Source organism: Pantherophis guttatus, chromosome 8 (genome assembly GCF_059756535.1).
Source record: "Pantherophis guttatus breed Tessera chromosome 8, ASM5975653v1, whole genome shotgun sequence".
Classification (NCBI taxonomy): Eukaryota; Metazoa; Chordata; class Lepidosauria; order Squamata; family Colubridae; genus Pantherophis; species Pantherophis guttatus.
In genome coordinates, this window is record NC_142070.1 from 29,739,084 (window position 1) to 29,980,106 (window position 241,023).

At 37.0% G+C, this 241,023-nt stretch overlaps 3 protein-coding genes across 6 annotated transcripts; 1 reads left to right on the forward strand and 2 right to left on the reverse strand.

Annotated features, from left to right (window-relative positions):
• The first annotated feature begins 585 nt into the window (after positions 1-585).
• SLC10A7 (solute carrier family 10 member 7) lies at positions 586-143,625 on the forward strand. 2 transcript variants are annotated; one of them, XM_060686867.2, is made up of 13 exons: positions 586-1,446; positions 5,172-5,254; positions 6,372-6,508; positions 9,168-9,243; positions 43,831-43,869; positions 97,797-97,832; positions 105,271-105,354; positions 116,911-117,076; positions 118,833-118,884; positions 124,053-124,126; positions 138,565-138,710; positions 140,190-140,260; positions 140,805-143,625. In XM_060686867.2, exons 1-12 carry the CDS (start codon positions 1,347-1,349, stop codon positions 140,235-140,237), a joined length of 1,041 nt encoding a protein of 346 aa, XP_060542850.1. In that variant the 5' UTR covers positions 586-1,346; the 3' UTR covers positions 140,238-140,260; positions 140,805-143,625. The 2 variants fall into 2 exon arrangements, with proteins under 2 accessions (XP_060542850.1, XP_034257292.1); XM_034401401.2 differs by lacking the exon at positions 140,190-140,260.
• A 15,592-nt stretch (positions 143,626-159,217) lies between these two features.
• REELD1 (reeler domain containing 1) lies at positions 159,218-177,884 on the reverse strand. Its single transcript, XM_034401340.3, has 6 exons — positions 177,656-177,884; positions 172,631-172,853; positions 171,213-171,385; positions 170,178-170,472; positions 166,274-166,337; positions 159,218-160,086 (listed from the first exon to the last, which is right to left on the reverse strand). The coding sequence occupies exons 1-6, from the start codon at positions 177,858-177,860 to the stop codon at positions 159,472-159,474; spliced, it is 1,575 nt and encodes a 524-aa protein (XP_034257231.2). The 5' UTR covers positions 177,861-177,884; the 3' UTR covers positions 159,218-159,471.
• Positions 177,885-185,422: 7,538 nt separating this feature from the next.
• On the reverse strand, positions 185,423-191,531 carry LSM6 (LSM6 homolog, U6 small nuclear RNA and mRNA degradation associated). Of its 3 annotated transcripts, none has more exons than XM_034442782.3 (4): positions 191,392-191,531; positions 188,898-189,011; positions 187,688-187,801; positions 185,423-185,646 (listed from the first exon to the last, which is right to left on the reverse strand). In XM_034442782.3, the coding sequence occupies exons 2-4, from the start codon at positions 188,989-188,991 to the stop codon at positions 185,612-185,614; spliced, it is 243 nt and encodes an 80-aa protein (XP_034298673.1). In that variant the 5' UTR covers positions 188,992-189,011; positions 191,392-191,531; the 3' UTR covers positions 185,423-185,611. The 3 variants fall into 3 exon arrangements, with proteins under 3 accessions (XP_034298673.1, XP_034298671.1, XP_034298672.1); XM_034442780.3 differs by having other exon boundaries at positions 190,978-191,409; XM_034442781.3 differs by lacking the exon at positions 191,392-191,531 and adding an exon at positions 190,775-191,328.
• Positions 191,532-241,023: the final 49,492 nt, after the last annotated feature.

Sequence of the window (241,023 nt, forward strand, 5' to 3'; positions counted from 1 at the left end):
AAGAGGCTGGCGCAGACTTCAGAGGCAGAACCAGGGATGGAGATTTTCCCCCAAACCTACCTGTTCCTGTAGCAATTTCTCTCTCTTTCTCTCTCCCGCCCTGCATGAAATTCTTAGAAGGAAACGCTAAATCTCGCTGGGTAAACGATCGCATCAGGAAGGAAGGAAGGAAGGAAGGGAGGAAGGAAGGAAGGAAGGAAGGAAGGAAGGAAGGAAGGAAGGAGGGAGGGGGGAGGGAGAGAAAGCAAGCAAGCAAGCAAGCAAGCAAGCAAACAATTTCTTATCACTAGTTTATTTTCCGCGGCTAACTAATACTAAAACAAATCTAAACAAGTCGTATACCCATCTTCTGACTCTAATTCCACCCACGATTCACAATCCTATACAGGAAGGTAATTTCCGGCCGCTTTTTAGTCATCGATCGCTTAGGTGCGCACGCTCACACGACTCCCAACCCCCCCCCATCTCAGCCCTTCCTCCTCGCCCTCCCGAAGTGCGAGTCCCGCGACACGTGTCTCACGCCAGGAATTGCAAGCACAGCCCCGCCCTCCGGCCCGTTCTCACGCTAAACGCCGTTGCGTCACAGAGCGGACGTAAAGCTTCGAAGAGGCGCGCAAGCCCTTTCATCAACCCCGGACGTTTCCCCCGTTTCCTTTTCTCCCGCCGCTGAGCTCGGCTAAAAAGAAGGGCTTCCCTTCCCGGCTTTCCCGTTTCTCCGCTTGCCAGCCGCCGAGGAAAGGCGGCGGTGCAGGATTCCTGCCCTCTCAGGCGCTTCCTTCCAACTTGGGGGTGGGGGGAACGTATACTGGGTGGTTGGGCTGCTCCAACCTTTACCCTGCTTGGGAGCCACTCTTCTTTAGGACCCAGTTCTGGCGGGTGCGCTCCTTCGGATTAGCCTTTGGCCGCTGCTTTTGGGTCGTCCCGCCTTTCCCACGAGGCTCTCCCAGGGGTGCAGAAAGTCCTAGCGGCGTCGTCGTCGTCGTCGTCCTCCGGGCTACCTGCCTGGCTGGGCTTGCTTGCCCTCCTGCCGCCCTTCTTGCCCTCCAGACAGAGCCCAGGCTTAAAGCGCGCGCGAGTCTATTAGCGGTCGCGTGGTAGCGATGGCGGCTTTCAGGGAGCCTGTTCCTGTCACTGGATACTCACCAGCGGCGGCGGCGGCGGGAGCGGCGTTTAACTGGTTTGGCCGCGGCCGGCGGCACGTTGCGGAGCGGCTGTGCGGGAGGGCCCGAGGGAAGTCCTGACCGACTCTCCTCCCCGCCCTCCTTCCTCGCTCCCCCCCCTCCCCCCTCAGCCGCCCAAGGCTCTCGGGCAGCCCCGCCGCCGCCGCCGCCGCTGCTGCTGCTGCCATGGGCATCCTGGACAGGCTGAGGAAGGACTGGTTCATGCTGGGGATCGTCCTGGCCATCACCGTCGCCAAGCTGGAGCCGGCCTTTGGGGTGAAGGGGGGTAAGTCTCCCGGGGAAGCTCCCTGCCCCCCCCTCCTTCTTTCACACTCGGGGCTCCCTGGTTTGCAAGCAAAGGAGAGAAACGGGCAGGGCTGCTCAGGGTCCCATTTGAACCCCCTTTCCCGCCAGCTGCCCCCCCCCAAATTGGGACCGAGTCGGGCTTGGGAAGGGGGTGTGGGTGGGTGTCTCTGCCTAAGCAATGCAAGAGTTTTTCCCTACGGGGCAGCGCCATTGGGGAGTCCAGCTGCCTTCCTCTTCCGAGGGGGTTTTGCCACCGTCCCTTGGAAATAGTAGGGTTTCTGCCTTCTTCAGAGGAAGGTCGGAGGTTTCCCGGACGCAAAACTCCCGGACGGAGTTGCAGTGACACGTTGCACGGCCGGCCAGCGAGCGAGCGAGCCAGCAAACGAAGCAAAAGCGAGCGCGGGGTGATGCCACTTCCGCGTGGAAGGATCCGGCTGCAGTTTTGCAGCAAGATACAACTCGTGTGTGTTTTCAACTGCTGTGGAAGTAGGGATATAAAGTAGTTCACGCACCCCTTTTCAGGGCACGCGGTAGCGCCCCGCTAGTAGTTCCCAGGCAGCCTTTAAGGGCAAGGAGTAGCGCCCCACTTAGAGGGCTTGAGGATATGCAACAAGTGTAGAAACTTCGAAGTCGTTCAAGCGATGGAAATTTACAGTTGGTAAATGGCTGTCAAATTTGATAAGCTGTTCCTGAAGTAGAAAACGGTTGTGCTTTTAATCAACAGGCATGACGTTTTAACCACTTTCTTTATTTTTACCTGTTAGTTCTTCCAATGGATCTACAGCTTTGACATCATTTTGTATTGATCCTGGGCTGACTGGACACTTTAAACAATGTGTTAACTCTGATGTGTTAATGCAACTTCTTATTTTGGGATAACCTATTGTATCCTGTTCACCTGCGGAACATTGTTTTTCTTTAATTGGAGATAATTGCCACTTTTCTTCTGGAGAGAACTGTATGAAGTCCAGTTCATGAATGACATATGTCTGTTGTCCTGCTGTTTGGGCAAACTTTTAGATGAACTTATTTTTCTTCTAATTATAGGAGAGAACAAACTTTTCTTTTGTAGAAAACCAAACTGTATAGTCAGTTCATGATGGCTTCACTATGTGTAGGACTAAGTTAAATCTTGTGTTTATATACATTATATTGTGTGTGTATGTATACAGGACACCCACCCACCCACACTATTCTATTTTTATTATCACAGTTTATATACCACCCCTATCTTTTCACTTTGGATAAGCCAGAAGAATCTCAAACAGCAATGTATAAAAAATCCAAATAATACAATAATCACAACAAAGGGGAAGGGTAACTTTATTAACATTATTATTATTTTTTAGTAAAGAGCCAATTTGATATAGTGATTAAGGCATCAGACTGGAAATCAGGAGACCAAGAGTTCTAGTCACTCGTTAGGCACTAAGCCAACTGGATGACTTTAGGCCAGTCATTTTCTCTCAGCCCTAGCAGGGAGGCAATGGCAAATCACTTCTGCAAAAAAAGCTTGCGACTTCTAAGATCCATGGTGGAAGGAATCAAACTACTGGTATCTCCAGGGAAAGTTATCACAACAGAAAAGGGTCAGGAACAAAGTGTTCCATGAGAGTACAGTTGATAAAGCTTGGCTTCCAGTCCATAACACCTCACTTTGCATGCAGTGGAACCTTTCATGATCTAACAGGAAAGTTAACCTCATTTTAGATAACACAGCCCTTATGTTATATACGATGTTGGACACTATCTAGTATGCAGTACTGAAATCAGATTGTGAGACATATGTTTGTGTATGTGATGTGCACTTAGTGCATTTCCTGTTTTGTGACAGAAGAGGAAATGGCTCACTGAATATACTGTAGAGTTTACTATCTACAGTCTTTACAATTATTTGTAAACTTTTGATTGGTAGACAGCTCATTCTGATGGTGAGGAATAGTCTTAAAAGTGTGTGTTTCCCAAACTCTACCTTTATAATATTAAGATATGAATTGCCATCTATCAGCTTCTTTAGCATGAGTTTCTATATTGTATACCATTTTTCCTAAAACCTCATGAGAAAGTAATCCTTTTTTAAAAGTGATTTAGTGATCACTTCTACTTATATTGGTGTAGTTGAGGAACTTGAAATATTATACATAAAAGTTATATAGGCTCAAAGTAAATCTCCCAAAGTTGCTTTAAGTAATTATTTCTCATAGATTCTATAAATTCCATTGCATTTCTTGTGAGACAAAGTAGAGTGAATGTAGAATTTTCTATTTTCCATAATGGACAAATTCACTTTCTTTAATGTTCGTACAAGTGGGGATTTTGTGGGAAGTCAGTATAAACACAGTGATTTATTTTAAAACCTGGTATTTTAAAATAAATATTCTTTAGAAAAGTTTATGCCATCCTGTTTCATTTAGTTACAAATGTTTTTTAAATGCAGCCTGCATCCTTGCTTCAGCAGGTGGCCTACCTTAATAATACCTCTTAAGCAGGCTTTTGATTACCCCCTTTCTTCCTTTCCAGAAATATCTTTCAAAATATGGCCCTCTGATGTCTTTGTAATTAGAGATTCCTGAGCAACTGTGATAGTGGGGCTGCAGTCCTGCAGATGTTTGACTTAGTACAGTAGTACTGACTTTTATAAGATTATATAATTGACCTTTATTTTGCTTCTCTTAAAATACAAGCAGTAATCCTATACAACAAACCTGAAACTAAAAAAAAAAAAGTTAAAAAAGTATTCACGTTATTGTAGTATCAAGGTGCCAAAACTATGCCCCTCATGTTTCATTTTAATAGTGTGTTTCCTGGTCTTGTACTTAGAACTGCCTGAGGGAATAGTTCAGCCTGCATTACTTTGAGAAGTAATAAGGGTCTTTTTGGCTGCCAAGAAAACATTGGTGTTTTTCTTTCCCAATTATCAGAACTTAAAAATAGTGCCAGTAATGTTGATATATAAGTATTATGAGTACCTATTACCCTGTTTTTGCATCATCAAAGATAATCAGTATTGTATGGCATTTTTCAGATTTCTATGTGAGGTGAAATTTAAAAGCAATCAGAAGGCACGCATGTCTTTCCCCCACATTTTGTTCCTTTCTAAATATCGCCTCTAGTGAATAATGATGTGACAATTACCTAACTTTTCTTCTTAAGCTGCAGAATATAAAGGAATTTGGGTCTTTTACTACCATCTGCTATTACTGTACCAGCTTTGTAGAAACATCATTCTCTTCATTATATGTAAAATGGACATTATTTTCTCTTTGAATCTGGTCTTTCAGGATTACTTACAATGGTTAAAATTAGTAGAAACTTGCTTTAAAGTCCATGTCCAGATCTTGAGTCCCTATTCTTTCTACTGCAAATATAGTTTAGGATGGCATGAAATGAAAATTAAATACCGTAATTAACAAGAAACAATCTAGATAACTAAACCTTGTGGCTGGCATTACTGAGTTATATGCATCTATTTCTCTTAATCACGAGGTTATTGTTAGTTTTGACAAGGTAGCCAATTGCAACAAGTTCTAGATGAGGGGGAGAGGGGGTGGGGGGGAGAGAGAATTAATTAATTCTGCTTTAAACTTCTCTATAGAATGCACAGTTGGAGAATATCTTAATAACCATCTATAAATGTTAAAGGGAAGACTTACAGAAGTTCATTGCTTTTGTTTACTCTTACTTCAAATATGTTTTCTCTTCCAGGACCACTGAAACCAGAAATCACCATCACATATGTAGCTGTCTCTGCTATATTCTTCAATAGTGGGCTATCCCTGAAAACAGAGGTACTGCAAACTGAATATTCATCTTTTATGTATTCATTTGTTATTTACATAATAACAAAATTGGTAGTAAGGTCACATTTTAAAATGATGACATTATCACTGAACAGTTATTGTTGGTTGTGTGTCAGTCTTCCTCATTTTTAACTTCAACTTCAGAATTCCTTAACTGGTATGTCTTTTTTTAAAACCCCATTTTTAAAATTTATATCAGCATAATCTATGACATAGATGTCTTGAGATGGCCGTATTATAAAAGAACACAAAAGTAATTTATAAACTGTGGTTTGCTTCTTGTTAACCCACAAAGTTCCATTCATAAAATTAAAATTAAAATTATTTGTGGTATGCGTTTATTTAATGAGGATAGGAGTTCTGTACCATGTCAGCGTTCCAGAAAACCCCAACTCTGAGTAAAGACGTGGAAGCAAGCATTTTCCAAAGTTCTCTTTACTAGAATAGGTAAACTGGCACATCTGGGAAAACCCGAATCTGAAAAGTCTGGGTTTTTCCTCAGTAAATCAAAACTCCCAAAACCATCCCCTCCCTCCTCAATGTCCGTCCCAACTCGACTCAGCACTCTAACCACTCCTTCTCCAGATATCACATCGCCCTGACCTTGACCGACAGGAAGATGCTATTATGTCTACCAACAACCCCTCTACTAAATCCCCCCTCCTACTTTCCCACACATGAAAAGGTGGCAGCATGGAAGTTTCCGGCCTAATATGGCTTCCAAAGCTGAAATACCATATGAAAAAATACTATTTTAAAGGCTTTTCAGTATAGCCATTCACTCCAAACATATAGCCATGTTTTTTTTTCTTTTGTGTGCGTGTGTGCTAAAATTGAATGAAATCCTTTCAATCAAGTGTATGAATAAGTTAAAAAAATGAAATAGATAAAAATATTCAATCTGTACTTAATTATTTTAGACAATGCCATGTCATATTTTTGTGTGAGTCACTATAAGTGAATTCAAACTGTTATTTACTGAGTTTAAGAACAATATGTCCACCTGAAAGTATGTGCATCTAATATATTTAATGATACTAACTTGAGCAATTGACAACTTGAGCTGTTAAAACTGCAACCTTTTTCTTCTTCTTTTGTTTCGCAGGAGCTGACAAGTGCTTTGATGCATGTAAAATTGCATCTTTTTGTACAGATCTTCACACTTGTATTCTTCCCAACAGTTATATGGCTATTTCTTCAACTTCTATCTATTACATCTATAAATGAATGGCTTTTAAAAGGGTATGTTTTAAGCAGTGAAGTATTTATCGCTGCTCTTCCAGTAATGCACTTTCAGTAATGCTAGCATTTTTAAAAAAAATAGTGAACTTATTTTTTTGTGCTGCTTAATGGTTTGACACTTACTGTTAGGTTACTCTTTCAGAATTTTATTCCACATATAAAGGCAACAAATTTTATATGTAGGGACTTACAATTCATGTCTCTTTTTAACATGCCTGTGCTATATTTGCTGACCGCTTACAAACAGTATTGGATTAAGAATACAGTAAAACCAGTGGTGAAATCTAAATTTTTTTACTATCTGTACACCCATTAGTTCTGTGGGTGTGGCTTGGTGGGCATCGTGTGGCTTGGTGGGTGTAGCTTGGGTGGGCCTGGCAAGGGAAGGATACTGCAAAATCTCCATTCCCACCCGACTCCAAGGGAAGGATACTACAAAATCTCCATTCCCACCCCACTCCAGGGGAAGGAGCCTGGTGGTGCAGTGGACTAAACTACTGTTAAAGTAGTATTAAAGTAGTATTTAAAATAGTATTTAGCTGCCCTCTGCCTGTAATTACTGCGAGTTCAAATCTCACCAGGTTCAAGGTTGACTCAGCCTTCCATCCTTCCGAGGTAGATAAAATGAGGACCCGGTTTGTGGGGGCAATAAGTTGACTTTGTATAAAATAGAACACTGCTTGGGGGGGCCAAAAGCCCTACTAAGCAGGTATATACAAAAGTATGAAGGCTATTGCTTAAAAGCATTGTAAGCCGCCCTGAGTTTCTGGAGAAGGGCGGCATATAAATCAAACTAATAAATAAATAAATAAATAATAATAAAGGATACTGCAAAATCCCCATTCCCACCCCACTCTGGGGCCAGCCAGAGGTGGTATTATTTTCTGGTTCTCTGAACTATTCAAAATTTCTGCTACCGGTTCTCCAGAACCTGTCAGAACTTGCTGGATTTCACCCCTGAGTAAGACATGGTAGAATAGAAGGATAAATGTTGAGTGTTCATGAAATAGCATACTGAATTTCAAAGCACAATTTTATAGCTCCTTGCATTATTTTTCATTATTTCAATAGTGACTTGAGAAGTCTGTTACAGTCACTATTACTCATAATTTTGAATTTTATTTATGCAAATGTGTTCATTGACTAGTAGTCATAGAAAATTGAAAAGTAAGTGCATAAGTGTCAACTTCAACAAAAATGTCAAGAACTATCAAAGCGGGTACTATAATTGTTTAATGAAATATTAATGTAGAATTCTTTATTATATATAGTATTTCTCTGAAAATGGAAAGAAGAAAGTCATGTTTATCTACGAATGTATTGTTATTGTCTAGAATACTATTGTCTAGAATCATGTCTAGAAAGGAATTACAATACATTCCTCAATGTAGTAGATTTGCAGGCCATTGAACAGTTAAGGACGATAAAATTTGAATGATGAAAGTGTTCAGGAATTGTAGCTTGAGCCTCAGTAATCCTCCAGTCATTTTAATATAATTTCTCTGTCCACATGAAAAGCAATATTTTGTAACAGGGAGGTTTTCTTCTCCTCTTAGTTTTTTCAACTATGGATGGTTTGAAATTAGTAAGAAACTTCAATTTTGGCACAAATCAGACTTCCTCATTCACTTTAACTGGGAATTCAGTATATAAATGATTTTGGATGTACATACCTTCTTTTTTCTGTGTAGGCAGCATCTTTTTTTTAAATTAAAAAATCAAGGGACCCCACTCCTCCTTATGCTCATGAGATGCATGTAATGCACATTAAAAAGAGGAGGGGCTTTGACTACATGTTTATACCTGCAATGTTGACTTTTTGGACCCAGTTATCTAGATATCGCTAATAGAGACAGCCTTGGGTACTCAACCAATGGAATATTTCTAGATTAAGGGTATCAATCTTAAGGGCTGTGGGCTGGATCCAGCCCATGGGATGCTTAGATCTGACCCGTGGGCCCGGCCTGGAAACAGTGAAAGACCAGTCCATGGTACCTTTGCCAGCGAAAACGGAGGTTGGGAGGACCGCGCACGGCCCACCTGGGTTCCGCTTTCTGCCCCGACGGCCTCCTGCATCCCTCTGCCAGCTAAAACAGAGCCGGGGAGGCTGTGTGCAGCATGCCTGGGCTCCATTTTTGGCTGCAACAGCCTCCAGCTCAGGGAGGCCATCGTGGCTGAAAACGGAGCCTATGTCGGCTGTGCATGGCCTCCCTGAGATCTGTTTTCACTGGCAGAGAGCTGCAGGAGGCCGTCAAAAATGGAGCCCTGGCAGGCTGTGCATAGCCCCCCGGCCTCTGTTTTAGCTGGCAGAGGGCTGCAGGAGGCTATCGCGACTCAAAACGGAGCCTCAACGAGGGATATCGAGTTGGTCACACCCACCCTGGCCACGCCCCCAGCTCCCCAAGGTCAAACACAACCCTGATGCAGCCCTTATTAAGTTGAGTTTGTCACCCCTGTTCTAGATGATCTCCAGTGTGTACAATTGCTAATACATAATAAAGTTGTTCAGAGACATTTGATCAGCTATTTGTAAGCAGAAGATTCAGAAATCATTTTGTATTTAAGTTAGCCATTTAGCAAATAATAGAGCTATGCCCCCTTCTTTTGTATTGAAGATTAATTAGAAAAATAAAATTTGAATTCATTTATCCTTCTCTAGTTTGCAGACAGTAGGCTGTATGCCTCCACCTGTATCATCAGCAGTGATTTTAACTAAAGCTGTTGGGGGGAATGAGGTAAGATTTTTACATTTTGTTTTCTCATTACTTGTTTTTTTTTTAAATACTGTACTTTTGTGTAAAAATATTTTTACTAAGCAGAATTGTTTGGCAATGTATGAAACAATGCTACCTAAGCTTGACAGTAATCTTAACCATAGTAAACATTTAGAGATGGTGCATTTTAAAAAACATACACTTTTACTTTTATTTACATGTAAAAACATTCACAATATGCATAGTATTTTAGGGTGTTACCACCAGATAAAACAATATATTGTATTGTAGAATTCAGACCACCTCTTCTTTAAAAAATCATAAATTTCCCAAACTTCGAACAAAGGGCTCATTTAAACATATAAAAATAATTTTAAGAAAAATTTACCTGACTTAAAATTACATTTTAATTAAATTTTAAATTAAATTAATTTGAGTAGATCTTCAGCCCTTTGTGGTTATTACCTGTGCTGTTGCACTTAGGTATGGAAACAATATGGTATCCCATCTTTTAAAAATTAAAGTGAATGAAACGTGAATGAAGCACAGAATGAAACATTCTGGTGAGAAAAAATTTCCTTGAGGATGGACTCTAGCAGGAGTCCCAAAAGCTTGGGAGACAAAACCTCTGGTCCTGGTGACCGACCCAGATTGGATACTGAATGAAACATTTTTTTTCATAAAGAAAAATATCAAAAGTAGCATTTGCTTATTTAACAATCATATTTCCAAGGCATTTGTGTTGGACATATGTTGGCTAAAATTAAGGGGAAGGATGCTCCTTTCTTATTTTGCAATGAGATGATGATCTTCCTAATTGCACATAGTGTAGTTATCAAGTTTCAGTTGCTGAATCAATTCTTGAGTAGTTACAAAAAGAAAAACAATGAAACCCTATCTGGAAACAATCTGATCGTTATTCATAATTAGCCATTTTGTTTGTTGTACATTTTATAATTTCTCTTATAATGCCTTTTGCTACCATTCCCTTGTACTTGGTATTTTAGTTCATGTATCAGATGAAGAGGATTAAATCCACAAAAACATACATATTTACATTTCTTTGGAAAAGTAAAAAAGAAAACTCTTTAATAAGATAGTGTTTTTAATTTGCCAATTTAATGTTTTATAAAGTAATCTGGTAGCTTTACTTTTTCCAGAGTTGTTTTCAAGCTAAATGTTACCGGTAACATTTTTTAGATTACTGGTAAGATGACTGTTTTAAAAAGGTCTGACTTGTTTGGCAGCCATTCTGATGATTCATTATATCCAGCAAAAGCTCCACAATGTTTGAAATAATGTTTCTTAGTTAAAATGAATTTAATTTATAACTGTTTCACAAAAGCTTTCCATAGTTAATGTTGATACTACCTTTGCCAACTTAGGTCCACTGTAATAGTAATATCAATATGGCTTTTGTGTTACAATGATCCTTTCATAATTTCACAGAAAAAGTTCATATAGAAATTCCCAATTACAGTCCATTCCCAGTTACAGTTAGAAATATTCTTGGTCTGAAATTGTGGAAACCTCTAGCTATTAAGTGGGCTAGAGGAACTAGTTACCTTACTTCACAGCTAGCTAACTCCTATCTTTTTATGTGAGGTGATTTGCTTTATAGACAGTTATTGGGGAAGGATAAATACAGTAAATTTAAAATGGAAATAATGCTCAGGTTTAGTAAACTATCCCTTGGGCAGAACAGAGTGAGCACAGATGAGCTGTGCACAGACCAAAATTGTATACTCTATGCTTTGTTTTGTCCAGAATGCGGGATGAGGGATAGAATCTGAAAGTACAGGTAGTCTTTGACTTGTGACCACAATTGAACCCAAAATTTCTGTTTCTAAGCAAGACAGTGAAAAGTGAATTTTGCCCCATTTTATGATCTTTCTTGCCAGTTGTTAAGTGAATTACTGCAGTTGTTAACTTAGTAACCTGATTGTTAAATGAATCTATTTATTTATTTATTTATTGGTTCGATTTATATGCCGCCCTTCTCTGGAGACTCAGGGCGGCTTACAATGCGTTAAGCAATAGCCTTCATACTTTTGTATATATCTGCTTTTGGCCCCCCCAAGCGGTGTTCTTTTTTATACAAAGTCAGCTTATTGCCCCCAACAATCCAGGTCCTCATTTTACCTATCTCGGAAGGATGGAAGGCTGAGTCAACCTTGAGCCTGGTGAGATTTGAATTCGCAGTAATTGCAGGCAGCTGGCAGCTAAGTGCTACTTAACAGCACTTTAGTCTGCTGCACCACCAAGGCTCCTTCTCTAGCTTCTCTATTGACTTTGCTTATAAGAAGGTGGCCAAAGATGATCACAAAACCTTGAGAGACTGCAACCATCATAAATATGAGTCAGTTGCCAAGCATCTGAATTTTGATCACATGACCATGGGGATGCTGCAATGGTTGTAAGTGTAAATAACGGTCGTAAGTCACTTTTTTTCAGTATAGTTGTAACTTCAGATGGTCATTAAATGAACTGTTGTAAATCAAGGATTACAACCTGTATAAGGTTTCAGATGGGAAAAATGAATTTTGGATCTGCCATTCAGGCTTCTTTTAGAAGACACTGACGATCCCAGCTGAGTTGCCTGATCGTCAGAGGCTTCTAAAAGCATTTTTTTTCTGCAACCTCTTCGGCCAAAGAGGCTGTAGAAAAAAAAATGCTTTTAAAAGCCTCTGGCAATCCCAGCTGAGCTGTGCAATCATCAGAGGCTTTTTTTTTTTTTTACTTTTAAAAGCATTTTTTGGCCGAAGAGATTGTAGAAAAAATGCTTTTAAAAGTAAAAAATAAAAGCCTCTGATGAGGTAGGCGGAATAAGTGAGCGGCGACCGGGCTGGGGACCGGTTCGGGGGTGTGGCCAGCCAATGTTATTACCGATTCTCTGAACTTCTACAAATTTTTACTACCGGTTCTTGCGAACCGGGAGCAACCCATCACTGATCCAGGTAGGGGAGGGTTTTAGGATTTCCATTCAGAAACTCCAACTATAGTATGTCTTTGCCATCATTAGATGGTAGTGAAGAGTCTTTTGCTCCCACTGTGTCTCTTTACTGCCATCTAGTATCTCACTGGACCTCTGTTTCAAAATCCTGCCCAGAATTTTAATATCTGTTCTGGTTTCTGGATTAATAGTACCTGCAGCAGATAGGCTACTATGAATCCCACAGTTTTTTAAAAAATTCTTAGTTAAAATGAATTTAATGTATAACAGTCTCACAAAAGCTTTTCATGGTTAATGACGATACTACCTTTGCCAACTTAGGTCCACTGTAATAATAATATCAACATGGTACAATGATTACAATGATCCTTTCCTAAATTTACAGAATAGTACATATAGAAAAATCCCAATTACAGACCATTTCCAGTTACAGTTAAAAATATTCTTGGTCTAAAATTGTGGAAAAGTTTGTCTAGAATAGAGCAACAGAACTTAGGGAGAACAATATGTTTGCTTCGTACATCCAGCAATGTAGATTTTACATTCTTTGCACACCTCTATCAGACATATTTGGTTTTATGTTTTTGCTTCTCTTAATCTTACATTTTTGCAAAATCTTAAATCCCAAAGATGCTTTTCCAAAAGGCAACTACACTTTCTTGGTTTTTTCCCCCTTTGAAAACATTTCGCTTCTCATCCAAGAAGCTTCTTCAGTTCAGTCTTTCAGAACTCTATGAGTCTAATTGACTGAAAATAGTTGCTTCTGTCCTTGGCTTTAAAGTCCTTCTTAATCAACGACAGGATCCTGGATGAGGGTTACTGTCATCAATGGCCAATTACCTCTGCTTCCTTTCTAACAGTGACAGCATGATTTGCTAATTATTTTCAAGTTTGACATGGCTTCACCACATTCTTTGAAAGGATTTCCCTGTAGATTTGGTTACACCTTTAAATTTATATTAATTTCCTCTTAGTTTTGTTATTCAGAGTTCAAATGATGTTGCTTTGTATAAAGATATTAGGCTTTTACACAAAGCCACCAAATCTAAACCATTTTAGAAGCGAAATCTTGGCAGGTCCCTTGGGATAAACTAAATTAGTGCATGTGAACTTTAAGTCATAGACCAAGGTCACAGCAGCTGGAGTATATTTGAAAAAGGTTTTATCTCTGCTTGGAAAACAAATGAAACCTCTCATCATTTAAATTTAAAATTATAGCTTTAACAGACTTATCACGACTGATAAAATATAAAGTTCATAGGAGACATGGCGTTCTCTAAAATTGTGTAAGAATAGATCAGGGATATGCTGATCTCTTTCCTTCTTTGCATTCTTGATAAAAACAAGAGTTCACAAAGATCAGGGTCTTTGTAATAGTCTGCTCTTGAATAAAATCAGAATTCATAAAATAGAAAGGTTTTGTTTATTAACCTGCTTTGATTTCTTTGTGATAATATTTTCTCTATTTTCTTAGAGGAACAGTTTATTTTGAAACATCAGTTAAAATGTAGTATAAGTGTTTTTTATTTATGCTCCATGCTTTTTCAGTTTATTTTCTGTATCACAACAGACCTGTGAGATGAAACTGTGATTGGCCTGAGTGCAACTTGTGTGCACAGAGCTATAAAATATTGGAACTCAGGTCTACAGTAATATTCCAACTCTTGTAGAAACCTTCATCACTTGATGTATTCAGAATCCTCTAGTCAGGATGTTATAGTAGAGTACCTTTTGAGATCACCAGGGAGGTTGCATGACATGCATCAGGGCAAGTCTTAGTTAAACTTAAATGGTTAAATCTGCACATATTTCTTACTTGTAAGTCTGTTTGTTGCCAAATACATAGTTCTAGGGATAATTCCATAGAGCTTATAATGAACAATCTTGACATAAAACAATACTGTCCTTTGCAGTGGTAGAAATACAGTAGTATTAATTAACTTGGGACTGGAGCCTCCCAGGTCATACCTGCAAAGAGGAAAAAGGAAGGAAACTCATTTCATTTTTGACTATTTCTTTACCATTAGTCTGGCTGCACTATTCTATTTGTGCAGTAAGACTAATGGTAAATGTTCAAGAACCATGCTGAGATGCTTAGTCCTTAAGTCCTTATGCTTAGTCCTTAAAGGTATTCTGAGTAGCAACTAGGAACCTATTGAAACAACCTAAAAGAGAAAAGCAGAGATTGGAAGAATAATCTTCAGGTTCTTTGTCATCTTGCAGGACTGTTCCCTGATGGTTGAACAAACCCTGGTTAATTTTTTTAGTGTTACATATAAAAGTACATACATAACTATTAGTTCCTTTTTAGGGAAAATGGCATTATCTAGACCAGAGATGTCAAACTTGCATTGTCACGGCGGCATCACATGTATCAGAACTCCCCCCCTTTGCTAAACCGGGTGTGGGCGTGACCAGTGAATGACGCATCCGGCCTGCAGGCTGTGAGTTTGACTGCCCTGATCTAGACTGTGGAAAGGAAGTAAGAAATAATAAAGAAATTAAAGGCATGGACTAAGAAAGGGAAATAACATATAGCTAAATCTAGTCAATATAACACAGTTTATGCTGCAGCTTTCTATCCTTCTTAGTTGTCTGTGTTTCTACTTGGTGTGTGTACTGTTTCAGTGTTTTTTGTGCTTTGAACATCTCATCCTTATCCTTATCCCTTTCCCTCCTTCTCTCCTTCGTCTTCTCCATCTTGGCTTTTCCCATCCCCTCAACCCATTGAGCCTTCTTTCCTTTATTTGTTTAGGGAGAAAAATAATATTTACTACATTCAAGTGAGCATCTGAATGTAGCTGCTGTTTTGTCCAATAAGTGTATGGCTAGATTTATACGTTATGCTAAGCCATAATATAGTATGTTTGGTATTGGCTTAATATGTTATGTCAACCTAGCCATTTTGATAGGTAAAGCCATGATATTTGACTTTGCATAATATGTGAATCCAGCAAATTATGTGAAATTATGTGAATTATTAATGAACTGTGCTAAATAAATTCTTTAAATTTTATTAATGTTATTTTTGTATTAATTTTACTTTTAAAGTAAGTAGATGTCCACCATACAGTTTCTGAAATTAAGCTCAATGTATATTATTTCCTTATCACTTTTTGAACCTCTTTTTTTTAAAAAAACAAACAAACAAACATTTAATGTTTCTTATAATCTAATCATCTCACTATCTTGGAAATTCTAGCTGTTAACTGGGAAAGGAAAAAAAATGATGCAGTATGTCAAACAGTATTAACTGTAGGATGAATTTGCAGAGGAACTTGTTTAAATTTCTTCAAAAAAATGGAAAAATGTTACTTTGAGCTTTTAATTAGCAGATGCCAGCTGCTCCAAGTAGAGAACACCTGTGCTACCTGAGGTATTAGGGACTTCAGAGCCCAGTCTTTTTGCACACCAATGGAAATGAGAAATAACTGATTTCTGTGGAGATGCTAATAGCCCTGGCTGCATTAGCATTATTCTCCTGATATATGGTCAGTCTTGAAAACTCAGTACACTAAGGTAAAACTTCAGAATTCTTGAGGAAAGCATTGACAAGGAATTTTAGTTGTGATGATCGTAGTAATAGTTTCTTTCAACTCAGAGCAGATTTATCAGTATTTTGTTGGTAAAAGTTAACTTCTCTATTAAGTTGAGCAATCCATTGCCCATAAGACAGCTGTGTCTTACAAATTAAGGAAACCCTTTTGCTCTTGTAGAAGAGAATACCTGTAATTTAGGATTGGTCTATGAAGCCTTGAGTTCTCTGAGCGTTGCTGTTTGCTTGCAATTGTTTCATTACCCAACTAGATAACATCATCAGTGCACAAGGTAACATTGTCAGAGCACTGATGTTACCTAATACCTAATGAAATGTCAACAAGCAAACAACCTCATTGAGAAAGCACCAAGGTCTCCAAAGTCCTTTCCTCTTCTGAGGGGCAAACTTGGAGAAAGGAAACATCTAATGTTGACTGGTCTCTGCTGAAAACTTTCAATACCACTTTGAGTGTTTGCAGACTACAAAGCAGCTGTAATTCTACTTGCATTGTCAACTATATTATCTTTAAATATTTAAAAGCAAAAACAAGCAAATTAGTCTTAAATTCCTGAGAATAGAGAAACAGTAAACTACTTCATATTTTTTTGTTAGTACTGGCGTTTGTATCATTGAAGCATTTATTTTTTTCCATTTATAGATACAAGGGCAACAAACATAACATATCAAAACATATTTATTGTTTGAATTTTTTGTTTAGATCACATATAATGGGGTAAATCTAAGGATTTTTCAGCTAGAAATTTTAACGAAAAATTAGATTGTAGATGTAATTGGATTATAATTACTCCAGTTTCTTTTAACAGATTGTTATACAAATCTTTATGCTTATTAGAGCTTAAATAAAAATAATTCTTTTCTTGAGCTGCCTAGGTAGAAAAAAGGTGTCACTGATTAGTTTTAGGATTTCCATGTTATCCAAACATCAGCAGTCTTTAGTCTTTTTATTTTAGGGATAAAAAACCTACTTATGTTGTACTTCTGTATAGATATAATGTGTGTCGTGTGTTTGGGTGATACATTAAGTCCTAAATTAAACAATATTGGATATTTTATCTATGTGATGCATCTAAGCCTAAATAAATATAATACATATATATCTGAATATCTTTTCCAGGGTTTTTATTACTACTCTAGTCTTCATATTTCTTGACTGCTGGTTTCTTTACTGTTGATAGTTGATCCTAAAAGTTAGAAGCTATATATCACTCCAGCACCTTTATCAATTGTAAGGCTGATTGCTGGACCTCTTATTACTTTAGTCTTCTTTATACTTTATCTTAGTCTGATTTTTGTAGTGCTCCTTGGCTTTCGTTATGAGAGTTTACAGTAGTGGCCAAAATTGTGGAAACCTTTTGGGAAAACTATATTTTTGAGGTTTGATGGCTAACACCACTTTTTTTGGCGTTTCAAGATAATCATATTCCACTGCTGGAATGGCCTGGGAATAGCCAGACCTTAACCCAATTGAAAATCTATGGAGCTGACTAAAGAAACTTGTTAGTCAGAAGCGATAAATCCCAGTTAATAGAAGCAATCATTCCATCTTGGTTTTACATTATAACAGCTGCAGAACTAAAAGACTTGGTTCACTCTGTGGGAAGGTGTTGTAAGGCTGTAATTCATGCTAAAGGTTACCCAACTATTAACTGACATGGTGATAATTTTGTATATCTTGTTTTTTCTATGGTGATAATTTTTGTATATCTCATTTTTTCTGTGTTTCACTTTTCTTCTTTATATTGTAACTGCTATTCTAATAGCTAATCCTTCATAAAAATTATTGCATTACATTCTTGATTAAATTATCTTTCCATTGATACATAATTTTATGGTACTACTCCCCCCCAAAAGTGGTGTTATTAGCTAGTTTTAGAAAATACATTTTTCCGAAAATGTGTCCACAATTTTGGCCACTACTGTACAATTCATTTCAGCTGTCAAGTAGTACAGGTTACTAATGCTTCTCTCTCCAATTTTGAAATTACATTTATTTTCTTCCAGTCCAGGTTCCATCAGTATATATTCTTCATATAAATTGAATAAATACAGGGAGAGAATTTGCCAATCTGATGCCTATCTATTTCACCATGTTCTGTACAAACCTCCTGACCTGTGTGGGTTTTACATGACCACCAGGTGATATTCTGGAGTAGGCAGAAACTGCAATCATAGAAATATTTACCAGTTGCTTAGAGTTTGGCTTATATAGTGCCCTGCATATAAGAGGAAATATGTGGAGAGAAAGGTAACTTCGTCAAGCATTCAAATTGACCCTCAGAGAAGCAGTGCACAGGACAATGATTTTTTAATGGTTTGTAATTGGTATCATAGAAATGTGTTAAATCAATATATCTGAAAGCAATAAGCAAAACGTTAAGTTAAAAAAAAGGATTACTACTTTAAAAACTTCCTGTCTTTTCTCTAAGTAGAAAATCTTATCAAATTCTGCACCATATTAAATTACATATCCAAGTGATCCAAGCTATAGAGTACTGCACACCAGAACAACTAGACACAAGAACAGTTTTTTCCCAAACGCCATCACTCTGCTAAACAAATAATTCCCTCAACACTGTCAAACTATTTACTAAATCTGCATTACTATTAATCTTCTCATCGTTCCCACCACCCATGTCCTTCCACTTATGACTGTACGACTGTAACTTTTTTGCTTGTATCCATACAATTTATATTGATATTGTTTCCAACCCTATGACTACCATTAAATGTTGTACCTTATGATTCTTGATGAACGATTCTTTTCTTTTATGTACACTGAGAGCATATACACCAAGACAAATTCCTTGTGTGTCCAATCACACTTGGCCAATAAAAAATTCTATTCTATTTCAATAAAAGTCCATTGAAAAAGGAGTTATTTAAATCCAGATTAAGGAAGTAATCAGTCATTCTAAAGTTACTTTTTGAGAAAGACCTTATTAAATATGGAGCCAATACTTAAAAGGCTCTGGCTCTCATGCCAACTTTGATTATGATTGTGATTAACATAGTCTTTATGACTTTAATGGATATGGGGAGATTTTTAAGCAGCAAGGTCCTAGATATTTTTTAATCAATATAAAAAACAGTATTAGGCCAATAACTGCAAGAAAAACAACTCCTTATTCCTATGTGAAAATTGTAATGATAAGTGAAGCAAAGTAGACCTGAAGTGGAATTATAGTAGCTATTCCAGTATCCTCCACTTACCAAATTTGGAATTCTATATTTGCAGCAGCAAGAAGAAAAGGGACACATTAACCAAAGAAAAATAAATCAATATAGTATCACAAAAGGAAGAATATTATATAAAATTACATTTAAAAAACTGTCATTCCTTTTCTCCACAATTTTCTTCTATACTGCTGAGCATATTCTATATTTTTAATAGGTACGTTGTAGGAGGCTATTCCTTTCCCTTACATTGCTAAAGCAAAACTGCTATAGAGCATAAGCAGACCATATGATCCCAGCCTGTAAAAATGTGAAGTCAGTTGTGATAATGCCAACTCAGTTGCAGGGTCTGCTAATACGGCACTGTTTTTTCCTTTGCCAAGAGCCTCCTTGCCTGGTGTCATTTCTTGTGCTCTTGTGGGATAAGATTAGTCTGCAACAACAAAGTAGCCAGATGTCTGGTTCTAAGAGTGTCCCGGGGGTCAGGGTATGGTAGGCAACTGCAGTCATTTGGGGCTGAGATCAAAGGTACCTGAGAATTACTGATGGGCACATAGTGTGTGTCATGCCCATTACTGGCAGTCTGTGAAAAATTGTATCCCTAATTAACCCTTTTGTTAAGATTGAAAATCTAGTGTATTTGTGAATAAAAATAGGTTAATGATAGCAAGCAGGTATCCTTTCTACTGTGTATTACTTCATGATAGTCAAACTGCATAATGTCAGTTAGAATACTCTGTAATTTTATAATTTTTTTTAAAAAAAAAATACACAGAATGAATTTTGTTGGAAAAAAAACCCAAAGCTATTCCTGCTAGTATAGTTTATCTGCTGTTTCCTCCAAGCACTATTTCTGATGAAAATATTAAATAGATGATCAGCCTTCTGGAGGAAAAAAAAAGTCTAAATCTCATTATATTGTTTTCTTAAAATAAGATGTAAATAAGAGGGTGATGAACAAAACAAGTGCAGTCATAGTATTTAAGGAAACATATGTATTGTCCAAGTCTGAAACCTCTCCTTTTGGCTCCATTATATTCAGTCTTTGTTATCAAGGGTCTCATTAGTAGGCCAGTTGTTTGCATTTTAACGACTGCAACTTCCCTTTCTTTATATAAAGTAATGTTAATGTTCTTTGATCTGAATGTAAGTGCATGGGGGTTGGGCATGAGTGGTTGTATTCATGATGAAATTGCATTTGCAATTTATTGCCTCTGATACATGTTGAGCAATTTTAAGGGACAATTTTGAGTAAGCAGACATTTTTAAACCCCAGGAGGACAGTCCTCTGGAGTAATTTAAAGGACATAATTGATTTATCTGTTTCCAACTTGACAGCCTTACCATTTCCTTTCTTGCTCTCTCACTCTCACTTAGCAGCACTAAAGGAAAAGAGAATGGACTGATCATTACTGAAAGCATGCCTGATGTTAAACTTCTGTTTTTACAATCGATGTCTGAAACCTTTGCTTATAAATTGACTGTTGATAATTTTGTAATTTCATCATTGCTTGGTTTTATTTGTATATAATTAACAATAGGAGAAGTTAAATTTGTTTGTGATAATCTCAGTCACTAAGATAACCACAAGACTTCTTTCAGTTAATTTAGTCTTTGAGCCATTTTTCAAGATTGACTTTGGCTTAAAGAAATCTTATTCTTCACTGAGGTCAAAATTGTTTTTTTGTACCCTTTTCCTAGACTATAAGTATTTTTCTGCTGTTTAATTTCTCAGGTTTGTAGGGACTAATTTTTGCTTTTGTCTTTCTGGCATGCATCATTTAAAATATTCAGCTCTCTGGCTATGTGTGGAACTAAGAGTTACAAGTAAATGTATATTTCATCATATATATATGAACAAACTATTCTAAAAATACGAGTTCCAGGTATATTAGTAAAGAAAGAAGCAGACATCCTGTGAGCTCCGAAACTTAAAATTTTAAAAGAATTAAAATTTTATTTAACTAAGCTTTCTCAGCCATCTGCTGACATTGTCAGAGTATTAAACTACCATTACAGTAGTTTAACGATGTCAGCAGATGGCTGACGAAAGCTTAGTTAAATAAAATTTTAATTCTTTTAAAATTTTAAAATTTTAAGTTCCGGAGCTCGCAGGATAATATTTGGAGAATCACTTTTAATCAACATTTTCTATAGCAAAAGTTGGCTTTTGGATGGCACAATGGGAAAAAGATGAGCCATTCATTTATTAGTTAAAGTCATACTTCACCTGTCTTTCAGGAGCTCAATGGGACCTAGGTAAAGTTCTCCTTTCAATTTTCCCTACCAAAACAATCTGTTAAGATACTTGGCCTCTCAAGGGAGTGATTGGCTAAGACTCAGTGAGCGTCTGTGGCTGAGGGTAGACTAGAACCTGGGTTTTCCCAATGCCAGTCCAAAATACTTAGCTTTACGTCACATTAGTAGCTTGTTATTTGGCAACAAAGCAAAACTTAGGTATGAAAACAAAGTTTTATTTCTTTATCAAATATTCTATTCTAACTTTGTCTTCTAAAAAAAAAAAATACATTAAACCTAACTTCTAAAACTATCATGCACATATTTGGCTGGTTCAGATGTAATAGGCAACTACAGTTTTCTACTGCCTCAATGAGTGTGCATAGACTTAGAATAACTTTATTGTAACTTTGAATATACACTAATTGGCATACATTAAAATGAAATTTCGTTGCATACAACTCTCAGAGGGCCTCCACCTCCAATATATACTACATAAACATGGCTAAATAAATACAAAATTATGCATATACCTACATATATTATATGACAAGGAGAAACAACACAGTCTAGTTCGGATGTATACATGTACATGGCGAGAAAAATGAATCTTGGGAGTTTACGAGACGGCATAGGGAACAAAGAAAGGTGTTACAGATTCTGGTAGTCCTGCTAGAAGTACTTCAAAACCTACTCCCAGAGCAAGAGAACTAGACCATGAAGTGGGTGTGTGGGGTTTCTAACAATGTTTCTAGCTCTAAGCATATAGAGCTTATAAGCAGTATGCTGAATAACAGGAAGCAAGCTTCCTATAATCTCCTTGGCTGTCCTTACCACTCTCTGTATGGACTTTCTATGTGAGGCACTGCTGCCACCAAACCAAACAGTAATGCAGTTTGTTAAAACACTCTGAATTGTGCCTCTGTAAAAAGTGGCCAGGACAGAAGGAGAAAGATCCAATGAAAGATCCAATCTCAGTTTTTTAACCCTCCATATTTTTCTCTTTCAGAATAGTTCTTTCCTTCAAAGGAATTTGAAGCTTTCAGTTCTGCTCTCATAAATCATTGTCCATATTATGGCCAAAGCTGAGGAACTATGGTTGAGTAAAATAAATTAGAGAAAGTGATTTTAGATCCTTGGTTCACACATATTTGTGGTCATGTGAGACTAAACAAATAGAATATAGCTACTTATATCTTCCTAAGATGTCTGAATTGGCTTTAAATCTGTTCATACTCGGTAATGTAGCATAGGGGGAGCTTAGTGTTGATGATACTTGTTATTTTTATCATTAGTAAAGAATATAGCTTTATTACTCTATTACCATAGTAATAAACCTCAGCAGCAACAACAATTTAGCATAAAAAATAGTGCACATTTCAAATACCTCAACATTTTGGGACAAGAGGCATCTTGTCAGCCACATATTGATTCAAAAAACATTATATATCATTATTTTCAAAATATACTTTTGACAGCTAATTATTCTAATAGATTCTTAATTTAGAGTACTTTTAAAGTGTAAAATCAAATTTATGTGGCAGGTGATATTTTTTTACAATCCTGCATTCCAGAAGTATTTTCGGAATTCTGCTGAATTTTGGACATTTCTTGTTGTCATTTTGTGAGCTGGCTCCAGAATGTTTCTTGACAGTTGTGAATATTCGCATGCTAGAAACATTTACAATGTAAATTAAAACTTCTATGAGGATCTTCCATTTTTGGTAGCTGTTTTTTTTTTTTTATTTTGCAAATAAAGTATATTTAAAGTTAAGTATGCCCTTTTATTCTTGTATTATAGAATACCGTGTTTCCCTGAAAATAAGACCCTGTCTTATATTTTTTTTGAACCCCAAAATAAGCGCTTGGCCTTATTTTCGGGAAGGTCTTATTATTTTGAGGCACGTGGAGCAAGACAGGGCTCTTCTTTCCATCTTATCTGATTTCCAGCTCTGTCACCCTAACCCTAACCAGAAGAAATGGCAGGGACCGGCTGCACATTTGTTTAAATATTTTTGGGGAGGGCTTATTTTCAGGAGGGCTTATTTTAGCGCATGCGCTCAAAAGCCCAATTGGTCTTATTATCAGGGGATGTCTTGTTTTAGGGGAAACGGTATATAGAATATCTGTTGATTGCATGGTCTTATAAAGATCCTCGTATATTGTAGTCAATGTAGTCAACAGATCTTCTATATATTCTATAATACAAGAATAAAAGAGCATACTTAACTTTAAATATACTTTATTTGAACTATTGTTCAATATACTAAAGACTAAATGGGAAGGCAATTCCATCACAGTTTTTAAAATACATGACTGAAAATTATTTGTAAGCCAAGTAGAATCTTGCTTCATCAAAAATTAGCATTTTGTTGATCTCGAATAAGTTCAAAGAGCTCTGCTGTTTCTTCCAACTGTGTATAGGTTTCTGAAGGGGTCTCAGATGGCTATATAGACTTCTGTAAAGCACGGGTATAGCCTGGAGGGATTCTTCAGATGCCCAACACCACCCATTTCTCTTCTTAAAAGCTGTCTAAAACAATTTAGATTCTGAATTAGTATTTTTATTCTGACTTCAATATTTCTGCTATTTCCCTGTAATGGAATGTGAACATACTGTAAATGTATCATTTACATACACACACACACACACACACACACACACACACACACACACAAATATGATGTGCAAATTGTAACCTGCATTGTTTATCTACTTAACCCAGGAAAGTTGGTTTAGACCTAAACAACTGTAGATTTGTATGAAACAAAATTAACCACTTATTGGGGACTATTCTTTACCTCTAGAGACTAAACAATCTCCTAAAGTGACTATTCCTTCCTTAGAAGTTTTTATGTTCCCAGGAAGAATAAAAAGGGAACAGAAATAATGGAGATCAGTTCTTCTCAACTGATTTGAGAATAGTTATGCCACTGTAGATTTCTTTTTAATCCTCTAGATCAGGTTTTCTCAAACTGTGAGGTGTATCTCCCCAATCCACCTTTCTCAAAGTTGTATTGTTTTCATTATTTATTTGTGTTCCTTTTGGTATTCATTTGGATTTTTGGAGGAGGTGTATATATTAACATTACATTAAAGTGAGGTGTGACGGCAAAAGGTTTAGAACTCCCTATTCTAGAGGGAAACAAAAGGACAGCAGATGAAAGGGGAAGTGAAAGTTTTATAGCCACTTTTATGGTGGCTTGGAGGGTTGGGGGAAAAAACCCATCTGCACAAAGATATAACCATCCTTTGCCAGGTTGTGCAGCACACAAAAATGAAGCTACGGAATTGAGAAAGAGTGTTGGCTGGGTCACTCATGTTGTACAAATAGAGTCAATGAACCAAAATCCAAAGTTCCACATGTTGCCTTGTATTATCTCATATAAGGGAAATAAACTTTATCAGTAAATATCTTTGATAGATCTGATCAGAGGGGCCAATAATCTGAGTAGGGTCATCTATTCTGGATAAACATTACCTATGCTGGAAGCATTCTTGATCATTCATTTTCTATGGACAAGTAACAACAGCACTTTCTGAATTTCATATTGTGATTGTGAAAAGACACAGGTTTGATGTCAAGTTATTCATGCTGTGGATATTTGTAGACCTGAGTGCTATTCTAAGTAAAGGCAATTGTTAGGTTTTTCTCCAGTGTTAAAAAAGAGCACCTATTTTATATCTAATACAGTGAAATTGATTTGTGAGTAACCCTCCCTAGAATTGTATTGCCTGTTTGCAGTTTCTTTCTTTTTTAAAAAAAATCATTACTGTGTTTATTCATTCCTTTTGCAAAAAGGGATGTGTTTTTCTCTTGAGTTGGCCCATTTTGAATTTTCTTTAGTAAGCAGCATAACCCCTGGATTCCTTTACCTGATTACATAAATTAAAGTAAGTTAGATAATATTATCACGTTCTTTAAAAAATACCTTCAAATTGATAATCTATATCTAAATGTTTATAAACCAAAAGTGACTACACACAAATAAAATGGATACAAATAAATAAAGGACCGAGAATTTATTAAATAAACATGGAAATGAACAAGGAAGTTGTTCAGTGCTAGAGAGACAGAACGAAGTATGTTAGAGGCAAACTTCTGGAGGGAGCAGTTCAGAGGTGGGATTTACTTACCTTCCCTACCAGTTCTCAAATGTGAGCGCGCATGCGCACGGCAGTAGTCGCGCATTACGGCCATGCAGGTGGGCGGAGCCTCCCACAGTCACCGCTACCAGTTTGCACGATCCGGGGAGAACCAGCTGAATCCCACCCCTGGAGCAGTTACTCCGACTAGCTAGCTAGCTGAAAGGGCTATACTACATGCCGTAGTGAAGTTAGCATATTTGTCCCAAACTATATTACTCTTTTTTGCATAAATTGTGTTCCTTCTGTATTTCCCATCATATAGTTGATATCTTGTACTACCTATAAAAGAAAACACGTTCAACTTAAACCTGTTATTTAAAAACATAATATACCTGGAGCTCAGCAGGCTTTTAATTCTGGCTTCTAAAATTCCTTTAAAATAACAAACACTCATAGAATGTAACACACACTGTTTTTAATTGTAACTTAATTATTAGTAATAACTGTTGGGGCTGCGGAAACTGAGGAAAGCTGATTTATACTTTCTGATGTACTTTATCATGTTGAAGAATTGCTGTTATACAAAACTTGATTATATACAAAACAAGCGGCTTCACTTTTTAAAAAAAAACAAGGTAGTGCTACCTATGGTACAGTGACTCGTTCTTTGGTATGTCACTCTTTTTAAGACTGTCTCTCTGTTATTGAGAGGTGAGCAGCTGAAAGATAACATTTTGAAAGGAATACTTTGAGTTGGGAATTTGATGTTGAGGACTCATTTCTGCCTCATCATCTAGACTTTCAAAAGTTAAAATGGCAGTGAGTCAGTCCTTCTGGAAACTATGCAGAAATTCAAATCATAAATAAGGAAGTGCATCAGGTACATTAAACAGATGTGGAAAAATGGCTTTCTATCCTTTGTAGCAAGGTAATTGGGCACCACAGCTTGGCAGGAGCTGGTGCTATTGAGTTGGCTATAACTGCCACAGGTTGATAGGCAGGTGATAAGGCAGCTTCCACTTGGGTCTGCACAGGAGGCCTACCTAATATGCTGTCTGCCCTAAGGGCCTATGGGAACACAGTTGGATTATTATGTTAATGCATGAGCCTGCTGCCCTCTTCCTATCCCAGCTGGGTTCCCCGTTGTTAGGAACTGCTTTGCACTGACAGTGGAGTAATATGCTGCATGATTGAAAGGGCAAAGGGGCTTGGAAGAAAAAAGAATAGGCCTGCACAGATATGTAAATGAAGAAAGAAAGTCAGTAGGTGGGTTTCTCTATACGTATAGCTAGAGAATTTATTATAAAATGAGTAATATGGGGCTGCTAGTTACATTGTTGTTTAAAACCTTAATTAAAAATAATATATTCATCTTGTCATCTTGTATATTAGCCAAATACAAGTAGAAATATTTCCAAAAAAGATTTATTTGGCCTTTAAATCAGTTAATACTGTAAGAGCCACCAGTATATATATATAAGCGCCCCGCCCCCCAATTGTTTGGTTGTTCAAGATTTTGATAATTTGCTTTTTTGTATCCCATTACTCATTTACTGCAAAAAGGTAATGTTAGATCTTGTTTCTACTTCCAATATAAAAGTTATTTTTATGAAAAAAAAAATTAGTCTGATCTGTGCAGTAAAGCTATAGCCTTATTAGTTCTATTCTTTCAATGTTTTACATTATTAAGGTTAATAATAAAAGTTTAGCATCTATGCATTTTCTGCTTCATTTGTATACTTGATTTTCTTTGACAGAAATCAATTATTGCATGGCTCCATTCTGGCACTCAGTTTTTTTCAGTGTTCATTTGCTATTGCTTGTGGACAGCTTTGTTGGCTCAAACAATTCTGGAACTTCAAAGCTGGTAGGTTTATCCTAGTTGTTGACTGTTGTAATTGAAGAAATGAATAGTTGCCCCATCCTTATTTTTAGTGTGCCATAATAGAGACTTCAGTTTGACAGACATTCTACCTTTGTAATTTATGCAGAGCTAAAAGCATATTGGAAAATGCCTCAAAAATGGACATAAGTATGACTGCACAAGGTTTAGGACTGTTTCTTGAGGTTGTTGTAGTAATCAATATGCTCAGAGCATTGGATAAATGCAAGCTCATAATGAAAGGGCAGCCCCATGCTGATAACTGTAGCTCTGGTAGATTAGCAGTTTTGAGTATGCAGATATTACCCGTAAGTTCTCATGCCAGAAGTTGCTGATTCTCTTCTATTTTAGTATACAGTTGTAACAAAAATGTTCTCTGTAAAGAGATATGTATGTGAGAAAGCATGTGACATCTTTCTCTTAAAACAACACCCAACGTGGGCATACAATAAGGTTTGAATCATGGAAATTGGACAGTATATAGATATTATTATGGTTCATCACACAGTGAGCCAGATGTTCAGGCTGGACTTGGCATCTTTATCTTCTTATTGAAACCTTCTCAAGGACCTGAGATGGGTAGATGTGGATGTTAGATGGTGATAAAAGTATTGTTGGAGGATGCAAGCTGTTCAGAGTAAAGCTGCTTTTTCCAATTGATCAACTGTCATTTTGTCAATGCCAATGGTGTTCAAATGGTGCTCTAGTTGTTTTGGGATTGCATCCAAGACACCTATTGCTATTGATATTACCTTTGCTTTCCTTTGCCATAGTCGGTCTATTTCTATTAGCGGTTCTTTGTATTTTGTTATCTTTTCTAATTCTTTCTCTTCTATTCTGCTATCTCTATGTACAGCCATGCCCACCATCCAGACTTTTTTGTCTTTCTTATTGGTAGTTCTTATGTCTGGGCTGTTATGTGGCAGGTGCTTGTCTGTTTAAATTCTAAGGTCTCAGAGCACGTTACCTTCTTCATTTTTTATTACTTGTTATTATTATTACGGTTGGTGGCATAGTCAGCCAGATGTTTGGACTGCATTTGGCATTTTTAATCCATCTATAGTGTCTTTCCCAAAGACTTAGGATAGGCAGATGCTGTCGTTTGATGGTGTTAAAGGTATCATCTCAGGATGCAAGCTGTTCCAAGTAAAGCTGCCTTTTGGAACTGACTTATAGTGATTTTGTCAATGCCAAATGGTGTTAAAGTGGTGCTCAGAATGTTTTTGATTGCCTCCAAGATGCATACTAGTATTGGTACTATTGTTGATGGGAGAGTCACTTTTCATGTGGCACCTCTAATGAGACCTGTCCAGTGTAGTAGAACTTCTGGCGTAGTGCTTATCCTCTTCTGAACATGCAACCCCACAACCACATGAAGGTAGCACTTCATTTGGTGTTATTATTATTACAATTTAAACATGTATTTATTTATTATTTATAAAATTTATTGGCCACTCATCTTACTTAGGCCAGTGATGGCTAACCTTTTTGACATCATGTGCCAAAAGTGGGGTTTGTGCAGGGGGGGGTCACGTGTGTGTGCTCCCACATCCATAATTCAATGTGCCTTGCCCCTCCCGCGCATGTGCACACGACCCCCCTGTGCTCCCCCCACTTTTGGCATGCAATTGCATGGTGGGTCCGGTAAGCCTGTTTTTCACCCCACCCCAGGCTCCAGAGGCTTTCTAGGAACCTGGGGAGGGTGAAAACAGCCTTCCCCAACCCCCTGGAGGCCCTCTGGAGGCCAGAAGCAGCCCGTTTCCTAACTTCCGGTGGGACCGGAAGGCCCAAAAATCACCTGGCCAGGGCGTACATGCGCACTGGAGCTGAACTTGAGCAATGTTTACGTGCCCACAGATATGGCTCCGCGTGCCACCTGTGGCATGCGTGCCATAGGTTCGCCATCACGGCCTTAGGCTAACTCTGGGCAGCTTACAATCACAAACATTTACATGCATACACACAAACATAAATACCAGCAAATGCTGTGATCCAACTACAGAGGATGGGGGGGCAGTGTGGGGGGAAGTTTGTTGTTAATTGATCAACCACTTCAAAGTATGTCTTCCACATGATGACTCTGGGTGGCTCACAACAATCAAAGAAGGAAATTACAATAAAACTGATAAGAGATGATAAGAACAATAGACTAGAATGAATGAAGCAAGGAGTGTTACTTTCCCTTGCCAAAGATCTGGGTTAAGAGCCAGGTCCTCATGGCTCTTTTAAACAACCACAAAATAGGGCTGTCTGGATTTCAGACAGAATCTTATTCTAAAGTAAGGTACTGCTAAAGAGAAGGCATACTTCTGGGGTCTTGATAATGATGTTATTTAGTCAAAGAAATCTGGAGCGTGCCAACACTGCAAGAATGAATTGTCTGGGCAGATACAAAGAAAGATAGATTCTCACTCAAGTAGCTGGGCCCTGTGCCATGTAGGGCTTTGTAGATAATGACCAGACCTTGAATCACACCTGAAAGCAAACTGTGCAGCTCATGAAGCAGAGCTATTACATAGACATACCAAAGCATGCCTATCAGTGCTCATAACTCTGCATTCCATACCAGGAAGTCTTCGAAGATAACCCCAGGTAAAGTATGTTGCGGTAGTTGAACTATGAGGTAACTGGGGCATGAGTGACAGTCTGAAAGGCCTCCTGATCCAGGAAAGGATACAACTGGTGCATCAGATGAAGTTGTGCAAAGGCCTCCTGACCACAACTCTCACCTGCTCCACAAGTAGGAGCTGCAAGTCCAGAAAGATGGACAAAGACAAAAGAAGCCAGCATTTTTACACTTGAATGGTATGATCTGTTGACACAATTTCAAGGTTCTTTTTTTAAACTGAGCACATTCTTTCACTTTAAACAAGAGACTCCTTAAATCTTCCTTACTTTCATTCCTCAAAGTGTATCTCTGAAGTTGTTGATGTTTCTCTAAGAAATTTTAATTCTAATTTGTTTCTTCTAGTCCAGAGTTTCTCATGACACATTCTGTATATAATTTAAACAAATAAGATGACATTGTACAATATTTCAACACTTCTTTCCTAATTTTGAATTATTTAGTTTTCCCTATGATCTGTTATAACTTTTGCTACCCGTTTGTCCTACATGTTTTGAATAGGCGGATAAGATAGTTTGATAGTCTTATATTTACTTTTTTATTTACTGTGTTTTATATGCTATTTCACTATGAAATTCTGAGCAATTACAGTAATAAAATAAATAGGATTAAAAACAAAAGCAAAAGAATAAACCCCCAACTATTACATCCTGCCAGTGTGCCCTCATTTCAATGATAGTATGATTTCCCATCTTGTTCTCCAATGCCACATTTTACAACTTTACAAAAGGTGATAAAGGAGGAGTTGATCCAAACATCCTTCAAGACAGGTTTTTGCAGAAGATGAAGGCCTTTACTAAGAAGGCTGTATGATGGAGTCTCTATTGATAACATTCCTTTTGTGGAGAGCAAGCTTTCTTTCCTGAATTCAGTCGTTAATCTGATTCAATTTGGAGTAGGATGCCAAGGCCCTAAATATATAAGAATGTCAAGGTGAATACTAGCACGTTAAGCAGCACCTGGAAATTAATTAACTGCTATGTTGCTCCCATAGAAGTAATCCTATATGAATAAACATGAATGTGCCCATAATTACCTAAACCACTGTTACTAAACTAACTGCAGCTTTTGAATGTTCCTAAATAGTTGCAATGATCTAAATACAAGATGACATGGATTTGAGTGATTATGAGCAAACCCAAAATATCTGATGCAATTGTACAAAGGTTCTCTTCGCCATAACATCTCCTTATCCTTCACCAGGGGCTGTTAATTCAAGAGAACCTACATATTTTGAGCTCTGACTAAAGGAGAATAGACTTATCCAGAGTTAAAGATAACATACACCTAAAATAGGTTGGTTTTAAATCCTTAGTCACTCCATCTTGATGAGATTAGATCTGAGCCTCCCCCCCTCCTTTGTCTGGTCAAGATTTTGATGCACAACTGGGTATTGCCTACATATTGATTCTGCCTAATTTTGTGTTATCAGATGATCTTTCCCAGTGACTTTATGTAGATGTTAAACATTAAATGTTGAGATCTGTCCATAGTTCATTGTAGATTACGGTATATTGATAAAACCTTTAGTACAATCAATAAAGCAAAAATAGATGTCTTTATGGAACTTCCTTAGCTTTTCCATTATGTATTTTGAGTTAAGTCTTTTTATCTCAGCTGCCCCTGTACTTCTGAATCCACATTTGACAGCTGTATTTCCACGTTTTGTTAAAGTCTACATTTCAAAGTTATTTCCTTTAAATAAAATGACACATATTAACAAAATGAGGGATAAGATTACAGCCTAACTTTAGTTATACTTTGGCGGATAGTTTCTTTTGGAATCCAGCTTCTGAATTAGAAATGCATTATAATTGTTATTCTATTAATTGTAATAGATACTCATCCATACCATTTCTTTAGTATGGTCCAGTGGTGAAATCCAATTTTTTTTTTACTACCGGTTCTGTGGGCGTAGTTTGGTGGGCGTGGTGTGGCTTGGTGGGTGTGGCAGGGGAAGGATACTGTAAAATCTCCATTCCCACCCTACTCCAGGGGAAGGATACGGCAAAATCGCCATTCCCTCCCCACTCCTGGGGGAAGGATATTGCAAAATCTCCATTCCCAACCCACTCTGGGGCCAGCCAGAGGTGGTATTTGCCGATTCTTCGAACTACTCAAAATTTCTGCTATCGGTTCTCCAGAACCTGTCAGAACCTGCTGGATTTGACCCCTGCTATGGTCCCATGAATTGCTGGGACTAAGATTAAGCCAACTCGAAGGGGAAGGGGTATACTTGAAAAAGTACCAGGTAATTGTAGAGGGCATGGTTTATAGAACTAAACATGGAACAGGCAACTTTAGAGCTGGTGCGTACTTTTGGAATTCTGAAACCATGTCATAAGTACGCTTATAAGCTTATAACCTCCAGGCTACCATGGAAGTAGGTCTTGCCTTTACACTACAAGGTTGCCACCATGTGGAAGTGATCAATCATAAGACATCTATTTTATAGAGAGTTGCTCCTCATTACCCCCTCTATTTCCTTCCCCCAATACACTTCACTCACCCATTTTACTTGGTTTTTTTCCTCTGATCAAACAGGCAAATATTTATCCAATCCAAGTATTTAGTTGTAAATACTTACTATTCTGCTTTCTTCTCAGATAACATATGCATTTGATTTTCTTATAATGAGTAAGTAATGCTCTTTTGTCCTACACCAGTGCTTCTATACTTAAAATAGCAGAATACGTCGACGGCAGAAACATGTTTATGGTCATAAAACATTCCAGGTACATTTAAAAGAGCACCATTTAAGTGATCTTTTTGTTTCGCTTAGAAAATGATATTGTTTGGGATTGAGGGTGAGACGGACATTGATATATCCAGGTCTCTAATCATGTTATAGATTATTTGCCATGAGGTGGACCTAGGGCAAGGACCTTGACATGGTTCATCACAGCTTAAAATCTAAGACATTTTTAGCTTTAAATGAAACATCTTGTTTGGAAGGCTGCTTATTGTTTTGTATCCATTAGAGAATACCTTCTAAGGTAATTTAAAAGACAGAGAGGAAAAGTCACTTGGAGATATAAAGTGCTTGACTAGAGGAGAGTCACATGTTGGCAGTTACTTAGGCATTGCTGTTCAGGGGCCTCTTCTATTAAATCATAAAGTGACAAACCATTTGTTCTGGTATGACAGCTATTGCCTAGCCTCCTAAGCTAATAAGCCTTTGGTAGTGAGCAAAACTGAGCCATAAATTAAAATTTCAGATAGTTTCATAGCTAGTGGTTTGGGGCTGTCTTTTATTCATTATTGAGTAACCTTTTACTGCCTGCAACTGTGCATGTTAAAAGTTAGATTTTGAAAATAACCCAGCAATTGATTTAGTCTATGATCAGGCTTCTCTCTCTCTCTGTCTCTCCCTATCCCTCTCTCTCCCTCCCTCCCTCTCCTTCTCCCTCTCCCTCCTTCCCCCCTCTCCCTCTCCCTCTCCCTCTCCCTCTCCCTCTCTCTCTCTCTCTCTCTCTCTCTCACACACACACACACACACACACTCACTCACTCCTTTTCTCTTCACACACAAATCCATTCAGGTCTGCATTCCTTCTCTTCCTAAGAAAGTAAGAGAGCATACTAATGCCTATTTACATATGTGGGAGTAACTACCATTGAATTCAGTGGCATTTGATTTTGAGGAGACATGCAGTGTAAATCATTATTTTATGTGACTTAATGCAGGCAGCAGATAGATTACACTAGAATCCTCTATCAGTCAGAAGAAGGATTGTGGTGTCATCAGTTTTTCAAATAAAATTACATATGCAATTATGCTGTATAGCAGCTATCGCTTCGTGTTGCTTTCTCAAGAACACCTGCAGATCTATTGAAAAGGGTTAGTCCTATAGTTATATGATGAATAACGCTTGTAATTACACTTGGTTAATAATATAGTTGTGCAAAGAGACTTAATGTATATATTCTTTGTTTTTTATTTATACTTGAAAACTAGTTATAATCCTATTTATTTTAACAAATAGGAACTCCAAGGCTTAAACATAATATTCAGGGTATTCATAATACTCAAAACAATTTATTTTTATTTCTGAGAATATATTTTACAAAATAATTTTGGTATTTCAATTCCTTAAAGAATATAAAAAATAATCATTTTTCATTGGGGCACTGTATATGTAGAATGCCTTCTCTATAATGATTTAACTGATATTTATTGTTAGTTGTAAGCACAAAGTGAATATGTTTGCAAAACCACTATAGTGAACATAATCTTTACATTGTTTATTTGATAATGATTTTACTTTCTTATGTAATATGTTTCATTGATTTTGACCCCATGTTTTTAATTTTACTTTGTAATATTTTATAGTTTTTAATTTTACTTTGTAACATTTTATAATTGTTCTATTTTAATTATTTGTTCTATAAAGATTTTATAAAATTAATGCTCTGATTTTCTGCAAAGAAAACTTTGTTTTATTTTAAAGTAAAAGTAGTGAATAACTCTCTTAGTAACTTTCAGCTATGAACAAAGCCCTTTGTACAAGCATGCATACATATAGCATAATTCAAAATTAAAAAGATTATGAAAAATTAAAGAATAATATGTGAGGTAGAAGTAACATGCTGAAGAACAAGACATGTAGAGAAACAAAATTGAATAACATTATCCAATGCAAAAGTTTTAAGAATAGGAATAGCCGGGGCAACTCCCTTTTTACAAATGATTCTTCTGTGATTGCTTACATTAAAAAAAAGATTAAATTATATGTATAATTTAGTATAGCATTATGTATCATGTGTCTCATCATTACATGTCATGACACTATTTACAAAATGCCTCTTTGCTCCACATAGAGTACATAGGAAATAAAAATGATGCCCAATGATCTGTTTGGGACTTGGCCTCCCCTATTCAAAAGAAGAACTAGGAATAAATGTTTTGAAAGTGGCTGCATGCAATTTGTGAGCCATTTTACAAGTAGGCAAGCTCTCATGGCAACCGAGTTAATAACAAATAATAACAAATATGCCTACTAAGTAGAAAGATTAATAGCAATAGCATTTAGACTTATATACCGCTTTACAGTGCTTTACAGCCCTCTCTAAGCAGTTTACAGAGTCAGCATATTGCCCCCAAAAATCTTGGTCTTCGTTTTACTGACCTTGAAAGGATGGAAGGCTGAGTCAACCTTGAGCCAGTAAGATTCAAACTTCCAAATTGCAGGTAGCCGGCAGTCAGCAGAAGTAGCCACATCATTGTCTTAGAATGTTAAGTCCTTCCCAGATGTAATGTTCTATGTAGGGGAATTGAAACTGGCATTTAATTTTGCCATTATCCCTGACCAAATTTTATTGAGTGATATTTTGTTGACTTGATGAAGGAGAGGTTGAAGTTGGAGGTTAATGGAAAATCGTCTAGTAAGAGATTTTTGAGATATAACACTTGAGTGGAAGATCTGCATTTGCTTCTTCACTTGTTGATTGTAAGTTGTCCTCTTATTCTTAGATCCTCTATGATGATATTATCTGGATCTATTATCGGAGAAAATTTATGAACTCTTTGTTCCTTTTATGTAATGTACCCTCTATCTGCAATTTTCTTACAGGAGAAAGAGAACCTGTAAGTAGCTGGGGGGGATGTAAAATGTAATTATTTAAAAAATGAATAGATTTTATACCTTACCTAATACCTAGATATACACATACATGTATAAATCACACAAAGGGCACATCTGCCACTGCCAGGCTAAGTTTGGAACAAAGGAAAATCATATAAAGATCTGGATTAGTGACAGTCTCCATTTGCAATGTATAACAACAGGATGCATCTCTGCATAAGAAACAGTGGTTGGTTTCTACAGGTTCACCCCAGTTCAGGCGAACTGGTAGTGGCGGTGGCTCCGCCCACCCACCCGGACGTCATCACAGACACTCTGCGCATGCGCAGAAGCACCCTGCACGCACACAGTTCCGAACCAGTAGCAAAGATAAGTGGAACCCATTACTGATAAGAAACTGTGTGCAACAGTTTGCATAAAGGATGTTAACTTGAATTTGGGGAACGGTTTGGAAAATAGCATTTGCAGAGGGGGAATATCAAAAATAATTAACAACTAGTTCATTTTCACTTTATTGTTTGCTATTGGATAAAAGTCAGTTGGATGACCCATGTGAATAATACATTCATGTTGCAATACTATTAAATGAGTAAAGATTCATTCCTTGTTTGATGCTATTGTCAGAAACTAAAGATTGATTTCCTTGTATTTTTTATTAAATTTATGCTAGGTGGTACAAAAATGCTGAAATAATCGTCCCTTGTTGTATATTTATCTTATATAAGACAATACTATTGTCTGCTTTCTGTAGAAATAGCTATTAAAGTGAATTCTTTTCTGAAATCTTCACTAACAGGTTACTGGTCTTCCTGAAGCAATAAAATACTAGAGGAATTGGCTGCAGTTGTTTTTAGAAAAACATGGGCATTAACGATGGATTACAATAATAGAAACAATGTGCTTGAGACATATTTAGTCAGTGGGAAAATGCATTGTTTGACTTTGTTTTTATTGGGCATATAGTAAATATGTATAGTTTATAGAGTACAAAAAATATTAATAATGTGGAAAATATGAGTGGTATTATAATTCAGCAAACAATAATAAGCGGCATGGAAATATTCCCTCTCCTAAAACAAAGCACTAAGGTTAAATCATACAAGAAACAGCATAACTCAATTGTAAAGATCTTCACTGGTGCCACCATATTTATAGACAAGTTGCCAATGAGCATCTGTATAGAAATTTTTCTTCAACTTGAGTGCTATCACTAGGAAAATCACTTTCATGGCCATGCCAGCCCATTTTTGCTGAATAGATACAGAATAAGGTTTCTCTACATGCACTTAAAAGGGAAATCAGTTTTCAGATAATGTATTCACAGGCTTAAGATTTTAAAAATTAAAATTGGCACTTTAAATTGTACCTGGAAGTAGTCTGGAACCGATACAGCTAATATAGACTGACAAATTAAGATGGAATGATCTAGTTTTAAATAATAGTCATGATTTCTTGAATCAGCTACAGCTTTGAAATGTAATAGCCTAAACAGGAGATTACCAGTTTAACTGAATAAGATCATTGTAGTCCATTACATTATATTTGAAAGTCTTACTTTTCATTTATTCTTTTCATAATAACTTATGCATATACTTTTTGCGTCATGATAAAGTAGCACAACAACTAAAGACAGAGCATACAAAAAACGAATTCTGATAAAATTGTGCTTGCTCAAATCAGTGTAAGATTCTCTTGGGTTTTTACTTGATTAGCGGGCTATAGACCTGGGTGCTTACAGAAAATGCCCACTATAATTGTTATATGTTTGTAAATGAAACAGGATCTCAATAGCATTATGAATCCTTTAGAATGTTTTAAGTGAAAATCAGTACTTTAAATACAACACCAATTGCCAACAATGTTGTGCTTAAACACTAGCTTAATAACTGTAGATAACCAGGAGTTGAAAGCAGTCAGGTAAGTGAGTTGGCAGAAAAAGGATGTAATACTCATTCCTTCTTTTGCTGCTTACCAAATGAGTATTAGCTGTGTATCTCTCACTCTGCATAGAAATGTAGTTCTGTCTGTCCTCTACAAACCCCCAAGTGGGTAGTAAATATGGTAGATTTAATTATAAGATTCTGCTAAAGATGCATTGTACACAGATTCTATTCTTGCTTTTGTCTATAAGCAGGTTACATGTAAGGATGACCCAGAATATAGATAATATTTGTAAATGTAAATAACTCTGAATTTATAATAGCTGCAGAAATCATATTTGTTGGGTAAATATCCCATAGATTAAACACATACATAGATATTAAGATAATCTTATTGATTAGTATCTACTTTGAGCTTTTCTTTTTTAAAGCTCAGGTTCAATGGCTAATTTTTAATTCAGGAACTTAAAAGCAAAATTGTTAATGACTCAATACTTTGTCAGTTAAAAATACAACAATAAATTGCTTCAATTTAATTTAAATTCTGGCAGTTATAATCCAATACACTTCAGATATATTAGACAGGAACTTTGGAAATTCCCAGCCAGTATGTATATCCAAGAGGATTTGGTTGGAGAAGACTACAATGAATTATGAACTGAAATCTCCTTTTTCCCTACAGTGGACACTGTCACTGGCCAGTGCAGTTAGTCCTTGACTTATGACCACAATTGAGCCCCAAAATTTTGTTGATAAACAAGGCAATTCTTAAGTGAGTTTTGCCTCATTTTATGACTTTTTTGCCAGAGTTGTTAAGCAAATCACTGCAGTCGTTAAGTGAATCATGCAGTCACTAAGTGAATCTGGCTTCCCCATTGACTGTTGGAAGCCAGCTGGGGAAAGTTACAAATGGTGATCATGTGACCTTGAGGTAGAGCAACTCTCATAAATAGATGCCAATTGCCAAGCACCCGAGTTTTGATCACGTGATCACGGGGATGCTGCAGGAGTCATCAGTGTGAAAAACAGTCATAAGGCACTTTTTTCAGTGCCATATTAATTTCAAATGGTCACTAAACAAATGGTTGTAATTTGAGGAGTAATTGTCTATGGAGATTCTCAGTCATCCAAGTCATGGTTGTCCCAAAGGTGATTTTGTTTCTCTTCTCATCCAAGAAGCTTTGTCAGTTCAAGAACTGAAGAAGCTTCTTGGATGAGAAATGAAACATTTTCAAGGAAAGAACCCAAGAAAGTCTAGTAATTAGTTGCCTTTTGAGGACTACTTGCATTCAAGCAGCCTCTGATAAAGGAGAAAAAAAATTAAACTTTTTCTGTTGTCTGGCTGTATTAAGACTTAATATACTTCTTTTTAATTTTATTTTGAAAAATAAAAAAATAAATTTAACTATGAAAACTATTATTTTTGCCTTAGAATATGCTTTAATAAATTATATAATTGCTAAATGTGTGAAAGGTAGAAATAATGAGAATAAATCAATAATAAGGTAAACATACATTAGGCCTAAGTGTCATTCAGCTCTGTTTATCGCAAGAATAATGAACTGTATATTTTGATACTCTATATCCCGAGCTAGATATTACTGAGTTTTCTAGGCTCATTATAAAAAAGAAGCTGGACTTTACACTTTTATTACAAATAATGAAGTTTTAAAACCCGCAAGACTTTTGGGGGGAAGAAAATGTTTTTTATTTCCAAGGGACCATTTTATAGATATGTAGTTACCAGTAGAACAGTTTGCACATTTTTATTTTGCTATCCTGAAATACTATTTTTTTATATCCATTTTAACAGTTATTTAAGGGTCCCCATGTACTTAAAACAGCATCTGAATATAGATACTTTTTTTCTCTCTCTTAAATAAAACTACATCACAACTTGAGTGTTCCATCAATGCAGAGGAATAAGAGGGGAGTTATAGCTGGAACAATATGTAAAAATACCGCTCATAAAAAAATGCCTTTATTAACTGTCATCATCCCCAGAATATATGTTCAAATAAATGTTGTGTAATAACTAAATTTGAGATTAATAGGTCCCTTAAGAAATGGTGAAGTCATTCAGGATAGTCAGTGAAAAATAGGCTGCAAGAATGTAAAATGCACATATTGTCCTGCTTCCATGCTCTCTCTGGTGTCCTTCCCATTTGTCAATGTCGGCAAGCTCTGTTCTCATTAAAACATTCGTGCACAAAAGCAACTTAATTTTCTTAAGAGGAAAGGACACCTGATTCAATTTAGCATCTGCAACCAATAACTTGAATATATATTCTTTTTCAGCCTGGAGTCAAACAAATAGTGATGAGTGGCAACTGAAATAAAATACACTGCTTTTTAACCAATCACCATTATTTTTGCAGCCTCTAAGGTATGCGCTTTGCAGACTGAAGGAAAAACCCGCTTCTTAGAAACTGCAGTTAACATTTAACTGAGATAATAATCCATTTTATTCCAAAACAAGATTTTTCACAATGTATAGGCAAAGCCAAATAAGGCAACCATAGTTTTTACACATCTTTGCATTATAATATATAGTAGACTTTACCCGTGGCTAACGCTAAATGTGTCTTGTATTCATATGCTTCCAAGGTAGTGGTCATCCAGTATAGTCTCAAGCTGTAAATTGTAAATATATGTGTGCCTCAATTATTTGTACTGTTTTGTTAACTTAATACATACATTGCACTTATCCCATGCCTAAACCAGAGAGAATAGCAATAAATAATAGTGACTGAAATTTTATGTCAGAATATTCAGATGCAATCAAAAACTAGTTCATGATGATTCAAGTAGGCATATTATAGGATTGCAGTCTATATTACTTATAGTCATTTCTTTTTGGTCAGTATAAATTCCTTTGAGTTTTGTGCTGCTAATTATCTGCCCTTTTATGCCTGCTGTTAAATTTTATCTCTAGAATTAATTTTTATAAGTGTGGCATTTTCATATTATTGCTAGAATTAGTATGTATATAGTGCATGGGTTTAACCTAAGAAAGGATTAATTTCAGGAACATTGTTAAGCACGTGCTAGGGAAAAAGGTAAAGGTGATGGCGAATCTTTTCAGCACTGAGTGCCCAAACTGGAACGCTTGTGCATGTGTGTGCATGTGTGCACGCTGGAGCACCGGAAACCCAAAGACCAATGGCCAGTATGCGCATGCCTGTTTTTGGCCTGTTTTTGGCCTGAAAAAGGCCTGGAAATGGCCTGGAAAATGGTCTGGAAATAGCCTGAAAAAGGGCCTGTTTTTTGGCTGTTTTTCAGGTGCTCCGGCACCTGTGAAGATCAGCTGGCTGGTGCGCATGTGTGCGCCAGAAACCAGAAGAGCAGCTGGCAACAGTGCATGTGCCCACAGAGAGGGCTCTGCGTGGCGCACATGCCATAGGTTCGCCATCATGGTCCTATCCAGTACATTCAGTCAAATGAAAACATTAATTCCTGGCTTGTATTGACCACTGAAAAATTAACGGTGTTGGTTTCTAAATATTCCAGAGAAGAATGATAATTTATGTAATACTTTTCTTCCCAAAGTGATGGGTAAATAGTATGCCAATTTGCATTATTAAGTGATTTGCTACAGGTCTGTTAGTTCTAATCCCAGGACTTGGTTTTGTTTTTATGCAGTCAAAAGCAGAGAAGTGGGATGAGACTGAAATTTCTTCTGCCTTTTGTAATTGCTGAAGTACACAGTGTGAGGATTCAGAAATGGATTTTTCTTTAGTCATTTTAACTGCTTCCAATTTCCTTTTTTTCATTGTCACTTGCCAAAGGTATCGCAGATTTTATTCTGTGAATTTCAGTTGACCATGTTTCCCAGGAGAAATGATGTAGTATAAAACCAAAATTCTGCTAAGGACAAAGAAAAGGACACCAAGAAATATCAGAGTTTTTCTAATCCATTTTATTTGAAGTCTTAAATGTTTTAAGGTTTGGGCCTTATAAAGCTTAAGAGCTGGCCAAAAGAGGTTGACACTCCTGTTACAAGCCTACTTTGTGACTTACACAAGTTTAGCTTGTGTAATTAACTTGTGTAGTTTAACAGGAGAGGCTCTCTTTAAGATTCTCCAGCTGTGACTCATGCTACTGATCTGTATGCAGGAGAAGCCCTCCTTATTGAAGCTCCCAAGCTATGGAATGCTCTCCCTAAGGAGACGTATGTGGCTACTATTCATTGAATGGTCTGAAAGAAAATAGCAAAAAATGTCAGGCCTGGAAGCCATCTTTTGCATTGGGCCTTCAGGCCTGCCACATTTAGTACTATGGGAAACTGGGAGGGGGGTTGTATGGAGCAGGGGTGATATATAGTCATGATAACATTCCTTTCTCAGAGAGTCAAGGACATCTTGCCCTGCATCTGGAGGGGTGTGACTGGAAGGCATCTCCAGTTGGGACGGTGCTTTGATTGGACCATGTGATGGACATGTGGATGCTGGCAGGGACTTGGACTTTCCTTTGGGTGGGGAAAACCTGGAAGCACATCAGGTTTTCCCAGATGTGTCAGTATGACATCTCTAATAAAATGGAACTTTGAGGAACTTCAAGCCTCTGAGTCTTCTTTCATTGGGGGTGTTACTTGGAACCCTGGCAAAAAATACAGTAATAGACTACAAACTACATTTTTGTGAAACATATATAGTAGAGCCAGAAATAGCTGTTGTTCACTGGTTTCTATTTTTAAGCTGCCTAAACCAAAAAATAAAACGCCCCTTCATAAAAATGTCATTACATATAATATATAACTAAGAAAACATAATCTATTAAATGTTCAGAAGAAAATTTTGAGTGCCTAAAATATAACACAGTATCAAATACCTCTAGTTATGTAACGCACCCAAGAAGTTTTGCTCTCAAGGGCCTCCTCGCTTGGTCTATATTTTAAGAAATTCAGTCCTAACATTCAGTCATCAATTTATATTTAACCCATATCCTTCCCATCATAATGTCAGGTAGGACCATCTGAGCAGAGCTAGAACTCATGAATCCATTCTACAAGTAGGGTGCTAGAGCAGAAAGATCCTAGTTGCTATTTGTCGCCCTTCAAGGCGACAAATAGGAGAATAGGAGAAGGCAGGAGAATATCGGAAGAGATGTGGTGAGATGATTAGAAGGACTGTAAGACCAGGTGATTCTTCAGATACCTAAACTTAACTCAAACCACATTGCTTCATATGTCATAGATTATTTCCTCAAGGTTTATCAAGATGTGGAATTGCAAATTGAAATCCTAATGTTTCATTCTGACTTGTTAAACCATATCATGTTTATTAATTGTTGCAAAGATAATTATTTGGACTGGTTCCTCCTCCTCGTGTTCAAAGGCAGATGCTGAGAAAGTAGAGGTGTGAAAATATTTTGCTGTAGTTTTATAACTGTCAACTGTGATGTTTTATTTAGCTGTTTCTATTCAGAAGCTCTCCCCACAACATGGAATGCCATATGCCATTGTCCTTTTTAGCAAGCAAGCAAACAAGGCAGCAAAGCAAAACAAAATATTACAAGACTGTGCTTGCTTGTGTGTGGGCCACTGAGAAACTGTGGTCCAGGGCTATCTTTTATTGATAAGGCCAGCCAAGGATGACTCTAATGAAATTATCAAAGCTTTGAATAAATTATGAACCTGAACAAGAAAGCTAAGCTCTCTGGAGCCAAGCATCTCATTAGCCATTCATTTTCATTGCACTCTCATAATAGAGCAGTAGGTTCTACTCAGCTTAGCCTATGTTTTGGACTGGGTTCAAACTTTCAAGCTCTTTCAAAAACCTTTCCTCTATGGCTGGAAGATGTCCTTGGTGATTACTTTGATTCTGCTTCTCTTTTCCATGTAAATGGCACGTTTTCTTTTCTCTGCCCCTACAAACCCCCTTCCCCCCACCTCCCCTTACTTGTGTTTCTACATCATCGGACTGGATGCCATGGAAGAATTCCTTCCTTTATGGTAAAATAAGAAGCTTTACAAGATTTAAGCATTTTCTGTTTCTCAGAATTTAGTAGTTTGTCAGAATGCTTTTCCCTAACATTATTTCTTGGATATTTAGGTAAGCTAAACATTTCTTCAAACTCAGTTGGGTCATTTATTTTTCTTTTCTTTTTTTCTGGATTCGTTGTATTCTTTCTGGCCTTTGGAATTAAAGCACATAGATAAATTGTAATTTTACTGCAGTATATATTCAGTTAAATGCTTGTAGCAAAAGATGCAAATTCAATATTCTACTTGAAATACACTAAAATATACTTAAATATATATTCTGTTCAGATAAGCATCATATTATTAATTACTTGTTACGTTATTTTCCTATTGACTTCCTTTTAAAAAAAAAGTCTACCTGTGTTTTTCCTATAAGGAAAATAATTTTATACAGTATAAACATGGTAATAGGTGTGTTTTTAATAACTTTCTTTATTTTTAAGTTGCCCAATGAGTTATAAAAGTGAAATGTGAATTGTAAACATAACAAAATAAGTAACTATTATCTGAAATGTGACTTTTCATAGGCTATTTTGCAGTGATTTTAAATGGCAGTAGTTTACTAGAAAATATGAATTAAGCTCAGTATTATACATGAAATAGCAAGAGTATTATTGATGTTTCTTTCATTCTTTTAGGCAGCTGCTATATTTAACTCAGCCTTTGGAAGTTTTTTGGTAAGTAATATTACCTTCCAATATTGTTTCAAAGCCTTACTGTACATTTTTAACTGTTACTGAATATTGAGTTAAGTTTTTTTTATCATATATCATGCTTCTCTTTTAAATACATAAGCTTACATATCTTTCCAATATCTACTGCTTTCCAGAAAATTAGTGCGTGAATAATATTTGATCAATATAATTTAATGATGCTTAAGTACACGTTAATAGTCTTCTTAATGAGGAGACAATCCATTACTATTCAGACATTTGGGAGGCTAGTGTCAATATATTGATTTTCTAATGAGGTTTATCACACAGTCATTATTTTCTATTAAGATGCCATGGTTTTTTAAAGGAACATGGCTCAGACGATGAGAGAAGCAATGCTAATTCACGGGTTGATAAGTCACATGATTAGCATATTTTGCTGCCAGAGAACAAGCTTATTCTATGTCCCAAGGGAAACTGATGGAAGGAGTAAAAATAACTGGGCCATTCGAAATATAATTTCTGAGCGTACATTTTAGCATCTCCAAGCACAATATACTGTAACACATATAGAAAAGGAATTTCAGTAATATTTTCTCTTATTTTGTGCATTGTACAAATCAAATATCTAGGCATATTTTTGCATGAAGTTACAGTATATTTTTATAACATAAATTGTTTATCTCCGCTATAGTCCAAATCATTTTTATTAAGGGTATTAGTATATATTTAATATAAAGATGCATGAAAATACTTTTTATAGATCATGAATGCTTACCAATATATTAAAAGGAATGATACACAAGATGGATAATTAGAAGTACACGTGCATTAAGATGTGTTCTTGATGTTAAAATTTTAACTCAAAATATCTGGCATTTTAAAATTGTTCTTATTTTCTTTAGGATATAAATTAGCTTACATACACAGAATTGCTAGTTTTCTGTTCATCAAAGGATGGTTTTGCAGGTATATCATGTGTAGAAAAGAACTATTTCCATTACTGTGAGAATCTAAATCAATACTTTAGGAGTAATGGAGTATCAATGGCTGAATGTGAAGGGTCAAGATATCTTACAAGACCCATTCCTGAGCTTCTTGCTGTATATAGCAAGAACACCAAAACCAACTGTTTTGGTGTTCCTCCAGCTTCCATTCATTTAGGGAGATTCAGGGAGGACTTAGGTATATGTGATTTCTATTACAACTATGAACTTGTCCTAAGTGCACGTATGCAGATGTAGTTTGGATTTCCTTTTTCTCTTTAAAAAGTTGATGTTTGATCTGGATATTGCGGACGTTAGGCTAAATCCTTTGTCTTCCTGGTCTAAGTAGCTATCAGTAGCCACTGAAGCTTGAAATGGTCTTATTAAAAGGTTCCTTCCAGACATCTAATGGATCTCAAAGAACAGTTGGAAATTTTCCCAAAAGTTATGGGTAGTAGTTCCACTGAGCACCTGAATAGAATACAGAAGTGGGAAGCAATTTAAGCCTTTGGAATAATTGTTCCTGAGTAGCCTCCTTTGATTGATGCTTAGTGGCACTTAGTTTTTCCAAGAGAAGAAGTTATAAAAGTAATACCAGGAACATGGTGGAGGAGCCATGGAAACTAAACATGGGTATTGGTTCATTATTTAAGTCTATACCATGGTAGTAAGAGTACTGAAGTAGTGAAGTAAGAGTAGTGAAATAGTGACATTTCTGTGCTTTTATAGTGTCACTTCCATTTGATGATTTTGTTTAAGATTCTTCTTCTCTATTAGGGAATGATGGATAGGAAATGTCAATCCCTAATGCAAAATTTTGCTGATGGAGACTCTTCTATTTACTCTCTGTTGGTAGAGTCATAAATGCCTGGGATCACATCTGGCAATATTATCTTTGAACTTGGGAAATGGATATTCCTTACTATGACCTCTGCCATCTTCAAGCTTAATCCATGCCTCTGTCACTTGTGAGAATGACTTGATGGATCTGATAAACATTTATTTGAGGGAGGGAAGCATGATGTCCTATGTTGAAAATCACAATGGTGATCCCCTTCTCAGCAAACTATCTCTGAAGCTGTATGTTTTAAATATGAATTATCCAGTGTCCAAACTCTGGGAAGTTTATTGAGAATGTAGCAAGGAGTCAGTTATAGAAAGCTGGAGAGGAAGTGTTTTATCTGGACTCCTTTCATTCTGCATTCAGGCTTAGATATAGAATGAAAATGGCATTGGTCATTCTAATACATGAGCTTTGTCATATCTTAAGTGGAATAAGTGTACTTATTCTGACATTAGATCTTGCAGTAATGTATTTCTGTTAATCAGGGTATCCTTGTGAGCTACCTGAAAAGATTGGAATTGGGGCATCATGGTACAGTAGTTCTATACTTTTTCCTTACTGGGTGGTTTCAATAGGGAGGAGAAGCCAATCTGTTAAGAACTTTGGTATGGAATACCCAAGATTTAATCCTTCCCCCTACTTTTTCACATACATGAAACTACTGGTGTAAATATGATCAATATGCTGACTATAGACAGCTATATAATTCCACCCTAGACTTAGAAATCTTGACCAAGAAGATGTAGCCTGTTAAAGTCAGACTGAACTGCTACAACAGGGGTCCCCAACCTCTGGGCTGTGGCCCACTAATGAGCCATGAGGTATTTGTAACCAGGCCATGGAAACTGGTGAGCGCATGTGCATCCCCACTTGTGCGAGCAGCAGGCAAGCATTTGCAGATGCGTTCCATTTGTGTGAGTGGTGGGTGCATGTGCACGCTACTCACACAAGTGGAACTGTGTGTGTGCTAGCCAACTGCTCGTGTGGAACCATACCTTCCCCCCGCTCCGCCAGTCCACCAAACCAGAAAGGTTGGAGAACAACACGACAAGACAAAGTTACTGTTCTTCAAACAACAGAGATTCATGCTCTCATTTATTTATTTATTAAGGCTTATATGCTATTCGAGTTGAAAATAGTATAACAATCCCAACTATTACCAGACATCATTTATTCAGGAACACTCTTACTTCACATCATCCCCAAAATCCTTCCAGAAGAGCTGATTTTTATTTATTTTCTGAATATTAGCGAGGATGGGGCCATCCTTGGGTGATATTTAGTGTGGTTGGGCGGTTTGTCCACATGGTCCATGGTAGTGACACTCCCTAGAGTTAAGTCATAGAGTTAAGTAGCCTAGAATACTGCTATGCATTTTTCATGTACTGACTTTAAAGGTCACTGAGAAATGGTATTTAATTTAAAAGGCAATAGCCTTCATCTTAGCAAATGAAAGCCATCACAATTGCATCATAGCAGGGGAGAGCCCTGCTGTTCTTACCCTTGGGTTTCTGAATGGAATTCAGGGAAACTTTAAAGCCCCAAATGGTTTTAGTTCTAGATGCAGTTCATCTTCTCCTTGTTGAATTAAGCATGCAGAGGACAGTCTCTGTCTTTTGGTGGTCCCCAAAACTGGGAAGTTTAAAAAAAGATAACAGACCCTTGCAGTTTTTCTCTTGTATCCCTGATACTTTGGAACAGTCTACCTTCTTGAGGCCAAACTATAGTTTATGGAAGCTAATAAAAACTGAGCTCCTGAGGGTACTTGGCAAATATTAATTAGTAATATCTGCCTTTATAAATTGTATGGATTTGTAGCGTGAATGTGATGTATTATTCTAATTTTAATGTTATTATTTTGAATTACTTGAAACTAGGATATCATATAAAATGGATACTATACATTCATCAATTGCATATATAAATTGCACACTACTATAAATTAATAACAGTAATCTGGAAAACTGATACAAGAAGTTATTTTTGTTGGCCATGAAGATTAAGTCCTTAATCTAAGTAAATATAAATCTTTACCTACCCATATTTTATTAACCTTTCAAGCATTCTGATTTATTGTTACTGAATTGTAGTCTAAACCTATAATTTGCCTGCTCATCTGAGAAAAATATTATTTTCCCTCTTCCAGTAGAAAAAAATAGTATATGATTATACATGTGAATGAATTAAATCTTATGTATAACTGCCAGATTGATTGTTATAGAAAAACTCAGTCTGATAACTGAGTTCTGTGCATTTACTACAGCGCTATAATAATGTGTTGGTTAAATGGAACATTAATGATCAAATACCTACCTAGCATCCAAGTCAGCAGCCATGAAAATACCCACAATCTTGACAACATGATCAAAATCTGGCATATTTCTAACCTGTTAAAAATCAACCAGCGAGGATAGTTTTTGAATTGCTAGCTAGTATCTTTTCCATATATTGTTTCTGTACTCTTCACGCAACAAAGCCAAATAATTGAGATTCTGTTTCATCCATAGATTACATAATTGATTTCTTTTCTTTTTACCATTCTCTCTCTTAAACCATTGATTAATTTCTACCCTTTCTTTGAATCTATAAGGGTAGTTATAGATCAGTAGTTCAGGCATCCACTGTTTGCTCTTGACTTTTCTTTTTGGAGCCTAGTATGTACAAGCTTATCCCAAAGCTCCAAGATTAGTTTGACATTTAAAACTGTTCCTTTTAATTTTTTCATGTCATGATTCCTACTTCCTAGCCAGAACCAGCATTTTCTCAACCTGTCTTTTAAAACTCTTGATTAGTCCCATCCACCCTTAAAGAAATCATTATTTGCATTAGAAACCACATTAAATCTAAGATCTGATAGACTAAGTAAATTCCTAGTGGTAGAAAATGGACATGAAGAGGATGGAATGATTGAAATTGTAAACCAAGTAGGTGAGATAGGGTTACTATACCAAAGAGGTGATAAAGAGTTGAATAGAAATATTGTGAAATGGTAAGAAAAGATGCCACCAGAATCACATACAAAAATACCAAGATTTTTTAAAAATAAAGTTGAAGTGATTCAGACTAGCTAAGAGTTTGTTGCAACCTGTTGGAGTTGAATATAAGGTACTATAGGCGTTTGAATATGAGAGCAATAGCATAAAAATAAAATTCAATAGAAAAATACCAAGACTTTAGAAAATATTGTAAAACTAAAATATAGAAAGGTTTAGGATAGATGATAAATAAGTTAGGATAAATTAGAGTAGGTGTATAGATACGGAGTAAAATATAAATAAAATAAATAAAAAGGATATCTGGATGTCTTTGTCTCTTGGCTTATTTCAGAAATTTTCTGACATCAAAAAATTAATTACTGCCTTAATTGTGTGCAACATGAGGGGAGAGTACATAGTAGCAGAAATAAAAGGGGACTATCACAAAGAGAGAATAGATGGACACATTTGGTTCAGGTATGTTTTACTGCTTGCATAGTGCTTTCAACAGAAGGGAAATTGCCCCCGATCTAGAATATAGAATATTGAAAACTAGTTCACTAAATTGAATTAGATTATTTTTAATAGGGAATAGGGAATGTAGGGTTCTCTAAATGTTGGATCCAATCTTGTATCAATTTAATCAGGTATGGTCGAAGTTGTAAGATTAACAACATCTGAGACAAATGGATTGCATCCCTTTATAGAAACATAATTACAGGTAATTTTTAAATCAGAGGATAAAGAAGGCTAAAACTGAAATCAGAGTGGTAGATATAGTTGAAGTACAGTTTTGTGAGGCAAATTGCTGTGCTAGTTTGAGAGTCCTGGATATATAAATGTGGATTATTTTAGAAAAGAATACATATTCTCTTGGTATTCAACTGTATTAGCATTTGATAGATTGCATTTATGGGCAATGACTGGCTTAAAAAGCTTCAAACTAATGTTAGCTTGGAAATGAATTCCTGTAGTTCTGCAGGCAGATATATGTGCATTTATAACTTATGTAATAACATCATAGGTCTAATTAAAACATACGCTTTTAAAGAATTAATTGTAACAGAAAACTTTTTTCTCTAGCTAGACTGGTAATAAGTAATGATAGATGAATTCAATTTACATATATTCAGAGAATATTTTATACCACAGAGAATTTTTCTAAGTTAAGAAGTTAATATCATTATCTCCTCCCCTCATTTGAAAGTTGGATTTAGAATAATTGTAGAACATAAGTGATTTGGGTTTCCCTCAAGAGAACAACTTAATAAAGTATGCTAACATTTTCGTAATTCATTCAGAGTATTTGATTATTATTAGCAATAATGGTGGTACAAAGAAACTAGTTCCATTATGAAGTAACCCCATCAAATAGAGCAGGATTTACTTTTGAGTAAATTTGTATCGTATCGGGATCAGTAGCATGCAATTAATCCTAGGATGTTTATATCCTTATATAATTTGATTTTCTGCTTCATTTATATTATTATTTCCTTGCAATATTAATGTGCTCACAATAATCTGTAAAAATGAGAATAGGTTATTTTCCTGCCTAGTTATCACTGATTGATGTAAAGGTAATTCAAGCTAGTTGGGCAGCTTTTTAAAAATCCTTATTTCCCTCCTTTTTCTTCCTTTTGATTTAAAAACTTCTATCCTGCTAACCATTTTATTCTACTTCCTGCTAAGCATTTTGGAGTTGCACCTTGAAATAAAATGTTATCTGATGCTGTTTTTACTATATGCTACTTGTGCAATCACAATGAATATTTTAGCAATTTTATTGTAATCTGATTTTTGAGAGCTTGCCAATGACAATAAATGACAGTCTTGTGAATATGTCCATAAAAGATGCTAATTTTAAAAAATACCACTTTACTGATGGTTACAACATAGGAGGCAGCAGGTGGGGGGAGGGCGCTTAATTTTTGTGCTTTATGTTGAAGCAAATGTTTCCTCTACCCAGCTGGATGGAGTTTCTCTGATAAAAGGTATATTGCTCCATTCTTCTGCCAGTCTGTTCACTTAACTAAATAAAATTCCAGTTTTCGCCTGTAAGCAGGTCTTCATGAGAGCTCTCTCCTGTCTCCTAAATTTCATTTTTATTTTAAGGTTGAAAAAGTCACTGAAGTATTAAATAAATTGCAATGTTATACTGCTTCTCTCTTCCTTTATTTATAATGAGCCTATTATACTGAAGTGCTAATAGCTTGATGCTAAAACAAAACAAAACAAAACAAAACCTTCAGCAAATGGTTATGTGTCTGTTTTTCAAGCACATTAAAAGAATTTATTCGAGTTCTGGACTATTCTTAAAAGTTCTTTGAAAAATTCAGTGGCTAGATGTGCTGAACAAAAATTAGAATCATTCTTGGAGTTCTTGGTGCCAAAATTAGCTCAACTCTTTACAACTCCATGTTATTTTCATTTACAGATGTGACTGCCATTACCTTTTCCCCAGATATTTCTTTAAGTTTCCAGTCTAGCCTATATAGCGCCGTCATTCCCTAGAGATCATTTGTCCAAGTACTAGCCAGACCCAGACCCCCAAAGATCAGCACAAGGAAGCTAGATGTCACTATTTATGAAAGTGTCTCAATATATATTTTGTTCACCACCATCCCAAGTCTATATGCTATTTCAATTCTGCATTGGAATCCTTTCATATCTTGGATGTTGATAAATAAATCTCTGTTTAAAATGTTGTGTCAGTCAAAGTGTAACAGTTCTTTAGGAAATACAATATCTATAAAACAATTCTTAATCATTTTTTTTTTGTGAAGCTGTATATATCCTATGGGAGTAAGGCTAGATGTCATTGTATTTAAACTTTTAAATTTCTTTATAATGATACATAAAATTAATCCTTTCAATTTCTCCTCCAATTCTTACAAAAATGTCCTGCTAATAAAAAAATATGGAATTCTTATCTGTTCAGGTTTAGTAGGCAAAATGTTTTATACAGCCTGACAGGACTTGTGTAAATGCATTAAGTACAATGTCCATTTTTCTTCCAAATTTGTGACACAGATTTAATTATGGGAATGACCAACAACTTACAAATCTAATTTTCATAAGCTGAGCCAACTCTTTTATTTTTTAATAACGATGGATTTTTAGCAATGATTTCTTTATTAAAGAAATTCCATGGTGTGGAATTAACCAATTGACTGCCATTTTATTTTATTATATTGCCCCAAATTCTACTATGCCTTTTTCTACTAATTGTTCAATGTTTTAAAAAAGTAATATTTGAAAAGTAAAAATGGGAAACTACATATTCATGCATTTTTAGAACACTTGAAAAAAAGGAAAAGAGAACATTAAGGGATATTAATACGCCAAATTTACTTGTTTCTATTCAGTTAGCTTAATGATATAAAAAACTAATGTTGAATTATACATCAGCATATTCACAAGATTTAATTACTGCTGTTTAGAGTTGTGTGTGTGTGTGTGTGTGTGTAATAATCCTTATTACCCCTACTTGCCCACCACAAGAACCTTGTGAAGTGAGTTTTTTTAATTTAATTTAATTTATTAGTTTGTCAAACATGTACAAGATAACAACAGGGGTGGGTTCTACTTACCTTTACTACCGGTTCACAATGGGATCGTCCATGCTTGCTTCGCTCGTGCTCGCGCCTTGCTTCTGCACATGCACAGATCGCATCTGATGATGTCAGGGTCAGTGGGCGGAGCTTCCCACTATTTTTACTACCGGTTCTATAGAACCAGTCTGAACCAGGGGCAACCCACCACTGGATAGCAGATATAAGTATGAACATGGAGATGAATGAAGGAAATGAATACAAATAAATGGGGACAGTAGGACAGGGACGGTAGGCACGCTGGTGCGCTTATGCACCAGCATGCATAACCGCTTTACAGACACTCTTAGGAATGGGGTGAGGTCCACGGTAGACAGTTTAAGGTTGAAGCTGAAGGGTTTGAGGATGTAACCAAGTCGGGTAGAGCATTTCAGGCGTTGACCACTGTTGCTGAAGTCATATTTTCTGCAATCGAGTTTGAAGTGGTTTACTTTGAGTTTGTATCGATTGTTTGCCCATGTATTATTGTGGTTTAAGCTGAAGAAGTCGCTGATGGGTAACAGGTTGTAGCAGACAATTTTGTGTGCTGTGCTTAGATCAGACCACAGGCGGCGCAGTTCCAGATTGTCTAAGACCAAAATTTCAAGTCTGGTGGCATAAGGGATTCTGTTGTAGGTAGAGGAGTGGAGTACTCTTCTCGTGAAATATCTCTGGACCTGTTCAATCATATTAATGTCCGATATACAGTGTGGATTCCAGGCAGATGGCCTGTATTCAAGAATTGGTCTGGCAAAGGTTTTGTATACCTTAGTTAGCAGTACACTCACTTACCATATTTTTCGGAGTATAAGATGCACCTTTTTACCCCCCAAAAGGGGATGAAAATTTAGGTGCGTCTTATACACCGAATGTAGCCCTGCCCTTCCACTGGCCCCCACCTTTTGGCCTGTGCCTCGCAGCAGTTACCTTCTTGCAAGCAAACAGCAAGAAAAAACAGCCCCTTCCAGCTTCAACATAGGTTAATTAGCACAAGATAATTAGATTGGCCTCCCGACTCTCAGATGATTTGCTCTCAGCTGTTTTGTGCAGAGCTCTCCTGCTTGCTGCAAAGAGTGCTGGAGCAGATTTTTTTTTCTTAGCTATGCTGAAAAAACGAAACTGAAAGTACAGCAGGCTCTTTCCTGCAACGTGACAAAATGAGGCAGAGAGAGATTTCTTTTTCTTTTTCACCAAAAAAGGTAGGTGCAAACAATGCAATGCAATGCAATGCAATGCAAATTTAGGGCAAAAGAGGAGAATTCAAGATTTTAAAACACAAAAGAAAAAAAGCTCTATTTAACTAGGGAATTGTAATAATTGAGATACTATTAATTGTATATTGTGTTGAAAGCAGAAATGGTTAAGTTGTGGTTTGGAGGAATATATGGGGGAAATTATTTGGTTTATTATTATTGGTAAATATAAATTGATTTGTAAGAAATTGGATTGCATGGAAATAATTGGAATATTCATGTTCATATTGATTAATATACAAAAAAGATAGTTATATAACTAATTGATTTATATAAAAATGTTGAATTTGTATTAAACAACTGTAATATTACATAATTAACCAATGTGAGGATGGATATAAAAATAGATGACAATGGGAAGGGGTATAATATAGAATAGAAGGGAAAAATTGAATTTGATTAAGATTAGAGATGAGGATGAAGGGTAATATTGGTTTTTTAAAAAATAGATGAGGAATAAATATGGCAAAAAGGAAATATAGAAATTGTAAATTTAATTGAAATGACTAAACACTGTTTAAATTTGTGAACCGGCCAAATACTCTGTTCAAAGAAAATACATTGTATGTTTGTATGTGTGTTTGTCTAAAAAAAAAAAAAAAAAACAACTTTTTTTTTAAAAAAAACAACCAAAAAAGGTAGGGGTGTCTTACTCTGAAAAATACGGTAGTTAGCCGTTTGGCTGAGTGAGAGAGTGTCTCATCTAAACTCAGCAAGCCAGTTTTTCAATCTAAGGCAGGATTAGAATTTACAGTTTCCTGGTTTCTAGCCTAGTACTTTAACCACCAGACCATTTGATTTTAGTTGGAAATTGCACAAAACTAACACAATTCACCATTTAAATGATTAATTTATGTTTGATGAGATTTTTTTAAAAGGGTAGTTTCTTTTATAAATACTTTTTGTGAAAGTGAATTGTTGACACTTAGTATATGACATTTATTCTACATTCTGGTTTCAAGATTTTCTCATCTAATTGACTAAATGATTTATAGATATGTTATTGTATATTGTACTGTACCATATAATAATATCTGTATAATCTGTATATCTGTATATCTGCTGTCTACATGGGGCTCCCCTTGAGGAGCACCCGGAGGCTCCAACTGGTACAGAATGCGGCCGCGCAGGGGATTATCGGAGCAAGAGGGCGCTCCCATGTGATGCCTCTCTTGTACGAGCTGCATTGGCTTCCGGTGGTCTTCCGGATGCACTTCAAGGTGTTGGTCACCACCTTTAAAGCGCTCCATGGCATCGGACCTGGGTATTTGCGAGACCGCCTTCTGCCGCTGATAGCCTCCCACCGACCAGTACGCTCCCACAGAGAGGGACTCCTCAGGATGCCGTCAGCCAGGCAGTGTTGGCTGGCGACCCCCAGGCGGAGGGCCTTCTCTGTGGCAGCACCCGCCCTCTGGAACGATTTGCCCCCGGAGATACGAAGGATACCAGATCTCCGGGCCTTTCGCCGTGCCCTAAAAACTTTTCTTTTCCATCAAGCAGGGCTGGCGTGAAACCACCCTCCCCCCCTTTTAGCTCTTTTTAGCTCTTTTTAGCTTTTTAGCTTTTTAAGTGTAAATTGGGTTTTAATTGGATTGTTTTAAATTGTGGGCCAAAGTTGTATAATTCTTTTAATTGATTTTAAATTTTGTATTGGTATGTTTTTTATCCTTGGCTGTGCACCGCCCTGAGTCCAATAGGAGAAGGGCAGTATATAAATTGAATAAATAATAATAAATAATAATAATAAGTTGTGCATGTGACAATGTGCATAAGTGGTTCGGACTCATTAACTACAAAGACAGTAACGAGGAGTCACCACTCAGGTCTTTATAAATTTTGTCATAAAAATGAAATTTGTAATAGGACCACTTCAATTCTATTTTGTTTATTTATTTTTTGAATTTATCTTGCATGTGAAGAGTATTTGTGATCATTCTAGGATGAGATTGTTTATGATGGGGTTCCCCAACCCACAGTCTGTGGACCAGCACTGATCCATAACATGCCAGCAACTGGGTCACACAAATAAGCAAAGCCCCATCCATGGAATGCAGGCAGCATGCAAAACCACACTCCCTCCAATCTATAGAAAAACTTTTGTCCATGGAACCTGTCCCTGATGTCCAAAAGATTGGGGGCCAGTGGTTTAAGACCTTGTAAGCTACCATTAACACCAGAGGTGGGTTTCAGCAGGTTCTGGAGAACCGGTAGCGGAAATTTTGAGTAGTTCGGAGAACCGGTAGTAAAATGTCTGACTGGCCCCGCCCCCATCTATTCTCTGCTCCCAAGTCCCAGCAGATTGGAAAGAAATGGGGATTTTGCAGTAACTTTCCCCTGGATTGGGGAGGGAATGAAGGGAAAGCAAAGCTGGCTGGGAAATTCTGGGAGTTGAAGTCCACCAGGCTTCAAGTGGCCAAGGTTGGAGACCCCTGGTATAAAAGAAAGCTTTCTTTCATCTCCTATTAATGGGCTTCTTAGATGCATCTGGTGAGCCATTGTGTAAGATAGAATGCTGGCTTGATGGATCTAGGTCTGATCCAATAGAGCTATATACCTGACTGCTCCTACAATAGTCCCACAAAAATTGCTTAGGGTTAATTAACACATCGATGAAGAAATAGAGCCATAAAGTTTGCTGGTTTTTTTCTTGTCATTTTGATATCTACCAATGAGGGGGAAAAATTCTTTAGAGGAAGATTATTTGTAACAATGCCCATCTCTCACTCTCAGTGTCTCAGTGTTTGAACATTACTATAGCAACTAGTAATTGTGTGTACTAATGAGCCATTGCTACACTTACCATGTATTTGAAGTTTGCCTCCTTTTGACCTCCTGCCTATCAGTACACCTGAAGCATGTGGTTAATGTGACCCATTAAGGTACACCCTGTTGTGCATTATTGCTTAATTGCACTGTAGTTCACTGGCATGTTTTTATTCTTTTTTTTTTTTTACTATTTGTAAATGTGATACCCAGTTTTCTTTAGGTTAGATATTATTGGTCTTAGGATCAGAACATTAATGTTAGTCTTTGTAAGAACCATTTTTAATAAAATGGAGTTTCATGTATGTGGAAAAAAATCTTTTCAGGCTACAATCAAAACAATTTATATGATTTTCTGCCACCATTAGGGTTTTTTTTTTTCTTTTCTGGACATTGAAGATGAAAGACTTAAAGATAACATTGCAATTCATGATTAATTAAACCATGTATTAGAAACATAGATTCTGTTTATTGATTAAAGACTGTACAAATTTGAAATGAAAATGTCTTCTAAAGTGTACTGTACATGTGATGTTTCAGATATTAAATTATTAATGTTGTTATGAAAAATGGCTCAGTTAGAAAAAATGGAAAATTGAAAAACCCTTCCTTTTTATTTGCATTTAATAACAGCAATCTTTCCTCCCATTTTGGTAGTACTTGCTTAAAGTGATCTGCTGTCTCAGCTTCAGCTTTAGAATAGTCAAGTTAATTACATCTGTAGAATTTGCATTTGATATACAGATGTAATGTGTGAGTACATGCACCTCGCCTAACAGCCCTCTAGAATTTTTTTTTAAAAAAACTAAGGCACCTTATGGTACCTACTTTCAAAAGAAGTTACAAGTTCAAAGTTAGTATGATATTGCTAAGCACAAGCAGGTGGAAATTTGAGGGGCTTGAACATTGGGATTTTGGCATTTGAGTGGGGCTTATGAAGAATGATGAGATAGTGTTCAGAGGGTTGGTGGCTTGGAAGGTTTTGAAAAGGAAAGAATAAAAGAAAAATATTCTTACAGTGACTAGCTAATATAGAATTTAATCACAATCCTGTGGAATTGAGTTCCCTTTAGGGAATATTATTCCAATGCTTGAGACAGAAGCAGATTATGTAATGATTGGGAAGTCCTATAAGCAACCTGGCAGCCATCATTATCAATGGAGTAGCTGGTGGGAACCAAGCCTATATCATGGAATGGAGGGGAGGCCTCTGGGGGATTGATTTAGACTTCTTAATGACCTTCAGGAATTTTGCATTTTAAGGCCTAGGGTTGCAGTGAGTCTGTTCGTGCTTTTGTAGTGACATGGAGAATCCTTTAGGAAATCTAGATTGCCTAAAAGCCTGCATTCAGACTTATCTTTCTGCTGACTGAAAATATATATACATAAGACTCTCAAGCAAATATTTTGTGCTATTTTTGTTGATAAGGCAAGGGTCATTTGTGTTATAAGCTGGTCAGCCAAGCATTGCCTTCTTGTCAAGTGCTGTAAGGTCCAGTCCTTTCTTCCGTGCTTTCTCACCTGGAACTGCTGGGGAAAGGTTTTCTGTCATTTATTATGCTATTCTGTTTTATTTCTTTGTTCTGTGGATGTTTTATTATTTTGTCCTAGTTGTTGCTGTGAAGTGTAAAAATTATTAATTTATTTCATCCCCATGTTTTATTTGTTTATCATGGCTAACTCTTCTAAGAGTAATTACTCATTACTGTTGGTGATTACTTAGTGATTATTAATTCAGTTGTAGCTTAGAGGGTCATTGAAATTTGAAAATCCTTGCACTATTATAAAATTACGATTCAGGAAAGGTTTACATAAGTTATCATATGTAAAGCAAAAGTGGGCCATTAATATGCTTTAATAATTTGTGTTTCTCTTTCTAATTTGTGGAAGTCAGTTTGCTGCACTTAATGAAGTTCCAAAACTTACTGAGAATGTGAGATATTTCTACTTAATTTAAATAATAACATTATTTGTGGTATTTCGGAATACTTCTCTTGGTATTCCAACAGAAAAATCTAATAACCGAATTGTATGCTAAGCTCAGAGAAAATAGGCAGCTAAGGGATTTCCAGGGAAGAAGTGGTAGACTGAAGGTAGATCCATGGAAAGCAGAATGAAGAGCCGGTGAGTAAACCAGCTCTTTTGATAATTCCTCGCCAGACAGGGAAAGGACTTGAATCATCCATAAATGCTCCAGGTAGGTTCATCATGAAGAGACTGCAAGATAGCCACCCTTAGAAGGCTTAGGGCTGTTCGAGACAAGGAAATACCATTTTCACAAACTGTAGCTGTCTTTGAAGGAACACTTAACTTTGTATTTCCTTTTCTCATCACTTTTGGAAATTGCTTGTTAAGTGCTTTTTAACTATTAGGAAGCTTTGGATCAACAAAGCTTTCTAATTTTATAGCCCTAAGTGAGAGTTTCTTCAAACCTTAGTGAAAGAAGTTTTCACTAAGTTTAAGGACTTAATTTTGTTTAATAAGCAACAAAAGTGATTAAAATTTAGAAACAGACTAAGGATCTAGATAAATTTGAAATATTGGAATTAATTATAAAGAATCCTTCCCATGGAAAATTACTTTTATTTTTGAATTTTTAAAAAAAGTAAGACAAACAATTGGACACTATAGAAAACTAGAAGGAACTAAATATTGAAGGACAAAAACACTTAAATTTGACTTAAAATACAGAATAAAGCAAGATATTTTAATGTGGGAGATATTGAAGAATATTTTTGAACACTGGACCCAAACATTAATTTTAAGAATGTCTGCCTCTATAGATTGATTGTATTTAAAAGAAGTTATAGAAGAAGAGCAAGTGTTATCGGACAAGATGGAGACTTATTTGAAAGGGATTTTAAAAGAATCAGTGGAAAAGGATGTTACACTAGATATACAAAAGGAACCAGCTGATGTCTTAGTAATTAAAAAGCATTTGCAAATAACAAACTAAGAGACCTGAATAATTTTCCTATATTTGATTTTAAAAAGTGATCTGTAAATCTTTGAAGAATTTGTAAGAAGGGCAAAGAAAAAAATGAAAAGAAGCCAAGTTCTAGAACACTATTTGAAGGATTAAAGATCAAGATTGTTAGTAGTAAAAGGAATGAATATAAATCAAGGTTAAAATAGATATGTTCTGTCTGGTAACCCTTAATGGACTTTCAGCAATTCTTGATGACTGAGATGAGTCTCAAGACTTTAAGGATTTGTTTATAGGTAAGAAATGCAATATAGGAAGGAGAGATCATTTGTTGTATTTTAAGAGATAGTGATATATTACTAAAAAAATTTAAACTGGTTGTGATGAAGGGGGGAGTCATTTCTTCATATAATTCTTTTCTGCTTTATTGTGTTTTTTCTTTATTTTTTTCCTGTATTCTATTTTTTCTTTTTTAGTTATATTAGTTTTATTGTCCTAACTAATTTTTCATAAAAACAAAGAAAACAGGCAGACTGCATTTTGCTGTGATTGAAGCAAAAGCAAAGACTAGAAAAATAACATTTAAATAATTTCTACTTGCAGTTAACTTGTAAATGAATAAAGCAGATAGAAATTATGGAGTCACACCAAGGAAAAACAAAATTTTTAAAAATCACCTATAAAATTTGGCAAGGAATTGAAAGAAATGCTTTATTTTCAAACCTGCATTTCTCTCCTTTAAAATTTTGGGACAGTTCTTGGCAAATGGTATTGCGCTTCTGTTTGGAAAAATATATGCTTTTTAAATAAATATAGAATTTAGAAAACCTATTGTACAATTAATTTTTAAATGTGTATAGCTTGAATATGGCTGTCATAAATGCTTATGCTCACTTGAAGAAATAAGTCATCTAGTTAAGGGTTTAGCCTTATTCCTTTCAGCAAAGCATAGGAAATGGAGAAAGACTTTCAAAAGAACTAGTGAATGTAAGCATTCCTTTCTTCTTCCACTCTCAATTCTCAGTTGCCATATACTGGTAAGTAAGGAAAGGAACATACTAAACTGTATGTATTCCAAAGTGAAGGATCTTTATTTTGCCCAATGAACCTCAGCAATAGCTGAATCTGTTGCCTGTAGGTTCAGTTTCTTAGTTACCCTGGCACAAGGTGTATTCATGAACAAATGGAGTATCACTAGTATATTGTTGAGAGGAATTTGAAACATTGATCCTAGCTTCTAATACTGAAGGTTCATTACTCTGCAGTAGTAAAGTACCATCTGGTTTAAGTTGTATTAAAAAGTAAAGATTTCCCTTGTCAAGTCATATTCAACTTTAGGGGGCAGTGCTCGTCTCTATTTCTCAGCCAAGGGAGCCAGTGTTGTCCGAAGACACTTCTGTGGTCATGTGGCCAGCATGACTACTATACGTTGAGGCGTACTGAATGCTGTTACCTTCCCATCAAAGTGGTCCCTATTTATCTACTCGCCTTTGCATGCTTTTGAAATGCTGGGTTGGCAGGAGTTGGACAGGTGTATGGAAAAATGTATGTCATGTCAACTGAATAACTCCTGTAAAGGGGTGTGTGTGTGTGTGTGTGTGTGTGTGTGTGTGTGTGTGTGTAATCTTGCATTTCATAGACTTCGAACAACTATTTAAGAGAGAATACTATCCCTGAAACAAGCTAAGTATTATTCTGTATCATTTAATAGCACGAGGAATATTGAATACATGCCAGATGCTTTGCAAAACCTAGGATTCAGAGGAGAACTACGGAGTCTATGTATAGCAATCTATCCAGTAATTCTATAGAAACATTTTTGCTGCTATTTAGCAATGAATGGAGCATCTTTGACAAAAAACCTCTAGTGCTATATTAGGAGCAACAGTTTAACAAAGACAACGAAATACAACACAAACCTGTGATTCTACTTTCATGAGTTAATCACTTTGTATTCAGTGCGGTTAATGCTTTAGAAATAACAGCCTCATATTTATTCCTTGTCCTAATCAGTTTGTGATGTGGAATTTGTTTTTCTAAAATATTTTTTAAAATCACATGAACAGCTTTTAATAATAATATTTTGCAACATTTTGGAGTGGTTTTTATTTTTAAGTGCTCTGTAATATTTGCATTACAAAGCAAAGGCATCTCTGACAGTTTTAAATGGCTGACTTTTCAATTAATTTCACTTTTTTGTTGTTTTATAAGCTATTACGGTGTTTATGCTATATAATATTATAAACCGTAACTTGGGTTATGCAACTGATTGCTAATGCTTTCTCTTCTCATGGCATTTTGTGATGTTTATATAATCACAGAAATTGCTCATTTGTGAAAAAAGCATGATATATCTAGAGATAATAGTTCCTCCTCTTCCTTTAAAACTGATTTAGATAGCAATAGGTGTTTAAAGCCTGGGATTTATTTATTTTTTAATGCTCAAGAGGTTTTATTGTGTAAACTACAAAAATATCTTTAAAACCATAAGTTAAGAAAGATAATGTTTTCCCTGTTTAATGATGAATGTAGCAATTGTGCACATATGCTGGAATAGATCATATTGAACATCCCCTGAGCTCCGTTTGCAGACAAGTTGTAGCTCCACCATGACAACATTCCCATAAGGTGCTGAATTATTAATGTTTTGGAATCTGCAGGATTCAGCAGATAATGTTCAGAATTATTGATGGCTAACTTCAATCCTTTTATTTTTGGAGATGGATAATAAAAACGAAGAACCAACATAAAATTGTAGATAGTCTTTAGGCCAATTTTAGGAATGGCTGATCAGCTTTTGATTTAATATATGTAAATATAATAATATTCATTCAAGGTGAAGGGGAGGAGACTGATTTGGCACTAATTTATGAAGCCTTCTAGCATTCTCTGTACACTGCATCCTGTGAGAGTATAATACTCTAATTACACTTGCACCGTATAATGAGAGCTCTTAATAACAATTACTGATTATGGTTTGGATTGTGCAGGGAATTTTTCTTCTCCCTTGATTATGATATATTGATTTTTACTGAAAAAGACTTTATACTTTATGGGTGCAATTGTTATTTCTGTACTAGGCTCCATTGGGAGGGTAGAGGGAGATACCTACCAGGAAGGCTGGATGGACCAAAATCATTGTCTGTATTTAAAACACCTGACTGTAAGATGGAATGAAGGTCATGTTGGGAAGCTGATTGGTGAATTGGGATCTTGATGTAAATGGTTGGTTTGACTCTCTTACTCAGAATATACATATTAAATGCCTAAGTACTCATAAACCTTAAGCCATGGGTCCCCAATATCTTGGCCATGGCCTACTACAGGGCCACGGCCTGTTCTGAATGGGCTGCAGAAGCGGCACATGAGGCCATGAGGGCAGCTCCATTTGTGCAAGCAGTGGGCACGCATGAATGGAGCTGTGCACGTATGTGCTCACCCACCATTTGAGCATAACCATCCCCTTTCTCCTCCCCCCCTGATGGTGTGCAAAGTCAGAAAGGTTGGAGCCTGCTGCCTTAAGTATCTTAAAAATAAGGGTGTGATGTTAAACATTACGATAGAAGTACAAACCTCAATGTGATGGAACTACAGTATGGGAAATGTGTTGTAAACACAAAAAAAAAAAAAAAAACCAAAACAAAACAAATAATCAAAGATAGATAGAAAGGCATCCTTTGTTTATTTATTTATTTTTATTTAGTTACTTATTTTTTTAAATTTATATAAAGCTACTAATCTCAATGTGTGGCTCTAGGCACCTCACAGACAATAAAAAAATAGTATAAAAAGCCAAATCAATACAATAACTAGAAACAGTGAAAAATATTAAAAACCATATAATAACCCCCCTCATACAAAAAATGACCTGGATAATTGAGAATATCCATAGATATTCATACAATGAAATTAATGACTAAGGTAGTTTAGTATATTTTCTGCCTATCAATAGTTCTCTAAAATGCTTTCTCTGATATATTTAATGAAATATTATAGCCATGAATACCATAAAAGTGGTTAAGAAAAGGAAGTAAGTCAGGAAATGGGCATTTATGGAGAATGATTGGTGGAAGTGGGATGGATGAGATGTTCCTTGTGGTCTTGTGTATTCCTGCATATGGCAAAAACAACTGCAGAATATGACCCCTTATGCTGAATTTGTTTTAAGGGTTGAGTACTGTAAGCTATGTTTTTGCACTTCTCATCATTATGATTGTTGATCTCTTGATGCCTCTTCAAATTACTTAAAATCTATTGAATGCAAGCCTTACTATTCCAGTAGCTAAAAACTTAAGGAGTCAAGGGAATTTGCCAATATTATTCTAATTAGCATTCATTCCTTTGCTTCTTCCAAAACACCTCTGATTCCTAATCTCTTTCTGTGTATAAAGCAATATAACTCATACACTTTTTCATTGGAACAGAACAATTAAACCAGTTACAAACACTGTACTATTTCCAATTCTTTAGCAATATAACAATAGATGTCATGTTCAGGCTCTTATGGTAAGATAATAGGAGAAATAGCTAGGAAAAAAGGATGTTATTCAGCTTCTAGTTTCCATGAATGAATAAGACCTAAGCATCAAAAGTAGTCTAATTCTTAGATGTTTTTGATAATGCAATTATGTACTTCTGAAGTAATAACATTTGCATTAATTTTAATTAAAGCAAGATAGTTTAATTAAACTGCCTTGTGGTACATCTATTCTACATCAAAATAGCTGTCCTTATATAGGATTTCAAATTTTGAAATCACTTTCCCCTCTTTCTTTTTATCTTTTTATCTGTATATCTATAATCTATTAATATAGCCTCCCAGCATTAATTAGTATGTAACTAAGGTGGGTTTCTTGATATTAAATCTAAACATTGCTTAGCAACTGTCTGAGCTTCACCTTGGACAATAATATTAACAAGCGTTGTCTCCCATGGGTAGTTTTTCAGTGACTGCATAACTATGTTTCTTTACCTTTAGAGTAGGGCTATAGCAATAAAATCAAAGATAAATGGCAAGATGTTATTGCTAATCAATATGTAAGGGGTAAAAGAGGAAATAAAGCAAATGCTGATGTCTTATAAGGCCGTGGCAAAAGCCTGGGATTCTCATGAGAACTGAACTGGAAACCATTAAGAATGGATATATCATCTCAGAGCTGGCAGCAAGGTTTCACATATTCTTAGTCTCCCACTGTAATAATAACAAATTCATCTACAGCACAAGTGTCAAACTCGCCACGTCACGTTGCCATCATGTGACGTTTCACAACATTTTTCCCAGAGCTGGGGTGGGCGTGGCCTGCGCGTGATGCATCTGGCCCGTGGGCTGCCAGTTTGACACCTTTGATCTACAGTATAAAGTATGAGGTTGCTGTGGTAAGAATAATATGTTGCTGATCATACATTTTATGGTTCAAGGTTTTTTAGAGTAATCTGTCAAAACAGACTGCCCCTAATTATCAAACTATTATATTCATATGGTCTAAAATATTAGTTCTACTTATGCTGCCATGGTTTATTGTCATACATTATTTCCTGCATTTTGTTTAAATTCTCCTCTGAGTCAAGCTTAACTCCTGGACACTACACAGGTATGTTCATGTTCTTTTATTGTAACTAACCTGGGACCAAAACAGGGCATGTTTTTAAGTACATGCAGTGTCCTCCCCCTTCCCCCCCAGTCTGCATCTTTGGCATTTCCCATCAAAGCACTAACCTTACAAAAGTGCCAAAGTTGAGTAGTGTTTTATTTTGCATTGTTTTTCACAATTAAGTTTTAATCATATGTTTCTGTTTACTTTTTAACAGAACCCCAAAATAAAACAGTGTCAGTGAGGGTTTTCCCAATCTCCTTTTTCCCCATCAAAAAAGTTGAATGGTGCATACCCAAACTTCACTCAGTTTCCAGCCTACAGCATGCATATAAACATAAATTTAAATTCAGTGTTTTCTTGGCGCATAGACATATACAGAAAACTTCACATATGCCAAATATAAAATTAAAAACATGTTTTTTTAAAAAAAAAAATCAAGTGTTTCAGAATATATAAATAATTCATATAATTGTGGAATCTGTAATTCAGATCATTTTTGGAACAAGAATAAAAAACTATCATCCCTGGGATGAAGTTGGTATCTTTTGTTACATTATGTGAGGATTCTTTATATGTTGATATAAAGAAATACAATAAGTTCTTAGTACCTCTTTACTAAGAATATTTCAAAGGGTGAGGGAAGATTCTACCATTCTATATTTATCAATTGGCCCCTCTACTGACTCCACTTTGAAAGTACCTAAATTCTTCATGGCTGTCAATTCTTGCCTTCAATTCATACAAATTTCCTTAAAAGACAGAAAAATTGGCCCCCAAAATAAACCAAATGAGCTGAATTTTTCCTAATTAGAAAGTTTTCTCACTCACTCTGTTGTGAGACATTTTTCTCAATGCAGTGACATAGAGATAACAATGGTTCTTCATAATTGGATGACTTCAGGGGATGAGCCTCCTTTCTCCTTTCTCTATAAAGCTCACCAGGACTAATAGAAGGCTGGGTGTAGTTTCCAAATCAGACACTGTTCCATATTCCTACCCTAAACACAAGTTTGATATTTGCATTTTTGTTTCCCTGTTTTATTTTTAGTAGTACGGTAGTAAAGAACACACACACACACACACACAAAACATTCAATATAATGCATGGTAAATATAAGCAGTCATATTATTCTCATGATAAGTTGTCATTTTACATTAACTCATTATTTGATTTGCAATACGTTTCAGGAGATTATTTAACACAACAATAAACTATAAATGAAACAATTCACGTGGTTAGTTTCTGATAGTTATTTTAAGACATGTTTTACAAAGAAATGCTTTGGTTATGTCAGACCACAAATGATAACATGCTGCTAAAACCAGCTTTATTACTCTGATGTCATCAGCACAAATCATTAGAGTAGGAAGGCAGCTGGGTAACCATAGTATTCATTTATTTTTGTTTTACTACATTTTATACTGGAAGCTGTCCTGGCCATAAACGTAATGTTTCTCTCTTCCCTTCTGAAAACTATTGTGTAACATTTATTTATGAAATGGGCATTTTCTTTAGTCATGATTATGTCCTGGACAGCTCCATGCTTCCATTCATTTCTTAGAATCTGAAGGGTTCTATTATTACAGTAGATGTAAAATTTTATTGAGTAATTTAGCTGTTTGTCTTCCTTTTATAGGGAGATGGAGAGTGCATCAACTGTAAAATGGAAAATATTCCACTATCAAATCTGTACTTAGAAGTGTATAGTTTGGTGAGGGTTTAGGGCCATTTCTCAAGCTACAGGGACTTTGATATCCCTTAGCCATCAGCCACACATATTGATTCATTACCTAATAGTGTACTTTGGTTTTTGTACAGCCTCAGAAAGAGTAGTGTCCATTATGATGCCATAACCTCCCATGTACTGGAACAATATGCAATAGAATGAGGACATAGATCAGTGGAAAGCACTCAGTTACCTGCGGGGGTGTTGGTATTTGTAAAATCTTCCAAATAAAGGTTGATCACTGTGTATGTTAAAAAAAAAAAGCGAGAGACACATATATCCATTTCTCCCTAGCTTGTTCATGTCCTGTTCTCAAGTGATAAGATAATAGTCACTATAACAATTCAGGCAAAATTTTGCAACGTCCGAAAGTAGGCAAATAATCAAAGTTACATTCTCCAGTACAGAAAGAATGTAAATCCAAAGCCAAACACCATTACAAGGATAAATCTGGTAGAAATTTTTCATGAGGTATGGTGTGTTTCACCATGCAAGACTGAGCAACAGAGATTGCAGCACAAGTTTATTAAAAAATGAGAGCTTTTACATTTCTGTATTCAAGAACTTAATCTAATATAGTCACAATTGTTATTCATGGATAAGGACTTCCAGCTCACTAAAGATCTATTAGCTTTGTAAAAAAAAAAAGTTAACTTTTTTTTAAAAAAAATATTATAAATCTGTTAAATGCTGATCCGGCCCGTGGGGTGCTTAGATCTGGCCCGTGGGGCTGCCCTAGAAACAGTAAAGGACTGGCCCGCAGTGCCTCTGCCAGCAAAAACAGTGCCTCTGCCAGCAAAAACCATTTTCACTGGCAGAGGGTTGCAGGAACCCTCGGGAGCCCGTTTTCACTGGCAGAGTACTCGGGCCGCCACAGGTGCCCCCGACACATGTGATGTCAAGCTGGTCACGCCCACACTGCCCCTCCCCCAGATCAAACACAACCCTGATGTGGCCCTCAATGAAATCAAGTTTGTCACCTCTGGTCTAGTGGCTTGGACACCAGGTAACCAGTAAACTATGCATTGAAGTCCTGCCTTAGGCATGAAAGCTAAGCTTAGATGATTTTGGGCACTCACTGTCTCAGTTCAATTCACATTAGGGAGTTGTTGTGGGAAAATAGGAAGAGGAAAGAGTATTCTGTATGTTCACTACCTTGAGTTATTTATAAAGTAATAAAGACAGGATAAAAAAAAAATCTCCTGCCTTCTATGAAAAAACCTTCCTGTGGTGAGCCTGTTTTGTTTTGACTCCTTGCTTCTTGGGTCAGTGATCTTAGATCACTGTCAGTGCAGTGAGTTTAGGATTTTTAATCCTAAACTGTTAATACATTTAGTATTATATTCCATAGAACAGTGTTGGTGAATCTTTTCGGCACTGAGTGGGAGTGTTTGTGTGCCAGAAACTAGAAGAGCAGCTGCCCGTTGCACATGCGCATGCCAGGAAGATGATCTTCCAGTTTCTGGCACGCACATGCACACCGGTCACTTGGTCTTCTGGTTTCTGGCACGCGCGCGCTCCCATTTTGGCACTTGGTGCCGAAAAAGTTCACCAACACTGCGTGAAGACCAGCTGGCTAGTGCCCATGCACTTGCCGGAAACTGGAAGAGCAGCAACCCGGTGTGCATGTGTGCATTGGAAACCGGAAGATCACCTTCTCGGTGTGCACATGCGCACTGGGCGGTTGCTTTTCCGGTTTCCGGTGCTCCTGTGGGCATGAAGACCAGCTGGCTGGTGCACCGGAACCGGAAGAGCAACGGCAATGGCTCATGTGCCCAGAGAGATGGCTCTGCATGCCACTTCTAGCACGCATGCCATAGGTTCGCCATCACGGCCATAGAACATATATATGCAGTTGTAATATGTGACAATTAATAATCCTTTCTATAAGCAAAGCTTTTTATGGTCTACTTCCCTGGGATGAAATATATTGGAATTAGGACTCTGAAAGAACATCCTCCAAATGAGAGTAAAATAAGCTGATCAAAACCAAAAGTAGACCCATCACCGTCTGTTTTTGTCTAGTATATATTTGTGTTAATACAACCTTGCTACTGAAACATTTCTAAGAATTTTCTAAAGGAGTTACATATGGAAGCTAAATTTCTATCTATTGTTTGTCTTGGGAAGCTAACTAGCTGAAGAAAAACCAGTACAAGTAATCCTTGATTTACAACAGTTCATTTAGTGACCATTCAAAGTTACAACATCACTGAAAAAAGTGACTTATGACTGTTTTCACACTTACGACCATTGCAGCATCCCCACAGTCACATGTTCAAAATTCAGACGCTTGAAGTGTCCTGGACTTCAACTGAACCTGGGGTCATGTGATCCCCTTTTACAACCTTCTTGCAAGCAAAGTCAATGGGAAAACCAGTTTCTCTTAACAACTGTGTTGCGAATTTAACAACTGCAATGATTCACTTAACAACCGTGGCAAGAAAAATAGTAAAATGGGACAAAACTCACTTAACTACCTGTATTTTCTAAGTGATTTTCTAATGACATTTTTTTTCTTAGGTTTTGATTAACATCAAAATATTTTTTTAGAAAAAATTAATTCCCGCCTCCCCCAAATCTATTCCAAACCCTACTGATGTATATAGATATAATGCCATGTCTTGTCCATTGAGTTTCAATGGAGGAAGCAGTTCTCTCTGTGAACAAGGAACAGTAAGAATTGCTGGAACGGGAAACAGCTCAATTAAAATGCTAATAAAATTGTAAATAACATTTATAGCTTTTTTCAGTTTCAGTTACTTTTATTGCCATTTTTTTCTGAAGAGGTAAACTTTGAATTTTGGAGTATGTAATTTTAATTTATTGATAATCTAATAACTCTGATATGACAGAACATTCTGTGACAGCTATATGCAAAACCGTGTACATACTATGAAGCAGAATAAGGATTTTAAAAAAGAAAATCAGGAAAATATTTTGTCTGCATATTTAAAGAATATTATAATCAAAGACTGAATATTAATAAACCTGATAGTATATCATCATTGTCCCTCAAAATTTATAATAATTTTGACTAGATTTCAAGACATGTACTCAAAAATGTAAAAATATTATGTTTTTAATAATAGTATTTAATTTCAGGCTAAATTAAAATAGTTAAAATGTTGGGATTAAATGAACAAATATCTATTTAGCTCACCAGTGATGGAAATTCATCAATCCCAGCCAAGCATAACCTGCTGTTTGCCATAACCTTTTAAGATCTGAACTAGGAATGTGCTTGTCTATCCATCTATATCAATAGGGATGCTTTTATTTCATATCTATATAATGTGTATTGTCCCACACTAATATTGATTGAAAGAACTCAGGCAAAGCAGTGTCAGCTTTTATTCCTACAGGGAAACCACTCAGCTGAATAGCAAGCCACTTAAGGTCAAATCAGGATTCATCTCACTTTGTTGCTGTGTTATAAAGTGTATAGAACAAATGCAGAAAAAAAGGAAAGGGAAGGGGAAAAAAAACAGTTGGAGCAATCCTTGTAAAGATTATCACTTTAAGGTTTCTTTAAATGCCCATTGTCCCACTAACACAAATGATAAGATTAACCATAGTGTGTTGCACAAAAATAGTGAAAACACTAAAAGCATCTAAACAATTTGAAGAAACAAGACCAGACACTTCAAAAATTGGCAAAATACAATATGCAGCTAAGAGTGTATGTAAGCAACCAAGCAGTATCCATAGCTTTAAAATGGAACACACAAATTTAAGGTAAATAAATACTGTAATGCCAATTACTGTAGTTTTGAAACAGATTTTCAGAGAAGAACCTGTTCCTAAGTGCAAATAATTGGAAGTTATGGATGGAAAGTATATATTTAAAGTGAGATCAATCTGGGTGTTGTAATATACTTCATTCATAGACATTCAGCTGAAGGCAATTCATTTTCTTCATAAGGGGCATTTAAAACTAAGCATAAGGGATAAAAATAGAATAAAGAGTAAAAAAATGTATTCCAGTGTACTATTAAATACATCCAAGAATAGACCTTCAAATTATATTTGCAAGTGGAGATTTGAAGTGTATCTACAGGGTTCAATTTTACACACGCTTGGAATCTAACTACTTTATGAATCCATAAAAGTATTAAAAGATTTGTTTGAAAAAGAAGAGAGAGAAGCTGGTTTTGCTATTATTATAATGGTCATCAGATTATTATTAGTTGGGATGGGTGAAAAAACTGAATTGGTCAGTTGCATTATGCCACTGAAAGCTAATTACAGGTTTGTAATAAGTAACAACTGTTCTGTCTTAATTGGCCTTTATCTTTTCTATAATATGAAAAAATATTGTGGGATCTGCTTTCTCTAATAATGGATTAAAAAGGGAGAACATTTAAAAAAATAGATTAGGCCTCAGAATTAAGTAAGTGCTAGTGACAATTACTTTCACTGAATGAATATATTTTCCAAATAAAATTAAAACCAGTTAGTCATGAAAATAAATGCCCTGCCACCACCTGATGGATTCTTTCTTAAAGAATGAAGCTAAAAGTGCAGGAATCCTTCAGGCTCAGAACCATTAGTGATATAGTGAGAAGGGACCAATACAGATATTTAACCATATGTTCCTAACTCTAAAATGCTGGGCAAAACAAAATTATTTCAAATTCACAATTTACCATTTCACATTGCAGACAATTGCTTAACATACAAAATGGGCTGTTCCATTTCAAAATACTTCCAGAATAATTGGTTTGGAATTCAAACAGTTTCAAATTCAAACTAATGTATGTTAAATTAAAATATTTTGCACATTCTCAGTTGCTATCAATTGAACAAAGATGTTAACAAATTTCAAAATATTTTACTGGATCAGATTGAAGTTCAGTTTGCCTGGCATCTTTTTTTGAAACAGTAGGTCTTGTATGTCACTGTGAAAACAAAAGTAGAATTATTATAGGCATTCCATATTTGTGCATAGTATCGGGTTTAAATATGGTAGATACTGCTTCTGAAACTGGAAATCCTATGGCACTATCATGGCTTATATACATCAACACCCATTACCAAGATTCTCAAAGTGTGCGTGTATATGTATACATACCTACATACCTACACATATATACACATACTGTGCATGTATGTATATATACGTATGTATATATCCAAGCATACACATCAACATTATATCTGAATTGTTTGCATTTAGACAACCTAAAAAGATTAATAACTCTGATATACACATATCATACACATACCTGCCTTGCATTATCTTTTTACAGAATAAAACACAGGAGAACACACATGTAAAACACACACATGCGACTATCCGTGTGGACATTCTCACCGCAAAAACAAATGTTAAGACAAAACAAAACATTTACACATCCCTATTATTGGGCATCTAGATCATATGGTTGCATTGGTTAGATCTTCTTTCTTCAACTGGTTAGCCCAGAGATATGGAGATATGAGTTGTATTCAAGCCCATTTGGAAGCATCAGACTAGAAAAAGCTGACCTAGTTTTTTCTTACAGACTTAATTATAAAACATATCCAGATTAGTCAATTGTATCATTATATAGTATATCAAGGATGTATAATTGTAATATAAACTGATATACTTCCTTAGAATAACATTACATTTAACCCAGACAGGTTGTAATGATTGGGTAACTAGATGCACCCTGAAATTGTATTGCTATCAAGCGTTCTTTATAAATATTATTTTGCCTTCACTTACATTGGAGGCAGCTGTGTTCACCATTATTAATTTTTTTTGAAAAATATGGTGTACATGCCTGTATGTCATTGACTAGTAAACCCAGTAAGAAGAGTAATATGTAAGAGTATCATTGATAGAACAGTTCTTCCCATTAAGCCTTCAAACTCTCTTCAGCTGTCAACACATGGGCACTTTCTAGAGCCAAATTCTCTCACGCTGTGCGCTGCCTGCAGCTTGCCTGAAGCTCAGCTTTGACTGAAAATGTTGATTTCACTTCTTTTAGCCTTGTTCTCATTTAGCGTTAAAACCTGCCTAGAGTCTGCCTTTTATTCTGTAATGTACACATGCATGTGTCAACCCCTCACACTCTTCTGATGTGAAGTTAAGGTGCTCAAAAGATATGCTAGTAATCTCTATGAATAATTGATTAGAGAAGAGTCTGGCAGTGTTAATTGTGAGGTGCAACTGAGTGAACGCCAAAACAAAAGCTCTTTGGAATGTTTCTGAGGAAAAAAAGAAAGGAACAGACTTGTAAAATCTTTAGTATTGAGCAACAGGGTCAGTGTGCTGAAGCGGAATTTACGCAATGCTTTTGAATATAATGGGTTTTGACTTGCCTTTCTTACGTGCCTCAGTGCTTCATTGATTGAGAACTCATTTGTTAAATCAGCTGTTTGTTGGACCATGGACTGTTGAAATCATTTCAAAAAACAAACCCCCTTCACTCATTCCTTTCTTTGTGGTTTTCATAATTCTCAGGGTTTTTTCTCTTCAAAACTTGAAATATGACATTTAATGAAATGTCATTAATGAGAATGGCATATGAACATTGGAATGAACATTGGCAATGGTCTTCTCATTGGGCAATGAAAAAAAAGAAGTCAAGACTTATCTGAAATATTGATCACTTACCTTGTTAAATGGCACCTTTTAAATGCAGTTCAGAGCTTGGGCTCAAATATTTCAACTGGAAAAAGGTCTTAAACAGAATATACTGAAAGTGTAGCTCAAGATACACACGGTATAGTATTTGGCTTTGGGAGATTGTTATAGAGGAATTCCACAGATGGGGTATAATTTTTAAGTTCTGATGTGTGGGTAGGACTGATTAGTACAAAAAGTAGTAACTGCCTATTCTGCAGTACAGATTTCAAAGCTTAATTGTACATATATATAATGCTAAATATAAGAAAGACGACACTTAAAATAAATGAATAAAACATATACTGTATTACAGAAAAGTGCCATGTTTTTCTTAGGAAACTTGCTCAATTTCTTTTGATAGTTTTGATGGCTACAAGTAAGAGCTAAAGGAGATAATCTTATTTATATAAATAATGAGCTTAATTAAAGTTGCTTCTTGTATCTGAGATATATGCTGAATTAATTAGTTGCTGGTTTCAGGACTGGAAAGTAATTATTGGAGCACCAGTATTTTTTAATTTATCTTATAACCAGAGTTCAGTCTACTACAATATATCCTTCAGTTATAGGATGTGTTTCTTGTTTGTTGCTACAGATATGTGGAAACTAAAGTAGCCGAGGCTGAGATTTTACTACATTGCCAGGACATAGGGATAACATTGACTTCCTCCTTCCTATATTTATCTAGGTTGATTGTAAGAGCTGCTTCTTTGAGGATGGTCAAGTTAATTGCCATTGTCTATTTATGTCAGACCAGTTAGAAATATGTCTATTAAACTATGACTGTTATTTCTATAGCTTTATGTTTTGGCTTCCTTATTTTTTCCCTACTGTATTAAAAATGAAAATAACATCATAGTAGGTTACTGTTCTAAGATAAAGCCATCCTTACTTATCAGTGTTATAGTACTGGATGAAATAACATAGAGATTTTTTTAAAAATCCTGAATAAATAGCAAAATGTGAGTATTTTTAATTATTAATTAAAAATAATTATTAAAAATAATTATTAAATATTATTAAAGCAGTTATTCTGCTTTGAAGAAGTAATCTAGGTAGCCTTGGTAGTACAGGGGTTTAAGGCACCCTGTTATTAAGCTGGTTATTAAGACCAGCTGCCTGCAATTACTGCAGGGTTCGAATCTCGCCAAGGCTCAAGGTTGACTCAGCCTTCCATTCTTTCTAAGGTAGGTAAATTGAGGACCCAGTTGTGGGGGCAATAAGCTGACTTTGTATAAATATACAAAAGGATGAAGGCTATTGCTGAGCACATTGTAAGCCGCCCTGAGTCTTCAGAGAAGGGCGGCATATAAATCAAATTAAACAAAAAATAAATAAATAAATAAATAAATAAATAAATAAATAAATAAATAAATAAATAAATAAATAAATATAAATAAATGTCCTGATTTTGGCAAGTAATGAGCTATATTTACAGCCCATTCACATCCCATCTGCTAGAGCAGTTTTTCTTAAAGTGTGGTCCTAAGACTCCTTGGGAACCCCCAAGATTCTCTTGGGGTCTATGAATGACATTATTTGCCAGCCTATGTTGAAAAATAATATAATATTAAAATCCTATCAAGCAATCATGAAAATTGACAGAGGCAGTGAATGTGAAAATTTTAATTTTAATATGGTAAATATTGTTATTCATTCATTCACTTACGAGACCGCCTTCTGCCTTCGATAACCTCCCATCGACCAGTACGCTCCCACAGAGAGGGTCTCCTCAGGGTGCCGTCGGTTAGATAGTGTCGACTGGCGACCCCCAGGGGGAGAGCCTTCTCTGTGGGGGCATCTGCCCTCTGGAATGAGCTGCCCCCGGAGATTCGTCGGATTCCCAACCTTCGTACCTTTTGCCGCGCCCTTAAAACACTATTATTCCATCAAGCAGGGCTGGCCTAAAATATTATTTTAATGGGTTATTTCATTTTAGATTGTTGGCCAAATTATTTAATAATTTTAAATTGTTTTTAACTTTTATATTGTTGATTTTTATCTTGGCTGTACACCGCCCTGAGTCCTTCGGGAGAAGGGCAGTATAAAAATTTAATTAATTAATTAATTAATAATAATAATAATAATAATAATAATAATAATAATAATAATAATTCACTCATTCACTTATTCATTCATTCATTCATTCATCACATTTCTGCCATCTCACCTAAAACAAAAGCTTTTGGAAAATATAATCCAGTGGGCCCAGAAGGAGAATCTTTTCCCAACTCTCTTGAGCTTCTACAAGGCTCTAAAGATGTGGCTGTGCCATCAGTGGTGGAGAATGGGATGTTTAGTGGAACCTATATAGTGGTTCTGTGAGTGTGGATTGTTTTTAGACCTTGGCTGTGGATTGTTTTTATATGCTTTTTATTGGGATAGTTGTATTGTTCTTTGTGTTTTGAAATTGTTACAACCCTCCTAAAATCATGCAATTGAGATAGGTGACTATATAAATCAGATAAATAAATTCTCATTAAAGTTTGATTCAAACTTCAGTTCAGTGTTACTTCAGTTCCTTTCCTTCAGTTCCTTTCCTTCAGAATATTAGCTGTAATTTTATGCCTGTATGTGACAAATAAGCTCACTGTTTAGTATCCATCATAAAAATCTAAATTGCAAAATGTTTTGTCTGTCTGTCTGTCTGTCTGTCTGTCTCTGTCTGCCTACCTGCATCTATCTATCTATGCATCCATCCATCCATCCATCCATCCATCCATCCATCCATCTATTGTTTTCTTACATTCTCATTTTGTTTGCAATATCCTACTGTTATTGTTTAGATTCGATAAAGGGCACTTTGGGAGACATTGGTGGCTGTCTCAACAAAAATGGTGGCGCAGTGGTTAGAGTGCAGTACTGCAAGCTACTTCTGCTGACTGCCGGCTGCCTGCAATTTGGCAGTTCAAATCTCACCAGGCTCAAGCTTGACTCAGCCTTCTATCCTTCTGAGGTTGGTAAAATGAGGACCCAGATTGTTGGGGGGCAATATGCTGACTCTGTAAACTGCTTAGAGAGGGTTGTAAAGCACTGTGAAGCAGTATATAAGTCTAAGTGTTATTGCTGTTGCTATTGCTATTTGGGCAAAGGCAGTTTATGTGGCTCAGGGAAAGATCTGGAATGAAGATAGTGAAATAAATACCAGGGAATATTAGAGTTGAACCTAGTCATGCAATATATTGCATTCATCATAAATTGGTGGGTTAATGGCGATATTAGTTGCAATAATTGACTTGCAAGATATTTCCTAAATTAGAGGTCATATGTTATCTAGAATACGGTGAGAAAATTAGGCATTTTTGCTTTTGGAATATTGACCAAAACTGAAATGCTGCATGTCGCAGGAATGTACTTGTAGTGTCTACAGTTTCTTTATCTTGCAAAAAAAAATGGTGAAAGTCTTTATTGACCAAAGTCCCGATATATGGCAGAGGTCAATATTTATATATGGTGATGATCATGGCATATCACAGATTGTGAATTCAAATGTAAGATAAGTAGGAACAAATGGTTACAGTCATACACTAATGAATATTTGAAAATATCTCTCTGCGATACACTATGACACCAGACATACTATGAGAAGGAGGAAAGGAATGAAAATAGTCTGATAGTCTTTATCAGAGTTAGTTAGTTAGTTAGTTAGTTAGTTAGTTAGTTAGTTAGTTAGTTAGTTTAATCATTTATATTGCTGGCCATTCTGCTTTGATAATTCTGGGTGGCTAATAAGATCAAAAACCTAATGTAAACAATAAAAATAAGAATAGAATAATAGCACCTAGAGATAAACCCATTTCAAACCATAAAAAAACAATCATATTGGCGGACTCACCCAACCAGTGGACCTGAGGACATTCAGGCTGAGGGAACATCCAGCTCTTCAATTTTTTATAGTTTACATATCAGATTAAATTAATTCTTTAAATTTTATTTAATATGTTAATCATTTATGAAATCCTAGAAGAAGAAGAATAGACTCTTAAACAAATTTACTACACAGCGTCATTTATTCCTAGATAACACGAATGGATCATGAATAATAACAATCTATTCCATTTTGGGAATTGAAATTTAAAAAGAATGTTAAGAAATGGGAAATGTCCAGCCTGAAACCTGTCTGATTGAGTTTTATTTTGTCTATTTTCCTGCTTCTATGGCAATTGATTTGAAATAGAAGCAAAACTGGCATTTTCTTTGAAATATGAAGGCACTGCAAAAATTGTGGACATCCGTTTTCACTAAAGTGCAGGAGCATTTTCTGCTTCCTATTTCCTGGTTCTTGGATATTTCTTCCCACCTCAGAATAATACCAGCAACCTTTACTCATGTCAACTCAAGCATTGTTTAGATGCCCAATAATCTATTATTCGTTGATTTCCTTAATTTTATTTATATGGCTACTAATCTTGCAAATGCAACTGGCAGCAAATTGAATGAAAATATCAATACAATAATGAAATAAAATCAATTATTATTATTATTAAATTTATTTGCCGCTATTATTAAATTTATTTGGGCTATTCTAGGTGGCATACAACAATAAAGAAAAAGGAAGTTTAAAAAAAGTAAAAGTAAAATAATAGACAATAAAATAAACAACAAAAAAGGTAATACAGATGGTCCTTAATTTACGAGTGGTTGTTTTATGACCATTCGTGGTTACGATGATTTTGGAAAGCTGTTTCCGGCCACCATAAAATGTTGCACCAGGCTCCACCACACGGTCACATGATCACATTTTGGACACCTGGCAACTTGTTCACACTTACAGCTAATTACCAAGTGCCCTGCCCAAATATGATTGCCATCTACAATCTTCTCTCACAGGTTCCCCAGAAAGCCAATGGGAAGCCGGCAGGAAACATTGCAAGCAGTTGATTCCTGCTGAGAGGACTGCCTGTCATCTATAGGGACTGGCTGAAAGGACTGCCTCTGGTGGTGTTCATAAATGGAACTTAGATCTTTATGATTTAAGCTTCACTTCTGCACCCCATTAAACATATTGATTCAAACTCCTTTTCTGCACCACGTGGAACGATGTCAGCTCTCTTCCGTGCACAGAAAGGGACTCTTCCGATGGGGTACAGCAAAGAACCAGAAATCTTCATGATTTAAGCTTCCTTTTTGCACCTCACTGGAAGAGTTTCAATCTATGCATGGAGGAGATCCTACATCCTTTCATGGGGTGCAGAAATAGAGCTTAAAATCATGCATCCCACCCCACTAACTTTGGGAATGGTGTGAAATAGTCTTTGTAGGAAGGGTGTGCCTTGCATTGACTGGGCACAAAAGGTAAGTGGAGCAATTTCACATATTGCTGACCCCTGTAGCCAGTCAAGGCATCCAGGGCCTCCTCCACCCCTGCACTTCGCTTAAGAACCTATGCAATCACTTAATAACTTCAACTAGGAGAGCCAGGATATCTCATTTAACAACCTCTTATCTGAGCAACCAAGATTCTAATCCCAATTGTAACCATAAATCTAGAACTACCTGTAATCAAAGCAAAAAGCATATGATTAATACAATCAGTATATAATGGAGTCACCTAATTTCCCAACCCTCATACATGGGAAAACAGCAAGTGCTTTCCAGAAGGTCAGAGGTCACCTAACCTTTGGTGATATTTCAGAAAGGGCACATTTTCTGAGTTTCGCAAGATGGCATTTTCTAATTGGTGGGACCATAGCATAGCATGTTCCATCTGTTGGATATAAAAGGTTGGGTAGAGACTATTGCAGAGAAGTGATCCCTCAAATGACATAGCCCTATGCCATGGAGTATTTTATTAGTGACCACCGTAACAGTGAATACCACCAGGAAGCATATTGGGAATCAGTGCACCTCACAGAGCTAAGGTTTATCATAGGCATATCAAGGTATACTTACAGCTTCTGAATATTCTGAATATGCTGTCCCTCTGTAGAGCAGATCGCAATAGTCAGGAAGAGGCCAAAGCCTGAGTGCTGTATGTGGTGTGTCCTGGTTTTAGAAGGGGCACATCTGGCAAACAATTTCAGCAGCTGGTCTCAGGTATCATGGAAATGGAATGAAATGCAATCAGTGCTTTAGGTCCACATCCAGGCCAGAAACCAGAAAAGGGTCCAGGTGATATACTTCCTCTAGAGCTTTCTGAGAGTGCAGAGCAACAACCTTCCCTAAAAAAAATTCTTCCATTTTTGATATCTCAGCAATATGAAATTATAATTATAGCTATTGGGAAAAGTGTCTGGCTGCAAAGTTATTAACTTGCTGTGAATTCATCTTCACAGCTTGCAAGTCATTTTTAAATGTAAGAATCATGATGTCGTTACCGCCAGAAAACATTTCCTTGTAACAGCTACTCCATTTTTTAAAAAATTGCTAATAGCCATACATACATGTACAGAAATGGATATGCAGATAAGAGAATATTACCAATGATATTATTTTTCCCCTTTTCTATGTATGGAATGAACAATTTCTCTTGTACCAGGACCAGTGATAGCTTAAACAGTGTTCACATTCTTCAAGAGAGCACTGATGGGCTCATTATATTTTTTGTGTGACCTAGCACTTCAGTGGTGGGTTCCTCCCGGTTCAGCCCGGTTCGGCCGAGCCACTAGCAGTGACAATATGATGTCACCGAACCGGTTCTCTTTGTTCGGGAGCTGGGCCCTCCCACCTCCCTCCCCCCCGTTATTCTTACCTTTTATTTGGCCCTGGCCCCAATCTATTCGCTGCCTCCCGAGTCCCAGCTGATCGGTTAAGAAAAAAAACTGTTTAAACTTTTGCCGTGGGGCTTCAAAGGGCTTCCCTACAGCTGATCAGTGTTAAAAGGCAGTGTGGTGGTAGATCGGTGCCTCCAAAAACAAATGAGACTGGTGCCTCCAAAAACAAATGGATAGACCGGTGCCTCCAAAAACAAATGAGTAGACCGGAACGCTCCAAGAACAAATGGGTAGACCGGTACAGCTCTGCAAGCAGTTAAAAGCCTCGTAGACCAGTACCTCTGCTAAATCCTAAAGAATTGTCACATGACCATCAAACCACGCCCACAAAATAAGCCATGCCCACAGAACCGGTAGTAAAAAATTTTAGAACCCACCCCTGTAATACCTCTAGATCTAATGAAGTGGTTTAGATTGTACATGAGTTTCAAAATGCTCAGGAAGGGATTGGGAAGAAATAAATACTATAATAAATAGTATGGTTGTATCGTAGGTCAGGGATTGACAAGATGTTTCATTAATACCACAATATCTCATTAATATGCAATAACCAGCCTCTTTCTCTCCTTGGGTGTTTCCATTTGGAATTGGAATCATATGAAAACTGTATTGTAAACCCTAAAAGAAACCTAAAACATCTCCCGACATCAGCAGCAACAACAAAAAGATATACTAAAAAATTGGAAAATCTGCAGTACAGATACATATATATCATGTTATTTCTCAAAAATGTTGCCTGTTTCTCCTGACTATCCTTTTCCTATGATTAATAGTTGATGGTATTGGTAGTTATTCCATTCAAATGTATTAAACATTTATTGAATATTATTTTTCCACAAAGAAGAGGGAGTCAAACTATTCTTCAAAGCACCTGAGGGTAGAACAAGAAGCAATGGGTAGAAACTAATCAAGGAGAGAAGCAACTTAGAACTAAGGAGAAATTTCCTGACAGTTAGAACAATTAATAAGTGGAACAACTTGTCTGCAGAAGTTGTGAATTCTCCAACACTGGAAATTTTTAAGAAGATGTTGGATAACCATTTGTCTGAAGTGATGTAGGGTTTCCTGCCTGGGCAAGGGGTTGGACTAGAAGACCTCCAAGGTCCCTTCCAACTCTTGTTATTTTAATCTATTCTATTCTATTAGTGGTGATTTAAAATCTATCAAGGGTGTAGTAAGTTTGATTAACAGGTCTTGAACATGTGTAGTAGAATAAAAAATAAGTAATAAGTAATCCTATAGGATATTTTTTTAATATTGGTGATTAAATGTTCTGATAACCATACTGCATTTATTAATTATTATTGTTCTACTAAGTACCATCTAGATATTTTATATATGTTTAGAGATTTTTTAATGCTATATAATTATATCATATAATTATTTTTGGAATTTTTAATAACATTTTAGATATTTTATTAAACCTTAAAACTAGTCCAACTAAATTTAATTTCTGTATGTATAAAGTGTTACAAAGTTACATATTTGGAATTCAATTTGGTGGCAATTATATGGCAATTTTAAAATCTATCAGAATACACTTCATTTCATTCCAGCTGCTTAGTCATATAGCTTACCAGATATTATTTTGCCAATCACTATTACCTCACCTAGAACACAAAGTTGATAGAATTATACAATGGAAATGGAAATATATCACTCTGAGCCAATTGCAGGATAGGAAAAATACAAAAGACTTGTTTGAGAATTGCAGACTTGATGGAGAAAGCTGAAAGGGCCACCAATACCGAAAACCCAGAGAGGATGGAATGGATGAGCAATGAACTGGATTTTTCTGAGAAGATGGAAAGACTTTGTAGAATGGATTTATTATTATATATTATATTTTATTTCCCAACCCAAAAACATTAAAAATTGTTTTATTTGTCATGGTTTAACCTGTGTGGATTTTTATAAATTAATAGATTTTAATCACAGGCAATGCAGCTGGTAATGTATAGCTATTTGTGCACTTCTCAAAGATATCTTGAAATCATTCACAACTTATAAGTAATACTACACCTTAACAAATAGGAAACAATATGTGAATCATAATGTTTCATTCCTGCATGATCAGAAAATCATTTTAGGGTCAAGCTCTCCTTAACATTAAATATGTAGCATGTAGCTGAGTGTTCTGCTTTTTAACCTTCAAGAAAATATATGCTATACTGATTTGTGCACTGCACATTAGGAAGAGATTTAAACTTTTCCTGAAATTCCTGCTGAAATCCTTGTTGTGATACAGAAAGAAGGGGAAGGGGAAGGGGAATTCATTTTGACAGACAGATGAATCTCAAAAATGTCTAGAGTGAAATTTTAAACATTATCTTTCTGTGTTCAGGTGGTTCCAATTCAGCCAACAACTTTACATATTTAAAGTAAAAATAAAGAGAAGTCCTTACTTGCATACTGCTTAATTTAATATAGTATGAAAAGAATCCTTAGACTCCGAATATAAGTTTTACACAAAATACAGAGACCAATGTGAATGCTGTCAGAGCAGTGAATTTTAGGTATTAGATAATGATTAGAAGTGATGTAGCTTCTGCTTTCTCAGAGAAATATTATGAAATATACCTGCGCCAATTTTTGCAGCAATAAATTAAAAGGAAGTATATTGATTTACAGATAGTCACTTAGAATAGTTTATGGACAATCTTCAATTTCTCATAAACTATTAAATTTCTTGTATTGGGAGATGGTAAATGAATATGAGATTGTAAAAATAATTTGCCCTGAAAAGAAAGAAAATGTGAAATAAATTTTAGACCCCCAATTTCTAAGTTAAAATAAGCCTGTTTTATTCTCCTATCCGGTTTGTCCTACCATTCTATTTGGTACCATTGTGTTAGGCTACAACTCACATCATGCTGTCTGAGAATTATGTCTGTTGTAATCAAACATATATGTAAGCAACATACTGGGAAGAGCTTCATGGACCAAGGTACCGTAATTTGTATGCAGTTACATATGTAGAAACCTACTTGTGCTGCAAGCTTGTTTTTCTATTGCGGTCTCCTTCCATACAGACCCTTTCCTGGGAGTTGAGAATGCATGAATGACTATTTTGTTTTATTGGACACTGCTCCCATTAATGTTAAACAATAAATCAGTTTTTCTTCCTGGTTTTCTGTTCCCAGGTTTGCCAGTCTATTAGGATTTCTAAGCTATGTTCCTTTGGTGACTTTTCAGGTTGGATTCCTATTAACCACTAAAAGTGGTAATGTTTCTTTTTATAAGAGTTTCTGATATGAATACATATATTTAATTGTCTTCATTCTCCTGAACTGATCATGGAAATATCTACAAAGTATCTTTAAAATATGTTTTATCTATGTTGCTGATCACACATTTTACTCAATGCCATCAGTGAAAAATCATAGCAAATATAATTGCCCAAAGTACTGAATTACATTCAGTTTTTCAAGTATATTTATAAATGCTGAAATAACAGGCTTTTTGAAAATTTCTCATATAGTTATATATTAATTCTCATTGGAAAATAGTACAGTTCCAAAGTAGTTCTGTAATACTATGCAAATGTAGTATGAAATATCTCTTGAAGTTTATTTAAAGAAAAAAAAAAGCAACTAAAGTTTTAGTTTATACCAGATTTCAATAAATTTGAAAAGAATGAGTGCTGTGGAAATGTAGTTTCCGCAAATCTGTGTATTCTCAAGAGATACAGGATATAAATTTGTAAGGTACCAGCTGGTGCATTCTGTGTATAAAACATGAGATTATATCTCTTGAAACGTTACAGTTGTGATAGCTGTGGAAATATATTTAGAATAATGATAGGAAATTGGGAAAAAGATGTAATTATTGAAGGATATTGGCAGAATCTTGATGACATCTTAATATTTTCGTAATTATTTAGCATTTGTTAAGCACTTTTTAAAATAAACATTTCATTTAAAAGACTATTTAAAATAGCTTTTTTGGATATTTATTTATAAAAGTTGACTTTAGCACTGCCTGATTTCAGACTGAGTTTTATCTTCCTCTTCTCATGATGTTTTATGTCACTCTATAAATAATATATAATATATGGAAATATTTCCTTTCTTTCGTCAGAAAGATCTGGTTATGTTTACATCTGATTCCCTTCAACCACATTTTTTAAAAAAAAATTAAAATATCATAATGCAAAAGAAGATAATTGTGTATTTTTTTGCAGAGTCACAATATTTTAAAAAGTTCATCTTTGTTTTCCTCCTTAACAAAAGAACTATTAAAATCTTTAGAACCTTATAACCTTTTTAAAAATAATCCATTGTTTTTTTTAAATGTCCAGATTATTATTTAAAAAAAAAACAACTAAAGAAGACACAATCAAATGGCAAAGCTGTGGTTTTTGTTCTTTTTTTTCAAAAAATCCCTGACGAACCCATGACACTTGGTACTGCTACAGCTGTACAGAGCTATTCATAATTGATGATGTGGGGCCAGACAGGCAGGCAAAGAGCCCAAGCAACACAAATATAGATTACCATAGTGTGAGGTTTGTTTTCTCTTTTTTGAAATCAGAGTCACTTAATTCCAAAAAGGGGATTTCAAATCACCCTGTGCTGCTGCCCTGCATTATTTGTAGCTGGAGTGCTTGAACAGTTCTTAACTGATATCAGTAGGGAAAAAAGTGTTTAACTTTGCTTTAAAAAATGAATAAATCAGTTTTACTATTTGTAGTGAAATGTGAAAAAACTGATTACTCACATGTTAATGATAAATAGTGTTGATTTCTTAGTAAATCACACATAAGACTCAGATGTAATGCTTGCTTTTAGAAGCCAATAGGCTTTTAACTGTGTTATATTTTTCTCTGTGCTAGAAAAGGTAACATTTATCACCAGAAGTCAAAATAGCTCAATTTTGTATATGCTTTTAGCAGCAGATAAGCTCAATGTAACAATACTCTAAAGCTCTTTTTTTCAGTTGAACTTAGAGGGTTTATTCTGCTGTTTCTCATATGGATACCTTCACTGATTGGGTGATATTGCAGCCATAGAGTGGTGTAGCTGAAAGAGACTTTTTAGGCCATTAATTTCAACGCTCACAGCAGAAGCCCAGATTAAAGCATCCCAAACAGATTATAGTCCAATCTGTGAATACACTCAGCAAAGGAGAGGCTACCATCAATTGATGAACTACTTCGATTGTTAAGAATTTGTTATTATGTTCAAGTGGAATTTCCCCTTCTGTAACTTAAATCCTTACTTTTGAGACTTGCCCACTGGAATAATAAAGATTAAGTCTGGAACTTCTTTTGTGTAACTTCCTTTTAGACGTTTCAAGAGAGCTACCTTTTTTTCTTGGTCTTCTCTTTTCATCGCTAAATATTCACATTCATTTATTAGATGATGCGATTTTGGTTTCTATTTAGTACATTTGTGTCCAGGCTTTGGATGATGTTGAAATACATTTTCTTTGTTAGTTTTACTTCTTTAACACAGACTAACAAAAAGGTGGGTTGCAGCAGAAATACTGATGAATTAATCAACTAATCTTCTGGTTTATCCTTTACTTGGGGGAATAGAAAAATTGATTGAAACAGAGCTTAATTTGAGATAGAGTATAAATGCATTTAACTTTTTGAATATACATTTTTGTGACCATGACTATATGCAGTGACCATGCAGTTCATTTATGAATGGGAACAGTACAGCTAAACTATGGTATTTTTATTTTAACATAACAGTTAAGGAAGTACTTTACTGATCAGTAGACTATTTGAATTGTTCCAGGACTGATGATCATTGATTAATGGAATTGCTGACATATCCAGTATTTGCTTAGCTCAGCTCATGCAAGACGCACAAATAGAAAATAATGGAAACAGAAGTACCTTCCATATTCCTGAAAACAGGGTGATAAATTCATCAACTAAGAGCCACACTGACAAATGATAGTAAGCTGCAGTTTGTACAGAGAAGGAACCAGACCATGCAAACCATAATAGTACTAATGTGGGAGAGATATTAAAAGCCGGAACAGCCTAGGGATAGCTAAGAGACTTTTGTGGCACTGTCTTTTGAAGGAGTAAAATTCATGCACAGAAAATTCTGGCACGAATTCTGCATGAGCAAAATGTTTACTACACCCTCATCCTGTAATAGATGGAAAGATGTCAAAGAAAAAAGAAGAAAAAAAGAAATGATGGACGTTAATGTACTCCCAATAATGAAAGAGATAAAAATTTGCTGCTTCAGATGCTCATTGGGGAGAGAGACAGTATGCATCTTGGCAGCTGTTCTTTATTGAAAATACGATAAATGCAGTACCAGTATCATACTGAGTTTGGTGTGTTAGGCTAAAATGGGGGAGATAGGAGAATTCAAACCCCAATGAAATACTGATGCTCATCACCTAATTTTGGCTGGTTTCTGTCTGTTAACATTGCTGCTGTTCAGGGTAGGCAATCATGCCTATTTTTGCCATCAGTTCCTAGAAAGAAGAGAGGGTATAAATGCACTAAAGTGTTTTCAAGCACAGTGTGACTGAAGTGAATGTTGTTACTGCCCCTATCCTTATTTGGCATATTTTCCTCTACACATCTGGATAGCTAGAAGAGCTTCACAGACTGATTTGTGATGTTCTGTCAATATCCTTTTTGTGGTTGTATATTTGATATCCTTCTGCCTTTTCTGAGTCCTAGCATAGCCCCACCACTAGCATAACTTTAGCTGTATAACTGCCTTGTATTAATGAGAATCAATTCTACTCAGGCTAGATTGTTCTAATTGTAAATAAATGTATTAATGGTGGCAAAATAAAAACTGGCTTGGCAATGATAGATACCTTGAAATGTGAAAAATTTGCATATATTTAGTTTCTAAAAATATACTGTTGGGAGTGACCTTCATTTTATTAGGCAGATATTAAAAGATTTTTTTTTTCTTAGCTATAAATTAGAAAGGACAAATGATTATCAATGATAACTGTTTGCTTAGAAAGGCTGTATGCTCTGGTTTGGAAATAATGAGTAGTCATACTGGAAATGGAGTATATTTCACTTTCTACAAAATAAATTTCTGCCAACATTAATTATCTTTTTATAGTACATTATTTTCATTTATTGAATTGCCTTCGTCACCATTTATAATGGGTTAACATCCCAATGTAAATTTTCAAATATGAAATCAACGTTATACAATTTCTTCTTAGCTTGAGATGTATTTTCTTGAAAGTAATATAGCACCATCTAGTGTAGAAGATAATTTTATTTTTATATTTTTGTAACCTCAAAAGTTAATTAGTGATACTTAATCTGACTATTACAAGAAAAACAGCTGTATTAACACAAATACCAACCAAATCCTAAGTGTTTCTGCCAGGTATTGGTTAGCAAAACTGATATATCAGTTTATTTTTTCTTTTATAAAAGTCATTATTTTCTAGAAGTAGAGAAAGAGCTAATATAAAAACCACAATCTAAGTTAATATAATTTTGCTTTCAGTAGTGTAGTATTGTATACTAGTAGCCGCTTTCTTAGAAATGCTATTGTACCTCCTTAGTATAAATCTAGCTACCTCCACCAAGTTATTCTAAGGAATTTCATATTAATTTCCTCTTATAATAAAAGTTTTATCACCCATAATGTAGCAAATTTCTGTATAGCTGCTGTGAATGTATGCAAACAACCATTATCTCACATGATTGACATCCCATGCCTAATCTGTTTACCTTCCTTCAAATTATTCTAAATATTCTGAAGCAAGGGAACAACTAATATTGAAGGAACAAAATTTATCCACATTGGGGATAGGAGAGAGTATAATAGAATAACAGAGTTGGAAGGGATCTTGGAGGTCTTTTAGTCCAATCCTGCTCAAGCAGAAAACCCTGGACCATTTCAGACAAAGTGCTGAACTTATATTTTAAAGGCTTATATAATTATTTCTATTTATTTGCATTAAAAGCATTGTTTTAAACACTAGCAAAAAGAAAAAGAAAATTTAAAACCAGAAAGTACATACTATACAGGGATTGACTTAATCTTACATGTCTATCTTATCAAGTAAACTTGCTTGGACAATAATTACTGGCATATCTTTTTAAAAAGAAATAGAAAGAAAAAAATTGTTGCTTGAGTTGTTAGTCAAAGGTTTTACCTTTGAATAGAGAACCTAGTCTGATGGAGAGTAAATGCCATGTGTTTAATAATACCCACATTCTTTATTTTAGTTTCATAACCTGGTATCACTTTGTGTTTATACTTTGAAAGCCTAACATACTAAGCTGAATATAAAAGTATTAAAATTAGATGTCCAGCCTTTGGTAGCATACAATTATGTTGGCCAAGACTGAAAGAACAAGCCTGGACCTAAATGCACATAGAAATTTGGGAAGGTAAAACTAACCTTTCATGACATGAATTTTGAGATAATGCTGTTTTAAGAAAAAAAAAATTAAATCTGGGTTAAAAAATCCAAATAGCTTCTTGGAACATCATGATTTTGCTTCAGCAGGTGGCAGCATGTAGTCAGCCTTGGCTAAATTTAGAAGCAAAACATAATTAATCTGTTTAGATGGGGAAATTGTTTGCAAATTTCATGGTTATTAACTGGTCTAGAAGATTTAAAAAACATCCTGGCTAAAAAGTGTATGGAGCTTAGACCATCTATATTTTTGGCATGGAGAGAGATAGTTTATACATATACATATATACATATACATATACATATACATACAGTGATGGGTTGCCCCCAGTTCGGACCGGTTCACAAGAATCTATAGTAAAACCAGCACGAGGCTCCATCCACTGCCTCGGATGTTGTCATCAGTGATCGTCATCAGAAGCAAGGCACCCGTGCGATCCCATTTGCGAACCAGTAGTAAAGGTAAGTAGAATCCACCCCTGTATACACACACACACACACACACACACACACACACACACACACTGTATGATCTGTTTTATTTATCAAGGATCTACCACTTAATTGTTTCTAAAAAAATCTAATCTCCATTAATTAGAACTTTGTGATATTGGAGTCAACTGAAACCAAAAAGCTATATAACATTTAGGGGATTGCTCATAAAAATTATACAAAGGAAATAAGTAGAATCATTATTAATGCTGCTTAATTCTAAAATGGCTGTGTTTATGACAAAAGAACATAAATGAAAAGAGACACAAAAGATACTTCTATACTACTTGAAAGATAGAATACAATAGCATTTAAATTAGTATTTAATAGTGTGTCACTACACAAAATAGTGTATACTTTGATGATGGTTCATGTACAGTTTTTACAAATGCATAACTCACTATTGAAGCGATGAATGAATGTTTTGTTATGGTCCTTGATCAGCATAAATAAATAAATATAAATCCAAATTCTTGAATATAAACAGGTTAATAGATATCAGTAAAATGCATATAAACTTGAAGCCTAAATATAGACAATCAATAAACAGCCACAAGTAAAATAGTTGGGACCATATAAGATCTATCTAAGTACTTAAAGATTGCAGCATAGATATATCATATAGATGATGGAGCAATCATTAGCAATATTCAGCAAAATATAGTCAGATTGTTCTGATAGTAACAGCTGGAGGTAAATAGAGTTAAAATGACCAGGGAGCTTGATTAAAAATGGAGGCAACTCCTGCTGAGCGTCAGCATAAAATGAGCAGTACAATACAACATGACCCAGCGTTTCCGTTGCTCTTCCACCAGGGAAGCGGTGTCCACTCAGATTGAATTTCAATAATCTCCCCCCTTGGAGCAGCAGTGGACATGGGGGTGGGGTTACATCTGATCAAACATCCTCTTTAGAGACTGTTAAATAGCTAAGGTGCCTATAGCTGGGTGAAAAGCAAAATTTAGCCAAATGCAATTGGAGCACTTGTATAACTGCAAGCATAGGAGAAGATTTTTGAAAATTAATTCCTAACTGCAATGGGAAAAGTTAAATAACACTGTCAGAGCTGGCAATTGTTCAGTAAAAATTTACATAGTTAAATTTCAGTGTTTCTCATTTCTAGGATTGCAGTACTAGCTTAAGAAAAATATTATCAAGTGTGTTGAATATGCCCTCTGCTGGCAGATAAAGTTTTTCACTTCTTAGTCTTTTTTTAATGAAAAAAAATAAAGCCTCTGATTTGAACTTGATTCCAGGAAAATTATATGAACTTATTCGTGAAGTTTTCTTAGCATACAAAAAGTTTCTGTGCTTCCCTGCCCCCTCTGTTTTTTTAAACCTCCCATTCTATTATCCACAAACCTCCCAAATGGCTCCCATTCAAATATTGTGATATGTATTTGTCTACAGGATATGTGATTGTAAGGTTTTTGCATTTATAAAAGAATGCCTGTGTTGAAGTGGTCCCTTACACATATTCATTTGGTGGTAAAATAATGAAGTCATTATTTCTGTGTTAACAGGACTACAATTGAATATTGCCAAATCTGACTCTAGCATGTCCTCCAGTTGTATAAAACCTTTTAATATTGTACATCATTGCATAGAATTAATACATACAAAAAGCCCACCCTCAATTATGTTGTTGATAGCATAGGTTTGCAGTGAGGGCAATACTTAAACATACAATTAGATAAAAACAGGTCCTGCTGAATACACAACAGGAGTTGAATTTAATAAATACTTGTAAGAGATTTGTTTAAGTCAACTGGCAGAACCAAAATACTGAGAAATAACATAACAGCTTAAGATACCCTTGAATCAGCAACTCACTATCAATAGAATAACTACTTCCATTCTGGAAATTGTCTATCTCTAACAACTTAATTTTCAGAAACGTTTGTAGAAATTAAATCATTTTTTTAAGTTAAGCATAATTATTTTGAATCATAGTGCATCACTGAAAGTATGAAACACACCAGCAAAATAATATTTACAGATCTTATTTAAGACGATACCACGTAGCTGTGTCACGTTTCCATCATATTGAAAATATTAACAGCACACAGTTGGGACCATATTGGAAGAATAATGCTACTGTGTTCAGAAGCCTTGCTGGCTTGCTTACCTTAGCCCTCCCTGGCTCAGTTATTGTAACTGGATCTACAAAAAGAAAGAGATGTCTTTAAAATAGGGAAACTAAAGAGAATCTTACACCAGGTGGTGGTAGTGTGGTGATGCCTTCTAGTAGATTTCTTGGGGGATTGATGGAACACAATGAAAGATACTCTCCATTTCTCCCCATCAACCTGCTGAGAAGAAAAGACGTGTATGTGCAGAGCGTAAGTATAGAGTGTTACATCTTGACTTGGGAATATGAAGAACAAGTATACTGATTTTACAGCTTCCAATTACTTAACAGTTTGTAGCAGTGTTTCCCACATCAGGGATACAGCATAAATAAGCAATGAAGAAGACAATAACCTCCAAAGCCAGGTTAAATTCTCAGTTTGCACCAGTAAAAAGGATAGATAGCACAGCTTTTAGCCCCTCTGGGCAAACAGAGCGTCTGAGGCAGAATCACAATAAAGTAAACAATGAACGGAGATAAGGCTATATTGGGTGGAAGATTATCATGGTTATAATAAAGTGAATGCCAATGGAAGAGGAATGTACCTAGAGTAATTAATTAATTAACCCATTGTCCTAAATCACCTGATTCCCATTATAATTAATACATGTTGCCTTGTATTCTTCTTTTTTTCTCCTTTTGTAGAGCAGAGATATTGTGCAGTGAGGGATTGTAAGAGAGTATGCTGTTTGCTCTTCTACACTCTGAAAGCAATTTGATTGTGCTAGTAGCCCAGTAGTCTCTTGAAATCTCTTCCTGTCCAGTCTCTCCAATCAGTGATGGGGAAATAGGGAAAGAAAAAAGACAACTATTTTTTGTAGGTAATCTATCCTTTGTCTGATTCTTTCCTGCTATCGGCCGGATCACATTGCTTTAAATTGAAGACGAGTAGATTTCAAGAGAGTAAGTTGATTGTGTAGCACTCCTGTGGTTTCCATTACAATCATTTGAACTTGCAACTGAACAAGTGGTACTTACAATGGATGCTCAGAGTTTGGATTATTGCAGTGTCCCACAGTCACGTGTTTGCCATTTGCAAACTTTCTGGCTTCCAACAAGGAAAGTCAATGGGAAAGCTATAAAGAGATCCCCAATGATGTCCTTGCTTAATAATGGAACTGGAAATGTCAGGATTACGATTGCTAAGCATCATGGTCATGTGACATCATGTTTTATGAACACATCCTTAGCAATTATAATTCCAGCCCCAACTGCAATCATTAAACTCTGGATTCTCTGTAATCTGAAATATTTGTAATAATATCCATTACTTGATGGATATTGCTTGTTGTCTGGTTAAAATTCATTTTTCCAAAGACCAGGTTTTGAGAATCGTCTAGTTTAATTTTTTTTCTTAAACAACAAATGTTAGTAATAAATTACCAAACTTGTGTGCCATCTAGCTGTCGATGACTCTAGGCAGCACAAACAAAAAATTGCAATAAAACATAAAAACTTTTTTTTAAAATGTGAAGCACAATGAGGTCAGGGATTTCCCTCTCCCTCAGTGAAAGCCTGGGTGAAGAGCCTGGTCAGGGCTGTTCTAAACAATAGCAGGATGGGGGAAATCTGGATCTTGTGGGGAACCATTCCAGAAGGCAGGCAACTGCTACAGAGACGGAGTGTTACAGGTTTCTGAGAGATGACATTGTTTAATTAAAAGGATCTGGAGCATGCCAATCCTACAGGATCAAATTGGCCAGGCAGATTTTATGGGAGACAGGCAGTCCCTCAGGTAACCACATTTAATGTCCTATAAATCTTGAATCACACCCAGAAAGGAAACTGGCAGATACTTTAACTTGTGAAGTAGAAGTGTATGTGTGTGCACTTATATGTAAGCAGTATATAAGTGTAAATGTTATTGTTATTGCTATCAGACATATAAGACCTGCCTTCCCCAATATAGTGTCTTCCAGGTATGGGAAAAGTATCATTTAGAGAATTTGATGATTACAGCCCCAATCAGGGGTGAAATGCTCCCGGTTTGGACCAGATCACCCGATCCGGTAGCGATGGCGGCGGGTGGTTTGGAGAACTGGTAGCAAAAATCCCTGCCCCCCCCCATGCCCAGATGAGCCACCCGAGGCTTTTTTTTTTGAAGAGGTTGTAGAAAAAATGCTTTTAAAAGAAAAAAAGCCTCTGACAATCAGGCAGCTCAGCTAGGATCATCAGAGCCTTTTAAAAGCATTTTTTTTATAACCTCTTCGGCTGAAGAGGTTGCAGAAAAAATGCTTTTAAAAGTTAAAAAAAAAAAGTTGACCACACTCACCCAGTCACATTACCCCCCACCCACCAAGCCACGCCCACAGAACCGATAGTAACAAATTTTACATTTCACCACTGGCCCCAGTATATCTAGAGACACAAATTTGGCAGTGATAATGTACACAAAATCCCTTTCAAATCCCCCAGAACTCCTCAGATTAAGAGTAGTAAAATTCAGTGACGAATACATCATTATTAGCATCACAGTTTCCCACTGATTTTTTGGGGAAACAAAAGCATAGGAAAGACTTTAAATTCACTTAGCACACCATCAAAATATATAGTAAACATTAAATGTGGAAGGTTATTGCTAACCATCTTATCTTTACCACCAGAAGTGAAAGACTACGTCCAATAGATGATCACACTATTATTGTTAATTTATTTATTAAATTTTTATGCCTCCCATTTCACTGATAACTGAGATTCTGGTGGGCTATGTGTCATTGTATGTGAAATGTTTACAATTCACTGTGAATAGTGAAAATAGCATTAATATTAAACCTTATCTCGATGTATAACATGGATTTTTAAGTCTTTTTTTTTTGCAGTGTTTTTATTATGTTTACGTGTGTGTGAATGTGTGTTAGAAAAAAATTGTCCACATTTCAAGTGTCCACTGGTTAACCACTTACTTACATGCTTTAGGCACCATTATCTTGGAAGCAGTAATACAAAATAAAGTAGAATGATTCATTGCTAAATAATTAACTCTTGTGGCTTTACTTTATTTATGTTTTCACTACTGACTAGTTTGGCAAATCAGTAGCGTATTATATTTTCAAAACTAACCATCTTTCTTTCCGGTATCCAAGTTAATATTTGAAACCGAGATAAGTTGGTTTGATCTTCTAGAGAAGATGTAGTAAAAAGTTATCCCTCGCTACAAGTTTTCCTTTCAGAAATGCCTAACTGGTTTTCTAAAATATGACATGTTAAATGATCCTCGTTGTAAAGAAAAGTGCATTTGCAGGTTCCGATGTGACTGCCGCTATGCAGAGCCATTCTTTGCATGAGTATTTTGGGTCAGGCCATGATTTTTTTTCCCTTTTCCTCTTTCCCACTAAAATCATTGAAATATATTCCGTCAGTCTTTCACATCAGAGGTGTAAATGGATTTCTTGAAAGGTTTTTTTTTTTTTTTTTTTTGAATGGTAAAAGGCAATCACTTCACAACTTCCACTCCATTATGGGCTGCATCACAGAGCTTAACATACCACCCCAACTTTGAGAATGCTCTGCTGTTCAATGACCTTGCCTCTGCAAGGGCAGATGTTCAATTTGTGCAAAGAAATGCTCTGCCACAGCAATTCTGTGTGCTGCATGTTTGACAGCACTTGCACCAAAGCAGCCAAGTTGAAGTTTGTAGAAGGGATTTATTTATTTATTTATTTTTCTTGTGCCCTGGGATGGAAATGAAATCATGCCTGTATATTTCCTTGTTTATTTAAAACATTGCTAGTGTACGGTTATATTGCAGAAGCTACATGGATATCTGTATATTTACTGGGAAATGTATTTCAGTTTACTAATCTGGAAATGTAGAAGACTAGAGTATAAATGGAGAATTTCTAAATCACCCTTATTCCAAAAATCATGGGAGGTTTTTAAGAAGGGACTGGACAGTCACTTGTCCGATGGTATAGGTCCTCCTGCTTGAGCAGGGGGCTGGACTAGAAGACCTCCAAGGTCCCTTCCAGATTCTATTCTATTCTATTCTATTCTATTCTATTCTATTCTATTCTATTCTATTCTATTCTATTCTATTCTATTTGTATTATCTGAAACCCCCCCCCCCAACAAAATATGGACATTCATTTGGCCTCTCTGTCTTTTCATGTGATAATAGACAATAAAAATAGATTCCAAAAAAAAAAAGTAAAATAGTTTTTACTCAAACATGCATTCAACAAAATCTGTGCAACAAATGATTTTTCCAAATTTTTCATATTTTATCCCATGCACTTTTTAAATTGCAGTTTTAATTTCAATTAAATTTCATTTTTCTTTTAAAAAAATAAATGTGAAAAAGTGAACACTGTTCTGTAGACCACAAGAACTTGAAGATGGGCAATGAAAAAGGAAGCCCTATTCACTAGTGGAAGTGTGTTAGCTCAAGTTTGGGTTCCACTCTACTCTTCTGAGAAAGACTTTGCCTTCATAGAAAGGGAGTGATTACAGTTTCCAGTTCATTATAAGATGTTACAATGAGGGAAACTAAAAATAAGAATCAATATGATCTAGAGATTGGAAATGCAGATTGAAGTTCTGCAACCCAACAAGGCAGACGCAAACTTCAGAGGGTAATTAGAACTGCAGAAAAAACAATTACTACCAACCTGCCTTCCATTGAGGACCTGTATACTACACAAGTAAAAAAGAGGGCTGTGAAAATGTTTACAGACCCCTCGCATCCTGGACATAAATTGTTTCAACTCCTACCCTCAAAACGACGCTATAGAGCAGTGCACACCAAGACACCAAGACACAAGAACATTTTTTTCCTGAACACCATCACTCTGCTAAACAAATAATTCCCTCAACACTGTCAAACTATTCACTAAGTCTGCATTACTAGTACTATTAGTCTTCTCACCATTCCTATCACCCATCTCCTCCCACTTATGACTGCATGACTGAAACTTTGCTGCTTGTATCCTTACGGTTTATATTGATAGTTTCCTGATTGCTTATTTGTACCTATGACTATCATTAAGTGTTGTACCTTATGATTCTTGACGAATGTATCTTGTCTTTTTATGTACACTGAGAGCATATGTACCAAAGACAAATTCCTTGTGTGTCCAATCACACTTGGCCAATAAAGAATTCTATTTTTTTTAAAAAATGGAAAGGCGCTAAATTCATTATCACTTGATATAATCATACCTTAATGTCTGTAAGGACAAAAGAGGAGGAAGGAAAACTTTTTTCCCCATTGCTTTGAAATCCTTGGAGAAAGCAAAAGACCAAAAAAAAGTAGTATACATACAGAAGTTGTGTTGAAAAGCAAGAACATGGAACTTTAATGATTTCAGACTTATATAGCTGTAATCAATCATTTTAAGGTGATACAAATTTCAACATGATAAGTACCTAGTGCTGGTCAGTTACTCACCATTCATCAGCCAGGACATTAGATATTGCATTTCTTCTTGAGAAAAATACTGTATTTTAATACTGTATTTTAAACTAAAAGAATTTAAATACAAAGGAACCACAATCTTCCTTCTTGAGGAATTAAGATTTTTATAGATCCTCAATTTAAGACATTTTGTCTTCATTTACTATCAAGAGTCTTGGAGTTATGTAAAAAATATAGAGAGAGGTTTTGTTTGTTTTAAGTGTATAGTTTATCCTGCCTCAAGGCCATTGTGTCCTATATATATTTTTGTAAAATTTTATCTCACATTTCTAATAAGAACCCTCTGAATGGAAAGGTATAAAAGTTCTCTTTATGCAAGGATGGACTGAAAATAGCAAACCAAGGTAAAGCAGGAAAGAGTTATGTCGGAGGTGGAATTCAAACTTAAATCAAAGGCTATGGATCACTTTAGAATTTCTCTAAAATAAAAAATATTTTTTTAAATTATAAAGTGATAGCACATTAGCATATTTATATTTAGAAAACTATATTTAATAACTGTTTAGGGAAAATGGCCTTGAAGGGAAGAGCTGCTTATGGTACTGAATTAATATTCATTGAGTAACAAACTGCTTTTGTTAATTCATTATTAAGTACTGAGTGGGCAAAGAGAGAATTGACATTTGCTGATGTAAAGATGATGTTTGGCATGTTATCTCCCAGTCCTAAAATCTTGAGGCTTAAAATCTTGTCTTATGCCCAGTGATCAGCCTTAAACCTCTTTGCTGTCACTGAAGAAAACAAATCTTTTTCCTTCCTTTGCCTCAGGGATGTGGAGAGCTGAAGTGGTCCTGTGTGACTAAATTAGATGAAAGACTTGCCTACCCACCATGGAGACACAGAGTCTAATCAAGTGAAATGAGTTCTGAGATACCAGCTCACTTCCTGGGGGATATCAGTTTACATTACAAAATCACACGACACCTAATTCATCACAGTTGATGCAGACTTTACTCAGGAGAGGGCCATAGCTCAGACAATAAGATAGTAAGCCACCTGTCCCCTTTATGGTAGGGCCTGCTTATTAAGCATGGAAGGTTCTACAACTTGCATATTTATGGAGTGCATCTAAGAAGCAAAGAGATGTCTATGTTAGAAGTTGAAAAATTAATCGTGAAGACATAACTAACTTGCAGTTAATATAGATCATTCACAATTCCTTAATCTGTGTAGGAGTTTGAAATGTCCTTGCTCACAAAGATATTAAAGAAATCGCTATATAAACTTAGTAAAAACTGGTATAATAACTTGTCCAAAACCGATGACTTCAAAAATACTGGTAGTAAGGTATCCAACATTACAGGTCATAACTGGTTAAAAATTCTTGGGGTTGTAGCCCCAGCATTCCTGCAGGATTTAACATTGGGGGATCTCTGCTGTATCGCAAATGAACCTGTTCTGTCCTAGAATGACCTTATAGTGAGTTCATAAGTAAATGTCTAGATACTTTGGAGGAGGTTTCCTGAGGTTTTCTGCATTGATATTTGATGTGGCAAAAAACAACATCTATTTATAACCAAACATGTTTTTTGATTTCTTTCAGGGCATTGTTATAACTCCTTTGCTCCTACTGCTTTTTGTAAGTATCTTAATGTTGATTCTACTTGAGATATTGCATTGCTATTACTATTGCTCTATAATGATTGCTCTATACCAGGGGTGTCAAACTCGCGGCCTGTGGGCCAGATGCGTTACATGCTGGCTCCGCCGGGTTTAGCGAAGGAGGAAAAGTCCCGATACATCATGTGACAATTATGTGACGACGCAAGTTTGACATCCCTGCTCTATACTGTTGTATTGTAAATGAGTTGTTGCAGGTTATTTTAAATGATGGAAGAATTTTACATTTCTTTCACTTTCTTCCTAAAGATGCATTGTAATTTCACTAAAACATTGCCAATGGACAATATATGTATTTCATCTTACACTGTTTGCTAGTGTTAAGATATACTAACAACATGTTTTTAAGACAGCAAAAATAAAAATGTCTTAAATATTGCTCATGACTACCTCATCTGAGAGAATAGTCTTTATGACTTGATCTATAGATAACACAGGCGCATGCAATTTAGTTTGGACTAATGTATATCTTATAGTCTAAGGCATGGGTGTCAAACTTGATTTCACTGAGGGCCACGTTGGGGTTGTATTTGACCTTGGGGGCGGGAGGGCAGAGGATGTGGCCAGCTCGATGTCACTTGTGTCAGTGGTGCCTCTGGTGGCCCAAGTATTCTGCCAGCGAAAATGTGCTCCATTTTTGGCTGCAATGGCTTCCTGAAACCTTCTGCCAGCGAAAATGGAGCTCAGGCAGCCCTCCTGAGCTCCATTTTTTCTGGCAGAACTTTTGCTGTCTTTAGGGCGCTGCTGCAGGCCGGATCCTAAGCACCCTGCAGGCTGGGTCCAGCCCCCGGGCCTTGAGTTTAAGAGAATACCATGAGTTTTTTCATAGAATGGTGATTAAGGGAAGGGAGAAGCTTCATAATTCACAAAAAAGCTTCTGTAATAGGCATTGCTACTTACAGAAGGCAGTCTGATGTGGTTGCTTCCTTATACCCTTTTCTGTCCATCCCACCCAATCTCAATCACTTTAGCTTATCTATATTTTTGCTAAAGGATTGTGCATGCTTCCAAATAAAACAATTATCCTATAGCTATCTACCATTTTTGTTTTCTAGAAATTCCTTTGGGGTACTGTTCTTAAAAATAAATATAATGTAAAAGGCATAATATTTCAGCTTGTTAGCCTTTTTTTTCATTAATAAAAGGGTGATTGCCAAGGGCACATTGGAGCTCATCCCTGGACCATAAAGCTGGTTGAGAAAATTATTGCAGTTCTGTAGCATGAAATTCCAGTTAAAATCTAACAACTCCTACACAAAAAAGTTAGCTCTGTATCCTTGGGCAAAATGCCCTCAATGAGCTGTCTTGTCTGCCAACTCACTTAGCTTTGGGCTAAAACCACACTTCTGGTTGGGAAGAGTAAGACTGGTGTCACTGCTTGAACATAAGGGAAGAAGAAAGGGGGAAAAGACAATATGGACCTTTGCAAGTGCAAATGGATGTTGGCTCCAAATATAAGAATAGCAGAGAATCTGAGTTCCTCTGACAATCCTGAATGGCTTTATCCATGTCAACCCAATCTTGTAAATTAAATGAGAGAATTCATCCCTATTCAGGCTTATTGTCCAAAATGTTGGGCTATAAGACTTCAAAGCAAGATTGGTTGGTTCTATTTCTTTAATGACACTAAAAGTTTTATTTTATGTTCTTCAAAAGTTCTTAATTGTGATTCTGAGAGAGAGATTTTACAGGAATGCTTAATAATATATTTAATTTTCCTGGAAGAAATGTTTAAATTCTGCCAGAGTAACTTGCTAATTTCCTATTTAGTGGTGTTTGGTTGTTGATTTTTTTACTAAAAATCTTAAAATGATGCCCAAAATTCTAGTAATATTGCCAAGTTAAGCTAAAACTTGCTCCCCATCAAAACCCCCACAGCCTCCAGGCACTAGGATAAGACAGTCATGGAATTCCTTAATTTACCAGGGGCAGAGATGTATAATTGTGTATCATCAGCATACTGATGGACTTTGCCACATGGTGACCAAGGAGTTCACCCAACCGCTTCATGTATGTGTTGAATAGGACAGGGAAGACCATCAAACTCTGCAGTTCTCACATAGTATACATACAGTACCAGAATGCAAGTATACAGATCAGAAGTGGGTTTCAGCAGGTTCTGTCCAGTTCCGGAGAACTGGTAGCAGAAATTTTGAATAGTTTGGAGAACCGATAAATACCACCTCTGACTGGCCCCACCCCCATCTATTCTCTGCCTCCTAAGTCCCAGATCAGGAGGAAATGGAGATTTTGCAGTGACCTTCCCCTGGAGTGGGAAGGGAATGGAGATTTTACAGTATTCTTCCCCTGGAGTGGGGTGGGAATGGAGATTTTACAGTATCCTTCCCCTGCCATGCCCACCAAGCCACACCCACAGAACCGGTAGTAAAAAAATTTGAAACCCACCACTGATACAGATAGTCCTCAACTTATAAATGACTACAGTTAGGGACAGAATTGTTAAATAAATCACAGCAATTGTTATGTAAATCAGTCAGTCATTAAGCAAATCTGGCTTCCTCCATTGACTTTGTCGAAAGCTGTAAAGGGCAATCACATGACTCCAAGATACTGCAATCATCATAAATACATGCCTGCTGTCAAGTGCCCAAATTTTGATCAATTGACCATGGGGATGTTACAACAGTCCTAGTATGGAAGCTGGCCATAAGTCACTTTTTCAGAGTCATTGTAACTTAAAACAGTCACCAAACAAATAGTTGTAAATTGAGAACTACCTGTATGCTTCTTGATCCCTTGTACTGGATTCTTACTACTGGTGGGAATGATTAAACAAAACTGACAGCTCATGGCACCAAGGAGTTCACCCAACCGCTTCATGTATATGTTGAATAGGAAAGAGGAAAGCACCAAACCCTGCATGGTTTCTAGTTAAACAGAATCGTAAAACATTTTTAAAATGGTTTCTGAGTGTGATTATTTTAATGAGAAATTAGAATCCTTACTATAGTGACATAAGAAAATACCTGAGCCTGAGCCACCCAACATTTTGAAGCTGCAAGAAATATAGAAAGAATATTTTCGTATCAAATCTAAAATATTTAGTACGTAGAGTATAATCAGTTATATAGCATGTCTCTTGCTTCTTTTCCTTTTTTTTTTTTTTGAAAATAAGTATCACAGTAGCAAAATATGCACTTTCCTTCCGTTAACGTGCCACTATTACGTTTCCTTATCATGCCTTTGAGAAAGGATTGCTTCAGGATATTGGTGTAGTGGAGAAATAGTCTAATGGTTACTGATGGCTTGTGTCAATTTTCTATGAATGTTCTAGAATGGCAGGACATATGAGGCACCAGTGGGAAATTAAATGACAGTCATACCTGTGTGCAATAGCATAGTTTTTTTTTCAACAACATCAATAATTAAATGCTGTTGTATTCCAAATTTGACCAAAAGTGTTCACAAGAGAACAGTTTTTGAAATCTTATTTAATTCCATCAAGCTTTTTGGTTTGTACCTACACTACAATATACTGGAACTTCAAGTACCTATACATGTACATAGACAAAAATACGTTTGCAGAAAGATAAAACAATATGCAAGATAGCAGTACTTTTTAAAAAATCAATTAAAACTGTTACATTGAGGAGCTTTTCAATGTTAGTGCTCTCTGAACAAAATTCAAGTAATCAAAACCTAAACCTCAAAAGAGCTGCTATTATGAACTGTGTTGTTGTTTGCTATTCTTTGTAATGTAACCCAATCCTGGTAAATTAAAGCTCCTGCTTCTTCAACTTTGTTTCTTGATATACTTCATTTGGAGAGTATTAATGCAAATAATATAGCATTGTACACACTACTCTTAGAATGAAGAGTTAGTGTCATTTCTAAAAAACGTGATTTTTTGAGTGGAGAGGAAAAAATGCATGTTTTTATGGTTAAATGCTTTATTGTTGTTATGAGGTGCCTAGAGGTGTGTTTTAAGATGGTCTGCCATACAAATCTTTTAAATAAAAGCAACAAAGAAACATATTTTTAACATTGCTAGTATTGACTGTGGTGCTAAATTTCTGAAATGCCCAGGATAAAACCACTGCAATCTTCCCAGCTATTATTTTTAGTTTTACAACTTTACATATGATAAAACATAGAAAGAAGCCATGGATATTGAAAATGGACATATTGCACAGCATTATCTTTTCTCCAAGCCACTAGTGTTTTCTTTATCTAGTGGTTAAGGCAACAGGCAAGAAACCAGGAGATTGTGAGTTCTAATTTCACCTTAGACATGAAAACCATGTGAGTGATTTTGGACCAGGCATTCACTCATCAGCCAACTCATGTCATAGGTTTGTTGTTGTGGAGAAAGTAGGAAGGAATACAGTACAGTGGTGGGTTGCCCCCGGTTTGGACCGGTTCTATAGAACCGGTAATAAAACTGGAGGGAGGTTCTGCCCACCGACCCCAATATCATCAGAACGTTTCTGTGCATGCGCAGAAGAGCGCATGTGCAAATGAAGTGAGCGAGCGTGACCCCATTGCGAACCGGTAGTAAAGGTAAGTAGAACCTACCCCTGGTACATAGAACCTCTGGTCACAACCATAATTCGTTCAATAACTTTAGTCGCAACCTAATTTGGTAATGACCCGAACCTAATTTTGGAAATTTGGCGCTTACAAAAATATTGGCGCAGGAGGGGAAATTGGCCCGCGAAAGAATTTTTTGGTTGGAACCTGATTTGATCGTGGTCAGAAGCATTCATGACCAGAGGTTCTACTGTATTAGGTATGTTTGCCAACTTGACTTATTTATAAAAATAAAGGCCATTTTTTTTAAAAAAAAATTATTCTAAATTAATTAAATATCATTTGATTCAAACAAGAATATTATGAAATTGGAAGGTCTATAAATGGAAACCTTCGCTTCAAAGACTCACCTATGGAAAGGAAAACACTTGGTGTTTACTTTCCCAGCTCCGATGGAATGGATAAAGAAGCAAGAGAATCCACGAATTGGGACATTGGTAACCACCATCTGGACAAAACACCTGGCCAGCACTGTTGCCAAAGCTAAAAAAAAATTCTCCTTGGAGAATACCATCGCTCAGATATTTATTAGTCTGTCAAAAATGGGAGAGGTTGAACAGTTGGTCTGAGAAGGATGGAAATATGGAATGGAAGTTGATTTCTATCATATGTTTTCATTCTGTTTATAAAGTGTAATTCATTTTATAATTACAAAATAATAATTAGTAAATAAATTCACTAATTATTTTAGTTGTCCTTAAATCTAATGATACTGTCTTAGAAAAGAACATAAATTTAGAAAGGTGACTTTCTGGATACAGATTAACTGATTGCCTGATTTAGCTAAAAAACATAGCTTTATATATTGCATTATCATTGCACTTTGCTCACATAAGCTCTGGACCTGCCTGTTAACTATGTTGTTGGATCATTACAAGTTCTGATTCAGTGTTTTTCTGGCTCAGTTTTCTATGTTATCTGAAATAAAAATTGAGGAATTTTTCCTTACAAGACTGTAATTGTAGGTATTCTGCTTTTATATTACCCTGTTTCCCTGAAAATAAGACTTCCCCTGATAATAAACCCAATCAGCTTTTGAGCGCATGCGCTAAAATAAGCCTCCCCCCGAAAATAAGCCCTCCCTGAAAATATTTAAACCCAGAGCTGGAAATCAGGTAAGACAGCAAGAAGAGCCCCATCTTGCTCCACGCGTCCCAAAATAATAAGACCTCCCTGAAAATAAGGCCAAGCGCTTATTTCGGGGTTCAAAAAATATAAGACAGGGTCTTATTTTCGGGAAAACATGATAGCTTCAGTCTTGCTACACGTGGCCTGCAAACTCTTAAATATAAGCAAGGTGTCTTTGGCCTCTCTTGGAACCAAAGTATGTTAGGACAAGAATATGGGTAATCTTATCAATAAAACCAATCTTAATTCTTTAAAAATCCATTTCCAGTCAGTTTAATTATCATTGACTATTCTGTATCCACGGGTATTGAATTCTTGATCCCATCTCCCAGCCCCTAAACCCAAGTTAACCATTTGTTCCTCTTTTCAGAGTCACATGCATACATAGATGATGTGACTGTAACTTTAGTTTCCTGCCGACTTCCGCATTTACTTTGCTTGTAAGAAGCCAATAGGAAACGTCAGAAATCACAATCATGTTACTTGGCTCACTGCGACATTGTGATTGCAAGTCAGGCACCAAGTCCCAGAGTTGCAGTCACATGATCTTGGAAATGCTATGTCATAAAGGCACAAGTGTGAAATAAATCAAATTTATGGATTTTTCACTTGTTTTTCTGAGTTTAAATAGGGTCCCAGTAAACCCCTGTGGCTATTATCTAATCTGTGCTGCCCTCTTGGCTAGAAAGGCATAGTCTTATAGAGTAAATGGCTTGGCTTATAGTTGTTCTCAATTACTGTTCTCAGTGTTTCGAGGCAAGTAGAAGGAAGGTGATTAAGGGTTGACTTCAAACTGGCTTGTGAGGGATTGTGGGATGGAAATGGAATGAAAACTCTGCTATATGGAAGACCTCTGGAGATATAAGCTCTGGTGGACTATCTTGATTTTCCTCTAAGCCTCGATTGTGCTTTAACAGCACTTTAGTGATGGCTTTAATTCTAAGATTTGTTTCTAACACATCCTGAGGAAATATAATATAAGGCAGCCTTTCCTAACCTTTGCTCTCCAGTTGTATTTAATTATGACTCCCAGTTTCACCAGCAAGTCAGTGATGATACTGTATGAACACGATGCAAAACTGTACAGTCTAGTACATCTGTCAGGTGTTAAGAGTTATTGGTTCTAGATATTGACCCAAGAATAGTTGTCACTGATTGATTTATAAAGTTATGTCAGAATGACTGACTAATCATAAATTCTTTGGTGGAGGATTAAGTCAGTATTGAACTTTAAGACCTTCCTGAGGATAATGGATATTGCTTGGATTACCTTGAAGGTAACAGTAACAAATTCAATGTATGTAATATATTCCTGGAATTCTCCCATGTTTTTATGTGATCCCACAGGAGTATATATACGTACTGGTCTAAACAGATTGCAACTTTTTAACTCCAAAATGTTGGCAGCTTTTTCAGAGGGCAGGAGCCAAAATAAAACAGAAATAAAATTTCAAGATCTTGAGAAACCATGAATATTTGTGAGATTTTAGCATTTTCATTCCAGATCTTTCTCTCCCGAGAATGTCAACATCTTATGTGATTTCTCTGTTCTTACAAGATTTCAGCTATTTAAACGCAGAGACACACATACTTCACATAAATTTTGGAATGCTGCAGGGCTGTACAGAGATACCTCACTGTTCATCTAAACAAATTCATAGTTAAGTCAATTGTAATTAAAATCCTATATTAATGTTGTACTTCATTTTGTCTTGTAGCTTGGATCCTCCTCTTCTGTGCCTTTTTCATCTATATTCTCACAGCTGTTCATGACTGTTGTAGTTCCACTCATAATTGGACAGGTAGGTTCATTTCTGGGGTTGTAAAAGAAAACTGTTTTTCACTTAAGTGTCCTATAAAAATAAATTTTAATAACAGAGTTGTGTTGAGAATGAGCATCTGCTCTTTTTGCTCAAAACTTACCTTTTTTAGCATCAAAATAAATATTATGTTCCTGAAAGAGGGACAAATTGTCATCTTGATTCAGAAACAGGCATGTAGTGAAAATGAGGACAGCATCTCTAAGGTGCTTCACTTGCTAGAGCTGCAAAGAGAGCCAGTATAAATAGTTCTGCAAACCTTATGTGCCTCAAAATTAGTTCTGTTTATTTACAAAAATTAAGCATTTTTGGCTACCTACCCATTCTCAAATTGTGGCTAGTTATGTTTATGTATAAAGCAAATAAAATAAAAGCTTTGTGCAATCATCTTCCTAATATAAAACTGAAATAGTTGAAGGACATGAGCCCATGGGTAAATCTGGACCCTTGTGTCTTAATACCGTCACCAACTAGAACCACACCAACCAAAAAAAATGTTTTTACACTTTGTTCAGAAACTCTATGGAGACATTTGTATTAACATCATTAGACTTATTAAGAAACACATTTTCACTAAGATAAATATACATATGTGGAGGCACACAGAGGCATTTGCATATGATGAAGATGAACATTTTAAGCATAGGGATTCATGCTTTTGAACAACAAAAACAAACTTTCATCAGGTGGAGACAAACAGGATATACATTATGTAAAAAAAAAAAGAATCTCCTGATAATGTAACATCTCCCTCCCTCCCTCCCCCTTCTCTCTCTCCCTCCCTCCCCCTTCTCTCTCTCTCTCTCTCTCTCTCTCTCTCTCTCTCTCTCTCTCTCTCTCTCTCTCTCTCTCTCTCATATACAGTAAATATCATTCAGACAGGAAAAAAAAAGAGTATTAGCCAAGGCTGTTTTTTGATGCTGAATTGCATGGGATCATTTTTTTCCATTAATTATTTGAATTTAACTCTATTCTCTTATCTCTCTATCTCAGTTTCCAAAAGTCTGGGGACAGGGAATCTAGTAGTTGGGCAAAGAACTTCAATATTTGTGACTAGGACCTTGCTAGTGCTTTGTAGAGCTCTAATTGAGTCACATCAAAGAGTGGGGTGTGATTCTCCATTTTTGGCAAGTGATATGAAGTCTTTTGATTAGCAAGGCTAAATTTTTTTTAAAAAAAACTGACTGTGTAATCTTGCTTGCCCTGCTGGGCACAACATACTGCTTCATGCATTCAAGGCAGTTTATGTTTTTTTTGCTCTAAGTCATCTCTCAGCTGGGGTTCTTTGAGAACTTTGAGTTGACAAATGCTTAACCACAGGCTGGTCTAACTCTGAAATGGGCTGCTATTCACAGGGTAGGATAGCCTTCAATCTCCTACATAGTAAGCATTTTCCAATGAACATAGTAAATAAGTTACTGGGTAGCTTATATCATATGATCACACTTGGAATCCAGTAATTCTATAGATATATGTGCAAGTTTGATATCTCTATGAAATAACCACTGATGTTATTTACATACTCTAATGACCAACTCTTGTCATTTGATCAATATATAAAATGTTAAATATTCAATATTCAATTGTTCAACAGGGTTGGCAATTAAAAATACACATGGTCTACATTGAAGTTAGTTAATATTCCTCTATGAAAATGTGCCTACACTCAATGGTTTCATTACAATTTTTGTTTGAAAAAAAAAAACCCAATAAAATTGAAAAACATATGGAAGAATAATAATCTCATGACTGGGATATAGTCCATTTCTGATGAACGTGTGGAAGGACCAACAAAACTTTGAGACCTTTTAGGTCAGTAGTATCAACTGCAAGTGGCAACAGTTTTTTAGGGGATTAGGATTGGAAGCTTTCTCAGCTAATCCGGAAGATGCCAGAATTGAATCTGGAAACTTTTGCATACAAATTCTGTAATTTGCACTTGGCCCAAAATCTCCTGTTATGGCCCCATAATTGCTGTAACAGTGGCTTTTTTTAAATAGAGGGTGAAAAATGTTTGACTAAGAACTGGACAGTTACATAATAAAAACTTAATAGAAATCTTCATATAAAAAGTGATTTGCTACAGACTTGACTTGATTTTTACATTATTGCAGAGCAGGATAGATCTGTGTTTTGAGTCCCTGGGGACTATTATTGAAGGCTGTTGTACATGATGTGTCACAGTTTCTCACGTTTTATACCACATATAGCAAAGTATCTTTACCTCAACATGGTGCAGTAATTTGTATTTATCTCTCAACCATATTGGCCTAAACCCATATATCTAGGCAAAAAATGTGGTCTTTTTGTTTGGGTTGTCTCATTTTAGCAGGAAAGTGACAGGCAGCAGGAAAAAAATGAATGTCCCGGTAATATTTCCCTTCTTTTTTCCGCTGTCCTTCTTTCTTTTCTAGACCTAAGTGCTTCTGACAGACTTTTATTTTATGTTTTATTTTAAAGAGTGATTTATGATTAAAAGTTAATGAAATAGAATTTTCCACAGTGCTTTTATTATATTCCACCAGTTTGAACATTTTTCAAAGGCGCACATTGAAACCCACTGTTCTCTATGAATAAATAATAAAAGCCATGTCTGTACATTATCATTCACGCATTCTCTAGTTGCCCATTGGTAATCTGTTTGCCAGTCAGGAATGAGCACTTTATATTAAATTATCCTTAACTAAAGCACAAATTAGTTATTACAATTGCACTAATTTAAAATACGAACATATGGTTTTGTGTAATTGAGGCCTACTTCATAAGCTTGTTAGATGGTTTTATTTCAGTACAAAATTGTCTAAAAGACTTATGTATGAAGCAAGAACACAATCACTAGCTTTATATACTAAACCATCATTTAAGGCTTGCTAAAAAGCCACAAGACCTGTGTTTATACCTCATACTAAACTATAAACTATAGTTTACAAACAGATCAGATTATGTCTTAGTGTAATTTCTGAACCACAAGTAATATAAATATTCTCCATAATGCTCAGTAAGTACATTTTAAAGTGATGGTATATATATTATGTCTGTTGAAGAAATTTGAAGTTTAACCTCATATTCTAAAGCTTCTTGGTTGGATGGGCACAAAACAAAACCAAAAAAATGCTTTTTTCTGAACCCCAAGTGGATACATTGCATTGTAGATGCTCTGCTGAGCCATTCTGGATGAGTCCCAATTGGTAGAGTGAATGGAATGGAAGTGGAATGCTTTTGTTCTGGGTTTCAGCTGAAACAAAACCTGTATGAAACTTGGAGTGATTTCACTCAGTGAGTAGAGCAAGACTGTCACATGATAATCCATCTTCCCTTCAGTAACCCTAGTATGTATGCCATCTAATCCTGCTGTGGACAAACCTTCCAGAGCCTTGCTTTCCCATAGCATATTCTATAAAACCACTCATTTCCATCTTTGCAGCACCTCACCTGCTCCCCTTCCTATGTCTCTCTTCCAATACTGTTTCTGTCAATCTCCTTGGCTTTTCCTGCCAGCAAGACACTTTGGTACAGATCAGTCATGTTTTGGGCTATATTCAGAACAAAGCAGACCATTTTATTCTATTTCCAAAACAAACAACATGTTTCAATTCAGAGGCAACCTCTCCAAAGATGTTTTTGTACACATAATGTTTTGTACATTAACCATTTTGCACATCTTAGTGTCTTATATTGATGCAATTATTTCTTAAAGTACCAATTCAAGCTATAAGGTTTAGCCAAAAACTTCACTTTAAGCGTAGCAGCAATCATATTCTTTTCTGTGCACTGTATGTTCTGTTTCTACTCTTAACTGTGACAAAGAAATAGAGCAGATGAAGTATTATGAAGCAAAGAGGAAAGTTACAGTGAGCACCAAGAAAGCTCCGGAGAAATCTAGGACTGCCCTGTAACCAGGTCATTTCTCTGAGCTGTAACTCCTTTCTTGAGTGAAGGCCATATCAGATATTTTCCACCTGTATGAACAGATTACATTTGAGATGCAAAGGGCTTCTGTGTGACAAGGAACAATTTCTTGGGTGATGCTGGTTTGAAAGGTACACACCCCCAAAGGTTCCAATTCAAAGAGCTTAAATGGGTTTGATCTGATGGGATTAGACTTGAATTTAATGCAAGAAACTAGGTAAATTTATAGCCATTTCTGCATCCAGTGCTGTTAATCTCATGGATTCGGCCCCTGGTTTAAAAAAAAAAAAAGCATTAGAGAATGGCAATGAAAAAGTATTTGTAAAAGATGAGCAAAATGGACAGTCCTCTTTAGTTAAGAGCTAATGTGGGATTCAAGTGAGAAAGAACATTGAGAAAGAATATATAGAAATGAAATAAGAACTAGTAATTTTTCTTTGTTAGAACAGTTCCTCAAAGTCTGCTTTAAAATAGGGGAAATTACTGATGATGATTTATTAGTAAAAGAGTAAAGTATTCACAGACGTTTCTATTGACCCTTATACTCCTTCCCCATCCTCCAACTTTTAAATATTATTTATTTAAGAGAAGTATGCAGGAAGACTACTTTGCCTTCAAGGAAATGTGTTTTATGGCTGAAGCACTATATTTTCTCAGTGGGTAAGTTTCTGTGATAGTCATTTTGTAAGTGAACCCACTCACCCTCACTCTTTAAATTTCAAATTATCCCAAACCCAAAAAGTTCCCTATTCTTTATAGAATTACCATGGATGCCCATTTAATGTAGTGGACTGTATCTCTGTGTTAACATGAATAGAATACCATGTTAAAACAAGTTACATCTTGGCATCTTATCTCAACTTAACACAATTGTAATCTTATGAGGAATAGAGTGAATCCTCACAGATTGGGTGTATCTCTCATCTGTGTTTTTTTCACCTGATCCTCTTCCCCCACCATTTTTGGATGAATAATCCAAAGCAATGAGCTTCTTGTGCTTGTGTAAATTGTCTACATCAGGGTTGTCAAACTTGCAGTCCTCGGGCCAGATGCGTCACGCGCTGGCCAAGTCCACCCCATTTTAGTGGAAATGGGAGATGTTACATGACAACAACATGACACCGCGAGTTTGACACTCCTGCTCTACATGGTTTAGAATCTTGATTGGGAAGGATTCAAATTACACAGACCTTTGCCCATACAACATCCTTCTTATGCTTGCAAGACTTGGGGAACTATCATAATATATTTAAGAAAAAATAAAAATAAGAACCATTGTTAATAAATATTTTATTTCAAACTGTAAGTAGTTGTATTCCATGTGGAATCATTTATACCAGGACAAGCCAATATCATATGAGTAAATGCTTTTCTGCATTGCAAACTAAGCTGCTGGACTCCCATGCATAAACCATATGAAAATGAAACAGCATTATTACCGTATTACTATAGTTGACACTGGATTTGGCATTTTTGTCCACTTAACCAGTTCTTATCAAGGATTTAACATAGGCAGATGTTGTTGTTTAAACTGCCTTTTGAAATTGATTGATGATGATTTTGTCAATGCAGATAGCATTCAAGTGTTGTTCCTGGTCTTTGGGGATTGCACCAAAGCACCTATTACTATTGGAACTACCTTTGCTTTCTTTTGTAATAGTCATTATACTTCCATTTGCAGGTCTTTATATTTTGTTATTTCTCTTCTATTTTTCTTTGTCCTGGTATTGCAATGTCCACTATCCAGACTTTTTGTCATCTTTTTTTGACAGCTGTTAAGTCTGAAGTATTAGCAGATGCTTGTCTGTTTGAATTTTAAAGTCATAGAGCACTTTAGCTTCTTAATTTTTTACTATTGTGTGTATTTTGTGGTCCCATTAGTTCTTGCTTATTGGCAAGTAGTATTCCAACACCATTGTTGCTACTTTGTCATTATTCTTGCAGCAGCTAACGAGGTGATCCACTGTTTTTTCAACTTCTTTGCAGAGGCAGCATTTACTGCTTGTCTTCTCAATTCTGGCTTTGTTTTAAATTGTCAAATTTGGTAATTCTGTCTGAGGGGGCTATCTAAGGTCTTCTACATTTCAGCAAGCTCATAGGCTTGCATGACACCAATAATAAAGGAAAATAAAAACATTGCTGACATAACTTTTCAAGAAGGAACAAAAAAATTAAAACAGCCAGCCAAACCAAGGAAAAAAATATAAAATAAAAACAAAAATTTAAAATAAAAGTTTTAAAAAGATAAAGACAAGAGAACTAAACAAACCAAAGAAGAAACATAAAATAGAAACAAAAACTTACTAATATTTCTAAATAAGGCTTACTCAAATAAATCCCCTTACAGAAAATTCTTCACCCCTAGTCAGGTCAGCCAAACCCCCTCTAAAACATGAAAAAATTAAAAAGACTTTTTAAAAACTTCAATTTATTTACTTCACTAGATCCTGCACAACAAACATATAAGCAGCATTTGGCTCATAACACTTTTTTTTTTTTACATCTGGATCTAAATTTTATTTTGAAGCTTCCATGTCTAAACTGTCTATGGAGGAACATCTGTAAAAACCATTATCTTCTTTGCTTTATGTTTTAAGTTTTCCAAGTGCTGTGGAATATGCATAATATGGTCCCACACCAGGGAAATTCACAACAATGCTTAGATATTAAAGCTGAATGGAAAAGAAAGCTCACACACATAATTATCTGTAATTTCAAAATGATCCCCTGGCTACAATGATAAAATCTTTCATATTTATATTTTCCATGAAAGCTTCTATAGGATAATCTTGCTCTGTTGTGTTAGAAAATGTTAATTATTTCTGCAATTGAAAACACCATAGGCAGGGCACTGAATCTTTAAAACCTTCATTTACTTTCCAGACTTTTGTCAAACATTGTTTTCAATGTAAGTAATTCTTGTTTAATGTGATTCAGTCATCCACCCTTTCAGTTCCCTCCCAGATTTTTTTTAAAAAATAGGAAGTAGCTCTGTTTAGTTTGTTGTTTTTGGTTTTAGCCTTTTTCCCTTAGCTCTTACCTCAGACCTGGCTCCAACCTCTTGATCCAGAGACAGGAAGTCTTTAGAGATTTTATCTCTCTTAGAAACTAGCTGTGTCAGAAGCAGATGCTCAGGACTCATAAGAGAACCATGTGTTGAATCAAGAAGTACCATATTTTTCAGACTATAAGATGCATCGGTGTATAAGATGCACCAAGATTTCGAAGAGATAAGCAAGGGAAAAAAAGTTTTTGCCCTCCCTGGCCCGCAAGAGCACTCTGCAGGTCTTCCAAACCCTCTGTGTACCCTATTTTTGTGGAAAATGGGCCCGTTTTTCACAAAAATGGGACGCACAGGGTGTGGCTTTGGGAAGCCAAAAATGGCTGTATTCGGTGTATAAGACACACCAATATTTTCACCCTCTTCTTTCGGGGGGGGGGGAGAGTGCGTCTTATATTCCGAAAAGTATGGTATATTACTTATATAGAATTATCTACATCTTGTCTGTGGTGACCTCTTCTCAGTCCCATTTCCACGTAACAATTAGGCCTTAAGCATCCATTTCATTGCTTCAAACATTTGGAGGCAGCATCTGGAATTATTTCTATGACTATCTGTGAGATTGATCTATCTATCTATCTATCTATCTATCTATCTATCTATCTATCTATCTGTGTCTAGCTACCATCTATCCAAATTTGTTAACTATCTTTATCGCATGATATTTTGCTATACAAGAACCATTTTAAGCAATGTGTATCACATGATGAAATACTATGCTTATACAAAGAGTGTCAGACATCCAACAGTGTTATGTATTTTCTCTTAATGCAAAGTAAAATTTCTGGTTTCTTCATTGCTTCTCAGGCTGTCTATTTTTAAAAATGGTTTTCTGTTATGATCTTGTAGATACATATGAAGTTTTTGGGATGTCAAGGACTAAATTTTCTTTGAGCAACTCCTTTTAGATACAGTCTAGAGGCAAGTAGACCAGGGTTAGAATTTTCTCCATTTTTCTCTTCTTTCGTTATCTCTTTCTTCTATGTACAAATGCACACATATATTTGGCCTTTATATGAACCTAATCTTTTTCTATTCCTGCTCTGTGAGGGAGTGAAGCTTGAAGGAATTGAAATAAGTGAGAGGACAAAGAATTCTTTTACAATACTCAGTGCCCCAAAATTATCTTCCAGGTGACAGTATGTTTTCAGATGGAGATCTTTGCACATGGTTCTTAAAATGATAACTATAAAGTTGCACACCAGAACTCTTCCAAATCAATGCAAGATTGATAATATACTATTACAAAAGTCCAATTGAATGTTGATGGTTGTATATGGGGAAATAAAGAAAAAATAGTTGTAAGTAATACATAAAACGTAACACCATGAACAAGAAGGAAGATGTTAAATATTTGTGGTAGGGGAAAAGATTGGTTGTTATTGTTTTCAGACAAAAATGAACAGTCAAAGTTAAACACAGGGAGATCAGCAAGGAAATTCCTCTGGTGGAAAATACTCTGCCTCCATATCAGAGGTGGGTTTCAGCCGGTTCTGACCAGTTCTTGCGAAATGGTAGTGAAAATTTTGAGTAGTTCGGAGAACCAGTAAATATCACCTCTGCCTGGCCCCGCCCCAAATCTGTGCCTCCCAGTCTCCCAGCTGATCAGCTAGAAGGAAAAAATCAAGGCTCACTTTTCTGCTGGGAGATCGCTTGGCGAAGAAGAAGAAGAAGAAAAACAAGACACCATCACTTTAAATTGACAAGCCAAGAAGCAGTTTCTGGAAGGCGGTTTTTACTTGCAGAAGAGAAGTGACATTCAGCAGTTAGTTTCTGGGTCAGCTGAACAACAAACTGGATAAGAGGAGGAATTCTTATATGGTTCTATGTTTTTGAAGTTTTGGGGTTTGTGCAACATGGGCTTTGTGTTTCTAAAAAGGTTTGGAAGATTTCCATTGTGAAATATCCTGTCTTGAATGAGTTTTCTACCTGCTTGTAAATGGAGCCGAACTTCCGGCTTCCACTTTCTATTATCTCTAAGCACCATTAGCTGTTTTCTTCTTACAAAGTTTTCTTTATGCAGATGGCAGGACTGTGGAATGAGCCTCAGGCAGGTTTCTTTGTTAGCAACTTGATTTTTCCTTGCTTTTCTGGGAGCCTTTTCTTATGAGTAATATTTTATTCGGGGAAATGAAGACGGAGGAGTTTGATTCCTTCCCAGAGCAGGTTAGTGGGGTGGGGAGGGAATAGGGGTTTTGAAATAACCTTCCCCAGGAGTGGGGAGGGAATGGGGATTTTGCAGTATCCATCCCCTGTCACACCCACCAAGCCACGCCCACCAAGCCACATCCACAGAACTGATAGTAAAAAATTTTGAAACCCACCACTGCTTCATATGGTACTTGCAGAAGTATTATGAATAGAAGAAGAAAAATGTCAAAAGTGTTGTCCATTACAAAGGAGATGTTGGCTGTTTTTTGATCTGGAAAAAATCAAGGGAGGGAAGCCGGCATCTAAAGATGCTAAGGATTACACAATATCTTTTCCATATTCTAAATCTTGGAAATATTTTCTTTGTAACTCATATGCAGTTTACAAAGGAGGGATAGATTCTGTTGCAGGAAGGAAGTTTCTTCTAGGCTTGTTTTTGTAACATTCTTCTTCAAGACAGGTTTCCCACATGGTGGAGAGAAATATCCTACTGTTTTAAGCTACATTTTTCTCTATCTGTTTTTAAGGTCCAAAAGGGCAAAGCCCAGGATAAAATTTTAGATTCCAGCTTTTTAGATAAAGCAATAAAGCCAGTATGAGAACGTTGTCCTGGGGAGTAGAGGGAGACTGTGGAATAGTTGCCAGTGAGAAGGAACATATTTTGTTTAAAAAATGTTATTGGACTTCTGGGATCTAATGACAAAGGGGAATCACTTATAGGCAGAGACAGAAACACAAGACAGAAGAGTAATCAATCCAGAAGTCAAAGCCAAAGCATTCTAATCCTCATTGAGATTTTAGTAGGATCAAGAAAGTAAAAATCAATACAGGCCTTTTTTTGCTGCCTGTATTGAATTTGAGGTCTGTCAGGCCCTCAAATTCAAAGCATGAGGATATCAGGTTCCACAAATATTACTTCCAACAGTCCACCACTCCCATATAGGGAGAAGGCTGGAACTTCCCTGCTAATTGCCTATTTATCTACTTTTAGTAAATTCATCTTCATCCAAATTAATACAATTTGTAATGAATTTATTTAGTGCTTTGGCTAAACAAACTGTAAAACTACTTTGATATTTCAGCTAAATTAGTCAGCTAATATTCTTTTTGAAAATCTGATAGATTGTTTGCTTTTATTTTAGGATTTTCTCATTTAGATTAAATAATTTGATTTTTTTCTCATGTTAATTAATGTTAATATTATATTATAAAAAGAGGTTATATGATCTGTCCATTTAGCATGAAAATACTATGTTATGTCTCAAGTATGCTCTGTTTAAACATATCCTGAGAAGTCCTACAATTTGATTACCAAAAAATTCAGATCACAGCTTTCATCAATTCATTTAGGTCTGTTGTGTTCTTTCCAACATATGAGAAGATACCAGCTCAATATCTGGAATAAGCTAATATACAGCTTTAATTATCTCTGTGTAAATCATATAGATAAATCTTATACCTTGTGATTTCCTCCACACAGGAATTAGGTGGTGATATTCTGAGTTAAATATTGTTTACAAACATTCTTCACTGCCAACTGGGATTTGTTTTTAATTTTATTTCAAAAATAACTATCCATTCAAATAATTGAGAAAGACATTGTGATTAATTATATTAAAATATGGTATACATCACAATGATCAATCTACTTACAGAAGCTTTCTGTAGTAGCTATTATAACAAGCATTAACACTGATTGAAAAACTAATTTTATTTTATTTCCCCAGTCTTGAATGTGAGCAAGTATATTAAACACTGTCAATTTACTTACCTTGTGTGAATCCGATACTGCAGAAGTATACAATTGGAATTTGTTTTTGGATTCAGAAAATCTAGATCTTTATACTCTGAATTATTTAAGTTCCCAAAATGCATGCACTTTTGCTTTTCAAGCATGAGTTATAATTTAATTAAAACTTCTGGTGCATTACTAGCTACTTAAATATTTAAATGTTCCATGGATCACTTTTGATTATCTGCTCTCATGGATTTCCTGAGGATGTCAGATTTTTAAGATTCCCAAAGTTATACTTGGTATTGTCTGTGGATTCAACAGGGATTATGATAATTATATACATCCATTTGTATTAGCATAGGAGATAAACTTTGGGGAGACTTAATGGGTATGTCTCAGTGACAGCTAGCAAAGAACATTTGGCATGATTAAGGATAGATTTGAACATACTTGAAAATATATTCTCATTATGGATGCCCAATGGAAGTTGCACTACAAATGTTAAATTCCCCAGAAGAAGTGTTATGTGGCAGGAAAGCTTTGAAATCCACTGTGGCTGTCATCCAATTTATTCTGTTCTCTTTATGACTTTCCACTGTCAGATTCATTTTATGATACCCAACTTGGCTCCCTGCGTGCATTGAAAAGAGGCAACCTGTTGGTTCTTTTCCTTGTATTTCAGATTGTCCGAAGATACATCAAGGAATGGCTTGAGAGAAAGAAGCCTCCATTTGGTGCTATCAGCAGTTGTGTACTCTTGATGATCATCTATACAACATTCTGTGATACTTTCTCTAATCCAAATATTGATCTTGATAAATTTAGCCTGATCATAATAGTTTTTATAAGTAAGTACAATTTATGCTTTGGGCATTTTTCAAAGGGTTGTGTATTCTTATTCCAGGAATTTGGGGCCAAAGTAATCTCGAAAATGTATACTGTACTGAGTTTCTCTGTATTGGTGCCAGAATCTTAGGTACACTGAACAATATATACGCATGTCTTTAGTAATCTATTCAAAGTTTATTTTGGTCAAAGACCAGTATTGTACAAAACAATTAAAAAACTGTTTAGAAATAGCATAGCCATCTATTTAGTACTTTTGTTTCTATTGCATTTTTGGAAGGTTTATGGGTTTTTTTAATGTCCTAATACCAATTTGTGCCTTTAAATACATTGGTAATACCTCAATAGAATGAAGTGACTTCAATTAAAATATGTATTATTGTGGTCTACAAAAATAGTGTAATTTTATATAGCAATAATTCTCCAGTATTTTTGTGACTAGTCATTACTAGTCACCTTATTTATTTAATGGATTGATTGATTGACTGACTGATTTATTATCTGTCTAATAACAACATTTCCCTGTTGTTGTTATTAAACATTTTAAAAATAAAATCACTGTTGTGATATGATAAAGTACTTCAACAAGATATAACTTTGAAAAGAATTGTTCTGTTAAAAAATAAGGCTTGCAAATTTCTGAGCTTATTAATAAGAGCTGCCTTCCATGCAAACAGCATGGAACAGTAGATTCTAATATCACATAGATCAGGGGTGTCAAACTCACACCCCTTGGGGTGTTTAGATCTGGGCCTGAAAACAGCAAAGGACTGGCCTGCGGTGCCTCTGCCAGCGAAAACAGAACTCTGTTTTCGGCTGCAATGGCCTCCTGCAGCCCATTGCTATTGAAAACAGAGCCTGTTTTCCGCATGGCCCTCCCGGGCTCCATTTTCACTGGTAGAGGGCTGCAGAATGTCAAGCTGGCCACGCCCACCCCAGCCATGCCCACTCATCCCCCTGAAGTCAAACATAACCCTGATGCGGCCCTCAATGAAATTGAGTTTGACACCCCTGACATCATCATGCACAACAAGAAGAAATTCTAAGGGATACTGATTTTATGCAGGGCGACCCTTCTATGACCTCTTCAACAATTTCTCCAACCTAGATTTTCTCCCGATATGTGCATCTAGACTGTTGAGAATTCTGGGGCTGTGAGATTCACATATCTGGAAAGAATCCAAGTTGGGGAATATTACCTTCAATTTAGTGTTCTTAATTTACTAATATAGCAAGTCTTAGATGTACTTTCTGTTGTACCTCAGTTCATCCTCTATCCTTAATCAGGTGATAGGGATGGATATTGCTCTACAATTACAGACATGCTTTAAAGTAATAAAATGATATCAACATTTTCTAGATTGCCATCTTTGCACAGGTGAAAAGAAAAATTTCAATTCAAGTGCTGGATGTTATTAATAAACTAGCATTCTGATGTTTTTTACATAAGCAGAATGATTTGTTTTCTGTATGTAAAATTTGGCCTGGAGAATGTTTTGATAGATAGATAGATAGATAGATAGATAGATAGATAGATAGATAGATAGATAGATAATACTAAATTTCAACTACAAAAAATATATAGTGAGGTGTGGAATTATATCAGACTCTGATCTGTGTGCTTGCAATGGTATGGGAAATGAAAATTAGTATTAATACTTTATAGAATATTAGCTTTTTATATGGGAAAATGAGGATATTCTTAAAGCACACATTTGAATGTACTGCATATTAACATCAAACTGATTTTCATTTTAGTATTTTCAGTTCAGCTGGGATTTATGATGTTAACTTTCTTCTTTTCTACCAGGTAAGTAATGGCAGTAATGTTTTTTCTATATGAATACTGTATATGATAATTTTTCTTTTTCTTTTTGATTCTTTGGCATAATCTGACGAAAATAAAAAAGATAACTTCTCAAAGCCAGGTTATTCATTTATTTGAAATCTATAACCAGATAAAATCAAGTATGTATTGCCTTACAGTACAAAATAAAATAATAGAGGAAAAACAACCTAACAATAAAACAAAAAATAGTTTTCTACTCTTGAAAAAAAAGGCAGATCTTAATGTTATTCCAAAATATAACAGTGTCTATAGTTACCTATCAGTCATTTTGTGTATTCTCTATAGATTGCCTAAATAGCTATTTTCCAGTCAGATATTTCTTTTCCTAATGTATAGCTCCTGCTATTCTATATAGTTGTTTTCCAACAACTATTACCCTAATTCATATTATCATTTAAAAACTACCCATGAATTTTTAAAAATTCCATAAACTATATATGTTTAATCATAGAGGAAATATCTCATGTTCCTGTGTTATGTTAATGTTGTATTCAACAATCATATTACTAATAGTCCTGTATTTGAATTCTAAGTATCTGGGCTCAAGTGGTGAATTTTCAAGATTGATAGCCACTAGGAGACAGTCATTGTAAGGGCAAACAGACCCTTAACTCAAAAATGTCCAACAGCTGCTTTCTTCCCCATCCTAATAAAAACAAATTATTCCAGTAGTTTAACAACTATAAAAATGAATTGTCTTTATGCTGTGCTTCCTGCAAAACAGCTACCTTTCTAGCTTGCCATGAAATTGACCAGCAACTATCTCTGCTGACTTGGACAATAGGAGAACCAGCAAGTCTCTCAAGAACACTTTCAGTACTGTGTCTTTACCATAAGTAGCATGCAACAACGAACATCATGCATCCGAGAAGGAAACCAATAGTTCAAAGAGGGTTAAGTAAGAGCCAACATAACTACTACTCCAAAATGTGCAAGTGCCACAGTGGAAAAAAAAAAGCAAAGAGATGCTGTGAAGAATCTGTTGAAAGGCATTCAATTTGTTCCATTGCCAGTCTCAGAAGGCATAACAGTAATCTTAGGGGAAGGCTCTGAATTTCCATCAAATGTGTGTTTCTGGTCCTGAACTCCCTGGATTTAAAATCAATGTCAAAAGTAATAAATCCACAGAACATCTATTTTTGTGAAGAGAGTTCTGTAATATTGTATTCAGAAAATATTGAAATAATGCCACAAGTATGTATTTTGGCAGTGGTTTGCTCTCCAAGCTTGTTTCAATTTAGTTTCTGAACGTTTCGTTACCAGACTAGGTAACATCATCACTCGCCATACACATGAATTTATTGAAGCCTGGTATTCTACCAAAGGAGCAATCTAGATCCAGCATATGAATATGTAAGAAATCAGACTATTCGAATGACCAATCAATAAGAGAACCAATCAGCTGCTCAGAATTTAAATATAGCTCCAAACAACGAACCAATTGCATGATCACACTGGCACAAAAGACATTTATAAACTGAGAATAGGACAAGAAGATTCTGCTGATAATGTTACCTAGTTTGGTAATGAAATGTTCAGAAACTAAATTGAAACAAGCTTGGAGAGCAAACCACTGCCAAAATCTAAAACCCGAGCTACAAGGATTTTCTATTATTTCAAAGGTAAGAGGAAATCCTTGAAGACTGCCCCAAACTTCATATCTGTACAAGTGCAAATATTAGAGATACATACTGTATCCAAAACATGTGATATTGGATTCAATAGAAAGCATGTTTTGTTTTGACCATAAACTCTTTCAGTTATCCAAAGTATTGAAAAGAATCCTTTTGCAGAAGGTTCTTCTTTTAATGAGAAGAAATGTGAAGAAAAAGTTGATGAATGTGAAAGACTATCCAAATTAGTATTATGACCTGTTTTTATAGAAGATCAGTGTGGTTACAACCAATGCCAACAAATCAAAGATTGCAAAGATGTTGAAGCATAACAATACTATCAAAAATTTGAAAGTGGATTTCTATTTTGTGGCAAGAATGAGACTTTTCAATCACCTCGTACTGGAACCCTCCTTGTGGTGCTCAGTTTGATCCTTTTCCTGAGCAGGACCCGAGAAGAAAGCAAAAAATAGAGGAAAGGACCATATTTCACACATTTGCTTACTGATGTGTGATAAATAAAGTAACAGAAAATTAAATTCACATGCAAATCATTCAAGTGATTGATGTATTTTTTTTTTACAGTTGATTCTATGGTTTCTTGCAAAGATTTTTTTTTTTTAAACCATTTTTGATAACACCTTAAAAGAGAAGAATCTATTTTTGTGCAGTTTTGCAAATTGGCAAGCACACTGAAACTGCCATCAGTGATTTTCAACACCGGCCTCCTTCTAAATAAACTGCAGCTGCAGAGTATGAGTGTTTACAGACTCAATGCCTGTTGATCATAAAGCTGTAATGAAGGATCAAAAGTAGCAATCAGGGTGGAGAGGGTTACGAGAGCTGGCAGATTCCACAGAACAGCAAAGAGAAACCTACAGAATTAGCACCTGTTGGATGACCTTATTAGGCCTGTGCAAACAAATTCTTCTCTCTGCCAGGTTTTGATGCGGCTCGTTGCCCAATTCATTGCCCGGCAGAAGGAGAATTGGTTCCTCAGGTTGGAAAGTCTCATTAGGGGAAAAAAAAGGGAACCAGAGACTAACACAGGTATGGAGCTGCTTGTATGCCCATAGCTGAGCTGGAAGGCTCATTGTAACTATTGCTGGATGAGCAGAAGAACAAGCTCCAAACTGCTATTCCAGAAGAGCTTACCTTTTTTATTAGCATTTATTCAAAATAGCATTTATTTTGAATATTAGTTTGAATGTTTAGGCTCCAAGGAATCTATTTTTGTGTTCAGTTCCTGTCCCTGAATGATCAGGACCTGGGGAGGATAAAGTTCAGCAGATTCGTAATATTTTTGAAGAGTCCAGAGTTTGCTTTCTGTTATTCACTAGTCAGCTCCCCAAAGCTTTATCTATAAGGGTCTCTGTTGCAATGACCTTGATATACAAAATCATACATATGAGGATACCAGGAATATAACTGAGTAGTATCACGGGCAATATTGACAATTTTTTGTGTGCCTTGTACTGGATATTTCCTGAATAAGGTTGCAGAGAAAAATAGATTGGGTCATTTGCTTTAAGATTTTTATATTTCCTATTCCGGCAACTATGCATATATTGCTGCTACAGCAAGGGAACACTGAAACATTCTTAGGTTATAAGAATCACTCTAAAAACTATCATGTTTAAGATATTCCTACAGAGAAGATACCAAGGAAACCCTTGTTTTCTATGATTGCTTCACAGTCCTTCACAGATTTGACTATATCAGCAAAATCGTGCTCTGATCAAAAACTGATATTGTATCAGGAAAGGAATCTTGCATGACTTTCATGAGATGCAGGTCAGCTTGAAAAAATAATTACAAAGAAGCTAAGAAAACCAATAATTGTGCAGAAACCATATTCCCCAATAAAAGATGGAACAGTAAGAAGACACAATTCAGTTTTACCCAGATGGAAAAAAGTGACTGCAGGCTAATTGGATGAAACAAGTTCAGGATAGAAGTGTGAATATTATATTAGGCAAACCTCAAATTGAATTGGAGAAATGTTGTTCTGCTTATATAGAAATTGTGAATTTATTTGGCTTCCTGCCTAGTTTGGATTAAGCCTAAAGAAATTAAAATTCTCCTGGGTATGGATGCTGTTGTTCTTGTGAGAGGTTAGTCAGCAAATTCTTCAAATTTCTATCCCACAGAACTGAAAGAATAGGAAGAACCAGAAGATAAAGCAGATGGATGGCATAATTCTAAAACTACACCTACTCTTTTAAGTTTAAAATAAGCACCCGATGAAGGCTTTTCAAATCTTATTACATTTTCCACCTTTTTCCTGCACTTTTAATTTCTACACTGTATCCCTGATTGAAAATATTTTTTAATATACTTGGTTAAGATTTATGGCTTCTCTTTGGAGAAAATGATTTTGTAAGAGAAATGTCATTTTTGTAATTTCATCTTTGAATTTGCTGCAAGAAAAAAAGAAGAAGAATAAGATATAAGCAGTCAGAATAAAGCAAATTTGGTAATCAATTTAGTGTGACCTAGTAAAATGCCAAAAAATGTATAAACTTTTTAGTTCTAAGGCAATATATTTTTTGAAATGAAGAAATGAGGAAACATAAAATTTAGGCTTTATATAAAATAATTTCTTTCTGTATTTGGCATTATGGCAAGCCAATGAAAAGTCATTGCCATTTTTTACCATTGTATTATTTTAATGAAACATAAAAAATATGAGTGTTTGCAAGTAAAATCAAACTATATTTGCATTTTATTTTTAAAGAATGTGATTGTGATATACTGTTCTGTTAATTCAAATATCAGTAAAATAATTTTAGGTGATATACATTTGTATTGTTTTTCAAACTGAAGACCAAAAGGTTGATATAGGATGCAATGAGATAAACTAGGCCAGACAGGCTCAAGTGGCCTTTATGCCGCAGTCATAAATTGGCCTGGAGCGACACACAAATAATTTAGCTAAAGTAGAGATCCTTTCCCCACAATGCCACATTTTTGGTCCCCAAAGTGTGCCCACAGTGAATAGAACCAAAACTTGAGTCAGTTTACTGGGGTCAGGAAATGGATGCAATTTATTCTTGAAAGCTTTTTCCAAAAAGTTTGGCTACGCTCATTTTCAGATTGCAACTTTTGACTTGGTATACAGAGTCTAGGGTGGTTCTCAAAGAAATTCATTTTATTTTTATACAACTGACTGACTGACTTTCTGTCTTTATTTATCTATCTATCTATCTATCTATCTATCTATCTATCTATCTATCTATCTATCCATCCATCCATCCATCCATCCATCCATCTATATTATACACCTCCCATGTCAGCAAAAGTAACTTTATAACCACCCTCTTCCAACAGATCTCAAGTCACAAGGGGAAGTTGTGCATGTCTGACTTAAATTTAAAAACGCAAATGCTAAGCATATGGGAGTGTAATAAAGTTGGCAAAGCTGAATTAAAATTGAAAACAAGAATGTCTCTAAAAATAAACGTTAGCAAACATTTGATGGAAGAGATATTAATTTTTTGTCACATTTTTTCCTAGAAAGAGTTCTGGCTTTACACCAGCAGACACAGTGGCTATTATTTTCTGTTCCACACACAAATCGCTAACTTTAGGTAAGTCTTTATTTTCAACAATTCAGTCTTGACTACATTGCTCCTTCATGGACTTTGTTATAAAACTGCTTATGTATACTACTATTATTGACTCAGAAATCTGGCAAGATATAAATGTTTATATAAAAATGTAGCATTAATATTAGTATAATTTCTGCAGTGTGCAAATGCAGGTTTTCTAAGAGGAAGACAATGTGGCTTTCTTCTTTGGGAGTTTAGTACAGTAATTGTTTTACAGTGCTATTAATCTGTACCTTATTTTGAAAAAGCTATTTCATTTCACCGTTTCATTAAAAACAGTGTATTTATTATGAGAAATTTCAGAACTGTGCATTTATTCAATTACAAATTAGTATTCTGAGAACATTGATTTTCTAGTCATTCAGAATTCCGTCCTTGTACTTACTCTTGTAGATATAAAGTTTAGTTAAAACACAACTGCAATTTTGTAAGGGGGCAGTGCTGTATGTTCCATTTAAGTCTTGTAATTTATGATTATTAAAAAGGAACAAAATAGACAATTTAAAATTCATATATGTTTGTTGCATCTATTTGCATGTGAATCTCTGTCTCTGTCTCTCTCTCTCTCTCTCTCTGTCGCTCTCTGTCTGTCTGTCTGTCTGTCTCTCTATCTATCTATCTATCTATCTATCTCTCTAGCTCTCCTACCTGTATGGCTTTAGGTTCACCAATAGAATAAGGAATTGCCATTCATGCTGGCTTAAGTCATTTTTATTCTTTTTCCTGTTCATCAGTTTAATATTTTATTTTTATATAGAAAGGCTAAGAGAAATTCATTAAAATTATGAACAAGTTAAAACAACAAAATCAGCTCAGATTGGATTTTAATATGAATCTGAAAAGATTTAAGACTAACTATTATGAGTCATTGAAGTACAATACTTTAAACTAAATTTGTCTGTAAGTAAAAGATATACTTTTGATCAGACTTTCCTGCAGGTCATAGTCTTCAAACTTTAGGGTGAATTATGAAAGCATTGGAAAGTTGCTTGCTTTCAAATGTAGATGTCTCTAATGATGAGGTGTGTTTTCTAAGATTTCATATCATAGTAAAATGCCAGAAAAGTGCAGGAAGAATTGCATACATGCTGCCTTCTTCTCTTTTCCCAAAAAAATCTAACCTTGAATAAAGCAAAAGACTTCCAAGGTTTTTTTTGGTGGTGGCTGACATTATAATGAAGTTTTCGTGTGGAGCCAAATTTTTCTTGAATAATAGAAGTACATCTGTAATCTGATCGGAAGATTTCCTCCCAGTGAAATTAGGACTTTTGATGCCGTTTTTCTTTTATATTGATATACTGCATTATAATTTACCTAAGCAGATTTGGGGAGATGCAAGCAAGATCCCATTTAATACCTGTGTCTGAATATTTAAGGTCCTCTGTGAACTTCAGGGCTTTCTTTTAAGTTCTCTGTGAAGAGGTTTTTATCTGCCTTCAAAACTCTACCGTCACTAAGCAAACAAGAGCACTTAGGGGCTTCCTGCCACAAAAGCTCTTTCACTTGGAATTTAAACTGATTTTTAACATTCTGGCATGTGAAGCCTCCGCAGGGTGCCATGTTTTGGTTCCCTGGGGATTGTAGCACAGCGCCAGCAAAGGAGGAGGAAAAATGACAGCTTTGAAGCTTTAGAAGTGGTAATAAGAGAAGCATGAGAAGGCTCTTGTAAGGCAGTTCTCTTTCCCTGTATTAAAACCAATGAATTCCCATATGCAAAATGCTCAAGAGGCCATCTGCCACTTCCTCTGCTTGGATCCATGGAAAAGTTCTTACTTCATACGGAGACAAACACAGTTCCCTCCCATATGTTGGTAGATTGGGGGGGGGAGGCAGTATTTTATTTGTACTTTATAGCTATGTAAGCTCAGGACACAAAGGACTGAATGTGTTCAAATCAAGAACTGTTTCTACCCTTCTCCTTTTTCATACTTAACCTTTACAGAAGTTCTTACCATTGTTCAATCTTCTTCGACTTGCTGCCTACCATACTGGGGTATAAAGGTTTGGGACTTCAGTTCCCAGAATTCCCAGACAACTCTGGAATTGAATTCTGAAACTGAAAGTTTCCTCTGAAAGTTCACAGGAAACTAGTATATTTAATCTATTTATTCCATTTTGATTGATACCATTAACAGAAATACAGTCTATGGATTTTTATGAGGTTGCCTAACCTGCAGCCTGTGATATCACTTTTACTTGTTACTTAATTTTATTACATAATTGGAGATATAAGCACTAATAAGTGAAGATAAATGTTGTACCACTCCTGAGATTCCCCCAGGCTTATTTATTCTCATTTTGCTTTGCTTTCCACTTTTTGTAACATACAGTACATGCACCTTACATGCAATACATGAAATACAGCCATTTGATTCATGGCTTTTATTAGTGTATTTGCCATTGATTGATTGGTTCTTGATATTAGAACCTCTTCTATTGATTGATTGCAGATGAAGTGACTATTTGACCTTTAATTATAAGCTTGGCTATTGGGAATGACATTGAGCTATGGTTTCACATAATCTGTCTGGAAAGTCCAACATGATGTTATTCCCTAGAGTTAATTTGGAAGAAGGAAGGAGGCCTAGAAGAAGAAGAAGTGCCATAACAATCAGGTCGGCTCTTCTAAAATAATACTGGAGCAGTCCTCTCCCTTTGAATGAGTTAGCAACATGCATTATAGAGGCCATAAATAGTAATAGCATCTGGCGGACTTTGTCTGGGTTGGAAAACTAAATGGAGTTGGGACTGGCTAGTCTTTAAATAGGAGACTGTCAGCTACATTGAGAAGTCAAAGCTGCATCCAGGATGAAGGTAATTGGGCTTGTTCCCAAGAATACTATTTGAACATGAAACTATTGAGTCAAGCTCAACTTAAAGGAGGCTTTTATTATAAAGAACAAATAGTGCCTGCTACAAGTTGTCAATTCACAAATAATATAGGAAAATCACCAGAAATTAAGGGAGGTTTAGCTCTGTGCTATTTAAAGAGTCTTATCTCCTGTTTGTAAACCCAGATACGTTATGATCAGAAAAATATTATTAAATTATCAAAGAATCATATATTTGCAGGAAGTTCGATTTTGGGCCATTGCTGGAAACAGTGACAAAATTTCTGTTTGGCAGGAGAGTTTCCCCTTATCCTCTGTCCCTTGTTTCCTTCCTATCTGCTTAGAAGCAATGCCAAATCTTCAGACTTCTTTTGGGATGTGCCAAGCAGGATCAGCACCTCCAGTGGTTTCCATTTCTCTAGCAAAGACATCAGTACAATCATGGAGTTTTTTTGCCATTGGATTTCTAAATATACTATTTTATTTATTTAACACACATTCATTCTGCTACAGCCTGCCTATCTACTTAAACTATTAAAATGGATTTTAAGCCTGTTTTAAATGATGATAGCTCTCAGTAATCAGGGCATCAATTTGGACGATAGAGCAATTTAAAATGTGTGTCATAAATGAACGTGTGATAAATGGATGTACAAGTGTTTCCTAGCTTACAGTAGGTATCTTCAGTATTTAAATTGTCAGCAAGAACTTTAATAACCTATTGCTTTAATCTCCCAAACATTAATTAAGTAATAATCCAGTGATCAGTATTGTGCACTATGTCCTAATTTAAAAAATAATTTATACACAGTTTTTTCCTTTGTGCCATCACTCTACTAAATACCTAATTTCCAAGATACTGTCTTATGTCTAAGGATATTTACCCATGTAGTATGGCCGTATTATTATTATCCTTCTCATCTTCTCTACTACCCCCTCTTATTGGTATCATTGTTATGATTATATTACTTTGTTGTCTGTGTGTACAGACAGAAAGATTATGCACCGGAGACAAATTCTTTGTGTGTCCAATCACATTTGCTCAATAAAGAATATTCTATTCTATTCTATTCTATTCTATTCTATTCTATTCTATTCTATTCTATTCTATTCTATTCTATTCTATTCTTTTCCTTTTCCTTTTCCTTTTCCTTTTCCTTTTCCTTTCTAGTCTGAATATTCCAGCTCTTTTAAAAAAAAACTAGAAAGGTACAAAAATAGTTTTGTCTCTTTCTCTTCTATGTTGTTCAATAGCTATGCTAACTACATTCTGGAGTGCAAATTTGTATTACAATCCTCCCTTTCCCTGCTCTTTCCCTAAAAAGAAGGAAAACTATGGCTCATTTCATATATATATTTATATGAAGATTGACCTGAGTGTGCAATCAATTCAAACTATGGCTTTGAATAATATCATTAATAACATAAGTGTGGTAGCAAACTGTTAAAAAGGGATATTCCTCAATCAGCTGTAATTATCCAAAATATGACAGGGTAGAATGTTCAGAGTCTATACAATTGATTGCAGTATTAAAGATAGGTTCATACTTTCTTTCAGATAACAACTTGTCCCTGGAGAAGTGGTTTTATCTTTAGTTTGAATGCTCTTATTCTGGATTAATTTCTAGCTACTGCAATAGCAATGAACTACATTCATTGAACAGACTGAGGAGCAATTTCAGAGTCAATAAAATCAGTTTCACAAGAGACTGAATATTTATATAATTACACAGAATGAAATATAAGATACAATAATAATTTCATCTAAAATATAATATTTCCAAATTAAACCTTTTTATTTTGGCAGGAAAGTGAGAAATGAGGCGTTTTCTAGAATTTTCATTTTGTCCTCTGCTGGTAGCAAATTTTGAATTAATAGTTAGAAAACCTGCCTGCAGTAGTACTAAAATGTGCATCAGAAGACAACTATTGTTTACTATGTTGAGCTAGAGCCTCACCCAAGAGATCACATTCACTTGAAGTTTACATTTCTCCATTTCAGTCTGCAAAAAGGGATCGATAAATATCCATTGTCATTTCAGAGTTTCAGCTGTCCAATTATTTATTTGGTAACATTTCTTTCTAAATGTGTATTTAATTGGATCAGACACTAAAAACCACATTGCAGATTTCCAGTGACAGCAAGTTCATACTTCTTTATAAATATATATCTTTAAAAATCCTATATATAGATGTAAAATGATAATGACACTGGAGATCTTTTTGTCTTCTTTCCTGTAAAAAACAAAGTTGATTTATCATTTCTAAAATGCCTTATATATAATAGTTTGTTGGCAGGTCTCCCATGGAGAAATCCCATTTTATTTGTGACTTGAAATTCTTTTATCTTAAGTTTTTGCAGAGTACAGTGATCCGTGCACTGCCTTAATAGCATCATATCTACTGACTGCCCAAATAAAATTATGGGGCCACCCCATTTTTGCCTAGTTGAAACAAAGACCATCCCATTTATTTTCAGTGGGCATAATTCAGTGTGGAATTTGAAACAATCGCTTTTTGCTCATTTTGAGCTAAAATCCGTATGCTAATATGCCTCAGGAAATTAACCACGTAACATTCTGGGTACTTACGGAATGATGAGAAATATTTTTTATTTTATTTATTTTATTTCGAATTTATATACCGCACCTTCTCCCAGGGACTCAGGGCGGTGTACAGCCAGATAAAAACATACAATACAAACATTAAAAACAATTAAAATAATATATATTAATTTGGCCCCAGTTTAAAATGACAAACCAATTAAAAATTTAAAATTTAAAAATATATTAAGCCAGCCCGGCTTGTTGAAAAAAGAAAGTTTTAAGGGCGTGGCGGAAGGCACTGAGGTCTTGGATTCTCCTTATCTCTGGGGGCAGCTGGTTCCATAGGGTAGGTGCCCCCACAGAGAAGGCCCTCCCCCTGGGGGTCAGCAGCCTACATTGTTTGGCTGATGGCACCCTGAGGAGGCCCTCTCTGTGGGAGCGCACGGGTCGATGGGAGGTTGTCGGTAGCAGCAGGCGGTCTCGAAGATAGATTAAAAGGGTAGGTAAAAAATACGGATCCATTTATAAACTGTTGAAGGAAGCATCAAGGAACCACTGCATCTGTGGCAGCATAGTTTTTAGGGATTTTAAAGCATCTAGAACACAGGTGTCAAACTCACATTGTCACATTGACATCACGTGATGTATGGTGACTTTTTTTCCATTCACTAAACCTGGCATGGATATGGCCAGCGCGTGACGCATCTGGCCCCTTGGGCCACGAGTTTGACAGCTGATCTAGAATCAATGTAGGCCTCCAGTCATGCAGCTATTTTTTCAGCTCAAGATGCACATCCTCATGAAAGATCATCCCACTTCATTCAGATCTGTATGAGTCCAAATGTACAGTAAAGGTATACATTTTTACCCAGGTATTTTGCATACCCAAATGTTTTGTTCTTTTCTTTTTTTAAAAAAAAAGTGTATTCAATAAGAAGTGACAATATAGTGGTAACCTCAGTATTAAGCTTAACACATAAAACTTTATTAGATAACAATATATTATTCAGTTGCTTATTAATGGCGCATTCAATTTTAGATGTAAACTTTTAAAAACATTATGCTTATCAAGATTTAACATTTTAGAAATCATAGTTATTATTGACATAAATGTCTTCGTTCTTATTTTTATGTAAACATCAGCATGATGCTAATCTCCTGTCAACACTCTATCAACACTGCTGTATCTAAATAAAACAATCTATTTTATAATAGCATAGTGAAACAATCTAAAGAAGGGGGAAAAAATACTAAAATAGGATCATAGAGTCTTCCCCAGCTGGGTAATGTTTAGGCCACCACTCCCAGATTTAGCATAGTCAGTGATTGGTGATTCTGAGAATGGTAATCCCAACACAACAAGAGCTCTTCAGTTGGGAAAAGTTGCCACAATATTGTAAATTGGTAAAATGTTCTAGAGTTCAACCTCCAGTGATGTTGCTGACATCATACAGTTTTCCTGACAACAGTAAGAAAGGATATTTCTCAACTTTTATCATTTTATCTATAGTTCTGGTATTCCCAGAGAATCTTCCATTTGAATCCTAAGTAAAACTGAGCCTGTTAGCTTCAGCATGCTGCCACCGGCTGAATTTAGTACTAAAGTTTATTTATTTATTTATTGAATTTATATCCCGCCCTTCTCCATCTTGGAAGTTCCAAGTTCCAAAGTTCCATCTTGTTTTTCTAAAAAGTATTTCTGTATGATTCATGTTCTAATTCCTTGCTAGCTAAGTACTACTACATTACAGAGACCTATAGTAGTGTTTTTGAATTTAAGGCAAATCTCTTTAAATGTTGGTAACAAATGTTTCATAACTTCAGTCCCAGATTATACAAATTCATGGAAAGGAAGCAGAATACTGTACACCCAAGTCATATTTTACATTATACCTAAAACTACACTTAAATCTACCAGCAGTGCTACTTTTTTACCAACTGGGTGTCAATTCTGTGAAAACACGAGCACTGTAAATTACTGACTGCCTGACTAAGTGACTTTGTTTGTTTGTTTGTTTGTTTGTTTGTTTGTTTGTTTTTTGTTAAACTTCTATGCCAGCCATCTCACCAAGGCAACTCTAGGTGGCCATGTAAATACCATGTAAAGCATTAAAACAACAAGGACCATACATTTAAAATTCAGTTGACCAAGATGGAGAAGAAGGGAGCAAAGTGCCCTTTGAATCCTCCATTCTTAGGAAAAACAACTTTGGATAAAGTGCTTTCTCTTTGTTTTCCCTGAGTTCTCTGACAGACTTGCAGATAAATGGAGATTCAAAGTTATTGTTACAGAATTTCCCTATAGGCAAGAGACACAGGCCTCCACACAGAAATTTTGAAAATAAGCCCTTCAAAACTGATATTTTTTTAGAGCGCTTGCTTCATCTAGTACTAGTTATAACGCAAAAGGGAAAAACAGATTTCTTTCTGTCTCTTTTTTCAAGATTTATTGTCCGTGAGACTGAATCATCTCCTTCCCTGAGAAAGACTTTTCTGAAAGAAATAGCTTTGAATCCCAGATTAACTGCTTTGCCTTCATAATATCTTCACCCTCTGGCCTTTCACAGAATTATGTATAATACAGAAATGTGTATTTGGCGTACTGCTGGGCTCTTTCTATTAATATATTGAACTTTCCCTCTTTTTAATGTCTAAAAAATATTTATGTCATTATCACTACGTATGTTGTATTGGTGGCTGGTGTCAGCAGGGAAAAATATAATATGAAGGCACAAGATGTGGAATGAATTTCACCCTAGAGAAAGTGAATGTTGCTGATGTTTTCAGAAGATGTTTCTTGTTTTCCTTGTCTCCCTTATTACTTACTATGCGTTATATGTTTTATTTTATTGTAAGGTAAATCTTTTGCTTTTATGACAAATGTTACTGTTTAGCTTATATTGCTTTCATAACGAAAAGAAAGCATTCAAACAAAAATTGTTTGCATATGTTTGTCTAGTAGCCTGTGACCTAAACAATCTTAGCTGCCCTAGATTTCTCATAAATGCTTATTCCAATCTAGCATTGTTTATACTGAATTGATGAATGGGTTACCTTACATGTATCATCCATCATGTGGCTTCAGGCTAATTTCATGCAGCCCTCAACATAATATCGACCTTCCCCCTCCTCCTTCCCCAAAATACAAGATACTAGTGAGAGACTTCTGGTGTCCTTTGCCTTCAGTGCAGTTCTGCTACCTGAGGGGGAAAACAAGTGACTGTCAGAGACAAAAATCAAGGTCTGTCCAAGGGCACTTACTGTGACCCAGCCTGCTTCAGCTGAGCCCACTAGGCCGACAGCCAGCTACCCCTGAGGAAATGCATTTCTCTCTAGGAAGAAATGTTGGTCATCTTTGCTTTAAGGCTACTATCAAATGACAAATATTCTTTCAAGTCATCTGTTAATAGGCTTTGAGATGCACTCATAAATGTTCTACTACAGACTAGTATAACGCAAAGAAACTTTTGGAACTATTTTATGTTTCTTCTTAAGATACCCAAACTAAGGTGAGATTATTCTGATTGTTTACAAATGCAGTCATTTTCAAATTCCCACACAGTTCAGCACCTCCAGATATTCTTTGATGCCTATTTGTCATCACTTTGATTCAAATGTTTGCAAGCACATACATATTTTGCTTGAAACTGTTTCAATACAGGTGGTAGAACCTGTAACATGATTAATCTGTAATATAGAAAAGGCCCTATAATTCATAACCAATCAGTATAGCAGCAACAAAAGGATTCAGTCTATATCTAGTAGATATGCTACTATGACAATTACTTCAATGGGAAATAAGCCAATTAATTCTTTTCAGAGATGCTTTAAAATCCCCTAAATGAGTAAATGCCACTGACTCTTTTAGTCTTTTCATTGATTATGCTTCCAGCTCCTTGGAGTCTGTAATAATGTCCAAAATAAAAATATCTATTTCAGGAAAGTGCTCTATCCCATAAAAATTAGTGCAAGGTTTTTTTTCTTTACCAAATGGTAAAATAATAGGCAGACATTTCTGCTTCCTTTCCTTTTTGTAAATATTTATTTTGAAGTACTGTACTCTTGCATGATGTAGAATGGCACAACTGATCAAGGCACTGCATATTTTTTGCTTTTTAAATTAGGAATTTGGTTCTCTGCATTGGATGCTAATGCAGCATATTGTAGTTTCACATTCAGAAAATATCAAAGTAAGATGAAGTGATCACCAAATGGCTCCTTTTCTCTTGCCCTTTGTTGTATATACTGATGGGTTGAATAGGCAACTCAGAGCCTACTAGCAAATTTAGGCCTATCTTTGCATTTGCAGCTGAAATTTCACTCAGAGATCGCACCTCTGAAATTCAGCTGCAAAATGCTGATTTTTGGCATCAATTCTTTTTGTTTGTTTGTGCATCTGACAAAATAAGAACTGAAACAAATGTGTTAAGCCTCTGCTAGGCTTAATGTGTGTATAGCATTAACACTCCCATGCCCTGTGCAGTTTTTGATGCTTTTATACACACACACACATACACACACACAGATAGATAGCAGCTTTAAACCATTGAAAGGTTTGTGCACCATAAAACAGTGCAGTTGCAAGCTTTTAGTACTTATTGCCTGACAGTAATATCAAACTGAGAAGTCAAATCAAATTAGACTGCGTTTTAACTTTTCCTTTGACAGATGTCTTCAGTAGTGTATCCTTCATTACAGCCATATATAAAATAGACACATTTCATCGCTACTAGCTTGGGTTAAGGCCTATTTACGTGGAATTTTGTTTTGTGAAAAGAATATGTAAAAAATGCTCTTTAGTGAGGTTGTCTTTTATGTTTAGGATATAAGCCTTTTTATGGGCAGAAAAGTCAATTTTCTTGGGGGGGAGGGGTTTACCACAGAAGCTTTTTGTCTTTTGTTAAATATCCCAATCTGGTGCCATAATTCCAAGAATCCCTAGCCAGACTGCTAATGGACATAATGGAGTCAACATAGTTGTCATATTGGGAAGACTACCCCAGTGCATCCATATTACAAGTAGCTAATTCCTCTAAAGCAGGGGTATCTAACTCAAGGCTCAGGGGACAGATGCAGCCTGCCAAATGCTTAAATCTGGCCTGCAAGGAAACAGTGAAGGACTGGCCCATGGCCCATGGTGCCTCTGCCAACGAAAATGGAGCTCGGGAGGGCTCCATTTTCACTGGCAAAGGGTTGCAGGAGGCCGTCGCAGCCAACAACGGAGCTCGGGAGCCTGTTTCTCTGGCAAAGCACTCGGGCCACCACAGGTGCCCCTGACATAAGTGACATCGAGCTGACTATGTCCACCCCAGCATCACCACTCCATCCCCCTGAGGTCAAACAATCCTGATGCGGCCCTCAATTAAATTGAGTTTGACACCCCTGCTCTAAAGCTTTACCTAGAATGTTTAAGTAAAATATATACTGAAAATATATGAAGGTGATTTGGAGTGTAATTCAGTAGTAAAAGGGTGAATTGCTTTGACATGACTACTGAAGAAATAGAACTCCCAACTATTAGAATAAATAAGAATTGGGCCAAATAATAATTTCATTTTGCATGATGAATTTCCTATATTTCAGTTTCTACTCTGAGGAAATTATAGAAATCAAGGTACATAAAATAAAAATATCAAAATAGAGAATGGACTTAGGGAAGTGAGAATGTCAACTTCATTTCTTCGTGTTTCATCTTTGTTATCATGGGTCTGGGATTAAAATAAAGCCTTGGATCCTTGTTGCCCTTGCCTAGATTTCCTGCTTCGGAGATGACAGTTGAAAGCTCTATGCTGCAATGTCAAAATCTGTTGAGTAATTTTAGACAAATGTGTCATGTGTAACATAGAAATAGGATGTGCTGTACATTAGGGATTTCCCAAGTGATTGGATCAGCTAGTAATGTGCTGAGATGATGCTCTTTATCTATCCTTGGTTACACTTGTACACAGTGGGGACATATATATTTTTTTTGTATAAATTACATTAGTCAGAAAGAAAACCATTTACACTATGTGCCTCCTTACGTCTCTCAAACAATGCATGGTATTAAAGAGGCATTTTTATTAATGATTTATAAACATTCTTCAGCATGTCAGTTTTAAAATTCCTGTAAAATTGTAAATGCATGTAGAGTGCCATAAAGTCAAATGCTATCTCCTGAAGCCTGCTTGGGTCCTGTCAACCATGGTGACACAGACGCAGCACCTGAAGCATTAACGCTGATTTGTTCATTTCTGTAGCTTCAAGGAGAGCAAGATGGAATTTGCCCATTTGTTTTTACAATTATAGCTTTAAAATGGTGTGAAGTTCAGCATGCTATTTTCATGGAGGGTAGCGATTGCAAAAGAAACAGTTGTGAAAAAAACAAGAAAACAGATGGCTATATGTGAAAGTATGTGGGGTATCAACATAGGAGACATATACTTACTGATTTTCTACTGGGTTGAACTGAAGTCATGTGTGTTCTAAAAAAGAGCATCTTTTTGTGCCAAAGTGTGCAATCTTTTCCAGTCATTTCTTTTTTGTAGATTTCTTAAATAGTTTCATTTAGTTATTTTTTTACACTAGGCCATAAGTAGCACCAGGCAAAGATTTGCACCCTTGTGCAAGCACGGTAAAGTGATAGAGGACTTTTTTGCTTTTTATTTTGTGATAGGTTTTGCATTGTCTTTAAAATTCTTGTGTTGCTCTGAGCTGAATTTGTGTGTGTGTCAGTTTTACAGCTGCAAAAAAATGATACTAAATATAAGAAAATTGAAACCCTGCAGCCCCAAGTTCTATAAATTTACATGTAAATGTTTCCTGACATTAAACATCAATAGGACACAAGAACATGGACGGTAAAGTGCAAGAAACCAACCCAACCAAAACCATAGCTTTTTACTGTTCTAAATACTCCCTAAACCAGGGGTGTCAAACTCAAGGCCTGCGGGCCGGATCCGCCCTCAGGGTGCTTAGATCTGGCCTGCAGGGCTGCCCCGGAAACAGTGAAGGACCGGCCCTCTGTGCCTCTGCCAGTGAAAATGGACTACCGAGCTCTGTTTTCGGCTGCAACGGTCTCCTGCAACCCTCTGCCAGTGAAAACAGAGCTCGGGAGGGCCACGTGCGGCCCTCCTGAGCTCCATTTTTACTGGTAAAGGGTTGCAGGAGGCCGTCGCAGCCGAAAACAGAGCTCGAGAGCCTGTTTTTGCTGGCAGAGCGCTCAGGCCACCACAGGCGCTGACACAAGTGACGTTGAGCTGGCCACGACCACCCCAGCCCTCTGAGGTCAAACACAACCCTGATGCGGCCCTCAATGAAATGGAGTTTGAAACCCCCCCCCGCCCTAAACTCACTCTCCATTTAACAAAAAGCATGTGCATGATGCACCAAAATGCCAACAAATCTATCCAGATCTACAAAGTACAATAGTTGCATTGATATTTGCAACTTAAACTATTACTAGGGTCTGAAGTAATTTGGTTGAAGTGTTTAAGAGTACAGTCCATAGTAGTAATTCAGCCTGGGAGGATGGAGCCCAGAATGGCTTGGATTAGGGTGGGTCTTTGTCTAATGATTTGTGGAATTTGGCAATAGGGAATGCCAAGATTGCTGTCACCGAGCTTTATGTGCTTTATGACCAATTTGCTTAGTGGCAGAAATTCCAGTCCTAGTTGTGGAACATGCAAAACATCTTACCATTTAAACCAAATAAATTGCAAGGATGGAGCTCAACAGGAAAACTGCTGATCCATCACCATCTTGTCTCCACCCATCATCCCACTTTATCATATCATAGCATTAGAACATGTTTAATTTCCCTAAATGGGAATTATTTCTTGTGACATATGACTGCTGCTTTTTAAAATATCACTTTTTCATATTTTCTCATATACTTACCGAAAGTTTCCAAGTTCTATGTTGTCTCAGTCATACAATATCAAAGCACTACAAGAAGGCAATTTAGAGATAAGCTCTTTCTAGAAAGGTCTTTATTGCTAGCAGGGTAATGAAAGCCTGTCAAAGCAATTTTCCTGTTCATTCAATGCCAGGCATAATTTAGGGGAATCTGAGCCTGTTTGTGCCCCAACCCACACCTCTGAGCTGAGGTATCTCTTTTGCAACAGTCCTGTTTTTACCTTTGCTTTCCCATAATACAGAGTGACTGTGGATAGCTTACACCTAGCGTTAAAAGCATCAGATTAAAAGCAACTAAAAGAGTTGGAAGGTCTTCTAGTCCAGGGGTGGGCAAATGTGGCTCTTTTACAACCTGTGGACTTCAACTCCCAGAATTCCTGAGGAGTTGAAGTCCACAGGTTGTAAAAAAGCCACATTTGCCCACCCCTGTTCTAGTCCATCCCAGTGCTCAATCAGGAAGCCCTACACCAATTCAGACAAATGGTTGTCCAACCTCTTCTCAAAAGCCTCCAGTGTTGGAGCCCCCAAAACATCCAGAGGCAAGTCATTCCACTGATTAATTGTTCTAAGTATCAGGAAATTTCTCCTTAGTTTTAGGTTGATTCTCTCTTGAATGAGTTTCCATCCATTGCTCCTTGTCCTGCCCTTCAGGTTCTTTGGAGAATAGTTTAATCCTCCCTTCTTTGTGACAGTCCCTTAGATATTAGAACACTGCTATCATGTCACTCCTAATCCTTCTTTTCACTAGACCCAATTCTTGCAACTGTTCTTCATATGTTTTAACCTCCAGTCCCTCAATCATCTTTGTTGCTCTTCTCTGCACTCTTTCTAGAGTGCAGAATTAAAAGCAGACAAGACCAGAAGAATGCACGGCAGACACACTGGAAAAGAAAACTCAAATATATTCCCATCAAAATCTATTGTATGATCATTATATAATCTGTTATATTAATGTATGATAATAATGTACCGTGACTATAATGTATTGCTTTATTTTTGTACCTTTTGTTATTACAAATGTGGTTTTTTCTTTTTTTTTTTCAAATTTGAGCAGAATGTTTTAAAAGTTAAATACATTCCTACAATTCTTAGCTCAGAAAAATCATCAAAGGATTCTTAATTTTAGTTATATTTCTGCCCACAGGTATACCAATGCTGAAGATAGTATTTGAAGGCTACAAGCATCTGTCCTTAATTTCAGTCCCATTACTTATATATCACCCCGCTCAGATCCTCCTTGGCAGCATTTTGGTACCAACAATAAAATCTTGGATGATTTCTAGACAAAAGGTAAGATATCATGGCCCCATGCAAAGTTCACTATTGGGAGTAAAGAAGAGAAACAATTATTGAAAAGTATGATTTACCACTACATTGTTAATGCTGGAATAAAATGTCCAAAAAAAGCAGTCTTAATGCTGTGAAATAAATCTGAAACAGAACAAAGATTTTATTCCAGCCTTGGAACACTCTAAGCAGTGTGTTGGATGGCTCAAATGTTCAGAATGGACTTTTGTCTTGTAGCTGAGGACAGATTTAAAATATTTCCATCTTTGCTAAATAGCACAGAAGTGGGTATTAAGAGACAGAATGAGATCACCAGGAGACTGGGGGCAAACAGCAGTTATTAAAACATACAATCAGTCAGAAGAGACACTTCAGATTCTGCTCTTCTGGAGAGAAGACGACCAACATAACTCTTCTAAACTATATTTACAATAGGATATTCTAGATCAGGGGTCTCCAACCTGGACAACTTTACGACTTGTGGACTTCAACTCCCAGAATTCCTCAGCCAGCGCATGCTGGCTGAGGAATTCTGGGAGTTGAAGTCCACAAGTCGTAAAGTTGCCAAGGTTGGAGATCCCTGTTCTAGATTGCTCTGAGAAAATACGAGACTAGCCAGGAAGAAAAAACAAGTGTGCTAAACGCAGATGCACATTAGGAATTGGACACATTGAAAAAATAAGTAAATAAAGAGAGATTCAAAATATATTTATCAATGTATCTATTATTTATGTACTTATTATATATATAATATTGTATTTTATATATGTGTGTGTGTATGTGTGTGTATATGTGTGTGTGTGTATGAGAGGGGCTCTCTTGTTTCTCTGCATAATTTACAGTAAGCACTATTATAGTTGGATGAGTTTGGGTTAAGATTTCATACAGATTTTTTAAAAAAATAGTTGATTTTGATATATCTAAAAATGGTGTCCTGCTTTTCAAATAAATATAGCATCATGTTTTGATGCTTATTTCCTTAATTTCATTTTGGTATTTCTCTCAAGCAGAAAGCTATGCTCCGTTTCAGTGAAATCCTTAATAAGGCCAACATGTGATTTCTTCTTGAAATGTAACTCTTTGACAGAATTTAACTGTTTGAAGCTTCACCAACAAGTTTTCTACTTGAAAAATTGTGTCACAGGTTGTGCTATGTATCAAAAGAAAGATCTTGCTTTCTCAATATGTTATAAAAATTTTTACTTCCATGATAGAATACACTTAATCTTGTAATCATATCTGGGAAAGAAAAATTTCTGTATTTTCTGCACACCTTGGATCCCTTGTGCTCTTATATCTTTTCTTCTGGAGGGACAAAATATTTTTTTCCCCTTAAAAAAGTTCCTATAAAAATAGGACCTCACTCTAAGTAAATGTTACCAGGTCTTATTATTTAGATTATAAGAGATGCCTTATTTCATTTGTTATTTGTGCAAGAGCCTTGATAGTACAGTGGTTTAATGCACCCTGTTATTAACACAGCTGCCTGCAATTTCTGCTGGTTCGAATCTCTCCAAGGCTCAAGGTTGACTCAGCCTTCCATCCTTTCTAAGGTAGGTGAAATGAGGACCCAGTTTGTGGGGGCAATAAGCTGACTTTGTATAAAATATACAAAAGAATGAAGGCTATTGCTTAACGCATTGTAAGCCGCCCTGAGTCTCCGGAGAAGGGCGGCATATAAATCAAATTTTAAAAAAAAAAATGCCTAAAATAGTAAGATACTTTGCCAGGGAGGGCAGAAAAACAAAAGAATTCCATGTATCTCACCATAATAGGAAAAAAAATTGTTAAGCCAAGTTGTGATATTATGAAGTTATGATGTGACCTTTGAAACAAAACTACAAGTTTTGACTTCTAGCAATCTGAGATATACATAAATTTCTGCTTGATATTATTTCAGTAAAAGAAGAGAAAACTACTGATACTCCAAGGAATTCATTTTGTAACTTGAGGCTAGAGCCTTGTATCTCTTGCCGTTGCTAGTGCCCGGGGAATATTCCAACAGTTAATAGTAATTATTTTGAAGATATGTCCTATTGTTGTTTAATTGTGATTTTAAGAAGGCAACAAATTGACCTCTGGTTTGATGTTTTGCAGGCAATGAAATTAACAAGGCAGCCCAAAGTACCAGTGAAAGTATAATGGAACAGCCTTCGTGAATGTATATATGTCCTATTTTGTACATACAGAGAGACAATGCAAAAGATGATCCTATATGAATGTTGCCTCAGCACTTACTTTATTTTTATACCTACAAATATATTTAAAATACCTATGAAGTGCCTTAAAATACTTTTGACAAAAGCATTGATTCCAAAATCAGATGACTGGTTATTATAAGAGGTTGCACTCAGAATTTGCATTCATTCACTTTTATTTCTCTTCCTGAGCAAATCATCCTAGCAGTGAAACTTTAAAGCTTCCATGATCACATCTCAGTGACACGTCTCAATCCACGAAATGGTTCCTCTTCTGTAAGCTTTATTGCAATGAATGAAGATCAAACTGGACCTATCAGTTGTTCTAATTATTCATGAACTTTTTATATGTTTTCCTGAGCACTGTCTTCTTCTAGTTCCTTGAAGATGATTTCTGAAAGTTTAAGTGAGAAATGAACTTGATTTTTGGTGATTCTGTCACGTCCTTATTTTGACATGCCTTTTTTTCTTCCAAATTTGTGTATATTCAGCAAGGGGCCAGCCATTGGAGAGAAACGGAGAAGCATAAATTATTTGCATTTGTTGAGACAATTCTTTCCACCTTCCTTCAAAGTCAATGGCTTCTCGAGATAATTCAGATTCATTTTTATGGTGCTGTGGCATTTATATCTTAAATGAACTGTGAACTTCCTCAAAGGCAAGGCGATAAGGAAACCCCAGTGATTTACAAGCACAGCTGGATGCGTGTTTTTATTATCATTGCTATAGTTTACTAAAACAGATTATCTTTTTCCCTTGTGCAGGACATCCCACCGAATAGTGACAGAAAAATACTAATATTGCAGCGGTCACTTTATTGCCACTTACAAGCTTTTCAGTGCTATATTGTTCGATATCCCATGAGCAGCATACAAAAACTAATGAGGTTGGAAGACTGCCACCTCAAGATAGCAAAAATACATATATTCCATAGAAATTTAAGCAGCATTGGAATGTATATATCTAGTTAACCTGACAATCAGAGTTTAAAGGTGTTTTTTTTTTAAAAAAAAGTAACTTTTTAGCAGGGATGTTGATTAATATCCACATTTGGATAAAAAGAAAGGGAAAATAAAACAATATATATTTAATAATATAATCAACAGGACACTTAAAGATATTGGCCTTCGGATCTCAAATTTAGAGACATCATATCCACAGCGATGTGGGAGTCATGTGATTCTATAAATAATGTATGCGTTTCTAGTGCTTTCACAGCCCTGTTTTTCTTGACATGTACAGGGAAGCCTTCTTATCCAAGAGCACATTTATGCATTTTCCTCTGCATAACATTCCGTGAAGGAAAATGCTGGTTTTAAACACAGATACTTGTGTGCATTATAGTAGAAAAATAGAACAGCCTCTTGAAGACTGGCATATATCTTATATGTTGTTCTAATTTCAGATTTAAACTATTGGAAACACGCCTACTACTTCTATCCCAACATGTTGGGATTAACTGTCCTTTCCAAGAAATTTTATCTGATGCCAAGCTGAAATGTTTGATGTTGGAAACAATTTGTATCAAATAGCTTGCTCGCTAGTGTCCACTTGGCCATTTTTGTGAAATAAGCAGTTGTTCCTGAATGATAAAGATGGATGAATCAGCAAACTCTAAGCATCTATTTAACAGCTATTGCATTTGGTGAAATTTAACAAGTCAACACAAAAGATACTGGTGTCCTGCCCCTCAATCATTTTTATGTACATCATAATTCATAATTCTAAAGTTGTTGTGACATATAGATGTCTTTAAAAATAACCACAGAATTAGCAAAACGTGCAGAAATGCACAGCAAAGCAATCACAAGCAAGATTCTCTACTAAGCAGATCAAGATTGCAAATCACACATTCGTTCCATTTCCTACTGGTGGCTTAATATACAATGAGGACCAATTTTAAAACTTCAAGAGAGAAAAAGTTAGAAAAAGGACACACTGCTCATTTTCCTGTTTGTTTTTATAAATCTTTTTCTAAGTTTATAAATATGTGTTACCAGGCCAACAGCCCTTTTAGCCATGGACCAAGTAATGGAAAGAATGATTGTTTTAAAAGAGATTTGCAATTTATTTTGCATGCAAGTTCCAGGGAAATGTAAAGAATTTGCACAAGAATGCATGTTACCTTGTTACAGAGATTCAGTTTAATTGCCCATTACAGATGAAAACATGGTTCTCATTTGCTCTGGCTCATTTCCCACTCTTCTGTCTTCCTCTAAGTTGAGCAACATCTTTTGAACAGTCAATACACTGCTACTATTCCAACAGATCTACCTCGAGTTCAAGATTTTGATGAACATGTATCATGGCAGTTTCATATATATTTTACCAAATTCCAAGGAGAGACGTTTGGAGATAATGTTGTTTATGGTTGGAGAAAACTAAATGGCATATTCTTTTATTTGCTTAACTGTTGAGTAAATTGTTTTAGAATGATGCATAAAGCAAAACTGAAGTGCATATTTAAAACCATAAAACAGAATTTTTTTCATATTTAGAATGTTACATTGTATTTAAAGATGGTTAAGTCCTTTAAAGACTTGACTTTAGGCTATAAAAGGTTCCCTGGATTGGATGTTATCTTGGAAAAAGACAAGCATTCTGCAATTGATTTTGTAACAAGGGTCATTATCTTTCTATTCCCTCTCTACCAATAAGTTTTCTTATTTGTTTTTTTTAAGTTTATATACATAATTTTAAATAAAAACTACTCGTTAAAACTGTTCCTTGTTTTTCTTGATGTTGGGGATATCAGCAGATGTAAATAGTAATGCAGTGGTATCTTGGTACTCGACTCAGAACTCATTGAATTTGATGCTTGATTCATTTTGATACGAAAATGTTGTCTCGATACTCATCATTTTGGTACTCAATGCACCGCAAAAGGAAGTGGAGGACAGCCACAGAGGGTAGACAGAAAGTCAGCCATACAAAGGAAGTGGGAGGCAGCCACAGATGGTGAACAGGAAATCAGCCATGCTGATAGAAAGTCCTTCCCAGCTGAAACAAAGGTAAGTCACATGGTTTATTGTGCACTCATCCTTTTTAGTATTTGTCATGTCTCCCAGAACCAATTAAGGATGAGTACCAAGGTACCACTGCGTATGGTTAAGTAGCTCTTTCACTTTCCAAGTTGCTGGGGTGTTTGTAGCCTTCAGTAGAAATTTCCATCCTCTTCCAGGATATCACAGTTCATCCGTTTGTGGTATTTCTAGATCTCAGTATAGAAGTAATTACATTATTACACATGTACCAAATCAGGAGATGATAATGCTAACTATAACTGCTAAATTATGGATGAATCTATAAACTAAATTATTGATTAGCATAACACTAAATGTTAAAAGTCACTAGTTCTTTCTGATATGTTTAAGCATGTAAGTCTTGAGTAATGATGCTCATAGACATCAACATGAGCATTAGTTACCCATCCCTAACACAGTATGTTTGGAATGAAAAGGATGAGGTAAGAAGCACCATTGATTGATTTTCAGCTTTCAGCCATTTTGTCAGGGTTTTATGCAGGGGTGAAATCTAAAATTTGTTACTACTGGTTCTGTGGGCGTGGCTTGGTGGTGGTGGTAATGTGACTGGGTGGGTGTGGCCAATTTTTTTTTTACTTTTAAAACCATTTTTTACATGTAAAACCATGTTAAAAATGCTTTCAAAAGGCTCTGACAATCCCAGCTGAGTTGTCTGATCGGCAGGCAACTCAACTGGGATCGTCAGAGCCATTTAAAAGAAAAAAAGGCTCTGATGATCGCACGGCTCAGCTGGGCATGGGGGGCGGGGGCAGGGATTTTTGCTACCGGTTCTCCGAACTGCCTGCCGCCATCGCTATCTACTCTTCCAAGCCGGTCTGAACCGGGAGCATTTCACCCCTGGTTTTATGTATCCTCAATTCGTAATGCTTATTTCAAAAGAATAAGATAAAATAAACCTTCAACCACAGCCATATTGAATTCCATGCAGTTTTTCATGGAATTTGCCAGAATGTTTTGTTTAACTTCCAGTCTCACCAATAGCCCTGTAATTCCCAACTTAACTATAAAAGCCAGGCAATGCCAGTTCTTGCTTTTCCCCTGGAATAGCAATCTTCAAAGTATAGATGTGAGATTAAAGATTTCCACTCTTCCTAAAATTGATAAATACAAGAGAGTTGTTTCTGTTGTTTCTAATTTATGGGATTCATTGCTCCAAGATGAAGTGATAGGTACTTACTATAAGTGGTCCATCTATAAAACGGAGGTCTTTATAGATGATTCTAACAAGCTCTACCTTGCCAGAAACAAGTCTGTCGGAAAAATCCGTAGGAGAATGCTCTAGCAATGTCAGAGGAAATATAATACAAATTACCAGTCACAGGTATTGATAAAGAGTTTCCAAAATTTCATGTGAAGGAAGAGATAGGTTGATTTGCTGTTGCTTACTGAAAACTGGTGTTTTCAGTTTTGTTAATATTTTTATAATATAGTATAAATGTATGGGACTCAGTGGTTAAGACGCTGAGCTTGTTGATCAAAAGGTTGGACGTTCAGCGGTTCGAATCCCTAGTGCCGTGTGACGGGGTGAGCCCCCGTTACTTGTCCCAGCTTCTGCCAACCTAGCAGTTTGAAAGCATATAAAAAATGCAAGTAGAAAAATAGGGATCACCTTTGGTGGGAAGGTAACAGCGTTCCATGCCCCTTTGGCGTTTAGTCATGCCAGCCACATGACCACGGAGACTTCTTCAGACAGCACTGGCTCTTCGGCTTTGAAACTGAGATGAGCACCGCCCCCTAGAGTCAGGAACGACTAGCACATATGTGCGAGGGGAACCTTTACCTATAGTATAAATTGGTTTTTTGTAGACTAAATTGGGAAGGAGCTCTTTTGTTCATGATTGTTGAATCAGAGGATATATCACAATAATTGCAAATAATACGAAAATGTAGTCCATAGTCAATGAAATCCATTGTATTAAAGCCTGATAAATCAAGATTTATCATAGGCCTCTCAGGGTTCCAAGAAATGACCCCATTTCAAAACAGAACTCCAAGGCAGACTCTCAAAGAACAGTTTTTATTTTAGAGACATCATCTTGGCACCAACTATTGAAAAGCCAACTCTGGCTTTCCCAGGCTTTCCACTTCAATAAAACCAAAAGTTTCACTTTCTCCCAAAACAATAAATCACATTATCCAATCCAGGCACTGGCTGGTTACCTGGCAACTCCTTCCTCCACCTCCAGCCAGCTGGCAGTTGGAATGTCCTTAACCTAGGAATGAACTAGTTAGTTTTAGTTACAACCCCCCCGCTTCAGCTCCAAGCTTTGTCAAGCCTGAAGCCACATGAAAGAACCCCTAATAAAACTACAGAAAAGGAAAAGCAAAAATCCCCACAGCCAGAACAGCTTCGGGATTGACAGGCTGCCCCCCTCATCAGAAGGAGCCCTCCTGCAAAGGGAGACAGAACACGGTGGAGTTAGTTGAGCATTATCCCTAACTTTGTTGCCTTCCTTCTGTGGAATATATCCTCTAGGGCAGAGTTCCCCAACCTCCAGTCCATGGGCTGGCACCAGTCTGCGGCATGCCAGAAGCCAGGCCACGCAAACAAGCGAAACCCTATCTGCAGGCAGCACATGAAACCATACTCTCTCTGGTCCACAGAAACATCTCCCTTCACGGAACTGATCCCTGGTGCCCAAAAGCGTGGGGGGGGGGGCATTGCTCTAGGGATCAAATTTGCCCAATCCTGTTAAGAAAGCTACTAACACCAGGTTTTCCCAAAAAATCTTGGGGATGTGTGGTTGGGATACCCCACCCAGCTGCGGTAAGTCATGGTTAGTTATTTTGAAAGAATTAGTCCCAGTGGGCTATGATTTGATTATGTATTCACACATAAAATAGTGTGTGAATATAGTCTGCCAATATACTGGGCTGGCCAAAAGAAGACATGGAAGCTCCTCACAATGTATGGAGCTTCCATGTCTTCTCAACACCCAGAGATGCACACTAGCTGGAAAGACGGTGAGCAGGGTGTGGTGAGTGTCGAGGCTACTTTCCTGGATGAAGCCCAGAATATCCAGGAGCATTTCAGTAAGATGACAACCAAAGAGTTGCTGAGAGAATGTTTGAGGCAGCAGCATATGCTGGAGAGGAAGATCAAGCAGAGAAAGTGCCATGGCAAGACAAGACCCTGCATAAGATGTACCATCAATAGATCATTGAGGTGACAGTGGCTTGAAAGGCTGAACTAAAAGACAGCATTGAGACACTGATAATAGCACGAGAACAGCTAGTAAGCACTACATCTATGGAAGGAGGGGTCTAAGGTGCAGATTGTGCAAACCGCTTCAGAGACAGTACAACAAATAATGGTTGAATTTATGATGCAGGCATGAATAGCATACACTGAACAACATAACAAGTTAAGATGTGAAATTCCAGAGAAGATGGTGGAGAAGAATAGAGTTAAGAGCTTGTGGAATTTTCAGATCCAGTCTTGACATCTGGCCAATCAACCAGATATTGTAGTAGTAGCAAAGACCAGAAGATATGGTAGCAGTGGCAATAGATATAGTGACAGCAACATCAGATGGAAGGAGTATGAGAAGTTGAAGAAATACCAGGGCCTGAAGGAGGAACTAGCAAAGATGAAGGAAGCAAAAGCCAAGGCGGTCTCGATGGTGGTAGGAGCAGTTGGGACTGTGAACCCTAACCTGGGAAAATGGCTCCAATAGATCCCAGGAACATCATCTGAGATCTCTGTCCAGAGGACTGCAGTGTTATGGACAGTTAAAATACCATGCAGAACCCTCGAACTCCCAGGCCTCTGGTAGAAGACCCAAGATTGAGGAAGACACATACCACGCATAGGAGTGAGAAGGGAATTTTATTTTAAATATTTAATGAATTGATCTAAGTAATGAAAAGGTCCTCCTGCTCCCCTTTTCTAAAGTCACAAATAATTCTGGTAAATCATCACCACAAAATCCTGCATATGAAAAATAAAATACTAGCTGCAGCTTTTTTTCCCTCATGCAAACATTTAATAAAGTTATATATATATATATATATTTAAAAAGTATGAGTTTTTAATACAGTATGCTTTTCTATGTGAAGGAAAAAAAATGTTGCTTAATTTAAATGGCTGGTTTTCTTATCTACATGGAGAGAAAGAAACAAAGTCAAAAGACCACCATTAGTATTGACTAATAATGCCAGAGAGTCATAAATCAGTGTATTTCAAATTGGGACATTTTTAGGTTTTATGGACTTCAACTCCCAAAATTCCCTACTCAGACCAGAAATCCCAGCCAGAAAAAGGACTATTCTAGATGTACACACTTACCAGTTTATTCTCCTACAATTTTATTGCCATAAAATGAAGAGAATGACAACAACTCTTGCCTCCCTCTAGTTTGGCTGCATTTATTATTTGTTTCCAAGGCTTTTTTGCCCAGTGGCAAAATCATTTTTGTTCTTTTCAGCCTTTTGAAAAGATGATTGATAGATAGCAGATAGATATAGATTATACATAGATGATAGATGATAGATAGATAGATAGATAGATAGATAGATAGATAGATAGATAGATAGATAGATGAGAGAGACAGAGACAGAGAGATGGGTGGGTGGATGGATGGAGACAAAATGGTGGTAAGTGCAGATTTTAAAAGGGAAAATGAAAAAGATTATGTAGATGGGTAAACTAATCATAGGTTACATCTAATCTTATTTTAAAAGGGAAAATGAAAAAGATTATGTAGATGGGTAAACTAATCATAGGTTACATCTAATCTTATTTTAAAAGTTCTAAGTAAAAGCATACAACTAAATAAATATATGCTATAGGTGACAGAAATGTTATGCCAAAAAACAATAAAATGAAAATGCAAGATCTTTGTTAATATTGATGCATCCCAGTGTTTTGATTTAGGGCTGGCAATCTGAGCTCCAAAAACCAGGATGACCAGCAGATGGGAGGAAAGAGTTAAGAGGTTTATGTATCTCTCTGGGATTGATCTTGTCACCTCCTGTTTTTTTGCAACCTAAATTAATAGTCCTTTGAGCCTGTCTGCAATATGATTCTACGTTATAAAAATACAGCTGGAATCTTAAAAGTGTGTGTATGTTTCTGTGTCTGTGTACATTCATATCCATAAATTTAACAAATGCAGTCTTTTCTTGGGGGGGGGGGGGGGAAGCCTGCAATACATTTAGCAATAGTGCCCTCTTGTGGAAAATAGAGGCACCTGCAAAATGAATAGAATGGATTGAATGGAAAGTAATTCTCCTGCTGCTAAAATAGTTATTATTCAGTTACTGTAAGCCTTCATGGCAATTGGAGCAGGATTTTATGTATTTTTAATATCATCATTTGCATCTCCCAGCATGGAAATGTATTGTTAGGGAAAACTTCAGCTGTTGAACATGGCTGCTAGAGGCATGAATCCTGACTTCTTGCCAAGTTTTATTGCATCGATATACATCTGTCAATAATTAGATATGCACACATTGCAAAACAATTGCTGTTCCAGAAGCTATGTTCACTGGAGATTTTTAGGGAACATCTAGAGCAGGGGCATCCAACCCTGGCCACTTTAAGACTTGTGGACTTCAACTCCCAAATTTCTCCAGCCAGCCACGCTAGCTGGACAATTCTGGGAATTGAAGTCTTAAATTTGCCAGGGTTGGACGCCCTGATCTAGATAATGCCAACTTGGGGGAGATTGTGTCATATTCATCTAGGATCCATTTGTGCAGTGATTATGGTTTAAAAGGTAGAAGGTGTCCCACATAATGAAGAACAACTTAGAATTGAAGGAGCACAGTACCCACAACGAAGTATGTATGCCGCAAAGTTTCTTATACTTGTATACCAGTCAGTGAATGCATTTTTCCCAAAGAGCCAAGATCACTAATATACTACTATGCAACAGTTTCCGTAGTTCCTACAAGGCAGTTTAATCAAATAAACCTGAAGGAATCAGGTTGAGGCATCCATTGTAGCTAAAAATATTAAGGAAAATAAGCTTGAATTCCCATAAGGTAAAATATGCATTGGTGCAACTTGTCCACCAAACGTGTTTCAGAAGTTTTATTTATTTATTTAATTTATTTATTTTGTCAAGCATATATAACAGGTAAAAGTATAAACATAATTTGAATACATGAAAAGAGTAAGTAAAAAGAAATAGTAGGACAGGGACAGTAGGCACGCTTATGCACGCCCCTTACAGACCTCTTAGGAATGGGGTGAGGTCAGCAGTAGACAGTCTAAGGTTAAAGTTTTGGGGGTTTGGGGATGAAACCACAGAGTCAGGTAGTGCATTCCAGGCATTGACCACTCTGTTGCTGAAGTCATATTTTCTGCAATCGAATTTGGAATGGTTTACCTTGAGTTTGTATCTATTATTTGCACGTGTATTGTTGTGGTTGAAGCTGAAGTAGTCATTGACAGGTAGGACATTGTGGCAGATAATTTTATGTACTATGCTTAGGTCAGACTGAAGTCGGCATAGTTCTAAGTTGCCTAAGCCCAAAATTCGGAGTCTGGTGGCATAAGGTATTTTATTATGGGTAGAGGAATGGAGAACTCTTCCCGTAAAATAGTTTGGCTCACCTAGTACACAAAGACAAAATGAAGCACATAACAACTTATCAAATTGTATGGTTATAGTGATGGTATGAACTACATGTACATTACAGGAAAGATCTGCGTAAGGCTAGCCCAGTTAGAAAAATCAGAATTTCTTCCCCCCCCCCCCAAGAACTAACTTCCTCTTCATCCAGGAAAGTACAAATATGACATTGCTAATCTTTTCAGTCCTTGTTTAAAAGTCAAACTCTTAGCTAAAAGAAATTCCCATTGACCTTCTAACTAAGCACATAGGATTACTTTGGACATTCTCTTCTCTTTTATGAGCTTAGGTCAGCACCCTATTAAGTATTATGTCACATCAACATTTCCCCCTCCCTGGTGAAGGACTGGCCTTGGCACCTCAGCAGTAGCACCTAATGAGTGACAATACATATTAATTGTTATTATGATCTTCGGCTGGCCTGTAAAACAGCCACTGTTTATAAAGAATCAATTATGGGTTGACATTAGAAGTAGCTGAGCTGTAATGGATAGTGCAGTTCCAAGCTTCAATGGGGACATCAGGCATCTCTGACCTTAACCTGCAGAATCAAAGTCCTTCTCCTGGTTACTATATGAGTTGTTAGCAGATCACCATCTAGGGACTCTATTATTGGACTGGAGTCATTAAAGCCACTGCAAAATAATTATCATAATAAAGTGCCATTTAAGAAAAGGCAGCTGGAGAGGGCACTGAAGATGAGGTAATGAAAGTACTTCAAGCAAATAACATGAGAAATCAGTAATATGAAGCCATGATGCACAAATAGCAAATCTGAAAATGCAATGAACTAATAAAATAGATTCTCATTTCTTGCAAATGAAACATACAAATGATAGGTCTGCTAATAATATATTGGTTGGTATGACTGCTCTGCAGTCAGCTGACTTGTCTCAAAGTATCATGAAATCATTAAGAAATCTGCCCGTTTTTAATCCCTCTAGAAAAAAAGGAGAGATCATGAGAATGCTCACATGCACTCCGGACAGTTGCTCCTCATGAATAGATTGCAAGAGGTGTATGAGGCATTCAGTGTATGAGTTGAGCTCCACCAAGAACCATTAATGTAGTCTATGTTGGGTGAAGAAAAAGCTAACCAAGTTCCATATCTTGACAAATTTTGGAATTGCTTTTTAAATGCTTTACAATTACTAAGAATCTGCGGATCAGCAAGTTTTACAACATTCACTGGGAATCTTCTTCAACCTTGGAGAAAGAAGATTTAAATGCAAGATTAAGGGAAGAGTAATAAATAACAAAAGGGTAATTAAAATCTTGATTCCAGAAAGTAATAAATGGATGAAGGAGAGAGAGAGAGAGAGGGAGGGAGGGAGGGAGGGAGGGAGGGAGGGAGGGAGAGAGAGAGAGAGAGAGAGAGAGAGAGATTATACCATCTGTCACATTTTGGAACTGCCTTATAGAGATAGACTCAATTGCCAATATGTGTTCTCCTTACTCAATTCCTACTGTAGTTGACTCAGACTGACTTGGGATTGGTTAAAGGCATTCACAATTAATATCCTTCATAATTAGATTTGGGAACTAAATGAATGATTTTTTTCCCTCATGTTTCAGATTGTGAATGTATCCTTTTCGTTATGTGGTGCAAGACTGTTTCGAGTTTGAATGCCTTTTCTCCTTCCCCCTAAATCTAAGTAGACTCTTTGTCATTGTAACTAGTATTTTTTGGTTTTGTTTCTTTAAATTGCCTCATTGGTTACATTTGTACCTTTATACAAATGTCCTAGCATATCTTTCTTTACAGTTGTCTTTTTTGTTTCCCTCTCATCAATCTGTCCTCCTTATTTCTTTTATCATATTATTATTATTCATTATTAGACTTATATTTTGCTTTCCCCACAGGAGCTTAGGGGAGCATTTATAATAAGACAAAAAACCACTTGGACTGAGAGATAGTGGCTGGCCCATATTCAGCTTCTGTAACTGGATGGACTTGAGCCTAGACTCTGTGGTTATGAGTTGACCTTTACTCCTGCTGATCAAATGGTTACAACCCATATTTTTTAGAGTATAAGACACACTTTCCCCCCCCTAAAAGAGGCTGAAATTTGGGTGCATCTTATACAGTGGTAGGTTTCAAAAATTTTTTACTACTGGTTCTGTGGGTGTGGCTTGCTTGGTGGGTGTGGCTTGGTGGTCATGGGACTCAGTGGACATGGCCAACTTGACATCATTCACAGCCACTGCCACTCAGTCACATGAAGACCCCACCTAGCCACGCCCACAGAAAAAGGTAGGAAATTTTTTTGAATTTCAACCTATCTACTTATTTTCTGCCCAGGCGTGGCCTAATCTATCAAAGGCCTCCTCCTGCATGCCGTCCTGCCCTCCCTTCTTCAGTCACACGTGTCACTCTGTTTCCACTCCTTCAGTGGCCCTGGCCCTAGTCCCGCTTCCTCCCCCACCACTGCCTCTTTCTTCGGTCTGCTTGCCTTCCTCTCATGGTGGCTGGTCCGGGGTCTGGAAGGCAAGCTGACCTCCAGTAGTTTACGGTGGCCTCCAGCCAGCTGTCACTGCTGGGAAACGGCTCTCAAAGAGGTGGTGGCTGGGAGACTTTCTCGCAGTTGCATCAAAAAAGAAAAAGCCTCCCAGCCGTCTCCTCTTTGAGAGCTGTTACATGGCTGCAGCAGTTGGCCACAGGCGACTGAAAACTACCAGAGGTCGCCAAAAAAGCCGCTGCCATTGCCACCCTGTTCTTCATGCTGACCATGCATACACATCCCATTGCCTGCTGCGTCATGCTCGGACTGATGCAGAAGGTAATGGGATGTGATGGCAGCGGCTTTTTTGGTGACCTCCAGTAGCTTTTGGCGGCTTGCAGTTTAGCGGCTCTCAAAGAGGTGGTGGCTGGGGGGCTTTTTCTTTTTCAATGTGACTGCAAGAAACCTCCCAGCCGCCTCCTCTTTGAAAGCCGGGGCGGGCTTCGCAGTCGGGCGGGTAGGCAGGGCAAGTGTGCAGCAACCGGGCTACCGGTTTGGGGGCATGGCCAGCCAGCAGTCGCTAATAGTTCTGCAACCCAGGCCAAATTACCACTACCGGTTCATCTGTGGCAATCCCTGCAGCCTGGAACAGCTGATTGGGGGTATTCTGGGAGGCCGAGCCACCCACCAAAAAGCTGCTCATCAGGCTGCAATAATGTGCTGAAGCTGACCTGACTAGTTGCTATTTGCTGCAAGGACTGTCAAAGTTTGCAGCAGCAATCACATCCAGAAAGCACACACAAGTAACTGATTCAGCAGGATTCAATAACTTCTCTTTATATATAATATAAAGTAAATATACAATGCCAAAAGCAGGTTTTCCAACACAAGTAAAACACAAGCAGAGGAGAGGAGTTTCAGTTTCAGTTTTAGTTTCAGAGATCAGCACAGCATGCAGCTTTAGAACAGTTGACCTAAGCCACGCCCAGGCTCCTTGCTGTCTCCTTTGTTGCTCACACAGCAAATACTGTTTCAGTTTCCAAACAGCCCTCAACTCTCTCACACTAGCCAGATGAATACCGATGGATGCTGGTAGACAGAGGCAGAATTTTTTTTTCTTATTTTCCTCCCCAAACCCTAAGGTGTGTCTTATACTCCAGAGTGTCTTATACTCCGAAAAATACAGTGTTTTGCTTGTTTTTTACAGCAGCATGGACATGATGTTTTCTAACTTTTCAATATAGAATTTGGGAGCTTCCATCCTAATACTAATGTATCCAAACTAATTTTACTCCTTAGTTTTTAATTCAGCTTTTTTAATTCACCAACTTTTTGGAATTGACTTTGATCTGCAAACCTTATAGGTTAAACAGCCAGCCAAATTTTTATGTGGTTTTTCCTTATTCCTTATTTTCTATTTTGTCAGCATTTGGACCAGTGGTGGGTTGCCCCCGGTTCGCACCGGTTCTATAGAACCAGTAGTAAAACTGGCAGGAGGGTCCGCCCACCGACCCCGACGTCATCAAAATGTTTCTGCGCATGCACAGAAGCTTCTGCGCTTGCACAGATGAGCACGCACGCGCGGCCCCGTTGCAAACCGGTAGTAAAGGTAAGTAGAACTCACCCCTGATTTGGACTGAAAGAGTTCTGAAGAAAACAGAAGCTTGTATGCTTCTGCCTCATTTTGTTGGTCCTTGCAGAGGGACGGGTCTATTTTTTGGTTTGATTTTTCATATTTCTCTCCATGAACAAAGAGCTTTCTCGTCAACAAATCTGGGCACTTCACAAGAGAAATGCCTTTTTCCTGAACACAAAGTGGTCCTTCTACCACACACCAGACCCTCAGATGAACTTTTGTCTTGAAATTTTGGGATTAGACAATTTAGAACTACACCGCCTTCATTCTGACCTAAGTGTAGTACACAAAATTATCTGCTACAATATCTTACCTGTCAATGACTACTTCAGCTTCAACAGCAATAATACATGAGCACACAATAGATACAAACTTAAGGTAAACCACTCCAAACTCGATTGCAGAAAATATGACTTCAGCAACAGAGTGGTCAATGCCTGGAATGCTCTACCTGATTCTGTGGTTACTTCCCCAAACCTCCAAAACTTTAACCTTAGACTGTCTACTGTTGACCTCACCCCATTCCTAAGAGGTCTGTAAGGGGCATAAGCGCACCAACATGTCTACTGTCCCTGTCCTACTGTCCCCATTTATTCGTATCCTTATCCTGTATTTATAATCATGTTTATACTTATCTCTGTTATCTTATACGTGTTTGACAAATAAATAAATAAATAAATAAAATAAAAATGAACTTCAGCAAAGGTTAGCTTTATTCTGTAATTTTTTTAAAAAAAATAATTACTTTATGTTTGTTAGGCTTTTCTTTCATTAAAAATTCTTACACACTGACACACTTCAAGCAAGTGTTCCCAAAATTTAGTTTGATTTTGTTTTCGAGCTAATTTCATTTCCCAAGTTTCTTCATTTCTGATTGTTTATGAACTAGAAAACAAGGTGATGGCTGGATTTATAGTTTGCAAAAAGCTGAAACATAGCTACACAACTAACCTTATACATTAAGTTGACAGGTGAATGGTCATGTTCACTGAGCAAAAATTAGAGCAAACTGTGACAGCCGTTCTACCTCACTTTCTAAACTCCCTTGTCATTCAATGGTCCTGTATGTTGCCAGAATTGCTCATTCTGGCTATGTAATAAGAAGCAGGAGAAAATGGTGCTATTTTCTTTTCCTACTCTTAATACAGGGATTTCATCATCTTTACTGAAACTAGGAGCAAATTTTTTTAAAAGAAAAAGGACTGTAGGCTATAGCAATTCCTGTTCAACACAGATAAAGAAATAGTACAGGAGGATATAAGATTTTGTAATTTATTCATAAACTGCTAAGCCATCAGAACAAACTTTTTAAATGAAAGCTGATAGTTGTTTAAATATTTACCAGTTTGTTGACCTATTTTCTCAGTTAATTAGGAATCACATTAACAATGTATTGAATATATGAAGCCTTTAAAATTAAGCAACAATTGTGAGGTGCGGAGTGTGTTTATTTAATAAAACCTATGCTAGTTTCCTTATTTTACGTCGGAATCAAGAGCCAATCCAAATTCGTCACACAATGAACGTAAGAACATTCTTCTTGCTGCACTGTTTTTGTAAAGTAGTAAAATGCACAATTCTAGGGACTATTCAATCATAGCTGGAATTATTTTTAGTAAAGTATTACTTCTAATAAAAATGAATTATTGATCTATACATTTCTAATCAAATGTGGTGGTGGTGTACTTATTTTATTCTACTTTTAAGTAACCAAAACCTATACTTGAGCCATTGAAAGATGCAGTTCTACAAACAAAAGACTTGCCTTAAGAAAACAGTGACAAAGTAAATTTAAAACTTTGCTTATAATTTTACTTGACTTTTAAAAATAGAAAATTTTAATGAATTTAATGAACTTATTTCTATGGTCAACTATCTCATATATCTGTCTCTGGTAGCTAGTGTTTAAACCAGAATTTTTTAAAAAATGGGTAACAAAAAGATAACCAAACTCAAAAACAACATAAATTAGAAGCCAATAACACTTAGGACATCATACTTTCAATATAATCACAACTAAGAAATGGGCTGACCCATTTTTCAGGCTCCCCAGGACTGATGGCCACAAATGCCTTGCAAAAGACTAGCAGAATTGAGGCAAGACTAATCCTTGGAGTAAAACTGTTTCAGAGGTGGGCACTGTGACAGAAATGGCTCTCTTCCTGGGCCCAATCAACTGGCATACTCTCATTGATAGGACTGAGAGCACGGTTCTTTTGGACAGGTAGACACAATTGGGAAGAGATGGTCCAGAAAGTAGCACAACCCCAAGCCATGAAGGGTTTTATAGGTAACAGCACTTTGAATTGTATCTGTACTGGTAGCCAATTCAGCTTGCAGAGCAGAGGCATCAGATATGAAGAATGACGCACCCATAACTGCCTGTGCTGCTACCAGTTGAACCTTCCAAATACTCTTCAAGGACAGACCATAAAGAGTGCAAAACTGTAATCCAATTGGGAGGTGACTGCAGCATGAGTAACTGTGAATAGGGTGGAGGAACAGGTGTAACTGGTGCACAACGCAAAGCCCACCTAATCACAGCTGCCACTTGTTCTACAAGCAACAGTTATGAATACAGGAAAATTCCCAAACTGAACATAGGATTTGCCTGGGACAAATTACCACATTCTGTTTTCCCTTTCTTTCCTTATTCCTTCTTTGCCTCCAGAATTCAGCCATTATCTCCTGTGTGTGTCAAGCCAGAGGTGGGTTTCAGCAGGTTCTGACCAGTTCTGGAGAACCGGTAGCGAAAATTTTGAGTAATTCGGAGAACTGGTAAATACCACCTCTGACTGGCCCTGCTGACATCTATTCTCTGCCTCCCGAGTCCCAGCTGATTGGGAGGAAATGGGGATTTTGCAGTAACCTTCCCCTGGAGTGGGGAGGGAATGGAGATTTTACAGTATCCTTCCCCTGCCACGCCCACCAAGCCATGCCACGCCCACCAAGCCACACCCACAGAACTGGTAGTAAAAAATTTTGAAACCCACCACTGGCCCAGGCCTTCCTCAACGAGCTGCTCCAATTATTCTCTTTACTTTCTTATATTCATATTTGGGGGTATTTCTCCATATACCTCATTTTTGAGTGTAGATTATTTCATGGGCAATATGCAAGTCAAAGATTGTTGATAGTATCAGGTGCTAATTCAAAGTTTATGGGCCACCTTTCCAACTTTCATCTGCTATCAGGAAGAGCTGGTGCCACTGAATGGGCTTCCTTCAAGAGAGCACAGCTGGAGTAAGACTTTCAGGTCAAAAGCCCTCTATGTTTGTCTGAAATGGATAAACTGACTCTAAACTGATTAGAGAAAGCATTATTTTTAGTGACTGGAAGCCTCTTTTGTAGACTTCTTGTGTAAAAATGAAAAAAATGAATTTGTGATCTATGGTTTTTTGATGATTAGACATGATAGATTGTAGAAAGAATCATGATGTAACTTTAGAGCAGGGGTCAGCAACCTGTGGCTCTGGAGCCACATGTGGCTCTTTCACCCCTCTGCTGCGGCTCCCTGTCACTCAAAATATGCTTCAAAACTGTCAATGTGTGACACCCGCCAGCACGCGATTTATTGAGCTTTTCAACCCCCGGTACGCCAACCATGGATAAATCCAAGAAAATAAAAGTTTCAGAAGAAAACAACAGTTATTTCAACTACATATGCTAGTTTTGTGGCCACTCAAGAAATAGTCAGGCATGAGAAGGGTTTTGTAGCTCCCGGTGTTTTCTTTTCTGTGGGAAAGAGGTCCAAATGTTCTTTGCGTGTTTAAGGTTGCAGACCCCTGCTTTAGAGAGAGAAATTAAAATGACTATAAAGAGATTTGTATTTATAACTGTTGTGAAGAATGTTGGAAACCACTTCTTTTATAACTTTTTTCTTTCTTTTCCATTTTTCTTTAACTTTATTCCTTTCTTGCACTTTTTGCTTTTTCTCCAATTTCTTTCTTTTTCTTCTCTTCCATATATCAGTTTGTGTTGATTTCTAACTTCTTGTTTAAAAGTTTTAATTATATGTACATATATCTGTATCCTCCATGTTGGGCCTTCCTAAGTTGAACAAAACCTTCCTCTTCTTTAATAAACTTCTCTTCCAATAGTTTTATCAAACTGATCTGGAGAGGAAACAAAGCAAATGCCATCTGTGTGCATCTAACAAGCCAAGTGATCAAGGTGTAAATGGTCAGGAGAAGCTTTCTTTCCATTTACACCTGATGAGGAGCCATGTTCCACTCCCAAAAGGTGGCATTTACTGTATCTTTGTTTCATTTCTGGAGATCAATTCATAATAAAGGCAGTCAGTGTGTTGTATGCCAGGAATCAATTTTCTAAAAAGCAAGCATTTTTTCCATTGTTTTTTTCTGAAATGGAAAGTTAGTTCAAGTGGCAAAATTTGACTTATCTGAGAAATATCACACACATCAAATCAAAGCCACTAAGTGAGAAGAGTGATGAAGGATTGAGTTTGTTTGAAAAGGAATAGCCAGGGGGAAAACTTCATTTGTTTATTTTTTTTGCAAAGACTAACTAAGAGGCAATGTTTAATTGCAGTTCTTGTTACTCATAGCATTCAAATGCACCAACAAAACAACAATGACTACAGAATTAATTTTAATAAGTTTGCGGTATTAGCTGTAATACTTTAAACAAAAAAATGTGCAACGTTTGGAACTAAGAACATCTCCATTTTATAACACATATCAACTAATTTAATCATAATTAAAGCATGCATATTTTGATTGTATTCACTTAAATGAATATGTGCAATTAGTCAGATTTTTATGTTCTTAGTAATATTTATCATACATAAACACACATCACCTATAAAAGAACAATATCAATAATATCACAATGAACCGACTCTCTACATAACAGCTTTTTTAACACTGCTTGAAGGGCTGATCCAGTTGTACTCTGCCTGCACCAGGACAAAGCTATTTTCTCGTATCTTCCTGAAGTGCATCATCTCTCCACTATCTTGGAGTGCGATAACATTATTATCTGGCTCACTAAAAGAGACTTCAGTCCGCTTATGACAATACTGGGAATGGATGCAGCGGAGGCCAACAGCTAGGACCATGCCAAGGACAGCAGAGCAGCCAAGGAGAACACCAAGCTGAGCTGCTACAAGTCGTGACTCTTTGTGTGACTTTTCTTTTCCCGCTCCAGAAACAGCAGCTTGGGGTTTTATCCTTGTTACTCTTAGGAGTGTGTTCCTAGGAGCCTCCTTCTGATTGTATGTCTCCTGCCCAGATGTGGGAAATTCAGCCTGGGACAGAAAATTTAGTGGAACTTTCGGTGTTATTGGTTCTTCATTTGCTATCTGTCTTGAAACTGCTGATAAACTTCGATAAACACCTCTATGCTCTTCTCTATCCAAATCTTCTGGCATTGAAGAGTCCCAAAACTTGACCAATGGTGAAGTTGTAATGGGAGGTGCAGACTTAGTTACATCTGGAGTCGGTGTCATCAAAGTCTCCTTGAAAGCAAAAACATTAAATGCATATTGGATAAAATATATTACTTTATTTGAAATCTAACAATGGCCTTAATTGAGCATCATGGGAGTAAAGAAAATATCTCATTATAATCTCCAGATAATAATGATTAAGTTACAAGTAGTCCTCAAATTACATCCACAATTGAACCCAAGATTTATGTTGTTAAGTGAGACATTTGTTAAGTCGGTTTTGTTCCATTTTACGACCTTTTTTGCCATAGTTGTTAGTAGAATAACTGCAGTTGATAAGTTAGTAGCCCAGATGTTAAGTGAATCTGGCTTCCCCATTGACTTTGCTTGTCAGAAGGCTGCAAAAGGTGATCATTGAACCTTGGGACACAGCAACGGTCATAAATATGAATGAGTTGCCAAGCATCTGAATTTTGATCACGCAATCATGGGGAAACTACAAAGATCGTAATTGTGAAAAATGGGCATAAGTCACATTTTGCCATGCCTTTGTAACTTTGAATATTCACTAAACAAACTCTTGTAAATTGAGGACTTCCTGTATTACCATTGTTTATCATAAACTCTGATGGGGTCTGAGATAGAATTTTTGAGCCTCTAGTCTTCTCACTATTAATGTAGTTTTAACATAAAGTAGCATCTAGTTTTATCTCATCAAGCTGCTAAGATTATCTATCTTTTCTGTCATGTTGCAAGTTCCTTGCTGACCTGCTTTCTCACTTCTGAAGGAGGCCTTTGTGATAGAATTGAATACTGTGTTTCCCCCAAAATAAGATCGGGTCTTATTTTCTTTTGACCTCCGAAAAAATGGCTAGGGCTTCTTTTCGGGTGGGTCTAATTATTGTCTCACCGCACAGCAGCGGCACTGACAGCCCCGCCCAGCAGGAGCTCACTGCTGGCTCACTTCTTCAGCACCTGCTTGCCATTGCCCCCATTTCACCATCAGAGCCAGAAATGGGTCTGGATTGACACTTGCGATGCCCCCTGGTTTCCGTTTCACCTTTAAATGCCTTTCAGAAAGCCCTCTGCAGCTGATAACAGAGTTCTGGATCAATCTGGGGGTGACACGTGTGAGTGGCAGCAAGCAGCCGCAGAAGAAGTGGGCTGCAGAAGAAGGGGCCACAGAAGAAGGAGAGGCAGGTGGCGGGGTGTGCAAGGTTAGGATAAGTAGGGCAGCTCCACCACCCTCCATCCCCAACCTAGCTTAATTTTTACCTCGCCCCAACCCTTGAACTCCAGGGTGGGTAAGGTCTTAATTAGGACTAATTTTTGGGGTAGGGCTTAATTTGAGTGCATGTGTTCAAAAACAAGATAGGTCTTCTTTTCAGGGTGGGTCTTATTTCAGAGGAAACGCAGTATTTAAGTATGGAAACTCAAGAACACTGTCTTGAAGCCAGCTTTGCTGGCTGGGGAATTCTGGGAGTTGAAGTCCTCCAGGCTTAAAGTTGCCAAGGTTGGAGAGCCTTATTTTAGACTACCCAGGTTAATGAAGAAACTATCTGAGTTACTGTTTCCCTGTGTGACAGATACGGAATCACATTCCAATATATCTGATACCTAGGCTAAAAACAATGCCTTTTAGTTGATCATCTGTGCAATTTTAAAGAAAACTTAGGTATCGGATATATTGGAATGTGATTCCGTATCTGTCACACAGGGAAACAGTAACTCAGATAGTTTCTTCATTAACCTGGGTAGTCTAAAATAAGGGTCTCCAACCTTGGCAACTTTAAGTCTGGAGGACTTCAACTCCCAGAACTCTTTTAGAGTTCTTTTTTGATCAATGATAACAAACATTCTACATAGGACAAATGTCTGACCACTCATTTGTTTAAGTGTTTAAACTAACACTTATTGAGCATGTAAACTGTTGGGAGTTATTGTACGTCACTATATACCAATATATACCATGTAAGCCATTTGAATACATGTTGGTAAGTGTCCATAAATTAACTGTAAATTTGTTTATTTATTTATTTATTTGTTTAAATTTCTATACCGCCCTTCTCCAATATAGGACTCAGGGCGGTGAACAGCCAAAGTAAAAACAAGACATACATACAAAACATACAAAATCTAAAAACTGATTAAAATAATTAAATATTTTGGCTGTAATTAAAACAATTCCAATTTAAAATCAGTTTAAAATTTGACTCAAGCCATCCCAGCTAGTTGAAATAAATGGGTTTTCAGGGCCCGACGAAAAATCCGGAGGTCTGTTATTGTACGTAACTCTGGGGGGAGGTTGTTCCAGAGGGTGGGCGCCACCACAGAGAAGGCTCTCCCCCTGGGGGTCGCCAGCCGACATTGTCTGGCGGACGGCACCCTGAGGAAGCCCACTCTGTGTGAGCGTACTGGCCGGTGGGAGGCTATTGGTGGCAGAAGGCGGTCTCGTAAGTACCCCGGCCCTAAGCCATGGAGCACTTTAAAGGTGGTCACCAACACCTTGAAGCGCACCCGGAAGACCACCGGGAGCCAGTGCAGCTCGCGCAGGAGAGGTGTCACATGGGAGCGCCTCGTCGCCCCCATAATCCCCCGCGCGGCCGCGTTCTGGACCAGCTGGAGCCTCCGGGTGCACCCCAGGGGGATCCCCATGTAGAGAGCGTTGCAGTAGTCCAGGCGGGAAGTGACGAGTGCCTGAGTGACTGTGCGTAGGGAGTCCCAATCTAGAAAGGGGCGCAACTGGCGTATCAGGCGAACCTGATAGAAAGCCCCACTGGCCACAGCCGTCAAATGATCTTCTAAAGACAGCCATGCATCCAGGAGGACGCCCAAGTTACGAGCCCTCTCCGTGGGGGCGAGTGATTCACCCCCAATAGCCAGCGATGGCATCAGCTGGCTATATCGGGACGCCGGAAGCCACAGCCACTCGGTCTTGGAGGGGTTGAGTCGGAGCCTGTTTCTCCCCATCCAGGCCCACACGGCCTCCAGGCACTGGGACATCACTTCAAGGGCATCATTGGGGTGGCCTGGGGTGGAGATGTACAGCTGGGTGTCATCAGCGTACTGATGGAACTCCACCCCGAAGCCACGGATGATCTCACCCAGCGGCTTTACATAAATGTTGAACAGAAGGGGTGAGAGGACCGACCCTTGTGGCACCCCACAAGCAAGGTGCCTCGGGGTCGACCGCTGCCCCCCTGTCAACACAGATTGCGACCGGTCAGAGAGGTAGGAGGAGAACCACCGCAGAACGGTGCCTCCCACCCCCAACCCCGCCAACCGGTGCAACATGATACCATGGTCGATGGTATCAAAAGCCGCTGAGAGGTCTAACAGGACCAGGATAGAGGAGCAACCCCTATCCCGGGCCCTCCAGAGATCATCCACCAATGCGACCAATGCCGTTTCCGTGCTGTGCCCAGGCCGGAAGCCGAACTGGAGCGGGTCTAGATAGACAGCTTCATCCAGGTACCGGGGAAGCTGTTGCGCCACCACACTCTCAACAACCTTCGCAACGAAGCGAAGGTTGGAGACTGGACGATAGTTAGCCAAAACAGCCAGATCCAGAGAGGGTTTCTTGAGGAGGGGCCTCACAACCGCTTCTTTCAAAGCGGCCGGCAGGACCCCCTCACTCAAAGAAGCGTTAACAATCTTCTGGAGCCAGCCTTGTGTCACCTCCCGGGAAGCCAGTACCAACCAGGAGGGACACGGGTCCAATAAACATGTGGTCGCGTTCAGCCGTCCCAGGACCCTGTCCATGTCCTCAGGAGCCACAGGATCGAACTCCCCCCAGATAACGCTCTCAAGACCTGCCTCAGTCATCCCGTCTGGACATACCCAGTCAGAGGCCAACCCTTCCCGAATCTGAGTGATTTTGTCATACAGATACTGCACAAAATCCTCAGCTCGACCCTGCAAGGGGTCATCCCACACTTCCAGATGGAGGAGGGAGCGGGTCACCCTAAACAGGGTGGCCGGGCGATTATCTGATGATGCGATAAGAGCGGCAAAATAGCTAGTTTTCGCCGCTTTTATCGCCACTAGGTAGGTCTTAATATGAGACCTCACCAGTGTTCGGTCAGATTCGGAGCGGCTGGTCCTCCAACTACTCTCCAGACGTCTTTTCCGGCGCTTCATCTCCCTAAGCTCCTCGGAGAACCAAGGAGCTAGGTGAGTTCGGTGCCGGGTCAGAGGCCGCAAAGGCACGACTCGGTCCAAGGCCCCGGCAGCCGCACTATCCCAGGCAGCCACCAGGTCCTCAGCCGAGTCATGAGCCAGAATCTCAGGAAATGGCCCAAGCTCCATCTGGAACCTATCAGGGTCCATCAGGCGCCTGGGGCGGAACCACCTGGTCGGTCCCGCCTCCCTGCGGCAGGGTGCAGCGGTTAGAAAGTCCAGTCGAAGGAGCAAGTGGTCAGTCCATGACAAGGGTTCGATGGCTATATCCCCTATATTAAGGCCACTCAACCACTGACCAGAGACAAAAACTAAGTCCAGAGTGTGTCCCCCTGTGTGAGTGGGGTCATGAATTAACTGAGTAAGGTCCATGGCCGTTATGGAAGCCATGAACTCTCGAGCCACCTCAGACGTTTCACCGATAGATGGCAGGTTGAAATCCCCCATGATGACAAGTCTGGGGGTGTCCACCGCCACCTCGGCTATAACGTTAAGCAGCTCGGGCAGGGCCGTTGCCACGTGGCAGGGAGCCAGGTACGTGACCAACAAGCCCATCTGTACTCCACGACCCCACTTCACAAAGAGGGACTCACATCCGGCTATCTGTGGAACAGTGGTCTCCCTTGGATCCAGACCTTCCTTTATAATAACCGCCACCCCCCCGCCCCTGCCCTGAGCCCTCGGCTGATGAAATGCACGGAAGCCTGGTGGGCATATATCCATGAGGGGGACTCCCCCCTCCTGGCCCAACCAGATCTCCGTAATGCCCGCCAGGTCCGCCTCCCCCTCCTGAATAAGATCGTGAATGAGGGGGGCTTTATTAACAACGGACCTGGCGTTGCATAACATCAGCCGGAGGCTCTGGCCCTGAGAATCTGGACAACCTGGGGAACAAGAAAAGCATTGGGGACCGGAGTGTGCAATCGCTCTAAGATAGCGAGTGCGCATTCCCCGAACATGATATGGTCCCCAGCTTCCGCCATATCTGCCCCTCCCACTCACTGTGTTGATGGAACAGCCCTCTTCAAATCGAACTCCAACCCCCTCCCCGACCTCCGGTTCTATGTCCCTAATGTCGCAGCCCTTCGCTAAGGCTGGTCTTGAACCTGGTGGATTTCCCCCAGAACCCACCCTAATCCCCCCCGAACCCCTTAAAATTTTTGTTAAAAACCCACTAAAAAACCCACTTAAAAAACCCTTCAAACTCTTCTTTGCCACATGCCATCTCTCGGGACTCCAACGCCCGTATCAAGATAGGCCCTCGATAACGAAGAGGGCCAGACCTGCGAGAGGGGGGAATCTCGCAGGGCACGAAGGTCATTCACCGAGTACATCGAACATCAAAGGGAGGTGATAGTCCATGGCCAATAGCCAGGGGCCAATTTGATGTTATCACAGTCAGATGTTTTAATTTATCTCTGTAGTTTTAACTTTCTGATAAATAATTTTGTCATTATACTATGTTTTAAAACCACAACGAAGCTCTGGAAGCACATCTATTGTAAAGTGGGTGGCATGTGAGTTACTGGTAAAACTACTGAAGTCTGGGAGAAAACAGATTTCAATGTATGCAGTTTGATGTTTTTTGCTCAACAGGAGTAAGAATAACAGCACCTCTAAAACAGAATTCTAAATATGTGCCTTATAAGATTGGACTTCTAGCATGGAAAGAATTTATGAGGCTATTATAGAGGTGAAACCAAGGGTGAAATCCAGCAGGTTCTGACAGGTTCTGGAGAACCAGTAGCGGAAATTTTGAGTAGTTTGGAGAACCGGCAAATACAACCTCTGGCTGGCCCCAGATGGAGATTTTGCAATATCCTTCCCCCGGGAGTGGGGGGGGGAATGGGGATTTTGCAGTATATTTCCCCCGGAAGTGGGGAGGGAATGGGGATTTTACAATATCCTTCCCCTGCCATGCCCACCAAGCCACACCCACCAAGTTATGCCCACAGAATCAGTAGTAAAAAAATTTGGATTTCACCACTGGATTAAACTATAGATCTTTTCTAAAAGATGTTATGTCTTAGCTTACTATACACACACCCCACAAACACACATCTCCCCAAAGGCTTACCTGCATGCTTTTCTTACACGTCAGACACAAGAGAGACATGGGAATACTTGAAGCAGTTTCTGTCCTAAAATGTTAAAGAGGAAGTTCCATTTAATTACTTGTAATATTAGTAAATATTTAGAAATTGTACTGCACTGTACTAATATTTACTACAGTTTGAGTTCTGCACTTTTCTTGCTGTCACTATGTATTTCTTATATTATTCATTTTACAAATAGAAAATGCAAGGACGAAAGCTTCCATATCTCATGCTGAATTTTTTGCTTTCGGTCTGCTGAAATGCTGCTTCCTGATTTGAATCTCTATCATTTTCAGAACAGATGTACAGAGTTTTCAAGTAATCAGGATATCTCACAGATGCCAACTTCCAGTTCTCAGTCACAATTTTAACATCCTGTGAACCATTGAGTGAGTAAGATCTTCACACCACATTCACACATCTTTATAAATATAATGTATTACCAACATTTAGAAAGTGAAGTTTTCTAAGGACTCATTTAAGGACATTGCTCCTAGATTAGTACTCCATAATGATTCAACAATAAGATCTAGTCTACACAGTATATGTCAGGGTCCCAACGAAAGAAGACTCCGAGGCGAGAAGTTCCTCAAAGTTCCATTTTATTAGAGATGTCATATTGGCACATCTGGGAAACCCCGAATCTGAAAACTTCCAGGTTTTCCCCACCCAAAAGAAAATCTAAGTCCCTGCCCCAGCACCCACTTGTCCATCACATGGTCCAATAAATGCACCATCCCAACTGGAGATGCCTCCCAGTCACACCACTCCCGGTGCAGGGCAGGATGTCCTTGACTCTCAGAGAAAAGAATGTTATTATGGCTAGATATCTCCCCAACTCCATACAATCCCCCCTCCCAGTTTCCCGCAGCACTAAATGTGGCAGCCCTGAAGATTCAAAGTAAAAGATGGCTTCCAGGACTGACAGTATATTAATGACATCACATTAATTAAATTAAAAACAGGTATGGAAACTTGTGGCCTTATGGATGATACTTGGTAACTGATACTTCAATTCTCAGACACCTCAGCATTTAAATGGCTACTAGCAGTTATGAGATTAATTCTGAAAAATCCTGTCTGAATATGAACTAGAGCAGATAGGAAATTTTAACTTTCCCAATTAGGCAAGTGAAAGAACTTGCATCGTTGGTAGCCGTTCTCTTTTATGAGGTACTGGTGCTCCACTTGGCCATGCCAAGAGGATTTAAAAGTTTAGGATTATAGGAAATATATCATTTCCATTAATGATGTGATTGAATGAAATCTGCTTGTAGTAAATGTCTGTAAGATTGTACACTCAGTACTTTACATTGTAGCCAAGTGTCATTTCTTCAGTGTTGTCACATGAAAAGATATACTTAAATATTTACAAAATGTGAGGGGGTATAGTCAGTGGTGGGATTCAGCCAGTTCGGGCTGGTTCATGCGAACCGGTTGTTAAAATTCTGTGCCGCCCCACCTGCCCCACACACCCCACCCAGTCATTCCTCATCTTGCCCGCTCGCCTGGCATAGCTGCTGCTGCTCTCTGTCTGGCTCCCTCACTTGCCTCGACCACATGGTCTCTGCAGGCCAGCCACCTTGCCTGCCTTCGCTGTCGCAGCTGCATCCCATGCAGTGCTCTCCCCGCAGCCCAGCTGAGTGGCCCTGATCTGCCTGGGTGAACCTGCAAGCAAGACCTGAATCCCAGCCTAGCTGCCTCCCACGTGGCCCAACCAGCTTGCCTGTCTTCCGCCACGGCCTACCATGTGGTGGGCGCAGCCCAGCTCTCTGCCTCTGCCTTCCTTCACCGATCTCTGCTCCGCCTTGCTCACCTAAAGTAGACTCGCCCAGCTGCCTTGGCCAGAAGCTTCAAGGCAGAGGTAAGCACGGCCAGGTGCCCCCTCGGGGAAGCAGGGCTGGGAAGGGTGTTCATCCGTTCTGGCTTGCATGGGGTGGTGGAACAAGGAAGGGTGTGGCTGGGAAGGCTGCCGGTCGTTTTTGCAGCCAAAGCCGGGATGTCTGCAATCCTGCAAGTATATATGAGGTCTTCTGCTTTGAGCAGAAGGTTGAACTATAAGACCTCCAAGGTACCTTCTTCTAGCCTATGATTCTAAAGTCATAGGGAATGACTTTAGGGAATTTGCTTAAATTGTGTGTGTGTGAGAGAGAGGGGGGGGAGGGAGGGAAGGAGGGAAGGAGATATAGATGTGGCTTCTTGGGGGTGCATTTTGGAGAAGTATCAAGAGAAATGCCAAAAGGGCAATCACCTTGGGATTAAATTCCAAATGAAATTGGGTCTTCAGGGTAAGGAGACATGAAGAACTTTCAACTGCAGGTTTCTAAAAATCTTATTAAAATGAATGTTTAGAGGCAGCTCTTTAACTCATTACTCCAGAAGGAGCAAAAGAGAGAGGATCCCAATGAGGGTCTTAGCTATTTAGCTCAGGAATAACAGAATAATAGAGTTGAAAGGGACTTTGGAGGTCTTCTAGTCCAACCCCCTGCTTAGGCAGGAAAACTGAGGATGCCAAAATCTGAGTACAGGGCCTGGGAAAGGTGTCAGAATAACAGAATAACACTTAGAAGGACCTGGGGGGGGGACCCTATATCATTTCAGAGAAATGGCTGTCCAGTCTTCTCTTGAAAATCTCCAGTGTTGGAGCACCCAGAACTTCTGGAGACAAGCAGTTCCACTGTTTAATTGTTCTCACTGTCAGGAAGTTTCTCCTTAGTTTTAGGTTGCTTCTCTCTTTCTTCAGTTTCCATCCATTGCTTCTTGTTTTGCCTTCTGCTTCTTTGGAAAATACATTGCCCCCCTTCTTTGTGGCAGCCCCTTAAAAGCCTGTTGCCTATCACACTCTTGGGCAAAGCATGTGAGCCATTTCCTCCTTTCAGTGGTCCATGAAAGTACATCTATAGTAGGTAGATAATAAAGTCAAAAAAAGGTGAACAACATTTTGATAGAACTATAGATATGTTGAGGCTGGGTGTGACAAGGAATGGCTGGGAGCGGAAGGGCCAGGCGAGGCATCCCTTGATGTGAGTGACATTGAGTTGGCCATGCCCACTCAGTCACATGATCACCCAGAACGCCCACCCACTCACATGACCACCTAGCCACACCCACCCAATTACATGACCACCTAGCCATGCCGATCTAGCCACGCCCACAGAACCTGTTGTTAAATGATCTGAATCCCACCACTAGGTGTACTCACTTCTGTGATATATTGTATATGTCTTTTCAATAAAGGGTTAGGATTAAAGTTAGGGTTAAGGATGCAGTGGCTCAGTGGCTAAGATGCTGAACTTGTCGATCAGAAGGTCGGCAGTTCAGTGGTTTGAATCCCTAGTGCCGCGTAACGGGGTGAGCTTCTGTTACTTGTCCTAACTTCTGCCAACCTAGCAGTTCGAAAGCACGAAAAAGTGCAAGTAGAAAAATAGGGGCCACCTTTGGCGGGAAGGTAACAGCGTTCTGTGCGCCTTTGGCATTTAGTCATGCTGGCCACATGAGCATGGAGACGTCTTCGGACATCGCTGGCTCTTCAGCTTTGAAACGGAGATGAGCACCACCCCCTAGAGTCGGGAACGACTAGCACATATGTGCGAGGGGAACCTTTACCTTTACCTAGCGTTAAGGTTAGCCTAACCCTGATCCTAGTCCTACCCCTACCCCTTTTCATGACTCTCTTTCATTCTTTGCCTAAAGAATTCTTGTCATTCTGCATAATGCCAGTTACTATATACAGTGCCAAGGGAAAGCATGTAGCATATTTAAATAACACAGACTTTGCCTAAAATGTCACACATTCTGTAGATTTCCTAGGCATTCTATACAATACCAGCTTTTCACACATTGCCGTTAACACACACACATACACTTTTAATACCCTCACAGTACCTATTGTTTGTACTGGAAAAATAATCTTGCACTCTGAAATTCAGATCCTGAAGCTGAAGGGACGATTCCAGAGTGAAGCCACCATTTTTCTCTGTTCCATTACTGAGCATTATGTCATGCGAAGTGACCCTGCCTACAAAGGACTCTGAAAGAAAATTTCTAGTGATGCCAACATCAGAGGCCTGTTTTCCATGGGAAGTTGAATCCAAAGCCAAGGTTGCTTCAGTTCGAATCGGGCTGCTGGTGGGGGTAAACATCGCAAATGGAGTTACAATGGTATCAGGAACAGAACTTCCTTGTGGAAGGGAAAACAAAAACAAAACGTTTAAAAATAACTGGAGAGAACAAAATACAAAACATGCTTCTTTGCATAAATCTTTTCCATGTTATACAATTGTCTCATATATTATAAAGTATTGAGATGAATTATATAATTAGACGAACATATTTCTAACCCATTATTTTGTTTCTGAAAGAAGTCAGTCATATGCCTCTTGAGGCATTTACTGTATATGGATAGAGCAGAGATTGTTATTGAATGCCATATTTTCTTTCTTGAGGCAGATCTGCTCTCCCCCTTTGCCTAAAAACTGTTCCTGTCTCTCAAAAGGAAAAAAGTTGTTCTAATGTTTAAAAGATGCAAAGAAAAGGAGAACAAGAGTATTTGGTCCTTTTCTTTTCCTGCTTTTATCAAAAGATTCAAATTAGGGCTCATAAAGTTTATACATAAGAAGATATCACCTCATAATAACAAATAAAATTAGTAAAACTATCTTGGAGAAACTATCTTGCTCATTTATAATCTATTCACTTTACACTAGACTGTTAATTGAATTAGGGCAGTAATTAGAAATTAGTTGACTTGGACATTTTGTTCATGAAAATAAGAATCCACTTTCTGCCTCAATAAATTTAGAATTCAATATGAAAGCTTGTGGCAAATGTATAGTTAAGAGAACTAAAAACAACTAAAAAATAAAACGGGCACTTACAGTCTTTCCTACAAGAAAAAATGTGTGTCAGAGGACAACTTACTTTTTCCTACAGTGAATGTTCCTTTCAGATCAATAAGCTCCTGGAGTAGAGCTGGTTTAATTGTACTGGAGACATCATTATTTTCAGTAATTGTTCTATTCTGTATTTGTTGAGTAACAGTTGACGATGCAATCTTTGCCCAATAAACAAAGTATGACTGAACAACTGATAAACTGTAAAGTATTCGAAGAAAGGCCTTAGTCATTCTCTGCATCAATGAATCATTTAGTAAATAAAAAAGAATTCTCCAAAATCTGCAAGCAGTGTAATTGAAAAACGCATGAAAATATTAGGCATAGAACAAATTTACACTTACAGTATAATATTCATACATCCTATATTCTGCTAATTAGAAACTCATATCAGACATGAATAAATTCTCTTCTAGATTATCCATTTCAAGTAAGTAAACAATCAGAATGTAAAATAACATTTTAAACATTTTCATATTTTTATCCAAAACCTAAAGCATGCTCTATGCCAGGGGTCCCCAACCCCCAGTCCATGGACTGGCACCAGGCCACACCATACCAGTAACCAGGCCGCGCAAACAAGCGAAGCCCCATCCACAGGATGCAGGCAGCACACAAAACTCCTTCTCCAGTCCGCAGAAAAAACTTTCTCCATGAAACCGGTCCCTGGGATTCAAAAGGTTGGGGGAAAATGCTCTATGCCAGAAATCCACATTTTTTTACTACTGGTTCTGTGGGCGTGACTTGGTGGACATGGTGTGGCTTGGTGGGCGTGGCTTGGTGGGGGTGGCAGGGAAAGGATACTGCAAAATCCCCATTCTCTCCCCACTCCAGGGGAACGATACTGCAAAATCTCCATTCCCACCCCACTCCAGGAGAAGGATACTGCAAAATCTCCATTCCCACCCTACTCCAGGAGAAGGATACTGCAAAATCCCCATTCCCTCTCCACTCCTGGGGGATGGATATTGCAAAATCTTCATTCCCCCCCCCCCATTCTGGGGCCAGCCAGAGATGGTATTTGCCAGTTCTCTGAACTGCTCAAAATTTCCACTACCGGTTCTCCAGAACCTGTCAGAACCTGCTGGATTTCACCCCTGCTCTATGCTCTTCTTAGTGAAACCTGCACCAGAACTGATTCTCATTAATTGAATTATTTATTTATTTATTTATTTATTTATTTATTTATTTATTTATTTAGTCAAATTTATATGCCGCCCTTCTCCCGAAGGACTCGGGGCGGCTCACAAAGGATTAAAATCGTAGAACAGTAAAAATAAATTTAGATTAATTAAAAATACAACAATTAAAACCCATATTAAAACCAAACTAAAAACTATTATTAGAATACTTATTATTAGAATTATAAGAATACTATTCTTATAGGAGGAATTATTAGAATACTTCCTCAGGAGGCGATGTCATACTTAGCAAGCAAATACTTACAAGAATCTGATGTCTCCAATAGGCTGATCTGGTGCTTTCCACACAAAAGACAAGTTTCTCTTAAGTGATTTATCTGAATGGGTAACAGTGTCACCATCTTCAAAACAAGTCAGCAATTTGGAGCCAGGAGGAATGTATACAAATGTGCCAGCTAGTTGGTCATTCAGAACCCTGCGAGCTTGAAGCATGAAGCCCATAAAATCACGTGAACTCCTGATTGTAACTGGAGGGTAAAAAAAAAAAAGATTGTGATGCAAAAACATTTATATGACTGTAGATGTGGGCAGGGGTGAAATGTTCCCGGTTCGGACCGGATTGTCCGATCCGGTAGCGATGGAGGCGGGTGGTTCTGAGAATCAGTAGCAAAAATCCCTGCCCTCCCCCCATTGCCCAGCTGAGCAGCCGCGCAATCATCAGATATTTTTTTTATTTTAAAAGCATTTTTTGTACAACCTCGTTGGCCGAAAAAATGCTTCTAAAAGTTAAAAAAAAAAGCCTCTGATGATTGCGTGGCTCAGCTGGGATCATCAGAGACTTTTAAAAGCATTTTTTCTACAACCTCTTTGGCCAAAGAGGTTATAGAAAAAATGTTTTTAAAAGGAAAAAAAAGCCTCTGCTGATCAGGCAAGTCAGCTGGGATCGTCAGAGGCTTTAAAAGCATTTTTTTTACAACCTCTTCAGCCGAAGAGGTTGTAGAAAAAATGGTTTTAAAAGTTAAAAAAAAAAAAAAGTTGGCCACGGCCACTCAGTCATATTACCCCCCCACCAAGCCATGCCCCCAGAACCGGTAGTAACAAATTGTACATTTCACCATTGGATGTGGGGCTGAAGAGAAGAGGTTTTCTGAGATGAAGTCCACCTACAACAATTTATTATAGAGGTTATGTTTATACTAGAATTCACTCGTTTCACATTTCAGATGTGCTTCTGCTCACAACCATGTTTTCTGGAAGGAACTGAGCATAAGTATGACTGACAAGCAGGAAATAATTTCATTCCAAACTCTTACTTTTTTGAAAGCCTCTGATACAATTTGTCAGAAGATATATAAAACCCACAAGCAACTTGAACGATGCCCTTGAAGTGATGTCCCGGTGCCTGGAGGCCGTACGGATCTGGATGGGGAGGAACAGGCTCAGGCTCAACCCATCCAAGACTGAGTCGCTGTGGTTTCCGACGTCCCGATATAGTCAGTTGACGCCATCACTGACTATTGGGGGCGAATCATTGGCCCCCACGGAGAGGGCTCACAACTTGGGCGTCCTCCTGGATTCACGGCTGTCTTTAGAAGAGCACCTGACGGCCGTGACCGGGAGGATTTTTTATCAGGTTCGCCTGATTCGCCAGTTGCGTCCCTTTCTGGATCGGGACTCGTTACGCACGGTCACTCATGCCCTCATCACCTCCCGCCTGGATTATTGTAATGCTCTCTACATGGGGCTCCCCTTGAGGAGCACCCAGAGGCTCCAACTGGCGCAGAGTGTGGCCGCGCGGGTGGTAATGGGAGCGTCATGGCGCTCCCATGTGACACCTCTCCTGCGCGAGCTGCACTGGCTCCCGGTGGTCTTCCGGGTGCGCTTCAAGGTTTTGGTTACCACCTTTAAAGCGCTCCATGGCTTAGGACCTGGTTATCTACGGGACCGCCTACTACCACCAATAGCCTCCCACCGGCCAGTACGCTCTCATAGAGAGGGACTCCTCCGGGTGCCATCAGCCAAACAGTGTCAGCTGGCGGCCCCTAATGGGAGAGCCTTCTCTGTGGGGGCACCTACCGTCTGGAATGAGCTCCCCCCAGAGATACAGAGGATCCCGGATCTGCGCACCTTCTGCCACGCTGTGAAGACCTTTTTATTCCATCAAGCGGGCTTGGCCTAATCTCCTCCCTCTTTTAATATGTAAATTTTAATCTGTTTTTAAATTATTGGGGTGTTTTAATCTGTCTGGGCCAAAATGATTTAATTTGATTTTATCTGGTTTTTAAATTTTGTGTATTTATATATTTTATTGCTTGGCTGTTCACTGTCCTGAGTCCTTCGGGAGTAGGGCGGTATACAAATCAAATAAACTAAACTAAACTAACTAAACTTGGCAATCTTTTAGAAGTTCTACTAAAGTAGAACATTAGTCCTATGGCTTGGAAAAAGAGGTTGCTATTATGCGTGCCAGAGCTACAGTGAGCACATTTTTCCTATATATTTTTCAACCATTCTCATCAATTTGTTGGGAAAAAAATAAAATTTCTTTTTTCTCAAAGCAGATGAGAAGCTGCATGGTGTATAATATTCTGGCGTATTCTTAGTGACATAGTGGCTACAGAGTCTGTTTGTGAGAGTTTCCTGTCTTTTATCGTACAATCCTCTTTTCAAATGTTTGCAGCTTTCTTGGCTTCTTACCTTCAATTAAGTCCCAAGTGAGGGAATTTCACCTATGGAGTTTCCCATATGGGGACATGTAGGCATTCAGAGCAAGAAATAGAGGGGCAACAAGACAATAACAGTAGCAGTATTTTCTGGTTAGTGCAAAAGTCCATCCAGAGAAATGGGAAAGCACTTTCCAATCTTCTCAAAAGTGAAGTAGCAAAACAAAATCCACTTTTAGAGAGAAAATAACATTTTCAAGAAATTATAAAATAGGTTGCAGCCCAATATTGCACCTTTATTTCCTATAATTCTCCCTTCACTATAACCCCTCTTCCTTAAAAAGATGCAAATTTTAGGCCCGTTCAGTCATTCCACATTTAACATGTAACTAATAGAGATAAACTAGAATAGTGTCTATACTACTAATCACATCACCAATTCTTGATCTTTATTTCTTTTCCCCATCATATTTTTTGGAGCAAGATCTTTTGAAAATGCAAAAGATAAACAATAGGAAAAAAAACTATGAAATATTAAAGACAATTAATGACAGCAAAAACCCTGAACAGCACTAAGAAAAGATGTCAGGAAGGGAATATGGAAGGGATATACAAGACAATAATTTTGATAGTGATGAACATTCCTCCTATCTCAGACATTGGGATTTGAGCTGCCTTTTATGAGAAGGAATGCCTATAAGATACAGTAGGGTTGTGGGTAAGGGTTCATGAGGCAAAATTCCACCTTTTGTTCCCCACATTGGAAGGGACTAACTAGGACTTTTCCTTTGGTAAGCTAAAAGCAGAAAAGCATCCTTGGGTCATAGAGGAGACTATTGGGTCTGAACCTCAAGTTATGGCTTCTGGCACATAACTTAAATCACAGTTTCTCTTTTGAATATTATAATCCCTTGTAAACAATGAATGCATATGAACTGGGAGCTTCAAAACTTTATTTATCCAAAAGCTTTATCTATTCAATAAACCTAACAGCACAATACACCTATAATACAGACCAGCAAAATGATTAAAATGTTGGACCAGGAGTGGGGAGACCCAAGTTCAAGCCTATCCTTAACCATAGAAATGTAGGGGAATTTAAATGTCATTTTCTCTCAATCCAGGTCTGTTCTTGGAACTGAAATAAATGGAGTTTCATATTATTTGTCTTGAGGACCTGGTATAAAGGTATCATATATTAAATAAATTATTTTTATTGATACTGTTTTATGGAGTTTTGTGTTGGGTGATTTGGGCAGTAAACTTAATTAGCCAATGAAGGCAAGAGACAATACCTGTAATAGAAATTCTCCACCTTCTTATTCTAAGCCCTCCTAGCTCTCTTAAGCATGCCTTATCTGTTGCTCTGATAGAGAACTTTTTTGAAATATTAGAAATTCCACAGCAGAAGGTGAAGTCATGTCCTTTGATGAGGAAAGTAGGAAATAGTAAGCAGTAGTAATTCATAATTTCTTTGCAAAAATACTGATGCTTTCTTTTCAACTGTGTCCGATGTATGGACCTAGTACTACTTAAATTCACAAAAATAACATTCTTAGAAGTTCTGTTTACATGGAAACAATTCTGTCTGAAACTGCACCCTAGAAACCTAATACAAATAAATCATCACATGTATTCTAGGAGCAGATGTCTTCTCTGCAGCATTTTATCATCCCAACATAGCTGAGTGCATCTCATTGTGAGAAGCATAAAAAGCACATTTTTCTAAAGTTACTCCAACTACTTCAGAGGTAACTAATGTCTTCTTCCTGTTAGCCTTTTTTAAACAAATCTTCCTGTTTACAAGTTAATTCTGTCTTCCTGCCTTAGGAAACCAAGAGGGATGTTGAAAAATGAAGGCCGTTCTCCACAGCAAAATTCCCCAAACAAAGCAAAAACCAAAGTCCCACAAGTATGGGCAAACCACCAAGAAGCATATCAAAGGCACTGTGTACAGGAAAGTTGGGCGACTTCTTCTCTGACCTTAATTTGGCTTGCCTGTCTTCTTTTTCCAGAGTACCAGAGAGGACGGCTGGAAAAGTGATGATGATACAGAACTTAGCAGGACTACATTTTCACCTTCTGGGGGCAGTTTGCGACTTTGCAGGCTTTTTTATTTTAGTCAAAATAGGTCTGAGAGATTTCACACATTTCAAGACAGAAAAATAAATGCCCCCTTCCCATTACCATTTCGGCAGTGTGATTCTCAGAATTGTGGATCAGGGTGCAAAAATGGACTGTGATCAGAGGTGGGTTTCAGCAGGTTCTGACCAGTTCTGGAGAACCGGTAGCGGAAATTTTGAGTAGTTCAGAGAACCGGTAGTAAAAATTCTGACTGGCCCTGCCCCCATCTATTCTCTGCCTCCTAAGTCCCAGCTGATCGGGAGGAAATGGGGATTTTGAAGTAACCTTCTCCTGGATTGGGGAGGGAATGGTGATTTTACAGTATCCTTCCCCTGCCACGCTCACCAAGACACGCCCACCAAGCCATGCCACACCCACAGAACCGGTAGTAAAAAATTTTGAAACCCACCACTGATTGTGATCATGTGTCCCTCCCCAAATCATGGCTTATTGCGAACACCTGTTGATAGCCTTGCACTTAGCTGCTATCTACAGCCTTCTAATTATCCTTGAGAATCCTGTAACCAGGTGCTATTTCTTACCTGGTACCTTGTCACCTGGAGAAAAGGAAGTGTTGGTGTGGATAGTGATGTAATTATTCTGAGGGTTCTGAAGGTGAGCTCGGATATGTTTGGGTCTCATGTCAGAACAGGCAGAAAGGCTGGCCCCATGGGAAAAGGCATCCGTGTATGAAACCAAGTACAGGATTGTAAATGCCCAGACAACAAGAAAGGACCATGCTTTCATCTTGCCCTCTGACTGAAAAAAGAAAAAGAAAAAATACACTTGACAAGAATTTTTTTTATCTTTATATAAAAGATAGACAACCCGAATGAAGTTATTAGTAACATCTTTGAAATCCAGATATAACCGAAGCTTCAGCTTTGAAAAGCTTTACACAGCTAGCAGCAGTGGTGGGTTGACCCCGGTTTGAACCGGTTCGCAAGAACCGGTAGTAAAACTGGCGGGAGGCTCCGCCCACTGACCCGGACGTCATCTTAGGTGATCTGCGCATGCGCAGAAGAGCATGCAGGCATGATACGAACCGGTAGTAAAGGTAAGTAGAACCCACCCCTGGCTAGCAGGGAGGATTTAATTATTCGTGGAGTTCTGCCTTGGTGAACAAAGTACAACTTCTCCGGAACAAAGTGGTAGCTTTGACTTCTTAGCTGGGAACTGTTCGGAACTGAACTTTCTGGTGCGTGTGGTGGGGCTACGTCAGAAACCTCTAGAGTAGAATTTTTCACCTGCAACAACTTTATGATGTACGTGTATGTGGACTTTAGCTTCCAGAAATCTGGCTGGAGATTTCTAGGAGTTGAAGTCACACATCTTAAAGTTGTTAAGGCTGAGAAGCACTTCTGTGGAGAATTTTTTTCCAAGCAATATTTTAATATGCAGGGGATGAATGTAGCTACTCAAGCTCTGTGACCCATCTAGAAAATATTCACCTAGTACAGATCCATTGTAATGAAATCACATTTTTCCAGGATTCAAACTGAATTACCTGAAACCTTTTGATCTTGCAGCTGTTTAATAGAAACATCAAAAATATTAACTTTATATCCCTGTACATCCTTTGTACATAAACAAAGTGTGCAATATTTTCTGTGCTGAGAGTCATTTGAGTAGCAGGATGGGGAATGGTGCACATAGCAAAATGGTGATAGGGGGAATCAAGACAAAAACTAAATGTTTCAATTCAATGATACTTGAAATGGATTGAAACTAAAGATATAATTGTTCCCGAATGTCTAATTTATACTTTCTCCGTATTAGAAATTACAATTGAATAATAACTTCTGGAGTTAATTGAGGCCACAACTCGGGAGGCTGTATGCAATTCTGGGACCTCAACCTGTGCATTTTTGATTAAGACAATCCCAGCCAATTTGATATCTACAGCACAAAAAATCTTCAAGCTTCTGAAGTTCAAATATAAATCATCAGCGCAATGGAGGAGGCCGCCAGATGTAGACTACAAAAAGCTTCACCAGTAGATGATCTTTGTGTGGCTTTTATTAGTGCATTATAAAAATAAATATATATTATTATAAACAAAAAAATCTCAGTAATTTTATTGTATTATATTTCACCATATTATATAATGAAATGTAATAAATAAAAATAATAGGCTCATTCTATAGCATTTAGAGGTTTTCCTTCTATTTCCAGGGCACTGAATGGGATAACATTATACAATGAACTGTTTCTTTTCAGATTTTGTTCTCAGAGAATAGAGTGATTTGTCCACTTTTATTCCTCTGAATAGATTTATGCAAACATTTCCATATTAAGGAAAGTTGAAAAGCCATAGAAGGGAGCCATTTTAAAAACCCAGTGCCATGATTGATATTTTTGAACAATTAAGCCACTCCCAACTGTTTATTTTGACACCTGCTAGAAGAATTCTCACACAGCATCATCTATATTACAATTATAAATTATTGTATCTGAAGTTAATGATTATATCCTTCAATACACCCATTGGCAATCTCCTGATGATCAACACCAAAGTTGCATTACAGGCTGCTATTACTTACCTGGGGATCCATATTCCATCAGACACAGCAGCTTTCTCCTGTAGCCTGACAGGCAAACATTCTTTAAAGAAAAAAGCTCTTTGCTTTCTCCACTAATGGGAAGAGCAACAGCTGTTACTGTTATTACTTAATAGCCACAGGAAGCCAGTAAGTGCTCAAATCCAGTTTTAATCATGTTAGTTCTTCACACTCTACTCATTCATGGAAAAAAAAAAGAATCACAAATAAATAATTTCTACAACATTACATAATGTTATGCGTAGGGAAATGATACTGCTTCGTGTAAATTTAAGTTCGTAATAGATTGTAAGGGAGTCACCTCGAATTTCTTTCAAAAAAACTGTATGTGGGGGGCCTTATTTTTCCATCTGCCTCCAACTATGAGTGAACTGATGGGGGTTTCTTTGTTTGTTTGTTTGTTTTTACACATTGGAAAGCATATCCTACATCGTACAATAATATTGAAATTAAAATCTAACAATATAGGAAAGGGGAGTTTGATTCCATCCAGTCCTGAAAATTTCTTATTCCTCATCTCTTTTTTAGATGATGTCATTTCAGGCAATAATATAGGTCAGAGCCATAAAAATCTATTGTTAACACAAATAAAGACTGCAAGTATTAACTGAAGTTTCACAACAGGTGTCTGAGGCACTGGAGCATAAGGAAATTATTTGTCCATGTTCCTTGACTACAGCTTCTCTGACATAGAAACAGCTCTGAGAACAGAATCTGAGAATAATCTGGTTTAATTTTTTATATCTTATTTATATTTTATTTAAAAATTTTCTGTTATTAAAGTTGGTAGAAGAATACACTATATTGAAGTATATACAGAAATTGTCATATTTATACAGTAAGTGCTCAGTATATCACTGATTAGAATTTAGAAATTAACCGTATTGTTGATTAGTTGATTAGAAATTAACCTTAGAAAATTAAATTAAGTATATTAAATACAATATTTTAACAATATAGAATTTAAATCTCTGATTTGCCAAAATAAGTGCCAAATATCCACTATTTGTTGTTTAAGAACATAAAAAAACTACTAAAATATTGTAGGATAAATATTAGTTTCCAATAACCTCTTTGTCATACTCTGACTGTTGTTCAATATTTATAGAAGTTAAAAATGTATCCCTGATTTCAAATATTTTACTCTAGACACTTATATTTTCCTTGCTGTGTAATATGCACTGGTATGGAAGTCATTCTTAAATTTTGTTATACCTTCAGTTGTGCTGCTAATTTTGCCATTGCTATATATCCGTGATGGCAAACCTATGGCACGCATGCCAGAGGTGGCACGCAGCGCTTTCTCTGATGGCAGGCAAGCTGTCGCCCCAATTCAGCTCCCCTGCACATGTGTGTGCATCTCCTGCTGGCCAGCTGGTCTTCAGGTCTCTGCCACGCTTTTGCAGGGTGCAGAAGGTCACATGTGTGGGGTGGGGTGCATGTGTGGGGCCGCGCACATGTATGGGGTGGGGTGCATGTGTGGGGGCACATGTGCATGCGCAGGGGGTGGGGCACATGTGTGGTGGAGCACATGCATGGGGCCGCACGCGGGGGTGGGGCGCATGCATGGGGGGCACGAGCATTGCATTTTGGGCAATCGGGGGCGCGCATGTGCTTTGGACATTCGGTCCAGAAAAGGTTAGCCATCACTGCTATATATTATCCAAGTTTAATCTTCCAGTCTGGTATCTTCAATAATATATTTCTTTTCAAACTTCCAGGGAAGAAATGGCAACTCCATAAAAAGCAGAGCCAATGACCACGGCGGAATGAAGAGCTGGTGAGTAGACTGGGCCTTCACAATTCCTTCCTTTCTGATTTTAGAAAGAAATAGTCTAAGGGTCCATATAAATAAGATTTTTGGAATTAATTCTAAAGAATCCTTTCCACTGGAAAATGTTTTTGCTTTAATGCATTAAAAAAACATAAGACTTTAAATATTGGACACTAGAGGGAACTAGAAGTAACTAAAGATTACAATTAAAGGAAAAGAAGACTCAAATCTGACTAATAAAACAAAATATTTCAACTTTGGATATATTGAACAATGGACCCAGAAATTAATTTTAAGGATGTCTGCCATTATAAAAGTACTGAGTTTAAAAGATGTTATAAAAGAATAACCTGCCCTGATTGAGACTGGATTGAAAGTGGATTTAAAAATAACATACTACACAAATTACATGGAAAAAGATATTACACTCAACATACAAAAGAGAGATCTTAATAATAAAAGGGATATACAAATGACGAACCTGGAAAAAGTAAAATCAAGTTCCATGACATTATTTGAAGGAACTAAAGAGCAACAATGTCTAGAAATGAAAGGAAGGAATATAAAGTTAGGTTAATTGATCAAGATTAAAATAGATATTTTGTTATCTATGGTAACTCTTAATGGGCTTTTGTTAATATCAGGAATGAAATGTTGTATGCATTTGTTTATTGGAAGAAGAGACCATTTGTTGTACAATATTTTAAGAAAAGTGATAATTTACTAAAATTGTTTATATTTGTGATGAAGGGAAATCATTTCTTCATATTTTTTTATTTTTTACTATATTCTTATTTTTTATTTCTTTTTTGACCCATTAACTATGATTTCCAATCCACAAACAGGCAGTGGCAACTAAAATCTCATTCTTGACTTCTCTCTAGATCTTCTACTCAGTTTATTTTATTTATTTTATGCAATTTATATGTTGCCCTATCTCCGAGGACTCGGGGCAGCTCCAATGGTAAAATGCATAATTCCTTATTAAAATGATATAAAATTAAAATCCAATTTAAAACAGTTTAAAATTCATTAAAACCCCCCCATCAGCCCAGGCTATGAAATAACCAGGTCTTCAATTCGCAGTGGAACGAGCGAAGGTCAGGGGCCATCCGGAGCTCCAACGGAAGTTGGTTCCAGTGGGTGGTGTGCCCACAGAGAAAGCTCTCCCCCTGGAGGTCGCCAGCCGCCACTGTCTGGCCGACGGCACCCTGAGGAGGCCCTGTCTGTGGGAGCATACCGGGTGATTGGGGATTGTTGCTGGCTGCAGGGGGTCTGACAGATATCCCGGGCCTAGGCCATGAAGGGCTTTATAGGTGATAACCAGCACCTTGAACCTCACCCAAAGGGCAACCGGTAACCAATGCAAGCCGCGCAGGAGGGGTGTAACATGGGAGTGTCAGGACGCTCCCATCACAACCCGCGCGGCCGCATTCTGCACCAGCTGAAATCTTCGAGTGGTTTTCAAGGGCAGCCCTAGGTAGAGAGCGTTGCAGTAGGCTAGGATCAGGCCAAAGTACTTATTAAACAGCATGTGGCAAACACAGAACACCAGATGAATCTAGCTAGGACCCAAACTTTATTGATGGTAAATCCATCAGGTACTCTGCCTTCTCTATGGTATAAATAACCTTGATATGCATAAGCATAAAAAGACCTTTACTTTGGCACAATGTTATGCTCCCCCCCTCCTTCAGTTGTCCTTCAAAGCCTATTCAAGAAAACACCTTACCCAGAGACAATGCCCCTATGACTCTGGATGCATAGAAACAAGAGAACATATGCTCCCCTAGTTCTTGTATTGCAAGATATTCATACTAGCCTTAGCTCCCCATCACAGGTAGTCTTTGACTTACGACATATCATTTAGTGACTGTTCAAAGTTACAATAGACCCCCACCCCACCCCCAAAGCTCTTTATGACCTGTTTTCAAAGTTATGGCTGCTGCAGCACCCTTGCATTCACTCTTACAACTGACTGCAGGGACACTGTAGCATCTCCCCATTCCACCCCGCTGGGTTCCTGCAGATACTCATCCACCCAAGGAAGACCAGGCAGACTGAAGCACATGTGAATCATCTGGAACATTAAGCCTCCAGCTTCCTTCTACCCAGTGACCACACTGGTCAGATCTTCCCTTGGTCATTGGAGACTTGCAAACTCCAGCTGGTTGATTTCCCCTAGGTTACTGGATGTGAAGAAAGCTAAAGGACTCCAATGGGCAAGAAACAGAGCACAGAATGCCTCAGGAGGTGGGGGGAAGCCTTGGGAGGCCCAATGTCTGTGAGCCTGTACTCCTCCTAGGGCCTCCCCCCATCTCTTAAGCTGTCTTGCTTAACAGCCCTCACCACCTGAAAACTATTTGTACAATTTTATACCACTCCGTTGCTTTCAGATACCTTCTACTTCTAAACATTGCCAGGTTCTGTGTAGCATTCAAAATTCATTGGATGACCTCTGCTATAAACTAGATTTAACGAGCACCTGGTTCACCATATTGAGTGCTTTGTAATTTGATATAATCTTCCATATATTAATCCCTTATGTTCTTCTATACCCATCTAATATTCCTGCCCCCGTTTAATTTTTAAATTTATGTAACTTTTATATCTTCTTGCTTCTCATAATTCTTTTTTAGAGTTACATTTTCATTCTTGATGTATCCTTTATGCTTTGTTAATGACTGTATCCCATCTTCCTTATGTTGGTCTATGACCATAATCAAGATTTGATTTGATGTTACATCTGTTTTTTCTTCTGACAAAATATCCTTTTAGTCAGGAAGCAGGCAGATGTACAGTCTGATGTCACAACATGAAACAACCAGTGGTGGATTGCTCCCGGTTCTGTCCGGTTCCTGCGAAACGGTAGTAAAAGCGGCGGAAGGCTCTACCCACCCGCCCGAATGTCATAATGGATATTCCGTGCATGCGCAGAAGCTTGCGCTCCCGTTGCGAGGTAAGTAGAACCCACTCCTGAAACAGCCCTGGGACAGCATATCTAATGTTAAACTTACATTTATCAAAGATGGTGTTGTGCTTCTCTATATTATAATGCGAATGCAAATTACTACATTCCTTGAGCTAGGTGTGTATTGTACAGAAACTTGCAGGATCTTAAGTCTTAAGGTAACTGAGCACTTTACTAAATACATGTAATCGCATGTATAACTCCACTCCATTCATTCACTTATTTTTAGGTGTTCCAAGTTTAAAATCACAAATGTTTGAAGGAAGGACTGCATACCAGTGCTTCTCAACCTTGGCAACTTTAAGATGGGTGGACTTCAATTCCCAGAATTCCCCAGCCAGCACAGCTGGTTATGCTGGAATTCTGGGAGTTGAAGCCCATCCATTTTAAAGCTACCAAGGTTGAGAAACACTGGTGTAATCAATGGTTAGCAACAATGAAGATTAAAAAAAAATCTCAATTTTATTTTGTCTTGAAGTGACAATTAGAATGTTGACTATGATTTAAGAAAATAAGAAAAAATAGAATTATAAGATTTTCATCAAGCTGCTGAATTTTATATTAAACATCATAACTGTCCTAGAATGTGAGGCGATAAGATTTAGGAAGCCCCTAAGCCTGCTGAGGAAATAAAATATCTACTTAATGATATTAAAAGAGTTCCCAAGATTCTGACAAAATAAAGTAACTTCTCACAAATTGTGATACTTACTTCTTTCTGTTATGTTAAATTCTGGATTTTCCTTCCATTGCATTTTTATTGTAATTTCCACCCCCTCCCCTACTTTAATACATTTGTTATCTGAAGTCAGCAATTCATCATATCTTTTTTTTTTAATTGGGAATGTTACCTTACCTATCCAGTCACTGAGAACTCAGATTACCCTTCCCCCTTTGGCAGTCAAAAAAATTTAAATGTGGTTATTCTCCTGCTTGTAACTATTACCATCTGAACACCAGATGCTGTTTTAAAATAACTTTAAAGATTAAACAAATCACACTATTTTCCATTTTTTTTATTTCTTTCCAAATTATAATACAAACAATATTGAAACAGGAAAATGTTCCATTTTGTTTTAACATTTAAAAAACAACATCATTTCCATACAGGTTATATAACTTTACAACAGAAGGAAGAAACAAAACAATTATTAAGAAAAGTTAATATGAAATACTCCATCTTCAGATAGGCTCACATTCTCCTCTTCTGTGTACTTATATATAAGACTGTTTAAGAGAAAAAATAATACATTAAACAAACTCATGATAGACGAACAATAATTACTATAGCTCCAGTTCACGAATTATTTATTACTACTGAGCAGGAATATAACAACAACAAAAAAATAATTTTTGAGAGACACCCAATTATGAAACTCTCCTAAGAGCCACCGAGGCTCTTTCAGTTATAGGTCACGATTCTACCTAAGCTTAGAGTTGTATTGGATCTAATGGATCTATTGGATGGCCCTAATGTTGACTTGCAGTTTACTCCAGGCTTAGACTGCATCTAAGATGCCTATTATTTTGTTTTTCTTTTTTAAAGAACTTTTAAAAAATGTTTTTAAATCATTGCTGGTTCTATTAAGTTTGTTTTATTCAAGACTTTAAATAGGAAGTTTATTATCATCTCAGGACTCCTTTGGAAAGAGTGATGATAGCATAGCATAGCATAACAGGCAAACTGAAAAATTCCTTTGTTTTTATGGAAAACAGTTTTGCACTACTGAAAGAATCCATAACATGCAGTCCCAGGACTCAGGACCACATGAGATATGGACAATGGAACACTCTGCATGTGATTTGGCAGCACCAGGTTAAGGATGGGAGAAAGGAGATAGGAAATATAAAAGTTCCTATCTTTATCAAATTTATATATTTACTGTTTTTTTTTAAACAAAATGACCTAATATGCTAATCAAGCTTCTTTCTGCCATATGTATAAAGTAATTAGATATTTCATTTTATTTATTACATTTTTATGCTACCCATTTCCCCTATAAAGTGGCTCTAGGCAGCTTACAAGTAGAAAAATAATTAAAACATTAAAAATACATTAAAAATACATAGATTAAGATTTTAAAACTATACTAAAACCAGAGAGGGGACGGGGTGGAGAAATCTTTTCATTCTGTCAGCCACCTCCAGCTATGAATATCCCCTCAGGTTCTCAGGCCAACCAGCAAAGCCAAGTTTTAACGCCCTTCTGGAAAGCCAAAAGGGTGGGAGCAGTTCTCACCTCTGATGATAGTGTGTTCCACAGGGATGGGGCCATAGAGGAAAAAGCTCTTTTCCTCAAATCCGCCTGCTGGAATTCATAGCACACAGGATCCATAGCAGGCCTCTTCCACTAGTGTGAGTGAGGCAGACTAGTCCCATTGGGGAGAAAACGGCTTCTCAGATGGCCTGAACCTATGCCATGTAAGGCTTTAAAGGTAACAACCAACACCCTGAATTGGATTCGGAAGGAAACTCGTGCAGTAATGAAGTTATATGTGCAGCCCTAGGCACTCCCAGGATTGTGTGTGCCACTCTATTCTGCGCCAGCTGCAGTTTCTGAATACTCTTCAAGGGTAGACCCATGTAGAATGTGTTGCAGTAATCCATCTGAGATATGACTAGGGCATGACTGACCATGATCCAGGTAAGAGCACAACTGGTACACAACTCAGTTGAATAAAGGCATTCCTAGCACAACTGCCACCTGCTCTTTGAGGAATTGTGAATTCATGAGGACTCACAATTTTGGGTAATGGATCTGTCTGGGGTAGCGCAACCCCCTCCAGAATTAATTAAGATAAACTACTGGATCCTGATGTCCCTTGTACCCACAGCCACGGTGTCTTGCCTGGCTTCCCCTATTGTTCCCCATCCCGTATTAAAATGTTGCCAATATTTCCTTCAGCTTTTTCTATCGTTAAACTAACTGAAGTTGAATTTAAAGAAATCCTAATTTTCCTATTTTCATTTCTCCAAATCTAAAAAAAAAAAAAAGAATCTTCTTTAACACTGAAACAAATCAACCTCCCAAAAGCTAGACAAATTGGAATTACAAAAAGAAACAAAGTTTTAAAAAGCAAACAGGAAAAAATGTAGGGGTAAATATAAACACTTAAAAAAAAATAACACTCTTGCATAAAATACATTATTCCTATTTTTTTTTTATATCAAAGACTGCAAGATGAGAAAAGTTAGATTTTAAACGATAAAACCAATGAAGTTTTAATTGAATAATTAAAAGCTACTATTTTCTAATAAGCATATTTACCATTATTTCCTCTGATGAAGGCATCTCCATATTTATTTTTCAATTGTCCATTTACATACTCTTCTGTCTGTTCCAGAGCAATATTCATGTAGCCATCCAAGCAGGCTAGTACACCTAGAATTAAAGTCATTCACATATTATAATGTAATCTTCCAAACCTAGTATTGTTCTAAAATTTAAACACAAAGATGTCAGTATACAATGTACAACTAGTAAGAATGAAAGTTAATTATGGCACAACTGTCAGTTCACTTTTATCTAATACAATGTAATAGTAATAGTCTGCCAAAAAAAATTAAAGATATTAAAATAGGAAAAAGGAGCTTAGTTACAAATAGTTATTAACACCGTTATACCTATCCATATCTTTTCCCCTTTATCAGCTATCCTTTACATTACATCCTCATATTAATTTATATATCGCCTTTTGTTCTTTAAATTTCCCACTTTTTTTGAGAATCTCATCAACTCTAATTAACCATTACTTTCTTGGTTATGAGCCATTTAATCTTCTTTGATATATCTGTTTTGCAATTCTATCCTCATGTATTTTTTTGTATATGACCACACCACCTCAAAATAGTTCTTTCATGCTAGTTACACATTTTGGTTTTCTATTCACATTCAGCACTTGCATTTTTGACCCTATCTAGTTTCATTTTACATCACTCACTTTTTAAACAACCCATTCCCACTGCATTCAATTTGTTTTAGCTTTCTCTTGACATACACAGCTGTTGCTGTCTTATCAACCAAGCAGGCATAGCCATTTTTGTTTTCTGACATTCATCACAATTTTTATCAAAAAATATATGAGAAATAGCATCTCTCTCCCAGGCACACTAAACAAACTAATCCTCTACAAATTTTATTTCATTCTTAACTTATACTTGGAAACTATCTTTTGACAAATTCAATATACAGGTAGTTCTCAATTTAGAATCACAACTGAGACCAAAATTTCTATTTTGAGTTGAAGTGGTTACAAGTCAAGTTCAAGAACATCATAATATAGATATATAAAATGATGCACATGGAGGATTTTTCCTTGTTCAATCACATTGTCACAATTCCTATAAACCTAGAATTCAATTTTGATTAAGAATTTTTCAAGAACAGGCTATTTAAGGATTATCGCTATCAGTCTATTTCATTATTCAAAGGGTACATAAATCTATCACAGTTGGAAGATGAAACAGGAAGAATATACCTCGGTAATCAACTCCAGAATTTAATTTTACAACAACTGGTCTTCCTATGATTTGCTTCAAGAAATCACTTGGAGTTTGTTTCCGTAGGCTCATTTTGGTATCTTTCAAGTGCTCTACGGAAAAGCAGAAATAGAAATCTAATATCTGACAAAAACATAGCGAACTTTTAAAAACTCATTTATTACTTCAGCATTACAGTACCCGTCACCAAATGAAAACATTATATTCAACTTTATCATCTAATATTGTCTACATGTTATCTACATCTCTGCTTAATATACAGATAAATCTACAGCTGAAAATGTTCAAAATTGTCAGGCATGATTGTATTCTATATTCAATATTTATACAGAATTATTTGGTAATCAGTGGTAAGCGTTAAAAAAAAAACCCTCCAAACTTTAATATTCACATCTGGTCTTGGTAGGTTTCCTAAAATATCATTAAAATGTATCCCTAAATAAATCCAAAGTCTGTGTGTGCAATTCCAGACCCATCTATTTAAGACTAAGACAAATTAAAATCACTTGGCTTATATTTGGTTAAGTTTTTATAGGAATGCTGTGCTCTTTTAAATTCTAAATTCTGTGTTTAGCCAGGCGGCTAGTAAAAATAATATTTATTCTAAACATGTAAGGCAGAAGTGAGCAACCTCTTTATATTTAGAACCTACACATTTTTATTTTTTTTTATTTTTTAATAAATTTTTATTAATTAAAAAGTACACACATAGATACAACAGTACAACATACACAACAAATAAACATAAATCAAGTCTTGCGACTTCTTTTCCAAGTTTGTCACATCCATAAACTATATTTATATTCCTATCTCTATATCTGTATCTATATATTTACATGCAAAATAGTATCTTAAACTTCATGTTTAATTAATTATATTTCTTAATTGATACCCAATTTTTGTCTATGTATTTCGACCTCTCTTTTGTGTGCCTATTTTTATTTTCCTTTCTTTTTCTCCAACCAGTTATACCATTTCTGCCATACTAAATAATCGGTTTCTTCCTTTTCCTGTATTTCTTTTGTAAGTTTGTCCATTTCTGCACATTCCATAATTTTAGTGATTATTTTATCTTCTGTTGGTATGTCCTCATGTTTCCAGTTCTGGGCAAAGACTATCCTTGCTGCCATTAATATGTGGATAATTAGATATTTTATTTCTTTTTCGTAATGACCTGTGGTTATTCCTAATAAGAAAATTTCTGGTTTCATTTCTAATTTCTGGTTTGTGATTTCTTCTATTTGAACCTACACATTTTTTAACCTTTAAGGGCCCTAAAACGCATATCACTGATATCGGTTGAAATAATTAATACATTACTGCTATGTCTCTTGTGATTCTTAAAACAGCAGTAAATAGGTTAGAGATCTTGAAGTATCCCTTTTCTTCTTTATTTTAACAAAATTTCAGAACCATGCAGACAAAACTCCACATTTTACCATGTAATTATGATGGTGAAATTTCATAAACAATTGCGTGGCTTCAAAAATAAGCGATCCGGTTCCAAAAAAAAAGCTACCCTCCACAATGTACACAGTTAAAAGCTACAATATACTAGGGATGTACTTGAATTCCTAGAGTCCCAACATTCTAATATTCCAGTTTATCATTTTCCTCCATATTCTTTGCCCCAGATTATACATATATATATATACATATATACATATATACATATATACATATATATATATATATATATATATATATATATATATATATATATATATACATATATATACATATATATATATATATATATACACACACACACACACACACACACACACACACATATATATATATACATATACATACATATACATACACACACACACCCTATATACCCTATACCTACATTTTCTACTTTTGTTTCCAGATCATCCCAAAACACATCACTGCTGGGTCAGTTTCCAATGAACATTTTTTTCAGCATTTTGCAGCTTTTTCCAACAATTATACTGGGGGGATAAGGGGGGGGGGGGGTCAGGCAAGAGTGTTAAGATGCAATTATCTCTGAAGACAAACGGGAAAAATAGCAACAAAAGCCCCGTTTGCTACCTGTAACAACTTCTAGCAGCGAAAGCCTTGGGCAGGCGTTAAGGCTCGCTAATGGATGTGAAAGCCGCTCCTTCGGCCAGCCGGGTCTGCGGAAAAATCCTATCAACTCGTGTTCAAAACGATCCGGTTCTGCGCGCCGCGAGGTTGCACCCTCCTCCCCAAAGGAGCCCAGCGAGAAGACCGACGAAGCCTATCCAAGCGCCCGGTCGGCGTGCCCGAAAAAAGTGGCGTCGCTTCTATAGCGGCGGGAAAGCAAAGGAAGCAGGAGGCGAAGCTCAGCGCCTGCGATTGAGGGTCGCCACCGCCATTCAGGAACTTCCGCGAAAGACGCAGCGGCGACAGAACGCTCCTGAACCGCCCCCGCCTTCTACTACAGCCTTTGACTTGTGCCTTTTCCCGCCCGCCTCCACTCACCCGCGCTTCTTCCACTTCTTTAATCAACTCGGGCAGCTCCCCGAACCAAGGATGATGGGCTGCTCAAAGGACCAATCAGTGCTTCCCAGCTGTGTACTGCCAGTTACGGTGGCCAAAGACGGCCAAAATTTTTCCCGCTTTAGTGTCCTTAAAAAGAGGTTTCCTGTTTGAGGCCGCCGGGTGGCGGGGGGAGGGGTTGGGGGAGGGTGTGAACGCAGGACGTGACTCCTGCGCAATTTATAGGGCCTTCCTTCCCAATTAGTATATACGCGTATGGGATCGGTGCAGATTGCTCTCTTAGAAAATTAGCCGTGAGCTAATTCACACTTTTTATTTAATTCAGTAGAGTAATTAGGTATGAGCTAAGTAGAAAGTAAGGTTTTGTATTGTAGTGCGCTTAAGATTTATTTATTTTTATTTATTATTTATTTATTTTAGTTTGTCAGAGGTATGAGATAACAGGAATAAGTATAAACATGAATATTAATACAGGAAATGAGTATGAATAAATGGGGACAGTAGGACAGGGATGGAAGGCACGCTGGTGTGCTTATGCACGCCATGCATAATATATTATACATATATATGTATGTATGTATGTATGTATGTATGTATGTATGTATTTCTCTTTAGCCAGGTTCTTCCTACGTAACCAAGATTTTTATGCAGCCCTAGTTCAGTGAAATCCCAATCCACTAGTTTCTAGGCTTTTTTTCTTCAGGCAGCAGCAAGCATCCTGCTGCCCATTGGGAGTGGATTGGGATTTCACTGAACTAGGGCTGCATAAAAATCTTGGTTTACCTAGGAAGAACCTGGCTAAAGAGAAATATACATAAAGGCCTACGAAAAGAAAAGAAAACACACACACACACACACACACACATGAGTCCAAGAATGTTGATAAAATTATTTACTGATTTTACTAATTAAGGTGTCAACTGAGGCCTTTGCAGGTCCAGAAACAAATTGATTGAAGCATCATTAAGTCTTTGTCGTTTCTTAGCAGCCACATAGATTTTCATGATGATGTTCTGTAATCTGGTCTTGAAGGTCTCCCAATGGTGCATTCATCATCACCACTGTAACAGAATCTGTCCATCTCTCTGCTGCTCATGGTCTTTTCTTTCCTTCCACCTTTTCCAGTGTTAGAGCCTTTTCCAGATAGCTGAATCGTAGTCTCAAGTAGTATAATCTGAATCTAGTCATTTGTGACTCTATTGAGAACTCTGGCTGATTTATTCAATATTCTTTTAGCTGGTTTTCTTGTCTGCTCCTGGTGATGTCAGGAGTCTTCTCCACCACCAAAATTCTCCTTCAGAAATCACCAGGAACTTAACTAAAAGCATGCAGCTTTACACTGGAGAGTAACATTAAGATTAAAAGCTAATCTGAAAATGAGAAGAATTTTTGACCTCGCCTAACCCCTCCAGCTGTCAACATACTTGGGTATCCAGTAGGTACAAAATAAAATTAACTTGCACTGTGGACAGTGCAAGTTACCAATGCCTGTAGTAAAGGAGCTGTATGTAATGTGCAGAGCACCTCAGGGTGGCTGAAAAATAGATGCTCAATTCTGTTGTAATGTCAGCACCCATCACCTTTGACATTTATCAGGAAGAAGTTATATTTTCTGTTACGGTTTTCTTAGGTAATTGAATAAGTTTTGGTGGCATCTATGTGAGATAAAAGAAAAACAAGCAGAACCTATCATAACTATATACCAAAAGGAGGACGAGGAGATATGAGTAAACATATCTTAATTGTTCTTAATTTTCAATTATTTGCATATGATTTGTTTTCTGTTACATAATGAGCTGTTCTTTTCATTCCTCATCTGAATATCTTTCTTGTTTAATATACAACTTCCGCTTTTTTAAAAATAGTTCCTTTGACAAACAAAGCAGGAAGTCTACTCCAAGCGCTGGTATGTCTGTAAAGCATGCTTCTTAGAATAAGGGTGTCAATGATACACAAAAGAGACAAGCAGGAGGAAAGAGAAACAAATATACCATTGGTATGGTTTAAATTTTTTTTCCTTAAAAAAATTGATCTTCAGATTGAAGACACAAATTGCTAGAAAGATCTCTTGCATAAGCTGTATTGAAATGTTTTTCATCATTTGTATATCCACATCAGAGGAGCATAAAGCCATTGGGGGCAAGCATCTTCTAGTGACCTAGTTCAGTTCTTCCAGTCCCTTATAGCCACATAATAGCCAAGTCTGCATGAGATCCGCAGTGCAGTATAAAGTCTTTGGCATCCACTGTTTCCTATATTTAGGCATTATATCTCCTATGAAAATGTGCCCTCAGAACTGTCAGTTCTTCATCCAGAAGAGACTTTAAAGTTATTAATAACCTTGTATAACAGGAACTTGTATGAGTTCCTTGCCCCATTATATGAGAGCAAACAACTAAAACTTGTTGAATACCTTTCTGTCAAATAAGTTTTGGAAATTCTAATTAATGAAAATGCTATAAGTAAGTTCAACCTTACTTATAAAGGGCAAATATGTACATGTGTGTAACACACATATAAAAGTACATTAATTTAAAATATAAATGGCTTATCTGGAGGGAGTCGTATCATTCAAATATATATCTGAAAAGTGAAGGTTGCAGATTTTTTGCATATAGCAATAGCACTTAGACTTATATACTGCTTCACAATGCTTTGCGGTTTACAGAGTCAGCATATTGCCCCCAAGAACCTGGGTCCTCATTTTACCGACCTTAGAAGGATGGAAGGCTGAATCAATCTTGAGCTAGTGAGAGTCTGCCAGCAGCACTGCTGTTGGAAGCAGTCAGCAGAAGTAGCCTGCAGTCCTGCATTCTAACCACTGCGTCACCAAGGGTCATATACAGATTTCTTTTGAAAACTGGTCATTTATCTATGTCAGGCGATATGAAATTTTTGACATGATCTCTCTTAATACTGAGATAGTGCCTTTTATGCTGACATTTGTAAGTAACAGAAATATTTCATAATGTTTTCCTGGGATTGAATGTTTAATACTGGAAAAAGCACTATATTTTGAACTGTATTTTTACTCAGCAAGCTTCTCCAAACTATCATATCAGAACAACTCAGTTGACATCTAAGAGCAATCAGTGCAAAAACCACTACTAATAGAACTCACAACTTTCTTCTCCTTCCTGCAATTCCTTCTACTTTGGCTACACATTAAAATTATACCTGTGTATTTTCTTTTGTATCAAAAGGTAACTCAAGCATCATGTTAGAGTCTAGACTGTCTAATAAAAGTCATATTATCTATCTGCTTTTAATTTCTTCCAAATAAGATTTATTTTGTTAAGTAGAGCCTGCAGCATACTACAATATGAAGCAATGCGGCTTAGTTTAGATCTGATCTATAGTCTTCATGCTATTCCCTAATTATGTATAGTTTTGACTATGATTTATTTTGCATTCAGAAAATATTACAATGTTGAAATATTAAACGTATGCATATTATATTTAAAGATCCTGTATATTCATTTTTCTACCACTGCTTCTACTCTCAGTACAAACAGGTACAGCCAAACATTGCTTTATAAGCTATTTAACCTTGCTGTAGTTGTGCATTGTTTTCTTAGTAACATGGAAGCCATGTTCTTATCTTCATATTTTCATAATGAATGCTCTCCCAGCTCAGACTTCTGAAGCAGATTTACAGCCTTTGATTCAGAGAACTGACAGTGATTTTAATATCAAAGGATATATGATAATTTTAATATATAGTGAAGTCATTGGTAACAAGGTGAGAGATAGCTGGGAAGTCGCTTGTTTCTTCTTTTTGCTCTAGCCATTAAGCAAGTAGAAACTGCAGATGGTGTAACCTTTGATAGATAGGAGAAAAGTTTGATTAATTATTTAATTAATAATTAATTAAAATAAGGAAAGCCATTCTCGGCATTCAGGTGGAAGGAACAGTGTAGCAGGTTGGAGGAGCAGGTCTTTATATTGGAAATCTAAAGCCATTAAGGTTAATGTTGGAAGCATGATAAAAGAGCATGATACTAACAGTGGAACCCTATAGATTATTCTGTTGATGTTCTGGTACTTCAGGAAACACATATGGAGAACAATCACCAACTGTCAGGGCTAAAATGTTTGGATATAAAATAGTAATAGCACTGCACCAACCTAAATATGGAATTACGATTTATAGCATGGATGATATTAACAGTTATAATGCTGAGGGGTGGGTTCTATTTACCTTTACTACCGGTTCGCAGTGGGACTGCATGCGCAGAAGCTTCTTGATGACGTCCGGGTCGGTGGGCAGAGCATCCCGCCGGTTTTACTACCGGTTCTTGCAAACTGGTCCGAACCAGGGGCAACCCATTACTGATAATGCCCTTTCTCCAATTATTAATTCAACTACCAATCAGAATGTTTTCTCTATCTCCACAGAATTACATTATGGTTGTTTACAAGCTTCCAATGGACAGTTGGCCAGATTTTGTCTTATCAGTGCCTGCAGGAGATAGTATAATCCTTGGTGATTTCAATAGTCACCACACATCTTGGAGCTATAACCAATGCGATGAAAATGAGAGTAGATTATTCGATTGGATGGAAATAAACAATCTTACTCTTAAATATGATAATAAAGATAGGAGCGCATTTCATTCTGCTAGTTGGCAAAAGGATTATTCCCCAGACCTTTGTTTTGTTTCCTCTGGAGTAATAAAATCATCATCTCAAATCCAAAGATAGGTTTTGAACAATTTCCCACACAGTCAGCATAGGCCTATAATCTACAGAATAGAACTCCTGATCTCAGAAATTAGGTCCATTCCTAAACCTCATTGGAACTTCCAGAAAGTAGTTTGGAATACTTCTGCAAAACACATTGATGCTAATACAGATGGATCAAAGAGTCCCTAAGAACTACGACAAGTTTGTTGGCTTAATTAAATGTGTAGCTAAAAGAAACATCCCCAGAGGCTACTGTAACGATTACATCCCTAGATGGAGTGAGGAGACAAGTCGCTTGTGTGCCGAGTTTGAACACTACATTAATCCAGAGAAAGCAACTGAATTGCTAAAGTCCCTGGAAAGAGCCAGAAAATGTCCAGGTTTGTAGAAAATCTAAACTTTACTCACTCTAGCAGGAAAGGCTGGTTCTTTATCCGAAAATCCATATTGCTGAGGAAACATTCTACCATCAGTGTGGAATCCATAGCTAACCATCTTGTCTCTACCTCAAGGACAAGATGTACGAAATTCACCAGGCAAATTAGATCTGAAGTCAGACTATTGAAGCACTGCTTTATAGATTATTGCTTTATACTCATTCCCATTTACACCAGAAGAAGTGCAGAATTCTTTACAAAATGGTTAAACTGCAGGATTTGATGGCATGTACCCAAAACTACTGAAGAACTCTGAACCAGCAACTAAATGTTGGCTTGCCTCCTTTTTTAGTTCCATACTATACTCAGGATGGCTGCCTGCTTTATTCAAGAAGACAAAAATAATTGCAATTTATAAATTATAAATAATATAATCTGTAACCCAAGTAGAACAAGCTGAATTTCACCCCAAATGTGACTTCATATTAATACTACCACTGCTACTCCTGCTTCCAATAATAATAATAATAATAATAATAATAATAATAATAATAATAATATAATAAACCAATGTTAATAATATCAAGGGAATGTTAAAATGAAAGTCTTATTGTGCACTCATTGCTTACTTATTTACACATAACTGTTGAGACCAAATATATTGACTGCAAAGCAAAACAACTCATCTTGAGCAGAATCTTCAGTTTGTTATTAGGAAATATTTGTAGAATCTCAGGAACTTGATTTCTCTATACATTCAGAAGAATCAACTCTTCTGAGGGACAGTTAAACCTGTTCATGTAGTAGGGATGGGTTTTGATGTGGTTCTAAAAGGGTTAACTCTTTTTAGTGCGTATTTTGGTTGTTCATGAAAACAAGACCTAAAAGTCTAGTAGCATCTTTCATTATTTTTATATCAATGTCTAAATTGTATTAATATCTTATTAAGTAAAAATAAGAGTTAAACTTATTATTTGGCTCCAGTTAACCTTATTATTAATATTAATCCTAGCATTCGGTCATGCACTATCCTTATAATCTAATGAATAATGTTAGGACTTTCTTGATAGACAGAGCAGAATAGCATTGCTTTTACTATTTTATTTTGCCAGGAAGCATGTATCAGTAAACTGTAGAAGATATGTTGAACCCCTTGTTATAAAACCATGCATGAATGGATTTCTATCCTATTTGTTCTCTCTTTTTTAAAACATCCCTCTCCCAAGAACATTTAGATCATAAATGCATATATTTGGCAACCATCTCAGTCTCTAGGAAATTTAGAGTAAAATCTTACACTTGCTTATGTAGAAATTTTTACCATCATTAATGGGATTTACTTTCTGGTAAGTACTATATGTACACCACATTACATTCTAAATCTCCAGCAAGCATGCCAAATATTTATGTTTTAGGACAGAAATGAAAGATAACTGAATGTAATGAAAACGTGTGAGATTGTGCCTTAAAAACATATACTAGTGTGTGCTCACCCTCCCAAGATCTTCCTTTTCACAATCATTTTTAAATCATGGATAGACCTAGCACATAGTAGCTAAATACAGCATATGTGCACAGATCCCATCTAGGTAAAGAAAATGTATAGTATTTATAAATTACCTTTGATATGGGTAACGTCTAACCTTCAAAAACTGGCAAAGAATTTCTGCAAAATGTGGGAATGTTTCCTATATAATCATATCTGTCTGTCCAAATTATTCAGCCCTAAACTGTGCAGACAATATGGAAATATATAAATGTCAAATATATTGTACAATCAGTTGTTCTCCAGATTTATACTTAAGGTCACATCTGTTCTCTCCATTAAATGTGCCTATAAAACATTTTTATATCAATGTGCTATTTGACTAAAGGATTATATGCTGAAGAATGTTGCATCTCTACCATCATTTATATTCCTTTATATTTTATTTTATATTTTCATTTTTAATTGATTATAATTTTTTCATACAATCAATTGCTAGGCCTACTTAACTTCCTCTGAATCCTCTGTGAATCTCTTTCATTTAAAAAAAATTGTCAGGGATGATAACATGTCCTGTATTATGAACTCTGGTGAGTGTAAATACAGTAACTTATGTTGTACAAACATTGTCAAAATATACACAGGATAAGTTCACATCATTAATTTATTACAATGGTAGAAGGACTATAGTTGGCTGTGTAATTATTATTATTCTGATCAGTCTCTTCCTTGAATACACATTTATGTCAGGTTCACTGGCAAGAACTCGGCAGGAATTCCCAGATACTCATATCACCATGGGCTTGAATTCAGTTTAAGGCTCTTGACTATACCACTAGGTATATCTAAATAAGAATATTTATTGCGTATTAGAAATAAGACCCTAAAATGAACATTCATTACCTTCTATGAACATGAAGGTGTACTTTCATTTTTGTATGCCTTGTAGTATATGCTTCTTTCTCCTTTTCTTGTCATGGATGAAAAACTATGGTTCATAGTTTAATCCCTGCAGTATCTTGACAATGACATGACAATACAAAATCAGGGCTAAATTCTGCCAATATTCGCATAGCTCATGCTTAACTAGAAACAGAAACCTATCAATATTCAGCTACCCAAAAGGCAACCAAGCTTTATTGGTTCTATGGATTCTGTAGAAAAGTTAACTAAATATACTAATTATAATAGTATATTTATTAGTAATGATATTGGAGCATATTTTAGCTCGGGGTTGAAATGAGGGGTCCTTGGTGGTCTCTGAGTTTGGTTCTTGCATACATTTTATTATCCAAACTAGGTAACATCATAAGTGCACTTATTAATAAGATATAACCATGTCCTTAAATTCAATGCAATTAAAAATAACTCAGTAATTACTCACAGCATACATTTTACTCTTTCCTTAAGCAATATTCTTGCAGCATGGATTATACAACATATTAATTTTCTAAATTTGTGATGAAATGAGTAAAAGGAATTGTGTATTATTTTCATAGTTGTGAATAAAGAGTAGAGTCCTATAAGTTAAGTGCACCCTGTCTAGTGCTAAAGACAATTAAATTCCTGGGTCCTGAAAGCTCCAAAATCTAAAACCACTAAGTCTTGCCACGCTTGAGCCAAATCCTGTCATTTCCTTATCCAAACCCCACAGCCTCCAGACAGGACATCAACATCATTGTTTAATTTCATCATGGTGGAAATGTACACATGGGTATCATCAGAGTATTAATGGTATCTCACATTAGCAACTAAGGACTTCACCCAGAAGTATTGATGTTAAACAGGAGCAGAGAGAGTACAGAATCCTGTGGGCAGTGCTCTGTGAGACCATACAGTAGGAACTGAAGGTAAAATGCCTCAGTCCCAATCAACAAAAGTGGAATTGGCTACAGAGAAAGGAAAATAACCAGCATAATACTGTGTTGACCACCCAACCCCACAACTGTTCTAGAAAGATAGCTGGGTTGATGGTATTGAAAGCTGCCAAGAGATCAAGTAGAGGGAGAGAATAGTAATTTGCATTAGACCTCTAATATCCAAGTGAGAATAGAAATTAGTCAATCATATTTTCCTTCCTATTGTGATTAAATTCTGGAATTTAATCTGGACTAAGAATTATATTCTATGATGCTGTATGTGAAAGACGGCTTACAAAATAGTGCAAATAAGCGCTTATACCATGCCTAGGCAGTGATAACTGTACTTCAAGTATCATCTTAATCACATCTGGTTGGGAGATGGAGGAAAGGGAAGTTCTTTAAACTGCCTGCAGGGAAATGTGACTGGCAGAAAATCTTCTCTTGTGAGTGAGCCAATCTTCTCTTAAAGCTTTGTTGTTGTGTTCAGAAAAAAAAAATCCTTTCTGATCCATGCTATTCGAGCACAACTATCAATAATCAGAAGAATGTATAAGAGAAAAGAACTATTGTTTTAAATCACAAAGTGGACCTTGTTAGCACACACATTTTGCACTGGGATGCAGGACAAATAGGCAGAGGAAAAGAAGTGGCAACTAAGCATTTGCTGCAGTTGATGCATTTAAACTCTTAATTGTTTATTGTATATTTGATTTGTTTAAACGATCAGCGTAGAGCAGTGACGGTGAAAATTTAGGGCTCAACGTGTCAAAAATTCAGAAAACCTCTAACTTTATTCTGTTGACGTGTCACGCCGACTCTCCCACACAAAGAAAAGAGAAATAATTCTGTACATATTCATTATTTTTTTAAAAAAACAAAACAGTCCAATTATGTGTTTGATCCCCAGGATCTGCCACACTCTTCTTACTTACAGGCAGTGTTCTGTTGACAGGGCCCTGCAACCTCCCAAGGCAACTTCAGATCACATGAGACCTTCATTCTTGAAGCAGCTTCGAAGAATGATCTTCCATGGTGTCTGCAGCCTCCAAAAACTGTGCAAAAGCATGCCCCATTCTCACATGATTTTCAGATGCTCCAGAGGCCACGCAAAAGCACAACCCATTCCCACATGGTCTTCAGAGTCTTTGAAAATCATGCAAGAATTGGGTATGTTTTCAAGAATAGTTGTTGTCAGGTGTTGGTGAATGCTTGTGTGTTACCCAAAATGGTGTAGCATTTTGTTACATACATCATAGCGTTGCCATCACTAGTGTAGGGTCTACAGTCTAGAAAATTACATATCAGCATAAGTTGTTTTCCCCTGTAGTGCTTCAGGAGATGCTCAAAAATAATTTTTTGCTGTATTCCAATACCAGTATCCTATTAACTGGTGTGTGCATGATGTCAATAATACATGTCTTTCCTATTAGGCAATAAATTATCTATTATGTAATTTTTATTTATTTTGGTGGGGGGGGTCTCCTGAAACACTGAAAGGGAAAACACCTATGCAGATACATAATTTTCTACATTGTAGCAGCATGACTCATTATCCTGGGATCAAAGCTAAGATTAAGAAATTCTGAAAGGTAGAACCAGTACTTTTGTATTACTGTATAACCTGAGTTGACATCTTTATGGTCATAGAAATATACCATAAAAGTCTTGTTCAAATATCAAGAATTATTACAAAGACATCTCAAATATGTTTTGTCTGTAAATGTGTACTGTTGGGGCATTCAGTTCCTTGATCGTTTTAAGGCTTTAATTGTACATTTTTGACACACATATATTAATAATTATTGTATTTATTTAAATAGTCCAACAATAAGAGGAAAATAAAATCAATCATTTCAGAAAATCAATTAAATTGTGACAAAGGCAATTACCTTCTGTTCTTTAGTCTTGATAATGAAATAAGACAACAAAGAACAATGCAGGATGGACATTCCAAAGGCTTGAATTTTAGCTAACTAGAGCATGGCATCAAAAAAACAAAAAATGATTGCTGTCAGATATGGTGGCAATCAAGCAGTCATTTTTATGCTCAATTTGTGCTAATGAATTGTGCTGGCATTTACTTTGATATATTTATGGCCATGAACTTTTCATGAATTATGAATGTGATTGTTTTTTACTCTCTTGGATTGTTTGTACACAGCTCAAAGTTGTTATTAATTTACATCCATCTGGGAAACTTTGCTTATGGAGAATTTAAAACAATAATAAAGTATCATTGGTGTTATAAGACTAACTACTGGTCTTCTTCAATTGCTTCTTGCTATATAGTTCTTGATTCTGTGAACCTCATGAGGTATCAGATTAGTTGTTCTTAGGCATACTAAGATATGCTAAAGTTGTCCATAATCGGTAACATCCAGCCACGAAAAAATTATATGCTGGACAAAATAATTTTTAAAGGAAAGTAGAGTAGTGCTGCAGGAAATAAATCTGTACTGGAACAGGTCTAAAAAGGTGGGTAAAGAATTGATCTCCAGGAAATCTTATGTATTATATGACCTTAAAAACTTAATGGGAAAGTGAAATCTGTTAGAACTTGAAAATCATAAGCCAAATCATTGGTTTATGTGTGTAAACCAATTTTATATAACAATTCAGTTTTGTATCCTAAACTGAATCCTGGATTAAAACTGACAGCTTTGAACCTTCTATTCACTGAGATGCATGCTCTAAAAGCATAAGAAAATTACTCTTCAATTGTATCTGTACATGGCTAATTACTGTATCTTCCTTTTTATAATTCCCTATTATGGTGCTTTTATTAACTCTTATTCAATCAATCTATCCATCCTTTATGTTTTTGGGCAAAGTTTGCTGCACATGAGAAATTCATCCTCAAGACACAGCTTTCCAAATTCATTTTGACTTCATTATTTTCCCATTAAAACTTGAACAATAAAAAAGAACACTTATTAGACAGACAGATATTCAAAAACGTAGAACACATGAATGTTTTTAACAAAAGCTGGATGAGGAAGATGTGGATTTGTATTAATTGCAGATAACAATACCGACCTTCAAATAGCAGTATAAATCAGAAAGAGTGCTATAAATTGGAAAAATATTGGGAGGAGTAAAGAAAAAAACTGAATGTGTGTCATGTTTGATAACAATACATTCTTAGTAAAATTATATTTTTCCAAATTAAAATTTCACATATTATGTGTTGCAATATTATTTTGTTTTTCAATTTATTTATTTATTTTGCTTTAATTTATATGCCGCCCTTCTCTGGAGACTCAGGGCGGCTTATAATGCATTAAGCAATAGCCTTCATACTTTTGTATATTTATACAAAGTCAGTTTATTGCCCCTACAATCTGGGTCCTCATTTTACCTACCTTTGAAAGGATGGAAGGCTGAGTCAACCTTGAGCCTGGTGAGATTTGAACTTGCAGTAATTGCAAGCAGCAGATGTTAATAACAGTGCTTTAGTCCACTGTACTAACCAAGGCTCTATTTTACTGTATATTCCATCTTACCTTGTCAGAAATAAATCCAAGCCAACTAATGAAGTACTTAAAAAAGATTAAACAAATCTAAGTATTTGATTTTATTTGAAATAATTAGTGTGTGAACTTTATATAAATAAACGAGTAAAGCATTACCTTTAAACAAAGTGAGCCTGCCATCTCCTCTCTGGGTGTGCCATCTGGCTTTTATTTTGCTCCCAAAATGATTCTTTGTGATGTGATGGTCTCTCATAATCAGTCCTGAAGAACGATTATACTGCCAATGGATTTGGATTGTGTATATGGAATGGGATGCCATTTGTCTTTTGCCTCCATCTGCAAAACATCGAGCCAACTCTTTCTAGGGGTTACTGCTCCAAAGAAGTAATGCTTCATTTCTAGTGTGGATTTTTACCATTTGAGGTAAATCAACTTTGCATTCTGCTTTTGCTTCTGGCAATAAAAATCCTCCATCATATAATATATTTATCCTGTCATTCATGAATCTTCAGTTCTACTTCCTGATTTTGCCTTAATAATATTATTCCTGATTAATCTCAGACTATAACCTAGTCCTGAAAGTAGTATATGTGGGTTTGTTTCTGTCTTCCTTTTTTATTCTCAGAAAAATCTTGTGATATAAATTAGGATGAGAGAAGGCCTTCCAATGAGTTTTATAGCAACATTTGAATCTTTATTTCCCAGATCTTTAGTTAACATTTTAACCACTATGCTACATGGAAAATATATATTTGAGTCATTGTTCTGATTTACAGCATTCATCTTCATGTACAGCTAATTGCAAATCTGAGTCATATAAACATTAGAAAATTATTGTTGATGGTACTTTCTGTAATCTAGCCTTTTGTAATCTCAAAATAACTTTTCACCGAGCAATTAAAAAAATGTAAAAGGAATTATGAACAAATAGCTGGAACAGCTAATATCAGCAAACTCAACTGGTGTTTACAACTTTGGCTTTCTCCTTTGAATCTTTTGATCATTAAGTCAATGATCTATGGTTAAAGAGCTGCAATTCTAGGAAGAAACATTTATTTGGACATGGCAGGAAAACACAGGGCATATTAAAGTGGTCTATTACTAGAAGTACTTTAATAGTTGCAAGCAGTAGTGGTGCCAACATCATTTCTTCCAAGGTCAGGAATGCCAAAGAAACAATAGCCACTATCTTAATCCTAATACCATATGTTGAATCAATCTAAAATGAATTGGACTTGTGAATCCAAGTAGAACTTATACATAACTAATTTCACACTATTTTTAGTAGAATTTAAGTTTGACCAAGTTTGCAATAACTTCATGGATTTTGACAATCATCATACACACACACAATAACACCATCCAATAATTTATTTATTAAATGTATCTGGATCCGTTCCAGTCGGGCTTCAGGCCTGGGTACAGCACGGAAACGGCATTGGTCGCGTTGGTTGATGATCTCTGGAGGGTTCGGGACAGGGGTTGTTCCTCTGTCCTAGTCCTATTAGACCTCTCAGCGGCTTTTGATACCATCGACCATGGTATCATGCTGCACCGGCTAGAGGAGTTAGGGGTGGGGGGCACTGTCCTACGGTGGTTCTCCTCCTTTCTCTCTGACTGGTCGCAGTCCGTGTTGACAGGGAGGCAGAGGTCGATCCCGAGGCCCCTTGTATGTGGGGTGCCACAAGGGTCGGTCCTCTCGCCCCTTCTGTTCAACATTTATGTGAAGCCGCTGGGTGATCATCCGTGGTTTCGGGGTGAAGTACCATCAGTATGCTGATGACACTCAGCTGTACATCTCCTCCCCGGACCACCCCAATGATGCCCTTGAAGTGATGTCCCGGTGCCTGGAGGCCGTGCGGATCTGGATGGGGAGAAACAGACTCAGGCTCAACCCATCCAAGACCGAGTGGCTGTGGTTTCTGACATCCCGATATAGTCAGTTGGTGCCATCACTGACTATTGGGGGCGAGTCATTGGCCCCCACAGAGAGGGTTCCCAACTTGGGTTGGGATATATATATATAACTTTAATGGATATATCTCAAATGCCTTGAACACCTGAAAGCTACATACAAATATTGATTATTATCTTAATAATAATATATATATATATATATATATATATATATATTTGTTTTCTCAGGTTTTCGCGGGTGTTTGTATGTAGGTCTTTGGTTATTCGGGTCTTCTCCCACGTAAAATTGGAAGTGTCTTGGCGACGTTTCGACGAAGTCTCATTCGTCATCTTCAGGCTGGTGTTCTCAGCTTCGTATGTATGTATGTATGTATATGTAAGTATACAGCATAAGGCGTGTCTGTGTGTGTGTGTTTATATATGTATCTATATATATATGAATCCTTTAGGTACTCATATCTCACATCATGGAAATCTTTAAAAGTTAGAAAACACACTGTAATTGAATTGTGAAATGAACTGGGAATTCAGCCAAGGCAGTCTATCCATCATGTACTGCAGTAGACTAACCTGTAAACTATCAGAGCATGGAGAACTGAAGCCATGTCATCCCCAGTCCCTGGTGATAAACTAGTCTAAGATACCTGACCATACCACAAATATGCTCCAGCAACACATTGTTTCTGGTGTGACCCATTATGTTACCTTGTTTGCCAATATTAAAATAATATTTTCCCCTATTCTGATACTGTCCATGCCTCAAGACATGTACAAATTCATAGACTTTCCCTTCATTACCTTGAAGTAAAGTGAGGTGAGTGGCAGTGACAGGGAACAGAGGCGGGAGAGGCAGGATAGGATCAACAATAGGGACAGCAATTTAATAATAGCAGAGTTTTTCACTGATATGTTAACATATGCAAATGTTGATCAACATACAAGGGACAGTATGTGGTCTGTCACGAGAAATGAATGTTTCTCAAAAGAAGTAAAAATGACTATGAATGAAAACATGCTTCTGTCCACTTCGTTGCATAGGTGTGACAGTTGGAGATGTCAGGAAAACATAAAAATAAACCAGCTGTAGTGGGAGTGAGTTATAAAGAAGAGAGTGGTGAATAAAAGAGAGTCAAGAATGAATTGGTTCTGAACAAATATAGACTGACTACAAAAGCAAATGATCAGGATGAAAGAGGTATGTTGAGATAGTTTGATTATATAGAGCAAGGAAATCACAAAACAAATATGTGACAGAACTGTCAAAGAACTGAGTGGAAGGAGAGTCTGAAGAAGTTGTGGTTCAACAGAATTGATGTGGTCCTTCTCTGTCCTCCCAAATGATGAGAAGTTTAAAGAACAACAAACACTATATGAAACAGTGAATGAACATAACAATAACAATAGCATTTAGGCTTATATACCAACCCCATAGTGCTTTACATACTCTTTAATCTAGGCAGTTTATAGTGTCAAAGCATTGTTTGCATATTGTCCTCAACAATCTAGGGCCTCATTTTACCAACCTTGGAAGGTTGAGTCAACCTTGAGCCCTGTCAAGATCAAACTCCAGGCTGTGGGCAGAGTTTGCCTGCAATGTTGCACTTTAACTACTGCATCATAGGGCACATGTTGGAAACAAGGATAGTTTGCAAGGATAAAGAGTCGAGAGGTTTATTGAATGGTTAAGTGCAAATGAGATTTAACTTTTTTTTTTCTTTTTACCTCACAGCCCTAACTTCTTGCTCCTTTTCTGAGCTGAATATACAGTTGCTTACTATGAAAGGAAATAATATGATGGATAAGTATATGTGGAGAGATAGATTAATTTTTCTACAGCAATATAGATTCATGAAGAATTAGCACACTGAATTTGGTTAAATGGAGAAGAACAATTAATTGAAGTATCTTAATGTTTTCATGGCAATATTAACATAAACTGCTTTTCTGTAGTCTTATTCTGGTTGTCCAATAGATAAACATCACATTAAGATAGGGGGAAAAATAAAAGTATTACCAATATTATATTAAAGTTCTTCTTCAGTTTATCAATAATTCTTTTTCCTTTAATCAGGAAGACTCCTAAAGTCTTCCTTATGATCTTTGTCATTATTGTTTGCTAAAAAGCATCTAGTAATCTGACAATTCCTTCAAGTGGCATTAATCTCGAAAGCTTGCCCTTAATATATTTGTCTTTCTGAGTTTATTCTTCTATTTGGGCATTGTTCCAATAACTTCTGTTCTTTTTTACTTTATTTACAAGCTACCTAAATGGGTAAAGTAGGACATGCCCTCATTGTCAGATTCAGATTAAGTGATATTTTTTTAAAGACAGAAAAAACTAACAGCAGGTTGTGGGAGAGGGATAAGGATAAGGATAAGCTAAAGCTCCAGCCCGCAAAATGGATTTGTAAGAATATACTTCCCACTGAACATAACAGAATTTGCTTATTGAAAATATGCTTTAGATTAGAAGCCTAAAAGCATAATGCATACTAACATCAATGCACAATTTAACACCAATTCTTTAAGATTTTTTATTACAGTTTTATAATAGCTACAAAGATAAGGGCAAAAAATATTAAGGGATTTTCAACGTATGCAAAATGGATAAGTTGGAAATCCCAGAATGTTTTTTTTTAATGCATGCTAGTCAAAAATAGACATTGTAAGAGAGCAAAGACACAATAGTCAGTTTCACTAGAATTATTTTCATTAAAAATCTTGTCAACTTCTAGTTGAAATATTTTATTAATAAAAGTTGGCTGGAATACTGTGCCTTTTCACTTTAAATACATGTATCTTTTTAAAGAAACCAAATAAACTATGTTCTTAGTAAGGGAAACAGTCACATAAGAGTCAAGATTTAATTTTGAGCAAGGATGGATCCTGCATTTTCTTTTAAGGAGCTGATCTGAAACGTAGGCAGAATAGGATGTCCAATCAATGGGGGCCAAGCAGGGGATTTGGCCTTTGAAAGACCTAGAGGAATCCCTATTCCCCACAATAAGCAGGACCAGTTCAGAGAAGTAGGCCATGGTTTTAAAATAAACTTGAATAGAGCATAGTAAATGTTGTGTCAGCGCGTTACCATAGCGATGGAAATGCCTGCACCTGATTGGTTGGGACGGGGTTATGCTAAGTGCGGGAGTTACTCGTTTCCTGATTGGTTAATGCTGTTCTGTTTGCCAAGTTTAAAAAGGCGAACTGTCAGATAGACTGACAGTTCAGTGTTCTAATGTTTTGCTGTTGCCTGAAATAAACCGATGTTATGTTGACATCCTCGCCTCAGTTAATGACTATAATCCAAACACAACAGTAAAGATGATCTCCAATTTAATAATTTCACTTCTACCCTTTCTTTCAGATCTAAAATTATAGCTAATGAGCCTTTTGGCAGGTCTATGGGTTGTATCCAGGGCTCCAAGAGACCTGTAGTTTGGGACTCAGTTTTGCTGTAGCCAGTATTGAGAATTGCCCCTCCCTTTAATCGAGATACTACATTTTCTCAGAAACTTTTTCTGGCTATTTAACAAGAGATAGCATCAAACAGTATAAGTCCATAGTAGAATTTCATCACCTATATAATTATTGTGGAATAATGGTAATATATTCCTGCATTAGATGGTGTGGTGGCTCCATGTATCTGATTTATTTATTTTCAAATTTCAGCTGTAATATTCAGAAAAATCACAAGCAAGCCTGAGCAAAGTGTAGGAAGTTAGTACCCACCCCTCTCCTAGAAGAATGAAATATTTTAGGAAATATTAAAAAGACAGAATATATTTCCCTGAATGAAAAATGGAGAAGCATGTTTTAAAGACAAAGCAGCTCCCACCTTCCTGCCTCCCCCTCCAACCTTTGTCAATGAACCATCATCTCAACACAATAGGACCCACCTAGCAACAGAAACTCCCCACATAGCACCTGGGGAGATTACATCAGCCAGCAAGGCTAGCTATGACCTCTGACAGCAACCAATCAGGATACTCTTCCTGTGCCCCAGGAACTTCAAAGCCAGAGAGGGTATAAAACCCAGGGACTCTCAGCAGCTCGGCCCTTTTCTGTTTAGGAAGTCAAACCAGTGGTGAAATCTAATTTTTTTTACTACCAGTTCTGTGGACGTGGCTTGGTGGGCATGGTGTGGCTCTCAGATGTTCCTGAACCAAAAGCCCCAGCATTCCTCCCACTGGCCATGCTTGATAAAGCTGCTGCTTGGTGGTAGACTTCAGCAACTGGCAGACCACAAGTTCCCAGATCCTGATCAATGGAGTTGCACTTAGTTGCAAAATTCAAAATGTAACTCATGAATTATGTGGCTTCATATCTAGGTGTATCTATTTTAATGTAGATTAAGAAAAAAAAAGTTGGAATTAAGATTGCCGGGAGAAATATCAACAACCTCAGATATGCAGATGATACCACTCTAATGGCAGAAAGTGAAGAGGAACTAAAGAGCCTCTTGATGCCGGTGAAGAAGGAGAGTGCAAAAGTTGGCTTGAAACTCAATATTAAGAAAACTAAGATCATGGCATCCGGCCCTCTCAATTCCTGGCAAATAAATGAGGAAGAAATGGAGGTAGTGACAGATTTTATTTTCCAGGGCTCCAAGATCACTGCAGATGGGGACTGCAGCCAAGAAATAAAAAGACGCTTGCTCCTGGGGAGGAAAGCTATGGCAAATCTAGACAGCATTCTAAAAAGCAGAGACATCACCCTGCCAACAAAAGTGCATATAGTCAAGGCTATGATTTTCCCAGTTGCAATGTATGGCTGTGAAAGTTGGAACATAAGAAAGGCTGAGCACCAAAGAATTGAGGCCTTTGAACTATGGTGCTGGAGAAGACTCCTGTGAGTCCCTTGGACTGCAAGGCGATCAAACTGGTCAGTCCTAGAGGAGATCAACCCTGACTGCTCTTTAGAAGGCCAGTTGCTGAAGATGAAATGCAAATACTTTATCCACCTAATGAGAAGGAAGGACTCACTGGAGAAGAACCTAATGCTGGGAAAGATTGAGGGCAAAAGAAGAAGGAGCCGGCAGAGTATGAGGTGGCTGGATGGAGTTACTGAAGCAGTAGACATGAGATTAAATGGACTCCAGAGGATGGTAGAAGACAGGAAGGCCTGGAGGAACGTTGTTCATGGGGTTGCGATGGGTCGGACACGACTTCGCAACTAACAACAAAGGGAAAAAAAACCCTGAAATTTGGATTTTTCTGGGATGCTTCAACAACTGAAGACTGCTTGGACATGTTTCCTGTTTTTATTTTTATTTTATTTATATCCCCCATTTATTATTTTTACAAGTAACTCAAGGCAATGAACATATCTGACACACCTTCCGCCTTCTATTTTTTCCACAACAACTACTATATTAGGTGAGATGGCTGAGAGAGACTGACTGGTCCAAGATCACCCAGTTGGCTTTCATGGCTAAGGTGGGACTTGAACTCAGTCTCCTATTTTCTAGCCTGGCGTCTTAACCACTAGTTCAAACTGTCTCTCTTTGTGGTCCAGGTCCTAATCTATTCACTGGGAAGTAAATTCTCCTGAGCTCAGTAAGGCTTCTTTCCAAATAAATATGTCTAGGGTTGCCTTATCAAAGGCTGCCAGTCATTATGGCTATAATAGCATTAGCGAGGAGAAATGGTTGATTTCAGCATGAGTCTGTTCTGTATTGTTCATCTATTTGCTTGCTTTAAAAACAAAACAAGAGAATACATCAATACTCCATTAATTTTTCCCTGGCAGAATTGCAAGGATTCTGAATTGAAAGGATGCCAGTTTGGTCATTAGTTTCAGAAGAAATTTGTATCATTTTTAAACTGAACTATGCAAATTGCTAATTCCGACATCTCACCCTGAGGTCTGAATTCACTTTAGGGACAAGCTACTGGGCTGGTGCTTCAGTTAGCCACAATTTTTAATTGAACTAATTTTTTATGTTTTGCAGTTGAATAAGTGCGCCTCACATCTGCCTTGCCCATCAATTGCAATCATTCAACCAGTTTTTGGTATGCAAGTTTTGTCTCTTTCTCATTCTCCTTGATATCTACTTGTGAAGGCCTGAACTTTCATATCCTTTCTCTATTATGCAATAGACCAGAGGTCAGTCATGTTTCCCTGCTTTGAATAATACATATCTCTGAAGTCATGGTATATTAACTATTGGGAAATTTGTTTCTGTCATTTTAATATTTTATCATCTTTTGTCCTAAGAAGATGACCTTAACTGGTTGCAGTTCATTTCATTTCTTTTGCTGCTTAAATATTTTAAAGGTTCCAAAGTGCAAACATCAATCATATAACGTGTAAGAAAAATGCCAAACTTGAGCTTTGAGTTACTTAATTGCAATCGCCAAACTGACAACTGAACAGAAATTATTCTTTTTCTATTCTCTTTGGATTTTTCTTTTTTAAATTTGAACACACTTCTCCATTTTTATGCTCTTTTGGAGAGGACATTTCAGAGTTTTTATTTTCCAATCCTATTAGTAAAATAAGATGACTTCCTTTCACGTTTGCCACAGACGAAGAAAAAGGTTTATCAGAAGGATTGATTACTTATTGATATGCTACCAACAATGGGCCTGAACAAACGCTATGAGGAACAAAATCTGCCTTTTTCTGTGTTGTCATTCAACTGTTGGAAAATTGGCTTTCCAGTTTTCTCTGATATGTCCCAATGTTTTTGCCCTTGCCTAGTTACAAGATAGTCAGCATATACTATATATTTGAATCTCTTTCATCGTATAGTCTTTTCTCCAATAGCCTGCAGCCTCCCTCGCCACACTTCAGTTCAATCTATGAATAAGGAAAGTTCTCCACTGGAAGTTTTAGTGAAAGAAGACATAGCAGTAAACAAGCAACACTAGCAACAGTATTCACTGTCATCTTTAACCATACAGGAAACTAACTAAAAGCAAATATCTCAAAGAGACATTTGAAATAAATGTCAACCGCTGTGACTATAAAGTTAGTAGAAGATTGTTGTGTGCAGGGATGGGTTCCACTTACCTTCGCTACTGGTTCGCAACGGGAGCGCATGTGTGCGCAGAAGCTTCTGTGCATGCGCAGATTGTCCGTGATGACATCCCGGTGGGTGAGTGGAGCCTCCCGTCGCCGTTACTACCAGTTCGCAAGAACTGGACCAAACCAGTAGCAACCTACCACTGGTTGTGTGAGAAGTAAATGCAATCATTTTGGTTGTGGTTGATCAGGCTACTAGCTGCTGATTGTCCAGGCCAAATGTCAGTCTCACTATCTGAAGAAGGAAGTCAAGACTAATTTGATTAGGCCATATCAACACTTGATGAAAACCGACAACTGGGGTTCACTGGTATCAATGTTCCCAGTAAGGAATAGTATGGAGGAAGGATAGAAGATTACTACTTGGAGATACAAACAAGATGCAACTATTTGTCTAAAATGTCATTGTGCATAATTAACTCTTTTTTGGATAATATGTTTTTTCAACAGTAGTTAGCCCTGACTTCGAATTAAAAAATTCAATTCAAATAAGAGCCTTGATAGTACAGTGGTCTAAGCACCCTGTTATTAACACAGCTGCCTGCAATTACTGCTGGTTCGAATCTCTCCAAGGCTCAAGGTTGACTCAGCCTTCCATCCTTTCTAAGGTAGGTGAAATGAGGACCCAGTTTGTGGGGGCAATAAGCTGACTTTGTATAAATATACAAAAGTATGAAGGCTATTGCTTAACGCATTGTAAGCCACCCTGAGTCTCTGGAGAAGGGCGGCATATAAATCAAATTTAAAATTAAAAAAAAAATTTTTTTTTTTTTAAATTAAAACCCAATTCTCCTAAGCATCCCCTCCCATGTGCTGGAGGATACCAAGTGGACTTTTTTCCCTTTAGGTTGCAGTTGCAACCACTCTTCATGAACTTTAATTTTCATATTTGTCTTCAGTAAGACAGGTGCAATCTTTGGATTTGACTCAATGTTGTTTCCAATAATTAGTTTTCTGAAGCACATAAGAAAAAAAGTGCCAGCTGCTGATATCAAGTAGGCAAGCAATATCAATCAGAAGGGACTTTGGAGGTCTTCTAGTCCAACCCTCTGCTCAAGCAGGAGAGCCTATACCATTTCAGATAGGTGGTTGTCCAGTCTTTTCTCAAAAACCTCCAATGATGAAGCCTACAACTTCTGAAGGCAAGCTGTTCCACTGGTTAATTGTCCTCACTGTTAGGAAGTTTATCCTTAATTCCAGGTTGCTTCTCTCCTTGATTAGTTTCCATCCATTGCTTCTTGTCTTGCCTTCTGGTACTTTGGAAAATAAGTTGACCCCCCTTTTCTTTGTGGCAGTCCTTCAAATACTGGGATACTGATATCGTGTCACCCCTAGTCCTTCTTTTCTCTGGAGTAGACCAGCCATACCCAATTCCTGCAACCGTTCTTCATATGTTTTTGTCACCAGGCCTTTAATCATCTTAGTTGCTCTTCTAATATATTTTATTGTTTAATTGACTGCAAAGTTAGGTTCTGTCTTCTGATTAATAAACACACATTTTCATCTGTGCAGTCTAACATGTTCCAATCAGATAAATTCTATATAAATATGTCCCTTTATGCAGTGGTGGGATTCAAGTAATTTAACAACCGGTTCTGTGCCGTAAGGATTTTTTCCAACAACCAGTTTGCCAAACTGTTCAGAAAGTTAACAACCGGTTCTCCCGAAGTGGTGCGAACTGGTTGAATCCCACCACTGCCTTTATGTATTGCTATGGGCTTCACACTATTGCAGACATGAGCCTTTAATGGAGTTAGGGTTGTAGAGATTAAAAGGGAGAAGTATGATGACTCAGTAATATTGCTGATTGATCTCATAATGTGTTATTTACAGATAAGAAATATACAATGCATTAAAGGCCCTCTGCTCTGTTAATTGAGTAGATGATAACAGCTAATAATAAATGATAATAGATGGAATTATTTAGCCAAGACTTGCAGTAGTGAATTCAAATCATTTAACACTTTTTAAAATTTATCTAATAATTTCCTGAGTGATAAAGTGGGGGGAAAAGATTACCTGAAATAGACCCAGAGTATATTTAATAGCTGATACTAAATAAACAGAATTTATAATTTTTTAAAAATTACAATAGATTATATATCACTATAAATTTGTATCCCTCCATAGGGACAGCTGTCATAGATGCAATGATTTAAAAAAATGATCTGGAATCTCCAGTTCAAAAGTCTTCATGCGACATTGGGAAAGTGGTTCATGACTTGACTTATATCATTGTGTATGATTACTAGGAAATAACTACTCTATCCATTTGTTATGTGCTGTTTAATGTAAGAACAACTCATTTAAGCTTAGATATAAATGAACCCATTCTGAAGGTAAATATGCTGCAACCCATTGCCGTTGCATATAGCATCTCAGGAAATGCATAATATGCTGCAGACAAGCTTCTAAAAGTTAAAGGGCATCTTTTCAATTAATTAAAATATTTTATTTAAATTAGATCACTCCACCATTCACCAACTATTGCCAATGTAATGAAAAACCGAACTTAAAGTGTCTGAAAAGTTTTGAACATTTAGAATGTGTTTGAGCAGGGGTGTCAAACTCAAGACCTGGGGGCCGGATCCGGCCCACAGGGTGCTTAGATCTGACCTGCAGGGCCACCCTGGAAGCAGCAAAGGACTGGCCCGTGGTGCCCCTGCCGGCAAAAAGGGAGCTCAGTTTTCCCTGGCAGAGGGTTGCAGGATGCCGTTGCAGCCGAAAACAGAGCTCGGGAGCCTGTTTTTGCTGGCAGAGTGTTCGGGCAGCCACAGGCACCCCCAACACGAGTGATGTTGAGCTGGCCACGCCCACCCTGGCCACACCCACCCCGGCCCCGCAAGATCAGATACAACCTGATGCGGCCCTCAATGAAATTGAGTTTGACACCCCTTTTGCTAATTAAACATCGCTATTAGCAAAAGAGGCTTGTGATCTGATGCAAAAAATAAGTAAATTTCTTCTTGTGTCTGATCAGAAATAGGTGCAAAGCACTTTTGCTAGTTCTGCTGTCTCTGTTGGTGATTTCAAATGTTTGCCCCACCCTTGACCTTAAATCGTTTCTGGAGATATCCTTCTGCCGCCTTATATTTGTAATCATGATTGCTCTGGACACTTGCTAGTCATTGATTAATGGAGCTGGGAAAGAATTTTATTCAAGAAAACTAGAAGCGACTTTTGGACTTCAAAGGTGAAGAAGGGTTGCCTTCTTAGAAAAGTCCATCAAAAATCAGACCTTGGACTATTGCCAGTCTGAGACATACAATTTTAATGCAGTATGTCTCTACTACTTGAATCAAGCTGCACTTTATTATTGAATAAGCCACCCTTATTCATGGTTATTATTTCATGGTTTACAACGTTTACATGGTATGCAAATAGTTTACAAACCTTAGTAGCTGATTCAGACAACCCGTAAGCTAAAATAATAAGATAAGCAAATTATGTGTAGATTAGAATGATGTATGGTGAAGGTTCTATGGGATCTAGATTATTTTCTATGGTTGGGCTCATGCATTATATTAGGCCATAAAGTAATTTGGTTGGTTTTGATGTAATGTTTGTTGCTAAGGAGCCATTGGAGTTTGTACATGTACATCAGAGGTGGGTTTCAGCAGGTTCTGACCAATTCTGGAGAACCAGTAGCAGAAATTTTGAGTAGTTTGGAGAACCGGTAGTAAAAATTCTGACTGGCCCCGCCCCCATCTATTCTCTGCCTCCTGAGTCCCAGCTGATCGGGAGGAAATGGGGATTTCGCAGTAACCTTCCCCTGGATTGGGGAGGGAATGGAGATTTTACAGTATCCTTCCCCTGGAGTGGGGTGGGAATGGAGATTTTACAATATCCTTCCCCTGCCACACCCACCAAGCCACGCCCACCAAGCTATGCCACACCCACAGAACCAGTAGTAAAAAATTTTGAAACCCATCACTGATGTATATGTGAACCAAGTAAAAGATTCATACTGGGTTATTCTATCCTTCCTCAATATTGTTCCTTTCAGATATGTTTAAGATAGTGCCATCCAGGAAGCAAACAGAGCTAAATAAAAACAATCTCCAAGGTATTTTTTCATGGTTAATATGCTTAAACCCCACATATTTATATTTTAATAAATATTAGCGTTAACCAAGAAAGTTTTATAGTCTTGTTTGATACTTCATGTAAAGAAAGACAGCTAATACGTATGTGTTCCAATTTCAGCATTAAGTTGAGGTCCTTGTACCGAGATGACCGGGAACAATGGCATCTGTGTATATTCCACTTTGGATCATTACGGCACAACAACTCAATTAACCTTATGTGACACTCTAACATGAACCTATGAAGTAATGTTTGAATACTTTAGAGACTGTTGTTAGAAGGACAGTATAGTGTAGGGAAGGCAGTGATAAGAAAAACATACAATTTATAAATATTTTAGTCTATAAATGTTTTAGTCTTAACAATCTGTTATTGTGCATGGAAGTAAGTAGCTTCTAAAAGCATAATAATTATGTTTCACTTACTGTATTTCAACTATGAACAAGGTATTTCAAAGATTACCTTTATAATTTTTTCTACTTTATTTATTTATTTAGCGTATAGCATCTACTTCTGACGATCACAGCAAGCATAAAGCATACATTCAAATGGAAGCCTTGATAGTACAGGGGTTTAGTGCACCCTGTAATTAACACAGCTGCCTGCAATTTCTGCTGGTTCGAATCTCTCCAAGGCTCAAGGTTGACTCAGCCTTCCATCCTTTCTAAGGTAGGTGAAATGAGGACCCAGTTTGTGGGGGCAATAAGCTGACTTTGTATAAAACATACAAAAGAATGAAGGCTATTGCTTAACGCATTGTAAGCCGCCCTGAGTCTCTGGAGAAGGGCGGCATATAAATCAAATTAAAAAAAAAAAAAAAAGCCACTAAGGTGCATGGGAAAATTTTTTATATATTTTAATTATATAGATATATTAAATCATAGTTTATATGTGAAGCATTACAATTAGATAAGAAAACTTATTTTAATAGCACAATAATTCAAAATAGAACTGTAGTCAATAATTAGAGTTGCGGTCCTATTTTATTTCCTCCATATCATTTTTTCTCAGTCTAGATGATTCCCATATTAGGGCTGCTAGACGTCACAGGTGAGAAAGAAACCAAGGTACAGACTGTCAAATTGCTTGGCTTGAGGAACATTTAGGTTACTAAAAATGGCACCAATGGGAGAAAAAGTACATCATGTTCAAATGGAAGCTGGGATTCACATAGAGATATGGTTCTGATGTAGTTCACACCTAATGCTAAGCCGTAAACATGATTTACAAATCACAATGCCTAAGCTCACATATCATACTAAGTCAAAAACGTATATATTATGATGATACACTGTCTATATTAAGAAAGGATGTGGAAGTGTTGTTTAAAGGTTTTCCACATTTCATATTTTTTTAAAAATTGAATAAATAAGAAAAGGTCATGTAATTATTTAATCTCACAATAACAATAAAACTCTAGCTACATAGAATTTAGAATGAAAAGTAAAACCAGAAATCCCTGAAGTTAATCTTATAGGCTATGAATACATCGAGAAAGTAGCAACCTATTTTTTCCAGTTCAAAATAGCCTCCTCAACTACAATTCTATAAGTTACAGTGTACTGAAATCAGATGTATGTGTCCCATCCATCTTCTAAATGAAATGGCTGAACTTCAATTCTCCAATAAAACAAAATCTATTTTAAGAAACAGGACACATTCACATAAAACATTTGTTATATGGAAATAAGAAAATACAAATGATGCTTACGGTTGCTCTTCAAATTGGGCCATGGCTCATTTGAAAGACAAAACAAAACACAAAGAGATAAATTCCCTTTTATATCCAAAATGCCAAAGAAACTTGCCAAAAAACAGAGGTCACATCTAATTCCTCTCCAAGACTGCCTAGGGGCCAGAGGTGGGTTTCGGCAGGTTCTGAAGAACCGGTAGCGGAAATTTTGAGTAGTTCGGAGAACCAGTTGTAAAAATTCTGACTGGCCCCGCCCCCATCTATTCTCTGCCTCCCGAGTCCCAGCCTGATTGGGAGGAAATGGGGATTTTGCAGTATCCTTCCCCTGGATTGGGGAGGGAATGGAGATTTTACAGTATCCTTCCCCTGCCACGCCCACCAAGCCACGCCCACCAAGCCATGCCCACGGTAGTAAAATAATTTGAAACCCACCACTGCTAGGGGCAAGGGTGAATATTTTTCCTGTATGGAGGTCATATTTAACATTTTTCCCCCAGACTCTGGGTAAAAAATAGAACATAGCCACCGAAGGGAATGAAGCCCAAACTATCCTCCCACTCTTTTTAGGTGATCTTTTTTTAAAAAAAAAGAAAAGAAAACATGTGTGTTAGTTCCTCAAAAGTAAAATACTTGTTTTCTAGGCTGTGATTTCAAGAAGATAAACGTTTGCAGGTTTAAAACTAAAATTTGGTACTCTGATCTTGGGAGACATTCTAGCAGTTACCCAAATCAGACAAATTGCCACAATATGTCACATTACAAAGGCTCTCCATTTCTGATTTTCATATGCATACTATTTAGAAGGCTGCTGAAGTGTAAAACTATGATTCCTTGACTCTATTGTTTACTTTTAAAAACTGTCATGCATTCCTATTGCCTTCCAACTTATTGACAATTTCCAGTAAACCCTATAGTGGTTCATATTTGTATCATATTCATCTTTTGAATCTATTCTGAGATGATCTGGTGTGCCAATCAACCTCACTTGTAATTCAAGCATGTACTTGGGTGCATAGATCAGCAAAAGTTCTCCACAAGGGTCAGCAGGAGTTGGCTATTTTGAACAATGGTGCTGAACAAACAACTTCCTGTTTTGCCTCCCTTTGCACATCTAAAACAGATTGTTAGCATGGTAGGGTAATTATAAGGCAACAATATTTCTCTGTTTTATCCTTGTGTGTATTAAGTTAAATATGTATTTATCTAAGTAAGGATAATTAATGTTATATATGTGAACGAATATGTTTATTCAAGAGCTATGTGCTATTGCATGGCTAATCTATGTTTTGTATGGATTACTATACTTTGATCTCCTACACCTGCTACATTATATTAACTCCACACAAGTATCCTTCTCCAACATTAAACTTAGTTTATATATTCACCTTGTATATTCCATTGTTGGAAATGCACTTTTATCAAATCTGCAGCAGTGCATCTGTAAATCCAGCAATTTATACAGCGTTTCAAGTAGTTTTAATGAAGTCTGTTAATAAATAGGGGAAACATGGGGCTGCTGCTGAAGAAGCCTGACTTCTGTATTAATGGAATAGCCATTAAGTTTTTAGGGAGGGAGGGAAACTCCAGAGAGAACAAGAATATGATTAGCCTAAGAGAAAAAATAGGAAAGCAAATTATAGCATATAGATGGACAGCATAGAAAAGTACTAGCATAAACACTCTTGAATCCAGTTCCTCAGTTAAAAAAAAAAACAGTACAAAAATGTATTGTAAAATTTGCCTATGAAATATATGATGATGCATTTTCTTACTTATTTTGATCGGTAAAGTACACTATAATCGTAAAGCAAGCAGCTTCTACATATGATTTTCTTCCATATATTATTTTATCTGCCATGGGGCAGACTTTGCATGAAATATGATTTCCTCTTGAAATTTAATTGTTCTTTTTAATCAACCAAGAAAAATAATTTAATAAGTTAAAAAAAGTAAGTAAAAAAATTGCAGGGTTTAGTCCAAGCAGTTGAGTTAGTCAACACTAACTCAAAGACACACAGAAAAAAAAGATAAATCTTATCTGCTTGTTAAATATTCAGTATTATAGTTCCAAATAATTTGACTGTATAAGTTACTGAATAAGAGGCATAAACCAATATATGTTGGTCCTGTTATTAAATATAATGTTTCATGTTTTTATTTTTAATCAAATTAGTATAAATACTATATGTACTTTATTTGGTACCTATGGTTTTTATCAGTTTTCACGAGTGTTATTTCCACAAAAACACATGTGGACGCATCCACACAGGGAGGTCAAAATCTACAAGATGGCAGGTATAGCATCATGAGCCAAACCCCACGCTTTTTGTGCATGCGTGCAACATCAATATGTGTACAAAATGATAGGTCTTGAATTACAATAGCAATAACACTTAGACTTATATATCACTTCATACTGCTTCACAGCCCTCTCTAAGCGGTTTTCAGAGTCAGCATATTGCCCCCAACAATCTGAGTCCTCATTTTACTGACCTCGGAAGGATGAGTCAGCCTTGAGCTGGTGAGAATCGAACTGGCAAACTGCTGGCAGCCGGAAGTCAGCAAAAGTGCACACCTAACATCTTGCACATTTTGACTTTCCACAGGTGCTGCTGTGTATGATTTCAGATCTTACCAGGTCATGAATTCTACTTATTCAACCTTCTTCTTTTCAGAAGGTAACGTTAACTTAACGTTAATGATTAGCAGCCTTAAAGGAGTGATCATTGGTAATTCTAATCTGGCCTGTTTTGCCTTTTCAACACCTTTTGGGGGGGGGAGGATAAGTTTTAAAAGATATTCCTTCAATAAAAATAGTAGCCATATTGTATTTGGAACGTTTCTGAAGTAAATAAAATATTAATGAAAACTTTGTAAAAGACTTTTGATGACATGGCTCTGCAACCTTGCTTGGGGCTCACAGAACACAAGACCTGGTCCTGTTAGCACCCCAAAAGCCCTCCTCTGCCTTTTAATTAATTTTTACTATTAATTTTTAATCAATCATTGCCTTTTTAAGTTGTAAATTTCTACACTGTTTATATATTTTCATATTTTATATTTATTTGTACACTGCTCAGTGTCCTTGGCAGTTTCAAAAAATGGATAAACAAATAAACAAACAAACATTTATCACAGAGTTACATGTCAGGACATCCCAATCGATAGCAGCAATTGTATTGATTAGGGTGTCTTATCTAATATTATAGTTATAAAGACCAAAAAAAAGCAGTTTGAATATCTATTAGCAATAGCACTTAGACTTATATACCGCTTCACAGTGCTTTATAGCCCTCTCTAAGCAGTTTACAGAGCCAGCATATTGCCCCCAACATTCTGGGTCCTCATTTTACCCACCTCGGAAGGATGGAAGGCTGAGTCAACTTTGAGCCTGTTGAGATTTGAACTGCCAAACTGCAGGCAGCAGGCAGGTAGCAGAAGTAGCCTGCAGTACTGCACTCTAACCACTGCACCACCATGGCTCATTGTCTTATACGTAAGCAGCTTGTCCAATTTCAGAAAAAAATGCTTTTTATTAACTAAATGTTGGTATATGGTGATGTGATGCTATATAATTTTAAATATCTCAAAATACAATGTCTCACTTTCTGAATACATTCTGAACTTCCCAACGTACTCTATTCAGTCACAACTTTGCAGCTGTTACCTTTTGTCACTGTTTTCATCAGGTTTGTAGGAATCAGAAGTTAAAGTTTTACAAACTTTATATAAATCTTCCATTTGAGAATTTTTTTTAAAAAAATTTCTCCTATTCCTATACCCTTGAAATAGGTCTTTTTTCCTAAATAAAATTTTGTTGAAATATGTGTCTTTATCTTACAAAAGGCAAAAAAAGCAGGCTGTAGCTTAAAAAAATGTTGCTTTTCTTGCACTTCTTGCACTTGCCAACAAATGCCTTCTACAAAAGTTCACAAGGGTTTTATTTACTTCAGAAACCCTTAAAATAGGAGATGGTTGCTATGTTCATTTGAGGAACAGTTTTTAAATCCCCTGCAAAATGAAGGTTTTTTTAAAAAAGGCAAGGTTAGGGTTGCTGGAAACCGCTCTTTCAGAACTTTAATCATTAATTTCAGGATTAGCAAGACGACTTCCTGAGATTAGGGATGAATACATTATTTCCAGAAGGATTCCTGTTCTGGTGCCATCTGTGCCATCTGGGGTTTGTTTGTTTACTTTGGTGATGTCACTGATCAAAACTACTGATAAAGAGCCCCACAGACCGAGGCATACAATGTTATGAGTCATGTTTTTAATAATATATTTTTATGATTGGATTCACAAGCTGAACTTAACAATTGTATCCCTAAGCATGATTGATTGGATAAGCCACAATTAGCTGGACCATAAACAGCATTTTACAAATGGCAAATGCTAGATTCATATAACATGCTAAGTCAAAACATAATGCACTGAAGAAGAGCTTAGTATAATAACTAAATTCAGCCGTGTTATTTTAAAAAAGCAAAAAAGTATATAAAAATCCCAATAATCAGAAATCTCATAAAGAGTCTAACTAAATTTAAAGTGCAAAATTGGGTTATGTCCATTCATATGCAGGTGTTCCTTGACTTACAATTACAATGGAGCCCAAAATTTCTGTTGCTAAGTTAAATATTTCTTAAGTGAATTTTGCCCCATTTTACGACCTTGTCAGACATATTAAGTGAATGACTGCAGTTGTTCAGTTAGTAACATGGTTATTAAGTATTTCCCCATTTGTTTGTTAGAAGGTCACAAAAGTGATCACATGACTCCTGGACACTACAATTGTCATAAATATGAGTCAGTTGCCAAGTATCTGAATTTTGATCATGTGACCATGAAGATGTGCAACAATTGTGTGAAAAACAGTCATAAGTCACTTTTTTCAGTGCCACAGTCATTAAACAAACTGTTGTAAGTCGAGGACTCCCTGTACACAATGTCTGTATCAAAGGTAAAGGTAAAGGTTCCCCTTGCACATATGTGCTAGTCATTCCCGATTCTAGGGGGCGGTGTTCATCTCCGTTTCAAAGCCAAAGAGCCAGCGCTGTCCAAAGATGTCTCCGTGGTCATGTGGCCAGCATGTCTAAACGCCAAAGGCACATGGAACACTGTTACCTTCTCACCAAAGGTGGTCCCTATTTTTCTCCTTTTTTATGCACATTTTTTATGTGCTTTCAAACTCCTAGGTTGGCAGAAGCTGGGACAAGTAAACGGAGCTCACCCCATTACGTCGCACTAGGGATTCGAACTGTTGAACTGCCGACGTTTTGATCGACAAGCTCAGCATCTTAGCCACTGAGCCACTGCATCCCTACCAATGTCTGTATTACTTTCCAGTAAATCTAACACTTTTAAAAAATACAGTTGCACTGTAAGACCTATGCAATGAGACCAATATCACCAACTTTGTATATGCTTTTTATATTATAAAGATTTAAACATTTATTATCTGAGGCAGATACATGAAAACTGAGTTTCACCTCCAATGAGAAGGTGGAAATCATACAGTTACACGATTTGTCACATCTACTAACTGAATATAAGCTTATGCATAAATATACTCACACATGTGTAATTAATTAGCTGTGGAAACAGTCAGTCACACAGTTATATTAGGCAACAGCGCTCTTTCGTTGCTCTATGTTTTAAAAAAGTAATAAATCTAAATCATGATTGTGTTGTCTAGCCTCCAGAGTTCAAAACCAAACGAGAATTCCAAGTAGAGCTGTACCAAACTAGGATGTCTTTGTTCTGGAGAGCAGTGGGGTGTTTGTGGCGCATGGGTTTTAATGGCCTGGCCTGGCCAGGCTGCTGTTCTGCTGGCATGACTCAGCTTATGGAGTGAATAAAAGGGGAAAACAGCTCACTTCTGGCCTTGGAGGGCAGCTGTGCTGTCACGAGGCCCGATGAGCTGACCTGGCTGCTAGCCAGGGCTGCTGTGGTGAGATGTTGAGATAACAGTCCCCTTGGTCCAGCCTGATAGATAAATGTTGAGGACTCTTGGGGCACACCCACCTCTTCAGTTGCTGCCAGTCTGATTAAGATTGGAGAGAGAGAGAGAAGGAAGGAAGGAAGAGAAAAAGATCGTGCACAGAGTGAATGGAGTGGCTGCAGAGAAAGGTTGGAGAGAGAAGTTAAGAGACCTCCCTCACACTGTAACAATTATTTCTGACATTTTATGCTAAATCTTCATCAGGTCTTGCTCTGCTTTGGATGGTGCGGTGTTTTGAGATACACATCATTTTCCATGTGCTTAGTTCCAGGAATTCAGTGTACCGCCACATTAAGACATCTATAGCTATATATGTTGTCCTCGAATGACAATAATTTGTTTAGTGACCCTTCAAATTTACAACAGCACTGAAAAAAGGGACTTATGACCATTATTCACACTTATGGCCATTGTGCCATCATGTAATACCACGGTCATGTTATTTACATTTAGATACTTGACAACTGGTTCATATATATGATGGTTGCAGTGTCTCAGGAGAGAGTGACCATCTTTTGTGACCTTGTGACAAGCAAAGTCAATGGGGAAGCCAGATTCACTTAACTATTGCAGTGATTCACTTAATAAATGTGGCAAGAAAAGTCAGAAATGGGACAAAACTCACTTAACAAATTTCTCACTTAGGAATATAAATTCTGGGCTCAATTGTGGTTGTTAAATCGAGGACTACCTGTAATCTATTATTAGGTCAAGATACTCAAATGATACATAAGAGATGCTGTCATTCCAAAAGGAAAGTCTTCTTCAAACTTTCAGTTCCGTTATTGAGTAAAAGCACAGCATCATTTAGGTGATTTTTTTTACAGATATATGAAGTTTGCACTAGCCTGCATTTTTATAGAGTTGAACAACTCTAGCTCATAGATCTCTTTTAAACCATTATAAACATACCAAGAGCAACTACCATTAACCTCAGGTCACAATAAAGCTGACTATATACTAATGCATTATTTCTACTTTATAGCAGTTGGAATCTTACTTACTTGTAGGCATTTGGAACCAAGTAACAATGACCACAGGATGGTCTGAAGAACATGTTGTATCTCATTATAATCTCAGTTTTAATTCTTTACCCAACATTAATTATTTTCTATTCTAAAACAATTTGTGTTGCTTGTCAGCAGAAAATTAGTTTGCCCATATCTGTGGCTCGCTTTACTTTCAATCTTAATCTGTGAAAAGCATTTTTTTTTCTCAAACGAAACTAGTATATTTTATGTTTTTTTAGCTCCGAAGAATGCTAAATAATTGTTTTTTTTTTAACTTGAAAAATTATTGTAGTATGGTGTAGGAAGTTAGCACCCACCCCTCTCCTAGAAGAATGAAATATTCTAGGAAATATTAAAAAGGCAGAATATTATACCTCCCTGGATGAGAAAAGGAAAAACATGCTCTTGGAAAGCAGCTCCCCCCCTCCCCTGCCTTGCTAATAGCCCCGGAAAGACTGGTGCCAACCTATCTACAAAACAAAAGGCTGGGCCTTTTGTCTATAAAACCGGTAGTAAAACTGGTGGGAGGCTCCGTCCACCAACTCCAACATCATCAAAATGCTTCTGCGCATGTGCGTGCGGCCCCGCTGCGAACCAGTAGTAAAGGTAAGTAAAACTCACCCCTGCCTCTACCATCTCACCACATGACACCTGGGAAGATTAAATCACCCAGCAAGATTCAACCAAGCATGGGACTTAAGACAACCTACAAAGTTACCCCTGCATGGTTCCATGGGAGTCTGACAACCAATCAGGATACATTTCTTGCCACAGGAACAGGAAGCAAGTTCAAAGCCCAATCTCTCTCTCTCTCTCACCCATGTGCTCTTTTTGCCCAGGACCTCAAACCATGTGGTCCTGTCCACCACTAAACCATCTTTCCAAGCAGTCTCCATGTGTCCAGTGTCTTTCTTCCCACTTGGAACTGAACCCAGATGGACATTTCTTCCAACAACAAGAAAGTGGAATATGCTTGTTTCCCCTTCACACTGTGCATCTATAACAGTAAAGAATGAAATCAAGAGATCAAATTCGTATTTGTTTCCTTAGCTCAAGTAAAATTGCCATCACAGGAAATTGAGAAGCCATGCTCCAGCCTTCCATCTATAGAATTTTCTATAGAATGGAATTTAAAGTAGCATTGGTATGATAATGGCTGTTTCATTTATTGCTATGATCTAAATTGTGGAGGGTTTTTTGTTTTGAGTTTTGTGAATTTTGTGAATCCTGTCAATGTAGGCTTATCCAACAAATTATAATGACAACAAACCATGGCCCGATAGATGTTGGGACTTGTTCAATTCTGTTTTTACTGCCACAATGTTTTAACATTGGTTAGAGAACCTTATTTTGCTTAGAATTTACAACCTACCTAATCATCTGTTCAGCATGATTACCCAAAATTTCGATTAACACCAGGAGAATCCCCTTGATAATCTTTGAGTAGATGGCAATCTTAATTCTAATGATGGTAACAAGCAATACGAGGGCTTGCAAACCTACATTTTAACATTGGGGGAGTAGATGAGTCATGGTACAGATGGTATTTCTTCAAATACCACAGAACTAAGCCTCAATTAACAAATAAAAGTTTCAGCCAGGAAACATGGCAAGACTGCTTCATTCTTGTAACCAAAGAGAACTTATTTTTATACTCTTCAAGGTTTAATGTAAGCCAAGACTCAGGCATGGAATTATTTAATGGCAACACTTGGCTCTAAAATATGTAAAACAATACCAAACAAGGATATGTACAATACTTCATTCTTACTTCTGAAGGGGTATCCTCATTCGCCCACCTAACTAGAATTAGTATCATGCAGTCTCATGCCTTGGCATTATCCCAGTTTGGAAAATAAGTACTTGCCAACTTATTACAACTCGTCGCTAAGATATTCCCAAGGGCATTAACAATTCTTGTTTGTGGATCAAGATGAGAAAAGAATCAGATGCATTTTGAAAATGCCTAAAGACATTCAAGTGTTGGAAAGATTCTTGTATTGAGAATCTCCTGTATTGTATAGTCCAAGAAAAATGTACACTACGTTGCCAAGAATTGAATTGAGAGCTGTGCATTTTTCTGTGCAACTAAAAGTCAGTCTTTGTGGTTTAGTAAGATGACTTCCTAGGCTAAAAGGCCTAAACCAATGCAGACGCCCCCTCCACCCCCACAGAACCAGTCACAGGCTATTCTGAATGTGATACACTGCCTTGAAGAGGCATGCCAAGAAGAGAATGGTGACATAGACACTCCTCCCGGGATTGTTGGAGGAACACTGCCAACCTTCCCTCAGCTGACCACTCTTAAAGGAAAAACACATGCATTTCACTTAGCTCTGCCAACACTCAGCTAACATTTATAGGCTTTGGCTCCCAATGGGTAAGAAATCTTACCTAACAGACAGAGATGCCTTTCGCTGCCAAAGAATACAGGAGAGAAACAGCATTCGAATCGCATTTACAAATCTGCAAAGTAAGTGGCAGATTTAATCCCAATTCATTTCAGATCCAAGAAAATCGTATAAGGATAAACCAATCTTTGATTATGCTTGTGTTGTGAAATCAATTAAGAAAATGTCTAAGCCTTGAGCAGTTCTAATGTATAGAATGTTAAAGGGAAGCAGCTATATACAGCAAATTTATCTCAGTTTTTGACAGTAGAAGTACTGAATTCTTTCTTGCTTTATACCTGACGTAATTCCTAACCATAGACGATGCCAGTTATAATCATATACTGTCTCTAAAAATAGAAAAATCAAACACCCCAAGTGTACTAAAAATCCTTTTTGTTCCCCATCTTTCTTTCACAGTTTCACCAGTTGTCCAGAAAAGACATACACGAAAAGGGCAATGCTTGGCAGAAGGGAACATGCAATAGCCAAGCCATCTGAGGGGCTTTCAGAACAGATTATGGTAGCAACACAAGGAAGTTGTCTGTGTTAGATCATTTGTAGGAGAAAGAATTGCTGGTCTGTTTTTCTATTGCTGAAGAATTAAAAAGGCAGGGTCAGGCCACTGGTGGTAGGATGGCCAACTCTTCTTATTCTTGGACAGCCTAGTTGTGCTTGCACAACATACATACTGTGATTAATCCAATTATCTGAGTTTGCATCACACGCTGAACCTTCTGCTAGCCACAGCCTAAGTTTGTGTAACACATAGTTAAAATGTGATTTGGTGAGTTGATGGTTCAGTGTGTTTTTATGAACATAGCCAGATGGCTGCACTGTACAGCATGTGTGACAAAATCTTTCATTTTCATTTTCTCATTTCTCGAAATGTGTCAAATTCATTTTATGTGTGAGGGTTTTTTTTTCATTTTATATGATGTTTGTGAATTTGTCAAGTTTGGTTTATCACACCTGATTTTTTCTGTAAAAAAAAAAAAGAATTTGTTCTGAAGTTTATATTTATTATTCTACATTGTCCCCATCTATGCATATTTCTGCTTGCAGAAATTGTACATTAGTAAAAATGTGAACAATTTCTCCTGTACTTATTTTGGGTCATTTTTTTTAATAAGTTAATTTTAAATCAAACTCTTCTTTTTCTTTTAATTGGCAAAATCCTTTACAACATTTGGAAAAGTACACAGTTTGAAGAATATCTACATTTTATGAATTAATGCAAGATATTCACTTTTTTAAAAAGAAATAAAAAATGCAATTCCTTTTTCATGCAATTTTTCTTCAGCTTTTTCCCCATTCTGTGAAATTACCACGGCCTGCCAACCTTAGTGCTTTTAAAACTACATAAGCTAATCAAGCCATTTTGTCCCAATCAGTTGACACTCATAACTAATTGTTTTAGCTCTTCATTTTTGATGTTACTTGGTGATGAAAGGGTCTAATTTATTTATTTATTTATTTATTTATTTATTTATTTATTTATTTATTTATTTTTCAAACTTCTATACTGCCCTTCTCCTTTCGGACTCAGGGCAGTGACAGCCAAGATAAAAAACATTTATACATAAAGTTAAAAATAAATTTAAAATAATTAAATAAATTTGGCCCGTAATTTAAAACTTATCACTTTAAAATCCGTATCAAATTTTAAAACCAACCATAAAATCAGGACAGTCCAGCTAACTGAAAAAAATAGGTTTTTAGGGCCCAACGAAAAGTCCGGAGGTCGGAGATCACTCGTATCTCTCGGGGTAGATTGTTCCAAAGGGTAGGTGTCACCACAGAGAAGGCTCTCCCCCTGGGGGTCGCCAGCCGACATTGTCTGGCCGACGGCATCCTGAGGAGGCCCTCTATGTGGGAGCGAAATTTGCACCCCCTACTTTTTAACATGTATTGAATATGTAAAAACCATCAGGCTAAACTTTTTATGGCTTTCAGGTAATGAATGCTATCACAAATTAATAATTACAAGCCATGATGCTGATGACAAATACAGCTATGGCGCTGGTTCAAAAATTGTCAACTGTATTTAAATTTACATCTATATTTGCATTATCTTTATAACTTAGCTTTGTCTAAAACCTGGCTTCATACACAGTGCAAATCCAGTTTGTCCAGCACACTAAGCCCAAAACAAACAAGTCCTATAAGGGATTAATTTGCTACTGAATCTTCTGTCTCTTGTCATGCTAATGGATGGGTTGACATATTGTGCTAAGCCAACATATGGTTTGCTTATAATTTGGGGGACTCAGTTAATTTTAGTTCAAATTATTTGCCCTTGAGTTCATCCTTCTCTTACTCTCTAATATAATACAACCATTTTGGTTATTAGAAAATACTCTTGATTTCAATATAATCATTTTAGTTGTTGTTTAGGTCAAAAGACTTGAAAACAAGTTTGGGAAAATTTGGAAAAATAGAACTTACTTTTAACTAAAACTGTTTTGGACTAAATATTATTAGCAAAGTTAAGGTCTGTCAGTTTCAATCGGCTATTTACCTTACAACAAAATAGCTATGGAAATGTTTCATTGGTTATGTTGATAATCCTCGAAGGAAATAGTTGGCCACAGTAATTAATATTAGATCCATATTCAAGGCAATTTCTTTTAAAAATCTATATCGTACTTTTATTGCTTTTTACTTCTTTGTTAGTTATCCTGAGAATATAATTTTATATTTGGAGCAAATAAATAAAAGCAAGGAAACATTAAACATTAGAAATGTGGAAAATATTTGTAGCTCGGGTGGTAGATGTTGGTTGTAGTTTGTTCTCCAAGCTTGTTTAGTTTCCGAACATTTCATCACCAGGCTAGGTAGCATCATCAGCAGAACTTCAGTTGAAGTATCCTGTTTCAGTTTCTTCTGTTTTTATAGATCTTATGTGGCCAGTTATGCAACTACACACCATGCATGCTAATTTGTCAAAGCCTGGTATTATATAAATGGATCATTCAACAAATATATCAATCTGCAACCAGCCTATGAGTCTGTAAGAAGTTGGGTCAATTGAGTGACCAACCAACGATGGCATCGACCACCAGCTGATTCACATGACCTGTAGCCAGGTTGACCTCACCACCAGATGACCTCACACGGCATGACCAGTTAGTCACGTGACCAACTGACCACTTAAGACCTATAAAAGCAGAAGAGAACTGAAACAAGACATTTCAACCAAAGTTCCACTGATGATGTTACCTAGTCTGGTGATGAAATGTTCGGAAACTAAACAACAAGCTCGGAGAACAAACCACCACAACTAATATTAAACATTAAAATTGTGTTGTTAAAAATAAATCTTAATGATCTAGAGGCTATGTTGCCATTTCCTAGGAGATAGATAGCTTTACAAATGATCATCCAGGACAATAAGAAACAAGGTCACAGTATTAATGGGGAAAGCTATACTAATGCTAATACCAGTAGTATTAACATGTGTGAAATTCAGTGGGGATAAATACTTCAATCAATTTTTAACCAGTTTTTGAAGAGGGAGTTTAACTTTATAAATTAGCATTCAAAGAGAGCTAGGGAATTTAAGAATATGGCAATTTTAGACTGATTTGGTCTAGAAATTCGGGAGATTGTCCATAACCTATGGGAGAGAATCACTGGATAGGAAAAAATTATGTCCTATTTAGACCCCCATGCAAATAGTAGTCCATCTGAGTCTACATGTGCACTGAATTAATAATTTTAATGTAAAAATGTAGTGAAAATCTTTCTTTCTCTTTTAGTTGTCTACTGAATATTGTGCTATAAAATTTCATTATATAGGCTTTATATTTAACTTTTCACTCTGAAACTTATATAAACGTTAGGGAAGGAAGGTTTAATGATTAGCGTAGTTATAAAAGAAACTTGTATTGCATAACAACAACAATAAAAATAATTCTGGAAACTGAACCCATATTATATGTGTATCAAAAATAAAACAATATTTTCAAAATTAATATTAATTACATTTACAGCTATGGACTAAAAATAGAGCATTTAACACTTAAACTTAAATGGTTTCAGTCTTAGCAGTGAAATTAAAATTGATTATACAGATATTCCATTGGACACCCAAATACTGCATTTAAAAGGATGAATGTTAGATTTTCTTTGTTGGCATTGTAAAAAAATGGATAGGTCATTGAGCCATATAATTTGGTCTCAATAGTCATTGACATCTTTATGGAATAATATTTTAATTTACGTAAGTATATTTATGGGGAAATCTTTTATTGTTAAAGACATTAACATTAGGTTAATTTCAGGAGGATTCCCCAGTCAGGAAACAGAGACACAATATCTCAAACATATACCAGTAAAAACTGTGGCAGTCACAGCATCATATCACCACCAAAATTTAAACTATTTCTTTAGTGGAACAGTAACCTAACAAATATATCATAACTGTTTTAATTTTCTAGAATTTTTCATTAGGTGGCTGTTAAAAGAAATGAGAGAGAAAGTTGGCTTGCAGTTAAATTTTGCAGAAATTGATTTTTACCACTTTAAAGTAAAAGAGTTTGCTACCCCATATCTAAAGGTGCTTTTTTCCAGAGGAAACTAGATTTTCTGTTTTTTCTTAGAAGACGTTTTGCTTTAGAGCTGAAGAAGCTTCTTGGATGAGAAGCGAGATGTCTTCAAAGAAAAACCAGAAAGTCCAGCTGCCTCTTGAAAAAAAAGCATGTTTGGGACAACCATGACCTGGATGACTGAGAATCTCCATAGATGCCCCATATCTAGTTACACTGAAATAAAGACATAAATAAATAAGTCTTTTTATGGCCAACAGTATGTAGAATTGGACTATTAATTAGATTAGTCTCTTGATGGATCCAGCTGATTAAATTTAAGGCAAGTTCACAAGTGACATTTATTACTTCAAAATTGCTTTCATGCCCCTTTGATCCCATAATGCTGTCCCTGTTCAATAGCTGACATAATTTATTTCCAGTTCAGGTGGTCAACTTGGACTGTTGTCTTAAGTTTACTTTTTGAGATTATGTAGCTTTTTGGAACTTGGGAGTGGGCTGATGTCCAATGGACTGATACTTTTGTTCCTAGGCTGCAGTGGAGCAAAAAGATCTTTCGAAGGGAAAGGTAGCTTCAAGCCTTTTCAGCTCTACAAGAAGGGTTAGGATATAAATAGTGTGACAGATAAATACCCCAACAAGTGTAGATGCAGATCGTAGAGTTTAAATTACATTACATTTCGCCTTAAGCATAGAAAAAAGGCTAGGAGTTTTTTGTGGCTACAGGATCTTAAGACGCTTGAGAGAGGAATTATTTTGATTCCTTGTTTTCAGTATTTCTGCGCTAGAAGAAGGAAGATGATTGCAGATTATTGTACAAAGTGCTTTTAATGATCTGGGAGAGCGAATATCGGCAGTGTAGATATCTATAAATGAGATATTTAAGGAAATTTTGCAATGCCCTGCAAAATGCATGCTTTTCACGGAGAGTATACAAAATTCTCTTAAGGTAAATCAAGTTCTATTATGTGGCACTTTACATATAACAATAGCAATAGCAGACTTATATACCGCTTCACAATGCTTTACAGCCTTTTCTAAGCGGTTTATAGAGTCAGCATATTGCCCCCAACACTCTGGGTCCTCATTTTACCGACCTTGGAAGGATGAGGCTGAGTTAGCCTTGAGCCAGTGAGAATATATTTGGGATTATTACATTTTCCTTCCATTCAGTCATTCTGATTTTTGAAGACTACCTAGACTAGTCCCTGCAGTTTTTTAGGTTTTTCCAAAAGTGATTTACCATTGCCTCTTTCCTAGGGCTTGAGAAAAACTGATTGGCCCAAGATCATCCAACTGGCTTTATGCCTAGGACAGGATTACAAACTCTCCCAGTTTTTAGCTTGATGCCTTAACCACTATATAACTAACCACTAATTCTCATATTTTGGATTAGAATGACAATAACGTGTTGTTACGAAATCTCAACCAACAAATGCTCTGTTTTACACACTGGCAAAAAGAACCAGAACACAAAATACAAGCTGAGTGGACAAGACCTTGTAGTTGACCCTCACTCTGTCAAGGACCTTGGAGTACTCATATCTAATGATCTAAGTGCCAAAGCCCACTGTAACAACATCGCCAATAAGGCATTAAGAGTTGCAAACCTAATCTTGCGTAGCTTCTTCTCTGGTAATATCACACTACTAACCAGAGCATACAAAACATTTGCTGGCCCAATTCTCGAATACAGCTCATCTGTCTGGAACCCACACTACATATCAGACATTAATACAATTGAACAGGTCCAGAAATATTTCACAAGAAGAGTCCTCCACTCCTCTGCTCGTAACAAAATACCTTATGCCACCAGATTTGAAATTCTGAGCTTAGAAAATTTAGAACTATGCTGCCTTCGGTATGACCTAAGCATAGCTCATAAAATTATCTGCTACAATGTCCTACCTGTCAATGACTACTTCAGCTTCAACCACAACAATACATGAGCACACAATAGATACAAAGTTAAAGTGATCCTCTCCAAACTCGATTGCAGAAAATATGACTTCAGCAACAGATTGGTCAATGCCTGGAATGCACTACCTGACTCTGTGGTTTCATCCCAAAACCCCAAAATTTTAACCTAACACTGTCTACTGTTGATCTCAACCCATTCCTAAGAGGTCTGTAAGGAGCATGTATAAGAGCACCAGCGTGCCTACCATCCCTGTCCTAATGTTCCCTCTATTTGTATCTATTTTATGTATCCAATCCATGTTTATACTTATTACCTAATATGTTCTTGACAAATAAATGTATAAACAAACATACTTGCTTCCCAAGAATACATCCAGAAAATACCAACTAACCATTTCTACCTCCACTCCACCCTACCCCATCTCCTTAGCTATTTTAGCATAAATTGCTTCATGCAATGTATTAAGTATTCATGCTTCTCTCAACACAATAATAAGCAATACCTTCTGTTGTGGCTATTTTATCATATCTACTTGTTACTTTCCAGTGTTAGAGACTGCATGTGTCATTTTTGGAATTATGGAAGATGATGCCAAGCTGCAAATATGCAAACTGCAGTAAAGAAATATCAATGTGAAAAACGAAGTATTTGAGATGCTTGAGGAAATATACAGAAAAATTAAATAAGGATTAGGTGTCTTTAAACATTGTAAAAAATTATGACCTAACTAGGGAGAAAAAGTATACAACCATTTGGCATTAGGCAGAGACTTTAGATTCTTGGGAAATTGCATTTTTCAAATTATTTTTCATTAAAAAGATTAATCCTGCAAAAAAAAAAAAAGGATTTATAGTATAGAAAACATCTGGTGAGATATGCATGAGAAGGTGAGGTCAGACAGATATCTAGAAATGTTAGAAGTGAATGTTTTCCCTTTTTAGCAAAGCAAAACAAACAACTAAGGCTGAAAAATCTGATTATAAATATTTTCATTTGATTAATAGTGCATTCTATGCATGCATAATAAGCAGCAAGTCTGACTAAATTCAAGAAAGCTTCATTTCCAAATATATGGACATAAGATTGCAACTTTATGCAATTATCCAGTCAGTCCCACTGGATGGGAATGCATCTCATTTCTCAGGAGATATATAGAATATCTTTGCATTGTAATTATATAAGCTTTAAGATGAAATTCTTTGTACCTTATGTGGAATATTTGGAAAAAGTCATACTATATTTTGATAATATTTTCAGTTTTGTGATCTCAAAATCAAAGTAGAATTTTAGACTTGTAGCCCATCCTTATTTCCAAGACTGAATTCATAAAAAATACAGATGTGTTTACATAGTTTATGGGCCAAATTAGCGACTAAGTATCTGCAGATGTGAATGACACTTCATGGAATGTCCCTGCAGAACACATTTATTTTATTTTCCTGAATTCAGGAAAATAAAAACTAAAATTATTTCATTTTCTTGAAGTTTGTTTGCCATCTGCCCTATATTACTGTACAGTATATTATTACTATATTAATATTATAAATGTTATAAATTAAAGTGGGGGTATCTTCTAAACTGATTCTCATTATGTGCTGTTTTTAGAAGTACCTGTTTTCTAAAGTCTCAGGCAATATATATTAACCCATCCTCCATTTTTTTCCTTTGGGCAATGACTGATCTCACAACAATGTGATGAACAAATGTAATATTTATTTTGAAATTTTTATTTTGCATAAATATGTTGCAGATTTTCCACATCAAAATTGTTAAATATTGCATTAATAAAGAAATGTAATTTCTGTTTTTACTTTGCTAAAGTACAGGGGACCTAAAAACAAGTTCTGAGTCATGTAAATAAAAATCCTGAAGTATAATACAGCCCTTTCAAGTTGTGTCAACTGGCCAGAATATAGTTGTTTATTTGCTTGAAGATTTATGCATAATTTTTAACATTTGTTTAGTATAAAAATTTGTAGTAATATTAGTAGCAGCAGTAAGATTTATACACGCGCAGACACACTTACATACTGTATTTTTTGGACTATAAGACGCACCTAGCTTTTGGGGTGGAAAGCAAGAAAAAAAATCTGCCTCTGCCTCCCAGCAATTTGCCTCCTTGCAGCAAACCGCAAACAGCCTGGTCAGCTTCAGCACAGCCTGATTTAGCACGAGCAGCTGATTGGCAGTTGGATCTGCCTCCCGGAATACCGCCTATCAGCTATTCCAGGCTGCGGGGATCACCACCACCCATCGCCGCTGCTGCGTATCACCGCCTCCATGTGACCTATTTTTGGCCTCAGTATACCCCATTTTTGGCCTCTGCCTGTCCCATTTTCGGCCCATTCCAGGTGGCAGGGATAGATGGCAGCAGCAATCCCTGCTGCCTGGAACAGGCCAAAAATGGGGCGTGTGGAGGCCGAAAACGGGATGCATGGAAGCCGAAAATGGGGCACACAGAGGTGGTGATAGGCAGTGGAAATGGGCAGTGGCGATCCCCACGGCCTGAAACAGCTGATAGATGGTATTCCGGGAGACAGATCTAACTGCCAATCAGCTGCTCATGCTAAATCAGGCTGTGCTGAAGCTGACCAGGCTGTTTGCTGTTTGCTGCAAGGAAGCAAATTGCTGGGAGGCAGAGGCTGAAGGATGGGGGCCAGTGGGTGGGTGGGCGGGTCTTTGGCAACATTCGCTGTATAAAATGCACAGACATTTCCACCCACTTTGGGGGGGGGAGGAAAGTGCATCTTATACATCAAAAAATATGGTATATGGTTGTTAGCACAATAACCATTTTTTAAATTAATGTGTATGTATAACTATATATATATACATACATAAAATGCAGTTATTTTATCAATTTTTGCAAACATTGTAATATGAGATTATAATAGATCTCGAAGTTTACAATATCCCAATGTTTATAGAAATGTAGTGGTACTTTGGTACTTAACTGCTTTGAAACTCATCAAATTTGTTACTCAACACATTTTAACGTAAAAATTTTGTCCCAGTATTCGTTTGTTTGGTACTCAATGAACAAGCTACAACTTGTTGGTGTCGGCTGCCTTGTGATTCACTACATTATTCCTTATGGGAAAAATTTGTTTAGTACTCGTCATTTTGGTACACATTGCACCTCCCAGTATCAATTAAGAATGAGTACCGAGGTACCACTCTAGATAAAATAACAGCATTTTATGTGCATAATTAGATTTAATAAAAGTAATAAAAGTTATGTACTAATGTGACCGTTGGGTTAAACACTTCCTAGCTCAGGATCTTTAAGGTGCAGGTCACTACTAATTACACTCCCAATCATATTGCCGGGAAAGGAAGTCATGCTGTACAGTTCCTGTTGTAGAACCATGGTAGAATTGGATTTTTTATTTGAAAGGAACACTTTGCTATTATATTATGTTACTGTACTGACAAAAGGGTACAGTATAGACCATTCCTATTAAAGGTGTTGCCTCTTATATAGTTCTTTTAGTATCTGAACCTACTGCAATCACTCCCATATATCTTGTGTACAGAAGCAGAAGTCTAGATCTAGAGTAAATTAAAGAACGTAAAGTTTAGGTTGGTTACTTCACTCTATGTTCTGTGTTCCATCTTAGCTTGCAGCATCTATGTGACAATTAGTTCTCTTGGTCAGGACTAGACTAAAAACTATAACTTGAACAATCTCTAATCAATTAATCTCTAATCAATTGATTGCATGCATATAGCATGACTGATATTGGATTAGGAAAACCTGTATTTTGCTTGGCAAGTTAACCTTTTTTAAGAAAGTTTATCATGAAAAGCTTTTATGAATATAAAGTAAATAAAAGCATGTACTCTGGTAACTTATTATTAACTTCTGCCTTAAACTCACATTTTCCTTTGATCAAGGAAAATGATCAAGAACATTGTGGTTTGTTTTTTTTAATCTTATGCCCATTTGCATGAGATTAACCATGTATTAGTTGCACTGGGACTAAATATGTATATAATCCACACAAAGTAATCTAATTTGATTTATTGTTCAATTTATTGTTTGAGAAGTAATCTTAGCAAAATAAACTAAGATGAAATTTTGTTATATAGTAGAAAAGGTGACATCGATCAAATGCTGGGAGGGATATTTCAAAGTATCAATTATTTCTTCCTCTTCGTCCTCCCCCTTGTCTTTCTTTTTCCTTCTTCTTCCTCTCCTTTTTTTATAGTTACAACTCCCTAAACATCCCGAAAAAGATTTCCAATAGTAGAGACAAAACTAGTGTGCTATAAATGAGTACTGCCACTGTCAGCATTAATTTTTATAGAAATATAGGGGAAGTTGAAGGAATAATGATGTTATAGAAAGTAAAATCCAAACTTCTGAATTACAGAGACTCCTTTTTTGTGACATCTGCTTTCAGGTCTGAAAACAACTTTCTGATGCCAACTCTAAAACTATTCCTCTAAAGTTGCCTTTGTTTGAAGAAATGTAGCACTAACAACATTTCTGCCAAGTGAAAGAATGAAGCTTGTTTTGCTTTGTTTGTGCTAAAGCTACTTGTTTCCCATATGTAACCTCACTGGAAATGAGCCTGTCTTAAGAAATCCCTTTCTGGATTTCAGCTCATTCCTTTATTTTGGTTATGGCGAGCTAAAATACCAATTGCTCCTTTCTATAGGTGGGACTTTCAGGGCCTGTGACTTCCACTATAAACTTTCGTATGAGTTCCACTTCCTTGACTCATTATTTGACATCTTCACATCAGGTATATCTATTGGTGGAATGATTAAAAGAAAAGAAAATACAGTATTATTTTAACCATTCTTCTCCTTACTTGAGATGGAAACTGGCAAAATTCTTGTTATAATGGGAGGGAGGGAGGGAGGGAGGGAGGGAAGGAAGGAAGGAAGGAAGAAAGATAGGAAGGAAGGAAGGAAGGAAGGAAGGAAGGAAGGAAGGAAGGAAGGAAGGAAGGAACGATCACATCAATGAAGGAAATACAGGCAGTACATTTGCCAGTTTTAGGTGGTGAGAAAAAGCTCAACATTTCACCATGCCACTGGTGAACTTGCAAAAAAGAAACAAACAATCAAATATTTAATATCCAATATTTAATCTTTGACCTGGTAGTCTAAGTAATTTTAATCTTACAGAGTTTATCTGCTGGGTACTTGCATGATGGATGGGCCTAAAGCAAACATATTATATTTATTTCAAGGTGGACATTATGAGTTGTGATAGCCCATTAAGATAAAAACATGTGTATATATATTTATATCAATTGTTGATTATGACCATAGTAGGAACAGATTACTATAATTAAATCCTATTATTCAAGGGCATCAGCACTTATAGTTTCCTTAAAACAATCCATTAGCTCCAGAATGTAACATTTTAGTTACTTTAAAAGTAGTTGTAAGAATGTTCTTATGTACATGTGATTCTTCGATTCTCCATCTTTTATTGCAAGGTCAATCCAAATAGCTCACAGACAATTCTAGTTATCAAACATAATACAGATAAAGTTCAAACCATCTTCAGTTCATGTTAAAAGGTTTAGCTGAACGAAAACTTATTTGAATTCATAAATCTCTACTGTTTAAAAGGCAAAATGTGTATTTTAGTACTTTTAAGAGGATTTCTAAATCTATTCTATTAAGACTATTTCATAAAAGTGTTTTGTTTTTTGTATTATCTATTTGAACTAGATTTCAGTTTGTTTTAAGCATTCCTGTAAAATGTCAGAAACACATTCAACATTGCTGAAGCATACCAGGCCTGAGAACCAATCCCTTTTCTCATTTGTAGAAATGTCTTATTTGATATAATTAAAATAGAATAATGTGGAAACAATAATTCAAGGGATATGAATTTAGTGGAGCAAAAACTATACACAATTCCTGACTCAAGAGTACTGGAGTTATATTGGCATGTGCATGACTTTTCAGCACTGTTTCATACAAATGTATATATAGTTTTAATAAGTGTAAAGTAGCAGTTTATATGTAATAGAAAGGGTTATTATATTTGTTGTTCTTTGAAATGCACAGGTTCCAATAATTTTTCCATTCCTATTTAATTTAAATGAACTGGGATCACCTTTGAAAACATACTTGTTCTACTCAAATGCATAGGTTTCCTGATGCATATTCATAAGAATATGCATCAGGAAACCTATGTGTTCAGAGGGTCATATATGATGAGAGCCACCAATGAAATGAAAAATCAAGCTTGGCTGGACTTCTCTTGTATATATATGTATTTGGTGGGTAGGTAAATTTTAATGCAGTCCTTGACTAGCATCCACATTGATATCTAAAGTTCTACAAAAAAATGATAATTAAAAGAAGTTAAGAGTTAAAAACGAAATAAAAGGTGAGAGGATGAAAATTTTGAAAGTATCAAGGAATGTAATTTTATTGAACAGTATTTGCTGCTTACTCTCATGCTGATTATGGCACTTATATTGGCTTAAATATGGACTGCTGACTGGTACCATTCAGTCTTTATAGAATAAATTGACAATATGGTTCTTTTCTTAAAAGAAATGACTACCACTAGCAAGAATAACTCTGAACTAGTGCAATGGTGAGTAAGGTTGCCAAAAGCAAGAATATAAAAAAAAGAGAGCAGCCCATTAAAACACTTTTTGTAAAACTATCTGAGTCATTATTCACTTTGTCAGCTACCAAGTTCAAAGTTAATGAGGGTTCTGAGAAGCAACTTGTGCCTCCAATCATTTCACTTCCATTGTATTAACAAGTTTTAGAGTTGAATTCATCTAAACTACCTCAGCATGAATCTCTGTCCAATTGACTGGAAGTTGAACACAAAAAGAGCCTTTCTCTTTTCCAATACTTTTTTTTGGGGGGGGGGGGTTTCAATCCTTTCTCCATTCCTCCACCCGCACCCATCTTCTCTTCATGTTTTGTCTTGATAGAAAAATGTATGATTTTGTACGGCAATGAAAGCCCCGTACCGGTTAATAACTGCAATCCAGGCTTCGTGCTATTCATGGAGAAGGTTTCAATAATGTTTCTCCAAACCCGCATTTATGCAGAAATAAACTACAAACTCAGAAGTCAATGTGAGTGTACTCCAGAATCAATTATTAGGGCTGACCTAATCTTGCTCCACCCCTCCACTTCCATTC

What these genes read in the sequence shown, in the direction of transcription:
- SLC10A7 (XM_060686867.2), top strand. Translation starts at nt 1,347, where the DNA reads ATGGGCATCCTGGACAGGCTGAGGAAGGACTGGTTCATGCTGGGGATC. An exon ending in ACTTTCTTCTTTTCTACCAG is followed by an intron (nt 118,885 to 124,052) that starts GTAAGTAATGGC and finishes ATTTTTTCCTAG; the next exon opens with AAAGAGTTCTGGCTTTACAC. An exon ending in ACACAAATCGCTAACTTTAG is followed by an intron (nt 124,127 to 138,564) that starts GTAAGTCTTTAT and finishes TTCTGCCCACAG; the next exon opens with GTATACCAATGCTGAAGATA.
- LSM6 (XM_034442782.3), bottom strand. Translation starts at nt 188,991, where the DNA reads ATGAGCCTACGGAAACAAACTCCAAGTGATTTCTTGAAGCAAATCATA. An exon ending in TTCTGGAGTTGATTACCGAG is followed by an intron (nt 187,802 to 188,897) that starts GTATATTCTTCC and finishes CTTTAATTCTAG; the next exon opens with GTGTACTAGCCTGCTTGGAT. An exon ending in CTTCATCAGAGGAAATAATG is followed by an intron (nt 185,647 to 187,687) that starts GTAAATATGCTT and finishes TCTCTTAAACAG; the next exon opens with TCTTATATATAAGTACACAG.
- REELD1 (XM_034401340.3), bottom strand. Translation starts at nt 177,860, where the DNA reads ATGAAAGCATGGTCCTTTCTTGTTGTCTGGGCATTTACAATCCTGTAC. An exon ending in TCCAGGTGACAAGGTACCAG is followed by an intron (nt 172,854 to 177,655) that starts GTAAGAAATAGC and finishes TTTACCCTCCAG; the next exon opens with TTACAATCAGGAGTTCACGT. An exon ending in AACATTCACTGTAGGAAAAA is followed by an intron (nt 170,473 to 171,212) that starts GTAAGTTGTCCT and finishes CCCTTCCACAAG; the next exon opens with GAAGTTCTGTTCCTGATACC.